Raw genomic sequence first — 235,417 nt, 5'->3', positions numbered from 1 at the left:
AAACAAACTTTGCCATCAAAACATGTCATGCAAAAAGGGAAAAAAAAAATCCTGCCGGTATCTCTAAATATTTCAACTGGAAATACAAATTGATTTAAGGTCAAGTTCAGATCTAGGGTATGTGTTTGTAATTCTGGTTTCAAAGAAGCTGCAACCATCTCTCTCAGGTCTGAATTTGGCCCTTCTGCACTTCCAGGAAAATACCCGCTGTCAGAGATCGAGGCAACATGTTCTGAATCTGCATCTCTCACACATTGCAGGCATTTATATGCACACATCCGTGCTGTAAGAGGCTACTGTTGTGATGCAGTGCTCTTTTACGCCTGTTTTGCTGAGGTATATAAACTAGAGAAATTCCAGGCACGTCAAGCTCATAATTCCTCCAGTATTGACAAAAATCTCCTTTTTCCCGCTCAAGCAAAGCTTTAGAGCACAAACGTAAGTTACTGAATTTCGAATGTGCTGAGATTTAAGCAGGTATTTAAATGGTTGACTGTGCCAGGCTTTGTTGAGCTAACTACTGTAAGGCATTCTGGTTCCATCACTTTTTTCTTTCCTTTTTTTTTTTTTTTTTATTTTTTTTATTTCTACACTGCTATGCTAGAATAAATACTAATAGAGCAGCTGGATACAGCAGCGGCATCAGACGGTTACCTACAGCTGTACAAGTTCCGTCTCTGGGAATTTTCCTCCCCATATTTGTCTGAATCGATAAGTGTCCAGATTTCCACTGTCAGAAAATAAGAAGCATGAAACCCGATTAAAAATTGGACCACTCTCCATTAAAAGCAACTGTTTCTTGATGTTTCTGCCTGTGTGTAGGTACATTCTGCTTGCTCAATCTTCACTGCTACAGCTAATATAACTAATTAAATACGGATTGGCAAGTGGCAGCCACATTTCCATATACTCCGTTCGGAACAGAGTCTCTACTCTGCATGCTCTAAAATACAATAACAGTAATGTAAATTATGCAGGGCTAGACTCATGCCAAACAGCATTTGCTTCTCCAAATAGTTCCCTGGAATACAAAAGGGCAACCAATGTGAAAGTGCAGTATAATGCCATCCCATCTAGGATTACAGGATCCTGCCCACGTGAACCTCTTTTACTAATTCTGCAGCCACCGTCTCCTCCTCACACAAATTTCTTCAGTGTTCAAGCTGGGAGCACACAACCTAAACAGCTCAAAAGGAATGTGTCACTTCTTTGTGAGCAACCACCAGCAGAGTGTTTGCTAGACCGTGAGGGTGGCCGTCCCAGCACAGCTCTCACCTCTTCCGGGGCAGACTCAGACAAACTCACTGAAGGAGGCAAAACGAATAAGCTCTCCCTTTCCTATTAAAACCCAGAAGCAATTTCTGTCTTACTCATGTTATTTTAGTCTCTCATTTACACACATTGTCTTTTCTAAACATCTCCCTCAATCTTCCCCTCCTCAGCCCTGCTACGTTTCCTCGTTTTGCCTTTACTCAAAACACAGCCAAAGGCATGTCCCAGAATTTCACTTTTTTCTCTAAAGTAAAAGTGAAGACACAACTGTCTGACATGCCAATAATACCACAATGATCTTTTCTGGAAGCAGCCAGGTAAAGAGTGGATAATAATGTCATTAATTTTACCATCCTAGAAGTACTGGAATGGTTTAAAAACCATGGTTTAAAATGGTTTAAAAAAAGGAAGAAAAATCCCTTAATGGTGGGATTATTTTTTTTTTTACCCTTAAAAATCAAACATGGCTGAGACCAGAACTAACCCCCAGACCCACAATATGATATGATATGATCTAGGCCTAAGGATGTAAATAAGTTACTTGAAAGTGGACAGAACCAATCACGCCCCCTTAGACCAAACCAGAAAGTTCTCAATAAACTATGAAATCATCAGTCTGTACCACATCTAAACTTTTCAAACATACCATTTTTCCCCAAGTGGTTCAGCATACATAATTTCTTCACACCTAAAGTCATTTAGCATTTAAGAAGTTGTTCAAGTATGTTTCCAGAAAGCAAACTATTGTGCTTACCTACAGGAATTCAGTACAGCAATTTACTTTAGTCTAGCATTCATACGATAAATTAGACTGAAATAGCACAGTAGTCTCATTTGTAGGGCTCACCACAGAATCAGTCCAAAAGATCCTAAAATTCTGTCCCAGTACATCAAATGCAAAGAACTGACTTAGTTTAATTTGACCTGCTGACTCAAGAGACTGATGAACTAACAACAAATAAAGATTTTATTCCTTTCTTTTGGACTTCTCGCTATCTCCGCTAGCTTTGGAAGGCTTTCTTTGGCAAAGTTGGTAAAGACCAACTAGCAATTCAAATGGAGGGGGTCTTCTCCCCTACCTTGGCAACAAGCTGCAGTTGTCTAGTTCGAGGACAGTATGTTCTGTCTGTTTCTAAACTGTGAAGGGTACAGAACCCTCCCTCAGTTTTCCAAGGCTTTCAGTATCTATATTGTATTAATTAGCACATTATTTAAATCGTATATTGGTTTTTATTCTTGCTTATTACACATTACACTAACTTGTCAGCGCTTTGACTTCTTTTCTTGTCAGCCTCTGGAAGTTTCATTCTGGCCTTAGGCCTATTCTAACCTGGTCAAATCATATTTTATAGTCATCACAATCCCAATTACTGCCAACACAGGTTAGTGATTAAATGCAAGAGTTCACTGAAAAAGAGTAGGAAATGTGTAGTGGCTATCTCTAGTACAAACAGCACAGAGGAGTGAGGAACACTTGGATCCCACAAAAGAGCTTCCAGATCCTCCCTGATGGCCTCAGGAAATCTGCCAGCCCCCAGGTCAACACACTCATGGATGTGTCATTCTGTCAGAAAAGATATTGCCACCAGAGCAGCAGTTAATTGACACAAACAACTTTTATTATGATACTGGGGATTTCCGATAGCCTTCAGGAAAAATACACAACATTTTTGTAAGCCACCTACTTACGGAAGCCTGATCTCAGGGTCAGTGTGGGGATGGCTGACTCTGATCACCATACTTTCTCTGACATGACAGTGCTTGATTCACTACTGCTGGCGTCATTTCAGCAGGTTGAGCCTGCATCATGTATAATTCTGACAAAAGGGACATTATGCGATATTAAATTGCCTGTCAGACAGAGCAGGGGGAGGCACAGTGTGAGAGAGTGACATATTCCAGTGATCTCTCAAAGTCAGGAATGCCTGAAATCTCCTCCCGAGGTATGACGGCCATTCTGGTTTTGTCCTCAAGCATGTCACTTTTCGCATTGTTCTCTTCAACAATTTGGAGACGATATTTGGCTAGAAGGATCTTGTAATTTAATTTGTTAGTTAAATTAATTAAAAGAGCAGGACTTTAAATCATGAAAGCTTTATGAAACACAAGTGCTATTGTAGGTAATCTCTTCCCAGTTGTCTCAATTTGTTTCACAGCAGCAATTATGACAAATACCCACTGGATATTTTTTGGCAGTTTGAGTCCCATGTCTTTTCTGCTAGGGTTACATTTTTTCCTACTGCAATCTGATCTTAAGGAAAAGAAAAAGACAACAAAAACCCATGTTAAAACCATACTGTTAATTATAACCAATATTATCTTTTTTAAGCAGTTTTATGTTTAACATTTTGACAGGCACCTTTCACCAGTTGCTGTACAGTGAATACTTATTTCGTCAGCTAGACCACACTGGAATCCACAGAAGGATCCAGAAAGAAAGTTAAATATGCTTTCCCTCATATCCAGACAGTCACAACAAGAGCGAAACATTCTGGGGAAGCCACATAGCACATTACTGACTTATGACATTTATCAATGTTAGATGACTACATTAGGCCTCTATGTTAGCAGACATAAAGGAGTAGTTAAAATAGCACGTTGAAACAGTCATTTGGCTCTCTGAAGTGGAGATAAAACTGAAGATAAAGCAAGTCGTTTGTTACCATGAAAAAGGTCTATGCAGCTTGCAACATGAGAACATTTAAGAAAGGGTCTTAGTAACAGGTATGGCGTTACTTCACTATCAGTGTCAAAAAAAGGTATCCTCCCCATAGGTTTTTTTTGCTGTGTTTCCAGTCCAGGGATAGCTGTGTTTCATCCACAGCAAAATGATTTCTAGTGCACATCCTGAAACGGCCACTTTAACAGATCTCTCAGAACAAAGGCACCAGCTGAAATCTGATTTCACTGATTTTCAGAGTTGCTGAGCACTCGCCATTTCCACTGATACCAGTAAGAGATCAGAATTTTAAATATCAGTCCGTAGGTTGTTATTTGGAGTCCAATTATCACATGTATTGCTACTTTTACTCTTTTTATCCCATGAGTTCTGGGCTGGGAAGATGAAGAATTAAAATTACTTTTTCAGTCAACTTCCGTCTTTGCAGTACAGACATTTTCAGATGGTTCATTCTTCTTGTGACCATGATGCTCTTTAGAAAATAAACACCAGAGAACACTTTCTGGTTTTGTTCTACAGCTGCCTCGTTGGGTCTGTGGTACAGAATCACTGCATTTACCAATCTAATTCACTTTGTCAGATTTACCCCATTTCTCCTGGTGGATCTATTACACCAATTTGGCATACCTACACAAGCACACACCTGCGTAAGCTTACATCTGTGCATCCCATCACAAAGACAGAATCCAACAAGATGGACAATAAATAGGAGTAGAAGTAGAAACAGGCATTGTTAAAGTCAGCTTTCCACAGCAAACTCAAAGATGAACTCAAAAGACTAGGATTACCAGAAATGTTGTCAGTGCCTGGTACCGAGCTCCTGCGAGCAGACTGCAGGATGCTCCCAGTGCTGCCAGAGTCAAATGCTCTGAAGGAGGCGATGATTTCCTGAGCACGCTGCAAGCCACATTCTCTTGGTGGAAATTTATCATTTTCCTGTATATGGCCACGCAGCTGGTGCCAGAGGGATTCGTCAGTGCATTGATGGGCAACTAAGAGCAGGTGTAATAAAATACAGTGCTAACTGCTGGGAATGTTCATTTCCCTACAATTCATAGAACAGATTCAAGTGATCTCCAGAAGCAAATATGTCCAGAAGCATTGAGAATGTCCTGAAGAATTTGCCCAGAAATGGGCAAATTTGCCTGATGAAAGTAAGCTTTCACTGGAAGTGCAAGTTTTTGATGTGATGGCATTTTATGTGTGAGATAATTTGACAGGCACGGTACAGATCTAAAGTAAAACCATGTATGCTTGTCAGACCCTACCCACAGTGGCCGTAAGAGTCCTGCATGTGGATTTCTTATACCATATCAGGAAGTAGCTGGTACACAAAGTGGCAAGTGATCAGCAAGGGGTTCTGCCATGGAGGAGGCAGCTTGACCCGACACCACCTCAGCGAGAGCCTCACAGCTGCAGGCAGCTCAATGCCAGAGCCTATTGCAGACCCAAATGCCGCTGTGAGAATGATATCCCAGAATTTGGCATCCAAATCCTGCAGCTACCAAACACACCCTTCTCGAGGCCACAGCTGTCAATTCTCCATCTAGACAGGGACAAGGAGAGAAGAGCAGTGGAGAAAAAGGCAGGCGTGCTAAGTACAAGCAATAGCCCACAATATATTTAACTTTTAGATAATGGTTCTGCATACTCCAAAGCTTCAGACAGACCCTGTATTGCTGGTGGAAGTGTGAATATGGAGGCTCCAGTTCAGACTCAAGTTACAGTGGTGATTTCAGAAAGGGGAGAAACAGTTCTTCGCAATAGCCTCTTTGCCTCTGGAGCCCTATAAAACATGACAGCACTCCAGGAATCTCCTGAGACTACCTGTAGGAGTCAGAAATAGTATTATTCTCATAGTGTTTTTGAGGAAAATTAAACAACGTCTCAGGGATGTTGCTGAATCGCCTTAGGGACAGATCAGGCAAGTAGTAAGCACTGGGTTAAGCATTAAGGACCAGGGAAAATCACTTGGTAACAGAGCAGCGTACAAATGATTGTATAACCAACAAACAGCAAGCAATGTGGTCACTAACAGTCAGGTACATTCTTACAAAATGTCTACTCGGCTACATGTCCGTGAGCAACGTCTGCCTAGCTGAAGAGCGAACACACAGATTCTGGAAAAATAGAGCTACCTCCTTTATAATTGCCAGTATGTATTGGTTGGCATAGCCTTTGCCTTACACTGGGCTGTCAACTGACAAACTATGAAAAGCAACAGTGAAATCAGGCACAGTAAGACTTTGTAAATTAAAATGTCTAAGAATGCACAGACAAATTCTGTGGCTGCTATTACCATATGCACAGCATATTAAAAGATTCCTTCATTCCATCTACATCCCTGCCACAGGCTTTCTGCGTGATCTTGGCATACTCTGCAAGATCTCTGCACCTCACTATTCACCTTTTTATCATAAAAAGGACCAATACTTCCCTTTTGCATGAAGGACACTTACTGAATTTAATAGCTGTTATAAAGTGCACCGAGATCTTTGTATGTAAGGTAGTATTCAAAAGTGAAAAGTAATTGTTAATTTATTATTGCTGAGATCACTTAGAGAGAACAAATTAGGCCACAAAATAGAAGGAAAATAAGAAAGTTAATTTGGGTTTCTACATTAGTTGCATCAAAAATAAAATGCAACCTTCTTCCCAAGTGGTGTTGCAAAGCACTGAAAACTTTTAAATATCATTCGTTACTCTCAGAATGCAACATAAGTTTAGTTCTATACAGTAAAAATACACATCCTTCAAAGGAAATATGTTAATGTTTATACTTAATTTCTACCAAAAATCATTACACAATATTGTAGAAAATTTTATTTCTCAAAGTGCAAACGAAGTTAATTATGATAAAATTCCCATTAGTGCTATGAGATAAAATACACAGAAGCCTTCTGTGACTTTACTAGAACTAACACATGACATCGGTAGGAATACACCAGCCACCTTAAAGAAACAAGAGAGCATTTCTGAGACTCACTGCCTTATACGCTATATAAAAAAAAAGCTTCACAGTCTCAAGCCACATCACAAGTTACCAAACTGAAACTGCAATAACAACAAACACAGTAGCTAATCCAAAATCACCATCTATGAGATACACCCCATCTTTATTAGCATCTTTATTAAAAACTAGAGTACTTCAGGGCCATTCTGTATTTCAATCCTATTGGAGTTAAGGTCAACTGGGCATTAGGACAAAGTTATAAAAGGGAGTACCCACCCAAATCCTTCTCAGCAATGCCCATGGGAGAGGGTTTGGTGAACCTCTTGGGCAGTGCTTTGAAAATTAGCCATAGGTGCCCAGTTTTCCAAAATGAAACAAGACTCTAGTAAGGGGAGAGGGGCATGAGAAATCTATTCTGAGAGTTTGCATGTGTTTCCCAATGCTAAAGAAACCTCTCCATTTGCGCGTTTGAGTTTGGCTGCCTTATTTAGAACTGGGTTGACAAGCAAGGCAGAACATGTCATAAGAAGAAACCTAAATACCTAAAATATCTGTGCCAAACAGTAAAATTCTAATATCATCTATGTATTTCTAGAGAGACTTATAGAAGGACCTACCTTATGTATCTTGGCATAGAAGTCAAAGACACTCATTCCTGCACACATTCTCAATGCTCATAGTCGCTCATTGCTGCAAAACATGCAGACCAAGGGCGGGGACTCTCCTCGAATGTTGCTGGATCACAGGCTCATCTTCACGTTCCAGGATTAAATACCCAGAGTGACAGCTCTTTGCTTCCAGACATGAAGGAGAAACTGATCCTGAGCTCACTGAAGCCAATATCAAACTCACGTTGACTGCATTAAAAACACTGGACTAGGCCTGTCTTATGGAAGGGACAGATTCTTGTCTTAACCGTCAACACAGCTCTAAATAAGTACATTTCTTTTTTCTCCCAGAGAAATCCAAAGAGATTGGGTCCTTGGGTAAGAGAATATCTCTATCATATGCTTTCCAGGGGCCACTTAAGTATTTTTTAAATCTGTACAATTTAACGTAGGCCTGATACTCAGAAATAAGAGAAATATTCATTAATATATCTAATAGTTTAGAAAACATTATTAAAAGTAAAGGCAAAATAAGGGGACAAAAAACCGGGGACTTCAGGATAGGTTTTTCATGCTATGCACTTCAACACCTGTTCCAAACACAAGTTGCCATTGCATGAGCATATGAAACGGACATTTCTTTTCTCAGTCTTAAGTCTACAAGAGGTTCTAGTAGCAAATACTAACTAGCAATTGACATCAACATTCCTTTTCCTCTACTGCCAAGGACAGGCACCTGTTCACGACTACACAACAAAGCAATTATAGCGTCAGAAATTATCAGTCATTAAAAATTCATAGTGTTCTGTGGATCAAAGTATTCAGCTACTACTAACACTTTCGTTGTAAGATGAAGAACAATCTATTAAGTGCAGACCAATTCAAAAGAAGAAAGCATTATAAGTAAGGCTGAATGGTTTGCCTGTACTGCTGCGTGAGTGTTGAGAACTCTTGCTACAGCTGCACCCGTGATGAATAAATGACCATATTGACATGACACGTCACTCTGTTTTTATCAGGGACCATCGGATTAAGCATATTGTTTCATTCAGATAATTGTACAGAAAAGACTGCCGTATCTTAGCTTCACATGTTTAATATAGATCAATTTATGATGAAAATTTACCTCCAATCCATAGCCAGGATTTCTTCTGACTACCCAACTGGACTGACTATTACTAGAAGTAATGTGGTCACTATTCAGTAGCTTAGAAGAAGAAAACCAAGTCTTTTTGATGCAGCAAAGCTCTTGGCAGTCACTGCTCAGGCAAAGTGGTTAGGGCTTGAAATATTACTCTTGCGATTGGAGTGCTGAACCCAAAGCAATTGTTTTTCTGTGACCAGTTGAAGTGCAGAATTACTGAGAAACACAATTTCCACAAAACTAGAAAAAGCAGTCAGCCAACATCAAAGAAGGAAATGGTATGCTGCATTGTAAATGGCAGCCGCTTTACCTTGGGCAGTGGATATGTTAAGCTCTGCAAGTGGCAACATTATGGCAGCCGGCAGGGCTGTTTCTCATAAACTCCTGACCTTTGAGGATGGTGGAACTGCAATGAAACTGCTGCATATAAATAAAAAGCTCCCCCCTGTTGCACAAAAGTGCCAGGCAGAACACAGGTCCCTGATGACTACTGATGCCAACTCAAAAAAACACGGATAGTTTTTGTTTGTCTGTGGTCATCAGTGGTTACTTATACACGCCAGGTTTGTACAGTGATGAAAGGAGGCCGTTCAGTTGCATCTTCACAGGCTCCTTTATCATACTGAAAAACTCAGTCATCTATGGTTTTCTTAATAGATGGTCAGTCATCCTTAGAGACTTTCCCGGTATAATAATTTTTTGAGATAGATTTGAAATGCATTAATAAGGGCACTTTGTCTGACTATTACTATTTTGTCAATACTGCAGGTGGCTTACGACCTACCTGTCACTTTGCTGAAATTATCAAGCATCTTCTGAATCTCTCCCATGGCCCAACCTCTCACCAGACACTCTCGCTATTTGTGTATGCTTATTCTTGGCATCTGAAAGCTGCCTGAAGCGTGTGACAGGATTCATCTCACTGTAACTGGAGTACCACTCTGCTAAGTCTTGAGCTACTGGCATTTGCTGAAATGGCTGTGGGCTTAGAAACATTGTCAAATGCCAGTTCCCAGGATGTTGTCAATAAGTTATTTAGAGCATCTTTTCAGAACCCATTCCTATGTTTTATCCTCAGCCCACGCAAGGTTGGCATCACACAGTTCATAAAGAGTACGGCCTTTTGTGGAATTTACTCCAAATATTCATCAGAGGAAGAAACGTCATAATTTCAGATATATTTTTAGGTGGTGACATTTGACTTCAACTTCCTCCAAGCCTGTCCCCCTGCCCTTTTGATGAATCACAAGTTCTTAGTACTGTAATGGGCTTCCTATAGTTAAAGTTTTGTCAATTCATTCTGCCCAGAACTTCCCATAACTGCGAAGAATCAGAAAGATGTGCAAGGATATGTTTTGACTATAACAGATCCTATAAAAGTACATAATCTTCATCATTTATTTCTCCTTTCTGTTTCAGTATTCTTCTCAGCAAGACTGAAAATCATTCAAGCTGTGCTGTCCAAGTTCACTCCAGCTATCTCTCTAGCTGGCATTTGCCATCAAATACTGTCCTGGCTTTTCCCACTTAACATGTGGCCCATCTCATTTTTACAGTACAGTTAGACTCCTTTGATGGCAAAAGTGTCAATCACATGGCTCCTTGCCTATGTAGCCTCATCAGACTAAGAAAGCCAATCTTTTTCTTTCCTTCAGCCTAAGTCTAGGGTTTCCCCTTCCGTAGGTCGTTTCAAAGCAATTACCTCAACTCTGAAATTAATACTAAATATAAAGAACAAATCATGTACAAGAATACCGTCTTTTGTCCCCCAGACCAGATTTGTCTTAACTCTACTGAAGATCTTTCATGGATCCATGTATTGGAACTGGTGAATTCTCACTATTCTTCCTCCTTGCAATTCTTGCCCGTGATTTTATAAGCCGAAAGATTGGTGAATGAAGTCTTTCCACTCAGGGAACTGAGTACTCTTCAGCAGGGTATTTTTATTCTTTACTTAAATCTTACTTCTGTGTTTCCTGTAGGAATTTCTTCTTTGCTACTGATGCATTCCCCTTCACCACAGCGTTTTTGCTTGTTTAGAATCTGTTTGATCAGGTTGCCAATTTAATGCTTTCTTCTAAGGCGGACTTGCATATAAATAGTTATACTAAAAATTCTTGCTTCATGTCCCAGCCACCAAACTAACATTTACGTGTTCTGCTTGTCCTGAGCGCCTTTCCAAATGTCTACCTGCTAATTCTCAGCACTTCCAATCTTTTATTAAAAAAAAAAATAAGGCAATTATTTAGCCATTATTCCTTTTTTTGGCATCATTTTTGGCTGATCAATGCTTAGAAGAATTTTCATTACCATTCTTCTACTTTCTTTATGAAGGTCAATAAGCTTTAAGAATCACTATTTTTTCTCTAATATAATTTCATCCAGAATTCATTTCTATGTGAATCTTCAGTCGTAAGAAACTGAAAACTTAATCATCTTGTGACCGGCTGAACTTTTGTGTGCACCAACTCACATTTAGGCAATCTCTAGAGCTAAGTCATTGTTAAAGACACAAGAAAATGTCACTTTTTCCTATCAATAAACAAGGAACTTTATTAGCTACCTCTCCTCATGAAGTCCCTGTTATAGTTTCAAAGAAATAGCTCATACAGACATTGGACATAATGTCTATTCAATCACTGTGCATGACCAGAACAAAGACCGTTATTTTTCTGCCTTGTGAAAAACGTGGCTTGCATTGTTCCTGCTGCTGATTACCCTATCCAAAGGGAATGTCTGCTCCTCTGTCAAAGAGTAAAGAATGCTCAAGCAAGCTAAAGAACAAATAAGCAGCACTTTTGTCCATGAAAATGTGCCTCTGCCATTCTAGAGAGATCCTTTCCTGATGTTGAGAATTAACTGGGGGCAATCTTCTACTTAAAAATATTTTGCTCGGATTTTAAGCTGAACTCAGAACCCCGGGAATTGAGTGTTTTGTGGATATTGATGCAATGCAGACATGACAGCAAACACTAGAATTGCAGGTTGTAATCAGCTGGGAAGTTTGAGTCCAAGAACAAGCAGGAGTGATATGATTCCTGTTTTCGCCCTCCTGCTTCTGCAGGAAGGAACTCACTCCACCATGTCACTTTTATGCTAGAGAACAAGAAATATCAAGTATTTTTTTTAAACCAATCAGTGAGAAACCAGAACAGGTCAGTCAAGACCTGAGAGCGTGCTCTGGAAAAATAACCACCACAGAAGAAGGCTCTAACCAAAGTCAAGTAAGGATAAAATTTAAAAGACAGAGAAAAGAGAACAGTAACATTAAAAGAGAAAGTAATATTATTCTGAATTTAATTTGCCGTGCTCTATACCTGGCTCCTTACCACGCTCTTATATTGTCCTCTTTCTCCCTCTGTGATTTAACATCCACATAATCTTAAACACAAGGGACTGGGCTATGAAACAAAAAATATAATTGGTACAAGTTATTTTTGGAGGCTCAAATGTTTGGCCAAATCTTAGCAACACAAAATTCAAGACACATGACTCAGAAGTCGATCCGATCAGCCTGTGGCATTAGACTTCAGCGTCATTAATTAAATCAGGTTCTTACAAAAAAAGGTACTTATGGGTATTGGACTTAATTTCCTTTTTCGTTGACAAAGGTGTCATTGTTTTAGAGACTGGAAAATATTACAAAGCAGGCTACACATATTGTTTTGTTCCTGTTTTTCTAAAAAAGTATTAAACTGGAAAAAATAAGTGAGAAAGAGTTAAACAAGAATATGATCTGGAGATTTGTTTATGAATCTACTTTTTGAAGGTTTAGAGAAACAGCTGTTTGAGGACACTAAAGGTTTCCTACAACTGTATGCCTAAATGAATGAAACAACTAAAAATATATCAACAAAGCTCTTGTTTAGTTGACTGAACAAGTGACTCATTGAATTTAAATTAGAGTTGCACTGAATCTGCTAGCAATTGTCATTTTGGATTGTTCTTACTTTCCATCTAGTCCAGTAGCATGTCCCAAGTACCAGTAGCCCGAACCAGAGGCCTCAGAAGAAACTACTTGATCTCTGTCTGAGGCAACACTGGAATACTCTATGCTTGCCCTCAATACACACATACGTAAAGCTCCTTTCTCCTGTATTATGAGAGAATAAAAAAAACACATTCCATTTTAGCCTTCTCTGGACATGAAGTATTTCACTGAGTCCTCTCTCAGTCACCTTAGTTCCATAGAAAACAAAACAAAACCAAACCTCCACACCACTACCAAATTCCTTCGACGACTCCTTAAAAAGATGTGCCAAATATTTGATTACTCGTTAAAAAAAAGTATTTTCTTGTCAGAATGTCATGTCCAAAATGTAGTAATTCACACATTGCCGGTAAACTGGTATTCCACTATTATGAGAGGTTAGAGTTACAGTTGTTTGTACAGTCAACTTCTTTCTTAACACTCTTAAGCCAATCAAGTGTCTTTCAAAATACCAGACCTAAAATTAGATCAATTATATTTAAAATACGTACCTGACAGGTGCTATTGAACTTGCTGCAATAATTGGAGCAATTTCACATTCTTTTCTAAACACAAGGTTAGGATGGTATTTCCTAAAAAACAGAAACTTGTAAAAACTGCATCTTTTTTACTTGGGTCTTTGGAAAGACTATATGCTTTTGTTCATAGTTGCTTTCTGCCTTATCAATTAAAAAGATTCCTGTCCTGAACACTGATGAATAACTACACATCTTTGTAAAAAGAACTCTCTCCTTGCTATAGGCTGTTTCAGACTGATATTTCAGCTTGATTTTGCCACTGTTTAGCAAGGGAGCCTTTCAGATTTATAAAAAATAGTTTATAAAAATGACACATTAATCATACCTCCATTCTGATGTGAATTTTGATCTTCTGAAATTCAGAGGAATTTTTTTTTTCAGTGGTTTAAAAAGAAAAGAGAAAGCATCCACTCTATTGAAAACTCCTGATTTTCAACCAAGGAAAGTGACAGTGCTAGCCTGGAGCTTCTGTGGCTGACTGTAACACCTAGAACAATGCAATGAATTCTGTGACAGATGGCATTCAGGTCAGTGTGTTTCCAGTCTACACCCAGTTAGATAGATAGTTAAAAAAAGGTTCATTTTGAAATCTCATCTAGGCTCGTGAAGGAAATGCAAGTTGGTCTATCTCCCAGCCACAAATCTAACAAATTGGTTGTTTTTAAAAGAAAATCATAGCTCACAATGGGCTATTGTAGTATATTATGTCTAGGATTCATACCCTAGCCAGAATTGCTACTGATGCGTACCCCTCTTTCTTGCAATAAATGCATAAACTACTCTCCCTTTTTCAGATTATAGGCAATGTTCTTCATAAAGCTCTCACAACTTCCATTGGGACACAGGCAGGCTTTAAGGTCAGCTTCAAGTACATTCTTCAAATTCCCCTAGGGCCTTTGTTCCACACTTGAATTTTATAGCTGCCCCACCTTGTTGTAACTGGGCATATATAGAGCCCCATGCATTGCAATAAGCTGGCAGCATCTTCATCCATCCTATAATCGCTACCTGTCTGCAGACACCCCAGCACCCTTGCCAGGTACATAGCAGAATTGCAAGCAAAAGACTTTGTGGCACACAGACCCAGCACTCTCTCGGATATTACCCTTCCATTGTTCCTCAGCCTTTCTTTTTGTATTTTCTCTCATTTCTTCTCAGATTTCCTCTTGTCCCCACAGCTACACTCATCACATATCGTCTAAAGCTACAAAGAAAGATGAAAGGGTCAGGCAAACACATGGTCGCATATAAAAACAATCTTTTATTTTCACATCAAAATCCATTTTAATTACTTCTTTGAGAAGGTAATAAGTTTAAAATGTCCTTCGTTTAGCCTCCTAGATATAGCCCAAGTCTGAATATTTTTGCTATTACAGACATTTTCATGGTACACACAAAAGAGTTTTCTCTCTAAATCCCATGCTTGAGAAAAGTATGAGAATCGGATGATAGTGCAAGGAATACAAAGTCCACTGTGAGCAATGGCAAGTACTAAAATAGATGCATGGATGCCTAAAGTTTGGCTTAGTAAGTGCACACCGAAGCCAGGATCGTGGTTAACTGTGACAAGTGCTGAGGCCCACTAAAGCTTTAAGGAAAAAATAGGTCTATTTGGAATTCAGCTCACATTACACAGTTATTTCATTAACCATCCAATTTTGACACACCCATTATAGGTAATGAATAAAAAAAGGTCTAACCTTTTTGATGAAATACAGGACGAACTGAGCTAACAAAGTGCAAAATATATGAAAGGCGATGCATAAACATTGGTTAAATCCTCTCAAACTCTCCTACCAGGCAAGCACAGATCATAGTCATCACTGTTCATAGTGATGATTGATTCAGTATTGCATTTCAGAAAATGTTATACAAATTGATTATGGGTGACAAAACTATCTCAATGATTCTATCATTAATATTAACAATTTACAGTATAAAAATTTGCATCTGTTACCAGAAGTATATCTTCAGCTCTTTAATTAAACCAACCCCAGGTAATGCAGGGCACGTCTTTATTGTGTGATTTGGCCTTTGTATCAAATTTCCATTGAAAATCCCCAGCAAATTTGCTGTTTTGACATGAGGTACAGAAGCATGTCCAGGTTATACTGTCTCAAAAGCTGTGGAAAAAATAATGTATCTCATGTTTTCTTGAAAGAACTTGCCCTTTATAATACATTCCATCTTTGATATAGTGATAGCACACATGATCACAGAGATTAATTTCTAACTTTAGGACATGCTAATTCCACAAGGATTAGTCAAACCAAAAGGTTTCACATCTGCAAATGAGCTCTCTCAAACGAGCTTTGCACCACCTCAGTCCGATATATTGATGTATCATCTACCAGTCAGGTGATAGCACTTTTGAACTCCAGAATTAGATTCAAGTTTCTTGCAAAGCTTTCAAACCTGAAATCAAATATTCTCCAGGAATGAAAAAAATAAACGTTAAAATAATTGCTCTCGTTAAAGACAAACACGGTGTTTTTAATTGGAAACACCTTCAGCAACAACTACTGGCTACAGTCTATATGGAAAATAGAAGGCATTGTAACACTTCAGGTCCTGCTAAAAATGTAGTTTATCATTAACTGCTTGTCAGATGAACCTTGGTTTTCACACAAAAGGAATCTGCTTTCCCTAAAAATATCTCAAATTTCAAAAAAAAAATGCCAAAGTAAAAATATTCCACTAAGAAAACTAAAAACATTTTACTGCAATCAAAATTATCCATGGAAAAAGAAGAAAGATTGCTTTTAAACCACACATACTAGTAACACAGAAAGGAACACCAAGGTTAATTCTAAAAGCATATACAGGTAAGCCAATTTTGCACTTTTGAACATCTCACCTACTTCCTTACTACAGCTCCCATGGTCCGAAATACTCATTCTATTATCCCTCTCCATTGAGCACTATCATATATATATGCTATGGAGATTTTTCAATGTGTTCGTTTTCTGCCACAATTTTCTGTTGGATGTTTTTTGACAAAGTGTTTTCCTCTCGCCAAGCTACGCCTTACAAGATAAGCTCTCTAGCATTCCAGCAGGCAAAATTTAATCCTACACTAGTGACACCAAGAAATGCCACTATTTTAAAGTTAACTAACTAAGTTTAGTTTGTAGCTTTGAATAATATTTCTCCCTCTGGAAAGAGAAGATTCCCAATTTCCTCGCAAAGCAAACAATTCTCCTAGGCATAGAAAGGTTCAAGAAAACAACGCAGTTGTAATTTTTAGGAAAAACTGTGGCTCTCAATTCATACGTACTCTTAATCATAATATCTGAACCTAAAAAAACAAAAGCTCTGTTGTTTACTTCAGGCAACAAAAAAGCAGCCTTAGAGTAGACAATTCATTATCATCATTAACAGGCAATTCTACATTCATCATTAATTCAATCATCAATATTAATATCTGATTTTTTTAAACACTGGAAACATGCCCACAATTAACTTTCACTATGCTCATTGAACTTCATTACACATCCAACATAACCTGAGGACAAGACCTCCTCTTACAGTATCTCAAAATGTATTATATTACTACACTGTAGTGCATAGTATTGTATGATATCTATGTAATATATGGGTATATAACAGTGTGTGTTGTATTACACAGTACCACAACATTTTCTGTATACATTTCTGAAATTGAGGTATATAGACATATGCATCCAAGTAAATTCTAAGGCTGAGATTTTGCAATAAGATCATTTGATGTAAATTAGTATCATTAATATATAGTATCTCTCACAGAGTTGCTCACAGAATCACAGAACCATAGGGTTGGAAGGGACCTCTGGAGATCATCTAGTCCAACCCCCCTGCCAGAGCAGGGTCACCCAGAGCAGGTTGCACAGGAACACATCCAGGCAGGTTTTGAACATCTCCAGAGTTGGAGACTCCACCACCTCTTCTGAGCAGCCTGTTCCAGTGCTCTGCCACCCTCAAAGTACAGAAGCTCCTCCTCATGTTTAGGTGGAACTTCCTATGCTCAAGTTTGTGCCCATTACCCTCTTGTCCTGTTGCTGGGCACCACTGAAAAGAGCCTGGCCCCATCCTCCCAACGCCCACCCTTTAAGTATTTATAACTGTTGATAAGGTCCCCCCTCAGCCATCTTTTTTCCAGACTGAAGAGACCCAAATCCCCCAGCCTTTCTTCATAAGAGACATGTTCCAGTCCCCTAATCATATTCATAGCCCTTTGCTGCACCCTCTCCAGCAGTTCCCTGTCCTTCTGGAACTGGGGAGCCCAGAACTGGACACAGTACTCCAGGTGCAGCCTCACCAAGGCAGAGTAGAGGGGGAAGATGACCTCCCTCGACCTGCTGGCCACACTCTTCTTGACGCACCCCAGGATGCCATTGGCCTTCTTGGCCACAAGAGCACATTGCTGGCTCATGGTCATCCTGTTGTCCACCAGGATTCCCAGGTCTCTTTCCACAGAGCTGCTCTCCAGCAGGTGAGCCCCCAACCTGTACTGGTGCATGGGGTTATTCCTCCCCAGGGGCAGCACCCTACACTTGCCCTTGTTGAATTTCAAAAGGTTCCTCTCTGCCCAAATCTCCAACCTGTCCAGGTCTCTCTGTATGGCGGCACAGCCTTCCGGTGTGTCAGCCACCCCCCCCAGCTTTGTGTCATCAGCAAACTTGCTGAGGGTGCACTCTATCCCCTCATCCAGGCCATTGATGAATATGTTGAAGAGGACTGGACCCAGTACTGACCCCTGGGGAACACCACTCGTCACTGACCTCCAACTAGACTCTGTGTCCCTAATCACGACCCTCTGAGCTCTGTCTTTCAACCAGTTATCTATCCACCCCACTGTCCATTCATCTAACCCACTCTTCCTAAGCTTCCCTATGAGGATGCTGTGGGAGACCGTGTCGAACGCCTTGCTGAAGTCAAGGTAGACCACATCTACCGCCCTCCCCTCCTCTATCCATCCAGTCATGCCATCATAGAAGGCTATCAGATTAGTCAGACATGATTTCCCCTTGGTGAATCCATGCTGAGTAATTCTGATAGCTTTCTTTTCTTCCACATGCCTTGAGATGATGCCCAGAACGAGCTGTTCCATCATCTTTCCAGGGATGGAGGTGAGGCTGACCGGCCTGTACTTCCCCGGCTCCTCCTTCTTGCCTTTTTTGAAGACTGGAGTGACATTGGCTTTCCTCCAGTCCTCAGCAGGCACCTCGCCTGTTCTCCAGGACCTTTCAAAGATGATGGAGAGCAGCCCAGCAATGACTTCCGCCAGCTCCCTCAGCACTCTCGGATGCATCCCATTGGGGCCCATGGACTTGTGAATATTTAATTGACCTAATTGATCCCTCACTTGATCATCCTCAACCCAGGGGAAGTCGTCTTCTTTCCCCGTTACTTTCCCCAAAGCCTGGGACTCCTGAAGGCTGGGCCGAGCAGAAAAGACCAAAGCAAAGAAGGCATTCAGTAACTCATAATGATATCTTACCTAAGTTTCAGAATACTAAAAATGCTTCTTTGCCATAGCATCTGCAAAACGACAATACGTGTATTGTACCTCTCAAAGAGTTCATAAGCTGTGGCTACCTAGCTTCAGTCTTGATTGGCCTGAGATCACTTCCAGTCCAAGATACTGTACAAACAGAGCTGTATGACATCTCAAAGCACAAGCTGATGTCAGAAGAAAACTTGTATTTTCAGATAAAGTTTTGACCTCAATAGAAGTAGTTTAAACTGTTTTCCTATTATTTTTAAGTATATACTTTTTATGAAGGTTGTGAATAATGTTTGATACATGCAACTAGCACATCATACAGTAAAAGAAGAGAAAACAGAATGATGTTTTAATGAAAACAAAAAATAGATCTTTAACCAGGCAACAATTTCACACTGTATTTATCTTTTGAAGAACATCATTCCCTCACATCCAAATCCAACATCACAAACATAAAAAAAGAAAATAAACAGGCAACACTTTTCTTCTATTCTCCCTCCTACCCACCACCCTACCCATACAGTAGACTGCATTTTATTCTGACCACCACCTGGCACCAACCTGCTTCCAGATGCAGTATCATCATTTTGGATTAATTTTACCTATTGTATATTCCATCTCCTCCACCCTCATCTATGTTCAACACAGATACTCAGACCTAGAGCCCTCGCTTTTGAAGGTCATTTGAGAATCCATGCTTGACCTAGAACAAAGGAGAAGTCTTTCCGACTCATCTGTGTACCTTCGTGCCCAGAGCTGCTCTCCTGCAGTCACTGTTCGAGGCTTCAGAGATAGTGTTTCAAATTTCACATAGGTCTCTTTTGCAAGGTCAGCTTCCTTTGCAGTTTTCGGTTTCACACGAAGTTTTAAAACTTTGTAGAGTAAGAAAAATATCAAAGGTAAAACAACCACACATGCTGCACTGCTGGCCAATATTAGAATAGAAAACTGGGAGCTACTGTCATCATTTAACCTATCGGTGGAGAAAATAATGCACTGCTCTTCTGTAGGTGGCATGCCTTTGGGTGAGACACATGCCATATATTGAGTACTAGGTTGCAAACCATCAATTGTGACTTTGTTTTTGCTAGAATCGGTGCTCAGAGGCAACATGTCTTTTTCACCATACTTTGAATATAACACAGTCACTGCAGAGTTGCTTGTGGCATTGACAGTTTTCCAAGTTAAGGTCACTCTTTCATCAGTTTCACTGATCACTCTTAGGTTCTTTACAGTAACATTTTGCTCAGCCATACTTGCTGTATTCAATGAAGTATCCTCAATTTTATTGCTTATCTCCCCAGTCTGCTTTGTCTCCTCACCTTTCTTGCGTATCTCCACAGCCTGCTTTTTGTTTCCATTTGTCACTGCCTTTGAATTTTTCTTTCCATCAAACATGGGCCTGGATTGCTTCTTGTCGGTCAACCTGATGCTCGTTGATCTTTCAGTGCTAACCAGCGCTGTGGTGGTTGGTGTGGTGGGAAGAGGTGTTGTTGTCCTCTCAGGTTCCTGCTTGGATTCCTCCTGAGTGCTATTCTGTCTCTCTGCCTCTTGCTTCCTTCCATACTTCTGTGGTGACACAGTTGTAGTAACTACACCAACCACTGTGACTGTAACAGCAGCTTCTGACATTCCTGCTAAGTTCTTGGCTTTACATCTGTATTCTCCTGCATCTTTGTATGAAATCCCTGTCAAGCTTATTATGGACCATCTGACACCCTCTCCAGGTGTTTCTTGAATTACTACAGGAAAATAAAAGAGTAAAACATTATAAAGTGAGCTGAAGAGAAAGTAACTGTTATTAGACTACTTCTTCCCTTAAGCTACTTCTGCCAGAAGGAATCGCATGTATTAAACTTCTTAAAAAAACAAAAAACCACAAACCAAGCCCCACACACAAACTATGAAACTCCTTGCCATATTACATTATTGCAGAAAAGTGCTCCACTTGGGTCAAAATGGAATTGAATGTCTGGAGGAGTTACAACATAATCTGCAGTTTCACTAAACAAAACAAAACCACATAAAGAGAAATCAAACGTCTTAAAACTAAGTGACTAGGAAATACAAGTCTCACCGACTTCAAGTGACACTGAACACACTAGCCATTTAAAACATTTTTGGGAATTACCTTTGTTTTAAGATATTTCAGTACTTTGGACTATTACCTTCTTCACACCTACAATTTAAGGTAACTGCTTGGCATTAGCAAGAAACATTTTTTATATTTAAGGTACTGCACAAATATCTATCATAGCAACTAGAATGATATCAGACAATCAGAGCCTCTTCAGCATTCAAAATGCGTGTTGCAAATAAACATGTAAATAACATAGAAAACATGATGTTGGAAAATCCTATGTTTATAATGTTGAGTTTTAAGCGGCTCTGGTATGGCCTCGTTAGCTTTTTTTAACTGGAACATTTAGAACCAAAATGAAGATTACAGTAATGAATTCTCCTTTCTGGTTTTCAGCTTCTGAGTTAGGGCCCAAATATCTCAACCTCCATTTTCCTTTATCCTTCCCCCGCTTCATCCATTTCCCCCCTCCACACACATTGTTCTTATTACAGACCACATCCAGAATCAGAACAGTCTGTTGGACCTGCTCAGACCAAGACCTAGACAAAGAACTTCATAACAGCTGTTGCACAGATACAGTTGCCAGGTTGGTGCAATACCTGGTCCACTGTTACTCATTATAATGATCTCAAAGCACAAGCAACCCAACAATTTCAGGCTCTCCCATTTCCTATAAAAGAGCAATTATACCTGTATAGTTCACTGGTATATTGTCTGACCTAGTCCAAGTAAGCTGTGGTGTTGGGTACCCAGTTGCGTCGCAGCGCAGCAGAACGTTGCTTCCCAGCGGGGAAGTGATTTTTGTTGCCGACGTCATCACGGATGGTTTAAGACACTGCTCTAACTCAGCTCTCTGGAACAAGATTCCTGCCAGGCTCTCAGGTCCACTACATGAAACCAATGGATCAAGAAGTACAAGCGAGTTGTCCACAATTTTGGAAAATTCAATTAGCTTTGAAATGCGACAGTCACAAAACCATGGGTTGTCCTGCAAACCTGAAGCAGGGAGAGAAGAGAGGAAACAAAACAAACCAAAAATGTTGTCAGGCTACATATGGATATTGTGATTATAGTATGATGCATGACTACCACCAAGTACAATCAAGGAGAACCGTGGACGTATTCCATGTTAATCTTTTCTCTTTCAATTTGTCTTTTTTGTTGGGCTGATTGGTGGGGGAGTTTTTGCAGAGGTGAGGAAGAACACTATGAATGTTTATTAGGCTAAACATTTTCTTCACAGAAGTTTACAGGAGCGTAGTAATATACTGGCTCTGCCTTTCCTTAACTTTGCTATTTATCTAGGAAAAAACACTTTGAAAAGATGTCTTAAGACTGAAGATACATTTTCACCTGCATGTGCCTTCTGGAAAGATAGCTTCACAGGGCTATTGCATCCTGTCACTCTTCTCTGCTCTTAGTCTTCCTTTGGGCTCTTACAGTTTGATCTTCTCAGACCCTTTTTTCCAACGCTTGCAGAGAATTTAAGGGTTTAGAGCTTATACAAATATCTCTGCCCCTTGAAAAAAGGATAAAGGCTAAAGAGAAAAGGCTTTAGGCCAATAAAATTCTTATCTGGCTCTGAACCATACCAATATTCTTAGAAATCTGGCTTCGATTTATGACAACCTCTGAAATACAATCAAAAAGAATAGCAGAAGAGTAGAAAATGGGAAGGACCCCAAAAAAAGCTGATGACTACAATATTTTTATGATGGCACGCAAAAACGCTATCTCTCCTCTTCTGTTAGAGGCTATAACATTTGCTTCTTGATTCCAAACTCTTTGAGAGGATTCTCCCTCTTGGTGAACTTATTAGGGTGAAACAGAGTAGCCATTTCTGAGGAATATAAGTCTAAATCCTCAGCTGGTATTGATTACTCTGCTATGTTGATCTTCATAGAGCAACAGCGGCTTCACCAGGTAAAACACCACACGTCATATCACGCATGAGTTCAAATATTTTCTCATTTAACTTATACCTTTGGGCATACCTTTTTCATTTTTTTCAAGTATTAACAATAAATGGAACTTACAGTCTGAAACGAAGGATGGTAGGCAAGAATCCATCACTATTGAATCTACTAATTAGCACAACAGACAAGTCATATTAATTTAACAAAAATTAAAAGGAAAAAAACCTGAAGCACCTGCTAATATTGTTCAGTGTGTATTTTTAGGAAATATCAAAACAGCTAATGGAAAAATTCTGCTTTTTGTTCTGGAAGAAATATGTAGATGAAAGAATACACAAATAATTAACTATCGCTTCCTTTTATCGCCTGACCAAGATTAGGTTATTTTAAGCACAAAGGCAGTGATTGGTTAAAACTATGGTAAACCCCAATTAATCCCCTCTTTAAAACAAGACTTGACCTGAAGAGATTCCATGACTTTGACATCACAATCCAATTTCACCCCTTCCAGACATAAGAGATTTTACATCTATTCACTACTTATTGCCCGCTGGAACAGAGAAGGAGAAATCAAGGAAACTCTATCAGCAACTGCTTTTCTTCAAAAAAAAAAAAAAAAAAATCTCCAAAATATGACAATTTTTCCTGTGAACTTCACACATATATTCACAAGCAAAAAAGATACCATCCAAATGTTTTCCTTATGTCTAGGCACATCAACTGTCTGTGCTCATAAAAATTCTGCTCAGTCAAGCACATGTATGTAACTATTTGTGCTCATCTTTTAAATGACGCAAGCTTTAGATTGTACTTAGAGAGAGTTAGAGACACTGTTCCTGTAATTGTTTTTTTCATTCTCACTTGCTTATAAACAGTCAATTTTCTTCACTATGTTAAGAAAGAGACTGAGCATTTGGAAATTAAATTCCCCTTAGGTATAACAGGAAAGACAGGATCCCCTTGAAACAAAGCCTCAACTGCCAGAGTTCCTCTGTAAAAAATGCTGCTAAAATGCATATGAACTCCCAGCATGGCCCCTTTGCTATCTAGAGGACAGAAGCACGGGGCAGCTGTGCTACAAGCAGGCGGCAGGGCAGGAACTCTGGGTCCACAGCATTAACCAGGACAGATTTGCAGCATCAGTAGGGCTCCCAACCCACATACCAGGCAGCAGATTCTCCCTTACCTTGAACACTACTGAAAATATTTCTTCTGCAACCTTTCTGCATCCTACAAGCTTTACTGCAGTAAAGGATGGGGTTTATGATTGTTATATGGGGGTTGTTGTTATTATTATTGTTGTTGTTGTTGTTATTATTATTATTATACTAGCAGCGCTCAAAGGTCTTTCAAATTGAATCATGGAATCATTTAAGCTGGAAAAGACCTTTAAGATCATCACATCCAACCATAAACCCAGCACTGCCAAGTCCACGACTAAACCATGTCCCTAAGTGTCACATCTACACATATTTTAAATACCCCCGGGGATGGTGACCCAACTACGTCCCTGGGCAGCCTGTTCCAATGCTTATCCTTTTGGTGAAGAAATTTTTCCTAATGTATATAAATACACAGCTTTCATATTCTCACAGTGTCCCAAAGGACCCAAAGTTGTTACAAAAAGTATCAGAAATTGACAAAATAGAAGGAACGATGAGGCAAAGATGGACAGTCCTTAGATTGGATGGTTGTTTAGTCCAGTCTGGGACACAGGCTTGACCATCTCAGATCATTTTGAAGGCCTGGTTTCAGCTTCAGAAGAAAGCTGTAGTCCCAGAAGATTCTGTACTTCTGTGCTTTAGTGCAAAGAAAGAGTTATTTCAGTTAGCGGCCTCATCTTCCCCATCCGTCATGCTTCCCAGTGTAACTGGCTGAAGAACCAGGACTTATAAAAATACATTAATATATACAGACACAGGAGTTCCTCGCTTGCCTTCACGGCTCATCCCTTCTATTTATCTGTTTCTAGACAATATCTGGCAGTATTCACATTATTTTTAGTAAACTTGCACAAGTAAGTAAACTTGTAAGTCATCAGGTCATGTGAATTCCCAAAACGAAAAGAAGAAAGCACTATTGAGTTGGAAGCAAGGATAAAACACTGAATTTGATTATACTTCAGTTAGCTATTGAAGAGAACAGAAATCTGATGGAACGCCAAGTCTTTATAAACCCTGGATTCTCTTGTTGAAATATTAAGGCAGCTTGTTGACCTGAGAAAGAAAATACTAACCAAGGCAAAACAAATGTTAATAAATATTTATGCATTGCAATGTGCCAATACAGGGTATTTAAACATTAAATATGGATTACTAATTGCTCTAAAAACTTTTCTTTATTCTAGGCTTAGTATATTTTAAATTTACTCTCACGCATTTATATGTATGTTTGCGTGTACAATGGCAAATATATGTCTCTGTCTGTCTGTGCATGCACATTTTTGCAGTCTTCTCGGGAAGCAAGGTTTCCCCATGCTGTGTCAATATGGACTTTAGCATTTGAAATAGCTATGAGTGAAATTTCCTTTGTAAATCAGTAACCAGTCACGGACCATAACTTGTATAATATATTGCTTTTCAATTGCTGTAAAATGGCAGTATGTGAAATATTCAAGATTCAATGGCAGATGTGAAATATTCACTGCAGCTTGGGCCCACCTACACCCAAAGCTCTCTTCCAACTGAAGCTCCAAAATTTTTCATCCATGGTTCTAAACAATAAAGCTCACTTCCCGCACTGTGTCCCAGTGTTTCCTACACACAGAAATTGCTAGGAAGTAGTTCAGGAAAAGCAGCATCTACCCAGTGGCCCAGTATAACAGCTGGGAGCCTGATGGACCTTCAGCATTTCGTATTTTTGGCACTTCTACATGCAACAGAGGCAAGATCTCATCTAACTGCCACTCTATCAAATCCTGGATTCCTCTGTTCCTCTCAGTGACTCACTACATGCAATTTTCCATACGGAAAATGCTACTGCCATCATTCACGCCAGAAATTCCAATCTTTGTACATCAGCAAATGCTGAAACTTAGCAGTGATTTGGATCAAAGTATAAGGCTATACCTCCTGAGGTAAGCAAGAAAGGGCCACATGAACTCACACACCGGTCCCATGATCATTTCCACTGCTTAATTGTCAGCACACTCCACAGCTTTGTTTTGAACTGTTCCAAAGGGCACTCTCAAGACAAAGCCATATATGGCTCCAGGGACAGTTCTGGCTCCAGGGACAGTTCTCACTCCAGGGACTGCTCCCTGAAGGGCTTATGGATGAGACCACACCAAGGACAGCTGTCTTTTTCCTGTTGTTTCCCCCAGTGTAAGTGCAGCAGGCTTTGTATCTCCAAACTACCCTGCATGTCTATCAGCCCATCAGGCATACAACACAGCCTTGCCATTTTATATTACAAAAGCACAATTCTATGGGTTGCAATGCAATTCTCACATTACTTCAGACAGTTTGGACTAAAGAAAAATCACCCCCACCCACACAGTTACATTTTAGAGTCACTGCAGCATCCTGTAGAGCCCACAGAAAACCAAGGGCTAAATCTTACCAAGTGTGGAACAGCCAGTAAGCTTTAAAGAGAGCTGGCCCTAAACTGTGTGCATAAGAGCCAGGGTGAGCCACTTGGCCAGAGGGCCAGGAATCATTCCCTGACCTTCTGTCATTTAGCATAGTGTCCACACAGAGGAACATCATACAGTAGAAGGTAATAAAAATAAACCCAAACCCCTAAGTGCAGAGATTTTGAATTGGAAGAAGGAGATGCTAACCTGACAGTCCCCTGGCAAAAGTAGTCCATGGCTCCTACAAGAGTCCTTGAAGTAAATGTGGGGAACCTGAACTTTCTCTTATATGCAACTTTCTTGATGCTCAGTCAAGACACTGAAAATAAAATTGCCTCCTGGTGTTAAAAAATACATATGCACAAACATTTGAGTTTGGGGTTTTCTGTTGTTGACCTTGTTAATTAGACACAAGGGACAATCTTGTTTTGACAGAACTAGGAGAGAAGCCAGCTCAAGCCATAATTTCTTACGCTAAGTAGAATCTGACTGCTGTTTTCCTGACTAGACAAGAACAGCATTTATTTGCTCTGGGTTCCAGCTTCTAGCAGAGCTCTGGCTGCAATTACCATTCCATGTAGGCACACAGGTCAGGCTGAATGCTGCCACACAGAACAGCTGGAGAACACAGGACATTCTTGAGTATCAAAGCAAGCACCGCATGCAATTGTGGGCATCACATTTTAAGAGAAACCTTTTTTTTAAAAAAGACAGAGGAGTCCAAAAGGAACCAGTAACTACGGTAGAAAATCAAAATAAAGCCTCACCGTCTATAAGAAACTACTGAAAGAAATGGTGTGATTAGTTAAGGCGGAAAACAGGGAAAGAAAATGTATGAAAGGTTACTATAAGAGATGGCAATTTGTGTTTCTGTACATCCATCTCATGTAGGACAATAGGCAACCAGCTTAGTTTGCAGTAAGGGAGACTGAGGTTAGATATTAAGAGAAACTTTCTCACTATCCTGACAGATAAGCACTGGAAGAGGTTACCAGAGAAGGCTCTGGAATGATCTGTCCACAAGCCTTAACAACAGCACTGACTTCACCAGAACAGTTCAGTTCATCTGGATCTGCATCCCAGCAGGCTAGAAGCCTTTTCAAAATCCTTCCTGATCACATACATACCTCTGTGATCCTTTTCTCCACCTCAGAGGAAGAGAAGAGTATTTATGGGATACATTTCCCCTCCCTCAGGCTCCAGCAATTCCAGTAGAGACAGGAGGGATGTCAGAGAGGAAGCAATGCCACAAAGCACATTTTGCTCCTGTTGTTCTAAGCCGACATCTCCTATGGTTGGAGCATTATAGAGAAATCTCAACTCCTAGGTTATCTTTCTAGCCTGATAGTTTCTACTAACCATTCATGAAAAAGAACTGCTTTGTAACAGTCCATCAACAGCAACTCAAGGATAAACCTCTGCATAACTACAACTTCAGAAGCTCCAGTACTACAGATAACAAAGCTAACGCTTAGTGGAGACTAAGTCAGCTTGTCAAAATAACCCACAACATAAAGAGCACTGCACTTTCTAATCTCCAGAAGAAGGGGATGTTTTCTTATTCGCTATAAAATTTCTTATATAGCAAGCACTGTCTGTCTGCATTGAGATACACTCATCAGAAGGCTATGATGTCAATTAAAGAAAATTCAGCTAATTATTCATAGCTTACCTAAGGTAGATTTACTCAACACAATACAATGAAAGTACTACCTGGCACTTTGCATTCTCAGATACAATTCTATAATCACTGCACAGAGCTTCCCTCAGCACGTAACATTAAAAAAAGAGAAGCAAGGCGCTGTTTCAACCCAATATATATTCCCCTCTGGAGGTCTGTGTTCAAACCCAGTTGTAGTTCATAAATGAAAATGATCCAAAGGTCACATCCCAAGTCTCTAGAGAACTCAACGCTGGCACCACAGAGTTTGCCAGGACTACAAGAGGCTGGCAAAGCGCCTGCACCAACAAAGCCTGCAGATGGTTGCCAGGGGGAAGGAAAGGGGAGGAGAGAAGAGCATGTGTGGTTTTGGGCTTTTTTGGTGTTTGTTTTTTGGGTTCTTTTGTTTGTTTGTTTCTTTTGGTTTTTAAGTGGTGAGGGCTATGTAAGGCAAGGAAACTAAATAACCTCTGTGACTCCCACATGAGATCATCAGGAAGATTAGATCTAGCACAGTCAGCTCCTACTTTAATGCCTCCTGTAGCCTTCCGTGTGGGCACAGGGAAAGGGGTACTGAGCTGGACTTACTTTTACAGCTTTTTTTTTTTTTTTAATGCTGAATAAACAAAGATCTTATTAATGCTGCAAACCTACAGTTACTATGTATGTGAGGAACTTGCTCAGCCTACTTGCATCTATTAAGTTACTTATAGGCAATCTCATCTGAATGAGAGTTTCAAATTGCAGCTTCTGCTGTGAAACAAAGCAGGTGAACAAATGAACAGTGGATAGTGGGGGTTTAGATCGAGAAATTGGAAATACTGGGCAGTACAATGCAGGGCAGATCTTTACCAGTGGATATAGAATGGTATCTCAAAATGTATTATATTACTACACTGTAGTGCATAGTATTGTATGATATCTATGTAATATATGGGTATATAACAGTGTGTGTTGTATTACACAGTACCACAACATTTTCTGTATACATTTCTGAAATTGAGGTATATAGACATATGCATCCAAGTAAATTCTAAGGCTGAGATTTTGCAATAAGATCATTTGATGTAAATTAGTATCATTAATATATAGTATCTCTCACAGAGTTGCTCACAGAATCACAGAACCATAGGGTTGGAAGGGACCTCTGGAGATCATCTAGTCCAACCCCCCTGCCAGAGCAGGGTCACCCAGAGCAGGCTGCACAGGAACGCGTCCAGGTGGGTTTTGAATGTCTCCAGAGATGGAGACTCCACCACCTCTTCTGAGCAGCCTGTTCCAGTGCTCTGCCACCCTCAAAGTACAGAAGCTCCTCCTCACGTTTAGGTGGAACTTCCTATGTTCCAGTTTGTGCCTGTTACCTCTTGTCCTGTCACTGGGCACCACTGAAAAGAGCCTGGCCCCATCCTCCCGACACCCATCCTTTAAGTATTGATAATTGATAAGATCACCCCTCAGTCTTCTTTTTTCCAGACTAAAAAGACCCAAGTCCCTCAGCCTTTCCTCATAAGAGAGATCTCCTAGTCCCCTAATCATCTTCATAGCCCTTCGCTGTACCCTCTTCCAGCAGTTCCCTGTCTTTCTTAACTGGGGAGCCCAGAACTGGACACAGTACTCTTAAATATTCTTAAAAACTTACCTTAAATACTATAAAAAGTACTGTGAAGTTGTAGGGATCAGATTCCTATTCTCTCTCCCATATGCAACATGTCGATTGGGAAAAACTTCAGGATAATCAGTCAGCTTTAGAGCAACACAAGGTCAACAGGAGACATGGGGAGAGCAGAGTTGCAGACTTTTAAGCCACCACCATCTAGAGCTCTGTGTCTCAGGACAGGCTTCATACGAGCATCAACTCTAGCTACTTGTTTGACTTGTGAGCCACTGGAAAAAAACAGTTGCAAATGGACATGCTTGTGGTTGCAACCACATAGAATGATGAGAATGATGAATGACATCATCAGAAAAAAAATTCTGGAAGTCCTGCATTTATATGGATACTGAATACTCCATATGGTCTGTATTCCCGTAGACCAGAATACTGTAGATTTTACTTCAGTGTTATGATCTTGATGTAACACTGTACATGGAAGTCACTATCTTAATGTTATAGTTTTCTGCCACCAACAGAAACTAAATAAATAAATAATCACAGAGCAAACCAGAAGACTGACCTGGATAAAACCCACGCTCCTGAATCCCAGGCTGATCGCCTACCTGCTCTCACTTGCAACTTAACATTTAGCTATATTTAAATACAGAATGAGACAGGCTGTTTAACATACCCAAAATGACTCTCTGGGTTGCCAAAATGTCTGTGTTCTTGGACAGGACAGCTTCTGAGAAGGGGGGCCAAATGTCCATCAAGTCTGATGGCAAGGTGGTTAGCTTGTTGCTGGATATGTCCAGGTAGGTGAGGTTTCTCAAGTACCGGCCAGCATCGGCAGGAATGCTGGTCATTTTATTGTTGTGTAAATCAAGAGTTCGTAGGTTGGGCATCTCTGCCAGCGATTCCCAAGGGAAAGTTGAAAGCAGATTACCATCCAGCCGTAGCTCATGCAGTTGTTTCAAGTTATAGAAACTGCTGATATCAATGTTGGCTACACAGTTGTAAGTTACCCACAGATATTTGAGATCTACTAGGTAGTAAAAGGCTTCAGTTGGAATCCTTCGTATGACAGTTTTCTCTATACGAAGTTTTACAGTATCCACAGGAACATTCACAGGGATCTCATACATGTCAGGATCATTACAGAGCACAGACCTAGCATCCAAAGAAAAAAAAAGAGAGAGAGAGATCGGCATTTCTTTATCAGAAATTTGTATTTCAGATTTAAAAGCAAATGCTATTACCTTCTGCAACACCACTAGCAGAATAAAGAACATCAAATCAAGAACAGCCATCTGCATTTAAAAATTGATAAGACAAATATGGATTTTCTAAAGAGAAAAAGAATACAAAATATCAATGATACTTTCACATGAAATCTAATTTGCTTTATTCTAAAGCATGTAAGCACCATCCTCCAGCCATCATTCTACTGACAACTGAAAAACAGAAGCCATGTTATTAGGAATAATACAGGCATGTATCTCACGTGGGAACTGCATGCCACCTGTTTTATTAAAATTCAGAATATTGGATTACTAATTTCTATGCTTTTCTGCATGCTGAAGGTTCAAAGTATTTGTCTATATAGAAAATAGACAATATATAGACAATTTCAGAATAGACTGAAAATTGAAAACGTTAACATATTTCTCTAAAGGAGAGCTTTCTAGCCCTATTTCTGGTGTCTATGTAGAAATTACCTGCTTTTTAGAGGTGCTAAGAACTTTCTGCTCCCATTGATTTCAGTTAAATGGGATTTCTCAGCATTTTCAAGAATCAGTATGTTTCCATTTCTTTGGGGTACACTGTTTGCACATTAGCGTGAAGATTCCCCTCCTGTCACTAAGCCTATCTTTAATTTTTTCCTCATTTTCTCTACATTCTTCTTCTATTTTACTGTCTCCTCATGCAGATTTATACTAGATAAGTTGTGACAATAAGTAACAAACAGTATCTCCCAAAATTTACATGACAATACCTAGATCATCAAATTTCAAGATAACCTCTTTATTACCAAAAAATATATGATTTTCCTGAAGATTAAAAAAGAAGAAATGACTGTATTTATTTAAACCAGAATCACTCTACAGTAGACAACTACTTTGTAGAAATAGGAAGGACATTACAATAGTAGGAAAGTCATGGAGCATAAAGAAACTGCCTTCTGCAAAAAATGAAGATTTAAAGTAGCTATTTGCTAAGTACAAAGCCGTAATCACCATCTGCTCCTATTCAGGAACACCGCTAGCCATATAAGACCAGCATAAAATATACCTTTATTTCAACCATGCTAAAACTAATTTGCAATGTATGAGAATGTTATTTTTAATTTCTTCAACCCTTTTCCTTATAAATTGCCTTGTATAATAAATAATGAAATATATACCTTGTTCCAGTGCCATCACTTCTGCCATGGTAAACGCAAGTGCATTGAGAAGGACAAAAACCATGCACTTCTTCAAAAAAGATCATTAGGAGGTAGAAGTAAACAAACAGATACATGGCTTCCTCTCAGCAGAGCTGACATGAAAAAATTTGAAAACTTTATTCCTAGGCAGTCATGTGCAGTGTGCTACGAATGTGAGTGTAGACATCCATTTAGTAACAGCAGATTACATCAGATTAGCTGAGATCTGTAGTTGCTTAACCTTCAAATGTATCCTGAATGGGATCAGTTAAACCAGCTCATTCTTTACTCTGTCAGAACACACTCTGTTTCAAATCATATCTAGCATGGTTCAAGGCTATTTTAATATGTAGCTTGTAGGGTTAGTATGTAATAAAAAATCTCTTTGATCCTTCTAAGAGGCAATGCATTAGTTACTGTCCATAAAGTATTCCAAGGTTCCTGAAGGAAATCTAATACAGCAAGAAGATATTGCATTACATTTTTTTTAATACTAAAAATTAAAAATGAATAGGAAGCCTAGATTCCAGAGGTTTTAAAAAATTGTGTAAAAACAGGTTTTTACCAAAAAAAAGCCCCATGTATATTTTAAATAAGTTACACACTGCAAAGCCAAACTTCAGATGCATGCATACATAATAAAAGAAGATATTTATTCTCAAATTCTGAGAATCATCAAAAGTGCATATACTACCATCCATAAATAGATCTAAACACAGCCATCTCTTCCATCCTGAATAAATCACATCACCAAAAGTTATTTTTTGAAAATTACACAACAGACCTATATAACCATGAGACTGACTTAGAAATGATGAGAAATGACCATAAATAGTTACTCAGTTTTATGTGCCTCCCAAGTGTCAAGCTTTAGGGTGCATTTTACCTCATTTTCAGGATTTGCTGAGCAGTCACAAGCGCTAGAAACTACTAAAACAAAAGCTGTCTTTCCTACAAATCCATTTGGTTGTGTGAGCCAAAACTTTAAAAATACATCAAATATCCTGAACCTCCTTCAAAATCCTAAAAGCTGATAAACAGGTTCTATAGGGTTTGGCTAGATATTTTGGTATCTTAACATGCTCACAGAAATAGAACTTTGCGAGGCATATCAACATGGACACTTGGTATAGTAATATATTCACACAGGGAGAATCCAGATTATTTAAAGTCTGGAAAAATCTCAAGGGAAGTTAAGGGAAAATAATTCATGAAAGGACTTACAGATGCAAAACCTATGTTACTGAACTTAAGCACTACCTGCTTCAGTCTCTCCCTGCCTGTGTATCACCTTGTCCAACCCTGTAAGAGTCACAGTGGCCTTTTTTTTCACTGGCCTTTTTTTGTTTCGGACAGATACACTGGGCCAATAAACCTCACTCTCAAAAACTAAAGTCTTAGTGGATTTTGTCTTTTTTTCTTTTTAACCTATCTAAAAAGATTAACAGAAAACAGCTGTCTGGCTGGGGCAGATTATTATTCCAAAGGATTAATCTTCCAAAAGATTAGTTAACTTCAACCCAGATTTCACTCCTTTCCATGTAACTTCTGCAGGCAAATGACATGAGTTCTATGACGTCAGTGGACTTTGAGATACACTCATGGGCAAGGCATTGTTTATAGTTATCTCTTGTCTTGTCTGACATCGCACCATTGCCAGGATTGCCCTCCGAAACCTGTAAAGGACAAAAAAGAGAAAGCAGAAAGATTGTTACCTGGAGAGCAAAATACAAAGAAAAACTGGGTAAGCTGGCCCTAAGTATTACAATAGTTTTCAATTTTAGTAAAACTTACTAATAAAAAATGGTGTATTTGGAAATCAAAAGGATCCGAGTCTTTTTCACTTCCATGTACAGGAATAATTTGGGTAAGTTCAGTGTTTCATCTATAACAGGGGTCACAGCAGCTTTTGCTTATCCCAGGACAGGGTATAGCCACAACAAAGATGAACTTACAGAATGGGGGGAAAACGAAATGGTTTTTCATTCACTCGGCAGAATCAGATAAGGTTGCCTAGACAGAGATCACAGGCTCTGCTTCTAGGTTAACAGTAGAGAAAGGAAACATGCCTCTGCAAAACTCAGTTCCCGGTCAGAGGCACTGCCGTGGTTAGAGCAATTGATATGCTTGCTCAAAACAGAAGAACAGGCTTAGCTTATTTACTTTAACAAAAAGTGTCAATCCATCCTAATCAGTCAGAAGATGACACATCCTGAATCAAGCATGGAAATCTACAGAAGTTACATGTCACTAAGGCAACACACAGTTTGGTCACAGTCTACTGCTGCAGGTGCAACCCAAATTCCATAATGAGTCCCTCTGAGAAACCACAAAAGGATTTTCAAAACTGCCTTACAAAAGCTTCATTAATGCATTCTCAAAAATGTTTATCAATTCAGTATGTTCTGATGATGATCAAAATAATTTCTTTTAGACTTTCCTGTCCAAAAGGTCATCTTTGGTAAATCAACAGCGGCTTACCCTTTGACCTCTTCACTAATCAGTTTGTCATATGCTACAGTTACATGATATGCTAAAATCATGGAGTGATACTAAATTAGGAGCACTTACTTTTTGTTTGCAATTACATAAATGCAGGGATTATAGAATGTGGAAGATTTTGCAAATAGAGGAGCTACGATGGCCATTGCAGGAGAAATTTTCCTTGGGTCTCCAAAGGAAGACCATAAACACACAATAGAATACGGAGACCACGCCACCAAGAACATTATAATCATCACAACAGACATCTGTAAAACAAGAGGAACAGACACATAACTAGTATTACCTGAAGATGAAGACCTCATAACTTAACCTCAAAAGTGCACGCACCTGTGTGAAAATATCCAGAACCAAATAACAAGATGTAAACAAGCACACCTGACAAATTTTGAAAGGTTATAATGAAATCTCACTTTGGGGATTTAACAGCACATCACACTGCCATTTATTTTGGCATGCTGTTATTTCATTATGTAAAATCGTCCTTTAGAGTCAGCACCACTGATTATGTTAAATCTGTCCATCAAAAGTTCAAATGGCCAGAAGGGACTTCACACATGAATTGTGACCACCGCTTCAGAGCTGGAAATGCCCTGCAAGCTGTCAGCAAATCCTCTCCTTCCAACTGCAAGTTACCTCAGCTGTATTATTGTTTTTATTATCATATATATCTGAAGAGCTGCACTCTAGTTATCCATCCCTAAGAAAAGAAAATGCTACATTTAAAAATGATTTCAAAATAGACTTGAGACGCAAACCAAGAAAAAGAAGTTTCAATGTAACCTCTTCTTGCCGTTTTGGAGAGCCCCAGCAGAAGGAATCCAGCAAACAGGTCACTCTAGGATGCTATTACAAACAATAAATATGAACAGAGAGAAAAATCCAAGCCAGACAACCAACCTAATAAAAACATTTCATAAGGCTTAACTACGGTATAGTTAAACAGAAGAAAGTAAACGTTCCAGGACACAAAGGCTCAGTCCATATACTTAAAGTAACCAGAAGTGTCTGCTTGGTTTAATGAAGCATGATAGCCATGTTCAAACATTATACTGAGGAGATATCTGAGCAGTTGCGTCTTCTCTGCCTGCCTGTCAGAGAGAACAACCTGGACATGTTGGGGCTCACACCCCAGAACACTCCACACTACAGCTACAACTGAACAGTGACAAACTGGGGGTAGTGGGAGAGCAGGAGAGAAATCAATCCAGCCAGAATTTTCTGGTTTTGTCTGGGACGTGAATCTGGAATGGAAACTGGAATCGAAATTAATCAAGAGGACAAAACAAATCACTACAAAACCAAACAAAACTGCAGGGCTCTTCGTATGTACAGGATTCCCTACTGTTGTTTACCTATACCCTTATTCAGTCTTTCAGTGATGAACAAAATGAGAAGCAAGAAGTAAATGGCTACTTTGTACGAGTTGTTCTAGAGCATAACCAATATACAAGCAGTGATTCCCTCAAGAGGATTCCTATTTAAATACAAACGCAATACCTATTGATAGTAACATACAGAAAGAACCCTTTCATTTAGAAGTTAGTTTGGTGCATAGAAAGCTTAGAAGATGCTAACTTGTGAAAAAGCAAGCAATCCAGTTCTAAAGAAGGATACTGCTTAACTCCAAAGCTTCAATCTTTTTTTTCACTTTTTTTTTTATAAATATAACTCAGTGTCTTCAACTGCAAAACAGGAAAAATGCATTTTCTTCACAAATGTGAATCTAAATTTATAACTGAATCCTCAGTTTCAAGCATTCTGAAAGTTCTTCAGAAGAGCAAAATGCTCAAATTATTATTTTTAGGTAAAAATACCATTTTTCAAAATCTAGCAATGAGAAAGCGTTCCAAGGAATGTTAAGTTTGCACTGATAAGTAACTCAAAAGCATAGTTACACACTCTTCTGTCCAATTCTCTCCCTTTTTTTTTTATCGTGCCCAACCAGAAATCATATCTTTACACAAAATCAAAGGAGCTAGCGAACTTCATACTTCCTCAAGGACTTTTATACATTAAAAGAATGTCAGCCTTCCAGACAGGATATATCATTTTATGCCATAACTCACATTTGCTACTGTTTATTTAAGAAAGAGATAAGCTCAACAGACCGAAAAGAACAAGGGATTAGAATCAAACAGCTCGGGAGCTTGGAAATGCTCTTTCATTTCTAAGGCAATTGGTTCAAATTAGAGCTGACCAATCAGCTGACCATTTCAGACCAGATACACCTGTGACCCTAGCAGAAAGCCTAAGGACAGGACTCTGCAGGCACAAAGAGTAAAAGTCCTCCTAGGATATCTCTGAGGTACATTTCTATGTAATGACAGAGGGCAGAGGCAAGGAAAATTCATGTTGTTCCCAGCTTTCAAAGTAGCTACTCATCTGGAAAGAGTATTAGGCCAAAAGTAAAGAACCTAGCATTTAAGTCAAGCCAAGAGTTTTCACCGTGGCTAAATTTCGGTTTATATTTAGTACAAAAGGAAAAAGGGGAATGCAAGAAACAGAAATGCTTAAAAGGCTGCACTGTTCCTTTGCCCCCAAGACTTTAACGCAAAAGAGTATGCTTAAAACAAAATATGCCCTCATTTACCGTACCTTTGTCACATCTACTTGGTCAGACCAATCTACGTTGATGCTCTCCAGGCAGTTACTGCTGGCATACTGTTTCATTGTCCGGGAAACATTGTAATAACAGTAAAACATGACTGTTAAGGGTACAACAAAATTAACAGCAATTACACTCATTGTGTAGGAAACAAAGGACCTGATAAAACAGAAAAACAAAACACAGTAACTTACAAATAGCCATCCAGGTAAAGTTACTAAAGAATTTGATATTTTGATTTGATTATGAAATTTTAAAACAGGCTTTTAAAGAATTAGGAAAATTTTCTTTAGCCTTACTTTTTTTATTAGCATCCACAAGCCTTGCAGTTTTCAAGAATGGCTTGATTCCTATGTTTTTTTCTAGACTTGCTCTATATTATTTCTATTGGTTTAAAATTATTTTTATAAAGTAGGCTTCATGCTTCAGAAAGAAGTTATGCTTACATAGTGGTGAATTAAATAATCTTAGCCTTCAATGAGACAGAAAATTTAAAAGAAAGGGTGAAGGGGAATCTTACGCATCATTTTTCCTCCAATTTACTGTGCACGTTGCTCCAGTTGGATCCGGAGCGTAGCTAGCCCAGCCTACAGTAGGCATGGAAGCCCAAAAAACTGCATTTATCCATGCAGCAAGGATTAGCGTGGCATAGCTTCGCGTAGTCATTCTTCTCCCTGTGGGTAAGCACATACAATCACAAACAGTTGTCATCTTTTGCTTCTTTCCAGTGTTGAACTTGAACAACTAGCGGCTTCCAGCAAGCACATACCAGGTTAATAATGATCCTTTCAAAGGCCTACGCTCCCGAACACCGTAGCAGATATTTTTCATACTGCTGAACGACAACTCGAGCTTTCCAGCCTTAAACGCTACTTAAATACCATCACCCATTCCAACTTACAGCATACGGGCAATATCTTATCCTAACCCCATGCCAAAAAGCTTATTATGCAACAATGCATTCATATCCATCTTTGTGTGATTGCAGGGGGAGGAATTAACTGTTACAACATAGCTGTAACAGAGAGAAGAGAAAAACATTCAGTCCAGTGTTAACATAACACTAGCGGCACACACCAGTTTGACAGTGGTCAAAACCTCTCACAACTAGAGGCTTTTAATATGCTTCTGTATATGGACGTGGCCCTTTACAGACCGGAAAGAGACAGGCAAATACACCTTATAAACAGAATAACAGCCGAATTCTGAAATTTTCGCTTTCACAAGCAGTACCATCCATGCCAACCAGATAGCTTACTTAACCAAGTACTGTAGGATCATGCCCTAAATTCAAATTATGCCCAGCACTGTAATTATGGAATCATTGATGAGAAAACAATACAATTGGGCTCTTATTTCACATAAGCACGTCAGTGAACGATTTTTGACCACAAATACAGTACCTATATCAGGCCTGCAGATTGTCAGATAACGGTCAACTGCAACAACAGTAAGCAAACCAATACTCGCCATCCCAAAAAAGATATTTAAGGCAGCATAGATCTGAAATTAAAACAAGCAAACAAAAAAATCCTTTCTAAGAAACGTTTCAAAGGTACAAGCACAAATTTGTGGGCTGAATCAAAGACACTGCGATACATTACATTCAGCCAGTGTTCTCTGTCATAAACAAGGTACTGAAGGAACTAATTCAATGCAGGCAATTTGGAGCTGGCTCATTTAAAATTAAACATTTCAAAAGCAACCTGCCTGTGTGTACATCAGAAACCCTAAACACCATACTCTAAAAAGCAAACAAACACCATCATTCAATAAGTAAATTTTGAGATTCAGAGATAAAGCGTTTGGAGGTTGGGGGAGGGGTCAATTAATGTTTTCAATATATGTTAAAGAAACCTGAAGAGCATTTGATTCATCAAAAAAGTTATGGCTTTAGCAAATGTGAGGTCCTGAATTGTCACTCCTTCCTCTGTTGTATCACTACACTTATTTCACAGATACGTTACACTGATTTTCCCCATCAGCCCCCATTTTCACATGTGTCAGATCTACTGCACAGAGTGACATATGCTGCAATCCCAACATGATTCAAATGCATCTGCCCAGTGATCCCATGGGCAGCCTGACCAGGAAGGATGACTGGGAGGGCTGTGTTACCACCAGCACCCCAGAAATTTAGAGCCCTATGCCAGACCACGTGCCACCACTGGTTATAATAGAACCACATGACATTCAGCCATCTCAGTTCACAGGATTCATTTGGTTTACGTTGACGTGAGTTGTGTTTCAAGTGATCTTAACTCCCAAAGCATTGGTAGTGAGATTTCACATCAACTTCAACCAAGTCAGTCTAGATCCAAAGGTGTTAAAAGTAAGGCTTCCTGCCACCAGTGACTGTATTTTGAGATTGAAATAACGGTGTATATAAAGGTCAAAAATATATAGTGTTGCTAATATTCTCCTTGAGTCACGTTTTCAGCATACACTTTCACATTACTAGGCATTTTCCTGGGCACTTAAGCCCAACCGTCTGTTAAAAAAGTGAGCAAAGGGCACCATCCCTCTGCTATGGAAGCATACTTTTTCAGTCAGCCTATTTTTAAAAACAGACAGCTATTAAAACTAGGCTAAATCTTTAATACAGACCAATAGCCTTGCAGGCCTTCATTTTGGATATCCTAATAGTCCCATCCAAAAGAACACGTATTTTCCAAGCAGAGTTCATTAAGATCTGTCAAGCTCATCATCAAAACGGTAGCCAGCTCCAAAGTCTTTTAACTATGAAATAAGTCATCAAATGTGCATGTGCTACTATAACCTTTTTCATTTGGAGATTTAATTTCCTAAGCCTTCTTAAAGCTATTCTGAAATTTCTAGTTGATAAATATAAGGTTACATTTTCATGTTTTCAGATTATAAATACAAGTTTGGAATTAAATTCACTCAAAATCCTATATCCAGAAATTGCTGGCATTACAGAACATCAGCTTCAGGTCTAGAGTCAAATTTTGCGTCTCCATCTTACCTCTTAAAAGTACTAATATAAACTAGAGCTACTACTTATTTCTCGGTTTGCTTTTAAGTGCTCAGAACTTTCTCTCCCACTGAATTGCAATACCTGGCATCCAGTATATCCAAATTTCCAGCTTCCATGCAGGTCTGAGGCAGCAGACATGGGGTAACCAATGCCACTAACGCCAATGTCAGTAAAAGCCAAGTTGATAATAATTGCGTTGGTTGCTGTCCGAAGCTCTTTGTACTTAACAAAGATGCCTAACACAACAATGTTACTGAAAATGCTTATCACTCCTGTAGAAACAGAAAAAGGGAAACTTTACAAAAGATGCACACCAGCCACTAATATGCATGGAGAAGAAAATGCAGCCTATTGTAATATCTAAGTCCTAAACAAGTTTTATTTTCAGTCAAATGCAATTTTGCAAAGAGGACAGACATCTGAAAAGGAAAGAAAAGCTTTTCCAATTAGATAACTTGCACTTGGATTCCGTAAGGGCCAGAAGCGGAGTGTTTTGATGAACCTGGGACTTCTAATGCAACGACAACAAGCACAGCACAAATTCAAAAGCATCTAGGATTACAATTCAAACACTCCAGCCACCGAGTACAGTGCTGTCTTCCATGGCAAAAAAGAATGCAGGTTCGTGACTGGCAAAAAAAAGTGGGGCTTATGATGCACCTGATCTAGCAGAAGGTCCCTGTCGTCACCTGAGGTCTTCCTGTCTCACTGGATAGTTTCCACTGTGCATTCAGACAATAATCCTGGGCAAAAGGAATACAGAAGCTTTGACTTTGCTACCACTATCTTAGCCAGACTAACTCCCCTCTCTGCTCATGAGATCCCAATTCTTTGCAAACATCAGAGTTGGCTCCAGTTGCTGCAAACCGCATTTTCTAAAGCCTTCTCAAGCAATCTAGATGATCCACACAGCCTGCCACAGTGGCATGGCTGGGCCTGCACCGGAGCTATTGCCTCCACCTGACAAGCTCTAGGGCTGTGTCACAGCCACGGTAAAAGTCCAGCTCTGCACTGAACTTGCTCCTGCCTCGTTAACCTGCATATTTTTAGACCTCTTTGGTCTGGCTTGACTCAAGCTGTATCTGAAGTCTATTATTAGCCAACACAAGAAATAGGCAGTAGACAAAGAGCTGTAATAAAGAAATACAGTACTAAAGTTAAAACATGCGTTCTCCTCCGTTCGTGTCCGATCCCTCTGAAATTTGCTTTGGACTTAATGCTCTTTGAGGTGCCCAGGACACTCTTCAGGAGCCTGTGCATCAGCAAGCTTTTTCCGATCCTTGTGACCTATATTAAAACTTCCAGATCTTCCTTTTCTCTTACTATTCCACCTTCCTTGCTAAATCCTACTGCACAGCTCTTGCAGTGAGCTTACATGGCCGTCCCTCAAAACAGTGGGTTTCTTTGTTGTGGTTTTATTCTCTTCAGACTCTAGCCTGTTGCAGAGATATCCAGAGCAAACTCCCATTCTCTAGACTTTCCAACCCACTATTAATATGAGCTATTAATAGACAGCTAATAAGGTTAAGAACTCCCCCTTGAACTTCAGCAGAGAAAGACTCATAGCCCTTATCAATAAAATGGAGAATTCCAACATGTTCAAGCAAACACAGCCATTAAAAAAATAACTTGTAAGTAATAGCAGGAATTTGTAAGTTGTTCATAGATTCCCTAGTCTGGCACAGCTGTTACAGTACCACTGAACCAAATCCTAAACTTACAAACACTTGTATAGCCTGGCCACCTTAAATTACAAGTGCGTAGTGGAGCACTATTTTGGTAAAAGTCTAACACCACATTACCCGTGCAAATGCCCCCAGGAATTTGTCTTTCTTTTTTTTATTTAAAAAGTTTCACCTATGAATCAAAACTCACTGATGGGATTTCTGCTCCTCTGTTGGCTCCACCAAAAACCTGACACACACAGCTTAGCTTTTGCCGACACACCTCTGTGGAAAGGGCAATAAGGTTTTTAAGTATTATACAATGTTATTCCATCTCTGTCACTGTCAATACTGCAACACAGACTTAAAAATCTCTAACATCAGTTTATAGTCAGACTACAAAAACACTGCAGTTAAAACAGTAACCTCAAATCAGTAGGGTTAGAAAACCTAAGGGCAAGAATCAGTTTCAAGCACTTCAGCTCTACAGTTGAATTTTGAAGACTTCAATTAGTATCGATATGGAAAACCCTTCAAATCATGGAAAGTCCCGTGGAATCCATCATTGGCAGTCCACAGGAACACAATCCATAGATTTATAAATACCAGCACACACCCCAGTGCATCAAACTGAGGCAGACATTTCTAGAGTCAAATACACACCAGAAGTACCATCTGAATCACCACGCTCAGCAAGAGCTACGTTAATACCGTGACAGATATGAAAAAGGGCAGAAGGAAATCCTGTGCAATCATAATAACATACATAAAAATATAAAAAGATGATACTGTGGATAATGGACACTAGGGATAACACCAATTCTCCAACTTTTAAATGGAGTTTCTCCATTTTAATTATGTATATTGGTACCGTTTTTATTATACCTGAAACTCACATAAGGAGTTCCACCGCAACATTTTATTAATCAGTACCAATATCCTACATTACAGAAACTCTCTTAACAGATACAGTAATTTTAAAATCAAATGAGGCAAAATTACAATTAATTCCTGGCTATCTCTCTTTCCTTTCTCTTTTTAAAACCACCAAGCCTGTTTGTTCTCAGGTGTAAGTCTCCTGCTTAGTACATAAAAATTACATTACGGATGATGTTGGAGGTGCACAGCCACACAGATGCAATCAGCTATCATATTCATATGTTCACACATTTCAGGAATGACACTGTGATGCTATGAGCCCCTAAAACGAACAAAAGCAGGGAGCTGGGGATCTGATTTGAAACCGACACCATAGTAAAAGCACTTACAGTGCCAGTTCTGCCAGCTCTCCTGTTGACAGGTAGTAAGTCATCTCTTGGGAGAGAGGAAGCAAAACAGAATTACAAGTTTATCAAACAGTATAGGCTTCTTATGAGGCATGCTTTAACAGATGTTACAGTTACTAAAAATGAAATCAGAAATACAACAGGACTGTAAACTCATATCCTACTGTACCTGTACTTCATTCTTCTTTTTAGACATCTGCTTATTAACACAGCTTAAATTTTCCAGATGTGAGATTCGCTGTGGTAAGTCATTTGCAAAGCAATCAATCATACTAATCAGATGTTACAGACCATACTGTCAAAAACTTACCCCATTAAGAAAGCAAAGTCCAAGCTACAGGTGAAAGATTTACTAGACTTCCTCAATTATAATTAAAAAAAAAAGAAAATAAATTAAAAAAACACCACCAAAAAGTAATCCAACTTTTTTTTAAAAAAAAGACATTTAATTTTCATGCAAGATTAAGAAAGAAGAGCTGGGCTGATTCTCGCTAATTCCATTGATCACCTATGCTAACTTTGATCCCTAACACCGGGTGGTCAAACTATCTGAAAGACCACCTTGTTAGGTACAATGTAAAGAATTTTGATAAAAATATAACAAGTATCATACGTATTTGCAGCACCTAATAGATCCAGTTACCTGCAAATAGTGTGGTAGTACTGCAGAGTGTATCTAGCCTTCCAATACTTGACAATCTCTACAGCATCTTAACAAGTCTATTGATCTGTGTAGCTCTTCTACCAACTTCTCTAAAAAACTGAAATAAATTATTGCCTTTGCATTCAAAAATACTCTCTTTAGCAGAATGGCAACTTGATACTCAACACTTCAAAAGGTAATGCTAAATAAAATGTGACCATCAGCAATACTATTCCATATAAACCTGGAGTACATTAATATTTTAAAGCATTTTAAAAGCTGATTATAACATAGAAAATGTATGGTACAGTCTATGAATAAAGGATTTACAAACTGATTTAATTTTCCGTAATAAAGGTATAGAAGGCCTATTTTTAAACACAGTAGGTTTCAGTTTTTAGTCAGGTTGATATTTCATTGCTATAGCTTCAGAAAAACATTACTGACTCTGTCGTTGTAAAAACAGGAAAGTTTTTAAGGGAAAAAAAATAATAATAATTTCATAATCATTCAAGTTTAGCCAAAAGCCACTGCAGTCACAGGGAATGAACACGATGTCAAGCTTTCCAGCTTGCTTTTTCTAACATGTGTCATCAGTGAAAAATACAGCTGCAACTGGAGTCTGCTCTTCTCTGATTAATGACCAGCTCCCTCCCTCTAAGTCACATTCCAACCCTTCCCCTTACATCCCCCTAACAGACACCCGCTCGCATGCTCAGACTACACATATATTACTACGAACATGTGGGCCAGGAGAAATCTCAAGATAGCTTCGAGCACATCACAGAAAAATGCAAGATGTGACAGCTATGCCCTATTTTTATCTCTTTTGCAAGCTGGCAGAAATTAATTCTCACTCTCTTCTATAATTACGTATCAACAAAATATATTTTTCGAGACACAACACTGCCTTCAATTATAGAGCAGAAAACTTAGATGTTTCTGCAACTTCAGTCACCCTGCCAATTGCCGACTTGTCAGTAAACCATGGAGAAAAGCCATCACACATTTGTGTAATACAAAATGAAATACCATCACTGTTACTATATAAAATGAGCATTCAGATCTACAGTTCTATTTTAAAAAGTTACACAACAATTTGCCAATGCCCATACCTGCTGTTATTAAGTAAGCTGCAACTATGTTGTGCTCAGTCTGTGTAAAGGCTGAATGAGCTTCATTGTCACTTTCTGAGGAATTGGATGAATCATTCCAATGCATTTTGCACAAAAGAGACTGTCCTCTATCCTCTGCAATAATTCATCAAGACGACGAAACACTACAAAACCCTGTGAGGCAAATTCTTTCTTTATTCAACCGACTCACTGAACAATTAAAAAAAAGGGAGGTAGGGGGGAGTTCCCCCCACCACTGACAGCCTCCAAGCACGATTTAACTGGACTAAAGTGCAAAGAAGTTTACACTCCCAATCTATGCAGGAAATTGTTAATTAAAACAAAGACCAGCACAGAACTGAGTACATTTCCAAAAGTACACTTAAACTTCATTCTTACTGCTAAAGAGATTAACTGTCACATGCCCCCAAACTTTTTCCTTCAAACCTCTTGTGCAACGCTTCGGAAACCTCAACAGAAGTTGGCTCAGGTCACTTGGTCATCAGCCTGGCTGGGACTTAATTCCCATCATCACAGCAAACACACAAAAATGCAGCACAACATAAAGCCACCAATGTAAATTTCTTTAAAAAGCAGGATACGCTTACTCTAAAGTCCATGCCTTCAAATCCTTAAAGACCTACTTCTTCAAGATTCCTAGTTTGATTTAAACTCTGAAGCGGACACAGGCACAAGAACACAGTCCAGTATTTTCTGAAGTGAAACATGACTTTCAGAAAAATGAATTGCTGCATTTCTAAAATAGCCTGGTCTGCAGAAAATGGTTGTTGAATATGCCTTACAAGTGTGAACACCCTCCCTCTCTGAAACATGCACACATAAGTTTATTTCAGGCAAATTTTCCTAGGCATGTTACTGGGCAGAAAATTATCAGGCATTTTCCAAAGCCTTAAGAAGCAGAAACTCGTGTTTTCTTCTCTTCAATGAGATGAGGTAGCAGCACACCAAAGTAAACATCTTTTACAAAATCGTGCATAAATATTAGCTGAAATAAACCCTTGCCCTAAGAGTTTATATGCAGTATCAGTACAACCAACCAAAGGTGTTTCCCCCCAGTTCTTCATACAGTTTCTGCTACCAGTTTTGTACTCGTACTGGGTATGAAAGTGAGAAGGATGAGCAACCAGTGGTTCTTCAGTTGTATGTGGTTCACAGGCAGCCCAAGGGGGCTCCCAGGCCAGGGCTGTGTTTTATGGGCAGCAATAAGGGCGTATGACAGAGGCAATATCGAGGAATATAGCCATCCCATAGAAAGGAAGGACTCCTGAAGAGCTCTCCCTTCTCCAGTCCATGAAACAGTTATAGAGCATTCCCTCCTACTCCTCAGAAATCCTGCATCTTTCACCCATTTGAATCTGAAGGTAAGAAAATTTTGATATAAAACTTGTGCAGTCATGACTTTTAGATGATCTTAAGACTACAGACAATCATGTGTCACAGTTCCACCAGCAAAACATCTTTCTTTAATGCCACAGATTTACGCTCACTCTTACAGATCTCAGGGTACTTGTGTTATCACAGTATGTTTGCTGTCAGAAGAGGATTAGGCAGGAACAGGGTGGGAGGGTTCTGAAAGGAAAGATGATCTGTTTGGCAATGAAGCCACTTCCCTAGTGCCCCATAGTACTGCCTTGAAAGATAAAAGCACAGTGATAATTTGATATCTTTGCTTTCCTCCCCTGAAACTTTGGCAAGATTTTCAAAAGCATCTCAGATCTTGCAGCTTCCACAGAAGTCAGAGCTCGCAATGCTGAATGCCTCAGAAAAGCAAAGCATTACTATTTTTATTCAGACAGGATTCCAGACTTAGAGTAGCAGTTAATGAGACCATACAGATTTTATACGTACTTGTTGGTCAAAATGCAAGTTTCTAATATGTGCGGTCTATCCTATGTACCATCACATTGTCTCCATCTCCTCTTCTCTTAAATTTGGCTAATTTTAAAGCAACAGGAATTGAGAGAAAAATATAAAAATTAAAGGCAGACGTTACTTATCATTAACCTAAAACTAATTTTTTCTAGAACACTGCAGTTCATAAAACAAAGCCAAAAAAATAAAGCAAGGAATTAAATATTAAAGTACACAAATAATCCAGAAAGTTGGAACCACAGTTCGTAAGTCAGATAAAACATGGCTTACCACATTGCTTTTTAATACTGGCATAAGAAAAAGAAAAATAAATCCAAAACCTCAGGCTGTTTTTATCCCCAAATAACAGATAGTATTACTAGTGTCAATGGGGCACTTCTTTATAACCTCAAGTGATGCTTTTCCTTCCTACTTGTCCCAGATCAGTAGCAACAAAATACAATTTCTATTTAAGTCCATTCATCAATTTGTAAGTATCTGTATAGATATGGGGTAATGCAGAACTCGTTGCAGGGTTTAGCAACTTGCTTTCAGTTATGTGTAAAGCATACTTCAGTCCACAAGTGATGAGAGTAGAGAAACTTACCGTTTGCATTAAAAATTAAGAAATTAAAAAACAAAAACAAAACAAAATCTCTTTCCTGTTTTCAGTGGTAATGACAACAAAACCTTCCCAGCACATCACCACTAGAGGGCTCTACAAGGCAGAACTTCCCTTTAATCTTATTTTCACAAACATGCAAATGGTTCATATCCAATGGAAAGCAAATTAATAAATTACTTTTTCCCCTCCTCACATAGACTTTTACTAGATTGAAACTATTGATTAGAAAAGTTTGACTCTGAACTAAAGAAATTTTCATCTGACTGAATGAAACGCCCTGAAAAATATGACTCAAACAAAGCTTTTCACTTGCCATACTTCATGCTGTAGCTATGGTTTTGTATTTTTTTTAAAGAAGACAACACGGTTTCTTACCAAGACAATGCTTTGCACAACTGCAAATAACTTTGCACCAGTACATATGTGACTATCCAGCATTGCTTCAGGCAAACATCCATAACTTCGTGTCAGTGCTACAGAGAATCCTTTCTGGTTTACAACAGCCAGTGCTGCAGACATACATTAAAATAGCCCAATTATTTTCTGCATTTCATCCAATTTCTCTGTCAAAGTAACATAGGAAATCTATGAACTATATTGAACCATCCTATCCCAACAACTACAGAAAACACAAGGAGAAAAAATAACCCTCCAACAAGGAATGCAGGGGCACTAAAGCCATTCTCAATGGGTAACAATTTAAGCTTTAGAACACACCTAGATCCCACATAGAAAAAAATATAAAACCAGAATTTTAGTGTGGTAAGGACAAAAGGCTCAAGGTCTTCCGAATACCTTTAAGCAATCTGATCCTAGTGGTTTACCAGCTGCCATTTTCAAAATCAGCTGCAAGTCAGACCCTATGTCTGGGTCAAATATTGCAGTGGCTAACAGATTCACTTGCGACCGTATTTTGAAAACAGGACTTGGTCGTTGAACGCTCTGCCTCTGCCAACAGTGAGCCCACACAGACACTGATGAGCAGATAAGAAAGCAGGTAGGTGACACCACTACTGCAGTGTCCTGGGAGGGAAGACAAGCACTGTGGGGTGCACTGAAGCCTACCTTCTTCCTGAGCTTCAGAGGAACACGGCAGGACAGCAACCCTCTTTGTGCTGCTGGAGCAGGTGGCAGGCAAGAAGTTCTTCAGGTGGCCCAGACATTTGCCCCAAAGGTTGCCAGTGGGAGGAAATCCAGGGAACACCAAAGTGTCATAGAGACCCCACACTGCCACTAACACCTTCCCCACTCCCCAGGCCCCTCCCTCGCTTCACACTGCACTGTGACTTTTTTTGCCACAGACACTATAGCAACTTGAAACTTCCCATTTCTGCCAACATACCTATTTCTGTCAGGGTGCTAGTGAGCCCACCTTTCCTATTATCTGCAGAAAAAGCCTAGGATACCTGTAAGCACATATATAAAACTCAAACACTTCACTTACTAGGATCAGGAGCACAGTGACAGACTCACAGATAGGATTCAAAAGACACATTGTCTTAATTTTTTTAAGACACTGAATTTTCATCTATTACAGTTAGCAACTACTTTCCTTAGGAGGGCAGGGTCATGCCACGGCATCGAGAAGGCAGAACAGGGACCGGATGGGTCCTGTCACAACCAAATGCCATTCATCCCCAGAATGGGAAAGGGGGGTGAGGGTGCAAAACAAAAAAAAGAAAAAAAAAAGACATGTCCAGACACTGCTTCCTCATATGGCAGCTCATTTCATACTTAAACACAGGAACAGGCTCCCCAAGCATGTCAGAGTTCAAGAAGTGTCTGGACAACACTCTTAGGCATATGGTTCAGTTTTAGGTAGTCCTGCAAGGAGCAGAGAGTTGGACTCGATGATTCTTATGGGACCCTTCCAACTTGAGATGTTCTATGATTCTAATCACTAAGGATGTTCTTCCACTAGCATCTGAACATCCTACAACCTCCACAAAGATCTAAGATTATAAATTTAATCTGGATATTTGTGTTATCCCATCCAACATTGTTTGTATTTGTAGGGCACGCCATAATGCTCCTCATGCACTTCTCAGCTGGGATTGCAATCAAGAGGCTAATCTTCCCTCTAGAGCTGCAATGGATATTGTTCTTTAACTCCTGTGCACACAAATGTTAAGTCTTTGCTTTGGCCTTGCAACAGCTTCAGGCTGACTCACTGCTCCATCTGCTGTGAGATTCAAAGCATACGCTTCTTGTCTAGGCTGCAAGACAGTACTTCATGCAACTGAAACAACAGCTGTCACATCACGAAATTTAAAGGTGATGTCAGTAGAGTCTTCTGATATCCTGGGAAAAAGTACTTCCCTAAAGCATGCATCAATAGCAAAGCATGAATCTGGGTGTATGAGTGAGGACTGTGTTATATTAGTCTTTCAAAGCCAGAAGAACAAGGAAAGATGTAAGGCAGCTACCCAGATCTAGCTACTGAAGCAGCAGAGAAGAAATACAACACAGCAGAGGATGCAATCACAATTACAACAGAAGTAATGACAATTCCAGCATCACTGCAGGTTGGTATTGTTCAACTGCCATGTGGTATGCCACAGATCCAACGACTTGCATAGGATTTTGTCTAGATAAAAGGCAATTCTACAATGCCTCAAGTCAGAGCCCTGAGTCACTTAGGCCTAGCACCACACACCAACAGAAGTCTAAACACCTTCAGAGATCTGGATTTAATTTAACTGGTTGAAGTTAACTCTGTAGCAGTATCAGGAAAATAACCTGTATCCCTCAAGTCCTGATTGTGCTGCGGTTGAACAAGGGACTCTGTTTCTTCTCACAAAAGCATATCTAATAGAAAATCCAGCATTATGTGGTTTGTATTTTTAAGCTGAAGAACATCTTTATCTGTTATCTTATACAGCATCTGTTCAGACTTAATCGAATTCTTGAACATTTGTTTTGCTCCCTTGTTTCAAGTTTTGTTCCAGAAACTATTCTAGCAGTCACGTTTGTTAAAATGACCAGCAATTGTCCAATCCTGGTGCAGGCAAATTACCTGTTTCTTTTTTTTAAGCAGAAGCCCAATATAACTCATTTGCCCGTTATCGCATTCATTCATTAAAAAGTATAACAGTATGATCAATTCTGAAATGTACTTCTTTCCACATTGAACAAGATGTTCAAAATACTTTCGTGTAGATTATTTACAGATCCCTTTCAAAAGTGCTTGATATGAGAGTCTGTGAATGGACTCCTGGCTCTGGATGAAATCCAGGAAGATTCTACTTTTCTATTCTTATTTCCAAAGTTGAAGAGTGGAGAGGCACCCTGTTCTTCTCCATCCTTAAGAAGAGACAGTTACGAGCTTTTCAACAGTCCTCATAATGCATCCAATTAAAGAGACCAAAGATTCGTGCAGCTTTTTACATGCCTTTTTTAAGCAATGCTTAACTGAAAGCACTGTGCGCAGAGGAGCCCATATGATGGGCTAGCTAATCTTAGCCCTACACAAGCGCAGAGCACCACACGGGTGCGGTGGCAGGACATCAAAACCTCAAGAGAAACAGGCTAAGGGGGAGGTGGGGGCAGTTAAAAACCCTTAGCAATTTTAGTATCAGTGTAATTAGATACACTTAGGTGATTTAAAAATCGTATTAACTTTGTCTTATTCATTAGACAGCAGCTTCTAAGAAGAACATGTCTTAATGCCTTTGGCTTTCATTGAGATTTACACAGAAAAATCCACAAAACATCCTTTGCTATCTTCCTTTCCTTTTATATGTTATTAGGTATAAAAAACTTCTATCAACACAAAATTCTGAAGTTTAGAGTGTAAAAAAAGGTTCACAAAGGTTGTTTAAACAGTATGTCCACTTTAGAGCAACCCAGAAGATCCAATACAAAAAGAGGATGAGAACTAGGGATCAGTCACACATAGGTAACAGGTTCATACTGACGAATGTGCATGTAGTGAACCCGGAGAGTTCTTTAAAAAAGACATTTCAATCCATTGTTTACTCCAAACTCCAACGTGAAGTCACAAAGTGACTATGTCACTTCTCAGAAACAAACAGTTTAACAATAAAGTTGAATCTTGGCTTAGTTAAAGAAGTTCAAGTATATTCCGAGCAGTCTTCAATTCTTCGCCTGGAGATATGCTCTCCTTGTGTTGATCAACAGTCATTAAGTGTAACAATAATTGTCATTTTACAGCTTCAAGCTCTTTATAAAAAGAACTTTTTCAGGATCCTTTACAAAAATTTTTCCTTGCTCTTCACTTCTGCAGATGACACAGTAAGACAGCAGGGAGATACTCATGGCTCCATTTTTAATACCCTTTTCCTATTTTAAGAGGGAAGAAAAATACACCAAAAAAAAATCACATCTTAGATGCATCTGAAGCAAACAAATTACATACGTAACACTAAATGACTTGATAAAATAAAAACATTTATCATCCTTATCTGTTCTCACACTCCTTTCTGAATGAAAAAAAAACTAGCATGGTCTTGTACAAGCATCAAAAAATGCAGAATACTGTGCTTCAGTTTGAGCTAGCTACTGTGATGCACAGAAACTTTTTGCATAAAACTATAAACATCTGTAAGAGATTAAAAAATACAACTTTCTGTTTAACATTGAAAAGCTTTAGAAATAAGGACACATTCTTATTACCAAAATGCAAAAACCACACACTCACCTCGAAAGCCTCCTCCGCCACCTCTTCCTCCTCTGAATCCTCCTCCTCCTCCACCTCTTCCTCCTCTGAATCCTCCTCCTCCACCTCTTCCTCCTCTGAATCCTCCTAAGCATAGGAAAGAAATTACACTTTGAGGAGCATGCAAATTCTTTGTTATGCATAACAACTTATTTCATTGGCAGCCTCTGAAAGGAAAAAAAACAATAAAAAAAACCCAGGAACTGCCAATTGCTGGACAGTTACGAGGTCAATTACTAGTACCTTGTCTCTTCTAGGGACTATTTGTGCATTTTAGGTATTGTTTGATATACAATCTCCAAAATACTACAGACACTAATAAAACTCCACAATAACTTTATTTCATGGGAGCAAAAAATTAATTACAACTATTAATTAATTAATTACAACACAAGAGAACATTAAAACAAACAAACCAAAAGACTTTGAAACACTTGTGCCTCACTGTACACAAAGGAGCAGGGTAGGGAAGAAACTGCAATGTAAGAAAAAATTAACCTCAGCTTTAATTGAGGAGTACATCATAGAATCGTTTTGGTTGGAAAAGACCTTTGAGATCATCAAGTCCAACCATTAACCTAGCACTGCCAAGTCCACCGCTAAACCATGTCCCTAAGTGCCACATCTACACATCTTTTAAATACCTCCAGGGATGGTGACGCAACCACTTCCCTGGGCAGCCTCTTTCAATGTTAGATAGCCCTTTCAGTGTAGAAATTTTTCCTAATATGCATCCTAAACCTCCCCTGGTGCAACTTGAGGCCATTTCCTCTTGTCCTATCACTTGTTACTTGGGGACAAGAGACCGACCCCCACTTTGCTACAACCTCCTTTCAGGTAGTTGTAGAGAGCGATCAGGTCTCCCCTCAGACTCCTTTTCTCCAGGTTGATGTTTAAAAAGCAAAGGAGGATGAGATCTACCAGGTCATTTGCCCCTCTCTCAAACACTGCAAATATTCTGTCCAAACTAGATTTTTACAACATACTGAAAATACAGCTTTCACTGATAGTTTTGAATGTGTATTATCTACAACCTTTTACTGCAATTTTGCTTAGTAGTCATGCTTTCTGTCTTTGTTATACTCTCCTCTCTGTGCTTTGGAGCTCTTATTTAGCTAGCTACAGAAGCCTAGGTGTTGCTATTGCAAAGATATCACTGTCTCGTCCATTGAGTCACTGTCCTGGTTTCAGCTGGGACAGAGTTAATTTTCTTCCTAGTAGCTGCTGTATTTTGGATTTAGTATGAGAATAATGTTGATAACACGTATTGTTTTAGTTGTTACTAAGTAATGTTTAGTCAAGGACTTTTTCAGCTTCCCATAGAAGCTGAGAGGGAGCATAGACAGGACAAGCTGGCCAAAGGAATATTCCATACCATAGATGTCGTGCTCAGTATATAAACGTGGGTTGGCCAGGGGACAGGATCCATGATCGCTGCTCGGGGCGGGCTGGGCAATCGATCATGGGGTGGTGAGAGTGTTGTATCACTTTACTTTGTGTATTCTTTTACCATCATTGTTATTATCTTCCTCTTCCATTACTGTTCTATTAAACTGTCTTTATCTCAACCAATGGGTCTTTTTCCCCTCTCCTTTTCTCCCTACCCTACTGGGGGGTGGCGAGCGAGCAGCTGTGCTGCTGGCTGGGGTTAAACCACGACAGCCATCAAACAGAAATATGCATGACAATTCTCTTTCCAATACAACTGTTGATATTCAAGTACTCAACTGCAGCATTACAAAAAAAAAACAAAACCAAAAACCAGCACCCCCTCAAAAAAAAAAAAAAAACCAAAAAAAACCACCCAAACAACCCACTCCACACCAAAATACCCCAACATTCTGTAGCTTGCTTTCTTGGGATCTTACCTCTACCACCGCCTCTTCCTCCTCCACGTCCACCACCACGTCCTCCTCTACCACCTCCTCTGGGAGCACCTTTTTCTCCAGGAGGCCTTGGCAAAAATCTCTGAAGGGGTAGCAGCTTTGCTGGATCAATGTAAAACTGTAGGAAGAGAGTTCCATTAGGCTTTGAAAATACCAAGGCTGAAGGGCACAATAATATCTCCCTTTACAAATATCCACAATTTGGTCTTAACCCTTTATATTAAATTGTCCTCTGCAAATAGCCAAATAAAGAAAGAACACAAGAAATAAATCACAATGTTATAAAGTTATTAAAATATCAATGATACCTGCAGGAGTTTCATTTGTTACATCTTTTTTTGCGAGGCGGGGAGAAGGAAGAACATGGCAGATACAAAAGTGAAAAGGAAGAGGAAATGAATGCTTATGTTTACAAAGGACAAATAGCTTTTGAAGTTAATAAAAACTTAATAAAGCTTTTATTATCTGATAACATATAGTAGATCTATCTAACTGATGACATTCAGTAGAATTCTGTTATTGAAATTGGCTAACCTTTTGCATTTTTTTAAATGAAGAGGCTTTCATGTTCTCAGACAGTTTCACTGAAAAATACTGTTAGTTTCTTTAAGGAACACAGCAAGAATAAAACATTAGAAATAGTGACTTTGATTATTATATGAAAGGCACAATCAAACATTTTCTAAATTAGTATTTTATAAATGATGCTAAACATCACTACAAATGAAAAACTACAATTAAAAGATCAGAAGAAACTATTTTCATTTTTTCTCGGTGTTTTTTCCATAGTTAAAAATACAGTATTTTGTGGTAAAATCATTTTTTCCTTCTATGTACTAAGGCATAAGGAAGAACATACCAGTAGAAGGAGTACACAGAACCATAACTGTAAAGAAAAAAATTTTTACAGTAAGTGACGACCCCTTTAGCTCCAGGGTGACCTCAAGGCATATCTGGAACAATTTAGATGCTGCAGGTGCTCTGCTAATGCTGCTGCTGCTGGGTGGTACAACTGCCTGGCTGTGGAAAGATAACAGCCAGTAGAGACCGCTGGACGAACCACATGCCTGGCCTCATCCTACAGTGAAGTGGCAGACACTTTCCGTAACCCCCCATGCAGTCTTTTATGAATCCTTTGGCTTTCCAATATGCAAGAACTTTGGTATATGGTTCTTAAGATACAAAAGAGCTGCTGCACAACTCTGCTTAATTAAAACTCAAGATTAAATGGGGAAGCAAGGAGCTGCAAAATCCCATAACGTATTTTCTTAATATGTTATTGTAGGAAGAAAACAAGTTTCCGAAATTCAAATAATTCTGATACCAAAAGTAAATCTGCAAGTTAATACATTCAGAGCATGACAGTGATTTAAACCTGCACATTTTACTTCACATTTAATGTGGAAGAGGAAAATGCATGCAGCTAGTTACTGCTGCTCAACCAACCAACACAGGCTAAGTCTTACTGACATGTTACAACATGATAACACCCAGTTGTTCTGCTTTTGTCATGGATTCTGTCAATCTGGCAGTGACAACTGAACGGACCCAGTGCCTCTGTCTCAACAAGCTTGCTTTGCAACAGGACATCCTAGCACATGCCCACTTTTATTGGCAGTTTAAGTAATAAGCTGGATAATGAGCAATAGGACCTCCTAGCAGAAACTCATATTTATAATTAAGTAGTAAGCTCCACCATAAGCAAGGTCCCCTGATATACAAAAAAAAAAAAAACACCACACCCTGCTCCCTTGATACGACTCTGTTATAGGTGAGTATAGCAGAAAATTCGATCAGGTAGCTAGAAAAAGTAACATCTTGAACCATCATGGATGCCTAAGACATCTGTCACTACTGGTACCGACTGAAAACCTCTGTCTGACTTAAGGTACTCTGTCATACTGAAGAAGCTTTAAAATAGACACTTAATGTGAATGAGGCATGACACCAAGTCTAGCTGCAGCTAGACTTGTGACTGTTCACATCTAACTGGTAGCCAAGCCTTGAACTGTTTTAAAATCCTACAGAAATTCCACTCAATAATCAAATCAGCCTTTAAAAAAACAAATATTGTATATCACACATTTTTTTGAAGGATACAAAATCTCTTAGCTGTCCAAAGATTTCATCGACTTTGCCAATCTGTTCCTTATTATCCAAGTACACTGGGGCATTGAAATAAGGCACCTTGTTTTCTTCTGTTTTACATTTACAAACAATGTCATCTTCACACGGATGCATGAACTCTCCCAATACTGAAATAAAGAACAAACAAGCTAAATATCTGGAGCAGTCATTCTAAATTACAAAAAATATAATCTCTTCATGTAACTTACAAACTACCCTTTCTGGAGGCCCCTGGTCATATCCGCCTCTGTTGAAGCCTCCTCGTCCACCTCCCCGTCCAAAGCCACCTCGTCCACCACGATTAAAGCCACCTCTGTCGCCGCCGCCACCTCCTCCACGATTGAAGCCACCTCCTCTTCCTCCTCCACCTCCTCGTCCACGAAAAGACATTTTCTACTGCCTCCTAAATTGTGGACAAAAATCACGTGTTTAAGAAGTAAAAGATATTTCACATTTGATTTGGTGTACAAATTTAAGTCTCCTGACAGTCTTCTTTGTTAATTTAACAGTTAGCTGTTTCAGTCCTCACTAAAAATTACCTTGAGGGAGATGATTCTGCCCCTCTACTCTGCTCTCTTGAGACCCCACCTGGAGTACTGCATCCAGATCTGGAGCCCCCAACATAAGGACATGGACCTGTTGGAGCAGGTCCAGAGGAGGGCCATGAAGATGATCAGAGGGCTGGAGCACCTCTCCTATGAAGACAGGCTGAGAGAGTTGGGGTTGTTCAGCCTGGAAAAGAGAAGGCTCCAGGGAGACCTTATAGCAGCCTTCCAGTACCTAAAGGGGGCCTACAGGAGAGATGGGGAGGGACTCTCTATCAAGGAGTGTAGTGACAGGATGAGGGGTAAGGGTTTTAAACTGAAAGAGAGTAGATTTAGATTATTAGACATTAGGAAGAAATTCTTTACTGTGAGAACGATGAAACACTGGAATAAGTTGCCTAGAGAAGTTGTAGAGGCCCCACCCCTAGAAATGTTCAAGGCCAGGCTGGATGGGGCTTTGAGCAACCTGGTCTGGTGGGAGGTGTCCCTGCCCATGGCAGCGGGGTTAGAACTAGATGATCTTTAAGGTCCCTTCCAACTCTGACCCTTCTATGATCCTATGAAAAGCATGCTGGCACATGAAAAATCAAGTTTACACCTAAAATGCCACCCACTGCAACGCCAACCCCTAAGAAGTGACTAGCTGGGACGGCATATTTTTCACTCGTGTGTATGAGGGTTGAACGTGACACCCTCCAGCCCCGCCAACGAGCGGCACTAAGCGAGACCGCACCCGGCAGACAACCGCGCCACCTTCCCCAGGCACCGTACAAGGCGCACGGGCACCGCCTGCAGCCCCCGGTACCCCAGCCCTCCCTCATGGCTGCCGCCGGCCCCTGGAGCTGCGGGGCGGGAGAGGCGGGCGCTGAGGAACCACCAACGGCCGCTAACGGCTGCACCCCCCTTCCCGCGCACCCCTAGACGCGTCTCGAGCCCGACCTCCACGTGCGCGCCGTCCCTGCCGCCGCCAGAAAACCACCCCCACCGCCGGAAACGAGGCCGCCTGCCGTAAATGAAGCGGCACCGCCTGCCGCTACCGTCGCGAAAGGGTCCTAAAGCGAGTCGTCTTCCAGGACGACACCGCCCTTGCTGTCCCAAGCGGGCAGCAGCTGTCGCCGGGGCAGGCGGCTGGCGACCCGTGCCGCTCGCAAGGACGCCTTCCCCGTGTAAAACAGAGGGGAGCCGTGGCGCTCAGGCCTCGGGCCCCCGCCTCAGGCCCACGCCGCGCCGGGGAAGGCCGGGGCTGGCCTGAGCAGGCGGCGCTCCCCGGGCGCGCCTCTGCGCCGGTAGCCTGTGTCCGGCCGGCCCCGGGCACCGCCTCGGCCCACAGCTCCCGGTAGCCGCGGGTGACAGCGCTGCGGGCCCTGCCGGCCGCCGGCGTGCTGGTCTCACTGCCCCCCAGACTCCTCCCGAGGGACCCGCCGTCAGGGCCTGGTGTCGGCCTGATCCCACGGGGGCGACAGCCGGACACCGGGGGTGGGGGTGTGAGCCTGTCTGCGCTTACGAGCTGTGCTAATGAGAAAGAGCGGGCGCCGCTGCTCGCACCTCCCCACACCAGTGCGGGGGAGCAGCTCTCTTGCCGTGCTGCGGGCTGCGCTTGGGCTGGAGGGTGTGTTGTTTCTGTTGGCTTTAATTATAAAGTTTTCATGGAAATCCACTTTTAGAAGAGTACTTCGAGCACTTGACAAATACTTGCAAATCTGCTATACGAATGGTGTGATACAAGCTTGTAATCCAGCTGAGTATATGGACTCGTGTAGTGGACACTACACAGATACGAGTGTTTCTCTCCATACATATGAAGACATAGAATTGCCTAGGTTGGAAGGGACCTTTCAGATCATTGCGATCAACCATCAACTTAACCCTGACAAAACCACCACGAAACCAGGTCCCTCAGCACCATGTCTATACCACCAGGGGTGGTGACCCAACCACTTCCCTGGGTGGCCTGTTCCGGTGTTTGATAACCCTTTCAGTGTAGAATTTTTTCCTAATATCTAATCTAAACCTCCCCTGGCACAACTTGAGGCTGTTTCCTTTTGTCCTATTGCCTGTTACTTGGGAGAAGAGACCTTCCCGCACCTCGTGACAACCTCCTTTCAGGTAGTTGTAGAGAGCAATAAAGTCTCCCCTCAGCTTCCTGTTCTCCAGACTAAATAAGCCCAGTTCCCTCAGACACTCCTCATAAGACTTGTTCTCTATATCTTATATAAAAACACATTTATCTTTTACAATAATCTGGCAAAGATGAATGCCTGCAATCGGGAGAACCAACAGGATGATTCAATCAGTCTCCTCTGGCAAAAGAAAGGAAATGCATATCCTTAATAAGTGCTTCCTTTTAATCATTTGCTTTAAGGACTTTACTTTTGTTATCTCGTCTTCCACTTACAGTAAAACCAGTTAAATTGCGGCGGGATCCTTTTGGAGAGATCAGTTTTATCAGTTAATAATTGAGGCTCTTGTACTTTATTTCTAAACACTTTTTAAAATATTTTACTAATGGTTAAAAATTAAACACAAATCTAACATCTGATATTCAAAAGAATCCTGGCCAGAGCAATTTATCTACAAAGAGAGATCAAATTTCATCATGCGAGTGGCCCCAGTTTTCTTGATTTTCTTGTCTCTCTTTTGTTTTTGTGGATCAGAGGTAAGAATTTATTTCATTGTGATAGCAGTAATTTATTTTTTAAAAAACATCTAAAAAGCAGTTTATTGTTATAAAAGCAAAACCAGTTGATTTTTTAAGTTTCCTTTCATAGTATTTGTGTTTCATACGTTTGTTTTAGCCCAGCTTGAATGTTTGAAGCTTGCTGTGTCTCTTCCATGTATTGATTCTATGTGGGGTTTATGCTAACAGGCTTCTGGAAAATATTTTAGTCATGATCCTATCCTAAACCGAATTTGCAAGCTCGGTTGACTACAGAAAGGTGCTGCAATTTTTCCTGCCCCCCTTCTTTTGAGAAATGAGATTACCGTCTTCTAATGTGGCAACATGGTATATGGTACCGCCTGAAGAATTGCTGAGGAATCTCTTCCGGCAGAAGTGTCCCAGAAAGCCCACCTGGGTTGAGCGTTCAGCTTGCCCCAGTCTTTTAGAGAAACCCTTAGATAAAAATCAGCACCTTTTGTCCTATTCAGGAGAAAGACGTAGTATAATATGGGAGTTATGCCAAGCCGGATCTGACTCACAGTTTGGATTCTACTGACCTGAGAACAGCAGTAAGAATTTAGTAAGATTATACAACCGTTAAAAGGTGGTTTGTTGGATTAAATTCTGGCCCAACAACATCCCCACTGACTTTATTATGGCTGGGATCTCTCCACGAGAACTTTAAACTTCAGCTCTGTTGATTCAGTTGGCACAGCCAAAGCTGATAAATCACATATGAGGACTAACCTTTCTCTCCCATTTTTATGCAAAGTCCATCCATATATATTTTTCACATTTCAACATTCTTCCTACCCGTAGATCATAGTAAGCAAAAGCACTCAGGCAGCAACAAAGTCACCAGAGAGCTGCAGAAACACAGCTGCAGAGTCACTCACCGAGAGGCAGTGGGACGGAGGGTCGGAATCTGTACTTGCAGTCCAGTGACGACCAGCAGCCACATTGCAAACCCACTGCTGTGCAAGAAACAGAAAAAGAGCTGATAAGGAAGGGCACTTAATTTTCAAATTTCTTTAAGATACTTGTTACTTCAGCAGTCACACAGTGAAACAAATAATTAATTTTAGATTTCTTTATTTGCTTCTAAGTAGTTCATAAATATTTACAGGTGCTATTTAAACCCAAAGCCAACCAAGCCAATAAAAAAGTCTCAGATAAAAACCAAGTTGCTGGTTTTTTTATTTGTCTGGTGTTTAAGTCCCCTTACGATTTGATTCCCTTTCAGTCCCCTTGCTGTAGTGTGTTATAAACCATTGGCTTAAAATATGTTTATAACCTGCTGTGCACTTCAGCTGATGTTTGAAGAGTAAAGAGTATAAAGTTGGCAGGAGAGCAGTAAGAGTGAAGATCACACCAGGTGAATGATCCAAAAAGAAAACAAAAAGTTCAGAAAAGCAGAGAAAGATGAGGTGGCCAAAGACAAAGGAATAAACACTGCAAATGCTATTTAGCTTTGTGCTCGTAATATAGGAGAAGGCTTATGAATGAACCTTTGTTGAGGTCAGTAAAGGGATCTACAGAACTCTTGGTGCAGTTTCTAGTCTTAATTTTTGTATTTTGTGCTTTGCAGCATGCAGCACCTAATGCTGAAGAAAACCAGTTTCAGCAGGTTAAGCCTGCCCAGCCAGCTGAGCAAGACATGTACCTCATAGAAGAATGCTTAAGCAACGAATACACACACAAGTCCTGTGAGAAAGTTTTTTGTAATCCATGGGAACGATGTGTGGAGGGAAAATGCCTTTGTAAGCTTCCCTACCAGTGCCCAAAGAACAGCTCTTCAGTTTGTTCTACCAATGGAAAGCACTTGCTTACTTACTGTCACCTAAAAAGCTATGAGTGTCAACGTCCCGAAGCAAAGTTTCTGCACAAGGGAAAATGCACGTCTGAAGGTATTAACACCTCCTTTTCCAAAAAGTATTAATCAGTCAGTCATTTGTGGCCAAGGAAATGCTTTACAGCTCAGAAAGTCTGTTCATTTCCTTGCACTAGTAAGAACATGAAACAGTAAATGAGAAGGCATTGAAAATGGGCAGTTATCTATTGATTTTCATAAAAATAAAATAATTGACATGTCACCCCGCTGCTGGTAGCTTGTTCAAATCATCAGGTAGAAAGGGGAGAAATAGACCCAGGAAAGAGTTCGAAGGTTTCCAAGGAGGGTGTTGACTACAGTGGGAGGCACAGCAGGAGAGGAGAATGTTAGCAGAGAAGGTATCTTTTGGAGAGGGACAGAGCGCAGAGGAGCAAGAGTCCAAGGAATGGAGTCAAGCTGCTGAGGTGCGTGTGGGAGTGCACGGGGAGAAGGTAAGCCATGTTGACCTCAATCATCTTCACGCTGTGGATTTCATCAAAACAGAAAGATATTGCCCTGCAAACCAGCGATGGTTTGTGCACTGCCGAGCAGCTGTTTGTTCTCACCTGCTTTTTTAGGCTGCACCAAGGTGTTTTGTCAGCTCAACCTCCACCCGAGAGCAGGGAGGAATGGCTCCTGCTAACTAGGCAGGTGGCCTCTCTTAGCAGTAGCAGTTGCTGTCCCTACCCGTCCTCCAGCCCCACCTCCACTGACCCAAGCCAGGCCCAGGGCTCTCCTGTCCAGTCCCTGTCCCAGTGCTATCCCTCCCTTTCCCCACAGAAGCAGCAGCTCAGCCCATCGCCCTCAGGGTGGCAAAATTCAATTCTGCCTATGCCCCTGAAAAGGACAGCAGAGCCTGGGACGCTCTATCCGGCTTCCCCACGTTAAGCTGAGGACTTCACCTCCACCGTAAACGCACAAGTTTTGCTACGCAGGTAACAGAAGCAGGATCTGGCCCTCTCACTTGAAGCACTACTGGTTGGTTATTGAAAGTCCTCTATGAAAGTCATTATACTGAGGTGCAACCTTTCCTCAGTTGACCTCCAGGTACACTTGCGTGGTAGGAACCATTATCCTCATTTTTCCTGAAACTGGTGTATTTTGAAAAAGTGGCAGGCTCAAAGCCACAAAGTCAATCCTCAGAAAAAATCAGGAATAATACCTGAAGCTTCTGATTCCCAGTCTCCTGTTCTTTCCATATAAACTTTGGCTGTCAATACAAAATTAGTCCTGATTTGTTTCTGTGCTGTCTTTCCACTAGATACATCTATATAACACGATTTTATTTGGAATTTTTTTTTATGTCTCTTTTTTTTTTAGGAACATTTTCAATCTCTGTGGGTCATGGAGATTCGAATTTGCTTCAAGTAAAACCTGTGAGTCAAAAGACTGACTTTTTTGTATGTGATGGTGAGTGGACTATGAATGAAGCAAACGTGGCTTGCAGGCACCTTGGCTTTGAATCGTAAGTTTGGGGAATTTATCTCTGGATAACTGCAAGGGATCTGAAAAAGTAGTGATGCTTATGTAAGTCTCAGTCACAGTCAGTCAACAGCTAAAACAGAAAACTCATGAACAATGTATTGGCTAAAATATTCTGATAAAGCTTCTTAAATTGACATCTGAGAGTGAAAGCCAAAACATAGATTTCTGTGTTCTATTACAGATTACAATTTTACAAATCATAACTGTTTTAATTTTAAGATAAAGCTGAAGACCAGAGCAGAGGTTTTTTCTCAGTCTGGGTAAGGGACAGTGCACGGGTGGACCATCCCCAAATAGCTCTGAGCAATAACCTGCGCGCAGAGAAAAGTTTCTTGTGCTAGCTGACAACAGGGTACAGCTCTGTTTTGCCACTTGCACCAGGCAGACTAACAAGAACCAGAACACATTTGTTTTCTTCACCCCTTGCCCCCACTGCCATTGCTTGCTTTGCTCCCCAGGAACGGCTGAAGCCACACAGAGCTTGTTATTTTTCCTGTGACCACATCAATGACCTGAGTTGCACGTTCAGCTCCTCATAAAGAGTCAAGTCAAGTCTATATCCTATACATAACTATTTTACACATATACAACTAATTTAACTTAGTCGGGTAGGGCTGCCTCCCCAACCCTACCCGAAGACTAAAAATGCTACTGCGGTGCCCAAAATTGTCCCCTCTAGGTGAGAAGCAAGTATTTCCTAGTCCTGATCAGTAGCAGGGTTTGTCCTGGGACAGAGCGTTCAGCCCTGGAGTCCCATTGTTAAGCCTCTCTAGTTACTTATTTACTCAATCCATATTTCTTTAAGGTAGGGGAGACACACACTCTTAGGAGGATACTGTGCAGGTAAACCCAAGGGAGATAAAATTTATTAATCCCAGCCTTGCAGTGGCCTGAGCTCCCTCAATATGCACTGGTTTCGATGACATCAAGGATACTCAACCCCATGCAGGATGGCTCGCAAATTATGGCTCACCGGTGTCCACACAGAGACAGGGATCTGAGCTCACAAGTTTTGCTACATACGGAGACTTTTCTGTCCATCACGATACATGGTGACTGTCATAGAGCTATGCATTTAGGGACAGTTCTATGCAGCAACCTACAAAAAATTATCACTTTGGTTTACTTTTTCTTCCAAAGTAAACATCTCCTACTTACCCCTAGATGATTCCATGGGAATTCTGCTCTTTTTCTTAGCCATGACCAAAAATCCTTACTAGTGAGGAAAATCATATAAACTCTAAACAGTCAAAGCAGCAGACAATCCATCGTGAAATAATATAATTTGTTATTATTATTTGTATTCTCACAGAGGTGCTGAATATTACCAAGCCAATTCCAGGATCACAGAATCTGCTTTAAACGCGTTGCACTGTCTGCAAATAACTTGCAGGGGCCTAGAGACAAGTCTTGCTGAATGTCACATAGAGACGAAATCAAGAGATAGTAATGAGGGATTTGTTAGCCTCCAGTGCCATGAAAATCTCAGAGGTTAGTAGGTTTTTTAGTTTTATATCTATTTGGGATTCTTACATTTTAAGTTTATTTTAAATAATTAGGACCAGGTTTGCTGAACTCTCAGCCACAGCAAACCTGCAATGAAACCTTTTGATTTTTTTAAATAAACCTTTTGCAGACTTTAAGACAATTGAGGCAGTCGTGAGTCAAGACAGTCTTGAGTTTATGAGTTTGGAAAACCACTGTTGCTCATAAAGTATTTTTACAGATATTTCCCAAAAGCAAATATATTTCCCCCATGGTTCTGTTTGTTCCCCCATCCCTTCCAAGGGTACCAAGGTATACTGTATCCCACAAGTCTTGTCTCTTCCAGGTTCAATGGTGAGGAGACAGGTGACAACCTCCTACTCACTGCTTTGTCTATGAGGGGGATCAATTAGGCCAGCAGCAACGCTGTGGCCAGACAAGCATGACTATAGTGGAACTGCTTGTGTCTTCTGAGGACTTTCAGGACTCCTCAGTTTCTCGCTGATACAAGTGAAATCGAGTCCTTGTTTAGACTTCTAACAGCTTTCTGTTCTCTGTAGGGGGCTTTCTTTGGCACTGATAAGCATCAGCCTGAGAAGCTGCTGGTTAGGAGAGCTATGAATTCTCTCAGGTTTTTCTTATGCCACAAAAGTAGGAGTTCACAGGCTCGTGGTAACTTCCTTCTCGAGGGGGAACGTCCATCATCTTAATCACTTGAATCATTTACAGCGGGTTTGAACCAATCATTTCTGGTTTAGTCCTTGTCTAGAAGAAATGAAGTTTCCTTTTGCCAGGCTACTGCAAGTTGGAGGAGGAAAATAAGTGGTCACATGGAAAGCTTGATGAGAAGGTGACTAAAACAATAAAAAAGATTCCTATTTATTTTACTGGGCCCTACTGTTGACAGGCCAAACTGCTGATAGAATAAAATGTGCAAGCAGAATATTTCTGTGGGCGGCTGTGAACCTATAAACATTTCCACACTAACTTCATTTTCATCATGCTGCACAGCTTGTTCAGATGGTGAGTTTCAGTGCGTCAACAAGAAGTGTATTCCTCTGAATAAAACCTGTGATGGAATCAATGACTGTGGAGACCTAAGTGATGAACTGTGCTGTAGAGGTAATAATTTCCTTTCTCAGCTGTTTCAAAATCATTTCAGCAGAAAAACACCCTCAAATAATTTTTACAGTGATGTAACAGCTAAAGTCTCCTTTCCAAGTGCAAAAAAATTAGGCATAATATGATTTTTTGAAGCAGGCAAGTGATCTCTGAGAACCTGGATTTCCTCGGAGGATAAGGAAATACAATGTGATTATTTAGGAGGCTGTTAAACATTGATACAAAAAAATGAGCCGTGTTAGAATGAAAATGTATTTTTAGTTGAGAGAAATCAATAGCAATTAAACAAAGACACTGTTTTCCCAAAGAACTATCTTTAAACCAAAGTAAGATCTCTCTTAAATTTATTACTAGCGCAAGATTATCCACAGAATATCTGTGAACAGTTCCCGTCACATCGCTTGTTCATGAGCAGTCATTCTTCCAGCATTTGCAATTCCAGCTGCAAGAATTGTGAATAGAAACAAGGAATGGATCTAGCGTGACCTGAGTGCAGAATAGTTTCAGAAGTTGGGTTTCAGGTGCCAAACGGGAATGTGGGTCACAAATCCCATGACTATCTGTAAATAAACTTAATTTTGTAGTTTTACTATTGTCAGTAAATTTAATCTGATAATTGTGGAAACACAGTCACAGGCATTTTAGAAGAAAATGAGAAATACCTGTGGCTTCATGTATTTGGAGTACATTTATTCAGATTCCACTTGACCCAAATAGTACTGTTTCAGCCATATGGGCTGAAAACAATGCTTCCTGAAATCAAAAGAAGTATTTCAACTGAGTTCAGTAGTCTTTGGATCATATTGGTATATCTGGATACTTTTAGAGAACTATCTTAGTTTCTATTAAAGACATATATCCTTAAATAGTAGATTGACATAAGATTATAAAGTAGCTCAAAAACCTCTGCCATAAATTCAAGCACTGCTTTGCTTTTGGTAACATACAAACTGATCACAGGAATTAAAAGGAAAGGCATTCTCAGGTTTATAATAACGTTTCGTATTGTCAAGAGTTTTAGAAGAAATAAGTTATTCAGTCCAGTATCTTCAAAATAGGACTCTTGATTCCTAACCCTACATTTAGGCATTTGCCTCACTCAAACAAAAGCCAGCTTGGACTTTGATTCTGGGGGGGAAATTTGACCCAAGCATCATAAATTCCTCATTGGAGATAATCAGTAACGCTGGCAAAACTGGAGGTCCTTTGGCTGGGGTTGTGTGGGCATGTGCTGTGGATGAAACTGGTAAGGAGTGATACCACGTCCAGAAGTACAGTAATGAACTGGTAACAGAGACCCACATTTTTTAAGTCTTAAAACTTGAAGATTGTAAAATGAAGAGAGCCAAGTATTCACTTTGTTTTATACTTACAGAGCCTGCTTTTGTCATCTGTTTATGAACAGCCAAGTCCCCCATAACATGGATATTGTATTGTGTTTATATTTTAAAAAGCTCTCTAACTATGTGAGGTTGATGAATCATAGGATCCTGTGATTTATATTTGTAATTCTCCTCTGTTACAGAGTGCAGAGACAACAGTTTCCACTGTCGGTCAAATATCTGTATTCCAAATAAGAATGTCTGTAACAAAGAAATTGACTGCCTCACAGGAGAGGACGAAGCTCGAGTTCTCTGTGCAGGTTTCCTTCTGAAAGATGTTTCTATTTCTTTCCTTTCATTCTGCTCAATTATGACTAGAGACTACACGATGCATATCAACAGATTAGCAAAACCAAAATGGATGCAAGAATTCCTCTTCCCAATATTATGTTATGCATAGTAGGAAGAAAAGGTTACAGAATTTTCCTCCCTTTCCTTCTAGAAAAGAGTAGCAAGAAAACTAAAGGAAGGAAGAAACAAATGATATTTTAGGCAGCTTAAGGCAGATTATGTCTTTTGCTTATGTGGCCATCTATCAAACTGGTATCCCCTATTTGTGAAGAAAACATAGACAGGGCAGGCAGGAATATTTTCCTCGCAGATGAGGAATTCAACTAGTTTGTCAATATAATAATTCTTCTGTGCTGTTCCCCTCACTGATGAAAAGATTTTGGTTTGTTTTGAAATAAGAATGTTTTTCCTTGCTCTGATAAGAGACAAAGTCTAAAGCCAAAAAGTAAACACCGTTGGTAAATGGTAATTGGTAAGGGTAAACTGAACTCTAAATGTAAACATTACTGTCAGTAACATGAGAACAGACCTACTCCTTAACCTCCATTGAGAAACTAAATTCAATGGGAATTTTGTTTGAATAAAAGCTGACAAACCAGATTCAGGAAGCATTTAATTTACCTCTCACGTTGAATACCCTCCCTTACCCCATTAAAAGAGGTACACAGTACACAACAGCATCATCTAAATTGGAAAAAAAAAAATCCTGTTACCTAATACTCCTTTGGGCTTCAGAAAGCTCCAAAAGGTTGACGGGGCAGGAGGAGGAATTTCTGTTGTTTCCTGGTGGAGGAGAATAGGATATCACTTTAGAGATTAAAAACCAAAAAAATGGCCATTTCTCAGGGTTTCTTTCCAGAAGGGCTCCCCAGGGCATGGAAAGCAGAGTAGATGTCATGTAGTTACGAATGAGTATCTGCTGGATGTAGGTCATTTGTAGGCTAAGGCAGCCAAAGAGTGTCTAGTAGGAAAGGAAACAGCAGGCACCAGGCTGAAAGAATATTGCTGTCCATGTGAAATGGCGTGCCCTTATGCATTTAAAATGTGTACCACAATTTTGGCATGCAAACATATATCCAAATAATAGAACAAATTTAAATGTTTGCCAATATTTTTCTTATTCTACTGTTATTCTACTACAGGCAAAGGCAAAGACAAAGGTGCTGAAAATCACAGTATGGATGAAGGTAAGAGTAACTAACCCTCCAAAACCAGCATATCCTCTTATTAGTGGCTTTGTAGCTACCAGCCAGCTGGCCAGATCCAGAACACTCAGATATTTGGACTTTGTGATTTAGCAATATGCACTCTGGGGCTTCCTATTTGTCTTGCTTTCCACTAATTTAAAGAATGCCATAATAATAATCCTCCTGGCTGAGGACCCACATCTGCATGTTTTGGCAACTGGTGGAGGTAAACTCAACAAATCTAGGAGAACTGCTTTAAAATTATTTGCCCGAATGCAAGCAGCAGTGGGAAATTAAGAGAAGTAATGTGATGCTGAGACACAAACAATTTTCAAAGCAAAACCAGATACTAAAATTTTTGGTCTTTGCTTTCCTGCTACTGCAGCTACTGGCATATTCAGAGCACTCAAACTTTCAAGATAAAGATAAACCTGTCTCCAGAGAGAATGGATACCTGAATTCTGAGACACATTTTTCCTTTTTGTTAAAGAAAGAAAAATGATAAAAACGCTTCTTCCCCAAGTACACTGCGGTCTTACAAATCACACATTAACTCGACGGAAAAGAATCGTAGGTGGACAGACTGCAAGAAAGGTAAAAAAAAAACCTTACCAGATATGAGTTCATTCACCGTCAATTTCAATGGGCATTATTGTCCTTCTGTTAAAATGTACGGAAATAACAAAATCAGCCTCAACACTATGTTTTGCAGCGGTAGTAGCATTGCACTGAACAAAAGTAAAGAGAAGCACAATTCATAAAGATACGGAGTTGCAAAATTGAGCATTACAGTACAAGTATACATTGAAAATGATTCAGCAAAATAATACTGTAGGTAAAAGTAACAATTCTGACAAAATGTCATTTAAATTTGCACCTTTGAAACAGCGTACAGTCAAATATGCTATACTTGATCGTACCAGATCAGATTCTACATCTGTTTCTCTGGCTATAAGAAAGCTGGAGGGAAGAAGGCATCGCACAAAGTCAGAAGATTGAACAAAATTACTGCATTTGAGAATAGATATCGTTTATATCAGATGGAGCCCAATTTACAATTTCTGGATAGCAGATTTTTATTTACAATCAGATATAGTCAAGAAGATGAGGCGATTCCAAGAAGTGTGTTTCCCTTTCTGCACTAAAAATAGTACATTTATTATGATTTCATATTATTTGGGTGTTTGTTGTTTGAATAGGGTGAATTCCCTTGGCAAGTGGCAATTAGAGAAATTGGCAACGAAGGTGCAACAGTGTACTGTGGAGGGGTTTATATTGGTGGCTGTTGGGTTCTGACTGCTGCACACTGTGTCAGGTAAAAACAACAAACTGGGAAATTGTTTTCTTCTTCTGAGGCAGAAAGATTGATTTGGATTTTATTGCCCTTCTTAGCTACCTGTTTGCTAATTCCTGTTTGTCTATTGAATAAAACAATTTAAACCCCACATTAATGATGGGGAAGATTCAGAGAATGTAGAATATTTTGACAGTGAATAGAAAGATGAAAAAGTAATGATGACTTTGAAGATACACAGCATTTTTCAGTCAGATGGTAGGCAGGCAGGAAAGGGAGGTTCACCATAACCACTTTGCCTGAAAGGGAGATACAAATGACCTCCTCTCTTCCCCATGTCTACCTTGGGGAAGTCCAGGATCTGTTCCCCGAGAATGTCCCTGGGGTCACATATTCCCCAGAACAAGCAAGAGCAGACAGGGAAGATTTGCCAGTCCCAGCATCCCATCCACATCTGCTCACTTTTCTTTCACCTGAAATCAGAGAGGCACGAGTGCCTGCTTTCTCTTTGTCACAGCACTAAACACAGGGACTGGCCTTTAATATTTTATTTTGTATTAGCTGCAGTACTCAGCAGTAACTGTCATCTGCCTTGCATTTGCTACACTTCAGAAAAACCTGGACATCAAGTCCAGAAAGAAACTATATGTATAAAATATGAATTTTTATTCTAGAGAAACTTTGATAAAATGCAGAAGTTTACAGCTAGTTGAAATGTACAGTGCTTGTGTTAAGTATGAAAACATATTTTATTTCACTGGCTTTTTCCAGGGCAAATCGAGTTCATCTGTACCGTGTCTGGATTGGACTGTTGGATACAATACTGTACGACAAAGAGACAGATACTTTCAGACTAAACCAACTGATAATCCATGAAAAGTATAATGCGTCGACTTATGAAAACGACATTGCTCTGCTGGAGCTGAGAAGTTCTGTGAAAGGAGAATGCTCCCTGCAACACAGCACACCTGCCTGTATTCCCTGGTCGGAGTACATGTTCAAAACCGGTGACAGATGCAAGGTTTCTGGATGGGGACTAGAGAAAGGTATTTGCTTTAGTGCTTACTACAAGAATGTATTACTTGCATCACTCATTTTCTAATTGTGGTGAGCTTTCATTTTGAAAAGGCTGAAGAGTAGTTGTGCACAAAGCACTCGGAAGAGGCTGAGTACAGAAAACACGGGTTGCGGTTCGGCACTCGGCTATCGCTGTTGGATCTCTCTTCTGTACTGCTTCCTCTGCTGTTTCAGCCACTTAGTAAATTGATCTGGAGGACATCCCTGGTTGAAAACTACCCTAACAATAAGAAATGTTCCTCTTGCCAATCTAAGATTTATATTAGCTGTGGAAACCTAGTAACTGTATTTAACAAGTGGTGGTTAGTAGCTCGTAGTGGCCCACAGTCACAGCCCGTCCCCTGCCCAAGAGGATCTGAGCTGCAGCCAACAGTTATGAAACTTGGCACATCTTGTCTCAGCCCTGTTTGAGTTTAGCCCAGAGAAGGTTGCACCGAGACAGATAAGCCAAATGTAATCCCGCTTTCAAAGATTTGGGAAGCATTTGGTTTGTATCACAGCGATTACAATCTGGCGTTGAAGCTAGCACATACTGGTTGCGAGGCTTCTCCTGTCCGTACTCAGTAGCAGTCCATAAAGCAAATGCAAAGCTGGGAATTACTAGCAAACGCACAGAGGACAAAACAGAGAATCTCCTTAACCTTGTGAATACATAGTTCACCTGTACCTTCAATATCAGGTCCACTCATCGCAAAAAGACAGAGTAGAACTGGAAAAAAGCAGAACCATATCTCCATTTTATAGAAAAAAATATACTGGTTTCCCAGTGTCTGAAAACATTGATATGGAAAACAGAGAAAAAAAAATATCAGGAAGATAAGCAAAGGGAAAAGGTGAAAATGTCACAAAATGAAAGTACCGTATTTAACACTGCAATCAAACCACTCTGCTTTTATTTTGAAATATATGGCCGATGTACTGCAATTCATATGGGGTAAGTGTTACTGACAGCTGAAGGCACCTGATTTATGATATTGAAGATAAACAAATACATAACTTTCAATTTATGATATTAAAAGCGTCTGATGTGTACTTGCCATTTTTAATTCAGAAAAGTTTATTCTTTTCTTTTCTAGGTTATACCAAACAATTTATCCTCAAGTGGGGCAATGTTAATTTGTTTCAGAATTGTTCTGAATTGTATCCAGGACGATTTTTTAAACAAATGGCATGTGCAGGCAAGCATCAATTTTCTTACTATAATTTCTCTACCACCAAACCCCCTGTTTATAAGGTCAGAGAAACTAGCTGGGAATCTTCTAGACTCGGGAAAGACAACAAACCCATTGCCACAGTATCACCATTAGCAAAATGCTAGCCATTGGAGCCTAGACACATCCACCATTATATATCTATTTATAAACAGAGTTAAGATGACATTATGCCAAGTTTCTATAATTATGTGGGCAAATTTCAGCATGCAATTTGTGTTATGTTTTCTAAATACACAAGCACTTAACAGCCCACTGAACTTCCTACCTTTACTATATTTGATTCTGATTCAGCAACACATTTAAGCAAATGCCTGTCTTAGAGCGCATTAGAGTCCCATTGACTAGAATGTGACTATTCATCTGCTAAGACATTTGCTACTACCACACTGCACCCCAGGAAAAACACAATTAACTTTTCAAACTAAGATTAGTCTGGCCAGGAAACTGGCTGTCACTCCTAGTACTAAAATAAGGATTTTGAATATACATTTTTTGCTTCTCAAGTAACGAAAGGTACTACCAAATACATGACTAAAAGAGCAACGCATATTCAACTTACAGGGCAGATAATAGTTTCAACTGTTCTTGAAACCAAGAAGTAAAGGCAATATTTAAAGAAACTACTTAAGAAAAATAAAAAACAGATATAAAAGCCCAATCATTCGGGATAAATTCAGCATGACATGTATAAGATACTGGGTTTGTCTACTGTGCAAGTTCTGTAACTTATCTCCATGATCTTCAGTGTATTTCAAGTGATCATACTTTACCAGGAGGGAACCAAGACAGTATCACATGGGACAATATCAGCAAAGGGGGATCTGGGGTTTAGCTTCCACTCCCTGATGCAAATACAAACTTTGGAATTAAGGGCTGGTATCCATGGGAGCTAGTTATACACGCAAATGTTAATTAAACTGAATAAAGGCAATAAAATCTTGTTTTATAGGATGAGTAATTCCAACTCTGAAAAGTTCACAAAACTCTTTCTCAGTAAACAGATTCAAGAAAGAGGTTATATTTTTAAAAATTTGGAGACTCCTGCTTAGTATGGGTTCCTTCATACTAGGTCAACCAAACAAGCAGAAAAGTGTAGTAAGGGTGTTAGAAATTAATAAACTTTTGCTGAGTATATAGGACAAAGCATATAAATCATATTCTAACTCTGTAGCAGTGTTTCTGTTTATATCACACCCATCACTCTTCATTCATTTTTTCACAAGCACTGTATTTGCTGAATTGCAAACAAGCAGTTCTGGGGGCACTAAAACTTGGAAAGTACCTCAGGGCTGCTATCTGGTGCTGCAAAAGGTCCACACTGTGGCCGAGACCTTGCAGTGAGGGCACTTACAGACAGTTGCTCTCCCTCCCATCCCAGCATTCACTTCTTGTACCTGCCCACCTATTTTCATAAAGCTGGTAGAGAAAATAATTTTGAGGCCTCTGCCTCTCTGTACAGCTCTGTACAGAAACTGGCCAATGAATTACTGGGTAGAGAGGACCCAGAGGCAGACACGTAGGCATACGCATATTGCGACAGCTTCACTGCCATAGGAATCAGCCTACAAATCTTTTTACCTTTTTCCTCTTGCTTTTGGTCACTTTTTATGAGCTACCTCCAATGATATAATAGGCAATACAGCTGAATTATTCTCTATTGCACAGGGTAAAACAAGACTCACATCACTGACATCAAAGCAAAAAAAGGAGAATTTGGGCCAGGCACAAATGTAAAGAGAGGCCCCACACTTAAAAAGAAATGAGAAGCAATAGATAGAAGAGGTTAGGAACCTCCTCTACTGGTGACCATTACGCAAACATCTGTCAGGAAGCGGCATGGAAAACCTCCATGAGCTCTGTTTTGTGTGCTAGCTTGTATATGAACTTATTTTTGCTTTTTATTTCCTCTTTTCCTTTAGGTACTTACGATGGCTCCATAGACAGTTGCAAAGGTGATTCAGGAGGACCTTTGGTCTGTTTTGATGCAGAAAACGTGGCGTATGTCTGGGGTATTGTGAGTTGGGGTGAGAACTGCGGGGAGGCTGGTCACCCTGGCGTGTATACAAAGGTGGCCAGCTATTATGATTGGATTAGCCACCATGTGTCAAGGAGTCTCATTTCACGGTATAATACCTAAAGCTCGGAAAATGAAATACTTCCTTCTTATCACCCATGCAACAATGAACAGCAGTCCTTTTTTACAATCAGCAGCCATGTAACTTAGCAACAAATTAGTACAAATCTTTAAAGAGTATATTTGGAAAATTCTTAACGCTCTATGAATACCACAATTTTGCAGAAGCCTGTACAAAGAGAATTTTACAGTCACGTGAGTCCACAGCAAAAGTCTCTAATAAAAGCAAGGAAATTAAAATATCTTTTTCTTGTTGTTACTTTGTTTTTTTCTACATTTGACATTGCATTTCAATTGCAGTTGTTTGTTTATTTCAAACGGACAACCATACTGAAAGCAGTGGTCGGAAGATGACTGCACTGGCAATATGTGAACTTCACAGAAAGGACAGCAACCAGAGTTCTTTAAAAAACTTCCATTATCTCAAGGCCTAGGTCACTAGAAACCCTCAGGATGCTGCCTTGCTTGGCAGTTGATTCTTTAGGCTTACTGCAAAAGTAGGCTTCAGATCATCTATTAATTGACAGATTGACTATGACCGTGAGATTAGTTGTAATGCAAAAATTACCCAAATAATAATGCTGTTTGGTGGTAGTTTTTTCAGCTACAAACACAGACAATTTTTATCTAGTTAATGTACCTCATTTGATCATCTAGCTTGGGGCAATTTTTGTAGCTCTAAGTTTTATTAATTTAACTACAGCTGGTCACAAACAACAAAGGAATTTTAAAACTTGAATCTTCAACAAAAAATATCTTTACTATCTTAAATGCTCTCTGTATGTATATATATATTTCTGGTCTCCAACAAACTCTTAACATCAAGTAGGGTTTTACTGTGTGTTTATATTTATACACACACATATATATGCACAATTTATATAACAATATAAATGTATAAAAATTCTATATATTATACATATAGACTTAATTCTACAAAACCAAGTTACAGATCTAAAGTTAAAGATTAATAGTCTCGGTCATAAAATCCCCCAAGCAGATTCTCAAATTAGCCCAAGCTTCCTATACCAATATACAGAAGCATGAACCAGTAATGCCAAGAAAGATCATCCAGGGCCTGATCCTGCCACGTGCAGTCAGGGGGAGGTTTGCTACTGCCTTAACTGACCCAGAACTGGATGAAGACGAGGGGCCATCAACAAAACTGGAATGATAAAAGCAGAAAATCCTTCTGCTTTCACCAATCATTGTGAGGGAGTTCTGCCCGCTTGATAATCAGGAAGCACAGCCCAAAGGACCACTGTGTAACCTCCACATTTTTAGACAGCAGTAATGGTGCCTGCTATAAGAAAAACGTCAGTCTATATGTAACAGTCTCACATTCAGCAAGAGTTACGCACAGAAAGCGTGCACAAAATTTTGTAAAAGTACTAGAATTTGGATTGTGGATTTGTTCCCTCAACACAAAACTGTCAAATAGCTTAAGGACCATCTCTGTCAGATCCATCACACTGCTGAGTAGTTTTAGGACATAATTCACTGTATTCTAATTTACAAGTGGTTTTAATATTTATTTTACTTTATTCCTCTCAAATAATTATCCCGTTGAATAAATGGCATATGTTCACACAACACAGTTGTGGTGGTGGTGTTTTTTTCTATAATTCACCACAGTCTGCTTCACACAACGCTTTTACATTTTCATTGACTTTTCTTCATCATCTAGTCTTGTAAAAAACCCACATCAGCATGAATTTGTCGTGTAAAGACACTGTCAATCACCAATAACTAAAGGTATGAATTGCTTCTCTTACCCCCCGCCCCCCAACAGGGCTTGCTATTTAGGAAAGCATTTAAGTATATTCCTACGCAGGAATTATTTTGCTGAATTAGGGTCGTTGTAAAGTAATCATAGGGGAAAGCTGGAGAGGTGTAGGAAGAGCTCCCTCTTTTGTTTGACAATTAACTTCTGTAAAGAACTTTTTCCACCTATTTCTTCAGTTAACTACAAATAATATTAAATGCTAAGACTAAAAAGAAAAAAAATGAGTAGAATATTTACCATGTATCTTTCTGCTCTGCCTGTTGATCTGGAAGTCTCTCGGTTTTCTTTCCATTTTCTGTTCTTCTTTACAGTTAACTTTGTCCTGAAGCCAAATATTATTGTGTTCAGAGGGATTCCACACGTCTTAAAACAGAGCTTTCATTACAAAAAATTAAAACAATTTCCATATGGTTCCACTTCAGCTCATCTGTGAAGCATCTAGAATTTAAATATAAAATTAATAAAAATTTTATAATTAAAACCCACATAATTTTAATTAAAAAAATAATTAAAAGACACAAAACCAAGCAGGATGTTTAACAAGTGAGTTCATGTTGGTCTTTTCAGCAAATCAAGGCTGGGCTTTTAATGTTTAATAGATATACTTTCATTTTGCCCTCTTTTACAACCCTGTCTTGCACATTGATGATGTCGCCTGAAACTGAATCACTCACATGCATAAAGGTCATTGGATCAGTTCCCTTCACATTGAACATCACCATAAAATTAGGTCAGAATTTTAATGCTTCAAGTACATATTCCCCAATGCAATCTTTTGAATTCTAAATGAGTGTGCTTTCCAAAAGGTCGTGCTTTTCTAGCTGTATGAATACAAGTTTTCCCCCAGAGTGCACCGAAGGAGAGCAGTATGTGGTTTTGGGCACAGAATCACAGAATGGTAGAGGTTGGAAGGGACCTTTGGAGATCACCTAGTCCAACCCCCCTGCCAAAGCAGGCTCACCTACAGCAGGTTGCACAGGAACGCATCCAGACAGGTTTTGAGTATCTGCAGAGGAGACTCCACCACCTCTCTGGACAGCCTGTGCCAGTGCTCTCCCGCCCTCAAAGTAAAGAAGTTTTTCCTCATGTTAAGTTGGAATTTCCTGTGTTCTAGCTTGCGTCTGTTGCCCCTTGTCTTCTCACTGGGCACCACTAAGAAGAGTCTGGCCCCATCCTCTTGACACCTGCCCTTTAGATATTGATAAGCATTGCTGAGATCAAGGCTGGCGTTTGCTCTGAGCCACGGCGCTGCCCCAGCCCCATGTCCTTCCATTCACACCCGCGGCCGCAACATCTCCATGGCTGGCTGGAAAATCAGCCTTTCTGTCTTTCCTCTAAAACGTTGTTGCTCTCTCTGTCACATTTAGCAACGCCAAGTTCACCACTTCTACCACAGTCATCAAATACAGGTTTCCCAAATAAAAGAGTCCTGGGGTTTCGTATTATCCGATAGCGCCGGTTCCTCCCAAGGCCCCGCTGAGCCCCCGGAGCTGGCAGCCAGCCGCTTCCCGGTCCCTATCTGAACAGACCTGGGCAGGTCTTCCCGCGGGACACGGGGCACCGTGACCCGCTGGGGACGGCGGCGTTTCCCCCGGCGGCACTGCCCGTGTTGTCAGGGGGCGGGTGCCGGGCCGCGTTCGGCAACGCCTCCTCTCGCGGCCGGCGGGCGGGGGAGAAGGGCTCTGCCCGGCCTTCCCCCCTCAGCGCCGTGGCCGCTCTGGCTCTCTCTAACCCGCCCCGCTCCCTCTCTCGGCCGGCCGCCGCCCAGGACAAGGCGCTGTGGCCGTGACTGACAGGGCGACCCGCAGCCCCGCACCAGGCCGCCCTTCCCCTCCGGTGGAGCCCCGCCGCCGGGCAGGGCCCCCCTTCCCTCAGGCCCGGGTTGGGCGGGCGGAGGCGCGGCGGCAGAAGCCCGGCCCCTCCCGGCTGAGCGGGGGCGGTGCCGATGATGGCGGCGGCGGGCCGGGCTGGGCCGGCGGGACGCTGCGGGCGCGGGCAGGCGGCGGGGGCTTAGCGGGCGCCCGGCGGGGCGCCGCTCGGCATGGCCCGCGCCCTACGGATGCTGCCGCTGCTGGCGGCCTGCGCCTGGCTGTGGCCACGGCCGGCGCGGAGCCCGGAGGCGCCGCACACCCCCGACTGGCGGATGACGCTGAAGACCATCCGGAACGGGGTGCACAAGATCGACGTGTACCTCAACGCGGCCCTCGACCTGCTGGGCGGCGAGGACGGGCTCTGCCAGTACAAGTGCAGCGACGGTGAGGCGGGCGGCGGGCGACCCTTGTCCTCCCTCCCTCACGCCACTCCGGGCAGCACGGGACGGCACGGCCCGGCCCGCTCTGACCGGCCGGGGCTGCGAGGGCGAGCGGCCCGTCCCGGAGCCGCTCCGGCCGCTGAGGACACCTCCTTGCCTCCCGCAGGGTGCCGGGCGGGCGGCGCGCCAGCGAGGGGGTTTCTCGCCCGGCTGGTCAGGAGCGGCCCAGAGGGGAGGGTCGCGTAGATCCTTTTGGTCGCCCCCGGCTGGATCGACTCGCCCGCGGCTCGCCGGGCTGGACTTTCGTTGAGTCAGGAGATGAGTTTGGCGGTGGCAGCCCGACTGGCTGCAGGAGAGGCCAGGGCAGCGTGGCGTTTGCTCTCTGCAGTAGAATATGCGCTTTTCAAACGCGTTTTTTCTTCGCCATTACTTTTAATTGTGGCCTCGGTTTGTTTCCGATAGCGAAACGAGGTGAAAGGTCATTTTTCAAATTAACTCCACACCCTTCCTTAACTTGGGATGCAGAATTCCCTGTCTTGCTGCACTAGTCAGTGTTCAGGAAGACGTGACTTCGGCAGTCTCTACAAATTTAATTTTATTAATGCTACAGTTGTAGAAACAAAAAAAAAGATGTTTCATTCCAATTAATTTTTAACCTAAAAAAATTAGAGCACTACTGTTGCTTGCATATAAAGCATAGAAGTGTTATTGAATTCACCCTAAAGTACTCCATTCTTTCATGTACTCCTACATATCGCACACTTAACCGACACATTAATTTTGGTAACTCAAGCTCTTTTTTTCTTTAACATGTGTTCACGTGTCTTGTCCCCTTTTTTAAAAAAAAATGCTTAGTACCCCGAAGTTGTAATTTGGTAATAATTGTTGATATTCAGGTGCCTGAATATATGTTTAAGTTAAAAATATAAGTGATACTTATCCAACAAATAGCCCAACAAATGCCTGTGGTGAGTTTTGACAGTACTAAAATTCTGTGCAAAAAGTCTATTTGAGGAATGATAAATTACTTTTTTTCAGGATCAAAGCCCTTTCCTCGCTACGGATATAAACCTTCACCACCAAATGGTTGTGGATCCCCTTTATTTGGAGTTCAGGTAAGTGTTTCCGTTTTGGGGGCTTCTTTATGTGTCTTTCATACATCGACTTTCCTCAGTGTGGCCGGTTTTTTTTCCCTCCCCCATTCTAAGGATGAGACAGCATCCGTGTACAATGTCCTTGATGTTATTAGCTTCAGCACGTGCTTTGGTAAAAACACATGGAAAATGTTAGTATTATAAGCGAACATAGCATAAACATTTTCATAATTGACATAAATTATCAGGATAAAAGAGAAAGATGATGATTAACTTCTGATTTTTTAACCGTGTTTTGTTCTCATGATCTTGAAAATGATGAGTAACACCAACTGTAGCCCTGTGAGTGGAGAGTTTGGCTCTGACTCTTGCTGTCCTTATTGATGCTAACCCATTTTCCTTAATGCTATAAAGAAAATATGGGTTATCTTATGTACTGGCTCTGGCTGGGATGGAGTTAACTTTCTTCCTGCACGCTGCATGGTGCTGTGTTTGGGATTTTTGGCTAAAACTGTTGATGGTTTTGGCTATTGCTGAACAGTGATTGCGCAGCCTTGGGGCTTTCATTTTTCTCCTCACTCTGCCCATCTGCCACCCCAGAGCGCAGGCTGCGGCTGGGTAAGGGGTTGGGAGGGGACACAGCTGGGGCAGCCGACCTGAATTGGCCAGAGGGATATTCCATATTACACAGTCATGCTCAGCAATAAAAACTGGAGCAGTGGAAGAAGGGAGGCGTGATGGTGTGGTGTGTGTGTTTGGCTTCCGAGGTGGCTGTTGTTCAGGGACTGGCTGAGCATTAAACTGTCTTTATCTCCACCCACCAGTTTTCTTGCTGTTTTTCTTCCTATCCTCTCCTCCATTCTGTGGAGGGGGGTGGGGGGTTGAGCGAGCGACTCTATGGGTGCTTGGCTGCTGGCCGGGGTCAAACCACCACAGCTTACTAGAGGTGAACAGCAAAATACAGAGATAAGTGAATGACAGCTGGATTGATTGTGTTAGTTTTTGATTTCTAACTGTTATAGTCTATTCATAGGCTATACCTTTCTTACTGGAATACCAATGGAGCGGGGGGGGGGGGATTTTCTTCGCAGTTTGACATCGGTATCCCTTCGATGACAAAGTGCTGCAATCACCATGACAGATGCTACGATACTTGTGGCAATAAAAAAAATGATTGTGATGAGCAGTTTCAGTCCTGCCTTTCCAAAATTTGCAGAGATGTGCAGAAAACGCTTGGAATCTCAGAGAGCGTCCAGGGTAAGGGTGAAAAAGCCTTTCTTTTTTTCAAGTTTAACCAAGCTTATTTGGTAAAGAATATTTGTGCAGTGCAGTAATGCCACGTTTTCATAAGCTGATGCTATTGCTGAAAGATGCCTAGTTCTGTCCTTCTGTCATGCAGCCCGGACACTTGTACAGCAGAGAAATAACACAGCGTAGGAAAATGATCTGAGTTAAAACTAACCTTAGGCTGAAAAACTAACGCTTACCATTTAGGAATATGAATATGGGAATACGACTTGATCAAAATGCATGTATAATTCTTGCATTTACTGTAGTATAGCTGAATAGTCACTGTTCTGAGTGAGTTCTAAATGTCTACTATGTGTGATTGCTAGTAAACTGTAGGAAAACACTGAATTGTTTCCTTTTTATGAAGTAAGATATTAGAATAATACATTGTTATAGTGGAAGTAGTTAATGCTATAAATTTATGAATAAATTTTAGGTTTTTCAGTAACAGGATATATGATACTCCTTCTGGTTGTTGGCCTGCATCTGATCACTACATGACATAACCACACTTTTTAACTTAGACAATGTCACTTTTACAGTGCGTAGTCCCACTGAGAGCAGAGAGTTTTTAGAACAAGCCCATGTTTGAACTTCTCTGATTCATTTCACTGCAAGGAAGTCATCATGTCAGTATTTAGTGTTAGAACTGGTGAATATTTGCTCAGTTCTGTTTAAGATAGCAACCTCTGCATAGATTGGGATGGAAAAAGTAAAGCAGCTCTTTCATCTTTCCAAGAGTAAGTGATGTTTCTAACACGGGTAACATTCCACACGCAGTGAATTTTCTTGTTCCTTTTGATTGGTGTATGAAAAGTCTTTACTCACAACTTAAATGATTCTGTATTGGTTTGGTCTTTCATTTGACAATCTACTTGCTATGCCCAGAGAAGATTGCTTCTTTCTTAAAATCATTCTCAGTTCACTAGAGTAATTTCTGTTAGTTTCATATTCTGTTCAAAGAGTACTTTTAACTGAACTCCTCTTTGCTTGCAGCTTGTGAATCAACTGTTCAGCTGTTGTTTGATGCCGTTATACATTTAGGATGTAAACCATACCTGGATAGCCAGAGAGTTGCATGTATGTGTCGTTATGAGGATAAGACAGATCTCTGAAAGAAGATACCGAGATCTCATAGTGTAGAATGAAGTCAAAGACTCAGCTGGAATGAAGCAAGTGTTTGGTTACAAAACTTTGCGCTTTTCATATATTACACACTGACATGAATATACTGGTTTGGAAGTCGCTATGATATTCTTCCTAATGTAAAAAAGAAACAAGTCTTCCTTCTCTTCCCCTTTATGCCAGAAGCTTGGAAACTGAAATTAGCTTCCTTTGGTGTATGTCCGCTCAGGGTATGCTATCGTAAAACACTAGTGACATTATAAGATTTTTAAGAAAACTACATAATGGGGAAATCAGAGGCGCAGGAAGAGTTGTATTGAATTCTCAGATGATTTTGAATATAGGTCAAATTTTTGGTTTACTCACAGTGGATGCATCTGATAGATCCATCAGGAAAGAGTGTTTTTTGTGCATTAATATGGCATATTAAGGAGCCTGTACTTCATGCTTTTGGTACAGTTGCCTTCAATTCTCTCTGATGTATGCTGTCCCGTGGGTTTGTTTTTAAAAAGAACAAAAACAAACAAAAAAACCCTAACCCTTAGTAAGGGTATATATCTGCACTACATATTTCTGCCTGATTCTATATCAACCTTACTTCTGCAGCCCTTTTCAAATCAAATATGTTGATCCTTTTAAGGCTTGACCACTAAAATGAACAGTTTGCAACCTAAGGATATACTTTTGATCTGACAAAATGGTGGAGTGTAGTTGCTGTGTTATTTTAAAAATGAAACAAATGTTTATTTTTCAAATAAAACCTTTTGTGTTGTGTATTATATGCATAGAAAGGATATATTGTTCAAAGAAGTTGATTTATATTTGTCTGTAGCACAACTTGGTATTCATCTTTGCTTTCATTTAGTCCATTCTGATAAAACATAAAAGAAAGTTCCACAGGTAGGGTCAGTATGCCCAACAAACCTTTCTATTTAAAATGCCCTCTGTGAGGCTGACGGATACTTGAGCCTGTATTTCTGTCATCTGTTCCCATGACCTCTGTGAGGCTGAGAAACATCTGAGCCTGTATTTCAGTCATCGGTTCCCTCTCTGACTTCTCTAGCTGAAATCACCTGATAAGTGAATTATTTGGGATTTGTTCTCCATACTGATCTTCCATTGCTTATCTACAGTTGTCAGACCTTGGTTAACTTTTGCATTAAGTCCTCTGTCAAAGATTTTGATTTGTTCTCCTGGTGCCATGATTCTGCCGTAGAAATCCACGAGAGGAGAGGACTGAAAATTAAAATATTGCATCTGTGAACAGGGAGTGGAAACTAAAAGCCTGAAATTCACCAGACTCATGGACTATAATGTGATTTCTCTTCTGGAAGTACTTTTATATATTTTTTTTCTTTAACAGTTGTTTGTGGTATTTTTGTTTTTGGTTTTTTTTTTCACTAAAGCTTACTGTACATGACACTGAATGTAAGTGCCTCATAGAATAAAGTTTCTGCTGAAGTTCTTTGTCCATGCTTTATAGTTTCTTTTCAGATTTATTGAAGTAGCACTGCTAGAGAGGTATTACTGTTGAGTTTTACAAAACTGTGTTTGAAGAACTTGTGGTTCATCTAAATTTGGTGAAATTTATTTTCTGTCACAGAATTGAAACTGCTCTGAATTACCCTGAAATCCCATGGCTGGAATGCTAGAAGTCTTTTAGCACCAAAGCAGGGAATGCTAACGGTGTTGTTTGTTTAAAATAAAAAAAGTACCACAATGAGTCCAAAACACTGTAAGTCAACTAGATGGTGGTTGAAACAAGCTTAAACTAGGTACTTAAATGAACGCAGACAATTTTCACTGTTGAAAAGAGCTGTGGTTTGTTCCCTGCTGTATTGACCTGTAATTATACTATGAAAGCCTTCCAGAGTTTCCTTCAAAACATTTCTAAAAATACAGAGCTTTAACACTGCTAGATAGCACACACATTGACAGTTCTGCTTGCAAACCAGAGGGAGCATTTGACCTCTTCCAGGGAGTCTTTACTTTGTGTAAGCTTTTCCTGTAGCAGAAATCCTTGATTACAGTTACCTGTAAACTATACAAAATACATTTTATAAGCCACAGCCCCACAATGAAGGCTAGCAATCACCCCCAGGATTAATCATACCATTTAACAACTTAGATATTTTTATATACACGTTAAAAAAGTAATACTATAAGTAGCAGGTCTTGGCATTTGACTCATTTACTGTATGCTTTTATGCAGTCAGTAATACTCTTTCAATATTGCAGTGAATTTTAATATTTTTTTTTTACAAGTGAAGTCTTAATACTCCCTCAGGCTATTTTGCTCTTCTGGATGATCTGAACAACAACAGTGTGTCCACAATCACACTCCCTTCTTTGAACTGCAGTTCTGATTGATGCATCCATAATGCTTTTTCCAAAAACACTCACATATGGTGGAGCTACTGTAACAATCTGAAACTGTTTCAAAACATGTACATGCATGTATAACAAAAACTTTCATATATTAAAATAAGCTGGAAATGCACAGCAGTCAAATGCGACCTTAGGCTTCATAGATGTGATAAGTTACTGGTGACTCACCTGAATGCGGTGGCTGACTGAGCATGCTGTTAGCCTGCAGCAAAACAAAGTGGAAAAGATGTTTGATTGTCTTACTAGGATCTCAGCCAACCGTTGGACTGAGGAACATAGCCAATACAAGTTCAAACTCTGCTGAACAGAAAGCTGTAACAGAGTCTTAAATCTACGTTCTGCAGCTGCTACTTCACACAAGAGTCTCGCAGCCATCGGGTGCAGGGGTAGCTCTAGTGTGAGTGAACAGATCTGGGATTTGCAGTTTGCAAAAAATGAATCTGCTGGATAAGGGTCTAAATGTTTTGTAGTGGAAGACGATAAACTCTTACAATTGTATCATGGTCTAACTGAAGTATAAATAAAGACAATTTAAACAACAGTTTTATCTTGATCTAGCTGCCTACTGGCAGCCTGAGGATAAAGTGTCCAAACAAGGGGAAAATATGCAAAGGCAATTAGAAATACCCATAGCTCCCTTAACCAAAAGGGAGACATCGTGTCTAAATGATTTAGTCATGCAAGAAGCCTGTGCAAACCCAGGCCAAACAGACTGGGTAAAAATACCTAAAATCCCACGCTAAATCTGCCTCCTTTTGTGCTTGTAGCAGCCATCTCTAAGAGTGTATTCACACTTGAGTTTATCCTAGTGCCCACCTATAAATAGGCCAGATAGGGAATTCAGATCCATCCATGCTACAAATCTGCAAAGCTTTTATACAGAAGGATGTTTTTTTGTCATTGGCTTTGTTTTAGAAACGGTTGTTTCTTATGCAATCAATCAGTAAGTGCCATATAGTGAAAAGACTGGGAATATCATAGAATGGTTTGGGTTGGAAGGGACCTTAAAGATCATCTAGTTCCAACCCCCCTGCCATGGGCAGGGACACCTCCCACTAGACCAGGCTGCTCAAAGCCCCATCCAGCCTGTCCTTGAACACTTCCAGGGATGGGGCATCCACAACTTCCCTGGGCAACCTGTTCCAGTGCCTCACCACCCTCATAGTGAAAAATTTCCTCCTGATATCTAATATAAATCTGCCCTTTTCCAGTTTGAAGCCATCACCGCTCGTCCTATCACTACATGCCCTTGTAAAAAGTCCCCCTCTATCTTTCCTGTAGGCCCCCTTTGGGTACTGGAAGGCTGCTGTCAGGTCTCCCTGTCTCCCTGGAGCCTTTTCTTCTCCAGGCTGAACAACCCCAACTCTCTCAGCCTGTCTTCATAAATATGACAACAAATAGTTATAATAGTTATATAATATTAACAAATATCTGCATTTGTTAACATACGTTGGCACTCTCTTCAATACCTTGATGCTCTCCTCGCAGTTCTAAGGTCATCAAAGAGAACTGGTGCAAGAACAGAGCAAAGCTGCAAAATTATCTACATCCAGACCTCTCGAGGGTTCACATGTGGGTGCTCGGATGAAAATACATTTTGAGTAACAGTAGTCTTACAGCAAAGGAAAGAGTATGTGCCTTTAAATGGACTTTTAATACAGTTTTGAAAAAATCTCAATTTTGTAAACGTAGCAGCTTCTCACCTTATTTCAGGAGGATGATTTTGCGTGTGACAGCGCCCTTAGCGACACACGGTCACTAAAGCACCCATCACAGGAATACAGATAACGCGTGAGCACCTTAAAAAACCATAGGAGACGCTTTAACGCATCACCCTTCGATGTCCCGGCTGACGATGTTCGACGGCAGCCGGCCCTCGCCACCTCCCGGGCAGATTTACCTTTTCCAGTGCTCCCGCCCGCCGGCAGCCCCGGGAAAGCCCTGCAGGCCCCCGGCCGCCCCTCCGCCGCCGGCTGCCGCTGCCTCCCGCCCCGGCCACCGGCACCGCGCGGCCCTCCCCCCCCCGCCTCCCGCCCCGTTTCTTACGGAGGACAGGGCGGTAAAGGCTCTGCCCCCGAGGGGGTGCCTGGGCCGGGCTGAGGAGGCGGGCCGGCCCCGGGAAGGCGCGGCGCTGAAGGGAGCGGAGCTGCCTCCGTCGGCGGGAATGGCGGGCTCGGAGCAGCAGCAGCCGGCAGGTAGGTAGGTAGGTAGGTAGGTGGGCGGGTAATGGCGGCCGCCCCCACGGTTGGGGGATGTCGGTTGTTCGGCGGCTTCCGACCGTTAACGATCGCGGCGGTCCCCAGGCCGCCCCCGCGCTCTGGCGACAGGGCTTCCAACCCGGCCCGCGGCGGGCACCGATCGCCCGCCGCCGGGGAAGAGCGGGAGCGGGGAGTCTTTGGGAGGGTGGTGCGGGGAGAGGAGCCTCCCCCCTCGGCTGGAAGAGCGCTGCCACCTTGCAGGGGAGCGCGGCCGTCGCTTCCCTTCCGAGAAGGAAGGGGAGCGGGGAAAGGCGGCCGGCGGGGAGAAGGACGGCGCGGAGGCGGCCGCCAACGCGGAAGTGGATTCCCCTCGCTGAGGGGAAAGTCCCCCCGCCATGGCCGCGGGAGTGGAACGGCGGGAACCCGGCCCGGTCTCCGGGGGAGAGCGGGGAAACGGGGCGGCTCTGTCAACACAGACGAAAACCATGATAAAAAGGGGGGAAAACACTGCGGCCAGGCGGGGTTCGGGTGCCCAGGAAGGTGTAGCAGGAGGTCAAGAGGGGAGAGCAGCAGCTAAACCTGTGAGGGTTTGGTTCCCGAAGATGCCGTTAGGCTTACATATAATTTTTTTTTGGGTGGGGTACCATTTGGTTACTGCTATTTTCAAAATGCTATGCCCTTTGGCCTCAGTGGTAGACCTATTGAGATTAAAACGTAACCAGGGAAACATGCTATCAGGTCCCCGTGTAATCAATCCCGTGCATACCTAATCTTTGATTCCTGTGAAACAATCCATCTTCACGGGACTTAAAACAAGTAAGGAGTCCCACTGAGAGCAATCGGCTTTTAGAAGAAACAGAAAGCTTTTCATAAATCATCGTAATTTAAGTAGTGTTTACTTGAACGGAGCCGCAATATGACAGCGGCAATGGAAAGCTAAAGACTGGGAACTGACTGAACAGGAAGACCATCTTTCCCTAGTTTCCTTTGGCCCAAGAATTCTGCTCTTCCTGTGTCTACATGACATCATTTTCTGTCCAAAAGTTTAATGACTATAACATTTTTATGGTCTGTTGTGGTTTTTTGGGGGTGGATTAACCCCTCCCCCCCTTAAATTGAGACAAAAGCATCAGCCAGATCTCAGGTACACAAGCAAAAATACAGTGTAAATTTAAACATACAGATGCAGTCTGGCTTCATATTATCAACAGAGCCACAGGCATAGGTATTGTTGTTATCTACACTCATTTTTCAGCACTTCTATCATTAATCTGATTTACATGTTCTATTTCAAGCAAACTGAAATAGCTCTTTTTGTGCACTCAGGTGATAATTGTAAGACTCAGCACTTGAAAGAATGATTGATATTTGCCAGTAGGAAATTTACATGTAAATAGTAACACTTAGAAGCACTAAGCGTTACTAAGAAGTGACTTCCTTTGAGCCACCCCCTCCTGTGCCATGGTGTGGTCTATGGTCTAAATTTCTCTACGTTTATTCTAATGTCTTTCATAGAATCACAGAATGTGTTGGGTTGGAAGGGACCTTTAAAGGTCATCTAGTCCAACTGCCCTGCATTAACCAGGGATATCTTTAACTAGATCAGGTTGCTCAGAGCCTCATCAAGGCTGGCCTTGAATGTCTCCAGGGATGGGGCCTCCACCACCTCTTTGGGTAACCTGTTCCAGTGTCTCACCACCCTTTCTGAACTATTCTTCTCACCTTTTTGAACTTCTCTTATCAATACATAGCTACATTTGCTTTGCAAAAGGCTTTAATCAGATGTGAAAAACAGACATGAAAAGGTAGTATGGTGGTATTGTATATACAAAGTAGTTTGTAAAATGTACGTATACATGACCCATCTTCTCTTCTAATTGCAGGCCATGTCCAGTTGGATAGCAGACCTACATTAACCACCGCAGGTACAGTATATATAGTAAATAGTTTTCATAATGTGGTAGTTAGTCTCCATCAGTAGTAGTAGGAGCTGTGATTTTATAGCCCATTGAGATGTTTAAGCAAAAGGAATAAATATTTTGACCTAACCATCTGCAAGCCTTCAGTTCTGTGTGCTCCCAAGATGTGCATGTTCCCTGTTGTTCCCACAATGTTACCTTTATGTGCATTCTGTTACTGGAGGGACTTACGTCTGTATCTTGCATCTTCTGAGTTGTCATTAGCTATACATACTGTTACACTACCTGCCATGACTCATATGCTGAATCCAGCCTCAAAGCAAATGCTCAGCTTTGCATTAGCAGCATTACTGAAATAAATGAAACACCAGTGTATTTTTAGATTATGTAAAATTGTAACTATTGAGTTAGAGTCTCTGTTTCAATAAATACAGACAGCTAATTATGTAAAATAGTGACCTCTGAATAGGTCTATATAGATACAGATACACAGACAGATATAAAATATGCATGTTTTGACTATCTAAAATGCAGACTGTTGGGAGTCAGAACTTTTACAACAGCCTCCAAAAGCTGTGGGTGCAAACAAATGTTTAACTGCATGCCTACTTACCTGATGTGTGAATGAGTTTCACTCAGAAACTTCAAGGCTGGGTGCACAAGTTCAAATTGTTTCTTTTTAATGAATGATTTAGTGGCTAAATCACTTTTTGATCTCTCTAACAGATGGAAATCAGAACATCACAGAAGTAGATGCACTTGATATAAGGTAAAGTTCTGATGGCAATGACAGAGAGATGGCTCATGGCATTGAGATCAGCGCAGGGTTTTCTGATTTTTGTTAAGAATGTGACTGGATTATCCAACTCAACTCCACCCACTTACAGAACACATTTCTAGTTTTAGCTACACCAGACATAGAACCACCCTTCTTATCATGAAGGCATGCAGAAGGAACTCTTAGGAGTGTACTCCTTATATGTTAGGCAACGTACAGACACTGTGGCAAAAATACCATCACAACCTAAGGAACAATTGAGCAGACTAGGTGACAGTGCTGCACTAGAATACGTTCCTCTAGAAGAATGGCAAAGGGGCTACAGGATAGTGATTCCATGAATTTTTCCTACCCCACCTTACAACACCATCTAGCCCTGGAAAGGGTAAACTACCTCCCTGATAACTTCCTTAGCCTCACCCACTCAGTGAATACAGCTGAGCAGAGGAAGAACTATTTCGGGAACCATCCTTCAATGGTCATTCACAGGATCCAGGGACCTAACTGTCCAAAACCCCTACTAGCCCTATATCTAGCTGACTCCTAAGGAAGATAAATTGCCAAAATCTGAGTAAGCTGTTACTGGTACAGGTGAAATACTCATAATTCCAGGGCTAAAGTTTCTCATCTTTGCATTTTATCATGTTAAGTACTTGAATTGGGGAGAGTGTGATAAAGTACCCCACTTAAATTTTCTTATTGGTTATCCAGACAACGTTGTAGAAACCCACAGATTTTGAACCAGAATTCCTGTTCCCTGTTTGAATTCTTATGCAGATATTACAGAGGTGCTTTATTAAGGGGCTTCTCATAATAAAGTGGAGAAGCAGAAATAGTTTACGGGCTGCTCATTTTGTAGTGAAACAAAAGCATTTTGCTGATGAAACTGCAATCTTTAAGTAATGTCTGCAGGCAAATATTCTAAGCAACTCTTTCCACCACTTGCACCAAAAGTGAACATTCCATAGCAGGAAAAAAACAAACAGTAACATGCCAAATGTTACTGGACTGTCATTCTGTGCATCTGTAGCACTGGCCTTGTCTATTGCCAGAAGCATTTTAGTTTCTACTCCCTGCACTGATATGTCTTATCTACAAAAGCAGTAAGATTGTCTGCTTTGTCTCTCAAAATACATGCCAACACTTGGAAACAACCTTTTGGGTCCAAGTGTAAAGTCCATAGCGTGCTATCACAGACTTCTATGTTGTGTTTTGCTCATAAAACAATAAAATTACTGAATGCTACTCCAAACACACAGGTGCTCCATATGTTTGTTGCCATGATGAAGTCCTCTTCTTAGAAGCTGGGTCAGTCATTCGTCCTGTCCTTCAGAACAACACTGTCCTTCAGCTTTAGGATTTTTTTGGCTGGTTGCTAAAAACTTAGATGAACAGTTGTATCATCATAGCTTTCATTTTGTTAGGGTAAATAACACAAACTTCTTCCCCTTTTGCGAGATACACTGTGCATACCACCTCATCACTGGTTTACAGTCTATTGGTTATGATGCAGCACTCGGTTTAGTTAGAAGAACTTGAAGCAAATCTCAGACAGCTACAGTTCCAAACAAGTACATACGCACTATCTAATTACGTTAAAATAATATTTAGCTAAACACATAACAGAGAACTGGAGCCAACTCTAAAGTGCACTGTTATACGCCTTACTGTGTTACTAATGAGACAGCCTCCTGACAAGAGAAAATACAAATACATTGTAGAGAAACTGTTCAACCTACCTGAGAGAGCCTAGTACACACCCAACACTTGTTTCTACTGAATTGCTTAACATGCCCAAGCTTTTCAAAAAGACCTAGCAATTTAAGCTCTTCCTAAAATATTGCACATTTTGAGGTCTTGTCTTCTGAAATTGGATCACGGAAGTCTCTAGTCAATTAAAAAATCTCAGCTAGCAAGAATTCAGGAAGGGAATTCAATTGGCCATTAACTCATTTATCAAGAATGTTTCCCGTCTCTGGCAACAGACAAACACTTGATCCTGCAGTGCGATACAAAATGAACCATCAAAGAAGAGGAGTTGCGTTAATCTTCAATCATGAGCACTTCTTTTGGCATTTGAGGCTGACAGACAGACGTGGGACTCTTGCAGACAGAAACAATCTGAAACGCAGGTAAGAAAGTTGGTTTCTCTATTCAAGCTTAAAAAGCTAAACTTCAGAAATTATGGTCAAATAGGAAGTAACCTAAGTAAGTCTTACATTTAAACATAGAACAAAAGATTTTGCAGACATCAGCACATATGCAACTTTGGCAAAGAAAGTGATAATAAAAAAGCTTAAGCCACAGTCCTTTGAGTCACAGAACTGCTGGCACAAGTCCTATGATTTCAGCGTGTCCAGACCTCTCTTAGGACAAACTCTTTGAAGTAACTTTGAAGTAAGACACCAGTTTGAGCTCAAAATCAAGTTTAGTAGGTTTTTTCCATAAATAATGCATAAAAATGAATATTCATTCTGTCACAGGGAAAGCAACTGAGTTGGTAGCAACTGACATATAATTTGAGCAAGATTTTTACTGATACTGATGTGTTTTAACAATAGTTTGACAGACCTCGGATTTGAAGTCAGAGATTTTGATGATCTGAAAGCAGAAGATGTACTGCAGAAAATTTCTGAAGGTAGGAGACTATATATCGGTTATGTCTAACTATTTGTAGCAGAATTTCCAGGTATCTTTTCTTCTGTTCTTTCTGTTCAACTAACTTAAGATAATTTCTGTGCATAAGGGAGCTGTTTAACATTAGGAGGACTTAAGGATTAGACTTCAGATAATTTTATTGCAATGTAAGTGAAGCTTCTGTGGAGAGAATTAATGAAGTCGCTAAGAGCTGAAAGAAAGTACCTGCAGCTGGGAGAAGTTAGTAACATTCTTCTTTTTCCTTGTAGTGACCCTTAACGTTCAGCCATGTTGAATCATTGCACCTTCAAATCTCTACACTGTTACACTATCTGAAAACAGGGCTCATTTGAAGAAGGACTGATTGGAGATTAAATTATATGATAAAAATGTACAATGTTTTTTAAACTTGAAGATCACTGTTTAGTCATCTAAACACCACTTGACTATTTCAGCCTCTAAGGATGACCACAGCAACGCTGACTGCTTTGTTTGTGTGTTCCTGAGTCATGGTGAGAATGATCATGTTTATGCGTATGACGCCAAAATCAAAATTGAGACAATCACTGACATGTTCAAAGGAGACAAGTGTCAGAGTCTGGTAGGAAAACCAAAGATTTTTATCATTCAGGTAAGATGTCTGTTTCTGAATTCAGTGAAGTTAACACTCACCTATGTCTTCTTGTAATACAGAAGTCAGTTTTCCTGATACAGTCTTTCCACAAGGGAAAGTTTTTGCATCTTTAGGAAAGAAGGTATGGAAAACTGTTCCTTAAAGGCATTTAAGACAACAATTCTTCTCTTTTTTAAGAAAAACCTTTATGTACACAAGTGTTAATACTATGATTCTAGCTGTATTTAATAAAAAGTAATTTTATGAAGAGCAACCCAAATTAAGCCCATGTCGGATTGACTGTCGGTGTATACATATTTAATGGCAGAGAATCCAGCACCGTTTTTTTGAGAAAGTTGTGTACAGCCTCAGCTCAGTTCCTACTGCTCAGACCTCACAGCCCTAGGCTAGGCTGAAGAAGGCTATCAAACCTCCTTACCTTCACTGTTTCCTTCCAGGCAAGTCCCTTTACCTAATCCTTACAGAAGTTGTTTTTTATGAGTTTTTTGTTTGGTTGGTTTTGGTGGTGGTGATGTTTTTTTCTGATTTTCTTGATTTTTTTGTCTCGTTTCTTTTCTGTCTATGACCAATACTTAGCAACTCTGTAGAATTTAAAGAATCCATTTAACGTTTTATTGTCTCAGAAATACTGCTTGTACTAAGTGGTCAAATAAAGCCCATATGTAACCTCCTGTTTCAGGATAACGCCAAGTTGGAAGGGACCTCAGGAGGTCTCTGGTCCAGCCTCCTGTTCAAAGCAGAGTCAGTTATGGGGTCAAACCAGGTTACGCAGCGCTTTATCCCATGTTTATCCAGATTACAATTAGCAAACTCAAATGAGAACCTGGCCTTCAGCAGATTATAATTGTGGTAGTTTATAGAGTAATTCTAAGAATTACCTTTTTTTTCAAATGAAAGCTCCCTTAGGCACAAGGCTGCTACAAGAATCAGCACATTGTTAATTCATCTTTCACTAGGACTCATTCGGCTTTGATTTTTTTTTAACCAGATGCCAAAGATGGAAAAATATTTCCGTATTTCAATTTTAAGTTATAAGTAATACTTGGAAACATATATACTCATCAAAAACCAAAGCAACTTAGTTCATCAACTGAGTTCTTTTACAGCACAATCAGCATTGCATTTATCTGTGGAAATCAGAGGAAACAGCAAGGACAGAATTTCATCAGTGTAAATGAAAGAAGATTTTCATGTTTCTCTCTTTCGTGATAGTTCTTAAGTAATGCTCCTTACCTACTTTGTATATTTTGAGTGTGTTTTTACCTTCTGATCCTCCGTATATGGCCTTTCTGCAACACTGACAATACTGGGCTCACTTACTGGCTTCTCACAAAAAAGCCCTCCCTCAACATTTGAGACTGAGCTAAGAGCAGAAGTGTGACAGCACAGAATGACAGCTGTGCTTCAGAGCATTTATTAAACACTGCCTTGCCAACAGGTCTGAGGGAGGCGATTCCTCCCCTCTACTCAGCACTGGCGAGGCTGCATCTGCAGTACTGTGTCCAGTTCTGGGTTCCTCAGTACAAGAAAGATACGGACTTAGTGGATTGAGTCCTGCAAAGGGCCACAAAGATGATTAAGGCACTGCAGCGTCTCTCACGAGGAGAGGCTGAGAGAGCTGGGACTGTTCAACTTGGATGAGATGGCTAAAGGGAATGTTATCAATGTTATAAATACCTGGTGGGAGGGAATAAAGAAGAAGAAGCCAGGCTCTTTTCAGTGCTGCCCAGTGAGAGGACAGGAGGCAACTGGCACAAATTGAACACATGAAATTCCATCTCAACACAGGGAAACACTTTTTTACTGTGAGGGTGGTCAAACACTCAAGAGGTCATCCAGAGAGATTGTGGAGTCTCCGTATATGAAGATACTCAAAAGCTGACTGGACATAGTCCTGGACAACCTGCTCTAGCTAACCCTGCTTGAGCCAGGGGTGTTGCATTAGGTGATCTCAAGAGGTCGCTTCCAATCTCAGCAATTCTGTGATCATCTCAGAGCTTTCGCTGGACTTAGTCACCAATATTTTAATTAATAGAGAAGTAAATGGGTCTTCAGGAATCCAGACTCACGACAATGTAGCACACCTAACTGAACCAGAAGTCCCCTCTGGTTAGTGTCAGAAGTATCATATTAACATCGGTGAACTTGGCAGAGGTGAAAGCATAACAATACTTCTCATCAACAGGCATGTCGAGGCGATAAACATGACGATCCAGTTCTTGTTGAGGATTCAATAGACAGTCGTGATGCATCCATTGTCAATGAGACTGAAGTGGATGCAGCTGGTGTCTATACCCTGCCTGCTGGTGCAGACTTTATCATGTGCTACTCTGTGACTCAAGGTGAGTTCTAATATTTTACACCTGATGTCTGCTTCACTGTAACAAGCTTGAACGCTTCTTCATTCTTCCATTCTTCTCCATTCTTCCAAAATAATGAGTGCAGTTCCAGGTCATCTGTTTTGCATGTCTGGAAAGTGACATCTCATCTGGGAAAGAGCCTCACATGTTAAGGAAAAAGTGAAAATAAACTATTAAGGTTGCAGTTAATTTGCCATGCAGAAACAGTCTCATCATAATCTTGCTGCTGAGCCGTCTGCTGACAGCAAGTGTTTCCATCTTTTCCAGGATTGTAAGATTCTGGTGGCTTATAAATTTGCTTGGACTACATGGCTGTCTTCTCCAGTCCTCCATGTATCTTGTCCTCAGTCCCATCTGCTCTCTTGTAATGTGCAGATACAATCCTGTAAAGCTACCCACTCCCTGAACCAAGCTCCTCTTGGCTGAGCACTGTAAGTGACCTCAAAGCCATTTCCCATCTACAATTTCCAATGAAATCACATAATTGGCTAAGAAAGATTTACACCTGTTAGTAATCCCTTCTGTATGCAGCTAGCGAGCAGTACCTCTCATCAATATTTTTCAAGTGGCATCGCTGCTTAAATTTGGATATAACTTTATGTTTCTGTTCTATAATAGGTTACTTTTCTCATCGTGAAACTGTAAATGGCTCCTGGTACATTCAAGATTTGTGTGAGGCACTTAGGAAGCACGGCTCTTCCTTGGAGTTCACAGAACTTCTTACTGTCGTTAACAGGAAAGTATCTTATCGCGAAGTGGGTACGTGCAGAGACATTAATGCTATAGGAAAAAAACAGATTCCCTGTTTTGCATCAATGTTAACTAAAAAATTGTATTTTCACCCAAAATCTAAGTAGATTGTTACTTAACAATGACAACCATTAACTAATACTGCAGAAGTGATAAATACACCATGTTAGTTCAGGAGACTAATATTCTATAAGACTTTGCAAAAAACACTGGGATCAAACATTATGGTTTGTATATATAGTAATTTCTGAAATCTTAAAGCAATTTTATAGCTAGTAGTACAGCTCTATTCATCTCAGGGAATTTGTGAAAAGCTGACTGGTGCAAAACTATTAAAAGGTGCTCGGAATTTATTGAAATTGGTACTCTATAGATTTTTTTTTTTCTTAAAAGCTTTTTGCTTGATTGCCATCTAACTGTGGCACATTTTACTATTTCTAAAACATTTCAAGTGTCACATTAGATTAGTGAGCTAATCTAGTGAGCTAAAAACCAAGAGCACAGTTTACGGGGAATATCTTCATAGAGCATCTTTTTAAGCTTGTGGACAACAGTATCCACCTTCCAATTTTTGTCAATTTATAGCTTTTTAGACATTTTTTATTTTCTCTCAACACTAAAAAGGAACTTAATTCCTTGAGTACAATTGCAGCGTTAGTATAGATAAATGGCTTCTTTTTGCTTGCACATCATTTACGTTTGGGGCACAATTAAAGCTTGCTGGTGCTTTGCATCCTCAGGAGAAAAGCAAGCAGTAGTGAAATGAGACCACGTACAGCTTGCTTAGGATGGCTTTGGCTAAGCTCACCTTGTACATATCTCTAAAGCTAAAGCAAATCATGTCAAGGTTCCAGGTTCACTTACAACTGCTGGACATCTCTAGGCAGCTCTGCAAAATACAACATATGCAAACCTTCATACTTCAGGCCTTGGTGTTGGATCAGCCTCTTCCTCCCCTTGGCCCCAGAGGAGATCAGCCGTACACCGTCATGGTGTATATAAAATCCATAGTGCCTTTGTCACCACAGGATTGTTACTCCTGCAGCATCAGTAATTTCAATGATACTTACTAGAAGCGGATATTTCTTTTATTATTTTTTACATTATTGGTACATACGCTTAACTCTGGGGGACAATGGAGAACTCAAGCTGAGAAAAGTATCTTAATCCACTTTCCTGGGTATAGAAGAATTGATTTACTGGTTCCGCTTTAGTTAAATCTTTTCATATACTATGTTCTGAGTCACAGATGTTAAATCTTACTATGGCTACTTTTAACCTTTGTATAAATCATGAATGTATACATTTGAATGTTTTGATAAATTCTTTCAATAAAATGCAACAGTGAAACATAAACGATTTTATAGTAAATGAGTGTGATATATCTTACTTTCCCAGCAATATTTACTAAAAAAGCTTACTTGTAATGCAAGTCTAACCTCCACCAGTGGTGTTAGATTGGAGTCAAAGCACAGAGCTAGGGAAAGGAAAATAGCGATTTCAGGGGAAAAAAATCCTTAATACTCAATGCAGAAAATTATTCTGCGATCTACTGTTGTGCTATAGTAAATAGGCGTAAAAAGACAGCCCTTGTTCTATAAAACATGCCTGTTGTTTTACTAGCAGGCAGAATGCCTCAAGTTTACTAATGAGATTTGATAAATATCTTAAAGATGTTTGCTTCAGCAGCTTCTTTGTAGTATTTAAAAAAAAACAAAACAAACAAACCCAAACCATCAAGTGACCGAATCATTTTTATAGATATTTATTGCAACTTTCAAAACTATAGTGGTCAAAAATACCCAGTTTCTGTTGAGTGACTAAATGTTTGAAAGGGCAATTCTAATATATACAAAACCAAAGTCAGTCCTTGTCACTGATTTCCTGGATGGGAAGCCTCAGGTGCAGAGGTTGGCGCAGGCGCCTCAGGGATTCTTCTGCCTGCCAGGGCAAGAAAGAGTGAGAGTTCATCCTGCTGCAGCCCTCTCTTTCCTCCTCCTCTTTCACACGTCCAGGATCTTTCCATTCTCAGAAGGCATTGGTCGTGCACAAGAAACCAAACCAATCAAATGGAGGATGCTGAACGTTTACAGACCTGCTCAGGTCACTCAGCCAGTCTCCAGAGAGAAGCATGTGCCCTGCCCGTCCACCCACTCCCCAAGGTATTGTTTTCCTGAAATTACAATTACAAAATTCATACTCAAAGGCTACTGAAGAGGCATCAAACTCCAGCCTTGCGCCAAACGTGGCTCATGAAATGATACCCTGAACCACAGGTCTTGAACTACAATGCCGGGTAGTTTCAATTTTCTGTTACAAGCCATTGAACACAGGGCTGGGCGAGTAAGAATTGAGGAGTGGGATCTGCTACATTTTTTTCATGAAGATTACAAAGTTTCTCCCAGGCACACACACCACCACCTTTAACAGAATATGGGTGACTGGATGCAAATCTAAGCCTTTTACCTGAGGAACAGGATTAAGATGTCAAATGCTGAACTCTACAAGACAGTCTCCTTCCAAGGAAAGGAGGGGACTGTGTTACCACAGCAGCGCAGCAAACACACTGTCATCGAAAGCAATACAGCTATTCTATTAAAATGGCCAAAAATGCAACATATTCAAGTATGCAAAAAATGGACATGTAGGGCTGATAAACTGACTTGTTTGTTTTAAATTAAATTCATGAAAGTCTCCCTTTCTGATGACTTGCTGAAGTAGTTTATGGCAAACACTATGGTTATTTAAACAGCTCAAACTGGCTGATAAGCAATAAATGCACTGTTTGTTTTGAATGTACGTAACAAACCTTGAGGTCAATTTTCTATTAGCTGAGAGTTTACCGAAAAAGTCTTAACCCAGAGGCTACCTCATTATTTAAGGACTGTATTTAAATACCTCTGCTAGGTCTTCTTTGAGCTTGTTGTATCGTTCCACATTAAAATGCCGTTTTTTGGATTTCCGGTAGAAGTAGTGGAGGAACTGCCTGTCTTTAGCATCAGGGTAAACGTAGTCCTGGTGGAGAAAGCAGAGCACATATTTGGGGTTAGCAAGAAAACTGGGTAGAGGTCAGAAGATTATCTGTGCAAATGAGTTTTCAATAGAAATTCAGCCTATTTCAGGAAGATTTATCTAGTTCAACACAGACATATGTTAAGAGGATACGTATGAAGTTATGCCCTTAGAGGTCATTAAGGGCCTTTTAGACACATGGCAGGAATAATTTCTATTGTGCCTAAAGGAATTTTTAATCATAATAAAGACATAGTGTCATCTTTATGACTGGAGCCATCTGAGTCAACGGACACTACTTCCAAGGAGTCAGAGAAAGTTCAGCTACTAGTTCTCAAAGACTTATTTGAAAGTCTCAAGCAATGGTGCCAGCAGCTGTTCAAAAAAGCCAAGCTGTAACCTCTTTATCTATTCATATACAAAAAGTAGGAATGCCTTAGCCCTTCTTCAAAACCAGTGAGAAGGAGTAAAACTGGCATTCAGAGCCAGCTGTTTATAAAAACACGACACATCTCCCATTTTCACTACAGGAACCTGGTTTTTCAGGAGCTCTATAGATCCATCGGTATTACGGAAGGAAGCCTTGGCTACTCTTCCACATACCTCCATAACAAAGAGTTTCAAGTCACAGAAAGCGTGTCTTCTTTGTGAGTAAAATACAGAGCTAAAACAGGAAAAAGAAACATTCCTTGAGGTCTTACGGGCGTTCCAGGACAAGTCTGTATTGTGCAGCTCAGTTAAGGTCTGGGTTTTTTGTTACTCAACAAACCTTTCTTCTTCTAAACAGTCCCTGTTACCTGCCCCATTTCAGCTGTCCTAGATTTACTGCCATTCATTCAAAGTCAAGGAAAAGCAATGAGATTATGAAGAACAAAGCAATAACATATTTTCAGGCACTAAATTAGGTATATTTCAACAATGCAACTGCCAGATTTCCAAACAGTTTGGCACCCTGCACCATTTATGCATAAACTCCAGCCAAAAAAAAACCACAGTGATTTGTTTCCTGGCCTGCTGTAAGGCAGCATTCACAAACTGTCACAGCACCACTAGTGCTGTGATCTACAAAAAGTTACAGTAAAAAGATAGACTTCTTTCATCGCTTTTCATTCCCTAGCTTATGAAACCTTACAGATAGTAGTTATGCTCAGCAGCTGGTCTGCCGTTCACATGTAACAGCACCTGGCTTGACTTCGCACAATGTATTGACTTCGCACAATGTAATGTTTGTATGCAGACCCATTAGGGATCAAACAAGTCCCTGTCTGATGGCAAGGCTACTTATTGAACTATATTTTCATCAGAGCCCAAACATTGTGATTTTCAGAGTCAGTTTTCCTCCTTTACAACAGTCCAGACATTTACGAAATGAGGACTTACCTGTCTAGTAAGAACAAAGTAGGCATAGAACGCCATGGCACTCCCGTAAGTGATAAAGTATGTGACCGGCTCCATGATGTCCCAGGAATAGACCCACCAAGTGAGCCAGGCCAGCGCTCCCCCTTGTGTTGACATCAGAGCTAAGCCAACCCATAGGAGCCTGGAGGTCTTTGCATCTGCACTGTCCATGATTCTGGCTTTCATCTAAGGAAAAGAAACATAGAAACCTGTTCAAGCAAACATGGGTGCAACTGGTGAGAAGCTCCTCAACTATGTTTTCTCCTGCTGGGCTAGACCCTTTTTCAGAATCTTTTACTGACTCCTCTTACTGACTTACCCTATAGAGAAAGAAAGGACTGAAATCCAAGGGCAGCTGGACCTGGTTGTTGTGCCCCAAGAAATCCTGCTTTTAATCCCTGCTCTCCACTACTAGGGATTTATGTCTACTGGATTTCCATTTACTGTTCAAGGCAGCTCTGGTTAATGTTGAGGCTGGTCCTCACAAAGCAGGTCTGAAGCCAAGGAAAAGCCTGTCCACTCTGTCAGGTTCTTTCTGGCTGCCTCTCCTCACGCTGGGTTAGCCTGGCCTGCCCTAGAGCAACATTCATACCTTCCCGTCTTGGATTATGGCAACCGTTAGTCCAAACAATTTGTCTTGCTGCCTTGGTGATATAGAAAACCCTTGCCTAAGCCATGGATTATTTCTACCTCACTATTGATTGTTATGTAATGGGCATTCAGAACTCATACAGTAACAAGTGACCAAGTTGACTTTCGATCCCAATGCTAGCTACGCTGAGGCTCGTTCATGACAGCTTTCTCCAGCTGTTGTGGTTTATACCCAGGACATGTGCGTAACAGGAGGGAAAAGAACTGAATTTAAAATAATTTGAATTATATTTGAATTGACCCTTGCTTACATAACAAACAAAACAGACACAGCCTAGCCATTCATGCTGATTTTTTTCTATCGCAGGACTTACTCTTGATGAAAGGAAATGCTTTCAAGTTTAAAACAAAAAGTAACTCCACTTTCCAACCTGTTCAAGAGGCAGCAGCTCTTCTTTCAGATGGTCCAGTTTCTGCAGCAATTCTCTCTCTTTCCTGACCTGGTGGTCTTCTAAATGCAGAGCCACGAACAGTCTGTGAACCAAGGATTTGATGTCTTCCATTTCAGTAGCATGCTCACTACTCAGCTTATCTGAAAAGAAAATGTTTGTCATATAAAACATTTCAGGAACTCACCCTTCTTCACTCTTTCCCCACCTCAAACCCCAAAAAACAAGACCACCCAATGGTTTAAAAGAAAAAAAAAAAAAAAAAAGAAAAAAAAAAAGAGAGAGAGAAATTCCTTTCTCCAGACAGGTTCCTGTTTTCTGAGACTTCCTGTGCCTTTCACTAGATTAAGTGAAATAATCAGAGTTATTAAGCATCGCTCTTACCTCTTACAGGAGGTGACACACTGTATGCTGTGTTGTTGATAACAAGTTTAAAGTCATTCATCAACAAGACCTCCATCAAGGTGGCATCAGAGACCTTGCTACCATCTGCAGGTACAAGAAAGATTTAAGTTCTAAATCATTTATCACAAGGAATCTTAAACATTAGCTGATATCCCTTTGGAAAAGTGCTAGAGTTCTTCATTAACAATGTTTGGAAGGGAACTGTACTTTTAGTAAATCTTGTAACTGATACTAAACAGCAAGGCGGAACACATCAGTGCAGAGTGTGTGCCTGATGCTTTCTCTAGCGCTGTCATTTGGGCTTGTCACTACCATGAGCAGCCTTGCATTTTGACCCATTGTGAAGGGGAGGGCAGAAGAAAAATAAGTCTTGCGTAAAACGGTAACAAACTGCAACATAAAAATCTGCATTTTTGTTTCTCCATCCTCACACAAGTTTGCATCTTCACTAGGACAAAGGGTTTTGGGAAATTAAAAGACCTTCAAAAACCTCATCTTCAGTTACAGATTTATGTCTTTCCTTAAACATGCTCTTCTGGTCAAAAAGAGCAATTCTGGTCAGTGGTGGTGTTCAGATTTTGATTAATGGTACTTGAAATCACTCTGTTTCACTATCAGTTGTGACTAGGAGTTAAGAAATAGATAGCAAGAGTGTCCAGTACAAGGCAGACCAGAAGTCACGGAGGCATTTTCTTTTTTATACAAAAATTTACATGAATGCTATCCCATCAGCAACACAGGGAACAGTCCGAGAAAAGAAAAAAATCATACCTGTTTTCAGTGACTTAAAATCAGGGACAAGGGGGCAACTGTGTGACATTCAATAAGGAAAGCTGGTTGTTGAAGATTTTATCCAGCTTTTATATTTGTTCCTTCTTTTTGTTCCCTCTTTACCATTGCTCTTTGCCAAAGGCCATTTCACCCAAAAGGCAGTACCTGTGTCTGCCTAGGGCTTTGAAAAAATTTGCCACAACTTCGATATATGAAAATACTCTCATCCAACAGCACAGACACACTGCAGCCTTTCTCAGGGCATTCTCACCACAGCACATCTTGCAAGAGGAGTACTCTGGCAACATTTCTGATTTCTTGAACAACAGGAAAAATAGCTGCACCCAAATGAGAAATGCCACAGAGCAGCTGCTCCACAGTGGCTGTTTGACCTGATCTTCCTTTCCCATACAGAAAAAGGGCACCTTCCCCTGCCAAGGGGCGGGCAGTGACAGAAAACAGCAGCTTTACTGCCGAGATGAATAATGATCAGGCTACAAAATATGAAGATTTTTGTATGTAAATATTTGTCGCAGTGCTACTGCCCCAGCTCCTCCATCTGTCCCCACATGCCCACTACAGAAAGGCACCGCAGATAACCCCACACCTGCAATTATTTGTTCACCAGAACTCTGTTCTCGGGCCCCATCTGCTGTAAGTACTGAACTCCAGGAGCTAATGCACCAGCTGGCTCCCCAACTCTGAGTGGGTAGCAAAGCAAACCTGGAAGGCTATCACTTTCAATCCAAAAATCTGAAATTTTAATGTGCCCATCCACTCGTTTCTTTTTCCTTTGTTCTTGCCTTTTTTTTTTTAATAGTCTACTAGAACATCGAAGCTCATTTGCATGTAAATTATTAAGGTGACATTTATAAGTGACATTTAAGCAAAAAATGCTTTTCAAAAGAAGTGCCAGACAGCCTCTTTGTTCTGGATGTGATACAACACCGATTTATTAACCTGTCCAACCTTTAATTAACTGAAAAGCAGAAAAGTCTAGGGGGGGAAGGGAAGGGGGTGAAGGGGGTCGTTTTATTTTAGAAAATTCCCCACAGGCTTTCAGCAAAAGGCTACTTTCCTTCCTATACCTAAGCACAGGTGTTCAAATGTGGACCGAGGGCCACTTTTTGTCTACAGAAGTTTTGCAGGACTAAAATCAAATCTACAGAAAATGAAAGTGAGTCATCATACACAGCACTAATGCTTTCAATTAAGGTTGGGTTTCATTTAATGGCTAAATGACACAGAAGCATCTGCACTAAATCAGGACTTCATAATTTTTCTTTAATAATAAATGTTTAAATTCAACTCTCGGTACTTGACCAAGAGTTTCTCTGTACAGTATCAATTTCCTAATAAATTAAACATCTAAGCTGTTCTCTACCATTATAATAGCCTGGCACTTGAAAAATACAGAGTAGAGAACTGTCACAGTCATTGTTTTAATCAAAGCAGACAATGTTTCTATTCCAAAGTCAGGGGGTGGAGTGGGGTGTGTGCGCATTAAATAGATGAGACAAATGAGGTGAAAAGAGCCCAAATGCCTTTCCGCTTTGGAACCTGCTGCCCGTCCATGCCAAAAATGCCACTTGTAGGTTTCTTACAGAAATTATCTTAGGCTTCACAAGTGACCGATATTTGCACTGAAGTAGAGTAAGTAATGTGCTTAAAGCTTTTGCTGACATACCACAGAAGAACGGGATTCAGTAATGAATCACAAATACCTCTGTCAGGGATGTCTCTGCACAGATAGCAGTACTCAGAGGTTAACCATTTGCTGGCACATGTTCTTGGTTAGCCCTGCCTCATCCCGGTAAAGAATCCTTTTTAGTGAAAACTTCCATATTAAGGGGAAGGAAAGCTTCTGACAATGATGATTTGTCACGGTGGCTTCTGAAGATACAGGAGTTTCTTACAAAATCATCTTTTTCAAGAGAATTTTCTTCTACCTTTGCTGCCTGGCAGATAAAACATTAAAAAAAACAAAACAAAACACCACCAAAGTTCTTTGTACATGAAGCTCATGCACAGTGTCTCCGTTGCTGTAGAGGATATAAACACATTGCTCTATGGGGTATTTTCCTGCTTTACTAAATGCGCTTTTAAAGACAACTAAGGCAGCTTCTCCTAGAACTCTGGCTCTCTGATCTTCTAGGAGCATCAATCTATTTTCGGTTCCTTCAAAAGTCTCTGCAGCCCTCTGCAATATCACCCAGGAAGAAAGGGAATATTAGGAATGCATCCAGTTATGAGCATTTGGACCAACTTTCCTTGATCCCATCCCTTCATCTTCTGTCTGCGTCTTACATGATGGAAAATAAATCTTTCTATAGGGACGTACCTATCCCTTTTTTCTTTTTTTTTCATTTTAGGGGGATGAGGGGAGAAATAGATACTTTAAGTTAGCTGAATTCAAGCACCTATTCTAACCAGATTCAGACAAGAAAGCTACATCTCACTTCTACTTTTGAGATTGAGTCCTTCTGTAGGATCACGACAGGGGTCACAAGACTTTTCAGAATTGCTGTGGAAAAACTACAAAGCACTGCCAAAATACAAACCAAATTATCTTGGAAATAAAATGGAAAACCAGTTTAACTAACTGGATGTTACCTTTTACCAACAGGCAGACCAAAGAGAAAAAAAACCATGAAAACAGTGAGCAGATCTGAGAAAATTACCTGAAGATTTGGGAAATGGGATAAACAGTATGCTACAAGGAAGAAAGACCACATCGGTGCTAACGTATCAGTATAGCTTTTTCCTTTCAACCCAAGGGCCCCAAAGTACTATACTCTACCTGATGAATTAAACCTCCCCACAGTCTCAAAAAGCTGCCCTTTATTATTACACACATTATCTTGTTGCTTAACGCTTAATAAGTTTTACATGTGAGTTTAAGTTTGTAGTTAAGGCAAACAGATTCTTCTAGCTCCAGGTACCACAGAACAACTGGCAGACATCATTCTTAAAGGCAACGAGTTGGCCTCTTGAATGTGATCACAGAGGACAAGGAAAGAAAAAGATATCAAGGAAACTAGAAGAGAGACACTTACTTAAAGACAGCATTACAAAGGGATGCTACCTGAAAAAGATAATAGAGAACACTACTGGGATTTAAGGGTGGTTATCATAATACGTCCAATTCTGCACTGTTAATCAGCCTTTCCAAGAGTACTCAGATATTAAATCTGAAACACCGTTAAACCCCAGAACCATTCAAGAACTACCCCAACAGCAATAATGCTAAACCTGACGGAGGACTGCACTCCTGTGCTTCAGGAGAGAAGTACCATCCATTTGAAAAGGAATATATTCGTTTTGAGGAATGACAGAAATGTAAGATACCTGTTGCAAAGACTTCTGCCCTCTCAATTCCTTTATCTTCTCTCTGCACATCCTGCAGGAATGCCCCTACGGTGGTAACCATAGGCTTAACAGTGAACCGACAGCGTTCACTTCTCGTGGGCAGCGTAAGAGTTATCACAGGAAGACCGTGTCTGTAATTAATAGTTACTTCTAGGGGAAAAACAAAAAAAGTGAAAATATTTTAAGTTGTAGTTTAATTTTAAAGCACAGGATGAATAAAGAAAACCACAAAATACATTCTAGATTTCTTTAATTAAAGAACATATAGAATGTCTATCTATATGGGATATATAGAGATACATCTAAAACATGCAACTAATGTTATCTCACCCCACACACACAAACTAAATGAAAATTTGGCTGACTTTGGTGGGAGGAGGCAAACCTGCTGGGCCAGCTTACCGTCAGATGGCACCCGTGTGCTGTAAGGTACCGCTCCTTCCCGGCCCTGCCAAGCTCTGGCTCCGACGTGGCTCCACGGGCGCACCTGCAGCACAGACACAGGAGACTGCTTTAGAAAGGGTTGGATACAAGATTTCTCTGGTCAAAGGCAGCACTCGGCCTGTCAGGGTGATCCACTTCTGTGTGATCTGAGAGCAGAGGTGTCCCTCTGAAGAAAAACCCCAATTTCAATGTCAAAGAATCATCTTTATAGAAAGCACAAACTTTACCAAAGGTATTAAGGTATTGCACATAGTTAAACTTTTTGTACTGTGTGGTTTAAATAACTTAAGGAAAAAGGAGAAGGGGAAGGAAAGAAATGAAAAAAAAATTGTAGTGTTTCTGAAGTGCTTCATGCAACTCTTACAATAAGCCCTCTCCTCTCCCCCAAAAAGCGGCTGCTTAAAAGATCTCTACATCGCGGTGCCTGAAGGCAGAAGTGTTCTGCAGCAGTTCAGAGTTCGCAGTGTAACTTGAAACAGCGGGCATGGTTTCAGTGAAGTCTTTTACCGCTGAATCATAAACAGAACAGCACTCAATCTCAAATAAAATAAGTGACTGAGGTCACTCCCTTTTGCTTCATAATTATATACCAAAAGTTAACTGTTGATATTCATGATGTTAAAAGACAATAACAACAATGCAGCTTGCCAAAGTATGGAAGATTTTTTTAGTTTTATTTTTTAAATATGAATGGCTGCTTCAACTCCAGCTGAGATGCTGCTGCAACTAACAGCACCACCAGCCTCTGGTACCACCTTGAAGGAGGCGCACCCAGATGCAATACGTATCCCCTACGCCCTGGGACAGTGATGACGGCAGGTTTTTTACCACGTATGGTTGTGCTCCCAAGCCCGTCCCTTCCAGGGACATTGGTGAGAACCACCAAGATGCTTCAACACGGTCATGTCAAAACAGAGAAGACAAATTGCTCCAATCAGACCCGTGCACTTAAAACAGCCCAGCCACGCTGTGGAAGATGCAACAGCTCCCACACAAAAGTCCCCTGCTTCTACAGCTAGTCTCCCCGCACAAGGAGAGGAATAATTTTATTGCAGCAACTTCCACAAAGCAGGCATTACTGCTATAAACTAAGTGTAACAGGCAGAAGCAGGAAGGGAAATCACATCCCTCACTAAGCTGGTTACAAAGATTCTGCGTAGGCTGGACCAAGGCACGGAGTCTGAAATATGATAGCTGGGGGAAGCAGAAAACGATATGGGGAGAGATAAAAAGGACCGATTTCCCCTCTTGTGAGCTTTATAGCTCATTTTTTTGAAGGCCACAATATTTCAGAGTCTGCAAGCTTACCTCCTTTGACAAGGCAGGAAAGGGAAGCTACAAACGCAAGAGGCCTCTGCCCATTCAGTACGTCAAGCACTGCTCACCACGTTCACGTGATTCATTTGTTTTTAAAGAATCACAAGCTTGACTGTTTGGATAGCAATATGCTATTAGGTTAAATAAAGAATTCATCTGTAAAATGAATCTGTGTGTTTCAAAGATTCTAACCTTGCTCTAGCTTTCTACTTGGAACAAGCCTTTTTCAGGATTTTAAGAAAATAAAATAAATCCCTCTAGGAGTTTCCAACACTAAGAAATCTGTGTATTGTAATCTTCAGGCATCAAAGGCAGTTAGAAACCTAGACTGAATAGCAAAACACCTTGAACACAAGACTGTTGTTTAAAAAAAAGGTAGACAGTAGGAATGCAGGAGTGCCAAACGGCCGCCCAGAGCTAGGACACGTGTGGCAACTTGTTTGTTCTGCAGCAAAACAAGAGACTTTCTCTGGAGCAGAGCAGGACACAGCCCAGCTCACCAGATCTCACCTCATCTACAGGGGGCACCTACACCCACAAAACACTTAGAAACATACAGCCTAACAGTGGGGAGACAACATTCAACACGTGATCTGTTTTTCCACACGGATGAAAACAGTCCCTGGTAATACCTGATAGCCCTGAATGTAACAACGGTGTTGTTTCTTCAGAGGGATACATTTTTTTACTAAGTCCTAATTTTTTTACTGACACTTGGTACGTAACTTTGCAATCAATATCTAGATACCTATCATCCAACACGCCCCAGGCACTGAACTGCATCCAGCCTGTAACTGAAGGTTACCTAATTTATTTTTGTGTGAATTTGGGTATCTACTTTACTTATGGAGGAAACACCGCATTCAACAATTAATATCTCTCAATATGTAAATATATTAATAAGTTAAAAATACTTATTACATTAAATTCCATTTATTGAAATAAGATCTTTATGGCATTTAATTCTGTTATTCTTTAGACTTTGACATTTACCATTCACGATCCATTGAAAGAATCTCTATATACTGAAGCTTTTTTTTCTTTCTTTAGATTGTCTGTTAATGCAGCTTACTCGTTAAAATCGCCTGCAAAGAATATATGAAGAAAAGCAAAAGCCACTGAGCCATGGAGTTGAACCAAGTTCCAAATAATGAACTCTTTCTATACAAGCTCTAGGTTCATTAGTTGGGAAGCATGAAGGGCTGAGTTAACTTTTCTCACTGTTTCCAGATTTAAATCTCCAGTTTCAGTGAAGTTATTAAACCATTAGCTTGCGCCCTACAGCGAAATCACTGTGCCTCTTTCAAGGTGCTTGGAATGACCCCTACTCTGCCACTGGAAAAGAATTGAAGTCAGCAACCACTGCAGCTAAAAGGTAGGCTTGAACCATGGGACCAAACCAACGAGGCTGCCCTCACAGTGACAGCAGTGAGAGCTGGAGTAGAAGGAGCGTATCCTGAATTAACTGCATCACAACTTTAGCTTTGAGACACTGTAAGGAGAACAGCATACTACTAACTATTTATGTGCCAGTACACACACCTCTTGGCTAATTCATCTAACCACACAAAGGCTGAGGAAAGCTATTCTACATCTTTCTGCAACTCGAACACACACGTGGCAGGACATCTGGCTAGAACAGCTCGAACGCAATCACTACTGTGTTTGGGAACCAGGCCAAAGGCTTGTGAACAGCATTTAGCTGTGAAACGCCCTTTTTTCCCTCAGCTGTATTTGCTTGCTAATGCAAAACACCTGGGAGCAGCAGTCAGCCACAGTGCAGCACATCCCTTGACTCAGTTCAAGGCATGGACTCCTGGAGTGAAAACTCATGAGAATTTAAGGCACAGAGTAATAACTGTGGTAAAAATAACCCAATATATTCTATTAAAAAATACCAGTTGGTGTAAAACAGAAAACATACATCCAGTTTAAAGAGGTATTAAGGGTACCTCCTGTCTCTAATAGCAGATGAGTTGCCACTGTTAAAGTCAAAGTGGAAATTTCAATGATCTGGTTTAGGGTCCAGCTTCAGGGACTAGTGTAGCAGCATAACTGGTCTGGAAAACCAGGCAGCCAGACATAGGGGGTGGGAGAGACAGGAATAGCAACACTGCGTTTTTCACTTTTGAGAGTGGCAAACCACTGAACCTACCTACATGGCATTTTCTGGAGGTAGCTGTTCCAAATAAGCAGTCTCTTATGTTGAGAGTGACTGTTGCTGCAAACTTAAGCTCAAATTTATGTGTGACCAGTTATGTGTAAGAAATTGGTATCATCGTCAGTACATGAGGTGGCACGAAAGATGCCTGCATATGCACTACATATGCAAATCGAAACTTCATCAGGAACACTAACTTCTGTTCTGTGGAAAATTGCAATGTGGGTGGGAAGGGAGAGAGCAAGAAATAAAAATATTTTTCTCAGGAAAAAGTGACCTTGAAAAAGGAATTCTACAAAAAGATGTCATTAGGAGACCTTCTGATGCACAGAATTATTGTCTTTTGATACCTACTTGATTTATTTCATTTTGACTTTATATATCAAAATGTTGTAAAAAAAAAATGAGAATCAAAACGCAGCTAGCCAACAACCACGTATTTGGAACTGTGTTTTCTTCGCTTATATACATCTCAGGAGTTTTGGTAGTTTTGGTTTGTTATTTCAACAGCAAAAATAATGTAATGCTCCTTCAACAATCGAGTCCCTATCAATTTGCATTTATTAGTAGAAAGCTGTTCATCCCAACCAAAAAACATAGAGCCAGCTCAACTCCATCTGCCCACTTCTTGAAGTTCTGTGCAATACTAAACTGAAGTATTATATTCCTCTAGCAGGAGATGCTGTTGATAATGCCTCAAGTCAAACTCATAAGCAGCCTTCACAAAAAATTATTACCGCGGACTGTTACTATGAATGATATGATCTCCCATATTCTCATTTCCTTCCCCCCAAGGCAAGTATAAGAATCTGAAATAGACAAGCACAATAATAAAAGGCACTACTCCACTAAGCGTATGCTTTTTACCCTTAACTACACTGCAGCAAAACACACTCTAATTAAAACATATCTTGCAGTGTGCTTTTCAATAGTAATATAGCGTTACAGTCTTTTCCTCGTCAGAAGAGGAGAGGTCCTTTAACTCCTGCAGTCCTTGTCCATCACCTGCTAAAGGTCCCTCCACACTGGAGAAGGATGGAGGGAAGGGAACAGAAGGGAGAAAAATCACGGGGGAAATTAGTATTGCCTAAAATTGATTTTTAGGGCCTCTCTTTCTAAGTGTCACTAGATGAGCCAGCATCCTCCAGGGAGACCTTATAGCAGCCTTCCAGTACCTAAAGGGGGCCTACAAGAAAGATGGGGAGGGACTCTTTATCAGGGAGTGTAGTGATAGGACGAGAGGTGACAGTTTTAAACTGAAAGAGGGCAGATTTAGATTAGATATTAGGAAGAAATTCTTTACTGTGAGGGTGGTGAGGCGGTGGAACAGGTTGCCCAGGGAGGCTGTGGATGTCCCATCCCTGGAAGTGTTCAAGGCCAGGCTGGATGGGGCTTTGAGCAACCTGGTCTGGTGGGAGGTGTCCCTGCCCATGGCAGGGGGGCTGGAGTAGATGATCTTTAAAGGTCCCTTCCAACCCAAACCATTCTATCCCCAGTATACATCGTTCTCTCCATGCACTGATCTTGCCCAGCCTGTGAAGGAGAGGGCAAGATGAGACGTTGCTTGCTTGTCTGGAGCAGGAGGAAAATGAGGGCAGGTATGTGTTAGCCACTGTTCAGTGAGGTACGTACTATAAATAGCTATTTGTATTTTCCATATTGACTCACATGTTCTGCTATCTCTAATAAACACACCTAGAAGTTCTCTGCATGTGAATAATGTTGGCTCCCATCGAATTCTCCAAGGGAAACAAAGAGAACAATTAATTAACTATGGAGTAACGATCTGTAATTTCAGAATAAACTAGGTATGGACATTTCAGAAAGGTTTAAAACCAACAGGAAGGAGGAAAAAGCAAATGCTGTCACAGTCTACTAAGTTTGCAGATCTAGCACAACAAAGATTACCAAAAAAGAATCAGTATTGAGACCAAGTTTACAATAACTACACATATGGTATTTCCCTTTTTAAAATGAGTCACCAAGGCCATTTTGGAGATACCTGCTGTTAAATTTTTGTGCTGTTTTTATAAGCAGTCCCACATAAGTAGGAAAATAAGACATCAGGAGCCCTAACAACTGCCTACAATCATCTTACAAGTGCCTATTTGAGCTACAGAAACACCTTCTCTCTCATTAACTTTTCAGTAACTTGTCTTCCCTTACACCGAAAGGATTTTCATTGTTTCTCCACTAGTCCTAGAACCGATTATAGATGATCATGCAACAACAGCCTCAATACAAACTGCAGCTTCGAGGCACATCACTCAGATTTAGCAACATCCTCTGGAAGCCCAGCTTAAATTAAACAAGCAAACTCCCCGTAACAGACACATCACTCATTCTGCCATAATACCCCTACGCCTAGAAACAGTTTCAGCCAGCGAAGATAATTCTGACACTTGGGAGCATTCAGGATACAGTTCTCTTTCTTAGAGGGAAAAAAAAAAAAAAGAAAAAAAAAAAAGGATGACAGATTTTCTTATCTCCCTGAGACAGAGCTTTCCTGTCTCAATATGGACCATGTGGTGAATACCTTCTCCCAGCTGCTCCATAAGGCACTACAAGAGCTGCACTGCAACATTTATATTTCAAGCTTACAGCTTATTCAAAATCCACAGTATTTTTAACCCCTTGCTCAGTACAAATCAAACTTTAAAAAAGTAACCAAGAGTCTTGCAGCAAAGCAGTAGTTTCAACATGAGTATGCATGTTCTGGTGATCTTGAAGAAGCAAGAGCAGTAACAGCACTCACGTGGCTTTCCTTCAAAACTCACTTGTCTCACAGCACTGGGAAAAAAAAAGAAAAGGTTTGATTTCACGTGCCTGTTGTTCATTGTGCCTTTATCATCCCTGATTATCTCTCATTTCCTGCCTCTGCTCAGGTTCCAAGAGCAGCTGGGACTAGATTCAAGCAGCCAGACAAACACTACCAATGACCAAAGTGACAGCTGTGATAAGAAGCGCATTGAGATGGCCAGCCACCAAGAAGCCCTTTTGTGAAGGCCCGGCTGGTAAAATCCACCACTGCAGAGGTGCTTCGCCAGGGAGACCTTCCACCCAGCCTCCACTGAGCAAAATCTAGGGAAGCACCTGGATTTGCATCCCTACCAGTTTTACAAGTCATAAAAATAGATGCTGAAAACACTGACATTTAAAGCAGGATGAAATTAAGCCTCCCTGCAAAGAAGCAACACCAGAAAGTGATGAGGAGACGAGAAGGACGAACACCAGCTGACATCTTCTGCCTGCGGTGTCTTCTGGGCACTACTCTGAAGGTACAGGTAATCCTCACTTTTCAAAGCAAGCAGACTTCCAAGCACACGTAAGGACAGGCCTAAAAACCAGGACAATTATGCAGGCCAAGTGTATTGTTAGGACAAACACCAAGAATTGTGCCTTATTATTTTATCAAACCTTCCCCTTCCTTTCCTACACAGAGAAGCAGCTCTAATATCTCCTCTGAGTCTAAGGTTTTATAGTATCAGAAATCTCGCATCTTCATCTAGTTTCAAGAAAGTCTAGTTGTCTGAAAGTTGCTGTTCTTCCCAACCTACTTTATTTTCAGAACGGAAGATGGGATGTGACACCTAGAAGGAAGTTTGCAAATCAATGAGGGGTAAGACTTTGAGAGGGAGGGATTATAGCATGAAAATGTATTTGTGCTTTATTAAAAGCAAAAGCAAGCCCACATTCGAGAGCTGTGCCATCTGTTCCCCAACAACAGTCTTGGTCAAAAGATTAATTTGTCAGCAAAGACAGGATTTGTAATTTGTCCCACAGAATGGATCTTTACTCTTGTGCTGTGCCTTCTTGGACAGGCATCCTGACCTGAGAAATGTTGCAAAATTTTACTTTCAAGGTAATAAGAATGATTTTGCTTTCAAAAATACACTTATAGTATACCTCACTAGATAAGAAAATGGGCTTGCTGCATCTTTTCCTACAAAGGTCTTAGAAATAGTGTATCTTAATGCACACATCTGCTTTCGTATCTCTCTCAAAAAAACCCCACTCAAACACACCTCCGTGAATAACACTAATTCTTCAAATTGCCAGCTTGTTTAAATTGTTTAAATTTCAGATGAAATGAGATAAAAGAAGAGAGATAAGGATGCAAAGTCAGATGAATGCAATTAAAGGTTTACCAAAGTCACAGCCAACTCTCTCTTCTCTTACAGAGCTTTTCAGATTGAAAGCACTGGGCAGGTTGTAGCACAAAGGAAAAAGAGGATGCAACTCATAAACCAAAACTGGTTGTCAACATTTTAATTTAGAATGGACACTTCTATTTACAATGTAAAGAACCCTAACCCCGAACACAAAAAAACACCAGGTTTTTTATACACCTAGAAGGGTGCACTTCTGTTAATTTTTATGAGTATTGTTTTCCCAGGCTCTTCTTTACTCAAGCATGCAGATTTCAAAAGCCTTAAGGCATTTACAGCTTGGCTAATAAAAGAAGAGAGTGCTTAGGAAATTTGATTGACTCAGGGCTTAGAATTAGTATCTGACAGATGCGTGCAAAAAGGTCAGTCAGAATTAGCAGCAGTGGAGAAATTCCCAGTGATGGCCCTCACCCGGCTTTTCAGCAAGTATTTTAGCAGGTAACATGCTGCAGATCCATTCCATAAAACAGACCTTGGAAAGGGAACCAGCTGCTCAGCTGCTGAAACATGCCAGGCAAGGGAAAACTGGCTCTTCTCCACAGCAACCTCTCCACCCCCCACTTAGCCACATCTCCAGCAAATTGTTTCCAGCTCTTCCCCACTCAGTGCGCTTCCCATCTGGTCCCCTCTCAGACTTCCCTAGGGTCTGACCACAAGCCATGAGGAACCTCAATACCCTGCAAAAATCAAAGCAGCCATCTCCCCTGTTCCATTACCCCACCTTCCCCCCCCCCCCCCCCCCCCCCCAAAAAAAAACTCAACTGCACTATTCTTACATAGTAGTAGTGAAATTTTCTTTCACTAGACCAGGTTGCTCAAAGCCCCATCCAGCCCGGCCTTGAACACTGCCAGGGATGGGGCATCCACCACTTCTCCGGGCAACCTGTTCCAGTGCCTCACCACCCTATACCCTAATTTTGCTATCACTTGAAGAGCATTTCCCCCACAGCTAGCAATTTCTGCTACCCAAACGCCATCATCCCAAAAGCAGAAGGTTTCTTGGCAATGCAGACTGTTGGCCTCAGATTCAGAGCCACCGGCCAGCTCTGTGGGCCCGCCTTTGAGACCGGCAGAGCTCTGGGCAGAGCCCTTCCCCTTTCATTCGCTCTCAAACACTCTCCTAGTCACCTTAGCGCAGAGGATGCCGTCCCAGCAAGAAAACGCAGCCCAAGAAATCCTGCACTTGACTTCAGCCAGACACGGAGGATTCATTCCATTTGCCCACTCACACTGAGCAAGAAGACTTTTTAATTAAATAATTATTATTCAGAGGGGCAGGAAAACATTAGGGAACAAATTTAAGGCAACAGAGGACAGTGATAGAGAGGAGATACTTAGTCTTACATCCATGTCTGTCTTAGTCCCAGTATAATTTAGCGCAAATCTAGGCACAGTTATCTGAATATTGTCCTATTAGAGAGGTTTCTCCTTTTTCTCCTGCCACAACATTTCCAGGAATAATTTGTCTATATAATTATTTTAACACAGCAGACCATAAAAAGATGTTTTTATAAACATCTCCATATCTCTGTTCCTCCTGGGTTTTTTTGTTTGTTTGTTTTTTTAAAGGCTTGCAGTTAGACCAGCCCAAACACTTAGGAACCAGTGTTTTGCGTAGGCAGCTGTAAACAGGTACTTTTCCAAAGGAAAAACATAAATTTCTTTTGATTGCTTAAAAAAAAAAAAAAAAGAAAGAGGGAAAAAAAAAGGTAGGAACAGAAGAACTGACAGATTAGACCAAATCAGAAGTCTTTCTCTGCTAGCGGTTGGCATTAGTATGTAGATACAATGATTTATATCCCTTAGAACAGGTAGTTATAGAGTAATTCCCAAAAGGAACTTAATTTATATTCCAGCTTTGCATGCTGTTACACTCCTGTGGAGGCTCAAATTACTTGCAGGGAGTGCAAAACATATTTTTTAGCCTTGTTACAAGGTCATCAAAGAAAACAAAGGCATAAACAGCCAAGTAAACAGAGAAGGATAATCCTTTCCCTTTCCATAGCTTCTGATGAATAACATTAAAAAAAAAAGTCTAGGGCAGATACCATAAGAACATCCATAGCCGGTACCAAGAGCGAACTTCACATCACAGTTTTAATAAAAACTTCAAGAGGTTTTGTCAACAGCTGTAGAGCTGCCATTTAACAGATCCTGACAGCAGGAAAATAAAAAATAAATTAAAAACAAAACAAAAACAAACGCAGACCAAAACAAAGAAAGTAAACATTTCTAAGCAACAAGATCAAAAGGGCCACTACGAACATACCAGCAACAATGTGTTTAAGAGCTCCCAGTCATTATAAGCACTTCCAGAACAGCTGCAACAAGATGGGTTTAGCAACACGATGGTAGCAACAGCAACACTTCACTTGAGAAGACAACTGTGGTCAAAGTCCCTTATCAGAGGTCTACATAAATATTTTTAAAACCAGGAAACTCATCTGAGTAGGCAAGCTTACAACCATCTATTTGTTTTCTTGGAAAAGAGCTTTGCTGGGAGAAGGGGCTTCAACAACATTCCTGCTAAAAGGGTAACCATAGCAGAGATGCCTAGAAATTCCAACCACTGTTCTGGCATGAAACAAAACACAGCTGTGCTGTTGAGTGTGCAGAGGCCTCGTTAACCCGAGTTCAGCAAACGTCCCGATAAGCATGTCCTGGCACTTTAAGACTTTTGTCTAAGGACCTATCACTCTCAAATATTTGTAGGCAGAGGTCTCAAACATTGCTATCACCCAAAGAGACACACCAAGGTGTTGCCAGATGACAAGAAAAAAAAAATTTCCTTTATTTTCTATTTTTCTTTGGGAAGCCTATCTTCTCCCATTGCTGTTCAAGAAACTGTTTTAAACTAAAAACATCAAATGGCTGTGGCTTTGCCGATGCTGCCCACTTCCATATTTCATCTGTTGACATCAGTGCTTTAAAAACATCCCTTAGCTGAAATAGCGACTCAGTGAACCCATTTGCAACATTTCTTACCAAATCCGACATAGTCTGATTTTCACCTTCTTCCTATAGGAGAAAGGTACAAAGCGATGATATCTGGAAATCAACAACCGACACTGGCTGTGATATGCTGAGCTACCACCATGCCCTTCAGTCTTTCCCACTGCACAACAAGCGTGTACGCTTATACCTGTCTATAGAGCAGACCAAGCAAACAGAAAAAGTAAAGATTTCCTGTAGAGGTTTCTAATGGCTTTTCCTAAAGCTTATTAGCATGAGAAAAACAATTAAAACAAGTACAAGAAGATGAAAAGCTCTGTATGCCCCGGATGGTCCAGCACCTGTGTTCCGCTGTGCCCGCCGTGCCTCCCAGGGGGGTTGGCAAATCTGCATGTTAGCTGCTCACTTTTCACCCCAAAGCCTTTGAACTCCAGCCAATTAAGAGCTGTTCTATTTCCCCTTCCTCTACTAATTCACTTAGGACATGTATTTGCAAGACTAATGCCACAAGCAGAGCAAGAACCTGCATTCTCTAAATGCAGGGTTTACGGCATCTTTTTAGGAACCTCTTTTAGTGCTACAGCAAACAAGAATTAAATGCCACGCAGAACAAGCAACCATTACTCAAAAGCCCCATAATAACATCGACATATACCAGATTTAGTCATCTGGTCTTCCAACACAAGCAGATTGCTATCATGCAATGATTATAAGGCAGAAGGTCTTACCCAGCTCTGTACTTTGGGACACATTTAAATGAAGCTGCCTCCGAAGAATCATACCCCTGCGGACAGCAGAATCTCTAGCCTGCAACACCAATGAAAGTCTGTTTTATGATGGCAAGTTTTCTCTAAGCTATGTCCAACAAATCCTCTCACCTTCTTAATACTGAACGGAAGCATATCATTTGGGGAAATCTTTACTAAAAGAAAACTCTAAAATAAGGTAAATATATCCTAAGTGTGCTCTATGTCAGGTTGCCGTGTTTATAGCCTGTAGTCCAGAACAAGCCACAACACTGACCTACAAAATGAATGGTCCGTGGTCACTCTATTCACTCCACCCGTAACACACACCCAAATTTGTACAGGAATTCTACGTGAAGTTAAATTTCAAATAACTTATTATAATTATTATGGGTTTGACATACTTCTTGTTAACGATTTACTACTCAGAGCAAGCAGTGGAGCATATAAACTTCCCACATTCAAAGGACCTGAAAACTGTTTAGCTCTTAATCTTGGAATTTTAACACAGGATCCCTGGAAAATTAAAGTTACTCCTCTGTAATGTAAATGTGCATATGCAAAGAGATATCCTACCAGGAAAATATTCTGCCACTATGTTTTGATATTAACAGTCAAAGAATATCAAGCTTCTCTTATTTTGTAAAGTATTATGTATCCGTAGTTTGTGCAGGGGGTGGGGCGGGGGGGAACAGGCCTGAGGGGGAAACCAAAAGGTTGCATTCAATTTCTCTTGAAAACAGAAAAGAAATTAATCCTTAAAACACTAACACAGAGGGACAATCTACATTTTTGATACACCAACTAAACCATTTACTGGAAAGCTATTAATATTAATTGTAAGCGAAAAAGGTATATAAAATTGAATTCAAAATTGCACTTAGCCCTTAAAAATTATGGATGCTGTTTCTCCCTTTTATCAACTTTGATCTAAGGGAAGATGTAGAGTACGGGTTATACCAGCAGCTGGAAAAACTCCTTCCTCTGAAGGAATCTAAAATGTCTTCACTGCATTTCTGTCTTTGTAAACTGATTAGCAAGACAGCTCCATATTATATATCTCATTAAGTATCACTTTTGAATTTCCAAATGACCTAGTATTTTCCAGGTGGAGCTTCTCAGCCCATCAAGGGCAAGTCAAAGCCAACAGACGAAGAGGGGAAACCCCTCATCACTAACATCCCACCTCAGGCTAGGACTATTGTGCAGAGTTATGGATAACCTGGATTTTTCTTTTGCTTCAGTAGAGCGGTTTCCTGTAGGAACAAGACACATAATCATGGTGTATATTTGTCTACCAAAGTCAGTTTCCACTAAGGTTCAGGATGATTTAATTACACAGCTACCAGCCACTCAGTCAGAAACAGTTAACAAGTGCTCAAAGATCCAACAGCCCACATTCCCTCTACTAGGATGCATAAAACATTTGCACATTAGAGATGTTAATTTTAAATTAAATATGATTACAGAGAGGTTACTCAAAACTGACATCTAACATCTGCCCATTCCTGGCGGCAAGTGTGCCGTTCCATACCACCAAAACAAGAGGGGCAGTGCTGTTAAGGAGCAAGGATGAGCTGTTCCCCCTCAACATGTTTACCCGGTACCCTTCTAACAAGAATTAATTTGTATTTAGAATAGATTTAACATATTATTCTGTGCATACAGCCAAAACATGTTATTCTGTGCACACAGCCTCTTTATCTCTAGCAATGTGGAAAGACTGCCACCTTCCATAAAGGTCACCAGTAGCTTTACCTCCAGCGCGAGCACTGGAGCATTGCAAATATTGCTGTGCAGAGCCTGTGGCCACTCACAAAGCCTGAAGGCTGGCAAGGTGAGAGCACTGTGGGCAACATAGAATCATAGAATTGCCTAGGTTGGAAGGGACCTTTCAGATCATCAAGTCCAACCATCAACCTGACAAAACCATCACTAAACTCTATCTCTAAGCACTATGTGTACCCATCTTTTAAATACCTCCAGGGATGATGCCTCAACTACTTCCCTGGGCAGCCTGTTCCAATGCTTAATAACCCTTTCAGTGTAAAAATTTTTCCTAATATCCAGTCTAAACCTCCGCTGGCGCAACGTGAGGCCAGACATACTATTTAGTGCCTTTCTTAGAACAATCAAGTTATAATAAAGGTGTTGTCAGAAGCATGGAAAAGGTGCGTGATCTACGGTGAGAACCCACTGTTCTGTAGGAAGATGTCTTTATAAACTGCATAATGCATAAGCAAGTACCTCCTCTGCATCTTTGATGTGCTTTTCAGTCATTTTTCCTGCAGTCCTATTACAAGCTCTTCCTAATCCAGCCTGCCCCCAGCCAGGGACAGCACAGACTGTTCCAGGAGTCTATTATAGGAGTGTATCTTTCTTATCTCAGTAAAGGTACCAATTTTAACATCCATAAAAGCGAAAGAACCACACTGATGTATTCTTTGCCATTTTACAGTGCAGCAATTTTCTTCCTGCTTGCAATGGGAGCAGGTGACCTGGAAGTCAGACCAGGTGGTAATTCTGGTTGACTCATGGTGCAGACTTGGCAAAGTCACTCACATCCAAGTTTTCAGGTAGGGTGCTAACCTCGAGGTGTTTCACACTTGAAGTATTTAAGGCTGGCATCAAGCACCTGAAAGTTTCCACAGACTTCAGCCTCAGTCACAGCTGCCTTCCAAGTGAGGACCCCAAATCCATGTGCATCTCATAAAATGTCGGGTTATTCAGTCCCTAAACCTCAGCTTTAGATCAGAAATACGCTCTAAGGAGACCACGGAGCCAACTATAACTTGCCATAATCTATACTTAACACACGTCAGGATGAGATTTAAGGAGACCTGTCTCATGGATTTCTATCTAGCACAAAGCAAGCTGTAGTGACCAGAACTGGAGATTTCCATATGGCCACTTACAGGGATTTGTAATTACATTCATCACTTACAATGTTTATTGCAAGTGGGATGAAGAGAGATTCAGTTGAAAGCATACACTTGTGCATCATGTCTTTATATCGGTGAGATGTAACAGTATAATTTCTTCTTTAAAGTTGTAGTGATGTTCTCTTTTAAAACCTTTCCTTTAATCTCAAAATGTACATACACAGAAAAAATACTAACCTCAGTGTTCCTCTAAGATATTTTAAAAACTTTCTCCAGAAAACAAAACCAATCTGATTTTCTGCTACAGGTCATTACAGTTGTCCAGATTTACGTCCCCATTAATGGATACCCTCACTGACAATATTCCGTACATTCAACTTTGCAGGAAAGTATAACTGTTCTGTGCATACGTGAGAAAGTGTATGAAAAATAGGCAAGACAACACTCCTGGGGTTTTATGAGAAGTAAGGAGCCATCTTCACGTTTTTGGTAATAATAGTCTTCAAAATACAAATACTGATGTTCAAGATTTACTTTTTCAAAAGGATAAAGCAGTTAATGTACTCAATACGCTAATGGCTAGCTGAGGGGAACCGCAGGATGCAAAACAATGAAAAATCTAGTCATAAATGCCTATCACAAACAAAATGTTAGTGAATTTAGAGGAGAAACCAGACAGCAGAGAATAAATGGTATACAGATCCACTGGTACCCCTCAGTGTGGTGGAGCGTGACAGAACAATAACACGAACAATATCTAAATTGTTAACTAACAATATCTGAATTAATTCTTTTTTTTTCCTTCCTCTCCACATTTAAAATGCCATGAGAAAAACTTACATTTTTAGTTAAAGTTGAAAGCTCAACAACCAACAGGTACACAAATTAATTTGTTCAGGTAGTGCCCAAATACGATATCCTATATATAAAGTAAATTAAAATTCATGTAAACAACCGCACAAAAATCAATCCATGTCTTTGCAGTAATAAAAACTGAATATAATCAAATATCTGATTTGATCAGCTAAACAACACATGAAGACAGCAAATAATTATGGTTGTTTGCTTTTCTCTTCCCACATTTTTATAGAAAGAGAATTGCATAAGAAGTGTCACAATGTATTAGTACTGTTTATATATTTCCAATACACATGCAGCCAAGAGTGTAACCTTATTTAAACTGCCTCGATGCTATTTCAGCTCAGGGATGTCACAAGCCATCAAGCAGAGCACAGAAAGGCAGGGACTCTTATTTCCACACAAAGGTACTTGTCTGGGGGAGGCAGAGCAGAGATAACGCCGAGTAACGCTGCACATCAGCAAGGAGCCGAGCGGTGCCCAACCAGCAGGACTAGGGCTGGCTTCCCAGGTCTCCGCAGCACACACTGGGATGTTACGTTGCAGGGTCCAGGTCTTCCACACAAGTAAACAACCTGCTGTTCTCACCAGAAAATACACCTCCACCATCTAAACACAAGCTTAGATTCCAGGAAGAAGTCTTCTTAGCTGTCAAACAAGAAAACTCCCTAAATTCTTGCTCTGTTTAGCCCTGCATATATTTTGACACTGAGCATTTCCATACATTACTGTTTATTAAACCTTTATATTAGCACCGTATGGAAAGAAGAACAAGTAAAAGCCTTAGGGGCTTTTTGTTTGGTTTAGTTTGTTGTTGTTTGGGGTTGTTTTGCTATCCAGTTCAGTTATTGAAAATAGCTAGGCAATCAAACCAGCAACAGTACAGCCCAGAAAACACACCCAGAGATATTAAGGAGGAAATGGACTAGTGAGCTCAATCCGATCTGATGTGCCGCATAATACAGCACGGCAATTTCTCCACAAAGCTCAGCCCAAGCTGGAACATATTTTTTCAGAAAACATCTTTGTTTTGATTTCAAAATTTTAATAGATGGATGTTGTAGATTTTCCATAAATCAGAGATGACAATTACAAATTAGCATAGTAAAAAAACCCAAAACCCAGGCACTGTATTTTCTATTTAATGGGTTGAGCAAGTTAATCTCTCTAGAGTTTAACCTGCTTATATTAACAGCTGTTGAGCCTCAGAAATGTCACTCCTTTGAAGGTACCCATAGACCACAAGAACTTAGATTGAAACTTTTTTGTTGCAGAATATTTTTTCCACTCTGGAAACAATTCTTGTAACTTCGTTAAAGGAAACTCAAGCTTTCCAGCCTTCCAGCGTTCAGAATTCCAGACTCACTAGTATTATATGGGAGAATAACTCTTCTACCTCACCGTTCCCTCCTCATACTTATCTGTCCAAAAATCTTTTGACTACAACCTCACGAAGGGATTCACATCCAGCTATCGCAACCTCCATGACCCTCTTGGAATGGCTGCCTTACAGGACATATTCTGCCATTTACATTCTTTGTTTCCAGATAGGGGACCTTTTTTTTTTAATGTCCTATAATTTCTTTTCTTTTTTTTTTTTTTTTAAAACATATTCAAATGCCACCACTGGGTGAAAGTGAGATACAAAAGATAAAGTTTCCAATGCATTCCAGCTTAATGGAAAACCCTCAATTCCCCATATGTTGAAATAGGAGTATCTTAACATAGAAATAAACTTCTACCAACCTTTACGTGTTATAACGGATGAAAAGGAATCAACCTCAGCAAGCACCCAGAGTTACCCACCACTGACCTCTCCATTAATCAGCCAACCAAGTGGTAAACGATATTGTTTAGGTAACCTGTACATTTTACCAGTAATTGTATTTTGCCCTAGATGCTTAGGATACTCAAATAGCAGCAGGTAAGACCTCTTACACAGCCACCCCAAACATGTGGCATCACTGCATTCACAGTTAATTTTGTGCTCTCACTTTATTGATATCTTATTTATGAATTAAAGACAAGTACATTTTAGTAGGTATTACTATTCGGTATGTTGGTAGCTCAGTTAGGTCTTACTTGTTCCTACCTCTAGTTTGTCAAACTGAGATTTAAAAGGGATTACTGTACCTTTCACAGGGCCGGCCAGAGAGACTCCATGTACAAAAAGGGGAAAGACAAGTTTTCAAGTGCGTTTTACAACAAGAGTTGGCTTCAAGAATATAAATTAAAGATGAAATGCAATAGAGACAACAGAAAAAGGTTTCATACAGTGCAAGCATAATCAGTGCTTAAGGATTCCCTGCAATCAGAAGAAATTGCCCATTTTTTTCACCTTACGGTCAAATTAGCTTGCCATCTACATTACATTACATTACAAGTGATTACCTATTTCCTTACAAAATTGCATACCAGCCAGAACTCAGCCTTTGTCAAGTGATGAGTAGCTGAACTCCTTTCCTTTCTGTTTGAAATCCTAAGCTGTCAGCCACGGGCAATGTTGAGGCAATCAGTAAAAAGTCTCTAGCATCATCATTTAAAAAAAATTACTCAATTTTGTTCCATAACTAATGTCCTACAAGTAAGATCATAACCTTAACATGTAGGCGAAACACAGTCAGAAGTTTCTAGAGAAAACCATTTACTCTCTTTAAGGGACTTAGGGATCCAATTTTTTTTCCCAAGGGAGGCAATACCAAATGCTAAGTGTTACCTCTAGAAGATTAAAGCAACAAATCCAGGAATACTTATTAGCCAGAGTTTCATGCTAACTGGCAAAGGTAGATGACAGATCACTCTGTAGAGACTCATACTCTATTCTGCTTAGAGCAGGTATAAGCACCCCGAGCCCTGAGCTATGGGAAAAGGACATCAGAGGCACCATCATGAACTTCAACCAGCTCTTTAGTAGATAAATCACTCCTGTCCTTGGTCCAAATTAGAAAAGCCTGAAAACCAGGTGGATGTGGTCAACGGACTCCCCAGTTCATTTAAAAATTCTCTTCTGGTAAGGAACAGCAATATTATTTTGGGTTGATCTACCTTGATTCTATTTCCGGTTGTCTGCCTAACAGCACTCATTACTTGCAGAACCTTAAAATCTGCATTCCAGCCTCACTATCTAGAATCACATCCTGAAGCCCACAGCAAGGAGGAAATCCTGTGGTGTTGTTTTCTTCGGTGTTGACAAATTGTACATTACACTGTATTTTTGTTAAATTTTCTGTAACACGTGGCACTCAGTTCTCGAGAACTAGCGGAGTATTTATTCATACTAACCAGGAATACAAACACAGGCACTGAGACCATTTTCATGAAGCTCACAAAGGGCTTTAGTAGTCTAAAGAGATTATTTTTTTCTGTAAAAGAAGTCTCTTACACTTTTATCAGCATGCTGAACAGCTGCATATGGGGAGAGATCCACCACATATCCCAGCACTCGCTCAAATCCACCTGAGCAAAGTGGTCAGAATAGTAACAAATAAGTTGACAAAAGGAAGAAAATAATCTAAATATAGAATTACAAAGATTTCCATTTGCCACCTGTTCTGTTTCTCCAGCATGCTGCTGCACTGAGCAAAATAGATTGTCCTCCTTGTTGCCTATGAGATTAAAAACAAACAGAAAAACCCTGTGGCTAATAAAGTTTTCATCTAAAACTAGCAACACAATTTTACCTCCATGTGAAGAGACACTGGAAGACAGGTTTGAATCCATGGTTTTAAGGGCACAGAATTGCCTGTACCTATACAGAAATGAGCATTTGAAGTATATGCACGCGCTGAGACATCCATCACTCTCCCTCCCTCCCCAGCCATCCCCCACCTGAGACTGCAATGTCAAATCCCCTCGAGTATTATTTCTTAAGACAAATCATTCACTTTTTCCACTCATTGCACTGTACCTATGCACTATGATCATAGCACAGGTTAATAAGGAAGCAATGCTTCTGTAAGAGACTCGCCTGTTGTCCTTATCTCCTTACCCTAAGAAACCACTAGGGAATTTCAACTCAATCTTGAGAGATGGTAGAGGTCTCAAAGTTATTATGTTCTTTCATGTTGCATGGAAAAATTGGAGGCTGAATGGAAGAGAGAGATGCAAATTAACACCCCTAGGGAGGAAAAGGCAATGGCTCACCCATTCCCAGAGGCAGGCACGCAGACAGCCCTGGCATTACCAGCCAGGGACCTGCCGACACTTCCCACTCCCTGCCTGACAATGCAAAGCCTGTGGACAAGGATGACTGGGGCAATCTCCGTCACACATCTGCAGAAAATTAGGCTCATTAGGTTTATAAGCCATCTAACTATGACAGCTTGTCTTATGCAACCTATAATCACATCACTACAGGCTACCTGAATATGAACATCAAGAAAGGCTGTTACGGGATCTTTAACTCTGGATCGGTATTGCACATACCTCAAATTTACCCAGAACAGAGAGTTCCCACAAGGCAACACTCACATTTCCTGGTGTTCCAGAGCAATTCAGCCCAAAACAAAACAGATATTTCAGAGAAAGCATGATAACTAACTACCTCTCCTGCTTTGCTTCCTCATATGCCAAAGAGCGAATCCAAACCACTTGTGGGTTTAACAAAACATTCTGCAAAACCAAGTACACAGAAGAGGGAAGGGGGCTGCTGTAGCTATAAAATGGCTCAAGCTTTCACAATATGTTGCAGGCCTAAAGGTACAAAATTGAAGTACATTAGCTGTCAAGCTCTTTTCAGCAATGATGTTTGTATTTTCTGTACTGCCTAATTCTGTCAGGGGGGAGCTCAGCAGGGCAGACGTGATCGGCATCACAACACAAGCTATAGCGCCAGAGACTCGCTGCTTTTCTCTCCACAACTCCCTGCGTACCTTACTCTTGCATCCTGCGCCAGTGCCACCATTCCTGTGGTGACACCTCCCTCTGACTCTCAATTTGCTTTTTAATAATCCCTAAGATCTCACCTATATTTTGCTATTACCACCTCGATTTTACAGGTAGTAGGTACAGGCTGTGTTTTCTCTTAGAGAGGATGAGATGTCAAGAAAAATAAACCGCAAATTTAGTGTTTAGTTTCTTTGATTCTAAACTTAATGTTTGACTATTGAGAGCAACACAGAGTGGGCAGACCCTCCATAATAAGGATAAACAACCTTTCTGCTGGAGCTCTGCAGGGCAGGAAGGATGGACCCCTAGGTGGAAGAAAAGAAAGGCTTCAAGGAATCTCTGTTGGGAGTATTGCTCTCTATCTCCAATACTCCTGCAACTCCCTCAGCTAGGCTGGAGGTGCTTGCAAACATATTTCCTTGGCTGAGCATTGAGGAACATCAGGACAATTATATGATCACCTTAAGGAGACTCGGAGTGCAGGTCACAGCAAAATGGCTTGTTCCAACTTCATCTCTACAACCAGCTGATCAATCAGAACAGGAAAGCGAGCCAGCTGAAAACCATCCCAGAGAGAGAGGAAAAACAACAAGAGGATAGAGCAGGAGAGATTTCAAGTGGATTCAATCTGTGATCTGAGCACAAAAGAACAGGCAGAAAAAAAAGTAACCAGGGAAGGAGTGCCTTAGCCTAAATTAATCTTGAAGAAGTTGCCTACAGGACATTGTATATCTTGAACTGGATCAGAAAACAAACCAAACCAAAACAACCAAATCAGTTGCCCTCTGAATGGAAAAAAAAAGTCTGTGTCCTAAAAGGAAAGTCACAAGAACAGCTGAATTTTACTGCAGTGGTAACTATACTGTATTTTAAATATATCATATGGAAAGCATTGACTTTTATCCGAAGCACTGACGCATAGCGCAATTTAGTGGTTGCTAGCAATGTAAGAGCAAAGCTGTGGAACAGGAGCTCACCTAAGGAGGGACTGAGATGCCCACACAGCTCATGCAGACAGTGCCAGAAGGCCAGGGGATGGCAAGGTGCGGAGCTTGTACTCCAAGCTCTGCTTCATTCTCCTCTGTCTGAAATCTTCCTCTGTCACTGGAATTGCACGTGGCCTGTAAAAGATGTCCCCAGTGACAATAACCTTGTCTGGACCTCGGGCAGGTCACTAGCTGACTAGATACCAGTTCCCCGAACAGTCAGGCCAAATATCAGTGTCACCCAAATAAAGATTTGCAACATGGGACATGCTCTTGAGCAATATCCCAGAGCAGCAGAGCCAACCACAATCTGGATGCTGCAGGGAACATGGACTGTGTGCTGCTTCCTCACCTGATGCATCTGCTTCCTCAGGAGCTGGGCTTTCTCCCTAGTGTCTCTGCCCTTTGCTTCTCTCATCTTTACGGCTTTCACTTGAAGCTACAGAGGAAAAAAATAGCATGGAAAGAGCAGGCAAAGGAAATGAAAACTACTGCAGTGGGACAAGAAAAGCAGTCAGCAGCTATTTTTGAGATGGACACTGCATAGTGACAGACAAAGGTACAATATTTGCATCCCTCCTACGCAGAAGGGTGATGTTCTGTTTGTAGCTTTGGCATATTTCTCTAAATTGCCCTCTTTTTCAGTCTGCGCTCACTTTCATAATATACCCTCACTTGGATCCCAGATGAGACCATTTCCACATCCCATTCCTATTTTCCTTAGAGTGTGAAAGGAAGACCTTCCACACAAAGCCAAGCAGCCCAATACAATAGCAGTTTCCTTTCATTTCCTCCATCTGAAAAGTAGACCTGTGTTTAAGAAATCAGATGGGAAATAGTTTTGACCTCAACTGCTATGTTTCTACTTGTGGGTACTTAACTAATATGACCGTCTCTTTTGAAAACTTTAAAGCAATAAGCTTCAACCACTTGCCTGCAGACAATGCAGTCAGACAGTTAAGCTGTATAAATTCACTGTGTAATTTTTTTACAACACATGTAGTAAGTCATTCATCTGTTTCCTCTTTCTTTCTTCCTTTGCAAGGAAAAATAGAAAAACGCACTAAAAATACAGCCAGATGACAAGTCTGGACATTTCAAAATCCTTAAAAAAAAACCCCACAAACAAGTAAGAATTTTTATTTATGCATTTCTCAAAAATGATACAGAAAGCAAATGGTGCTGAAATTTCTGAAGTGGAACACTTCAGCGTGGAAGCTGCCTGCCACTTCTCTGATAGATATTTCTTTATCATTATCAGGTGGGTTATTTTGACAGCTTCACTTCTAAGCTGACTGTAAATCTGTGAATATTTCACTGGTGATTGAACTGGAACAACTACTGACAATATCCATCGGCTCGGAGCGTGAAGATTTAGCCAGGCTCCAGTAGCCAATAACATACCTGTATATGAGACAAAGTGCTGAAAACCTGTATTTACTTTGCACTGTGTAATTCACTGGGATTTTATAAAGTGATTGTTAACTATCTGACTAAATGAATAATATGCTTCATTATTCATAGAGTTCAACCCTTCAAGGGACAGCTGCACTTAAACAATAAGAAAATAGATTAAATTTGGAAAGAACAAGAGCTTTCTGAAAATTAAACTGGCAACAAAAGCAAAAAGTTTTATAGGGCTGTAGGGTTCCTAGGTCTCTGTGGGGTGCTGCCTCTTTATGCCACGCTGTCAGCTTTAGTTCATGTTACTGTTTAGCCCCTTCTGTCTCGCTACAGCTGATGCCCAAGAAGAAGCTGCTCCAATATGTCCTGCACTTCCAGACTGTGACAGTCAGGAGCTGACTGACACCCACCAACAAAGGGGAAAGGGGTGTCCCAGACAGCCCTTTGCAGCCCCCCACTTCACATTCTCTGAAAGATGCCTCCACTTCAACAGCCTGGCCCTACGCGGTTGGCATCCTAACCACAGCTGAAGTCCTAAATATGAAACAGAATGAAACACTTGGCATCTGAATTCTTTCCAGTGTTTTATTTTCAACTGCTGGGTGTTCAGGCACAGACAGCAAAGAGTACCTACTCCCAGAACCTAACAGCTGTCAGTATTCACTGCTCAACAACAAAGCAGGGCGCCTGCCAAAAGATTTTTTTGAAAAAATTACTTTGGAAAAGAGGGAAAGGTTGGAGGCAGGAAACATGTTCTTATCTTTTAAAGCACTTACAGCTAATTTGATCATAAGTCTCTTCTTCACACTATAATTGAGCATCTCTCTCTGATCCTCAGACAACTGCTGCAGGCAGGGAAGTAGAATTACTTCTTTATCCATATTGAAAAAACAACACAGTTACAAAGGTAACACACAAAGCTTATGGTGGAGCAAAGAACAAAACTTGTGTATCAAAGTATCATCTCTGCATCACATATGAAACAGTACCATGTGCTTCCCTGTTGTAGGACTCAGCAGAAGAAAAACCTACCAAGATACACATTACATTGTAAACTATCTATCTACAACTTTTTAATTTTAAATCTATAATGTCTAAAACCTACTTTTTTATAAGTGCATCTTTTTGTTGATTTAACTCTTTTTTGACCAAAGGGTCTTGGTTTTTTTTGGGGTGCCATCCCATCTGCTGCCTGTATTTTGGTGGCGTAGCAGATCAGGTGTCAAGAAAGAATCACACTGAAACCAAGAACTGGTCTCAGACCCTATAAATGGCCATCACGGTCCAGATCAGAGTCCAGCTACCTCAACATCGCCCCTACTCCACTACGGCTGGGCAGATCCCTTAGGGATGCCCAGGGAGGAATGAGAACAGGGCAAGAATGTTTTCATTCCCTTCCATAGCATATATCTCCTCTTTAAAAGAGCAAAACACAAGTGCATTTAACTTTCAGAAAGTACAGCAGCTTGACGTCCTTGTCGTGCTATGATTCTGCTTTGTCTCACAACTATCTATCACTGCAAAGATCACATGCATTAAAGACACTGAGACACTTGGTTTTAGGACATTCAATTTCATAGCCTTCAGCTATTTTGCTAAACATAGAAAAATAGCTGCAACAAGTAGAAGCAACAAGTGCAGCACACAGCAGCTGTACGGCAGCCAACTCTACTTCAGATTCTCGCCTGTTTCAGGCAGACTTCTGTCATACCTGCATACTTCAGTGACCTTAAGTAGCAGAAAATGCAACTGGTACATTCTCAAAGGAGAATCCCAAGGAAAAGCAGCAAAGGTCTAACAACAAGTCCCTGGCAAAGGAAGAGGAGTTCTTGCCACTTAGCTTCAGCCTGATGGAGAGGCAGGTCTGAGAAAGTCTCTCTGTGCCTGTTCACTCAGCTTCTGCTCGGATTTTGGCTAACACGCTGCCCATCCCAAGGCTTGATGTATGCTGGGAGCAGCACCTTAAGGTCAAAGCAAGAGCAATGCATTGGCAGGACACTATGGGCGGGAAGGGCTAAAGGTCGTTATCCAGCTGTTATCACCTGCAGCTTGCTGTCTCCTGCCACCATCCTTCCATTTCAATTGTCTGGCATTTTTTTCAGAATCCACCAACCTATGGAAATGGTATAGACCCAAGTTCCTCAGCTTACCCCAAACAGCTTTTGAAGCAGCTCCAGCAGCAGCCAGACAGCTAAGGCTTTCGTGCTTCCCAGTGTGACACAGGGGATGGCCGCACCATGCAGGAGGAGGAAGGATGAACACACTCACCCTTGGTGAGGTCACTGCTTTGCTCACAGGTGCTCAAGTTACAAATCAGAGAACTTGTGAGTCAGAACCCTCATGAATTAAGTGATGAATTAGTGAATTCACATGTTAGACTAGTCCATACAAAGCGGACTGAGCTCGTTTGACACATTCATTTGTTTTCTTTCTTAATAAGCTCATTAAATAAAGTTTAATTTACGGAGTATGTTGTCCTGTAAATTTGAGGACAAATTCTCTCCCTCTCAACCTGGCGTTCAAGGATGAGAAAAGAGCGAGGAGTTTGTCAGATTTATAAATCCGCATTTGTTTATAGGACTCAAGACAGCATGGTTGACTCCTGTTGCATTGCATGTCCTTCACACCAAATTCCAATAATGCCGACAGCTAACATGACTAATGTCACAGGATGAAGCCAGACTCAATACATACATTAAATCACCCTAAAAGGACAGGATTTTTCTTACTACATATTTATTAGATTTCTGTCTAGCATAGCTCTGTGTACGTCAAGTAATGAATTCCTGTCCTTCCCAAAGCAGGGTATTTAATAGCTCAGACCACTTCATTCTCAGGAAATCATGTGTAGGATACTCCAAGTTCCCATTTGAGCCTTATCCCCAGCTATACGCATAAATCTTTTCTTTTTTCTTGTGCTTGCACCTCTCATGCTTGTTAGATTTAAGAGCCCCTGTAGTCACTGCTTAAGCAAGTCATGCATATTTAATTCTTAAATTTTTTCCTTATAAATGACTCTCTACAGCTTCTACCCATTTACATTATTTTTGAATTCCCTTCAATGATCAATATGTTTATGGTAATAGGAACACTGAAGCCTAATATAATATTTCAGGTACTGTCATACCAGCACCCTTATTCTCTTGTCCCCTGATACGATTCCTCCCACACATGCAACACAAAATTACACTGGTCTTTCCTAACACTCTAGCATATTCACATGCTTTCCTCATCATTAAAACCTTTTTTCCGGAGTGCCAAAATTCAGCATGTTTCCTCCCAGGGGGATGGGGAGGTGTACAACAAAGATATTACATTTGCTCTTTTCCTTTTGTCTAGCAATTTTTTGTCTAGCACTCAGTGCCTAGTAAAACGCAGTATTAAGTGACTTCAAGTTTACTTTATTACAACAAAAATTACAAAATAAGTACTATGTCAATCCCCCTAAAGCCTGTCACTTTTACATTGCTCTTCAGATGCCTTTCAGTATTTCTCTCAACATTTCTGCCATTGGATTTCACTGAGACACAAGAGGAATTTATAGTTATCTCTTACCAAAGGGCTCTATTTTTTCAGCACCCATGAGACAGCAAGGTCTGGAAAAAAATACACCGGCCACTTCAGAACTTCATCTTGTATTCTGCATGTGCAAAACATAAGGTACGGGTAAGCATGCTGTCTCTATTCAGTAGCAGCAGCTGTGTTAAGACACAGCAGGCATTGCCATACTGCCGCTGCTCTTCCCCTTCCATGTGACATGGATTCAGGACCTCTGCAGGAGCATTAAGTATTCCAGTCCAACGGGAGAAACCTGGGTGAGCATGAAAGGGGCTGTGAAGGAAGGTAACACCAAATCAAGACAGAAAAATCAGGACTACACTTGCAAAAGTCATTTATGATAAGGAGAGAGGCCTTACATAATCGCTGCACCCACTGATACAACACTAACACAAACTACCATTAGGACTGCAGGCTTGAAAACTCCTTCCTTAACTAAAGAGGGCTAAAGAGGGATAAGATTGGCTACTGAACTTGCAGCTGATAAACAGCAAAATCTGACCTCATCTAACCACTGTATTCGTGTCCACTTTAACAGCCAGCCTCTTGCAGCCAGCCCCCGTCCCGATACTCACAGAAGTGAGCTCAGAGGCAGAATATTCCCTTAATCTCTGCTACACCAACTCTACAGCTCAAGCAGAAACTTTGTTTTCCAATGACTCTCAACAAAAAATCAATATATTCTAGTTTCTTTTTTTTAAAGGAACCAGACATTAATTGTCCTCACTCAAGAAACAGGACCCTTTGCAGCCAATTCCCCAGAAAGCTACAATCTATGCATGGTTTATTACCATATTATACCAATGGCTGAAGAAAAATTAGACTCTACGAGTAGTCTGCTTCTGGTAAATATTTAACTAGTAGAATCATGCCAACATACTTCTCAGATTGATTCTCCTTAACTTTACTTCAGAATCATGCTTTCATCTTCCCCTATGGTCTGAAACTGAGAGCCTATCATAGTCAGCAACGTAAGTGTACTCCTCCTATGGGATGCGAATGGATCCTACTAACAGATTACGACAGCATTTAATCTGAGATGAACTTCAGTCACTCCTCTTATCTGTTCAGATAAGGAATCATCTGAATGTTTGTTCTACATTTGTCGCTTTATGAGCTTCAGCTTCACAAATTAGAAAAACTTGCTCTTTTCTCAGCTATTAGTAGAGGGGGAGAACGATTCTTAGTCTCTAAAATTATTTGGAGGAAACAGAGGGGTGGCATTTCACAGCTACGGATCAACTGTTCTCCAGCCGGGTATAGATCGGGATGGGGAAGGGCAGACATGGAAAAAGTCATCAGCCAATTCCAGGCCCCAGCAGCTACAGGGAAAGATCAGTAGCAAGTGTAGGGCAGCCCCAATTTATTGTACCCTTCTGAGAATGCAGGATGAGTCCTGGCCACTGTCTCTTCCAGACAGAGAGCGAGTGCCCACAGCTCAACACAGCAAGGGCTACAGCACCTAAGCATCTCCTTCCCTGGGGAATCTGAAGGAGGGAGGGGCTGAGGTTACAACCATCACTTCTCCCTCTTCCTTACGTCTTGAGCCTGTTAAAATTAAACTTACAGTATCCAGCATGTTCAGATCTTCCTAGGAAAAAGAGTCAACGGAATCCTCTAAAGCTCTGCTCCTGTCAGCACTCAAAACTGAAAGGGAATCACTGCAGCAGCTTGTAGAAAAGAACAGGCACTACCTAAAAATCCCAAGAGCTGGAGTTACAGGGTCCCAATCTGTAAATCTATTTTCTAAGAAAAACAAGTACATTCATACTGATTAACATGCTAAAAAGGCATCAAATCCGAAGAGCCAATCTGAAGTGCAGTTCTGGACACATCTGTGGGTCTAAGCAACATTGCAATTTCTTTTTATGCCTTTTAGGTGCCACCGCAAAGATAGGACAAAGCAGCTTTCACTCGTATCTGCAATTTGCAGCAAAACCTCTAGTTAGACCATTTTCAGCAGAGGAAATTTTTTTTTAATAAGAATTTAGAACATCATTTATTTCTGTAACTCCAGCTCAACTGTCACTAGCACTGTAGTGAGAAGAGTAATGCCAAGACTGCACTCCCAAATATACTTTTGGATCCATAGCAAGCAGCAAGTCTCATTATTACACTAGCTGCTTCACTTCTGTATTCCACTAAGAACGCAGGACTCACTCTGCAGGCATTTTATTAGCATGAGTTAAATTTACTTCAGCATTAGTAGCAACAAAACAGGCGATTATGTTGCATTTGGCAGGGGGCGAGAGAAAACAGCTTCCAGTTTGGCCTCTGTCCTTTCTACAAGGGAGAGATAAGCATCCCATGGTGCTGGTGCAAAAAGATGCGCTATGGCTAATGCTGGAGACCATGCTGGCAGGCTGGCACAGGACCAGCGTCCCAGGGTGTTGAGAGTCATCAGCTCCCAGCTCCTGACCCCCACAGAGCTCTACACTGAACAGAAACTGAGTCGCTGCCTCACTCAGAGGTGAGATATAACCAATGAACTGGCTGGCAGCATCTCGCTTCTTTGAGAGACAGCACCTTTGGCTTCCACCAAGTACCTATCAGTATGCTTAACCTCTGCTTTAGCAAAAAAAAAGACAACTTGACATGTTATTCTTGACAAGCTGCTCACCTTGATTCACAGCATCACTGGATAGATGCGATTAGCGTCCAGCTGGCTCAACACTGGATTTAGCTCTTGCCTCACTATAATTAAGATCTTAAAGATGGAGTTATATATTTTTAAAATGTTTTCAGATTAGCTCTGCTAAGGCATTGTCAACATTAGAAAGAGCTTATTGATATAACTATCATCAGGAAACGTCTCAACAAAGACACAGGATATACATCTATGGGAGTCCTTTAGCTACTACTACTGGCTCTGAAGTGTCTAATAAATAAAAACATCCATTCAACTTGTCTTCCCCATTAATTATCAAAGCTATCAGCCGCAACAAAGAAAACGATCAATCAATAGCAAAATCCAGTGGCAGTTACACAGCCAGATATTGAGACTTCCTTATATGTTTATCAGAACATCGCTCCTGATATTCTTTCATATTTCTTATTATTTTAAATACCTTACCCTAAATTAAATGTGTAAGTATATTAATATTACGATAGCATGCTATTTTAAGTATTTTAAGCGTAGAACTTTCAAAGTAAACAGAAAACAGCTGACTAGTAACCGCTGTAAGTTAAAACTCAAAAACTGTGGTTATAAATGTTATGTCTCCTGTTTGTCAAAGTGTCCACAAAAAAGATTTGCAGTATAGTTATACCAACAAATCCTCTCAGTATAGAAATATCTCATACATGCAAAACGGGTAAATAATTACACTGATTCTTTATCCTTCAAAGGTGTTAAACTAGGATTAACACTAGTTCCTCAGCTTTCACCAACTCTGGGACTTTGGCTGGAAAAATCCCCCTTGGTTACAGGTTTCAAAAGGCAGAATTCCTACTGCAGATGGAGCTACACCAGCAAAAGTAGTGCTTTGACTGGTACACCTTTCTTAATTCAAGTAGTTTGTAAATTCTACCAGCAAAACAATGTCTGCTCAAGCTACTTTGTGTTAAATCATGCCAGTACAGATTAACTGACTCGTTATGTAGGAGCGTCTGAACACTAAAATTGAAAGTATTTTTAATTTCTGAATGAGACCAAAAAAGACTTTGACAGAAAATATCTAAAACATTATCAAGGCAATCATCAGACTTCCTTTGTTTGGAAAATCAATTTGATGCTGAAACCCATTCCCTTCTGAAACAACACCCTTCACATTCAGTCAAGTCAATATTTACCTTAGGCCAATACTGATGACCAAGTTAAAAAAACAAATTAAAAAAGTCCAATCCTAGGCAGCAAAACATATCCATCAGCTACTCACAGACATGCACACAATCCAAATCCTTGTGCTTTTTTTTCCCAGATCTTCTGTAATTGCTTGTCAACAGGATAAGAATCTCAGTTTTTATAAAAGAATGTATTATCCTCTTGACTATGCAAGAGCTTGGAAAAAACCACGATTCAAATCCATCTCAAAGGCTCAAATCCCAGTGGAAGGCAAGTACACAGAACCATAATATTTTGTTTAGAAAAATAAGCACCTAAGGTTCCTCAGAAGTTATGATATTAAAAAAAAAATACGCACATGCAAAATATTCAAGGACTGCTTGCTGTCAAGTGACAGAAGTGGACACAGAGGAAATTCATTTCTAGAAATACAGAGGGAAAAAGTCTGCTGTACCCTATAACCTACAGAATTAAGGAATTTTTTTGTTTTGTGTTATTTTGTGAATTTGACACTCAGACAAAAAGCTGCATCTTGAAGCAAGAGGCTGAAACAAGCTGCGGAACCACTGCTCTCTTCCTGACCCTGAGAGACGGTGCACGCCAGATACACACTGCACGATACAGAAGGGCTTTCTGGTCCAGGTGCACCAACACACTGAGCAGCTACACGCTGCTTCCAGGATCCCAGCTAGTCTTTCCATATGGACGGTGTTTTCTGGATATAGCAGCCCACTCAGAATAAGCCACAGAGAAAAGCATAATCATGCCCACAGAGCCCAATCTGCATCCAAGACCATCTGCAACATGAAATGCAGATACCCAGGACTATCAACTCACCATCCTCCTTACCGAAATGGAGAAAATAGGATCAGCTCTCAGACTGGCTGTTGCTTTGCTGTGAGGAAGACAGACAGCGGGAGTTGAGCTGAGCTCCCCAAAAATATACAGTAAAATGATTCTTGTAAATCTTTCTCACATTATAAAACTTGCATCTTCTTGAGAAAACTGCAGTACCTTATAACAAACACCTTTAGGCCTCAATAAAGAGTTTTCCTGGAGGGCATAATTTTTTCATTGATGGCTTATTAAAAGTCTAGCTAATTAGAAAAAATACCAGATTAACAAGTGAGCAATAGAGGCTCATAACCATGTTTGCAATGTCTCATTCTGGAAGAAGATACAAGGGAAAATACAGTCACAATCTCTTTGACACCACCATATTTTGCTGCAATATGGTTTTTCAGTGTGCCAGTTCCAAGAACGAGGATTTGATAAGGATTAATAAGCATGCTGAAAAATCCCTTTCCTTGCTTGTTTTGTGACTACACAGAGCATAAAGAGACTGATCAGTCTCTGTAGGTTGTTGCCCCTATATCTTTATTTTCTTTCAGAATAAGGTGATTAAAGTTCAGTTAAAAACCTACCATCTGCCATATTTACCTGTTGCAGCTGAAGTCTCTGAAGCAACATGCAAACTACTCACATTTAAACAGAGGCATTAATTAACACTATCTAACAATGACTTAAATGAAAAGGGATAGCCTGAATAGTTCTGCACCGATGAGGAGATATAAATACCACAGAATGCATATTAAATGGTGTAGAGCATGCTACAATGACCCAGTCACAATGTAGACAAACTGCCTGCTAAATAGTGATAGTTTGGGGCTAAACACAAGAGACCATCAATTCTGTGCTTTCACCATTGCCTTTGAATAAATGTTGTTGTTCAATACTTCCCCCCCTCTCAATATGTGCTGTTGGGGTTCAACTGTATTTTCCTGAACTCAGGCATATTTTTCTGCTTTCATCAATGGCAGGGGTGGGGGGGGGCACAGAGTATGAAAGCAGGGAACAAACCGAAACAAATTCCTCCAAGTACAGCTTCCCCCTGGAGTGGATCCCCCGAGAACACCGAAAACCGCACCACAACCCCATACGGGCTGGGAAAGCAGCACCACAGCAGCGTGGCCCTCACCGTTCAGCAGGGCTCCGGGCTGCACCCTACGGACACCTGTGGAGTGAGAGGGCAGAGAGGTGCCTGGAGCTGGGGCTAGAGACTGACTGAGGGCCAGCTGCATCAGGCTGGGCTACTGGGGGCGTCAGCAACACTAAGGGAGATAAACTGGTTTTTTTTTTTCCATTTTAAATGACACACACCAGTGAATTTCTAACAGCAGCAAGGGAACCCCTCTGACAACAGCAACCACCTAATTTAGTGTCTGACCTGCCATCGCAGTTTTGAATTTGGCTACGAAAGAAACAAACAAAGCAGCAGAGAAGATGGTTCCCCTGTCAGCTCCAGGCCTAAAAATATCTGCTGGTTCACTATTTTTTATGATGGCCATTCCCAGAACTTTGTATTGCTTGTGCATATGGAGTACCTTAAATTTGTGTCATAGAAATACATTATTCTCTTGCGCGCTTGCAGATAAGATTAGCCAGTGCGATAGGGGCAGGCACTAACATGTGAACCAGCACATTGTTCCTGGCATCTTCTACCGGATCTCGCTGGTCTGACAGTTGCCACGAGGTGCTGTGTGTTTTTCTTAAAGCTCAAGTCTTTGAGCCATGGGATTACCTGACAGGCTGACCCACCATTGCAGAGCCCCATCCAAAATTTAGAAACTATTAGAGACACCGCAAAGGCCAGCAGTAGTACCTAAGGGCTTGAATTGTAAATGTTATATGACATTCAAAATAATTAGTAGCATATGAATAATTAACATCAGCATTTTTGGTTAAGCCTGTTAATAACTTTTGATAACATCTACCTTATTATGTAACTTTATGCAGTTACTTCTTGCATTAGTTATGAATATTCATAACTTGCACAAAAGCTTTTGTAATATGTCAAGAAAACTATTAACTGCTGATAGTTAATGCCAAGTAAGACAAGACGTGCTGCAGTTGTTGGCAGTAGAGTGCATGGTTATAAGACCTTCCTTCCCAACAACCCCAAACCATATTTATATTTGAATGCTGATGAGATTGCAGCTTTCATCGGCTGGTTCAGGGGGATCCCCAAAGACAGTTACATCCCTGGTCACAAGAAAAGTAACACGGCCATTGCAGAAGGAAACCTAACCAACTCAAAAGGAAACAAATGCATGTGCAGCATTATGAAAGGCTGGAGAATGGCACCACTATGATGGTTTGCCCAGATTAAAGTCGTATTGGGGTTTGATGTATTGCAAAATAGACTCACTTCACAGTTCCACTGCCATGAAGAACAGCTTGGGGTCAGTACTCCAAGGAACACACACAGTTTAACAGCTACAATTCAGTTTTAGGGCCTGGGCTATTTGATGCCTCTTTAAATTACTCCAGCTTAGTCACATTTCCAGTGTGTTACAGTCAAGGGGCACTGCAAGACCAAGCCTGAAACTTCAACCTTCAAACTGGGATCTTCTAGGCGCACCTGATTTTATTACAACAGAAAGGCTACAAACACTGAATACACACCTTTGGTTTCTGACTAAAGCACATAGACCTAAATATGAACTATAGTTTCATATTGTATAGCATGGCAAACTTTCTGGCTTCACATAAATAATGTTATTTAAAATTACTACAATAAAGAATACTGGAAAATGCTCTCACAACCAACAAATTAAAATGAGCAAAAAGTGGTAGAAAACTCAGTACAGAAGTGTCAGTGCCTGCACATTAAATTGGGACTAGCTCCAGCTCTGCAAAAAATAGTGTTACCTGTCTTAAAAGAAACTGCTTTTGACTGAAAGCCATTGCAGCTAGCTGAGAAACTGTACCAGCCAGCGTCGACTGCAAGATAAAAGATACCGCTGTGGTGCCAGTGCCTGGGAATACATTCTGGCAGGAATCTTGTCTCAAGATTTTTATTAGACTTTTCTTGGTTCAAATGAGTTACAACTCATCCTGCAGCAGGTCATCTCCAAGGGCTAAACCCCCATTCTGAACCTTCACAGGCTCCTTGTGTTGCACCTATAGCGAGGTTTATGCTTTGGGATATTACAGGGAACACACTACGGCTTCAAAAATTTTTCCAAACCAAGAAGCAAACTGCCAAAAGGTGTGCCACAAACACAAGTAACATGACGCCTGGACTCATTTAAAAGCAGCCTTTGGGAACAAGGCTAACTAGAATCCAGGGTATCACCAGCGGCACGTAAGATTAAAAGGGAACACGTAAACTAAAAGCAAAGTCCCATCCAACAAAGACACAGCGTAGGGTTGAATCATGGCATTTGGTTACTGAGCACAAAAGCTCCTCACAAAAGAGCTCCAAGGACTTGATTCTGTTTTCCTGTTTAAACATAATCCCGGGCCATCCAGCAGCCAAATCAAAACAGAGGAAGGCGGAAGAGACAGGCTCACCCTCTCGCCTCTGACAGCAGAAGAAAACAGATTGCTCAAGATCACTGCATCTCCATTCCCTCCCTCCCCAAATTTAAGAGACATCCTGCCTTTAGTTAAAAGTACTAGCTCCGAAAAAACAGTATTATTTACAGAGATGGGGAATTCATCTCCCTTGGTTCTGTCAATTCATGAGCTCAGTGTAAACTTTAAAAACTGTTGCTGTCTTTTAAGAAACTGGTGAGGTGTTAACAACTTCCTGGTAGTTTTATCTGGAATTTTAAAATCCTAAAAAGCTGAGGGAGGGTGCAGGGGGGTGGAAGGGCTGGTAAATTGAATCTGATCCACTGAGAAGCTAAGATAACTCCTTACCTTGCCATTTCACAGGCATCCATTCTACTTAAACCATATAACATATACAAATCAGATACACAGCTCTTATGATATAGTTGTGAGAGATGACTGCCTGTAAGTTTCAATTATTTTACCTATGCTAACAGCATCACATATTTCCCTGATCAAGATCCTTGACTTCCAACACTCAGTTGATTCCGAATTGCTAGCCTTTTGGGCACAGCATTCAGGACAGCAAGATTGTAACTTCAATTTCTCGCATAGTATTTATTTTATTACAGCTTCTATTTTTGTAATTGTTTTAATTTCACTGTTTGGAAACAGTTTTCAGTTTCTTTTCTTGTCTAGAGCAAGGCAGACACAGAGAGCATCTGCAGAAAAGGAAGCTGGACTACCTTGTGGTTACGCAGTGAGTTTGCCATCTTTTCAAATGCTTTTAGACAATTTAATCCATCTTAATTTATTGCAATTAACTTAAAACTTGATTATTTGCTAACACATTTAATCAACTGAATACCCCAGGCTAGCCAAAATCTCTGCCCCACTCCCAGCTGAACTACCACTGCAGCACCCAGCCTCTATCTAGCTCAGCCTGGCAATTAGCCCACCACTACACCAACCCTCCCTCCGCCCCGTCACTGCAACCCTGAGGTGCCCCAACTCCAAACCCACATTTGTGCTAGGGTTGCTCTTTGGATCAGGAACCCCACCGTGACCGTGTTTCACACAAGGGACTCCAGCCTAGAGGGGCCAGAGGAGGAGCAGCTGGGGTCACAAAGGTCCCTAGGATGTAGACACTGCTGCGTCTCAGAGGCCTGGCACCTTTATACTTCTATTTAGAACAAATACATAAAGGTGAGGGATATGTTTTATAAAAAAAAAAAAAAGGTCTTTCTTCCACAGATAGCACCACAGAATACATTCACAGCTATGCTGTCACAGGCAAAGAGAAGCTGGTTCAAAAAGCAAGTACAGACTATCGAATAATGAATAGTTTGCATGAGTAGGTACAGAGAAGGTCAGGTCATGCCCTAGAAAAAAGAAACCTCAAACAAAACCGTAGGAACATTTTTCTGTGAACAGTATGGCATAAGTGCTTCAGGTAAAACAGGTGACTGCACTGTATATGGATGTACATCTTCTTCCTATCATGGCACTCTGACCAAAATGATGTCCTCATGATACATTAAGTCTGATTTGCCAGGAAGAGAGCATGTAATTTTTCCTCCACCCCAGCAAACATACAAGACATTTAAAGATGCTTTTGTGATCTCTAAATCAACTTTGTGGTATATTACTATACTTTTAAGTACCAACAGGGAAAAACTGGGAAGATGAAATTGCTGCTTACTTTTAAGAAACGTTTTGTTTATCTGCAAAGAAGACCATTTATTTCTTTCCATCTGACTAGAATGTGAAGATTGAAGTAATTTTGATCTAAAGTGACCAGACGGTAAATGTGAAGATAATTGCTTGAAAATTGTTCATCTGAAGTAAAAAAAAAAGTAAATTATATCTTGCTTGTGCATAACATACTCAATTTTTCTACCCTTTTGAAGATGCATTGCCTGTGCTCATCATGATAAATGCAGCTTTTAAAAGGTATAAATTTCCCATTTTTACAGTAAACATCTTTTTTTCCATTTCAGTCTGAGGGAGTACTGGTGTTTCCTCACCTGTAAGGGAAGGTTCTGCTCACCAGCTGCCCTCACACAGGCACAAAACTATTTGTTTATCCTCGCAGTGACCGCTGACACCTGACATTTCTGCATAGGCAGAGCAGTGGGCTGCGTACCCTGGCTGGTCCCCCTTGGGTGAAGGAGAATTACTTTATGGACTACAAAAGTTACCATCTTTAGTAGGCAGGCAGCCGACCAATGTTCATTTTTAACTTCTGTTCCCTTCTTCAGCTCTTGTGTTACAGTAAATAGAGTCACTCTCACACGAGGGATTTATTTTACTAGTGATGGACCTGACCTTCAGAGTCTAGATCCGTACTTTCCCCACACTTGGGGATCATGGACTTTGGGTCAAGCATTCCCTGTAAGCCATCTATCCCCACCATGATCACGCCACAGATTCCTCATATGCTGTGTCAGTTACAAATGGGTGCACAGAAGTATTTTTATAGACCAAGCCACTCTCCACATATTGCAGGAATTAAAGAGCAGCCTGCCTGGCAAACACTAAGTATAGTGGGGACAGCATGTAAGAATACCTGCATTGGATGCAATTTCAAGATGATCCAGGACTCATGCGTCAGTTGAGGATGGAGAAAGTCACAGCAAATAACTTTCAGGCCTGAAAATTGCCCTCCTTCTAGCCGCCCTACACAAGTTCACAAAACATACAGATTCATTTAATTGTTCATTGGGCTCCTCGGATTAGCTTGGGATACCAGAAATGACACAGCGAGCAGTCATAAGAGTGGCAGAACTGACCTTATAAAAAGCCACCTTTTCCCCATGTAAACCTAATCACCAAGTTATTACTCAGTATCTTGACAGCAAGACAGAGGACAAAGCAGCAACACAGAGAACCTGTCTCCCTTTCATCTTTCTGGAAAAGAGCAAAAGGGAAGAGAAACCAACCCAGAGCAAGAGCTGGTGTTACATGCCCTTAACAGACACTTAATTAATGTCATATTTTAACAAGGCTCAGAAGTGACTGTGAAACACCACCTCTGGGCTCAGAAGAGCTTACTGCCTTCTCACTTGGCTGTCGGAACCCACCTGCTAATGAGCAACCCAGTGAGAAATTCACCATTGCTGCTGACTTGCAAGTATGCTGTCAGGGTGAAGATGGTCCTACAGCAAGCCTAGCTCAAGCCCAACTACTCCGTTCGTTTTCCTTCAGCTCAATTTCCCCTCAAGGGGAAGGGGGGAAAATTAAGATTTTAATGTTTCACTAGATCTGGAGAATAAGCGTACTGTTTGCTTCCTCTCCAATGCCAAAAACCTTACTGTGGAAGAAGGCGAAGTCCACACCACAAAAAAACAAAACCCCAAACACAACCAAACAAAAATAAAACAAACAAACAAATCTGTATTTCCTTTTCCTTCCTCTCCTACCCCTTCAGAAATTAAGATATTATAAGCTCTGGAACAGGGTCTACATTTTTGCCCTATAAGCTTTAAAACATGATTTTAAAACATAGAAATGTAAAAAGAAAAAAAACCCCAACCAAATCCCACACCGTCATTCTTAAAACATGCACCAGGTTTGTAAACAGCATTAAGTCCTCAGCACTTCAGTGATCTGCGGTAAATCTTCAGAGCACCCAAGGCATTTACAAAGCAACTTTCTCAGACATCCTCTAGAGATTTAGTATTAGTTTCTTTACAGGTACTCAAAACCTAAAAGTAAGGGCCTTGCCCAGAGTGCTAGACAGAACAGTGCCAGACTTAGATGCTCCTCATCCCATGAGCAGCAAAAAACCTTTTTTGTATTTTACTTGTTTGTATGACCACAGCATCAACTTCAAATGAAATCACAGCATCACTTTCTGTCATCTGCTTTATTAACTATAAAGCACCCAGTTATCACTTCATGATACAACTACTCCTATCCCCATTCTAAATTTAAAAAATACATAAAGTAAATAAACAATGCTGCTATGGTTATGGACAGGAAGTTATGTAGATTTTTAATTTCTTTTATGATAAGCCTGTTGCATATATTTGGAGCAATTTACTTCCCAACCTTAGGGAAGCACAGCCTATTACTCGTACATCACATATGAGAAAGCTCTTTAGAAGTTTGTTAAAATATTGAACACAGTACAGTAGTACATAGGTAGTAATGTCAGATCAACATTTCAGTTTTAGGGTTTCTTTACATTTTCCGCAGTACCACACAGACCCTACTTAGCACACAAAAGCTCCACCTTCTTGAAGCCTGTGATCCTGAAGAGCACGACTGCGCCTTTTCCAACTTTGCAGAAGCTGGTTTTCATTTCCTGTCTTAGGAATTGCCGTATTCACACATACACTAAAGACACACACTGACACTTATTCAGAATAGGCAAAAACCCATTCTAATATTCTACACAAAGAGAGCTGATTTGATCTGCACATCCCAGTTTGCCTCTTTTCTGTCATCTGCTCTGTTGGAAAAAAAACACCGACAATTTTGGGAAGTCACACTGTTGATGCCAGTTTCAAACACTGCGTGAAGCTGGTATTTGAAACTTCCTAAACCTCCAAAAGAAGCGAGTGTTTTGCGAGTAATTATATATGCACGTACAAGAATATTTCACAACCCACTGAGTTACTACAGGAGCCGTACTGGAGAGAAAAGAAGCAGAAGAGCAGTATGTGACACTACCAGTAAAAGTACAAAGGACGGTGAATTTCTGTGCTATATACCGCATCTCTCCCCAAAAGCGCTAGTTCGTAGAGCAAATGTAGCCACCTTCCAGCTGCCAGATGAGAAGAGACAACAGCATGTGGCTAGCTGCCATTTCGAGTGCCATCCTGTTATTCCAGCACAGACACAGCACCAAAGGCAAATGAACAAATTTGCTGAGACAGACACATTTCCTACAACAAGCCCCGGAGATCTTCTAAATGGCCTTTTTAAGGCAATTATAAATTAGTATTTGTAAGAGTGAGTAGCACTTCCACAACAAACAGTTTAGTGGTTTGTATGTTTTTGTTGATACATGCCAGCATAAGCACAAGGTTTCTATTTAGAAAACAAGACTTGGATCAACAAGCTAACTTTTGTCATGCAAGGCTTTCAAGGGGAAGGAAAGATGGGGAAAACAGGCCCAGCTGCCACCAATTACTCCCAGTTCCCAGCTCCAATTAGATCTCAATTTCCAGAGGACTTGAGTAGGCTGAAAATACAAAGGAGGAACTTAAACCACATTTACGTGAAATATTCAGCTGCAAAAGACACTCAATGATAATTCAGTTCTCTGTAGCTGCCTGGGACGTCCTGGCGTTGCTGCTATCACAGAGTATCTTAGAAATCCCGACAGTTGAGTATGTGCAAAAGTGAAAGGGGCAAAATTAAAAACCCAAATGAAAAAAAACACACTTCAAGTTATCCTGTGGCTATTTGGACACCTTTAGATCCTTGCTTATAAGACTGTATAAAACCAGAGGACAAACCGTATAGGTATAACACTGGGAGCATTACGGCAATTTGGGAGTAAGAATAATAACTATAAAAACTAACAGGAAGCACAGGAAAAAAGTTCAAGCCAGTCTAAGGAACTGGGTAGTCAACAACTTATCAGCTGAAAGCATTAAAAGAAACATTTTTGACAGATATGGATGACACTGGGAACTGACAAAAAAAAAATAATCCCCAAATAACCCCCTCTCTACTCTGCTTTCTGCAGATAAAACCAATGACTTTCCTGCTGGCTACAATTTGCAACTAGGAAGAAAATTCCCCTCAGCAACAAGCATATGTGATATCCTGATCAAGGAAGAAAACAAATCCGTAATGTTTTTCACAGAAGCCTTTGCAATTTGATCTTGCCAGCTTATACACAATCTTTCCCCTCACCAATGCATTCCAGAGGCGCAATTTCAAGAGAACTTTGCACACAAAAATGGAATGCGTTCTGAATTAGTGATGTTAAATTCACATTTTGAAAAAGTGAAAGTTTTCGCATTTTAGTTCCCTCACTCATACTTGTTCGAAATAAGCCTTGCCTTTTGCAGGAGGCAATGTCACCACTCCAGCATCTTCATACAGGACAGAAATAGCTTTAGTTAGAACGGGGCTGTACGGCTTAAAAAAAGCCTGGTTTTAAGCGTAGAGAAACTGTGTAACCCAGGCTCCATTTTCCCCAGTTGCCGCCCATCCCCAGTGATGTAGGCATGCCGGTACAGGTCTCCATAGTGTGGACTAAACTGGGAACCTCATGTGTATGAACAGCAATAAAAAGCAACACAATTTTGGACCAGTTGGATTTAGCACTACAGAGAAACTAACTAGGATCACCTAAAAAAATTAAAATATTAAATCCAGCCCCTTCAATGTTTCCTGGCTTAGAAGGCTTATGAATATACAAAAAAATTAAAACAAAACAGCAATTTTAAGCTTTGATTCTGTGTTAACACATCTGTTCTCCACTGCGATACAGAGAGGGGAGCTTTTCCTCTTGGAGAGCAGTGGAAACAGGGCATTTCTCTCAGTACAAGCTGCAGGAGTTAAAATGTGCAAGTGAAGAGGAATTGAAAGAGCTGGCAACCTTTAGGCTTCGCCACATGCAAAATAACTCCAGCATTACAAATCTAGGACTCTAGCAAAATGAACTGCACCCTTTCGGGAACAAAGTTATGTGTAATGAGAAAGCCTGTCCAAAGAACACAATATAACATGCTTCACTTACTTTGAAAAACTGCCTCCCTAAGCACTAGCCACTTAAAAAAAAATAGAAAAAACTTCACATAACAGAAAACTCAACTTTACAAAATTAAGAGGAATTTGTATAAGCATTACTTCAAAGGCAAAGCAGCTAATCACAGCCATCAGAAGAGTGGTGGATTTTGTCTCAAAGCAGAGCTGAGCTGACACTTAAGGATACAGCTCCTTAGGACAGCAGCTCCTGCTTTTACAGAAAAAAATTACAGCAAATTAGCCATTACAATAATGGTTCGTTTGTCCCCACAGCAGTGTATCAGTTGAAAACAAAGCACACAAATACACTGTGTACTTCCACACCTGCCCATCAACACTGGGAGTGAATAATTTCGCAGGATGAGATGGACACGTACTACAACACTGCGCGGCCACTGGAGCATCCCCTTCAGCTTACAAATGAAAAACTACAGTCAATGCCCCAAAAGGTAGTTGGGCAAACTGATTCCCACGGCCAAACACCGCACGAAACAAACCAGAGAACACGGCCCATGACGGCACCACACCACACCAAGTGCAAAGGCAACCAGCGACCCAGCCCTGCTTTTCCTCAGCCCTGCACAAAAGCACTCCAACCTTCCCTTCCAGAGCTAGAGGCAAAATATTTCTTCATCCAAATAGAAATGGCAAGCAGCAGAGCTAGCAACACACAACAGCAATGATAACAAAACCAAAAAATACTGCTGAAAAATAAACAAATAATCACAGCAGTGTTTGCACTGGACAAGATGTATGTAATCTGACATTCTACATTACTTAAAATCTAAAGAGCTAAACAACTGCAATAAAAATTGGAACTTTTTTTTTATTTTGACTAGCTTGAAATTACAACTACAGGCCATTCATTTAATGTTTAAGAGAATAAATAATTTTTAACTGCCTGAACTGTTCTGCAGACACATAGTCAAAAACTTGAGAGGTACCCAAAGATGAAAACAGGAAGGAGGAAATCAGTAAACGTGCTTCATTACCTATCATGCTAGCAACTCTGTAGAAAAACTAGAACTACGGATTGCACACATAAAAAGCATTTTATATTCATTTATTCCAAGCATTTCCACTTTAGAAATAAACAAAATCTTGCATTAAACATTTTTCTGAACTAGAATTTTCCTCAACATTACAACATCCCTCTCCTCAACCCATTCACTGCAAGAATTTAATTGCTGAGACGTGTCCCTGTCATGTTCCATCCCACAAAGTAACGGGGCCGATCATTTTTCTGCTCTTTCTTATAATGGCAGCACTGCCAAAGCAAGAGCTTCTCCTCCTCCTCCTCTCCTTTGTGGTGTCTCTTCTTGAAGCTTCATCAGCTTTCAGTCTCATTTTAGCGCCTTAGAAAAGCACGAAGCTTGTCTGCAAAGCAGTACTCTGGAGAAGTTAGAGGTGACAAACTGATTACGTAGCATCAGCGTGTGCTGAACGACAGTGTAAATGCTCTCAGTGAGGTGCAAGATGTTTTTAGCACACCGCATTTGAACCTTTGAAGATGATGGAGGGTAAGTCAACATTCATCTTAAATTACCTTCTTAAATGTCCTCATGCACACGCGTGACAAAGCAAAGAAAGGCCGCTCACATTAACAGAGATGGAGCACATTAATACCATAGAATTTTGTAAAAGGGTTTTTTGAATAGTTTGTGCAAAAACTCTTAGCAAAAAGTACAGAGTTCATTCTGCACAACTCCTCGACTCCAGCTGCCACCGCGGGCTTTGAGACCCACTTGTGGAAGCTGCTCACTAACCAGCCAGAGAGCGCCCTGCGCTTCCTTCTGTGGATGTCACCACGCGTCCCAGCGGCTTCCTCACTACGGATGGGCCCTGGATGCAGGGACGGGGCTTTGCCCTGGGCCATCTCAGCAACGACTGCAAGCACACGGAGCATCTCTATTAATAAGAGCAACAATCAAGGATTAAACTGTCTCCTCTCCCGGCAGGCAGCTGCACGGGACTCTAGAACTGTGTTACCCTAGCTCCTGGCAAACCTTTATTTTTAAAGTTGCTGTTCCTTCTTGCTTTCCTTCATCCTTCCCACTCACAGGGTCTGTGAGACTTCTTAAAGCCAAGAGAAGCTCAGACTCAGAAGCACTTCGTTATTTTTATATGCAGAAGCCACGTACGTTTATCCGCACGACAGCACTTTTGTAAAACTTTTGCCCCCGTGTTATCTCCCCCACCCGACGACCGCAGGCCGGCGGTTCCCCCCTCGCTCCCCAAGCGGCCCATCCCACCTTGCGCCCCCACGTTCCTCAGAGCCGGGAAAAGCCACACGCAACGCCCCCGAAACAGCACCCGGCGGAGCGAGGAGGGGGGCGGAGGGCGGCCCCGGCCCCCCCGGCCCGTCAGGGCTGACCACAAACCGCCACCGCGGCCCCTCCCAACGGCCGCCCCGCGTGAGTCACCGCGCCTCTCGCCGGGCACCGACGCCCCGGGGCGGGGGGAACGGGGACGACGGGACACCCCCTCCCGCCGCCTCCCCAGGCGCCGGGGGACGAGGCAGCAGCGGGACGGCCTAGAGGCGGGTCGCCGGCGCCCCTCCGGCTCCAGCCTGGCCGGGGTAAGGGGCCGCGCCGGGGCTGAACTTCCCCGCACCGGGTTTCCTGCCTCCGCCGGGCCGAGCCCCGCCGCGCCTCAGGGCGGCCCCCGGGGAGGGAGGGAAAGGCGGGCGAGGCGCCAGCAGCCGCGAAGGGGAGTCCTGCCGTGAACCTCGCCCGCTCCCCGTCTTACCTGAGGCGCTGAGGGCGCCGCCCGGCCGCACAGCAGCACCGGCGGCCAGCCGCTCCGCACCGCTCGCCCTAGTCCCGCTAGCATCGTCCCGGACCTCCTCCTCCGCCGGCGGCGGCGACCGGGCCCCCTCCGGGCGCGCTCCGCCGCGGCTCGGCTCGGGGCGGGCGGCGCTGGGTTGCCACGCCGGGCGTGGGCGCGCCCGAGCGGAGGGCGGCTCCTCCGGCGGCCGGGGTGGCGGTTTGGTGTGTTTTTCCTCTTCCCCTTCCCGCCAGCCGCCGCGGAGGGGCTGGGCTGGGCTGGGCAGCTCCCCCCGGCCCGCTCGGCGCGGCAGCAGCTGCGCGGGTGTCCGTCTGTCTGTCGGGCCGGTGCGGGGCAGGCGCAGCCCGGCCGGGAGCCGCTGTGGCGGTGGGGTGCGGGCCGGGAGGCGGCTCCGCTGGGCGCAACCCACCGCCCTTTGCATACAGGTGCTGTGCCCCGCGGGCCTCCGCATCTTCCTCCTTCTTGCAAACGGGTTTCAATAACTGTACGTAGAAATGAGGTTGAGGGAATCGTAACTTTCTGTCTTACCTGAACACCTGCCTTTTATCTAGCTGTGTATTGGATGATTTACTTTCCAAATTGCCTGCTTTTGAGGAACGGGACTATTGCTACCCGCTTTGTTTGTGAAGTAAACACATTGTGGTACCACAGAAATGAACAGCAAAGCACAGAAGGAAAACAGTCTTGGAGTTCGTTATTTTACAAGAAAGTTCTGATTACAGCAGTAGAGCAACCAGCAAGACTTAGCTCTTTTCTAGTCAGTCATTTGTTTGATATCACCTTATCCCACAGAATCTCTACGCTCACAAATGTAGGTTTTCACGTTGAGCACATCAGACCCATGGCACTACATCAGGGAAGCATACAGGGAAGTGTTGTATTCCTCTGCTTTATCTGCCCTTTATAATGTTTCTCCAAAGCAACATTGCACAAAACAAAACCAGCTTTACCCAGTGATGACTAGAGGATCTTAGAAACTGGGCTGTTGCAGATCTGAAAGACTGTCTCTATCATGGAAAAACTCCACAACTGATTGCACACTTGATAGCTCTGGGGGATTAAGAAACTCCACTTGTGTCCATCTTCTGAGCTCTGGAAGGGAAACCTTATGCAGCTGAGATCATGGAGCCACTCATGCCTGTTTCAGGCTCACTGCAATTTATTAAAGTGAGTAGGGTCCCAGGGAATGGCAGGAGAAGTTGCACTGTTGACAGGCAGTGACTCCCCAAAGGCATTAACGTGGGATACAATCCCTGTATCATGGGGATTCCCTGACTGGGAGTCAAGACTCATGTTTTTTTCTACAGGCCAGGAGAAACAAGGGAATATTTTACGAGTTGGGACTTGTGTCAGTGCCACTCTTAAAATAGTGACTTCGACTCTTTAAAAAACCTACCCGACATTTACCTTTCACACCTTTCAAACTGCCTCATGAGGCAATTCCTGATGGAGTTCTAGGGAAGCGTGAAACTAAGGGGGAACAAGGGGGACCCTGTCCACAGCATTTCCTAGTGGCGAAAGGTCCGTCTCAGGGCATTAATTTCAAATCTTTGCTGAGGTGAAAAAAAAACCAACAAAACAAACTTTAAGGTAGGACAGAAGGAGATGGATGATCTTCTGAATGAAAAACTTTTCCCCTGGACAAAATTATCAAGCTCTAGAAGAGCACCCTAACTCCAGACATGTCTCACCAACTGGAATGTCAGGGGCACAGAACTGCAAGAGCAGAGATCTCTACCCTCAGCACAGGGAGGAACGTCACGAAAGGTGCCATGCATCATATTCCAAATATGTTGAGAAGGGGAAGGCACACAGCCTAATTACAGAGTAATCATCTTCATTGGCCAGCTATAGGAGTCTGATGACAAAATGAATCAGGACCCCAATTATAGGATGATGTTCCCATCACTCCAGGAAACAAATATGCTTAGATGTAACTTCAGTTGTGATTATGTGGAAGCCAGAGCCTTTTTCCTCATCCTCTGTCTTGCTTCTGTCATCACAGTTCTTTTAATGGTTCCTTGCTTCTTCACCAGTTCCATTCCCACGTTGGAGGGCAAGGGAGAGACAGCAGAAAAAACTTGATGACAAAACTTAAAGCCCCCATCTGTCCAACAATACCAAACCCACAACAGGTAGCTTGAAGCTCTCCCCCTAAGGCAGTTCTATGCCGTCCTCCTTCAGTAAGCAGGATTTCCTCCTCCCACTTCCAGCATCCCCCTGGAACAAAACTTTCCAATGTATCTTACTTGAAAACCAACAGCTAGAGGTCTTTCTTTTAATTATTGCATACTACAGTTCAAAACAGGAAATATGATGGAATGGAATAAAATTACACAATACATCTTCCAAAACACATGTCTCTACTGAGAGATTTATCTTGCATCTGCTGATGAGAAGCTGCTGCAAAATCTCTCCTCTTCAGCAAATATGAGCTAAGATCTCCAGCCTTACTCGCAGAATTCCAGATAAGACCATTACAAGTCATAACTAAACCGCCTGAATTTTCCCAAAAGTCGGAAGGATGAAACCCAAACTCCTATGCTTTCATAAAGAGGGGAGCATACAAAGCTCCCGCTGGACATGGTAACAGCGCTGTGGCCATTCAATGTAAAGACAAACTTTTTCACCAGGGAAAACTATGTTCCCTCCCAGTGCACAGAGGGCAAAAAATCTCTCATCAAAGTATAGGAGTTTGTTGCAAAACGTTAGCTCTGCCAGTACTAATATACTAATCCTCCTGCTCTAGTAAAGGAAGAGTGAGATGAAACCTATCACTGACTCACATAGAACATAGACAAAAGCTCTCTATCTTCTATAGGGCAGTGGATCATGCCCGTAAGATTTCCTAAGTAAACTGCTGGAAAGCATGACACCACATGGGAAAAGACCTGGACTCCAATTACAGAGATAAATTCTTACTTATGGAATCAGAAATGCTTAGACTAGGTGGAGGATCGTAAATTACACTCTTATTAGAGAGTTGCCAGGCTGCCTAAATTGCACTGGAGCATTAAGTCAGTAGAGCAGAGACCTGAGTTGCGATTATAGGGAAGTTGCATCATCCACAGTCAGCATTTTTTCCTCCCTCTTCTGAGACTTTTTACTGTGTCCCATTGTTTGCTTAGACTTTCTCGTATGCTTTCTCTTGCTTATAAGTTTATCTTTGATGCACAAATTCTAACAAAAATAATTATTGCATTTAGGAGCTTAATACAGGACTGACACATAGGATCACTTGGCAGGCACAAAAGTCTCCAAGAACTGTCCCAGCTAAGCAGTAAGCTATATTCGGGTCAGCATTGCACACACAAACGTGGCTGGCGCTGGGCAGGAAATGAGCACACAGAATATGGTTCAGAGCCTATCTCCCCAAAAAGCTCGGGGAGCTTAAGGAAGAACTGGCCCAAGAGGGAAAGGCTGCAGCTTGGCATTTAAATTGACCCCAGCGTGATAACACAGGCCAGGTCACTAGGAATTAATACAGCATCTATGGCAAAGACCATCATTTGAGTACCTTAATTAATATTAAAGTCACATTCTAATTATGGAACATCAGTTCACAGTTCATATCAGTTTTTAATTTCATGTTCCCAGTACAATTTTAGCAGCCCGTGAAGCCTTTGTGCAGCAGGTACCAACACCAGCACAGCTCTTCAATGAAGAGCCTTCCTTACGACCCTGGGGGAGGTAGAAGAGTCCAGCTAGTTTCTAGGTCCCTATCACTAATATCTTTTCTTGGGGATAAAATGAAGTTTATGTTCCCCGTCCCTCAAGGTGCTGAGCACTCAGAACCTTGCAGGAACAGCCAGCTGAAAGAATAGGAACAGTTTGCATCGGGTGACGTGAATGCCAGAGGCATCCTTTGAATCTTTGCTAAGAGTTTATTTGGCTGCCCAGTTGTGAGTACCTGTGTCTCAGGACAAGCAGCCGCACAACTGTTGCTGCTGGCACAAGGCGGGGTGGTGGGAGCATGTGGGGACAGGGCAGAGATTCCCCTTTCGGCACCATCGCACAGGGAAATCAGCCTAAGCCGCCACTGGAGCCACAGCTCCAGGCAGAAACACACAACCAACGCGCCGGACACATATGGGCGGAGATCTCCCGTTTAGGGTTTCCCAATTCTGGAGCCGTTCCAGGCCCAGCTCCCGCTCCAGGCAGGACAATCTGTCACCAGAGAGCAGTAGCACAATGGAAAAGTTCATCTGTTCCCTTTTCCCTTGATACGCCGCCCGCGTCAGGCAGAGCTTCAGCCCCTCTCAGGCTCTGGCTCCTTTTGCACCAGCCTGACAGGGAGTCAAGTCTTCAGCTTGGAACCTGCAGTATTAAAAAGAGTTTAGTAACCCTCTATTTACCAAAGTGTTTTTCTTCACTCAGGCAGTCTTAATGACCTACGCTACACCTCTGTATGGCTCACAGCTTAAAATGTGAGAACATGTAAATTTAATGTCACCAGTGTGGGATAGGAAGCAAGGGCTGTTCAGAAGACAGCACAGCGCACTCCCCCTGAATCCCCGGTGTAAGTACTCGGTGCTAGGATTTAAGTGTTAGCAATAGCTCTGCACAGCTCGACTCACTCCACTCAAATACACAGAAGACTATGGAATCAAGGAGAAAGAGCAGAACTGAAATAAAGAAATACTTTGTAGTCCAAAACCTGCAAATAGCAATAATAAATTACTCCTCAAACAAGCACAAACATAATTATACCAGAGGAAACCATGCACACCTAGATACACAAGTTCTCTTTGTTTGTTTGGTTGTCGTTTCACAATAGTCATTACAAATGAACACCAGAGCTGAGCACAAACTCTATGAGTCACAATCATATTAGTTCTAAAAATTCTGACTTCCCGTTTTATGCAAATATTCAGGGACGGGAGCATTCACTCCAACCCCACTCACCTCCCAGGAAAATACACTGGGTTTTGCAGTTATATTCTTTATTTGGCCAATAGTTCTCCCTCCCTTTGAGGTGGTATCTGTTGTCTGTCCCACTACTGTTTTAGGCTAAGGAAGAAAGACTGCCAGCAAGTTTCCAACTTGTTGGAAAAAAGGCCGGCTTCTAAGCCATTTTACATTTGATTCATGTAAAATTCACAAATTAAAGCTGAAGGACATTCCTAGAGGTCCTGTCTCTTGCTTCAGGACGCCCTGCAGTCCTGCCTAGACCTTTTCCCCAATATGCACAGTTTCTGCAAGATTTTGGTTACTTCTAGTTATTTTTTAAGGCAAGTCCTAAACTCCGAAGTAAGGAGCTGAAAGATTATTCCTGCTACCTTAGGAAACTGCCATTGAGGAGAGAAGATGGTTCACAGATTTCGTTTCTGTTTTGTTTTTTTTTTTTTTAACTTCTTCAGGGAGATGTAAGACAGAACTTCATTTTTATAACACACACTTACTTAAAGAACCAGGTACTACTGTTAACAAAGCTCACTGTAATAAGAAATTCGGATGAAAAAGAATAGAAAAGGGAAAAGGCTGGTGAGACCCACCTTTATGTAAATCAGTTCGTGCAACACCGTTTGCAATAGTTTTGCATAGTACCAGGCCCCCTATCTCAAGTATCATCTTAGCAGGTGGTGTGAGAAGACAGATGAACATCATCAAAAATTTAAACAGGCTGAGAAACTGAAAGCCTTAGCAAGCAAATTAAGGAGAGGACATGATACCTGTGCATCGAAGAAGAGTATAGAACAGTTTGGTACCTATTCTTCCCAGCACAGGAAGCTACAGAGCATTCAGCCACTTTCAGAAATAATAAAAAAAAAATTCTGTTTTTCTTCACAGGTCATTAGCTTGCAAAACTTTTAATTAGAAGAAATTATTCAATCTAAGGTCAACAATACTCAGTTATTCTGATTAGCAAAAATGCTGACAGGCTTTCACACGTCAAGCTGATCTCTAAATACGAAAGGCAGAGTCGCAACTCGGGGTAGGACAACCTGCGCACTAGGGATTTCTCACGTTTCACCCCAGACCATCCGCTGCCAGTCACTCCGAAAGGAGACAGGATGCCAGAGGAGGCGGATGGGCAACACCGCTCGATGATCTAGCTGCGGTCTGACAGCCATGGAGCAGCTGACAGACCCCTCAACGTGCTGCCTTTCGCACCAGCTGCATTCCTCCTGCAGAACCAATCCATCCCATCCGCACTGCGAGATGCCACGGTCCTGGTTGCAGAGGCACTTCCCACTCTTTTTGTCCAGGAAATTAAACTTCCAAAATACATGTTTGGAAGGCTGAAAGATTTCATGCTTGCTCTCCAAAAATAAATTACGCTTTTGTGTAAACAAAGTATTGTTGGCAATCAGAAGTAATAGTTTGGATGGGGGAAAGGGGAGAGCTTGGAAACTCAAATAGCTTTTTATTTTGAATAAAAATAAAAGGCACTTAGAAATACACAAAAAATTGCTAAACTCCAGCATCTGGATTGACAGTCAGAGCACCAATCTTTCAGAAGGTATGCACATGCTCAGCAAGCCGGATAAAGACATCCCAGCACACATACCACTGGTTCCAGTGCGACTTTTACTTTTGGCTTCCCCTAAGCTCTACGTTGGATAATGAAAAACATGTATTCAGCTGCCAAAGAGACAAAGAAAAGCAAAAAGAACTCCTTAGCTACACACTGTGATTGCTACACATTTTATTCTTTTTTCTTTGCTTCAGCATTAGGTCATCAGGTAATTTTTAGTAAGATTTTGTATTCGGAAAAGCTGTGATTTGCAGCCTGTAGATTTTTTTGAAAGCATCATATCTACAGAAGTTACTAAGAAAATACAGTATTTTCCTAAATGATGTTCTAACATTAAAATAAGATCTTTTGTTAATCTTTTTAAACATATTTTCAAACAATTTAAGAGTAACATTTCCTGTGCCTAGCAGATTACCAAGATGTTAAATTATCACCGAGACTTCCTCATGCTGGAGGATTCTCGTGCCAGCAAACACTTCGCTCAAGAATCCCACAAAGCCTCAGTGTCTCGCAAGCAGAGACTTTCTACTCGTGTTGATAACCAAAAGAAAAATCATACTACTTGCTGGCCAAACAGGACTTCCTTCCAACACTCCTGACCTTTTTAAAACTTGACCTTTTCTTTTAATGTTAACATGAATAAGGATGTAATTGGAGATCTGTTATTTACTGATGCCTCTAGGGTGGTGTTCTCTTAGCATCTGAAAAATCAAATACAACCCACATATGTAGCTTTAAGAAAATATAAAACAGAAAATCATAAAGGTGAACAGGTGTAAGAACAACAAGATTAAAAACTCATTCTCCTTTTCTTTTTTTTTTTTTAAACAGGTTCCGAAATATTTCCAGTTCTGTCATCTCCTCTACTTATCTTCTGCAGAAGTGTGCAACTGCTAAAATCTTGTGCATGACTGATATTTCAAATGAGGCAGATCCATGACTTTTGCTAATGATTTTCAGAGGAAAATAAGAATAAATTCTGTGAAGTATTTGTTATTTTCTACTTATCAAAACTGTAAAGGAAAAGACATCAAAGGCCCTGCAAGTGGAAATAAGTAAGAATTCAGGATTGGAGCATAAATTGAAGAAGCACCTATAAAGTGGTCACTTGAATTTTCCTTGCTCTCGTGAGAATTCTCTTGCCACACTCAAACAAGTAGATGCCTTTGGATTTTTTATGAAAAGACATCATCAGTAGCTTGCAAGGAAAACCAAAACGTTCTCAAGAGATTTCAAATCTCAGTCATTGCATAGAACCATAGAATGGTTTGGGTTGGAAGGGACCTTAAAGGTCATCCAGTTCCAACCCCCCTGCCATGGGCAGGGACACCTCCCACTAGACCAGGCTGCTCAAAGCCCCATCCAGCCTGGCCTTGAACACTTCCAGGGATGGGGCATCCACAACTTCTCTGGGCAACCTGTGCCAGTGTCTCACCACCCTCATAGTAAAGAATTTCTTCCCGCTGTCTATCTAATCTAAATCTACTCTCTTCCAGTTTGCAGCCATCACCCCTCTTCCTATCAGTACGTGCCCTGTAAAAAGTCCCTCTCCAGCTTTCTTGTAATTTGCAATAGTTGTAACCACACTTTGCAGGTTCCTGCATTTGAATATAACATAATGTCAGTTTAAGTAAAGGCATGCAAGGCTGCTAGAAATCTGCTTTTTTTTAATTCTAGGAACTGACAGATAAAGGAAGATACATCAATAAATCATTACAGTCTACCCACCCCACCTTTAAAATTCCCAACTGTACCAAAAAAAAGCTATTATGCTAAATCTCAGCATTATCTGGGTCCAACTGGCATCACAATTACATTCTTCTAGTTGGAACTTAACCCTTGTGATTCTGAAAGAATTATATTCTACCTCATTTATGAAAAACTAAGAAGCAATAGTGTATGTAGACACCTCTCCACCCTTTTTTTTTTTTTTTTTTTTTAAGAAGAGTAATCTACTAGGAAGAATTACATGATTTAATATCTATTAGAATCCAAAGAACTGCTTTTAAACAAAAAGTCACTGAAGTAATTTTTGACATTGTCACTGACACATATATATATGGTATTCCATAAATTCATCATCAGTTATAGAGCCTCCGACCTCCAAACTTGCTATTACTGAAACTGGCTGCTAAGCTTTTGCAGAGTTATATCCTGCCCACAATCAGAGTACAGCACCGATACAAAATATACTCCAAAACTGAAATAAAAATGGTATTTTTCAGGACTTTCATGCACAAGTTATTACTTCTAACTATGGAAATCAGCAACTGAGGTTGCAATTATTCCCTCATAAACCCACTTCTGTCCCATACGTTGAAAATTTTCCATAAAATTCTTAAAATTGATTTGGCCTGAAAAAATGTAAGACCCCACATTTAAAATTACTGAAGAGTTCTTGACTCTTAGGATTACTAATAACCGATTCTGGCTTTTTAAAAACAAGAGTAATGACAAAAACATCTTTTCAGTATCCTACAAAATGTACAGAAAACCAAAGCCAAATAAAATCACCCACACGCGGTCGTCTTTTCTCCATTGCCATGAAGCTCTATGTTGAGATTAATGAAAAGGCTTATTTCCAATACGATTAAGAACATAATACAGAATCAAGCTTAGTAATAATTCTCTGGGAGCTGCATCATGTGTCCTACCATTGTAAGAGCTTCCTGGACTGTAATTTCTCCGAGAGGAACTCCCATACTACTTAGTTGGTAAAAGAGGAACAAGCTGTTGCTTTTAGAAGTAAGACATGGAAAGGGACACCCCTGTCAGTACTTAAAATACTGAGAATTTGAACTGATCTCCCAAAGACTGACTTAGCTAGGGCTGGGAAACATTTTTCCCAGCAAATCTTAAATTTCTCATTAAATAGGCATGATTTATATCATGCAGTGTTGAAGGTGTCTTGAGAAGAGTTTAATCCCCATAATGGCTGGAGCTCTTTGGACAGTTCAGGACTTTATTTACACAGATACAAAAGCACAGCCCTTATCTCTCCTCCAAAATATTACTCAGTAGGCAAAATGCTTGTTTAGCTTCACAGTGCATCCCTTGGTAGGGACTAATCTTTTGGTGTGCATCTTCTGGTATAGTGGTGTGATCCAAACCATTTTAAGCAAACCCGCCTTTCAGACACTTTTGCCATGCCTACAGAAGCTCTATTGTTCAAAAGACTATATCCTGAACCGTTTCCAATTCAAGATACTTCTATGAGACTTTTTAAAATTTAAACTCAAGATCAAGTCAGCACGGAGATGTGCTCTACAATTAGTAAAAAATAACTAGATTCTCTGTGCCGTGTAATAACTTTACTGAACAAATAGCTCTCAAGATGTACTTTTCATAATTTTTATATACAAAAACCATAGAAGAATAAAGCTTTAAGTAATGGTTTTACAGAATACGTTGCAATTAATCATGGCATAGTATGTTCCCAGTTATTCGATACCAAGCTCACAAGTCAGAAGCATCTACCACGGGGCATTTAAAATTGTAACATGCTCTTCCCATCTTTGCAATTACAAACGATGATTAAGATTCCCCAACTCTTCACCAGCCCTTAGCTTTCACCCAATGCAAATTAATCTACAAACAAGTACTAAAATCCTGGAGGTCTGATTTACGGACAACATTCAGCATTGCTTCAGACATTTCCTACATGATAAATTAATTTACTAAATGGAAAGCTTCTCTTGAGTAATCTTTCGGTAACTTAAACACATTTAGTTAAGGACAACACACAAATTTAACTTATAAGGTATCTTCTCCAATCAATGAGTTTGTGCTAACATGCAGAATTAACACCGCTTGCAGAATGTAATTAATGCAGCTTTTAAAGCGTTTGCCATCCATAGCTGGTACTTTTTTTCTTGACTATTTGATTCAGGGGATATGGCAGTTAAAATGCAATGTTAGCATTTTCAAGGCTATTTTAAAATAAAATGTAATCATACTAATTATAATTTACTTTTTTGTACTGAATTATTTCACTGTAGTCACATTTCATTAAACCAAACAAATAATCAAAGTTCAGAATAGTAAGTATGAGTGATTGTGCTTTATGAATTATTTCTAATGTGCCTCTAAAAAAACCAAACCAAAACCATCCCAACTTAACAACCAAATTTAAAAATCTAGGATAAATCTATCCAAAAGCCCAAACCATTGAGTTACCAAAATATTAGCAAGAACAAGGTTTCAGAAAGATCTTAAGTGTGATTACATTTTGAATTTTGACATTTTAAAGCCTTTACTTTCATCGATGTAAGGTAATTAATTTTTACACACACCCCCCTTCTTTCCCTTTAGATCACAGCAGAAATCAAATCATCAAGTGTGAGTAAATGATTACCCATGCTTACTCTAAATGGCAGACAACACAAGTTACAGAAACCTGGACCAAGACTACAGTTGTTTACAAAACGTAAAGCAAGGTTAACAGATATGCCTTCTTTAGGATAATACATAAGAAGGGGTTTAGGAACTACGTATCAATAGCTCATTTCAGACTATGCAGTGTTTTCTCCTCCCTTCTAGAGGTCTGTGAAATAAAGTGGTAAACATGTTCTCTTCAATATTCAGTTCAGTAAGAGTTTAGTTGCAAAAAGATTATACCTGCATAAATATAAAAACACATGATAAAGCAAAATATTTTAATTAGTAAGCCAATCATAAATAAATTCACCTAGAATTAACAGAAGAAGCAGCTACGTTCTTTCTACATGGATACTTTTTTTAGCATGTTTTAATAGTCAACTTCATTGTCTAGCCTGGGACAAAACAATTCATCATTGAGCACTCAACAATTCTGCACACTGAGCTAAGTCTTTTTTTAGTTACATTTTTTACATTTTCTTTACAAATGTAATACTTATGTACATTATATATTTTATTTCTACAATTGATGTACTTTACTGAAACTCTACAACTTTCGCAGGGAATTTGCTGAAGTCTTTAGTAAATATGAATCATTCCTTTTAAAAAGAAATTCATATAAACAACCAACATACAGCACTGCCCTTTGACATCTCTGTTAAGAATTTGGATCTGGAAGGGCTACTATAATAAATGTAAAAAAAAAGGCTTTACCTAATTGTACATTTTGTTAAGAAATATCATCCCACACAGCTACATAAATTCACCAGCTTGCAATAAACAGAGCACCATACCGCTGCACAACTGGAAACGTGTATAAACCAATTTGAAGTTTACTAGTGAAACAGCTTCATCACTCCTAGCACTTTTAGACTGAAGTAAATCTGCAAAATTCTTTTGGAAATGTATACTTCTTCAGCTGTAAAGCTTCCAAGACCATGCAGGTCACTGTATATTGTGAAGAACAAGTATCCACTTTTGTAACTTCCCATATGCTTCTCTTGGGCCGTGCTTCTATCTGGAGTCAGGACTTTTCTTCTATTTATTCCTTTTTCACTTACAAATCTGCTGTTGAATATTAAGTAAGAATTCATAATATGAGAAAGCTGCTTCTGTCCGATCCTCAATTAAATGCTGAAAAAATTCTGTTTTGGCAGGGTTTTCATCTCTGAAAGAAGAGGGGAAGATATTTTAGTCCAAACATTGAGCAAAAAAAAATCACTGTAAATTCACGCAGAGGCATAAGTTCTAATGAATTGCTTACTGTCCTTTCGAGTCTAAATTCAGTCCAAAGATACTACAATTACAAATGATTCAAAGTTTAGTAAAAAAACCCTGAGGTTCGTAATACATTATCAAACAACAGCATCTTCTTAATAAGTATAAAATGGTAGAAAAGTGTGTGAAATAGCATTTAAAATATCTTGCAGAAACACAAAAAAGGAAGCATAAACATGATTTTGGTTTAGAAGCTAACAAATATGCTGGTGGCAATGAATCCTGAAAGGGTTAAATTAAATCCTGATAAAGATTAAAAAAAAACGGAAAATTTACATCTCTGGTAACACGTAATCTCAATGCCCTCCCCAGTTTTTCTCAGCAACAGAACAGAGAAGGTAAACACGTCAAAGACATAGTATCCAAAATTATCGCCCCACTAAAAATTTGCTAGGACACAGCAAATATTTGCTGGGGCACAGTCCTCTGTACTGGTATAGCAGAGCTTTACCGCAAGCTGTACTATTTACTATGGTCTCTCAGCACTACTTGCAATTCAAGCGGCAGCCAAACTGCCAGTACTTGAAGAGGTTCAGTCTTATATTTAAACATTCTTTAGCTGAGTGAGAAAGTCATCATACTCTCTAAAATGTGATCTCCATCCGGCTCAGCAAACCGAGTACTCTAGAGAAGACAAATGTAAACTCAAGTATAAACATTTTATGGAATTTAAACATCTTGAAGTTTGGCTTGAAAAGGTCATGGCTTGAAAAGGCTTCAGAACTTGCCTCATATGTAATAAATCAGCTGCAGTCCTATGGAGCTCAGTAGCAAATACAATTGTTAAACCATCTACAGATTATTAACCTTACTTGAATTTTTTTCATACATAGGTATTGAAATTATAAAAGCTATACCAGAAATTAACCTAGTTAAACTCATTGATCATAAGGATACCCACTGCTTTAGTACATTCTTATCAATATAAAAATATGCGACTAATTCCTACCAATAAAACTATTAGTAACTGAATTGGCACTAGTTTCAAAGATGACCTTTGCTGCTAAGGGGTTTTGGATAAACAGCATGATAGCAACTGGAAAGAGGATGTTATTCAGTTTCTTCGGGGTCAGATATTCCTACTTTTGATCAGTGTCAATTAGAAATTGTAAATACAAGATGCCAATAATCACCCAATATCTTACAGAAACACTTACTTTATTACTTGAAGAACTGGACTTAAAGGTCTGCTGTCTCTAAGCCAAGATATAAAAGATCGCGTCCTTTCTGAAGAAAGTGCATCTACCTCAGGAAGCTGTGTCTGGTTGAAGGGAATTGAAAGCAATCATCACTTTTTACTATCAAAATTATTTTAAAAAATAGATCCTGATAGATGTAACATGACCCAAGGCACAACTTCTATTAAGAAATTACCAATCATAGATTACATACACATTTTTTCTTCATCTTAAAGTACAAAAATTTAGTAATATCTCTTCTGTAGGAAGAGGTATGAACTTTAAGTTAAACTGCCTTCTAAGTGCAAAAGATTTTAGAAAGCAAGCTAATTTAAAAAGTCATCTTTTCAAAATGCTGCTTTCGCAGTTTTCTTGCCTTTATCCTCCCCTGTCAATCAAGTTCCTACATGTTGCACTTTGCATCACTGAAAAGATGAACAAAATGTGAAGAAGTGAAATCTGAATTGTAAGCAAATTTCAACGCAAGGATTATACGGGACCATTTGGTTTGGGAATGTGCTGAAAAAAACAGAATTAAAAAAACTTGAGATATTCACAGAGACAGATATACCAACTGTTAGGCCGATATAACCTTTTAAGACAATTGATACAACATAACAATTGATTACAGATTTAAAAGTAGTTGCATTACTACCTTTGCAATAAATGAATGGAAGACATAATTTAAAAGCAAAGATAACTTTTATATTAACTTTTTTCAATGGTGATATAGCATTTATTATAATGAAAATGAGAGAAAAAAACCCTACCATCCTTCCTTTATCCAAGTTCTTCCTGAAAACTCCCTCAACTAATACTTACCACCAGCTGATCAGAAAGGACAGTTTTAAATTGCTAATACAAGCAAAACACTAAACTCTGAACAAGCGGTCCAATTTTATAGTAGTCTTAAAGCTCACCACTCTTAACCTGTTGTTACAATTAACACTTATCGCTTACTTTTCCCCTTCATACTATGCAAGTTTTACAAGCAGGAAATATCTTCCTATGTATTTCTACAGTGACTAACACATTTTTGGTACTATCTGAATACAACTACTTGATTCTGAACTTTATTCTAGAGTGTCTTAAAAGTCTCCATCCTTACCCACCCCACCACTTGTTGACATTTTGGAATCACTATCCACAGAAGAGGGGTCACCTTTTTAATCATAGAACGGTTTAGGTTGGAAGGGACCTTTTTCAAGATCATGTTGTTCCAACCCCCCTACCATGGGCAGGGAAACCTTCCACTAGAGCAGGTTGCTCAAAGCCCCATCCGGCCTGCCCTGGAACACTTCCAGGTGTAATTGCTGCTCTGCTTGAGGCACAAGACTATGGGTACAAGTTATAACATAAAAACCCCTCTACCAAAGCATATATCCAAGGGTCTCTGATGTTCTAATAGCTAAAAGTGTATTTTTTTTTTTTAAACTGAATCAAGGCTTGGAAGATAAGCAAAACTTAACCTTACCCTTTACTTAGAGGCCTATCGTGTCATAGCATAGACTTGGTGTCTTACACCAAGTTCAACGAACACAAGGCTTCTCAACACCATGATATCAATAATGTAACTCTAATCTTAACAATTAATATGTGTGAATAGATATTTTTTGTATTCATTCTATGAAATTCCATCCTATTCTTGTGAGCCCACGTGTATTTCCAAAAAAATAATAAAAACAGTAAACAATTTTTTGGCATTCCATGCCGAAATTTACATGTTTACATTCTTTCCATGAAAGCATTTGACAACTCCTATCTGTCTCCTGTGAAGCTGGCAAGAGTTTAGAAGGTACCCAATAACCCCCCGCAATTCATAGTTATATAATTAAAAACTGAAATGCAGAAAAAACACATTTGGAATCTGTATTTAATCTAAGCAGTATACAGGATAGCTCATTAAAACGCCTACCATTTTCTGTGGTACTGATGCATAGTTTGGGCACCCAAGAACATCTTTTATGAAGTTGTTATCACAGTTTTTTCCAATCCAAATGTAAAAAATCTGTAAAATGTCAGAATAAGTTTTAGTAAAGGCTGTGCATACGTTTTAGAGAGACAAATGGTGACATAATTGGAATAATGCAAACGAATCACTTGAGAGCTCCAGCTGCAATTCATATATATTATATTAATTATTTGTACATTTACTTATTAATACATTGGTAGCATTTGGAATAAGATCAGTAAATGTCAAGAAAAATTATAGGTAGAGTGTAAATACTGAAAGAACGAGCATGTAGGACACATCTATACTGGAACAGTTAATGTGCTAACTTCCCGTGTTACCTCCTAAAACGAAAAACCTAAAATTTTATGAAGTCATACTGTCTCAGTTACTGCACACTGATTTACCAATCTAAGCAAGTCATAAAAGCATCAATTATGAAAACACACTATATTAATTATTTCAGACATCTGGAGACAGAAGCTAGTTTGACATTCACACTCAGCCCCTGAACTCATACAAGATTTAAAGCGCTTTCTAGATTACCACTAGAGTAGCATAATGTTTTATCACCTTATTCAAGTAGCATAATGCTTTTTCCAATTAAGTGTGTTTTAGTACAATTTCTATGAATACCTTAAACTGTATCTACAGATTTTGTTCACTCCCCACAACTCCTTCACTCTTGCAACTCTTACATCGCACAAGCCACAAATCATAAAATCACTTATATTTGTGTGGAACTGAGAAGGTTCCTGCATCGGTGAGAAGTGCTTTGTTAGAAAGATTGTAGTACATACAATTTAACAACCATTAAGAGAAGTTTTCGAAAACGGAAATGCATTGTTTCCAGAAAAAAAAACCAACTTGATGTGAACTCTTGGTATATTCTGATCAGTCTAGCACATGAAAAAAATTAACTTCTGAGCCTTACTACACAACCGCAAAGATACTCCTGTGATCAAAAGATGAAAGCCTTTCACTAGAACACAGATTACTGCCAGATTACCTGTAATGCTGATTCACTACACTCTCATCGTTGAGAGTTGACTGCTTTTAATAATTCAGACATTGCTTTTTTTTTTTTAAATTAAAAAAAAAAAAAAAGAGGAATGTGTGAAACTGGTAACTTACTGAACCACAATCCATAAGAAAAGCTCCTTCTCTTGTCAACTTCTCTGCAGATAACTTCTGAAGAGGTGGCTGAGGAACAACTTTGTCATTTACATGTATTGTACTCTGTAACAAAAACCAAAACTCAGTAACAGTAGAATATAAATAAATCCTACTTTTTATCTTAACCAGGTAAAATAAAACAGGAAAACACACTGCTAATCTTTAGCAAAATTTTGAGGATTCTCATGTAACAGAGGGCCATACTAAGCTTAAAATGATTAAGTACATCAAACAACTCTAGAATGTTACTTAACCTAAAGGCCACTTTATTACCTAAAAAAGAATAATGCAAGTTCATTTAAATTGTGTACGTAACTTCTCATGCTATAGATGCTGAGATTTCAAAAGAATTCCTGTGTTTACACTTAGATTTTTTTTTTTTTACAACCAACCTCCACAGATTTTTTCATTGCATTCAACTTCACTAGTAACGTCGCAAGAAGAAAAACATTACATTCTACTCCCTGTAAGGATTCACTATTTTACTGCATTCAAGTAACAAAGTTCGTTGATTTAACATCCTGCCTGAAGCAATACGTGGTTTGTCCACTATGACTGATCTGATTAAACAATCTGGCTGTTAGCAATGACATTATTAAAAATACAGCCCCTTCCTCTCCAGCAGTAAAAAACCCAAAACAATAAAAAACTCCAAACGCCCAGTATTTTCAGATTAAAGTTACTCTCCCTTCCGATACAAAAATAGGCTGAGTATCAATTAAGAATCTGTGAAGCATTCTGCAAATAAGGTAAGGAAAAAACAGTCTGGAGACTAAGTACATCTCCACATGGTAAAAGATTATTAAAATATCACTATATTAAAAATTCCATATTATAATGCAATAGATTAGAAGCTTTTTGGGATTTATACATAGGGATGAAAATCAAGCTACTGAATTCCACTTGGGAAAGTTCCAGGCCTTACTCAATGCTGTCAAGAATCAAGCGTTAAGAGAAAAGAAAACCAGCAAAAACATTTTTTTTTTAAAAATAAATCTATAATACATATATATCTATCATAGAATTTTCTACAGAAACAAGAAATTTAAGAACAGCCTCTGTCACAAATACTTTAAACTGAAGTAGTACTAAATAGCAGATTAGCACTGTTATCTGATTTAAAATGTGGTTTGTCAATTAAGTTCAGCAGGTCAAGTAAGCCCTGCTTTCTGTATTATTCTACTAGAAATAACTGATCTGAAAACCTTTGCTAATAAAACCAGACCTACCAAATGCACTGCTGGCTCTTTACAGCACTCACACGTTGAACATAGCCTTTCAGCGTAAGTGCCACAACAAACTTAACAAGGTTAGTTGAAGGAGCTGGCTTCTCAAATACTGGAGGGAGTTTTGGGGAGAGTATAAAAAGACTAACTAACCAATTCCACTGAAGAACACTGAGTTTAGACTTGCATATGTGTATTTATGAAATACCTTAAACGAAACTTTGAGACTATAAATAGCTTACAGGTTGTGCTGAACAATACCAACTGTCACGAGAAACTACTCAAGTTACCATATAATCTTGTATGACACTTAAAAACAAACTCCTACATATACTTTTCCAAAGCCAGTGACTAACAAGATCATGAAAGCTTACTTAAAAAACCAAATTATTTTTGCAGTTACAACTAGCTTTGACCTTATATAAAATCCCATCTTACTTCTTACGATTAAGAAATGCACCTACTTCCCAGGGTACCTCTGTAAAAGGCAAACTAATAAAACCTGCTTTTTATGAAGTACATGAAGTACTTCCTCAGTCTGATCATGACCATCTAGAAGTACGAATCAGTCTGAGAAACCACTGGAAGTTTGTTATTGCAGGCAACTTGATCTGGTTTCAGTATACAAAAACCTAGAATCCTCCACCAAATCTACTTCATCCGTTTCCCCTAGACAGTTCTAAAACACAAAACCACACTGGAGATGTTTCCAATGCACACAATCTTCTCTGCTTTCTTTGTATAATAGAAAAACATGGAATTATTGTGGTCACTGAAACAAGGTGAATTAAAACTACAGTTCTGCTCATAACACACTACTGTACTTGCAACTCAAAACTTGAAAATAAATGTTTTTATTTTTTATAACTTATGGAAAAATACTCAGTTCACATTAGAATAACAAGTTATTGCAGCACAACATCAGTTTTAACAAACCATTAAAACTAGAAAATGTTATAAAAGGTGCTTCATATGTTACCTCATCAATCAGCTTGTCTATTCTGTACAAGTTGGGATGTATCATTTTCATCAAATGAACAAGAGGCTGGCTCTTCATCTGGCACATCGCATATACACGATCGTCCAAGCGTGTACTCATGCCTGTCCTAAATGCTTTCTGTAAGAGAAAAGTGCTGTTACTCAAATAAATCCTGTATTTTGTGTCACATCTAAACAGTGCATTTCAGGTTTTTTGCAAGTGTCAAGCCAAGATGGCAAAGCTTTTGTAAAGAAATGCATCTTACCGAGATGCATCAGAATCTCAATCAAATACAACCTGAATACAGTAACTTTTAAAACTTAATCCAGTCTTTCTCCTTATTGGTGAAGGAGAATAAAAAAAGTTTCCCCCCCACTTTGTGTAAATTTGTATGTGATTGGGCCAGCATTTCTCATTTTTATTCTTGACAAATGTTACTGGCCTGTGAAACTCACCAATGCAAGGTATTACAGGAAGATATGAGCCTAGCAGTCTTCAAAAGATACTTCTACAAAGCTAAGTACATCAGTCCTCTTCTCCTTGGCTGCCACAAACGTTTTGGTTTCTCTATATCCCAGGCTTTTTTATTATTAGCAAAAATAATAAAAACCCAAACCTAAACAACTTATTTTCTCATGAGATTCTTACTTCTGTCCTTTACACAGATACTCTTGATAATAAATGGTCTGTTTTTTCCCTACCATTAACTGTATTACTTATATAAGGATCAAAGAAGCCCTAATCAGTATATTAGAGACTAAAGTAATCACCAAGACAAAGAAAATATGTTATTATGACTGGATTTCTTACCAAACTTACATAAAAGGTTTATTCACAATAAGAATACAAAGAACTGTCAGACATTAAAATCTTTAAGCTATGAGATTTATTAATAACAAACCCCTGCAGCAGGTTCTCTTTTTAAGTATGTTTGGTAATACAAAGATATTTAAAAAATAAAATATCAAAAAGTAGTAACTACTGTGTGAATTTTAAACTATATCACTTTAGTTTCTGCAATAGATTTCGTTGTATCTCCATGGAAACTCATTTTCCTTCTTGGTACTTTAAAGTACAAAGAATATGCATTGAAAAATATCTGACTTGTTTTTTTCTTCATAAAATAAAATTGAAGTACTAATCAGCAGCATCCAACAATACGGGCAACACTAATTAGCCACCAAAATCTGAGAAATGACAACTGTTAGAACTTATATATTTTTATTTCCATTATAAAACAATATAAGACAAAATATAACAAACTCGAAATCAAGTAAACCATTAAACTGTTCAGGCACTAATTTAAAATAAGCTAACACAGTCATCGTTTATGTGAAAGTCCTGTAAGCTTGAAGTTTTCATCATAGACAAGTGCAGACATTGCTTGACATAGAGCTGGAGAGTTCCTCAAACGGAACAATGAATTAAATATCAAATATTAATCCACTAGATGATACATACCTGTTTGAGAAGGGCCAAAATATACAGTGGAAACAGCTTGAGGGAATTTGGTGCTATCAGCATGGACTGCTGCAGATTTGAGGCAGTTGACATGTACGCTGCCAAGGAGTCTACCACAGCATTAACTAAGGCATCTCTTGCATCCGAAAGACTAGATGAAACTGAGCGATCCACAGCTGTCGGGTTAGAAGGACACAAGAAGTTACTAGAGTTGGCCTCATTCATTCTCTTGAATTTTGAAAATATTAGTGCTTTTCAGTGTTTTTTTTAAGATTTAAAAAAAACCCTAAGACACACCTGTGTTCTTAACTTTTTTAGGAGTAAATAAGACCATTGTCCACACAGAAACTCACTAACTCACTTTCATGATGCTTAAGAAATACAGTGTGGCTGATTTCCACTCCCTGGTTCCTCCTCTTGGAGAATTAAAAAAAAAAAATGTTTAAAGCTGTAGTATACACTCAAGACTAAATATAAATCCTGTTTTAAACCCTGATACAAATAACTTAGCTATTGCTGAAACTCTCTGCTGTACAACCTCTAGGGTAAGATTTGCAACAATTATTTTTGATTTTTTTTTTTCCCCCCACAAGAAATTTCTTCCATTATTTCAGTGGCATAATTATGCTTAATGTAATCTTCTCTGCTAAGGGCGGGATGCAAATTCTTTAGTTTGAGAAAGCCCCCTGCTGGGCTGAATGCGCATTTAAGGCAAGATACAGAAGAACTATTTTTTTTCTTCTAATTTATTTGACTATAAACATACAACATAGCATATACTACAAAGCTGCACAGCACCATGCACATTTGATAGCAGAGATCAGTCTGTCAAGCAGCTACTTATGACCCACACGTAGGGGATAAGTAAGAATCCTCAAACCAGCAACAGCAGAATAGAAGCACAGAAAAGTAATGCATATCTCAGACTGACAGGGAACTTCTGACAACAGTGTGTCTCCAGCAGCTCACTAAACTGAATCACTCTAAGTAATACTAGAATGCTAAAGTTTGAGATAACTACTATGATGATGATACAAAAATAAGAGTTGTGATCCAAGTGTGTCATGATTCTTTGCCCTTTAATAAACTCTAGAGAACAATGTAAGAAGGCTCCTGTTAAAAGACTCAAGTCAACTGAGTATTCCGACTAAGGAATATTTCAGTTAACAGTTTTTGTGTAACTTTGATTTTGTCATCTTTTGTATTCTCAGGCTACAGTGCGCTCCACTCTGTTGCACGCATAAAACAATAGCTCAATATCACTTATGAACACCTGATGCCCGGAACAGACACACAGACTGAATGAAGGTCAGGTGATTTGTGTTCCCATGGGCTCCGTGGGGGCGGAGAGGACGAGAAGCAAGGTGAAGACCATGCGGTCCCATTCTCCCAGCTCCCACAAGAAAGGTTACAACTGCTCTTAAGAGATATACAAATGCTGACAGTGCAACCATAAAGAACAACAGCTTGACCACAGTCCCGCCCACTCACTTTGCCCAAAAAAGGAGTGTAAGTATTACTTCAATTTCATGCCTGAAGTTGGGGACAAGAATCTGACACCAAATTGCAGGGACAGATCAACGGGTTTGTCCTTCTCAGCCTCCCCAAAAGGGATACCTTTTCGTAAGAGTTGCGACCTCAGCCATTCTGAGTGCTTACCTGGGAAATATGTTTAAAGCTATATAGCTATCCTGCAGTTTAGTGCATTTATCAGCAGCAATCTTCAAGAATTTGTAAACGTTGCATAAGAATAAACTGTACTATTCGTGGACCTGACTTTTGAATGCAGCCAGACCTACAGCAGATAGGCTGTTTGTGCATCTGGTGTCAGGCCTATAGTCATTGGCAATATTGCAATTAAGCAATAAATCCAGCCACCTCTAGCCCCTCTCATCTCTGAGGATCAGCTAGAACGCAAGGGGATTCAGCTCTTACCAAATTTATCCATTCACTAAATGCAACACCACTCCAACCTTTTTCTGCAGTACCCAGGTTTCATTGACTACTTCATTTAAATGGCTGGTAAAATTAAGTACATACAAAAAGATATTTGAATCTTCCTGGTCTGTACTCACCCATGTTTGCTAAGAGGCATACAACAGCTTGTACATCCGCTCCTGCATATACATCAGCCAGTGAACTTACTACAGGCAAGCAAAGCGTATGTACTCGAATTCTACGTTCGCCTAATAAAAGTAAGTAGAAATCATTATGCAATAGCTCCTGGTGCAGGTATATAAACTCAGTCATTTCAGCATATCTTCTATCCTCTAAGATGCATTCATTTTGTAAAAACACACCAGTCAGGAAATTGCTGTAACACTATCTCCTGTTCCTTTCTCTTAACCTGTTCAAATTCTGCAACGCTCTAAAGCATTCAACTTATGAATCATCACAAGTTCACAACAAACTAGCTTATAATATCCACAAATGCCTTGATCCTACAGATGAAGCACATTGATTTCCATCCCAAAATTTTGTGGCCTTTTCAAGAATAGAAAGTAGCTGCTGCTATTCTTTATGCCCACCCAATGCACGAGCAACTTGCTCCAATCCATCACGGGTCTGTGATTTTGGACAAAGTACACACCAAACATGTTATTGCTTATAACAATGGTATGCCTTTTAAGTAAAGGAATCTTGCTGAATCAACTCCATGTAAGATGGAAATAAATTACATTTCCCCATCAAAACAGAGTTTATAAAGATTGACATTATGTGATTAACTGTCAAGCAGGCTCACTAGCCTTGACAAGATTCTCTTAGGGTACAGAGAAAAACAAAAGACTGTGGAACTAACTATACAAACACTAGGTTAGAAAAAGAAACAAAAAGCCCTGTGGCCAATTCATTTGAATTTATTTACCTTTGCTGGAAGTATACAAAAGAGCTGTTTGAAAACAAACCAAAGATGTGTCAGTCAAACTTTCCTCAATGGACATTTGTACTGCAAATCCAGCATCAGGATTGACATTGGCAAGGGACAATAGATCAGTGGATCGTACAAAAAAGTTCCCATGAAAAGTGTGTATTGAAAGACCTAGAAGCAGATTAAATAATTCAGAGTGAGGTTAAAATAGCATGAAAAACTGCTATCAATAATTAAAACACACAGTCCTCAAGCTATGTTTAGAAAACAGTAAAAATACTTATTCTAACTATCACGCAGAATCAATTACGTGAATCATTAGACATTTCAGAATGATCCTGTAGCGTTCATGTTCAATTCTGAACACTCCAAACTAAATGGCACCCTTTCAACTAAGTTGACATGTAGTGTAAGTGAGATGGTACCATCTTAAGTAAAAAACAAAAACAAAAAAAACCCAAAAAAACCAAACAACAAAACAAAATGGCAAAAGCTAATGGAACTTACATAAAGAAGGCAGCTGTCTTACTCTTCAGTGAAAGAGGAATGACCCGAACTCTAATGTTGCTAAAGACTAAGCTAATTCAAAATTATAGTTAACATGCTTACACCAACTTTCCCATATGAATCAGTATTTAAAACATACCTTTTGTACATCTTATGCGCATAACTGCTTCAAACCCAATCTTTCTTGTAAGGTATCTTTTAAGGTCTTTTTGCAACTTTTCAGCCTGAGCAGGATTATGGGTACGATGGAAAGATGGATAGTAATAGATGCATCCAGCAGAATACTTGGACATGCAAGCTGTGAAGGAGGAAAACATATGCTTAAGAGGTAAAACCATAACATGAAGTTAGGACACAAAAATTGTGTCCAACCTTCCACAAGTCATATCTACGTTCATCTTCTTCTTGATATGATCCACATCTGTAAGACAATGAGAACTGGCCCAGACTCAGGCCACTGAAGACAGTGATGAGTCACCCCAATACACAATTATCTAATTATATGCTTACTTCAATAAGCATGCTACCTTTGACAGCTAAGACAGGAGCGCATGATGAAATATTTAATGGTGTAAAGGCAAAATTAAGTGTGTGCAGAGAGACAAATCTTGGTTTAATACTGAAAGATGAAAGTTCTGTTCTACCCCTATAACTAACCTTTATTAATTCCTTGCCACCTGACTGTTTCCTGTTCTTGAGCAGCAGAATATCTTCTCGTTTAAAACTGTGAAGTCCCAGAATAAATTGTTTGATACCACCAATCCAATATTCCTGTTCTTTACTGTGATCAACTTCAAAGTCAATTCCTTTGCAGCATCAGCTGCGTTTACAAAAGTGTAAAAAGATTTGCATGATTTAAGAATCCCTGAAGTAGCCCATGCTTCCAAAGACAGACAACAGTGTGGAAAGAGTGAATGCACACATTAGGTACTCCTTACCAAGGGAAGCTAGATCAGAATATTGTGAACTCAGCAGAAATAAATCCACAGCAGTCTGCTGGCCTGAGCAGTCCAGTGCCAACTTCTTATAAAAATCTGTTGCTGGACCAAGATGCTGGACCACCTTTGGTGAATAAATTATAGAGGAAAGAGTTAGGACAACGATTGTGCTCTCTTAAGACTTCATGGAACAAGAGACATACTATTCAGTAGCAAAGTATCTGAAAAGGAAGTCTCCTTTAAGCAATAATTTATAGGCGTTTCTACCTGCAGAAATTATTTGTCTCATGCTCCTTATTCTTTTAGTTTGTATTTAGAAGCAGTTATGAGAACATAAGCTTCCTTCAAAGTAGGATCACACAAATAAACACTCATGTAACTGTGCAACACTTACTGGGTGCTGTAAATTACAAGGCCATAAAAATAATAAGAAAACGTGTATTAGGTCTACAATTTAATATATCCATGCTTTGGTTCAAAACCAAAGTTGATATTAACTGAATTAGCGATATTTGCAGCTTCTTTTCCTTGCCAAGAAAACCTATGGACCAGACGCCCAAAAGACAGCTCATGCACTTTGAAACAAGTAGTACCCCACATACATGTATAAACCAGCGATATTAAATGCACATAGACTTTGAATAATTAAAGTTTAGTGAATTGCTATAAACAAAAAACCAAGAGTTGATCTGCAGAACTACACAAGTCAGAAAGACATAGCCAGTCCCTAGTCTCATGAGATGAATATTAAAGGAAGTTTTTGTACCTTTGTGCTTGACCTTTGATTGGGATCTTCTCTGGAATGCAAAAGCCCTGCTCCCAAAGATGGTAACTGAGTTTGAAACACAGATATCCGGCCACCCGTTGGAGACATCAGTTTAAATGCAGCCTGAAGAGCAGGGCCCAATGCACTATGTGTTTCTCTTGTATTGGTGAACATATTTGGTAATGCATTCAACAGATCTTTTATCAGCTGCAGAACAGATTGAAAGGTGTTTATGAGGTTTTGCGAGCTTGAGATTTTCTGCAATTTCTAAAAAGCTGCATTGCCATAACTGAAGTGGAACAATCTGTAACCAAATATTTCAGCTTAGTTTCAACACACTAAGGAAAACAAAGTCATAATTTAAAAAACCATGATGCATCAAACAAACAACATGTAATATTTCTATAATTAAAAAGTAGCATTGGATTTACATATTATGAAGACAGGCTTAAATTCAAAGTTTAAAAGGAGCCTCTATTTTGAATATTTAACTCTTCAAGTTTAATGATATATTTTGAGCAATCATACCTCTTTGCTTTCATGGAGATTTACAAGTAAACTATCTGGTGTAGGTAGGAAGATATCTGTAGGGAGAACGCAAAAAAGCATTTTATTAGAGAAAAAAATTACATTAAAATAGAACAAAACATTTCACAGCCCACTGTTATACATGCCATGAGATAGAAGTCTACTTTTCTGATACATATATTAGAGAGAATAATACAGCCTATACAAAGCTTGTTTTATTCAAATCAAAATTAACATTTGAATTTCACCTTTTAAACACTACCTGCTCTGTAGCTAGTGTAAGATTATTTTTAAAAAATATATCCCCTATACAACCAATAAAATTGACCTAATACCAGAATATTTTAGATTCTAATCTTTCTTCAGGGAAAAAAGTAGCTTCTCAAAAATTTAGTTTCACATTTTCTTTTTACTTACCATCGATATCCGAGACAATCAGCATCTGAGGCTGAGATAAACCTTCTTGCAAGTTGTAAAACTGAACAGTGCTGTCAAACGTTATGAACCCTATTCTTGTTCTCGAGTCTCCAGGCAGCCTGAAGCATTAAAAAATAAACTATTAAGCCCTAAATTTCTTTCTCAAGACACATACATACACACAGCTCCTGCTGACGTTAGCAGAAACTCAGCTCATGTATACAGGGGTGAAGGGAGAACAAAAGAAAGGAGACCTGAAACATGAATACAAGTAATATTTCTTCAGTATCTTCTGAAGAGCTGGAATAACAATAGTTTACAAGATACACTATCACAAGATAAGTGTTACAGATAAACACTCACTAATATATTTGATGTTTTGTTGCAAGAGAGAACTTAGCAGGTTCATTTAACGTTACACTGACAAATGAAAGAAGGTAGCCTTCTCAGTTCTTAAATAGAAAATAGTGCATCCTGCTCTTTCAGAATTCAAAAACCCCATTCACTAATATAGTTACAGCGTACTTACAGTTCCAAACCAAAATCCAATGTCTCTACAATGCAACATACTTATTTCTCATGTGGACCATATTCCTATGTATGGCATTAAAAATACAAAAAGAAAAACTAAACGGGATTTCTCAAATAGAACATAAGATATCAGCAAATGCTGAAAACCATGACAGTGAACAAAACCAAGAGGCAAATATTTTTTTCCCATCTGAGTATATAAACTAACAGGATGTACTGATTTTCCTATAGACTTTGCATGGGATCTTACGGGTTTCCCCAAAATAATTTAGCATGTTTCTGAGAATCTGTTGACAAAATACCTGTAAAGGTCTGAACAAAGAAAGACTAAACCAACAAATACAAGTGAAGAATTTTATTGTAGATGTTGGTGTCTTTATCAGAAATTAAAATCAAGTTTCTTAAACAAAACCTGCAGAAAACAATTTCCAGAGTGAGGCCTCCACAGGATGCAAATTTGTTTGCAAAACACATGAATATAGTGAAGTTTATTAATCCTTGCTCAAAAAGCACCACCAACAATCCCATACACGCTGTTACAATGCAAAAATGAGAACAGATAGAAAGCGGCCCAGGTAGATCTAAGTGTGATCTAAAAAAACCAAACTGACAACGAAATTCACTCAGGAAACCTCCCACTAGCATTTACAACATTCCAGTACACAGCACCTGAGCTGTTTCAGTGCAAGAACCAGCCAATTTAATCTCTGTAATTTAATTATTTTTGTTGGCCTTGGCAGGGGGAAACAGTACACGTCATAGATGTTTATACAATCAACGTGTTGCTAGAAGTTACAGGTAAATATTTTTTGCAGATAAATAAGTAAATTATTTGCAGATCCATCTTTAATCACATGCAGGGAAGATAGCTCTCATCATGGAAATTGCTTCAACAGCTGTTTTTTTGGCAGGGCTGATTTTTTTGCTTGGTTGGTGTTTTGGGTTTTTTTTGCTTGTTTTTCAGACATCTAAGTTGCACTTCAGAATCTCAGGCAACAGAGCTTCTGTCCTTTAGGGACAGAATGTTTAACCACTTTATGCAAGCTTTCTGCAGAACTGTAGGTTAGTATTATTCATAATAAAATGTTAGCTAATTTGAAAAGGTTATTTATATTCTTACTTGTCTAGGTTTTCCAGCAATGACTGGCAGACTATTGCCAAATATCCAGCCTCCACTGCATTATGAGACACATCTAAAACAAATAAATATACCGCAGGCTGAGGAGGACGAAGCTACAAAGTAAAAAAATAAAAATAAAAAATGTTCAAAAATCATATTTAAAGAAATGTTAAAAATGATTAGTCAGTAGAAAGGGAAGCGGGAAAAGGGAACATGTAGAAAAATGCAAGGTATACACATTATGCAATAAAACTGATTTACTAAGAGTCATGCAGACAGACTAAACCATGATTCCCAGTGGTTAATAACTCCCATTTGTAGTAAACACACAACGTTATGCTTCAGAACAGAAATTGGATATTTTAGTCTCTCCTTCCAACAGTCAACTCAAACATGACTCTCTGATGCCAGATATGGTATTCACTCTTCAAAACACCACTGGTCTTCCACTGTGTGGACAATGTGATCCATTAAATGGGGTTAAAACATTCTACCTACATGCTTTTCCCAACCATATAACAAGCTGTATTTATTCACTGCCAAATGTCTTGGCCACAGTGATTCGATTCAAAGACAAGAGAACAATTTATTTTATCTCTTCTTAATAATGTCATTATGAACAGGGCCTTTTCCCAGGCCTTGTTTATCTTTCTTGGAGAAAAGACTACTATCACAGCAATTGTAGGTTGACTCATACTTAGAATCTTTTCTGTCACAATTACTAACTAAAAATTTGAATGCAACTTAATTGTCTTGTTATCCCATCACTGGTCTTTCAAAACCTCTTCAAAATGAGGGAGAAACCCAGAAACCACATTGCAACAGACTCAAACCAGACTATGCCACATTAAAATAGACTGGACAACTACACGCATTGCAATTGCCTTTAACTGACAAGCCTCTGAATATCTTCATTTGCCAAAACTCAAAATAAATATTAATTTTAACTATTCTTCGGTGTTAAAAGGACCTTCACAGGAAAATTAATACACACCACTGGAGCAATACGCAACATTAATTTCAAGCCCATTTATAGTAACATGCAATCGCTGTTGAAGTTACCATGAAAAATTTTTTACCATATAGTCCGAGGAAGCAATGAACTCCACTGTAGAATTTTGGACCTCTGGCCGTTTGTGAGGCTCTCCATAAGATCGTGTCAGAGGATTATACATAAACTCTTCAGGAACTATAAAAAAAAAAATTCCCACAAAAAACTGTATATATTTGCTGACAAATAAAAACCATTATGGCAGCTACAGGCAAACTAACGCAGACATATTTCAATTATCACCAACAACAGGAAAAAAAAAAAATCACATTAAGGATACATAAAATGGAGGAACATTTTAAGTAACCCAAGCAACATCAAAGTTAAATAACAGGAAACAAAAGGTTTACTTTAAGCAGCAATATATCCCCAACTTTAAAACACCAATGCAAATAAAGCATTTCACAACACCAAGCTTTGACCTGTATTGTTTCTCATAACCTCTGGCCTGGATTGCAGACAGTATTAGCTGTCATCATGCTGCCATTTGCGTATTGCAACAGCAGTCAATGGAATAAGTTGATTTCATTATACAAGTAATCAGGATAATATGGTTACATTTATTTTGTCTCCCAGAAAATTGCAAAACATACTTTTGCTTCAGAAAATGCACAGTACACCTGACTTATGATCCAGAGATTTTAAAACACATCTTAAGAACATTATAATTTTAATCTAGAGTATCCCATGGACTGGTATGATGCAAATACTTTAGAGAGAGTCTATAAATGCAAGGATCTGTTGCTACAAAAACTTACCATCATTAACTCTATAGCAGAGGTTGCATTTCCACCTCCTTTGATCAATGAAAGAAACAAAAGGGTTGATATATGTCCTGCAGGATCTGCATCTCACTATTGTGCTTGATGTTATTACTGGTAATTGCTAAAAAGAAACAATGGAAAGCTGTAACAAAGGTACGTAATACATTTTATGGAAAACATTACTGTGCAGTACAGTGCATAAAAGCTTCACAAGACTAGATATTCTATCACCTTTCCTTTTATCTTTTTAGCTCCTTTTCATACAGAGTAATTATGATGCCTATTAAAAATATCCTCCCCTTTAAAATCAGAAGAAATAACATTTAATTATTGTCTTAATGCAATCTCACAAATCAAAGATGTAGTAAGATTTTTAATGCCACTACTTTAAATTACACAGTTAAAATTGCCACAACAATAATGGCAAGAGGAATTATGAAAGACAGGACAACTCTAGGTGACTAAATGTGACAGACAGCAAACCTTACACAAAGAACACACACTATATGAAAAGAAGTCATACCAGACAGTTATCCACCTTTTTACATAAATATAAATAAATCAGATGGATAGGAGTTATGAACACGGCTTCAGTCTTACATTGTGCTTACCTTCTATTGACAGCATTTATCATGCCACTAATACATTCAATATGAGCACCTCTCCAAGAGGATAAACACCTTTTCAAGAGGTACCTGACAGTTCTAAGCCCAACAGAGTAACAATTCAGAGCTTCAGAGAACTACAGGCAAGCAAAGATTTCCAACAACAACAAAAAGTAATTTAATGACTTGTCCAAAGACTTTCCCTTTTCAGTTTCAATGAAGCCGCAATTTCAAGGCTTTTTCCCTCTCCTCCTCTCTAAGTCCCAAACAATTTTTTGCTACTTCTGTTAAATTTAGGACTTATAATTCATTATATTTTATTGTTTGAATGAAAATAGGACAAACGCATATACTAAAAACATATATTAAAAAACAACTAAGCTAGTTTACCGTTAGGTCTCTGAAGGGATGCAGCAACAAACCCAAAGGAAGCTTAGCTTTGTTTAACAAAGCCTGTGTCTGTGGAATATTTGTCAATGTACATCGAAATGAGCTGAAAGGAAATAAAAACATTATGTTGAAAATGAAATTTTAAAAGATGTTAAAAACACTGTGTTAACACTTGATTTTAAAGGATTTTGAAATTTAAATCCTGTTTTACAAAGCTGATTTTATAAACAAAATTAATACATCGAAGAGATTTTAAAAGCCTCTTAAAAAAAACAAACAAAAAAATACTCCCCCACTCCCTAACTTAGTAGATCAGCAATGCAAGTATACCAAAGCAAGCTTGCAATAAAGAGATAAACCTGCTTTAGGTACAACACTCAATGTAAAATGATGTAATTTTTATTTGTTATAAAGATTTTTTGGGTGATGGAACTAAAAAAGGAATACTGTATTTTCTAGTTCTCAGAAAGTAATATTTATATAAGAAAACAGTAGAAAAGGATCTCAAACACTGACAGTCACAATCTTTTCTTTTGTCTATGTAAAGTGGAGGATGGACTTAAAGCTAAATAAAGGGCACTAAAAACCCCCAATGCACCAGCAGTGCTGTCCAAACCGTTCAAGACCCAAGAATGATTTTGAGACCCCCAGTTTCCCAATTTGTGTTTTCTGGTGGGACCATACATTGTCATTAGGGCAGTAAGCTGAGTTACTCTGGCACAATCAATAAAATTTCTTTTGGAATTAGAATTAAGATCTCTGGGGGAGAGCAATTTCCATTGTACCTAGCTGCACTGGATTTGGGACAGCAGATAATACTACTGAATGTTAATTAAAGGTGAAAGGATACATCATGATTGCAGGATTACCACAGTAAAATATACTCACAGTTTATTCAGTCTATTTAGGCATGATCATCACAATTTTCTGGAAAAAATCCTATGCAATATTACAAAAATATTCTATGAAATGTACTGAATAACATTATGGTGTCTATTAATAGGTTGGGTTTTTTTAGATGGATAAAACAAGGCAAAGATTAAGCAGGTTTCTTAATGTTTTAATAAGTGAGCTGCACTCACACTGCATATAACGTATTCTGATGGCAATACAGTTTCAACATTTGTGTAAGGATGCAGAGAATAAACTTATTTTCACATGAAAGGGGTTATATTAGCTCACCGCAAACATTTAAAATCAGGAATCAGTTTAGACATTTTTTGACACTTTAAATAATTATTAGTCATTGACAAACGTAACATGCTGTTCTAGACACAGTACACTTACTCTGGACTGCAGTTTAATTTCCTAAGATCAGAATTCAAGTTAGGCACAGGTGCTGGAACTGAAGATACAGGCAAAATATTTCTATCTTGTGTAAGGTTTACCGGTCTCAAGCTTTCTGGCTGCTGAGAATGCTGTAGACTTAACCCTCCTAAGGAAGAGGACAGCTGGTTCACACCTGGATATTGCTGAAAAAAGTAATAGTAAACACACAATCAATAACCTTAAATCTTTTTGTAATCCAAATTCTTCCAGACACATATTAAAAAATGATACAGCAGTAGTAACAAACCCAACCAAACAAGAGAAGAGTTGCATGGTAGAAATTTAAAAATGCTAAGACAAATGTGACATAGCTTCCAAATATGTATCATTGGACAAAATTCAAATTCATGATACAAATCAACATTGGAAGTAACAAATAATCCTTCAAGTTTTCCAGGCATAAGAAAACAAGTTACTAGAAAGGCTGACAAATTATTTCCCTCTTCAAAGATGTTACAGTGTAACTTTTCCAAGTTACACAAAGGGTTTTTATATATTTATTTTTACATGAAAACAAAACAACATAGAAAAAGAAGAAAAGGTTAGGTTGGAAGGCACCTTTGAGGTCTGATAGTCAACCCCCTGCTCAAGCAAGGCTGACTTCACAGTTAGATCAGGTTGCTCATAGCCTTGTCCAGCTGAGTTGGAAAATACCTAAGGATTGAAGATTTCACAGCACATTCTGTTCTAATGCTTCCCCACTCCCATTCTGAAGAATCTTCTCCCTATATGTCAAACCGGAATTTCACTTGCTGCAACTTTTATAGGTTGTTTTTTGTTCTTTTCCTATGTACTCCTGAAGAGAGCCTAACTCTATTTCGCATTATAGTGAAGATGAAGCTAAGTCTTTCAACTTAAAAGAAAAAGTTAAAATAAATTAAACATTTCCCCTAGGTCACATTTTACATTTTCCATAGCAGTGAAAGCAGTCCTGGATATTATATGCTAACTTATGGTAGGTACTACACTGAGATCAGTAAGGAATTTTGATCACCTGTAACAGCAGCTTCGATACGTTTGCCAGCTGGGCCTTATTTCAGAGTGGCATTTGTAAAGCAGTACATTTTGTTTTCTACGCCCCTTCACGTATACACTTCTGCACACTGCTTTAGCACTTCTATTTTGCCTCAGCATCTGCCTCTTCTTCAGATTTCACTGCTCTTGGGTGACTCACATGCGCAATGGGAGCCAGGTGATTGTACACACCTTCTTGGGTTTTTGGTGCTCTCTTTACCAGGAACAGAGCAGATGCAGGCAGCCTGCGCCACCACACACCCAACACAGGCTCTACAAAGCTCATTCATCTGGATCCTCTGCCATGCCTTGCTCGTAAGGTGATTTAATGCTTGAGATCATAGCCCATAGTAGTGCTCTGATCAAATATATACTTGCTGATCAAGTATTTCATTATGTCTCTTCATGGTTTCCTATCAATAAAGTACAGGTCTTTGAAACACCAAACCTTAAAACTATGGGTGCTGCTAATAACTGGTGAAGCAAACTTATTAAGCCTATTTGGAGATACACTTAGATTTTAATTCAAAAGCCTTCTAATAAGTTAAGATCCTGTAAGACCTAATAAAAAGTGAAGATAAGTTATGACATCAATATTATACTCAATATTGTCTCAGAAATTATAAAAATAAGATATGAAAATACATAACAAAAGAAATATATCCTGCAGAAAAGACTCTTCCCGTAAAGTTACTTCATGAAAAAGTTTTAAATTAAAAATACAAACCTGTGGATAGTGCTGAAACCCAGGATGATGTCCTGGATTACTGGGCTGCACAGGAGTAGGCGGTGCTGCATTTTGGTAGCCAGGCTGCAGTGCTGGATATCCATAACCAAAGGGCTTAGAAGCTTTTGATGTCTGGGGGACTGATGGAGCAGGAACTGGGCTGCTGGTGACAGAACGTGTCTCTGGAAGGATAAAAGAAATCCCACAGGTATTGAATATACTTACTATTTCTTTCTTAATTTAAACGTAAATTCCTAAATGCTGAACAAACAATACCTCCATTTATAAGTTTTTGCATTGTCCATCAAGTTTTTATCTGCATTGACCAAACAAATTAGCATGGAAGATTACTGCAATTATGCTGATAATGGGGCTATACATGGGAAGATGACCATAGACTTGTGTAACTACTAACAAAATGCTATTTTTTTCTTTAAGAAAAGCAAGCAAATTAAAAAAATGAGTATTTCAACAGAATAAAAAAAAAAAAGAAATCAAACCCCCTTAGTGCCACACTTTATTCCAAGATTTGCACTTGCTATAAACTGCAAAAGAGAGCACTCATGCTTAGTCTCTCCTGTACCACTTATGAATACTGTTAAATCATAACACTAAGGCAACAGAAGTATTCTTTAAATATAGACACAGAGCTTTTCCTGAAGTAATGCAAATCCCTCCTATACATCCCTGCAGCACAGTTTAGTCCCACTATTTTTAAAGGCCAAACTGGAAGTAACTCATAGACCTAAATTCATGGAAAACTTAACAGTTGTAAAGAGATTAAGCTACTCATTTATAAATGTCTACAAACGTGAGCTAAGTTTCAGAAGAATTTAAGCTTGGTAAAATCCATCAGGAAAAGTGGCAGGTGAAGCAACCAACTACTCAAGAAACCAACCACCAAGAAACTACTTTTGGCACGAGCACTCCAGGAGAAAAAACAATAATAAATTGACAGATCAAAGAAATTCAAAGTTGATCCTATTATTCTTTAAGGAAGACAGAAGGAACAAGTTATTTTTAGAATATGCCTTCAGCAGAACCAAAATGGTTGGTTATTAGCTGAGAAATTAGAATTCATAACGCTGCAGTGATGCCTCTGCTACCCTTACTGCATGAGCTAGATGTGGATAGCGGCATCGGCTTTTTACTTGACAGAGATTTCACTTTACACAGGAACCCATCAAACTAAGCAAACTACTGCAACATTCTCAGAGGCTAAAGCAAAGCAAAAAAGGCAGAAGGGGAGGCCCCCGAATTAATCCAATTATTATTTAAAGTATTGGCTAACATACTTACACCGAACAGCATCTTTGCCACGTGTTCTCAATACAACAGCTCTACAGATTTTGAGACCGAGCTATTCTGCTAATAGGTTCATTTAGAACAAACCTGACACTCCCGACATTTTTACAGATAAAAACAGGCAAAATAGCAGCCATTTTCTTTAAATGAAGAAAAATAGAAGAAAATAACCTCTCTGCAAGCTGATATTTTTGGTCTCCCAAAACTTCAGTGACATGTCAACTATTAGCAGCTACTAATGCCAACAATCAGGCACACAGCATAACCTAGAGAAAGATGCCTGCTTTCACACAGAGCATACTTTCAGCACTACCCTCAATATTACAATGGAAAGTATGACTTATGATACAGGGAAGTTTTATTAAATGGTTATTCCAACTTCAGTGTTAAAACTGTGAAAAGCGATTAAAAAGGTGAGGTATGTTCTCTCTGATGATTGCCCCCAATCCTTTCATAGGCATTTCCTTTCACCTACTTGTTCATTAACATTAAACAACACCAGAAATAGGGAAAAAAGTTATAAACAGTAAACATTTAAGTTTTTAAACAAACAATTTAGAATTAACAGGCAATAAACTGCATACCTGGATAGCCACCTCCTTCCAGAGCATCATAATTGTTCAGAACAGGAGAGGCACTGCTTGTAGTAGAGGAACTATCAATTGCTGAGGGAGGAAAATAATTTAAAGTTAGGTGCTTCAGAAACAGCAAATTTTTGAGAAATAAGAGACTGAGAAATTTTCCTAAAAAACTTTGGTAAGAAACTGTCGAGAAAGGTCCTGTGAATAAAACACCACTTCAGCCCTAAGATTTGAAAGCTATTACCACTGCAAAGAGGTGGGAGAGCAAGAGATTAACAAACAACATGATATTAAAACAAACAAACAAGCACATGCCCAAATAGCAAGAGAGAGATCAATGGCAAAAGGAGAAAAACAATGAAAAAAGTTGTTTCTTCAACTAAAAAAAAAAATTTTTCTATTAAACTAGAAGTTCTTTCTATATTACATCAACTGGAGGTATGTACAACATTTTTAAAATAGTCTTTATCATGACTTCCTTCACAACTGCAAACAGAAGATTCTCATTGTCTTCAGAGTGATTATGCACCATCCCCACCTTCCAGCAAAACTGACAAGTATTTAATTCTTTGCTCCTTTCTGTCCTGTTGCAATTCAGAGCATGTTTTGTTTTCAATGTAAAGCTTCTGTTTTCCACTGAACATTGTCAAGAGGTCTCAGCTTCAGTCAGAATAAACAGTTACTTTTGGTACAGCCAAAAGTCACTATGTAAAAGTAAGTAACAAAAGTTAGCTAGCCAAAAGTAAAAAACTACATGGGCACATACATAGTTGTTAGTACTGAAGAGACTCCTAATTTTTCAGTTTTAGTTCACTCTATGTATATATCTTGAATATCTTACTGTAAGCATTGCAAACAAAAATATATTTCAAAACATTTCTCCCAGTGCCATTTCACATACATTCCCAAAGAAAAAGGGCCAAGGAGATTAAAGGCATCTGCTCCTTAAAACACTCCAAGCCATGAAGTGTGGCAGAAAAGAATGAGTAGATTGAAGGATTAAAAAAAGACGATTATATATATAACTTTTAGCAGCAGAACAGACACAAAAGAGATTCACTGATACTGTTCTACTCAGAAGGATCAATGTGACCACACATCCCATTGTGAAGCTGAAAGTATTTCAAAGGAGAACTTCAATGATGGAACATCTGAGATTTGATCCCCCTTCAACTGATATTTCCAAGTAAAGAGACTCCTGCATATGGAAACATCACTGACATTTGGGACACATTAATGCCATGGTAACATCACGACCATATAGATTATTTTTGAGCATTTTGCTTTCAAAGCATTCAGCTAAGAAATAGAAAAACTATTACAAAAAAACCCCACAACACTAATAATAGATTTTAAATAATATATTAACTGTGAAATTAAATGAACTGCATGAGTTTCACTACACTGTTAGTTTTCAGATGGTTTTTCACTGTAAATTTCCTTCTCCCCCCCCCCCCAAAGTTTATACAAGAACATAACCGCAAGATTTCTTTTCCTACCAAATTTTATCTTTCTATTTTAGAAACCGAACGAAACAGGATTCATTATTTTGTTCCCTGGGCAAGAACACAGTTTTTAAAGGTTTGGCAAGTCCTACTACAGAAAAGCCAAAATGTACTTTCATTAGTTCAAGATCGAGATTTAGGAATTTTCAAGAAGTTTTGCTTGTCTAACCAGAAGTTAGTTCTGCATTTCAAAAAAATACCAAGAGGATATAAGCACAGTTGTGAACATGTAAGACACTAGATTCAAGCTTTCTGATTAAACCACTATGTCACTCTTTACAGAGTTTCTCCCACAGTAAATTGTATTAATAAAATTCTGTCTGTTATGTAATTCCATATAAAATGAGTTTCCTGTTTTCACTAGGAAGATACTAATGATCCAGTGACTTGAAAGGAAGAAATACTATATACTTCACAAACTCTGCTGGAAAAGTTAAGAGAAACCAATTTGACAAATATGTGAAAGAATATGTTTTAAAAGCATGCTGTAATTAAAAATAATGCAACTTAGTCGTAGTTCTACTATTACAAAAAATCTATGCATCATTTCTGACATATAGAAAAGTTCTAGTCAGAAATTATAACTTCAGATATTTTGAAACACAAACAAGGTCTGCCTAAATTTAAAATAAGAAAGTGAATCCTATTACTGAGTATCCCATATACTTACTGTACATAAGTACAGAACCTTTCACTTAAGGTCTTTGCTTCACTTCTCAAGAACTTTCAAATTTTGTAACACATTCTTGACAACTGCCAGAATCCCAATGCCTACAGGAATTACTATGTGCCCTGTTCTACTTTCCACTGGAAAACAAATACTTGACTCAAACCCAGCAAGCTGTACAGTTTCCTGCAGACCAAAAGTAGCTTCAGACTCTAAGGTGGTCACATGTGTCATGGAAATCTCACAGATTCTCCACCAATTAAAAACTCAAGAACATCCACAAAATTAAACAACAGTTTTCTATGCTTAAATTAAGCTACAACAGCTGTCAAAGTTTACTTTAGCATAATACGCACCAGACCAGAGAACATACCAGAAACACGGGAAAAAATGTTTTATAAAGAAAATAATTAGAAAACACTGCTTAGACAAAAGTAATACTTTAACATGCTTTTAGAGTTAAGAAATTATTTTACCAGTACAACTTTTGCTTTCAGAGTTTTCAAGAACCCTTTGGCAACATAGTTAAAGATCTCACTGGTAAGAGTGACCAAAAAATTGAGAAGCTATACAAGCATAAGCAACCTGATGTCCAACACCAGTTTTTCATATAACCACTGGCACAGCCTGAATTAGAAACCTGTCTACAGAATTTGTTTAGGATTTACATTAACTCCTGATGACAGGGCATAAAGCAGGATGCTTATTAATCAGGTACCTATGTACTGAACCTGAGTGCCCTTTCACTCTTTTGCATAAGATAAATTTAAATACAATGATAGCTCAAAGGCTACAGGCTTTAGTGAAGTACAGAACTTGAGAGAGACAGATGGTAAGGAGTAAGAAACCTTTGTCTCTGGTAGGTTTAGGGAACAAAGTAAGAAGACAAAGGTTGTGGTTGATTAAAAAAAAAAAAAATATCTGGCATATCCTTTGATATGGCCTTGACATGGGATTAGGCAAAAATAATTATCTGCAGAAAATTCAGTAGGTAGCCCTGCAATAAAAAAGACCCCAAATGCTCTATTGGCTTTTAGCCTACTCTTTAGAAACCTGAGTTCAAACAGCAGCTGCATCATAACAGCTAAAGCAAACTTTATATCCCAAAGTGGAATTGTTTTCTAGATGATAAAGAACAACTAGACTCATAGCATTAAAAAACCCTGCTATCTAAAATTAGGAAGAATCCTTAGATTTAAAAAGAAGAGTTATTCGGGAGTTACGATGCATAATATCACTTAAGTTGATATTATTGCATCCTCCAAATATGGTCCTTCTCTGGCTGGAACAATGACAAGTGTCTCCAGCTGAAAATGCCTTCATCCTTGGAAAAATAACAACAGCAACTATCTTCTTCTTACGTTCTACTAATAATTCAACGTAAAAGTTCAGTCAATAGTATTCAAAATGATAACATGAACCTATCATATTGTTCTTAATTACGACCTGGATGTCATCATTGTTTTGCTCCATTCTTCATGATATCATTAGGAGTGCAGTAAGCTGTTTTCACAGTAACCCAGTTTTTATGATTTAATTATTTTGATAAAACTCAGAATTATATGGCGCTGATTTTTTTTCTGTCTCGTTACAATCTGAGTTATAAGCTTAAAGGAAAAGTTACAGAAGTCTGATATCCCAAATTAATACTAAAAATCAGCACACACAAACAGGAGTAGCGTATCAGCACAAGGTATGTGCTATTGCTTCCATCAACAAGCGCAGAAGTCTATGTCTAATCTCAAAAAGCTTTTTACACTGTTACCACTCATACATACATTGTAAAGACTTTTCTTTACCTTAGAAGAAAAAAAAAAGTTACCATCCAAGAAACTAAGGTAACTAAGGTGAGGAGACACATCAAACTCACAAAACCAGGCCATTCTGACAAAATACAGGCAGAATCCTTGCAACCAAGAATGTAACTTTTCAATCAATCAGGACAAACTGCTTCTTAAAAAAAAAAAAGGTGAAACTTTTTAAAGTTCCCTACAAAACAAGCAAGTTAATACTGAGCCTATGTGCCTGACTATAGAGACATACCTTAGACGGAAAAAAAAAAGGAGTACATATTAATTTACTGTCTTAAAAAACACACTTACTACCTTTCAATATTTACTTCACTACCTTAATTGTAAGAGTTCTCTACATGTAAAATGAGAAACAAGGTAAATGCTGTTTAATATAACAATACAAATGGCATCTAGTTGCTTAAGTACCAGTCTAAGTTCTAGAGCTAGTTATCTTCAGTTAAGAGTTTAAAACCTAGCACAAATCAAAGTATTAAAAATATGGGACTCTTGCAAGTTGTGAATATTACTTTGTTAGATACATAAAACATCTGATATTAATATGACCAAAAAAAAAAGCCCATTTGTTGACGACTACTGAACTCCTTTTTGTTTACTATACTAGAAACAGCTGGGAATCTCTAGTTAACTACACGATGATATGTGATGAGTTGGAGTGACATTTTGTCTTAAAGGAAAAAAAAAAGTTTCAAGGGATGGAAATACGGAACAAAACTTGAGTAGGAAGAGAACAAGATACTGGTGTAAAGCTAAAGCCAACCTGCTTCCTCATCCTCCTCATCCTCTTCCTCATCATCTGAACTTGATGACAAGGGAGCTGGTGCAGAGCTAGCTTGATTATTAACATATCCACCATACTGCATGCCTGTGAAGTGGAAAGCACAAACATAAGAGTCAGACAGACAGGAAAGATGAGAAACGAAAGTCACAAATCATTGCATTAAATGCGAGAGAAATTAGCCGCCCTAGAGAAAATCCCAACATGCAAAAAGTTAAATCTACAACCCTACTTACAGAACTATAGTTCATATATGAACTATATGAGCAGTACATCAGAAGCAGGTTTTAGTGGGCTAGTTTAGCAAAGCATTATTAGCACATGGAAGTTCGCAGAAAATTTTATATATATGTGAGTGTGCATGGGCATGTATATCAGGCAGTTAAACACACACACAGACTTTCTATTTATGTATTTAGTATCAGTTTGTCCACTAGAATACTTTCCTAAGTTAATATATAGAAATAAACAAGGTCCTTCCCAGATAAATTCAAATTGTGTAATTAAAACTCCAATATTAAACATTTGCTTGGCACACCTGCCACTTTTAAGACAGGAATAATTCATGCTGAAATTCTGAACGCTGTCAGAAATTAATGAAATATACTGCTGCTGCTGCAACATGTGAGAGTACAAACATATACCACAGCAACACAGTCAGTGAAATTTAAGCTATCTAAACCCGAAAACTTGGTTAGTGTTATTTTTAAATTAGTGCTGAAATGCAGGCTCATAGATCCATCTAAGCAAGTAAATACACTACCCACATTTAAGATCTGGTGACAATGCAACAACTGTTACCACTGTCACCTCCAAACCATAATCTGTAAGGTTTTTTGGTAGTGGTATTACATTTTTTGTTTGTTTGTTTACAATATCTACTCTAAACATATGTGAACAATACACAAAAGCAAGACATACATATACTATTTTAAAACAGAGTAAAGCAGGCAGCAATGACTTATCAATCATTTCCTACATTACTCATTCCTCATTCAATTTCAGCACCTCCAGGAAAAATTAAGTTTCTCTTGTCACAGGGCAGCATTAGCAAGGATTTTAAACATGCTTGTAGTCAGGCTGAGCCATCCTAAATAAATGCAAGTGACCACTGTTTCTCTCTTAGCAATCCAATGGATTGCTATAGCAAGAAAATATCCTAATTCGTCAAAACTCTACAAAATTTTTCAGACTCTTTGAGAGTTTGGGATTTTTTTTCTCCCTGTAGAAGCACTGTGTCACCATTAGTGTTCCTTATTTTAACACTATAGAGTGCTACAGAAGTGTTCTATGTTATGCATAATCTGAAATCACCATGGTACTTAATAATCCCCCCATCCACAATTTAAAGCAACTATATCAACCTTTATTTTATTTAAGCTATGGGCTAGTTTCATGGCTTTTTTAAAAAGGGTTAGCAAGTGAACCCAAGAGGACCACTTCAGTTTCACTTAAGACAAAACAACAGAATCAAGGTGAAGAGTATCTATTCAAACAGTGGAAGTAAAAAGAAAACAGAGCAAAACTTTATCACAACATTCTTGAGAAGCTGAACTTTCATCCAGAGATTAATGCAAGAAGAGGCTGAGATTTTTTCACTTTATCTAGCACATTAATACTCCTACAATTCCAATCAAGTTTCTCCACAATACAAGTAGACACAATGATGAAGGCAAAATCAACCCAAGTGCAACAAAGAAGGTACAATGCTTCAGCTTCTCTATACTGCTAAAACACAGGACTAACTCAAGTCATTCATAGTCCCATCTTTTATGAAGGCTCTGGATGCACTTGGTAAGGAGGACACGTGAAAAACATTCTCTGCGCAAAACCAGACCACAGCCAAGGAGATTGACTCTTTTCTCAGGCCTGAGAGAGCTACCGAGGAATAAGACAGAGCAACTGCATTATTGTGAAGGAGAAAAAACAACTTAAAATAATTAACATGCAAGTAAAAGGCAGGGGGGGAAAGTCAGGATGGCAAGAAGGGATGCACCGTAACACAGACAGACAGCTGAAGTAAAAGAAGATGGGCATAGTGTGAGAGGACAGACCTCTAACAAATACCATGTACACAGACAGGAGAAGAAAGTTAAGTAAATCTACCTGGAAAGGGTATGCCAATGCAAAAATTCCAACCACGGGCAGATGGGAGAAAAAGACTGAATTAGTCATTCTACTAACTCTACTTTGGAGTCTTCGGAATGTTTTTTTGGAAAACAAACTTCCACTGCTAAAACTCCCCCTTTTCAAGTCACTGGTAATATACATAAAGGATGCATGTGTTCAGAAAGAATATAAAAAAAGGATTAAAAAAACATGCTAGTGACATGGAAGTTTAGGAATCATCAACTATGAATGCTCTGGAACCAAGGCTGGTTTGACTCGTACCAGCCTTATGAGTCTGCATAATTTTTTATTTTCATTGACTGCAGTACTACAAATTTCTGCCTTTAGGCTACTCCTGCGCTGTGCCAGCACAACTGTCCAGCCACAAAACCAATCTGAGAACTGATCTTGCTGAAAAATAACACAGTTTTAAAAGTCATTCTCAGGTGGAGAAGTCTCCAATTCCGGTTCACTGCCCAGCAATGCCACCAGTAGACCAGCACAGGGGAGACAGCAACTTATGGGCGGAAATGGGCAGCTGAAGACAGCAGTTCCGAGGGCCAACGTGTGCCTAATCAGTATTTCTGTTGAGACAACTCAGTTCTGCTTAGTATTTTTTCCAGAGCTGCTAATAATGTTAAAATCTCTTAACACTGCAAAAGCTCATTTTGAAATCATTATTTATTTTGAGTGAGATTACTTCATAGGTTGGGCTTAAAATGCATCCACATAATTTAAATTGTCACAAATTTCTTGGACTGGAAATTTCTAAACGCTGCTACCAATGTACGTGTAATAGAAGAGTACTGCACTCTAAGGCTTTATCCCACTGTATTTTACAGACACCTAGAAATGCAGGTGGGAGGACACAAAGGATAAACTGGGATAAGAACTCATTTGCCTATGAAATAAACCAACTATTTAGGTATTTGATGTACGATCACCCATACCACGAAAGACTTCAAAACGTAAAGCACACATTTAATGTGGCTTAAGTTTCATAATGGAGGCCCCACCAAAAATGAAAATGAAATACCCATATGCAAAAATAAACTGTATTCTGAAGTTCTTTAACGGGCTCTGTACACATAGCCCTCATGTTTTCAATGAATTTACTACGGCATTAAGATCTTACTATTACAAATGGCAGTTGTTACAAAATGAACCCTCCTCTTCACCATTCTTACATTCTCTGCTTTAAATTATTTTCATTTACTCATGAGCACCTCTCATCAAGATAAAACCTAAGGAAGTCTACAAACAACATCCAGACAGGACATACATTCTCAAAGTCTCTCTCTAGGATGCCATTTTCAGGTAAATTATTTTGTCCACGTTAAATTTGTATGGATATTTATGTAAGATTAAACAGGCTTTAACACATTAAGTTTTTTGTCCTGTTAGAACTTAGCCAAGTAAACAATTAGAATATTTTAATTCTGTATAGCAATACCCACATAGGAGCTTAAAACAATGAAATACACCTTAAAAATTAATTCAAACTGGTTTTCCAGAACGCCTTCATGTAAACAACACTACTCTATAATAAGAAAGAAATCAGTCCATTTAATCTCTGCATGAGAAACGTACTTGGAATTCTAACAACCAAGACAAATAGAACACGTTTACTGAATATTTTTTCCGTAGGATAATTTCTACATATAAAGCTATGACACTTAATTGTTGATAAAAAGGTATTGCAAGAATACATTGTGTATTTCAGACTCAAACAAAACTAAATGAAGAGAGTTTGAAGTCTCCTAATGCTCATAAAAATACCGTCTAGACACAGAAACATATGTGTGTGATGACATGTACATGGATTTATTTCTGATTATATTAATGTAAATACAACTAGACCAATGCAAACTCCTGATGATTTATCTTTATATTCCTGACATAAGTATATTGTTAAAGTGTGCTCATTCAGCTACATATTGCATTAACCTTCACTTGTATGGAAGTTTTGAATTTAGTGAAGAGTTCAGAAGCGACCGCAGTGATTTGTATTTAATGTACCAAGTGTTCACGTATTATACAGGAATCACTGCGAGAATATATATATCACACATCAAGGCAAGCCCAGTTAAACAGCTAACATCCTTTTTCTCATTAGAAACAGGATTACGCGATTTCTTTGGAAGATGAAGCAACTGTTTTTTCTAGCAAGCACACCTACCTTACAAATTCTACCCAGTACCAAAATCAGCTATAAAATAGTGCAAGAACCAAGCACACTTCCAAAAACTGATTTATCATTTTCCTTAAAATGATACACTGTACATATGACTTCATAGCAGTGAAGAATTATCTTTTTGCCTGTAAGATATATAGAGCTGATTCACAGACAAGTTATTTCTTTACATTCTCCAGTCTACCAGAAAAAGGAAGAAATGGAGATAAAGGGAAAATTTTGACATTTATGTCAGAAGACTTTGAAATTTAAGAATAAAAACATACTGTGACACTCACACATCATACTTTTGAGAATTTTTTTGAACACTAGACATATCACATTGTCCTGGACAAAACTAATGCCTACTTCCACCTTACACACCAAGTTCTTTTTGCATAAGAATTTAAAATCCTGAAAATACAAAGAGAAAACAAAGTCCAAAAAATAAAAATAAATAAACAAAAAAATCAGTGTGGTAAACTAGATACAGAAACATGTAACAGTCAAGAGGCAAGTCAAAACATCAGGGCACAATTAGCATGGCTGAAGAAGGCTCAAGACCCAACTGATTCTTTGTCAAAAGGCTACCAACATCAGAATAGGAAGCAGCTTATACCAGAACTCCTGCAGCAGCTTTCCACGGAAGCTTACAGCTAGGGAATAAGAAAACAATTCTATCAGTTTGAATTTAATACTCAAACTCACTCTGTTTCCCAGTGCTAGCAAATTGCTAGTTTACACCTTATTTTTCAATACAGACTGATTACAAAAGCTACTTCTAAGACCTTCTTCCAAGAAGTTAAAATAGGGAGCAGCTTTTTAGAAGAATAAGGAAACTAAAGGGCTTTTTGAGGAAGAGACATGTAAGACCGCCAACAAGACAGACAAGCCAAAGATGACATATGGCCCAAAGAAATCAAACAGAAGAGCTAAGAGAAGCTAGAACCAAGGTGGTACAAAACAAGAACACTAAAGGAGCCTGATGAGATGCAAGAGGTGTACTCCAGTCAGACAAATGCAGAAGAGCAGCAATAAAGCTTCTAGCATTCATGTCCATGTGTGGAACAGGGCAGTAGTCTGTACTGTAACTTCCCATTCCCATTTAGTACCTTCCTGAAGGGCTGACTCTGGTGACTGTGTAACAGAAGGTGAAGATCGTGGCTGTGAAGAAAGGCTTGGAGCAGGTGTCCTTACTGAGGAGATCACAGCAGAGGAAGCAGATGTTCCCACCCCAGGCTTGGTAAACGGAATGCTCTGGCTCACAGAGTGCACAGGCTGTGAAGAATCAATGCCACCTGAAAACAACAGTAGAAAGCAGGAATGCTTCGTTTGTATTTGCACAGACAATTTACACAATGCAAGCAATCACAGTTCATTTCACAATACCAACAAAACCAATACAGTACCTCAAAGAGAGATGCCTTCAAACAGGTATATATGGAAAGGTTGGTTGTTTTTTTTAAATTAAATATCTACAATGTTAAAACTCCATTAAAATGAACAAATTGCTCTGGCAACTTAACAGCAAAAATGAAAGCATGATGTAGTAAAATCAAAATTAAGCAGAAGCTAAACAGATCCACTTTCGATCCATCCCCACAATTCCACACTTTCAACAGGCTCCTCTTCCCAGATAAGAGGAACGCAGTCCATGTGGAATAGCTCCCTCTCGATATTCCTCCCACAGGCAGGAAACCCAAGTCAGCTGTGTAGTGGCACTTTGCAATTTTAGTACTCAATTATGAGACCCATATTCCAAGCAATCTGTTTCAATCAACCCTGAGTATTCTGCAGAACTTCTGATGTGTTTTAAGCATCTGGACTATATATAATCTGCTTAAAAAAGTCAGATTAGTGCTTTGAGAGATTTACACAGTCCAGTTGAAATTCCTATCAGATAAGGACAATATAAGTTCAATTAAGTTAGCTTTTAAGAGGGTCGGTCTTTGTTTATAAATTGAAAAAAATTATTGAACTATAAATCTTTCTAAAAAAACCTGACAGCCCAAACCATTAAAAATAAGAATAGACAGGAAATTGTTTGACCAATGCTACTCAATAAACACAGAAATTAGGCAAGAATGAAATTCACTCTTTGTGTTTGTAGAGCAGTTATTTAAGTTACAGAATTCCTTAGAGGATGAGCATTTAGTATCAACTTTACTTCCTCTGCACATATAGCCTTGGCTCTTCATTAAATAACGGAGCTGATATCTCAAAAGACTATGGGAAAGTTGAGGCTTCCTTTAGAAGGGGAAGAAAAACAGCAGCTTAAAATGATCCTTCTGTTTATCTAATTTAGTGTCAAAATTAACAGCATATATTTTCACCATCTTAATGGAACTTTTATTTATCATGCAGTTTTCAAATATAATGTTGAGCATACATACAGCTTTTTGGCAAGCATTATCAAAATGTGTATTTCTCCAAGGTACATACACACAGCATTTTCTACTGAAATGTATGTGCTATAACCTCTGCTTCTACACATTATGTCTTGTAGGCTCCCCACGGAAGCATCAGCGCCTGTCAGCAGAAATGTTCTTGTTACAGTAGCTACACAGCTTCCTCAAGCAAGATATTCAAGATGACAAGGGAAGTTATTTGTGACATTAGTGTGCTCACCCAGGTTTTGTAGCAGAGAGAATTGTTTATGGGGTTATGGTATTTTCCACGCTTCAAGTCAATATAGCAACGCTTGCAGGATCAAGAACTGCTGTAGAGCATGCTAAATGCTATAATGTCACAGCGTCACATGTTCAAAGCCAAAACCAATTTACACCCGGATTAGCTGAAGACATAATACCTTCCTGCCAAGTACTATTATCTACTCTCGAACAAAAGTTATCCAAAATATCCTTCAAAACTATGTGGATCCTTTCCATGTATTGTAAGAAAACATCTTTAAACTCTGAGCAAAAAAATAACATAATTTTTTCTTTGTACAAAAATCCAACCTGCTAAATTACACGTTACACCTTATTTGGTGACTATGGAAAGTTTTCAAAAGCTATAAGTAACTAAGACTGAAGGAAACACTTGGACAAAGTTAATCTTTAAAAATACATCTTTAGTAACGATCGCCACATGAGGCATTCTATGGTTATGGTATTAGGCTATCAATTTTTTTTTCCTCTGGCCAGTAACAAGATTGCACTCTGTCATACAAGTACTGATCAATTTAGGATGGTGTATTTTAGCTTAGGACAAACCTGGACTGAACACCAGTTTAGTGTACAATGAGTATTTGTCTGTGCACAGTTTTTAGCAAAGTTGCTTGAAAAAAAATTTAAGATATACTGAAATTCCTGTGTTCTCTCTGTGACAATGACTTGCTACAGCTGTGATCTTGATTTTCTTCTCCCCCTGCCTCAACATAACATGCAATTTCTACTGACTGATTTCCCACCTCCCTGCAGCTTGATTTTCAACAGCATTCTATCCCCCTGACTTTCTGTATCTCAGCTGCAGTCCTTCCCCTTTTTCCAACCACACCTATATTAGCAGATTTACAGGATTATAGCCTACATTCCTATGGAACTGGGGCAGCAAGGACTTTAGAGCCTGATCTGACATAAGGGGAAGTATGTGCATGAGATAAAGAAATTAAATTGTCTCCTGCTCAAGCAGACTGCCTACAATTACAGGACAGCAGACAAGATGCAGGAAGCAAAGAAACCCGTACCATATACCCACAGAAGGAGTTCTCTATCTCGCCCTCCTCAGGGAGGCAGACGGGAGTCCAGTAAAATCTTACTGGATCCACACTGACTGGAAAGCACCAAGAAAAATAAGAGTGCACAGATTTCAGATCAAATAAGCTGGAAAAATATTAAGGAAATCTACTGACCTAGAAAGACAAAAAGCCTAAGTAATATGGAGTGTGTTATTTACATAGCATAACACCGTTTCTGGGCAGATTTATATCAACATTCTTCTGCTGAAATACAGAATTTAAAACTAGAAGGGTATTTTTGTTAGATGAAACTAGTTTAAACGAGCAAGCAGAAAAATCTCATTAAGTATTTGTATTCGACTTTATTTATACTTCCTAAAGCAAAGAAAATTATTCTCACTGGCTGCTATTCATCAAAACAGGTCAACTTCCTGCAAAAGACGCCTGTTAAAAAAATTTCTACTTTTCTTCTAGTGAAACTTCAGCAAGGTTCACTGAAAATACTTCAATGATTTCAGAAAGTGGCTGCCAAAGTTTTAGAAAAAGATTTTGTTGCAGTTCTGTGTCCTCAGTATGTGACACACAACAGCTCAGGCATTTGATCTTAACAGATTCAGCATTCTGAGGGCCTTCCAAGGCCCTACACATATTGGTTTATTTAAAAATCCAATTGTAAGTCCAATGCTTAGAACTTTTCTGATTCAAGTAGAAAACAATTCAGAAATCACCAGCCTTCTGAAAAGCTTATGCCAGCCTAAGTTTCCTGAGTAAGTCCTGTTTAAACACACACATTTTATTAAAAACTTGGTATTCTTCTATATGAATAATGTTTCATTTTCATCACAGAGAGCTCTCAGTGTTCAATGACCACACAAAACTGATACTGAAAAATACATTAAGACAGTAGTACGCTGCATGACAGTCTTCCTAAGACTGGCTTATTTATAATTTAAGGAGGGGTCGTCTTTCACAGCACAGCAGCAATGACAGCAAACTGTCTTACTGACACTCTAATAGTAGGATACTGTATCAAAATTTCTTTACATGACCAGTCACAGTGAGCACACTTATGAATTTCAGTATATCTTAATATTTTTTCAAGCAATTTTGCTAAAAACTATAAACAGAACAGACTGCAACTGTTTTCCATCATTATTTGCTGCCTGGAGAACAGCAGGGAGGATGAAATATTCAGAAAAATTCCTTCTTACGAATCATTCCTTTCCTTAAATTCGTTGTGTGTTGCACTCAGACACTTTCCAAGGACATACAAGAAATGGCAAAAAAAATTTCAAGATCCAGCTCCTCTTTTTAAAGGCTGCAAACAATTAAAATAGTATTGTCCTGGTCTGAGGGCAATTTGATGGAATAAAATGATTCCACCTGAGAACAATAAGACTGCACCGGGAAATTTAGAAAGCATAACATCATGCCAAAAAGTAAATCAATTATGCCAGGACCAAACAATTACTTGTCATCTTTTATTAACTAGGTGTTGTAGCAATTCAATTTTTAATATATTTTAGTCAAAGATGTTGAAATCTAGACTAAACAAAAAGTCAGATATTATTGGAAGCAGTCTGTTTAGCCCCAGGCTTTAAAAATGGTTTAAGTCTTCAGAATTTCATAATAAAACAGTCTGGCTCTTCCTTCAGCCTAGCTACTGATTGCTACCTTTATTTGCTCTTTAACAGTCAGTAAATAAATACAGAATCACTTCTATGCTGAGGTTGAACCAGGATTCAGAGGGAAAAGAAAAAAGTTACTCTCCAGATGAATCAGTTCCACAAGCCAGTCCACTGTGCAAGGAAGCACGGGGCATGCTTATCTCAGCAGCTCTACAAGATCAGGAAGAGTCTGAATGTGGTTTAAGTAATTATGCCTACAGTCTGGCAAACAAACCAAGTACTGCAACATTACTGAAGTGTAACAGAAACAAGTGGATCAGTGTTTATTTCTGTAACTGTAAAGCGTGTACCTATTACACACCACTACCACAACCAGTTCTATCATCAGCTCTTTGAAATTCAAGCATAATGTTACTACTTTTTCTTGAGGCCATGCATTAACTCGATGACTCCCTTAAGAAGGACACTGAATGGTTCAGAAATAAGACTATCATTTGGTCTGGCCAGCTCCACTGTTTCATCTTTAAAACACCTGTTCCTTATAAAAAATATTGTTATGAACAAAAAAACCTATATTTCAAGACATCCTCAAATAAAATGAACAAGCATTTAAACTAAAAACTTCTGTAAATAAAACACTAACAGTCTGAACAAACAATAAGTTGTTTTCATATGACTACTGCAAATCTTACTATTCTGGAATGATACTTGCATTCTGTCAAGACCAGCTGTAGATTCTATGCTCAGAATCAATTTTTTTGGCCAGAGTTTTAAGCCTTTAGTCCTTGAAAGAATTCATTTTTACGCTCAGCCTTGAAATGCCATTAACTTCAGAAGCTTTTTAAGGAGCTATCTATTTTTGTTTTTTAAACAGTGTTCTGTTTCATGTTTTTGAAATATTAAAGAAAAGCACCTCATAGATAAAGAATTCTAATCTACTAATATTCAAACTACTAAAACTGAGCTGAAGGATGACACTCTACATCCTAGTCTTGGGGGGGAAAAAAAGCAATAGTAAAACTAAATTCAACCTTGGTATGGATTGGAGGAGCTTGATATAAGCTTAACTGCTTTTCCCAGGTAAAGCTTTACCATCATCAAAACAATGTTCTTTCCTAAGTCCTTGGTCTTAGGAAACCTCTGCTACAAGGACTCCTAAAACAATTCCAATGTTAAACTATAATCTGAACTATCTGGCATAAAAAAAGGAAACATTCTACAGTTCTCTAGTATCTGTCTCATCAGAAAACCATTAGTCTTGCACAGCTTACAAGACAAAACCACAGTAAGTCAGAAAATTACCGGTACAGAAAGAAAACCACAATCTTCCTGCACACGATATTGCTCTCTCAGAGGGTAAGATGTTTCAGTGTGGAGGCATTCCCACATCTCTAATCTCTTCCATTTTCCCTACCATGTCCAAGTCCTGCCTACCCTTTGAACTTGTTCTCAGTTTTCACATGGAGCAGAAGCTGCAGCTACTAGCAAGGACTGAGTGTACTCACCCTCAACTGGCACCTTAACAACTTCATTTTCTATGGCGACATCCATACTAAAAACATCAAGTTGTTGCTTACAAAGATCAGCTAAAACCACCAAAATTGCACTCTCATTCAAATGCTTACCAAAAATCATTAATTAATTACACCCCAATTTCCTCCAAACCCACATAGGCTCTACTTTTTCTGAACTTTCTGAAGAAAAGAATGTATGCATGTTCACTTTGGTAAAATTTAAAGAGTCAATATAGATCATAACTTAAAAAAATTCTCTAGCCAGAAAAGGAAAAAAGTACCTTTGTGATTAATAGACATATATCAGAAATTACACATTCCTTCAAAACTGCACAAAAGAATTTCCCTTCCAAGGCCACTTACATGAAAAAGCCCCCAATAAACTAAAACCATCCTCCAAATAGTGTCTTTTTCTGTATTTCTTAACAGAAACATGTCAGTGATATGATTAGCTGCGATTGCAAGGACTGTGGTAACCAAATGAGAAAGGCTTCAAGAACGAATAAGGACAGAAGTCAAAATTACGATACATAGTTTCACATAGTGCATAACTACAAATCAACATGAGCACCTGATTTCTGATGCTTCCCAGGCACATGGGGAAGTTGACTAACCTTCAAATAATACCATACCTGTGTTTATTTGGTTGTTTACTTTAGCAACTGATCCAGTGAGATTCCTGCTGAAGTTGTCTTGAACAGACTGAGCAGATGAAATAGTTGATAATGTTGAATTATATCCCACGGGAACATGCTGTTGAAGTGAATGAGGTACTGATGTACTCTGGCTAGAAAACGTATTTGTCTCTTTGAATTGTCCAACAGCAGGTAGGCTCTGAGAGGTAAATGCCTGCCCATACACACTGCCAGCAGCCGCAGGATAGGAAACATTAGGATACATGGCACTAGAAACCACGGGCATGGTGTAGTGATCAGAATTAAGGGGAAATCCCTGAGATGCAACTGAAGAGCTGACAGAAGTGCTGTAGTGATTACCAAATGCTGAATATGACTGCTGAGCACTCGTATGCAAGTAGGATGCAGATGATATTGCTCCTTGAATAGGTCCTTCAGCTGACCCCACTGCATGGGGAGGAGTTTTATTGTACAACTGCTGTGATTCCTGTGTATTCAACACATTGGTACCCACAGAAGGTGTCATAACATTTTGTGCTGGTGTTGAATAGTAAGTAGGGTAGTAACTGGCTCTATACTGATTATCCAAATGTGAAGCAGCAGCTTTATTGGGCACTTGGGAATAGTGTCCTGAGGGCACATGATAGTTTGGAGGATGTGAGCCATAGCCAGAGGGGAACTGCATCTGATTTTGCACAGGACCTGAAAAAAAGAGAAAATGTCACATGTATTAAAGGTGCTTCTGCCAATGGACTCTGTACTTACTCTAACAGTTTCTTCTTGTTTTCTGTCACTATTTTTGAGGTCAATTTCCACCAGCAGAACGGGAACAAACCAAGAAAGTAACAGAAAAAATGGACTGCTTCCATTATCGAAAGAGGTTTCCATGCCAAGACTGTATGCCTCACATTTGTACTTTTAATATTTTTAGGAGGTTAATATTTAAACAAATGGTGAGTAACAGTAAGCACCAAACTGATGTTTCAAAATATCTGAATACAACAGTATGCCTTAAAGAAACTGACAGAACAGAGAAAATAAGAAGCTGTAGTCAAATCAGAATGTCAATAAATAAAAATGTACTCTTCTTTACAAATCCTGAATACAGTGACCAAGAAGAAGTGCTGCAGGGCATTTACTTTTTTTCTGTGTTCTTCTGTATTATGCTTTTCATAAAAGCTGACATTTTTATGAAACTACAGAGTATCTTACAAGGCACTTCATTTCTGTTTACTGCCTGATACTTACATCAGGTATAGGAGATGTTGATATCAGAGACATTGACCTCTGCTGTCAATGGGACTGGCTTTCCAACATTAGAGGTTAATTGCATACCGGTACAGCAAGGGTCAAACAAGTACTTGCTTGCTAGAGACCAAATGTTAACTATGTCCAAACTATTTTTTTCAATGCCAACTGATCAACTGTAAATCTGAAAGTTCTTCCTCAAGTTCTTTTCCTGAAGCCTATTTTTATTTTCTAGTGAACCACAAATGCATTTCCCTGGATAACTTCCTCTCTTAAAATTACCACACCCTACTGCTTACATCATGCTGAATGACTATGGTGTTATTTCCCAGTCCTCGGTGAACAGAAGCACAAGCACAGCATTGAGCCACCTGGAAATTTAAATAGCCGCTGTGATAATAATAAATTGTTGATTTCCTCCCTTATACTTAAAATGATTACAAAATATAAGAATTATTTCTCATCTTGAAATTTTGAAAAATCGCTGTTCTCAAAGTAACATCCAGATGTTCTAGGATTAACCTGCAAGGCAATCTTGTAAGCAAGGAACACGCTGTCCAAAATTGCTTTCTGATAAAATTAAAAATGCCTTTTCATAATTGACAACCCAGAAAGCTGAGCAGAACAGAAAAAAGCTAAAAAGTGAACAACAGTAACTTGGACTGCTGGGTCAAAAGACAGAAAGGTGCTTTGGGACAAATCATAAGAAGCTTAAAAAAAAATAAAAATTGCATCCTGAGTTTTGAGGGGAATATATAACTATGCTTCTGATTCACTATTTTCCTGAAAAAGTGAGAGCTGTTTCATAAAGTTCTGCAGTTTATTCTCCTTTAAAGGAAAACTATTTTGAGTTAGCAAGTCATTAACAGCTACATGAACTTTGGCAGACTTTCGACCTGCTTTTTTAAAGTCTGAAAGAGCAAATTCAAAAATACACCAATAACTTATGTCTCTCAAGCCTTATTACTTTAAGCAGTTATATCACTTAAGATGGCAAGAAAATAGGTTTTCTCTGAAGAGCCTGTGTATTTGTTCTACTAAAATTTGCAGAATAAACTAACTGAACAGGTATAATTTAGAAACTGCTTTAGGAGCACCTGACTTCTAATAAAAGGATGCATATCAAACCATCTACTGCAAAGTCTTGCAGTATCTAGCTCTGATTTAAAAAACACACATCATAAATAAAGACAGTATATTTTTGATTTCAAACTCCTGGTCCTTTAAAAGAATATTTACAATAACAGATGAAAGATTAATCCCATTATCTGAAGTGAGCTTTTTGTCCATTTGATTATAAAGAACATGAAGTAGTTTTTGTACTGCAATTAGTAGCTGAAGCTCCTAATGACTAGATAATTGGACAGTTTTCAATACTGGAAATCTGGGTATACCTTCAGTGTCATTTTGAAACCTAGTTAATTGCATGATCTGTCCTGATGTCTCAAGTACCCTACCTTCCTTCCAAAACACCTGACAAATCTAATTCAAAAAGCTCCAGGAGGAGCTGAAAACCTCAGCGGCACACAGAAGCTATATTGCTAAAACACCATCTCTATAATGAAAGCTGTGAACCTCTCCTTCTACAGACAAATTAATACTTTATAATGTTATAATGTATAACTACACAGATATTAACAGGTGAACCCAAAAAAGCCTTATAACTTTTTAAGGGGTGGGGGAAAGCCACTACAAAAAAAAGAAAAATAAGCACCACTATGGCTATACCACTATGTGAATTAGTAAAGCTTTGCTTGCTAGTGTCACATTTGTTTGGATTTTTATGTACATGCATTCTCTCACCTGAATAATTTAGCCATCTGCCCTATGTACATGTAGTCTATGTATCCTACACCACCATCTTTCCTTCTAGCCAAGAACACCTATTAGTTTTCTGTAACTTTTAACATCACTTTACCCAGCACAGCTCCGTCACGTATCCCTTACAGGATGGATGAGGGGGGCAGCACTACTGTGCCTCGTTAAGCTCTGCATACCCTTAATTGTCAGAAAACAAGCCAGCAAATCAAGCCACTGCTGAGCTCTCACAACAGCTCAATCACGGAATTAATGTCTAGCTACTTCATTCACCCAGCTTCCCATTTTCATAAAATATTCAGGGATTTTGTATTTTTCAAGCCTCTCTCCTGTTTATCAAATTTAATGAAACTATCCAAAAAATCCAAAGTCTGAGGATTGATGGAAAACAAGACTAAATAACATCATAATGAAAATTATGGCCCCAAAATGGTAGTAAAGATACCAGCAGTAATCTTACAAGCCAGCTGTAGACAACACCAGACAAACATCTTCCAGAGAAACATTGGGATTCAATACAATCATCCTCTCAGTGTTAAATTTCAATACATTAAATTGCTAGCACGGAAGTCCTCCATCACTACTGGAAAAAGACATCATCTTTTAGTACTGACTAAACAAGCAACATTTTATTATGCTGAAATTAGAAAACAGGTAATTTTCCACTTAGATACAAAGCCACCTGTAAGACTACTGCAATAAAAGCGCCTTGAACTTGCAAGACTTTAGTCAGAAGAACTGTATTTTAAAGCCCCAGAGTTAGGAACAACACCCCAAACAAGGGCTTCTTTTTTCAGTATAGGATCACACTGAGAGCACTGCAAGAGAGAAGAAAAAATATAATAAAATAGAAATAAGAAGTTTATTTTTTTATTATTTTAAAAACATTAAGTTACACTAAAGTTACACTAAAACTAAAATCTCCAGGGTTCTCAAATGGACTTGGTCATTGGACCAGGCAAAACTTATTAAAAACAAAGCTGAACATCCTTTTTAATATTACTGTATGTGCAACAGGTTGCTTGCTTTCTCCAAAAAACAGCCCCTCTTTCATCAGATCCCAGTAACTTCAGTTTTACCTGAAAAATCCACATTTTATGAAATTAAAACACAGAGCACTCTAAACATCTGAAAGGATGCACTAGTGTTTTCTTTCAGACAATACAGAAATAGCTGTATTCACTTAAGTATCTTACATTTAAACTCTATTATACTGATGTAAAATCAAATTTCAAAAGCAACGACAATCTTTGTAAAATCTAGTTTCTAGCAGACATGCTAGAATGGATTTTTCCAGTACAGTCTTTTTCTGCTACTATTCCCCTCTACTCCCCCTCCTAATACAATTTCAAAAAGAAATCCTGTGTTATAACTTCAGAAGATTAGTAGTTAAAGACGACAGATACACTAATCTAAAAATTCTGGTATGCTATTGCTAAATGACACCAAATTACAAATTCAGAGCTGTTGCCTACAAATCATCAAATACACATCACTGTAAGATACCTTAAGGAACACAGAAGACAAAGTTAAGTTTAGTAGTTGGCAAGTTATAAAATAAAAACTCAAGACTATTACTGAACAGTATATACATTTCTTAGAATTAAAGAAAAAGCATTTCACAGAAAAGAAATTATCTACTACAAGGTTGTAAACAAGCTGTTTTAAGAATATTAGCAGCAACATGGAGTTAATTAATTAAATATCAAAGAGTAATGATGGCTCTTTAAATTCAGTTAAAAACACAAGGAGAAAGTATGATGTCAGTTTCTACTTACTTCTGTGAAACACTTACAGGTTATTGATGCTGCTGCAGCTGTGTCCTGAGAATGACTTTTCTTTTTTATTAAAAGCCACACAAGTTGGCATTTTCTGAGTAATTTTGACAAAACTCAACATTATAATACTAAAGTTGGGGCACATCTCAGGCATTAGCATCTCCCTAAAATCTACCATTAATTACCTTCCTTTTAATTCACTTCAGTGACTTCTGCATTATCTGCAAACTGACTCAAAACCTACTTTAGAGACATGTGAGTTCTTATTGCCTAACCAGTTTAGACATGAGGAATATTCACGAGTAAAAAATTTTGTAGGTCATTACCCTGCACAGCAATCTGTGCAGAAAAAAAAAAACCTGGGCACAGAACAGCCTGACGACAAAATAAAGACTTTAACAGTAGGAGCTAAAACTCTATGCAAGCAAAAGGCCCAAATTAGATACCAAACAACCATTAGGTGGGGACGAAGATCACACAGGCACCCTGAAAAGTTAATGGGGTGTATTAATAAAGCACTGATTTCGTAGCGCACCAATTTAAAAATGAGGAGCTGCACGCTAATTATCTTAATTGATAGCGCAGTTAGTCTCAACACCTCTCCAGCCGAAAAACAAGCCAGTGCTGTGTGACTGTGAACTATTTCGCCTTTGTTTTTGAGAGACTCGCATTTTACTGGCCCAATCTCGTTTCTTCAACTCAAAGCCCAAAATAAAGTTGTGTGAACACCTACACACCTATTACTTTTACGTTCACAAACAGCCATGAAGTGAGTAAGTAAATAAGTGCTCTCATCCACGCTACGAGGTTCTCTGCCCACACTCACGCCCGACAGTCGGAGCCGAGGCCTGGCAGTGCCTTGGCCTCCGGAGCATTCCCGGCACGCCACAAAGCAGGCGCCACGGCACCCAGCGCATCCCAGATGGCGAGGGGGGGAATGGAAGCAGAGATCCCCCCCTTCCTTCCCTCCCTCTCTCCTTTAGCGAGGCTGGGAGATCCTGCCCCTTCTTTAAAGTTAACTCCGCACGCCGCGGCGGGGGCCGGACGCGCCCTTCCCCGGCGGCCCCCGCCGCCTTTCAGCGAAAGGGCTTCCTTACGCACCGGTTCCGCCGCGGCCCACCGGGCCCTCCGCTGGCCCCGCGCCCGCCTCGGCGCCCCGCACCTCCCGCCACCCTGTGAGGGGGGAAAACCCAGCGCCCCCCTCCTCCCCGGCCCCTGGCGAGGCAGCAGCGCAGCTCGCCCCGGCGCCCCCGCGGGCGGCCTCTCCCCGCCGCCGCAGCCGCCAGCGCTAGGCCCCGCGCGGGCCGCCAGCCCCTCACCGTTCTGGTAGCGAGGCGCGCCGCTCTGAGGGGCCGCGGCCTCCCGGGAGGCGCCGGGCCCGCCCGGGTAAACGGCGGCGGTGGCGGCACCGGCGGGCCGCGGTGGCAGCCCGGCGGGCGCGGACATGGCTCCTGGCAGCGCTTCCTCACTCCGGCCCGCTTCTCTTCCTCCTTCTTCTCCGACCCGACCGCAGACCGGGCGTCGAGGGTCGCCAACCGGGGGCGGGGAGAGGCCGAGGCCGCGGCCGCCCCACGGGAGCGGGGAGGGCAGGAGCGCGCAGGCGGGCCCGAGCGCCGCTCCCGCCGCTGCCCACAGCGCCCTCTAGCGGCCCCGCCCGGCGGGAGGGAGGACGGGCGCCCCGCCTGCCGCGGACTGCCCGGGCCGCCCTTCCCGCCCGGGGCGGCAGCCGCGGCCCGGCTGAGCCCCGCGGAGCCTGGGGGAGCGCCTGACCTGACCCGATCCGTGCGGGGAACGGCCTGTACGGCAGGGGGAAGCGGCGCGGCGGGGCCCGGCCTGCCAAATGGCGGGGTCCGTATGCCCCGTCTGTAACCCTGTGGGTGCGGGCGGCCAGGCCGCGGGGAGCGTGAGACTTCTCCGTCCCTGCTTCAGAGCACGGGCATGTACGTATACTATACATACACCTCCCATCGTTTTGCCTTGTTGAGGCTTTTCTGTCTGTATAGCGAATATATGCTACCCATATCTTAGGAATGTGTGCACCCTGGAACACGTAGAGGTAACGCGTGCGCTCTGCGTGGGGGGGAAAAGGCCTCACAAGGTGAGGCGAGGTGAGGAAGTGGCATTTTCCCTCTTTGACTGTTCTATATACACACAGAAGAGCCTCCATGAGGTAGGGTGAGCTGAGGCAAGGCTTTTCTTTCTGTATGAGTAGTGCACACTGTGTATTCTCTCTTCTCCTGGGTTGAGCGACGCAGGACTAATTTATCTCCTAATGTTTGGGGAAAGTGCACTTTTAGGAGACTCTAGTGTCTGAATTTGTGAAAATATTTACTTTATAGCCAGCTAGGCTATATGGTTTTCAAGGTCTCAGTGTTCTCGAGCTCACCAGGTGCAGGGATGAGGAGAAGCGAGGCCTGGGCACTGGACCCAGGCTGGCCAACAGGATTATTTAATGTTGTGAATGTCACATTCAATATAAATTTGAAACTTTGCTGCATAGTGCTCTCTCTCCCTTGATGGCTGTGATCCTGAGAACTCTTTGCCCCAGTGCCGGGCCCCTGAGCCCTTCCCTTCCTCCAAAAGTCGTAGCGCTCGCAGTGTCCGACATTTGCTGTCCACTGCTGGGAGTGCACAGCTTCCTGCTGATAGAATTGGCTGAGTATCATCTTTGTATATTTTACATCAGTATCTGGATCAATACTGGTTCTTTAGTATTATCAATGTTAATTTTTTAGTCTTATCCTATTAAATCTATTTATAGTTCAACCTTTGTGTTTCCTTGTTTTTCCCCAGTTCCCTTTCCCCTGTGGGAAGCAGTCATCGGGTGATAGAATAATTGTCTAAATAACAATGAATTGCTGTGAGTTTCTTAAACCATAACATCTCTATATAATGTGTATGGACTATCTACATAGACAGAAAGGCCTTGACAAGGAAGAGTGAAGCGAGAAAAGGCAAGGCTTTTCTGTCTTTGTACAGAATATATACTATATATTCTCTAAACAGAAAGGAGAATGTTGCTGAGCCTCCCTTGGCTACTATTGGCAAAGGATCTCCATTCAGTCAAGCACTTTCCATAGCCAATCACGCACTAAATCATATTAATTTTGACTGGTTTTGTATCTCTCTCTGCAACCTATCTACCATCTGTCATTCACTCATACGCTATTCAAGACTGAATTAATTGCTCAGGTTCTTTTATTAATTATGTACAGAAGCCGAAACACAAAAACATAGACTGGTGATCGTATTGTCAAGACCAAGCCCACAAAAATTATTCACCTTTACTTGTTACATATATTTGACAAGTTGCTTCCCTGCTGTTTTTCCTACTGGTTATTATGCATGTCTTTAAATACTTTAATACTTTTTTAATTACTTTGCCTGTATGCTAAGCATATGGTCCAGCTCTGACTGTTACTGTTATTATGAAGCATGCAGGACATCTTTAAATATTGGAGGAACTGACTGTTTTTTAAAGTTTCTCAGCCTTCACACCCTATAAAACTATGTAGAGGTGTCTTGCACAGGCCTCCATGCGTCCTTTGGTAGACTGTAGATCCATATCTGAAAGAAATATTTTCTTCTCCATGTCCTAATAAGCTAGGGCAAGAAATAATGGACACAAAATGCAGCAAAGTGCAGGTGAGCTATTAAGAAAAAAAGATTACCTTAAGATACTAAAGGACTAGGTGACATGGGACTGGTGTGATGTTGCCATAATTGAAGGACCCTTAACAGGGGTTACACAAACATGTCGAGAGTCAGATTGCCATCCAGCTTTGGTGCAAGTGACCTCTTGAAGTCCCTCCCAGGGCTATATTGTTGTGGTAGGGTTAACAAAACCCACTGTTAAAGCTGTTGTTCCCTCTTTGCAACCCATCCTCCATCCCACACAAAGTACTTGTGTGAAATGGATTCATGACAGCAAAATAATTCAGAATGTGGACAACCAGTTGGTTTGTCTTTTCATTCTCAGTGCCATTTTAGAAGGTGTGTACCTTCTTTCTTGTACTACAACTATATTTTGTCTCATGATGCAAAAGACTGAATCTGTGTTTTGACAAAGAATTTCCCTTCCAAAGTCTTGTTTCTCTAACTCCTTGTTCTGTGAGACCATAAATGTGTCCTATATCACAATCTGTGAAAATTACACATCAATTTATGATCAAGCACAAGGGGATGTATATCATTGTGCTAAAAGCAAGAAGAGGCAACTGGGAATTTTCCCATTGTTTTCAATGCTTTTACAAAACCTTTTACGTGGCTTAATTAATTATTTTCTACAAACAATTGCACTGTGGTTAAACCCATTAATTCCTAGGAAATCCAGATGTGTTGGCAGCTAGAACAGAAGCCCCTAATGGAAATCCACTGTAAATTCAAACCCATTAATTTTCTTTTCCTCATTTATAATGAATCTGAATGCACTGGCAAGAAATGAGTGTTAATATCTGCTGTTTATGCTGCCATGCAACAAACAACACATGAGCTGTCTTACCTAGGTCATTGCTTCCTCTTAGTCTAGTAACAAGCTTACAGGAGTAACAAATTCTTTGGCCAGTCGGTGAGGCTTAATTATTAATAGATTTATTTTGACCTTTGGTGCAGGAAGTTTTGCAATGACACAAAATGGTCCCTCTGTCATTTGGGTTTGGGGGAGCAAAACATGGAAGTGTATCTCATTACCTGTAATCTGATGATAAAAGGGGCATTAAATGTCCAAACCTAGAGAGCAAAAGTTGTTTTTGCAATGAGGAACATCTGGGAACAAAATCATTATAAACTGAGTTAGAAATAAGTTTGAGCTTTAACATAACTAAGCCAAGTCTCTTCCACTTTGCCATACATTTCAGAAGGAGAATGTCAAAATTAGGTGCTTTTATAATCCCCATCAACAAAATATAGCTGTGGGTCACCCTAGCTCACTAATAAATTTCTAATTATTCTCCTGCTTTTCTTACAGGAAGTGGGCCACTTCAGGGCAAAGTAATAAAGCTTCACGTTTTCACAATCAGAAGTCCCAGATTGTGTTAAAATCATGGTATTTAGGTACGTTGCCTGTAGTTGCTTTCCAGAATGAGAAAGACAAATCAAGACTTTTGATGTTACTATAAAGTTTGTCTCTGCTTGGGTGACCTCTGCATCTGACTGAAGGATAAATCCCTGCATCCGCTGGGTGAGATCTGTGCTATACTTCATTTGTAGCTGGCTAATTAGTAGAAGAGGCCCCAGGGTAGTTTTGCTCCACTTTAAATAAAAACCTTCAAAGATCTAAAACTTACCAGAGAAAGAGAAATCAGTTGTGATGCAGCTCAGCTCTCTTACACGTGTACAGGTTTACTTTCCATGTATTTTATTTTCTTTGTTATCCAGGTAACTCCAGAGGAGTTCTTTGTCTCAGCGATGAGCAGGGCTTCTGTTTGTCTGCCTGAAGCACTTGGCATGTGTTCAGGTTGGGTACATAAGACTGAACTGTGCTTAATTTTTGTGGGTTGGTTTTTCTTTCCCTTTCCTTTTTTTTTTTTTTTTCTGGGATATTTATACCTGTAATGAAAAAAGCTGAAAAAGCAGCACAATCTGCCTCACTGTGGTTTCACCAGCTCTAACCTTATGTGTGCACATTCTATACGGACATTATCTTTACCAGTCCCTATGCAGATTATAGGATAAAGGGGACTGTCACCACCACTACCAACCTAATGGTGATCCAGCCACCTTTGGCTACCTTGGCATCAACATCAACAACAGTCTAATTGTCATCATCCTAGGATGGCTGTAAGTGATGTTAGAGAATGATTTAGCTCTTCTCTGGACCAAGGCGATGAGCTCTGCAAACTGCTACAGCTGATAGTTGCTGGATGTAGCTCATCATTATGGTCTTTGTGTCTGAGACTGAAAGTCAGAGTAGTTGTTCCATTCTGTAACCCCTAAGGATGTGTCTTGTCCCTGCTCACAGTCTAGTCTATAATTTCTGTGATACCTCTTCAAATCTGAAAATATGACATAAATTCTTACTTAAATTGATATTCCTGATTGGCAATTATGCCTGGTAGGCCTCTTGAGTATGCAGTGTAGATAAACACAGATATCTGTCCCTAGACTTGTAATACTCCTGGGTGGTTTCATCAGCTGCAAACTTCAGCAGCATTAGTACTTAGAAATCAGCAGGCAAGTTATGACTCAGAAAGAACCTCATCTATATCCAGACCTCTAAATATTTTCATGAAATTGTGTTCAAAGGGAAACTCTAGCCACAAGCTTTCGTGTGACCTTGGAGGACAGCTAAACAGAAGCAAGAGAGTCTGGGGAATTCTTGCAGCTGGTCTGCCACATCCCAGCTGTAGAACCGTAGCCATGCCGTGATCCAAACAGGCTGAGCTTAAGCTCGTGAAACCTTTTCAGTTTTCAGCTCTTAAAGTTTTATGTTTTCCCAGTAATTTTTATAAGACCTGTAAAACTAATAAACCCCTGAAAGATCTATTACTCTCTGGCAGTTTGATATTTTATAGGTTTTCCATTAAGATGGAACAATGACTCATCTGAACCACTGGAGCTCCCTTCTTCCTCCTGTGGCTCCAGATGTGCCCTCAAAGCAAAGCTTGCTGTTACTTCTAAAAGACAAACGTGCTGCAAACATGGGAAGTTGTGTCCAAAAATAGTTTCTCAATTTTTCTGGATGTCTACATCGCTGGTCCCCACTGTATCTTCATATGGGCGGTAAGAAACCCAGAGACCCAAACCGAAAGACACAGCTCCTCCCCCACATTATATGACCGTGCAGGCTCCGCTATTTGTGTACACCATGGGTCCTGAGGAGCTCGGTCACATGGTAATACCCTTGGCTTCAAAGGATTTCTCATGTGAACGATGGCAATGAGATAGGCTCATGTGGACTGTAGATCAAACCATCTAAAACTAAAACAGAAGATAATTAATCCATTGAAGCACAATTAAAACTTAAAAGTACCATGCTGTGGATTAGCAGCTTAAGGCTGTAAACCTCAAGGACTTTGCAGTAACACTGTAGTAACTCTGGTTTTCTGTGTACATTTGAAACAACATAAGAAGCTGAAATTGCCTCTGTCCTTATCTGAAGAGACTGCTGCCCTCTGAAACTAATTGAAAAATTCCTCTCACAAGATGTTTTGGCAATATTTGGGAAGCTTGTCATGCCAGTTAAATATTGTGGACTCTGGCTGACCAGGGCCAGATTCTGCACCAACTGCCTTGTCCTCTTCAGTGTGACTAACTCTGGAGGAGGCCCATGAAGCTCCATGCTGGTAGGAAAAACATTACTCAAGGCATCATATAAAGTGACATATTTTCCCTTTACAGCCATATAGTCGGAGTACCTCATCAAGTACTACTTATTTAAGGTCAGATTTTTTCATGAGTAGCAGTGCATTGTTTTCAGCTGAGGGAACCCGGAGCATGCTTTTCACTGTACAGAAGAATAAATAAATCTAATTAATAAAAACCTTACAGATTGATTCATATAACAATATATGCATTAAAAGAATTAAACAGCAATGCTCAGTTTAACTTCCAAGTTCAAGCAGCTTTCATGGAGAAAGACATGTTTATTGAAAATCTTTTCAGGCATGAAAACCGCCCATCTAAAAAATCCTTTTGTGCTTACAGTTTTTCTGACAGCCTTAGCAGTCCCAATCTTACTTTGAGCTTTTTTAACTGTGGCTTTTTACCTATCTGTAGCTTGTTCCCGGCAGTTGCCTCCTAATTCAATTTCATTCCTCACAGTGGGTGAAATTTACCTTTTATTTTTACACCGCAGACATCTGTTGAAATAAGCGGCAGCACTATAATTTCAAATTCACCTAAACAGGAAGCAGTGGCGTGAGCACCTCTGTGTAGCGCCTCTTTTCCTAAGACTGCAACATTTACTATCCCACAACATAAAATTATAAAAATCACAATAAAATTCAATGACTTCCTTTCATTAATAAAGTGCCTACATCTAAATATTTTTCTAACACAGAATGTGGGTATTCATACTCAAAAATCAACTTACTTTTGGTGTGATGCGTTTGCTTTAAAAAGAAGTGAAAATAGGTCTCTGCCATCTTATCTTTTAAGAGCAGCTTGTGCTGTGTGGTTTCACATTGTACTGGAAATAGTGCAGATGCAGATTACACCTGCAAGGACAAAGGGGAAGCATTTTATTTACAAAAGAACGAGTAGCACAATCTGTGGCATTATTTTATGAGGCGAACTATTTTTCTGTAGATGCTTGCTATGACTTGGGGCTGCTTCTTAGCCTATAGTGAGAGGCATCTCTGGTTTCTCTCCTCCTTTGACCTCTACCTAATTGCTTTCGTCATTACTGAGATCCCAGGTTGGGGTCAGTTCTAGAAGTAGATGAACATTTACTGACAAATTATTTACTATCTGCAAAGAAAGCAGCTCTGGCCTGACACTGTTTGGAAATGTGATTGAATATTTTCAGTTTCAAAAGTACTTTCTTTAGCACTTTTCACCGCTGCAGAATACAAAATAAGGAAAGGTGATGAAAGGACTGGAAGCCCCTGAAATGCAACTAAATGATTCATGCTGGGTTCAGCTCCCATCACCCTTCTTTTTCTCCTTGATGTCAAAAAGCCTTTTGTTTTCATATCAGGCTGACCCAAAAGATCTGTTTATTTATTTTCTTTTTGGCCAGAAGATCAAACCAGCCATTTTCTTGTATTCCTTTTATTCCTCAGGGCTTTGAGCAGCCTGGTCTAGCGGGAGGTGTCCCTGCCCATGGCAGGGGGGTTGGAACTAGACGATCTTTAATTCCAACCTAAACCATTCTATGATTTAAACAAGTCTTCTGCTTCTAAAACATATGCCCAAAATTAATCATGTGTTTAAATGCCATCTAGATTAAGGAAGTTAAGTATATGCCTGAGTGTGTTCCTGTGTAGTTTCCAAGGGCAAAATACAGCCAGAAAAATCAACTGGACAGGCCCCGTTCCCCCGGTTTGCTTCTTCCTTAGAGTGGAGATTACGTTTCGAGGAGGTAAATTAACCCGATGTGATCTGAGGTGTCTGAAACTGTGAGAGTCTGGAGCTGTTCAGGAAGCAGCGAATGCCATCATGCAACAGTGTTTTTTCTTTCCAGCTATTTTCTTTCTGGCTCTAGGCTAGACTGGAACAGGGCAATTGGGGTTAAACTTAGCCTTCCTGTTCAAAATTTCACGCTGTTAACTTCCTATAGCTGTGACGACTTCTGTTGCTCTTGTTGTGCAGTGTTTGCTTTTTATACACCAGGGTTGTGCCACAGGACCAAAACCTTTATGTACTCGTGGCGTGGAGAAAGCAGAGAAACGAGAAACCCCTTTTCTCATCTCCTTGGAGACCTGTGAGCTGCTGAGAAGCCTGTGCTCAAAAATTTTATGTTGCTATTGCCCATGCAAACGAATTCATGAAGAGAGCTGGTCAAGTACAGGGGGGACCATAACTAAATTGCCCCCTGAGAATAGCCGCAGGCATTCACATTTCCCAGCTGCAGGAGCCGTAACCAAGAAGTGTTCTGCTAGCTTTGGACGTGCATCTATCCCCAGGATTCACATTTAATGGGCTGAGGTGATTCATTCTTAAGGATTTCAGTTAGAAAAAGCACTGATTTTCAACAAATGGCAGGGAATAATACTATTTAAAAAAAAAACATTAATTTTTTAAACTTGGTCATTTGTTTTCAGAATTTTAAAAAATAATGCAGAATTTACTGAGTTCTTTTTTTATTTCCATTAGCGTATCGCATGTCAGAAGCAGTGTACAATATGGCAGCATTACTGGCAATCAAATAACAGGAGAATCAGTAGGATGTCCCATATTTGAAATAATATTTGAATTGAAGCAACATTGTTGGTGATGCTGGTTACTAGTAGTATATAGCGACTTCTACTTGCCTAGTTTGACTGGTTGCACAATAGTTTAGAGAAAACTGATTGCTCTACAACCTCTGCAGCAGCTTCCTCCCACTTCATAAAACTCCCGGAGATAATCCCTCTCCCTTTATGCTGCAGCACCTTCTTTGGGCTTTGAGGAAAAAGAAGAGAATCAGTTTAGATTTAGATGGGATTTTCCTACCTGGGAGAATAAAATACAGTTTAATAGAAGAGTTTTGGCAGGGAGAGAGGTAGAGAGGATGAAGAGGAGAGTGCTGCGGGTCCTGGGCTTCAAGATCACATCAGTGCTTAACACATTTCTAATTCTTACTTCAAACTGAAGAGATACACAGTTGTTTTCAGGATTTTTTTGAATTCTACCTATTAAGGAGCACCAGCATCCAGTCCTCTTGAAGGTTTGATCCCCTGGTTCTTCAAGTGTATGTGGTCTTTCCGGGTGAAATGAAAATACCATTTTCTCTGCCTCTTCTACTTTGCAGTGGAAACAATTTACATTTCCCCCCCAAATATTGTTCATCTGCTAAGCCTTTCTATCTTAATCCAGCAAAAAAAGCAGCATTTAAATGTAAATGGCGAATTGTTTGAGGTTCACATATTTGTCTCTGATTGCCTGGCCAATGAGTCTAAACTGTGTTGTTTTTCCAGGCTGCAAGACCCTTGAGACAGGGCCTGTGTCTCCCTCTGGGTATTGTAAATGTCAATCACACAGAGAGTGCTCAATAAATAAATAATGCTGGTTTTGTTACTGCTGTATGATGTTTCCCTTGCCAGAGAAATAGGGGAGCAGAGACCAGAACCCATATGAAACAAAAAAAAGAAGTGCTCTGATTTATCTGTGCAGAGGACAGGAAACTGTGAGCGCACACTCCCGCACAAGTTAGATGTTACTTCTTTGCTTCTGTTTTTACCGATGGAGATTGAATACTTGGTCTGTTTTAACGTTCTTCAGCAGGCTTCAGAGAAAACAATACTGAAGCTCCAAGCAGTTGCGGATTGGGCTAACGCAAGCATGGATATAATGACCAGGATTAGGAATGAATTCAGTAGGCAAGTTCCCTTCCAAATAATGGACTTGACTTGATTTGGGAAAGTCCCGAAACATGTGCCTGACATTTAGTCTTGCCTTCAGAGGGAGCTAAGCGGGTGCTTAAACTGCCCTGAATAGCAACCATCTCTCGAATGTGGGCTTTTTGTGCTGTGCCCAGCAGTGGCAATGGCCAAAGGGAATGCAGTGGGTGACCAGCAGCTCAGACGATTACGCCTGTCCTGTGAGTGTTGAAGACACTGTACTTGGTTCTGCACACACTGATGAACCCGCCTCCAGCCTGCTAGCTACAGATTACAGCCGAAATGTTGACAGCGTCTGTAATCTCTCTGCTGCATTCAGCGTACTGAAATCCTATGCATCTCTCTAACCTTGCTACAGAAAGTACTGAAGTATTCCCCCAATTCTTTGTAAATTGTTGCCTATCTGGAAACTATCCACAGTACTTCTAGAACTTCATGCAAGCACTTTTCTTTTTCCAGATAAAGCAGAGAGTAAATTCTTCATTATTATTCTTTTATGCTTATTCTTACTATGCTTAGAAAGTAAGTAAACACCTTTTTCATTTAAACTGATAAAAGCAATGAATTCAGTAGTGTTAGACTGGTATAAATTAGCACAAAGGTAGAGCTGAAATCTGATTCGAGCCTTGGAGAAGCTCTTTCCACAAAGGACCCATGGACAGGGCTGTTGGGCAAAGCTCACCCTGCCTCTCAGCAACCGGTGGGAAGAATTATGCCCCACACATTGCCAGATCCTTCTGTAACTCGGGGGGCAGCTCTCACTTCCACAAAGGTAAATACAGCTGGGCAGCATTGGTAGCGATGCCTGATCCTAGCTGATTCCCTTTGTTGCACAAGCCCACGGAAATGGAGTGAAACGGTGGGAAACAAAAATTCCCCCCTTCGCTGCCTTTCCCACTGAGCAGGGGCGGTGCGGCCGCTAGGAGATGCTGCTGTACGCGGAATACGCTGCGTGCTGGGAAAGGGCAAAAAGCAAGGAAGAAATACTTCAAACCAGGCTGAGCCATGGCACGGTTTGTTGGTTTTTTTTTTTGTGTGTGTGTGTGTAGGCATTTAGAGGGGAAATTCGAGACAGAAATATGTACAACACTGTTGTGCTGAGTGAAACAGTAACTCACAGTTTGCAGTAATTTGGGAAGGCCACTTCATCACTTGAAGCAAGGCATTGCCTTTTAGTTTGATATAAATTACTCACCCAGGAATTTACTTCTCTAATCTAGAATATTGACTGCTGGGATTTGGGTAACAAAAAGATCTGTGTTTCTATATGTGGAAGGGTTTCGCCCGCTCGATAATATGACTTAAACATATATTGAAAAAAACTTCCAGGATGAAATGAAATTAAAATTCAGGGATGTAATTAAACAGAGAAATTAGAAATACACCTGGGATTTCAAGTAAGGGGATTTTCTATGTCTGGCCAGAAATCTGATAGGTTTAATGGTGATTCCAGTTCGAAACGAAGGTGTTGGAAAAGCTTTTGCTGTAGCTGTGTTGAAGGGCTTCCAAAAATATGAAGATTAATTGACAACTCCATTTATGTGTTTATAGTTGCTTGTCGCTGTAGCGAAGTCCAGCTGCTGTGTAGCTTTATCGCCCTCCGCAGTGGCTGGGGATGCCGTGAGAGCTCTCATTGTTCATTTGCCGTTAGATAGTATTGTCTTCTGCTGGCTTATTATGATTGCTGTCATAAAACGAAGAATGTAAAAATTAGTAAAACAGTGTCAAATTTGTATTGTCCTTTGGCAACATAAATAGCTATTCATCCCCAGGGAGCCCACTTATCACTAGCGATCTTTTCTCTGTGCCTTTCTTGACATGTTCGCTCAACTCTGGGAATCTTTGTGAAGGCTTTTTTGTTTTGATTTGTTTTGCTCAGGGTTCTTTGAGGGGTGGGTGGGAGAAGGGACACTTTTTAGAAGTATTTTGGACATATAAATTGCTGCAGTTCCCTTGCCCCCATTTTATAGAATAAGGCTAACGTCTTCATATTTGTGTGCTTATTTTTAGATACCCTATTTCCATATTTAGTAAATGCATTCTCAGCCTTGCAGAAAAAGAGGCCATTTATTTGGGTATCTAAATGTACAGAATTAAAAGTCCAGAATAGTGTATAAATAAGTAGTTAGATTCCCAGTCAGACTCAGCGCTCTGTGCATTTATGGCCTCCCCCTTATGCATATACTATGTTGTGTACCTAAAGCAAATGTGTATTCTTTAAGGTGCCATTTTAGGGAGAACATGCTCCTCAGCCAATGCCTCCACGCAGCTTCCATCGCTGCTGCTGCCACTTGTTGCTGCTGCTGAGGGCCGGCATGGCAGCCACCGTCTGGCGGCTGCAGCAGTGGGAAGCAAAGCATCAGTCCACGGCAAAACCAGCAGCGCCAGAGGCAGGAGTGGGATGTGGGGAGTGGGGGTCTGAGCTCCCAAGGCAGATGGAAATCGATGTGGTGAATGGGACACACGCGCTGCGTGATATATTTGATATTTTTGCGTGGGTCAGCCGTAATCAGGTGTTACGGCACAATTCCAGGTCAGCCTCGATGATAAGCCAACTGTAATTCTGTGGGGCTTTGCGGGGTGAAGACAAGGGAGATAAATATACTCTGAAAGGATAGAGTAGCTTTTTTAATTTAATTGGGTAAGCTGAAAAACTTGTTCCTGATCAGAAAGACTATGCTGATAAGCCCTAAGCTTCCAGGAAAAGAACAGGGAGCATAAGGAGAAATAGTTTAATTTTTGCTATTTCTGTTCTGTAAGGCTTGCAAATATTCCTTGTGTGAGAAGTATACTCGTGAGGCTTCCAAACATTCCTCTGCACAATAGAAATATTACCCTTTTGTCTTTCTCTAAGAAACCAGTTGGAAGATTGTGCTGTTTTCTTCAGCCGTTTCACTGGCAGGACCCAGCCGGAGGGTCTGCCATCAAAACTTGATCCTGGGTTAGATCAGTTTCTGGTTACTTTTTGGGGGGAAGGAAGAGGATGATCTTAAGATACATATACGCTTTGTAAACAGATGGAAAACTGGGCCCTGCTACAGGCAGCACAAAGTCTACTTTAGGCACAAGTCACTGATATTACTTTACCATAAAGTGGGTGCAGATGTTACTGGTGAGCAGAGGAACATTGGAAACCTTTCAAAGGAAATGCATTTAAGGAGGGATTTGAAGGAGGAAGTGGCGGGAGCTTTGCACGTGAGAGGTTATGATGAAATGTTCAGACATGATCTGTAAATGACAGGACAACATTCAGAACAGTCTCACCAAGGAAGTCGTAAGATATTTAATCTGCAAGTGTCAAGCCTGAAAAGTCCCTTGGCTGCTTGTGAGCATTTCACAGTGAATTCTTATAAAAGTTAATCTTAAATATGTGTCCTTCTTTGGAAGGAGGATTAACAGTGCTCCTAGGAGTATCAAAATGGGAGACATACTCAGCTGGGCAAGAATCTTGATTAGCCAGTCTGCAGTCACAGGGGGCAAGAAAGAAACTAAAGGCAGTGGTTGATGCCAACGCTGCTCTTCTTGCAAACAGACTTGCTATTATATGAAGCTTTTTGTGTGAAATTAATTTAAAAGCTAGCACTGGGGAAATGGAAACCCCTTTAATGTGCAAATGATGGTGTTTTCGGTGCTCATCAGAGCAATTGGGAGTTGCTTGGAGCTGAATTTGGACACTTTTCCTTTGTCTGGTAGGAGAACGCCAGCACTACTTTAATCTTTCTAAAAAGTGCATCTTTCCCTAGTGATTAATTTGCAGAAGAAAAATACATGGTCTGATTGAAGGAATGAAGAAAAATGTAAGAGGAAGGAAGGAATTAGAACAGTTAACCGGAGGTTCTGGTCAAATCCATTCTTCCTGGCTCTGCTGTTCTCCACTGCTTACTGTAACTGCATCCCACCACAAGGTGTGTATGAATTTATAGGGGGCTTCTTCTCAATTTTTATTACACAGATGTATCTAAAGACATTTTCACAGGAAAAAGGGGAATCTAGTCTTACGAATGTTTTTAACATTAACGGAAGCCTTGCTTCTCTATCCTTTAATTGCCTTGAGACTCTCCAGACAGGGGTCACATCCCTGTCTCCTATCAGTTTTCTACTGACCACTCACCCAAGTGAGTTACTGCAGGCTTATGCAAACAGAAGAACTGCGGAATTGGACCTTTTGGTTTTCTGCATGTACCCTGCTGTGTTGACAATTAGTCTTTTTAAAACCAAACGAGATGAGATAAGAGCAGTAAGTTCTGCTAAGACAGCCAAGCCGTGTATGGGCTTTGGGTGATCTACTCCTCTTAAATCACTGCCTGATTCCTTCAATTACTCAAAAGCCAAACCCAGAAACTAATCTATCTATGGCCAAAGTATTTCTGTTCCTAAAAAAGCCAGACAGTGAGCTCCACATGCAGATTTGGGGCGCTTTTTGCTGTTCTTATTTTAAGGTGATGTCTTCTGAGTAGCTGCCATTTCTCATTGCTGTCAGAGCAGACTAGTGGTTCAGACTGTTGCTGCTGGCACCGTGCCTTGTTGCAGAAATAGTTTATTTGTATAGGTTTTTGATTCTTCATATGTAGGAGACCTAATGCATTTTATTCATTCTTCTTCTGGCTGAAGGTGGACGGTTCTCATTCGCCTTTTATAGTCTGCATGTAGTTAACAACTACCAACTGCTCTCGTGGAATGAGGATGAAGGTTTGTAGTAATTCTCTCCTCTATTACTGCAAACAGCTCCCTGGGTCTGCGCCAGCTTCTTTAGTGCTACCCCACTGTGATCCCACTGCTTGTGTTTCAGATCTCTCGGTCTCTCCTTCGCTATCTAATTCCATGCACTTGCTTCCTGGCGAGGTCCCTCAACAACACGATACCACAGAGTGAAGCTAACATCCTCCACGCTAGGGTTTTTTAGGAAGGGTTCAAAGAGACTCTCCTATCTTGGCAGGCCAGCATCTAAAAAGTGGGAATGTTGGCAGCTTGCTCTTGGATTGGCCATTCTGGAGAAACTGGCTTCGTCTCGTTCCTCATTTTTATGCCTTTTACAGTCCCACGTGTACAGAGTTTTACTTCTTTTCTTGGCGGAGTAGATTAAGAACTGTTGATTAGACAGAGACTGCATTGCAGTCGGTTGAAAATCAAAGATCAAAATTTTCAAGACGTTTCGGGACGTGAGTAAGTAACATGGTTCCTTCATAATTAAACTGGTGATTGAGCTGCTGGAGCACGGAATGTATGTAATTTGGGCCATTTATTTGCCTTCCCAAGTATGACCTTTTAAGCTAACTTTAGGTACTTCTGAAAAAAATCTTGGCCAACTGTCAACAATATAATCAACAAGCAGAGAAGTTAGTTTTAAGTAGACCACCCTGAAATAGTTCTGCTTTTGCTGGCAATTTATACCATTCCCCCCTGGATCTCTCCCTCGAGTGGAATATCCTGTTGGATTTATTGTGGCTTCAGCACAAATGTAGTAGCAAAGTCCCCTCTCAATTTTCTCATGAGGAAGGATTCAACTGCAAATGAGGAAATAAGGTGTTACAGATAGCATACAGCTTGTTTATAACCTTTTTCTTTAAAGTAAGTATCTTCCACCATCTTTGAGCCTTATTTCTTGGATTCTTTATCCTGCAGAATAGGCAAAGCTCTGCTAGGCAAAGCTATTCATAATGAATCAATAACATATATTTTGGCCCTGCACAGAGAAGTGGGAAGGCAGCGTGTCTCAGTTGCAGTGGAAAGAAAAATATGCTTTTAGAGGATATTTAGACTTCTGTGTTACAGCTGGGAGCTGCTCACCTTCTTTTACGGAAGAGAGAGGAGCACTGAATTCACCCAGCAGACCCGCAGGATGGCTTTTAGTACAGATGTTTCTGACGCTTTAGAGCAGGGGTATTCAAATGGGGCACTCTGGCATGGGTGAGGATTTTAAGCACGGTTTGCCCAGACCTCACCGAGGTCTCAGACTGACATGTGGGAAATCTGTATTTATTGCCATATCCTACAGGTTTCCCAGGGGGGCAGCTGCAGTTCACTGCCTCGGTCCCCAGCTGTGGAGGTGACGTGTGCTACTTTTCCAGGAACCAAACCTCAGTAAAACTAACCAGCTGGCGTTGAGATCCTCTGTTTTTGGGACTCTTCTTGTGGGTCAGCATTAGGAATGTACCAATAGTAGTTTCCCAGGGGCTATGAAGAGTTTTACCATTTTGTTAAATGGTGCTAGTTTTTGTAGATTATATCCTGAAACACAAATGTAAACTCTGCCTTCCACCAGGTTTAAAACAGCGGCAGACTATTTGCTTTTTGTTGAGTATCATGCAAAGGCATTAGTATTAACTGCTGGGGGGGACTACGCGGCCTTTCCTTTATTGCCGGATGGGAAGTCTATATTAAAGGGATCCTGTGATGGAAAGGTTGAGAGTCAGACAACTGGCATTTGGTGCTGACACTGAAGTCATAACTAATGAGAACAAGCAGGTATACAAAGAAACCTATAATAAGTCCCGTGATAATGGAGTTTAGCACTGGTATGGTGCATTTTCATACATTATACTCCATGAGGCTCTAGTGCTGACATAACCACTCACAGCCAGAAAAAAATTCACTAGTAGGATGTGAGGAATTAGTTTCAGTACCGATAAAAATTGCACCTCAGGTGCAAAATGCTTGAAAAGTAGATGTATGTGGGAAAGTAGTGTTATTTGCACTAAATATTTTTACAGTAATGCATGTGAAAAAATAATAACTTTGTGCCGTAAGGATAGCTGTTTAACAGGAAAATCACGTAAGATACTGCCTTCAAATAAATTAGTCTTCCAGACCCATGTACTACTTTTTTGTTAGTTGCTTTTTACCTTTCTTCTAGCCTCATATTAAGTAAGAATACACGTTGATGTCTTTTGCATCCACAATGGATCAAATCTGAATTTACTTCACCATTTGCATCTTTGTTTTTCTACTGATTTACACCTTAGGTATAAGTAGCAAGCCCATTTTTATCACCGTTTATTTCGGTTCAGTTATTGTGCTGCACATTGCAGGTTCCCACCACTCTTGCTGCTTCACATGCAGAAAACAGACACCAATCTTTGCAGGAGTGCATATCCCAGTATAAAACATTTCCGCTAATGTGACTCAGGTGCATACGGCCATAAGACAGCAGTGTAAGAGGAAGGGAAGGCATTCTGCTGTGCGATGGTTTTTGCTGGCTTGGTAAGTCGGTGGTGATCTTACACTTTGTTAGCTGGTGTTCGAGCAGAACGCAAACTCATCATTCCAGAGGTTATGAGAGAATAAGAGGAAGCTGGATTGGCTCATGACGAAGAGCAGCGCAAGCAGCAGGGTGAACTATCAAGGCACAAGCTCATGTCAAGACAGCAGTCCCATTGGGCTGAGGCAGTATTTTAAATTCATAGTTGGCTACAGCTTATTGGAGAGCCTTGCTCCAAAGACTGAAAATACCAAAAGGCTCCTGAATAAAATGGGGAGCAGAAGTATTCAGAGTACTGGTCACTGCTGGGTTCACGGGCACATTATTAGTAGGTTATTACTTCATTTTCTGGTATAATTAGTTGTTCTCTTCCGGGCATTTCTGTTCATGTTACCTCTAGGACCACAATTCCCCCTTGAAGAAGGGTTCCTCTCTGCACAATTTTAAATTTAAGTAAGAGCAAAATACATTGAAATTGTAGACCTGTTAGAAGGAGTTACCTATTTCTTATTTTCAGGGAGCTGGGCTCACTTAGGGCAGGCCTGTGTTTGTTTTGTGAAGCTAGGAAAGAGGTGGGTTTAGAAATACTGTGTTTTGCTTCATTTCTTTCTAGAGATGACTTTTACCATCTTTAGATATGAACTTGAATGGAATAAATTTAATTCCTATCAAAATTAATTCAGGTTTCAATTTGTTAGCTCATTCTTGCATGGAAAGTAACCCACAGAAATGCATTCATCAGTATTAATTTTCTGTTTCCTAACACTGTAGGTAGCTGTCACACAATAGTGGGACAATGACTGGTTATTTCCCTGAAGTTTCTTGAAATCCCAGGGCTGCACTGTAATCTTCTCAAGGTTTAACGTGCATTTACTAACAGCATAACTTCTAGCCACAAAGCATATGATTAAAAAGCGCTGAAAGAAATGTTGATATTTAATTTCCTTTACATTAGCAGTGGCATTCCAAAAAGAAATAAAACTTAAGAGTTCAGAAACTGAACAAGCAAAAGGGAGACTAGGGGGAAAGCTTCAGTTTTCTACTGTGCATTTGAGTTTACTTAAGGAAATGTATTTTCCTTCACGTGTGGAGCGGGAAGGCAGCAGTACTTCTGTCTGCAGGATCCTGGACTAATTGTGCCCAGTTCCTGGGTATGTCATTGCTGGACGCGTTAGTGGCAAACTCATTGTGTTGCTTCTCTCTGAATTCCCTCCAGTTGCGATCTGAAGCAAGCTTGGCTAAGCAATAGGCAATATGATATCCACGTATGTTAGCCAAAGCAGTAAAAGCTGATAGGAATGAGTTAATACAGCGTGAGTGAATAACATAGGTGAAATTGAGGGCTCTGTTTCGTGATCCCTGTCAGATTTGGCAGGGGCAGCTAAATCCTAGCTGCCCTGGATGGCTGTCCTGCCCCTTTTTTAAGGGTACTGCTTCTGTAGCAGAAGTGATGGAGCGGGAGAGGTATCTACGCTGCTCCTCAGCAGCAGTGCGCTGCTCAGTACTTTAACATAAACTAAAATCAGCGGTGCTCTAAGTTGATATATTGGGTTGTGCACAGTGGCATCAGTGGAGTTGACATGTTGCCTGCTATGCTGTCTCTGCCATCGGGGCAGCAACTTCTGACAAAGGGACAGAGGCGATTTGAGGGGCAGCAAACTCTTTGGATGGTATTGCTATACCTGCTGGGAATTGTGTACCATATTACTAAACTGGGAAAATGTAAACTGGTGGGGAGAGAACAATTGTAATTGTACAAACTCCCTGTTAGTGCTGTATTAGAACATTACAGCAGCTTTACGTTTTCACTAGATTCCCTGCTGTCTTCATCAGCTTTGAACTGTAGTTTAACAGGTCACAATCGTATAGTGGAATTCCACTTGAATTTTGGTTTCCAAAGGCAACTGACAAGGCTACTGATTTATCACACTATTTGCCATTTGCCAGACTTCATCAAAAGTGTTCGCAGCATTTTGCAAGGAAAACAAAAGCAGGTCCTAGCTCTGAAGGGTCTGTAATCCCACAGTCAGACCACGACACAGGAATGGCAAGTCTTTTTCAATAGCATGGTAGACAACTTGCCACAACTACATTATCTGAAAGAGAAATTCTGAGGCCACAGAGGAGCTCAGGCAAGCTCAGGAAGGAATGAATTGACCCTTCCACACTACAGATGTTCAGCGATGGCTTAAGCATTTTGAGAAGTCCATCTGAAGACAAGTTGTCTGAGAGCTGCAGGAAAAAGACAGGGCCCTGGAGCTAGGGCAGAAACAAAAGACGTCCAAAAATATGGCTTGCGTTCCTTTTACCCAAGTTTCACAAAGAATTAGGGATCCTGGAAGCTGAAGGTGTTCTTCCGCAAGAGAATGAGCACCGTTCTTCCTTCAGCCTCAGTAACTAGGACAGAAAGTACCTCCTGCTTGCAATCCTTCCCATGAGAGTGAGTCTCCGCTTCCGCCCAGTGGAGAGATAGATGGACAAGCAAATATAGTTAGATAGCAGAGGGAGGGTGAAACTCACAACTGTAAATAATCATAATGCTCTGAACCACCATCTAAGCGTGGAATTTCTTTTGCATTCCTTGGAGGTGTACAGAGCTTTTAGCAGTGTTCTTTTCTGCTTTTGAAATTGAGCAAAACTAAACTAAACGAGGAGTCTGCGAGATCAGGTCCAACATGCAGACCGAATGGGGTTAGTGTGGGAAGGCTAAATATAGACAGTGTCTCTAATAAGAGTTGGAAGGCCAGGAATGGAGCAGCATGGCACATGAGATGCAGAAAGATATTCAATTAACCTTAATTCAAGTTCCATGTTTCAGTCTGTGCTGCTCTGCTTGCTGAAAGTGTGTGTCAAAGTACCCATGATATTTTGGTGAGGGCATTGTGATCTGTCGAGATTTTCACAGCCCACATCTAAAATCTATTTTTAGACTTCAGCTCTTAAAGGGAAAAAAAAAAAAAAAGCAAGCTAAGCCAATTTTCTAACAAAGTCTTAGAATAATATTCATTGCTGGGCTGACAACCTTAATGGCCAGTTACGGATGAGCTACAAACCCCGGAAAATGAGGCTTATAATGGAAACTGCAATTCAACCATGTAACGATAGCATTGCAGATGGGTTATGGTAACACACAGCCATTCCCTGCCTGAGTGAACTGTCTGCCTCGGAGTTTTCTGAGGAATTCACCCACTCTGTACCCATCTTCTCTGAGCTGGAAGGGAAGCAGACATCTCCTTAGATGCTAAGCATCAGAAATGTCAGCATATCGAGTAGTATCATGGCTAATTTCAGGCCTGGAAATAAGAGAAGGACATTTGGAATAGACTGTAAATAGTTGGCAAACTGTAGAACAGGCCACTAAGAGAGCGGGGGGAGGAAACAGTAAAGAATCAGCACTTCAGTGGCTTAAAGCATGCCCATAAATAAGGGACAGATGTTTCCTATTGGAGTGTCCACTTATAAAACAGCTTCATCCCCACAAAGCGGCACACTGCAGCTTCTTTATATAACTGCAGCGTAACACAACATCGCTGAGTCTTTATGGCAGCTTGTTTGTTTGTAAAACATTAAAGGTAAAATCAGACAGAGTTAAGAGCAGGTGGGATGTCTGTTAAGTAACCAATAGTTCCATGTACAGTAGCGTACTTTTTTCATCTGCCTTCACAGAAGATGCTGTTACATTCCTGCAGCCAGTGCTGGTTGTCAGTTCTGAATGCTACTTTTTGCATTTATGCAAGACATGAAAGCATCCAGAAGGTTGAGATTTAGGCCATCCCAGGCCAGATAATTGAGGGCTAATGTACTCTCCATATCCTTAAGTCTGTATCCATGCGCAAGTGCATTATGGTGTTTCATTACCAGATCACATAACAGTGTGATGTGACAATGTGACGTACTATTCAGTAAAACAGGAAACGTTGAGAAACCTTTCTGTGTTATTCACATCAGCAGCTTTCAATAATAAAAGTGATACGTCCTCCGTGATGGAATGAGTATGGATGCATTAGTATTCTTCATAGAGCATCGCTCTTGTCATTATGGTAATGACAGACTTTGCGTGCTTAACCTATCACTTATAAAAAGAGTATGTTTGTTTCTATAGAACCAGATTGTCCTCCCCCCACGTGTACTCAAGTAAGCGAGACAATTCCAGGATTAAGGGTCTCAGCAATGTCAGTAGGATTAAAGCGAACATTTTTTCAGAAGTGACTGGGATTTGTTAAAAGCCTCTTTCTTTTAAGTGTTATTTTTGATGCATTCCAGCAAGCACGGTTTTTACTAGGTTCATCATATACTGCAGTGCCTCGGCTACAAAATCTGGATCCAGATTCATAGCTGGGCCAAAGTCTCCACTCTTTCTTGCCTTCACAGAGACAAAAAATTGTGGTTTATGACAGCCAGACTCCCTAAAAGTATCAGGGGTTTAGGGGTCCCTTTCCAGATGTGATCTCAGGTACGTCATTTCACTTGTATTTCAATTTCACCATTTCCAACAAAGAGGTAAATAAAATTTTGTATCTGGTGAAAGGGAATCGTGCCTATAGGACACATAAAGCATATCAACATGCGTGTATTCAAAGCGTTATTTAGTAATATCAAATATTTCTGGGACACCTCAGAAAAAAAGCTGTTCCTCGAGGATACCCTCCCAACCTTATCAAAGAGCCCAGACCTATTTGTTCCATAAGCACCCCTGTTTAATCCTTGTTAACGACTTCTGCCCAGGCAGCCCTGCCCCAGTACGGCATCAGCATTTGGAAATGCTTTCCCTGACGGTAGTTGGCTTGAAGTGCCCCTTGCCGAAAATGCACTCCTGTGTGATCAGCGGGGGCAGGCAGGACGGCGTTCGCCAGGGTGTGAATTTGCAGCACATAAGCTGCTCCACATTAACTCCTGTAGTAAATGTGTCATTGTGCTCACAAAAGCATTCTTAGTACAGATTAAGGCTATCCACACAGGAAGCTAGTGCAGAGTAGCCAGGGCTGTATAAATTCACACCTTAGCTTACTCGGCACTAAATTTCCCCTGTAGACAAGCCCACCGTCTATCCACCTACTTAGCTTGCGTGGCTTGTAATTTTGCTTTTCCTCAGGTGCCTAATTTCTGAGTATGCTCGCAGATGCATCTTCATTTTTGCCTTTGAGAGTCATTCGTTACATACTACCAGCCAGGCAAACCTTTAGTTCCTGCAGCTGCTCTCACATGTGGTACCAATGGCCTCTGAGCTCTCAGCACTAGGTCTGGCTGCTGGAAAACGTGGATGCAAGGGCTGATAGCTCAGCCTACACCCACTGCCATATTTCCGTCTGCTGCTGGTATTCCCTCTATGGCCATCCTCCTCTGTCCTCCACAACCGACTTCATCTTCCCCAGCCTCCTCTGCAGCTCTTTGTAGCTGGCTTGGATTAGAGTTGTGTGAGAAAAACAAAGTCGTAATGCAACCTAAGCATGAACTCACTGACTTACCCCATACTCAGAGAGCAGCATGCTCAGGGGACCATGTGGAACCGTGCCTGAGCAGAGCTGTTATCATGTAATTACTCCTTTTACAATAAGCTCAACACTTCTAAATTGTTTGGACATCTTCGTCTGGGTATAAAGCTATCCATTGTAACCCAGAAATGCTATAAACTTCCCTTTAGCACCTCCTCTGCCTCGCTGCTTGCTTTTACGTTGCTCAGGCTTGTTGCCTGTTGGTTGGATAGTAAACTGTTTGGGAGAGGATTGATGTCTTTTATACTTCATCAAGGTCTAGGAGAATGGGGGACCCCCTATCCTGTTACACGGGGCACAGCCGCAGTACAAGTGATGGTGATCATGATTACAGCTGACAACTGAAATAAATGCTGCTCTGCAAACCTCTTCCACTTTAGCTGCATTAACATGAAGAGCAGAGAATACAGCCGTGATCCCAATGTTGAAAGCTAGGATCAAACTCGTAGTGTTACGGTTGTATTTTCCCTCCTCTTTTCACGACCAGATTACACACCTTATTAAGAATATTTTCCTGCATGCTTTGTGTTATTCCTTTGCCCTCAACAGTGAAGGAATGCAAGAGCAAGCCTAGCTTTTCTATGCTTTCTCTCTTTCCCCCTTGCTGAAGTATGTGGGACTTGATGTCTAATCCATACGGTTTCTAGGGCAGGCTACTCAAAGAGAATACACCATTATTAATAGAGGACATCGCTGAGATCCTTGAACAATGCCCCATTGTGAGAATGGAGAGAGGTTGTTGATGGTTCAGCTCCAAGCCTTGAATTCCCTCTGCTAACCCCACAGCTGACCCACGGGAACCTTTTATCCTTGCCTGCTACCCCTCTCTTTTCCTGAAGAGTCTTTGTTGCCTTTCTGTTAATAAGGGTCCTCGGTGTACTCATTTGCATGGCGATTTGCACTTCCAGCTCACAGATCATCCACAGCCAGGATGTTGTTTGAGTTCTAGAAATAAACAGAAAGGGTCCAGAGATTTTAAATATTCTATTAAAGGATGTGCTTTGCAGAGGAGAAAGAAGTCCATTCCCCCTCCGCTCTCAGCTTCTGCACTGTACCTCTTTCAAACACAGTGTTACGAATCCAGTAAGTGGGAAATTCTTTTCAAAATCCACTCTGAAAGCTTGATGAGGTGTATGCCCACTTCCCTGTAACTCAGGCAGGATACTAACTTTTATCACAAGGCCATCATAAATAACGGATTTTAGGGGAAGTTGGAACCATTGATAGGAAGTCTTACTGCTCCATAACCCCAGATGGAAAGCTCTTTAGGATGGACACCTTGTACTGATTTCCTTGCTGAAAACCTTTGCAAATGCAGATTTTGGCTTCTTACCCAGAGCTTTGAAGAAATTGCTCTAATAAAATTTCTCCTCCCTTACCCAAGTTTCCCCCCCCCCCCCCCGAGCTACCAGTTTCTCAATGCAAGTGAGTGTAGCCAGGGTGTTGAGCAGAGCAGGTATTTGGAAGAGAGTGCACCTAATTCTCACTTTTGACCCTGCAGACCTGCACTCAGGCACTAAAGCGACAAGCTGCCTGAGTCAAATGCAGCTTTTAAACATCCACGTGAGAAGTGTGTGTGTGATGATGATTCCTAGCTTCTCGTTAGGTCAAAGCAGGTAAGATTTATGACCGTCTTAACTTTTAATTTCCATGTTCCAAGTAAACACTTGTTACTAGTTTGGTAAAGGTTGTGATAAATAAGTATGTCTCTGAGCTTCAGCAACTTTAACTTCTTTGATAATCTTGGCTTTTGGGTTTTTTATATAAGCAGATTAACTACTGCCAATGTGAATGCCTGGATTTATTGATTTGACAGGTTAACATTGACCTCTTGTCTTGGTCAATATTTGCCTAGGAGGATATTAAATCTTAGTGTCTGTTACAAAAGTCAGTGCGTATATTGTACCTCGAACAGAAGAAAATGCTAGAAGTTTTATTAACCAATAATGGGAGTTTGGTAGAACTAATTATTTTCAGGTTAAAATCAAATTAATCAATCCACTAGGCTGCTTTTTTAAGAGTGGTCAAGCATCTTGACCCGCAATTTGGAGATGCTTAGTTTTAATTTATCCAAGTTTAATAAAGGAAAGTGTGGGGGGAAAAACAGCCAAGATGTTTGATTTATAGTTAAACATTTTGCTTAACCAGATATTAATATATTTGTTTTCATGTGGAAGAAAAGCCCACTGAAGGAACAAACAGAAAACCACCATCTTTTTCCTCTCACTTCAGCCAACAAGCAGAAAAAGCCGTGCTTAGAGCAGTGCTTGTTATTGCATTAGTTATACGTCCTTTCACTACACGTATCAGGAAATTTCTCTGCATTATGGCAGTCTAATTTAGATTTTAAGAAAATGGGGGAAAAAGAGACAGACAAACATTTATCTCCAGGGAGGAAACAACTGATTCAGCTGCAGCCAGCCGTTTCCATACATTTACCAGAGTACATTCCCCCAGGGCTCCCACACTGCCGACCTATAAAAGGTGAGCGCTGGGAGCTTCCCCAAGTGTTATCTTTCCAGGCTAGACGCAAGACTGTTAACAACATGAAAAAGGGAAATAGTTTCCCTTGTTCTCACTGCTGGAGGAGCCATTTTCCTCCTTCTAACAGATTTCTCACAGCTTCGCCACTTAATAAAAAAGGAGGTGACGCCGATTCCCATCACACATTCTTCCCATTTCTCTGGGCATAGGTATTTAACAAAAAGGAATGTTCCTCTAAAGTTTTGCCTAACTCTTCTCTGAATTACTGCGGGACGGCTCATGCCATTCCACAGCTGTTGTCTTGTTTACATAGCACGGTTTAAATGGACATTCCCATCGTGGGACATATGGAGCATGGGTGTTACATATTGCATTCTAGAATAAGGCTAGTTAAATCCCACTTTTATGGCTGGAGTTTTTAAGTCCCTGTGAGACTTAGCGGCAGGAGACTGACAGGAGGGACAGGTGTATCGGGGCTTCAGCCTGGTGACAAGTTTTCACATTCAGCTGCATTCTTCCAGCAGCAAAGGGCCGAGCAGCTGGCAGCCCCCGAGCCTCCCTGCCTCTGCGGGAATGCCTGTGGCAGGGAGAAGAATGTGCTGCGTCCCTCGCCCCGCCACGCAGCCGCATTGCCACGCAGGCACGGCTGCCGCTCCGGCTCATCAGGTGAGGCCTCCCTTGGACGCAGCCTCAGCCACCCTTACTGACCCTGAATGTGGTCCTGAGGTCCTCACCCTGAGAGATGCTGAGCGCTTTCCGGCGGTGAGCAGATCTCACAGCTGAGAATATGGAAAGAATAGGGCTTGCTGAATTCAGGTCGCTTTTTGCAAACAGAAAAATTTTCCAGTTTTGAAATTGGGTGGAAACTAGACATAGCTCATCAAGTTCCCTTGCTTGCTTAAACATAAATTTTAATGGGAATAAATGGCACCAGTTTTTGCAGGATAGAGTTTTAAAAGGGTCCTTCTGAAGCTCATTCAGCCTGCGAGCAAGGTAACTCCATTAAGTGAGTGCTGCTAGATGCCGACACCCTTTGTGCACCTATTTTAGGAAGCTCTTTTGAGGAATAGAGGAATATTTTGAGGAATAACATAACAGAGAAATCTGAAAAGCAAATAAAGACTAGGCTTCTTTTGGCTGCATTGCAGCTAAGGGCAACTAGATACGAAGCAAAGGGCTAAATTACGCTTTGTCCAACATGGATATGTTAGGGAGGAGACCACATCCTCCCCACTCTCTCTCTTTGCCCTTGTGTCGCATCCCTCATGGTCTGCAGAAATGTTTCTTCATAGCTCAAGGGGAGAAGGTGGCACCGCTGGCCAGGACTAGGCATTTCTGTAGAAGCGTGAGGTAGGGATCAGCAGGCTGGGCATATATGCTGGCTACACCGCCTGAGCAGGCGTAGCGAGAGCTCCCTGCACTGCACTTCCACCAGCTTTCACCTCGGCAGACGCTCTTCCTTCTCTTCTGCATACTTGCAGTGCTATAGCAGTGAGCGAGATGAAGTGCTGCACCAAATTCCTGTCCTAACTGTTCAGGCTACAAACCCAGCCGTAGGAAAAACAGCTAAGAAAAAGCAGAAACCAGTCACCTTCTTTGGTTGTAAAAGAGGAATGGTGTGAGAATCCAGGGTGAGGTCCCAGCCCCCACCCCCTCACATACGGCATAGCCAGCAGGCAAGCGCTCTTCAGAGTCTTTCCTTGCAAGATGTGTTATAGGTATTTCTGCATAAGAGCTATTTCCTCTTTTTTTTTTTCTTTGAAGGTCACTGTAAGGGTGAGCTGCATCATTACACAACTCAGCAAAGGCAGGTGCTACAATTACCTACTCTAAAAAATCATGCAAGAGCATTTGGTCTTTTGCAAGGAGAGCAAGCATCTGGGATCTTTCCTCTTTTACGGTAATCTCATTTGCTGTGAAATGAATGAATTTGGATCCCTGAATTTTCCTCGAAGACTATCTCTAAGTACCAGCCCGCTGATCTGCAGCAATCTAGAGGGCGGGGGGTATATAAATCTCCTTCCTTTACAGCCACCTTCCTCCCACCCTCCCCCAAAATCATATTCTCTCTCTGCCGATAGCAGCAGCTGTGACTGACGCATCCATCCAGTGGCAGGGAGGACGACACGGGTCTGAAGCTGCAATGTTGCTTGGTAACCACCTGCCGAGAGCACCGAAGAGCCAGGCGCTGGAGCCCACGGCGTCGCATCTCTCAGACAGATGGGTGCCTCGCAGTTGGCCTGAGGATCAACGTGGACCCCTCCTGCGCAGCAGCCGCGGCATTAGGTGCTGGGCCGTCTGGTTGTAGCGTTTGAGAAGTTCGGCTCTTTTCCTCATCTCTGCAGTTGATGTTGTGCTCTTCACACGTGGCTTTGGAGCACTCCAAGTCCATAAGCACGATGCAAACCTGTTCTGCACAAACGGACAAGGACCTGGCCCTGCATCCTCAACACTGTGGCAAAAGGACTCAATGGCACAAGAACTCATTTATTTATGAAAGCATTCCTATTTGGATATATTTATCATATAACTTTTCATGATGTTCTGGGACTCTGTCATGTGGTATACTTAAAATATATTTTGGGATTCTGACATATTTGGAGCTGGGTCAGATGTGGAGCTTGGCTCTGGATCAGAATCTCACTTACGTTAAATCTAGTTGTGGTATGAAACCCTAGACTAGGGTTTGTATTCAAATTAAACAATACTAGAATCCTGTGAGCTGTTCGTGTAAGAGCTCAGCTATATTTGGTGTCTACCTGAGCAGCTGAGGCTTCAAATAAAGTCAGTAATGCTTGCTCAACTTTTACCAGCATGATCAGAAGTCTTGTTGAAAAGAAAAAAAAAATCAGGCTTTTTTTAAAACCTAACTGGAATACAGGCTTTTCCCTAAAAAAAAATTAATATATGTATATCAATTTGGCCACAGGTTTGGGTTTATATCAGGGAATTAAACGAATTTTTCTTTCTAAGATGTTCCTTTCTCTGTATTTTCCTTAGCAATGAATGAGCCGATAACTTTAGGAAGGGAGGAAGAAAGATGACCAAAGCAACATAGCCACAAAATATCATGTATCTGATGGTGTTGAACACTGATATCAGATTTGTCATTGTGCACATTACTGGCTTAAAACTCAGAAGCAAAATCCAAACCAGAATCAGAACGTAGCAGAACATTTATTTTGGCACATTAAACATGGAGGCACATATTCAGAACAGCTTGTGGAGGAACAGTCACACCTTTAAAAACAAAACGAATCCTGTGTTCGCACCTCACATGTGAAAACTGGACCTAAAAATAACATAATGGTTTCACTACATTAAGCACACTACAGCACATGGAGCCATCAAGAACTCCCTTAGTTTCTGGGACCTCCAACCCATTTAATACCTGTTCCTTGCCGTGATCCCCACCTTGTCATTTTCCCCTTGCATAAATACACATTGTCGCATTTTAGGCTTACCAAGAGGTGCACAGGGGCCGTGGCCTTCTGGCAAGCAGGGTGGAATAAGAGGAGCGAAGCTACAGAG

General features: G+C 40.2%; 8 protein-coding genes and 1 long non-coding RNA gene across 18 annotated transcripts; 4 read left to right on the top strand and 5 right to left on the bottom strand.

Moving 5' to 3' along the window:
* Positions 1-18,998: 18,998 nt before the first annotated feature.
* On the bottom strand, positions 18,999-32,333 carry LRIT3 (leucine rich repeat, Ig-like and transmembrane domains 3). 2 transcript variants are annotated; one of them, XM_054202620.1, is made up of 5 exons: positions 31,883-32,003; positions 30,738-30,824; positions 30,170-30,648; positions 21,425-21,730; positions 18,999-20,393 (listed from the first exon to the last, which is right to left on the bottom strand). In XM_054202620.1, exons 3-5 carry the CDS (start codon positions 30,621-30,623, stop codon positions 19,291-19,293), a joined length of 1,863 nt encoding a protein of 620 aa, XP_054058595.1. In that variant the 5' UTR covers positions 30,624-30,648; positions 30,738-30,824; positions 31,883-32,003; the 3' UTR covers positions 18,999-19,290. The 2 variants fall into 2 exon arrangements, with proteins under 2 accessions (XP_054058595.1, XP_054058594.1); XM_054202619.1 differs by lacking the exon at positions 30,738-30,824 and having other exon boundaries at positions 31,883-32,333.
* A 75-nt stretch (positions 32,334-32,408) lies between these two features.
* On the bottom strand, positions 32,409-44,825 carry RRH (retinal pigment epithelium-derived rhodopsin homolog). The gene is made up of 7 exons (XM_054202628.1): positions 44,720-44,825; positions 40,093-40,283; positions 38,417-38,516; positions 37,534-37,687; positions 37,004-37,172; positions 34,475-34,653; positions 32,409-33,579 (listed from the first exon to the last, which is right to left on the bottom strand). Exons 1-7 carry the CDS (start codon positions 44,823-44,825, stop codon positions 33,474-33,476), a joined length of 1,005 nt encoding a protein of 334 aa, XP_054058603.1. The 3' UTR covers positions 32,409-33,473.
* Positions 44,826-49,938: 5,113 nt separating this feature from the next.
* Positions 49,939-77,021, bottom strand: GAR1 (GAR1 ribonucleoprotein). Of its 4 annotated transcripts, XM_054202623.1 has the most exons (11): positions 76,400-77,021; positions 75,676-75,876; positions 68,546-68,593; positions 67,460-67,529; positions 60,008-60,085; positions 56,117-56,310; positions 55,881-56,035; positions 54,315-54,374; positions 53,763-53,898; positions 51,877-51,981; positions 49,939-51,518 (listed from the first exon to the last, which is right to left on the bottom strand). In XM_054202623.1, the coding sequence occupies exons 6-11, from the start codon at positions 56,295-56,297 to the stop codon at positions 51,505-51,507; spliced, it is 651 nt and encodes a 216-aa protein (XP_054058598.1). In that variant the 5' UTR covers positions 56,298-56,310; positions 60,008-60,085; positions 67,460-67,529; positions 68,546-68,593; positions 75,676-75,876; positions 76,400-77,021; the 3' UTR covers positions 49,939-51,504. The 4 variants fall into 4 exon arrangements, with proteins under 4 accessions (XP_054058598.1, XP_054058600.1, XP_054058597.1 ...); XM_054202625.1 differs by lacking the exons at positions 60,008-60,085; positions 67,460-67,529; positions 68,546-68,593; positions 75,676-75,876; positions 76,400-77,021 and adding an exon at positions 56,447-57,328; XM_054202622.1 differs by lacking the exons at positions 60,008-60,085; positions 67,460-67,529; positions 68,546-68,593; positions 75,676-75,876; positions 76,400-77,021 and adding an exon at positions 57,392-57,506 and having other exon boundaries at positions 49,942-51,518.
* CFI (complement factor I) lies at positions 58,991-75,238 on the top strand. The gene is made up of 12 exons (XM_054202621.1): positions 58,991-59,108; positions 60,700-61,018; positions 62,302-62,446; positions 63,779-63,957; positions 64,963-65,073; positions 66,599-66,715; positions 67,889-67,933; positions 68,424-68,527; positions 69,133-69,248; positions 69,999-70,273; positions 71,381-71,482; positions 73,438-75,238. The coding sequence occupies exons 1-12, from the start codon at positions 59,049-59,051 to the stop codon at positions 73,653-73,655; spliced, it is 1,791 nt and encodes a 596-aa protein (XP_054058596.1). The 5' UTR covers positions 58,991-59,048; the 3' UTR covers positions 73,656-75,238.
* Positions 77,022-77,104: 83 nt separating the features above from the next.
* Positions 77,105-82,659, top strand: PLA2G12A (phospholipase A2 group XIIA). Its single transcript, XM_054202627.1, has 4 exons — positions 77,105-77,693; positions 78,728-78,804; positions 79,875-80,040; positions 81,070-82,659. Exons 1-4 carry the CDS (start codon positions 77,480-77,482, stop codon positions 81,186-81,188), a joined length of 576 nt encoding a protein of 191 aa, XP_054058602.1. The 5' UTR covers positions 77,105-77,479; the 3' UTR covers positions 81,189-82,659.
* Positions 82,660-85,641: 2,982 nt separating this feature from the next.
* Positions 85,642-95,324, top strand: CASP6 (caspase 6). The gene is made up of 8 exons (XM_054203734.1): positions 85,642-85,781; positions 87,668-87,709; positions 88,430-88,472; positions 90,467-90,613; positions 91,043-91,119; positions 91,574-91,749; positions 93,938-94,094; positions 94,731-95,324. The coding sequence occupies exons 1-8, from the start codon at positions 85,751-85,753 to the stop codon at positions 94,967-94,969; spliced, it is 912 nt and encodes a 303-aa protein (XP_054059709.1). The 5' UTR covers positions 85,642-85,750; the 3' UTR covers positions 94,970-95,324.
* A 1,287-nt stretch (positions 95,325-96,611) lies between these two features.
* On the bottom strand, positions 96,612-149,022 carry MCUB (mitochondrial calcium uniporter dominant negative subunit beta). 2 transcript variants are annotated; one of them, XM_054204166.1, is made up of 8 exons: positions 148,803-149,022; positions 105,260-105,344; positions 104,837-105,007; positions 100,697-100,801; positions 100,295-100,455; positions 99,255-99,458; positions 97,761-97,877; positions 96,612-96,803 (listed from the first exon to the last, which is right to left on the bottom strand). In XM_054204166.1, the coding sequence occupies exons 1-8, from the start codon at positions 148,884-148,886 to the stop codon at positions 96,726-96,728; spliced, it is 1,005 nt and encodes a 334-aa protein (XP_054060141.1). In that variant the 5' UTR covers positions 148,887-149,022; the 3' UTR covers positions 96,612-96,725. The 2 variants fall into 2 exon arrangements, with proteins under 2 accessions (XP_054060141.1, XP_054060142.1); XM_054204167.1 differs by lacking the exon at positions 148,803-149,022 and adding an exon at positions 107,612-107,631.
* Positions 149,023-158,656: 9,634 nt separating this feature from the next.
* SEC24B (SEC24 homolog B, COPII coat complex component) lies at positions 158,657-207,347 on the bottom strand. 3 transcript variants are annotated; one of them, XM_054204162.1, is made up of 24 exons: positions 207,050-207,347; positions 200,884-201,588; positions 194,543-194,728; positions 189,131-189,235; positions 184,391-184,471; positions 182,502-182,683; positions 180,719-180,903; positions 179,432-179,534; positions 178,431-178,557; positions 177,701-177,810; positions 176,622-176,734; positions 174,971-175,089; positions 174,554-174,609; positions 174,026-174,232; positions 173,260-173,383; positions 172,461-172,619; positions 171,812-171,985; positions 171,021-171,131; positions 168,946-169,121; positions 167,485-167,622; positions 165,238-165,342; positions 164,068-164,160; positions 162,132-162,235; positions 158,657-160,864 (listed from the first exon to the last, which is right to left on the bottom strand). In XM_054204162.1, exons 1-24 carry the CDS (start codon positions 207,174-207,176, stop codon positions 160,750-160,752), a joined length of 3,705 nt encoding a protein of 1,234 aa, XP_054060137.1. In that variant the 5' UTR covers positions 207,177-207,347; the 3' UTR covers positions 158,657-160,749. The 3 variants fall into 3 exon arrangements, with proteins under 3 accessions (XP_054060137.1, XP_054060140.1, XP_054060138.1); XM_054204165.1 differs by lacking the exon at positions 207,050-207,347 and adding an exon at positions 205,748-206,750; XM_054204163.1 differs by lacking the exon at positions 189,131-189,235.
* Positions 207,348-207,421: 74 nt separating this feature from the next.
* LOC128910673 (uncharacterized) lies at positions 207,422-234,818 on the top strand. 3 transcript variants are annotated; one of them, XR_008466822.1, is made up of 6 exons: positions 207,422-207,670; positions 210,697-210,782; positions 211,107-211,185; positions 230,904-231,018; positions 233,651-233,786; positions 233,971-234,818. It is a non-coding gene; the product is annotated as an uncharacterized LOC128910673 (long non-coding RNA). The 3 variants fall into 3 exon arrangements; XR_008466820.1 differs by having other exon boundaries at positions 233,968-234,818; XR_008466821.1 differs by lacking the exon at positions 233,651-233,786 and having other exon boundaries at positions 233,968-234,818.
* The last annotated feature ends 599 nt before the right edge of the window (positions 234,819-235,417 follow it).

This window comes from Rissa tridactyla, chromosome 5 (assembly GCF_028500815.1).
Source record: "Rissa tridactyla isolate bRisTri1 chromosome 5, bRisTri1.patW.cur.20221130, whole genome shotgun sequence".
In the NCBI taxonomy this organism is placed as follows: Eukaryota; Metazoa; Chordata; class Aves; order Charadriiformes; family Laridae; genus Rissa; species Rissa tridactyla.
Note: the sequence above shows the minus strand (reverse complement) of the source record. Positions and strands in the feature narration are given on the sequence as shown.

Excerpts from the sequence above, each read along its gene's own strand:
- LRIT3 (XM_054202619.1), bottom strand. The coding sequence starts at position 31,998 with ATGTATCTGTTTGTTTACTTCTACCTCCTAATGATCTTTTTTGAAGAA. Across the intron at positions 21,731-30,169 it reads AACCCAGAGAGTCATTTTGG|GTTTGCAGGACAACCCATGG; the intron begins GTATGTTAAACA and ends TCCCTGCTTCAG. Across the intron at positions 20,394-21,424 it reads TATACCAGTGAACTATACAG|TAATTCAAGAAACACCTGGA; the intron begins GTATAATTGCTC and ends ATTTTCCTGTAG.
- RRH (XM_054202628.1), bottom strand. The coding sequence starts at position 44,825 with ATGCATTGGAATGATTCATCCAATTCCTCAGAAAGTGACAATGAAGCT. Across the intron at positions 37,173-37,533 it reads AATTGGAGGAAAAATGATGC|GTCCTTTGTTTCCTACACAA; the intron begins GTAAGATTCCCC and ends CTGTTTTATCAG. Across the intron at positions 34,654-37,003 it reads ACCAAGTAGATGTGACAAAG|ATGTCTGTTGTGATGATTAT; the intron begins GTACGGTAAATG and ends CTTGTTTTACAG.
- GAR1 (XM_054202626.1), bottom strand. The coding sequence starts at position 56,297 with ATGTCTTTTCGTGGACGAGGAGGTGGAGGAGGAAGAGGAGGTGGCTTC. Across the intron at positions 56,036-56,116 it reads GCCTCCAGAAAGGGTAGTTT|TATTGGGAGAGTTCATGCAT; the intron begins GTAAGTTACATG and ends TCTTTATTTCAG. Across the intron at positions 54,375-55,880 it reads TTGGACAGCTAAGAGATTTT|TATTTTTCAGTGAAACTGTC; the intron begins GTATCCTTCAAA and ends AGAAACTAACAG.
- CFI (XM_054202621.1), top strand. The coding sequence starts at position 59,049 with ATGCGAGTGGCCCCAGTTTTCTTGATTTTCTTGTCTCTCTTTTGTTTT. Across the intron at positions 61,019-62,301 it reads GGGAAAATGCACGTCTGAAG|GAACATTTTCAATCTCTGTG; the intron begins GTATTAACACCT and ends TTTTTTTTTTAG. Across the intron at positions 65,074-66,598 it reads TGATGAACTGTGCTGTAGAG|AGTGCAGAGACAACAGTTTC; the intron begins GTAATAATTTCC and ends CCTCTGTTACAG.
- PLA2G12A (XM_054202627.1), top strand. The coding sequence starts at position 77,480 with ATGGCCCGCGCCCTACGGATGCTGCCGCTGCTGGCGGCCTGCGCCTGG. Across the intron at positions 78,805-79,874 it reads CCCCTTTATTTGGAGTTCAG|TTTGACATCGGTATCCCTTC; the intron begins GTAAGTGTTTCC and ends TTTTCTTCGCAG. Across the intron at positions 80,041-81,069 it reads AATCTCAGAGAGCGTCCAGG|CTTGTGAATCAACTGTTCAG; the intron begins GTAAGGGTGAAA and ends CTTTGCTTGCAG.
- CASP6 (XM_054203734.1), top strand. The coding sequence starts at position 85,751 with ATGGCGGGCTCGGAGCAGCAGCAGCCGGCAG. Across the intron at positions 91,750-93,937 it reads CAAAGATTTTTATCATTCAG|GCATGTCGAGGCGATAAACA; the intron begins GTAAGATGTCTG and ends TCTCATCAACAG. Across the intron at positions 94,095-94,730 it reads GTGCTACTCTGTGACTCAAG|GTTACTTTTCTCATCGTGAA; the intron begins GTGAGTTCTAAT and ends GTTCTATAATAG.
- MCUB (XM_054204166.1), bottom strand. The coding sequence starts at position 148,886 with ATGCTAGCGGGACTAGGGCGAGCGGTGCGGAGCGGCTGGCCGCCGGTG. Across the intron at positions 100,456-100,696 it reads TGTGTCACCTCCTGTAAGAG|ATAAGCTGAGTAGTGAGCAT; the intron begins GTAAGAGCGATG and ends TTTTCTTTTCAG. Across the intron at positions 97,878-99,254 it reads ACTTTGTTCTTACTAGACAG|GACTACGTTTACCCTGATGC; the intron begins GTAAGTCCTCAT and ends TTTCTCCACCAG.
- SEC24B (XM_054204162.1), bottom strand. The coding sequence starts at position 207,176 with ATGTCCGCGCCCGCCGGGCTGCCACCGCGGCCCGCCGGTGCCGCCACC. Across the intron at positions 179,535-180,718 it reads AAATTAAACTGCAGTCCAGA|CTCATTTCGATGTACATTGA; the intron begins GTAAGTGTACTG and ends ATTTCCTTTCAG. Across the intron at positions 164,161-165,237 it reads TTCTTATGGATTGTGGTTCA|ATTTTTTACATTTGGATTGG; the intron begins GTAAGTTACCAG and ends GACATTTTACAG.